The 288,358-nt window shown below is 39.7% G+C and overlaps 1 protein-coding gene across 1 annotated transcript; it reads left to right on the top strand.

Annotated features, from left to right (window-relative positions):
• The first annotated feature begins 128,730 nt into the window (after positions 1–128,730).
• NKD1 (NKD inhibitor of Wnt signaling pathway 1) lies at positions 128,731–241,117 on the top strand. Its single transcript, XM_075715729.1, has 10 exons — positions 128,731–128,755; positions 128,896–128,928; positions 129,152–129,309; positions 202,099–202,156; positions 221,107–221,213; positions 223,827–223,922; positions 232,621–232,768; positions 233,815–233,899; positions 239,665–239,795; positions 240,543–241,117. Exons 1-10 carry the CDS (start codon positions 128,731–128,733, stop codon positions 241,115–241,117), a joined length of 1,416 nt encoding a protein of 471 aa, XP_075571844.1.
• The last annotated feature ends 47,241 nt before the right edge of the window (positions 241,118–288,358 follow it).

Below are 288,358 nucleotides of genomic sequence, written 5' to 3'. Positions count from 1 at the left end.
TGATAGTAAGGAACCAAATGGCAGATTTCAAGATAACAGTCTAATTGTGAACAAGGGGCTTGAATTAACTTAAGTCATTTGGGAGGTCTTTTGATAATTCCATATATTAGCAGGGTCTGGTACATTTTCTGGTTCCCTGCACATTTCAGAATGTATATCTGACTTCGATCATTTTACTATGTTAAGCATAAATCACAGACTAATTTACTATTTGCTTTGAGTGGTTCTTTATATAAATCTTTGACAGTTTTTCAGAATCAGCAATAGAGTTTATTTTCTAAACCTATGTACTGGAAAACAGTACCATTACCAGTTGCAGCAATTGAAGTAGGACCACTAAAAGTGTGGGGCAGAGCCCCCTGATTGACAAGGGATTTAGAGGATTTCAGAATATCAGCTCATTGGCTTAGATTACTAAACCCTTACATCTTTTCTATGCTGGCCATAGCTGTTGTTTTTTATGAGTGTGCATGTATCCAGATGCAATGATTGGAATTATCTTTATAAATAGGGTGTAACAGTCGTTTCTGTTTTATAAGTGACATCTTTGTGGGTGGTGTCCAAAATTTTCTAAGCCATAAATTTCAAAAAAAGCACCACCATATTTCTTTATATGGTTTGTTTTCTTTTTCTTCTTAGCCTAGATTCTAATGTATTTTGATATACAAGAATTTTAGTTAAAGGCTTACATTTTGTTCTTCTAGTTTCTGGCTTAAATGAGTGTACTACATATACATTTGAGGGTGGAATGATGTAAAATAAACTTGTGTAGTGAACCTCTGTTTATACCACAGCAGAACTGAAGTCCTGCATTGTTTTAACGCAATTAGCCAGTTCAAATCTTGTCAAGTACAATTCCATTTAGAGTGCCTTTGCTCTGTGTCATCATTTACTTACAGGTCTTTTCATTAAACAACAAATGAATTGCTCAAACTAAGAAGTAAAAAAAAAAAAAGCCCAACAAAAAACCCCAGACTTTTTTGGTTACCAATATGTTAGCAAAAGGACCTAGTTATTATTATTATTGCATACGTAAATGTTTGCCAAGACAAACTCTGTATTCCAAGCTCATTTGCTTGCTTTGCTTATTATTGTCTTGATCCTTTATAATAATTACTTTTTTTGCAATTGGTAGTTTTGCAATAATTCCCTTTAAGATTTCAGCATAAGGATGGTATAACTACTAAATAAATGTGTCTTCATTAGTGTGACGGTTTATTATTGAATTGGAGTTGGTATGAAATAACGAGCTGCCACACAAAGGTACCAAGCTGGATTCCTAGTTGAGGTGATCATGATACAGGTTTACTTATTCAATCAGGATGCAGTTTTCTTCATTTGGAGCATCAATGAAGAGACATTTCAAAGAAACCGAGAGGACTTAAGTGCTTAAATCCCAGTAAAATTGAGAACCGCCTCAGGCAGTCTTCAACTTCTTTAGATTATATTGAACAACCCAGCCATTATTTTCAGCCGTGAGAGTGAATCCTCACAGCAATGGTAGGCAGGCCACTCCTGCATCCATCTGGCATGGAACAGGTTGAGAGTAGAAAAATGAAGAGTTGCTGAAGCTGCTTAGTTATGGAGAAACTGGTTTTTATTTCTGAAGGTTAATGAAGTGAATATGTTAGGTCCAAGCTTGATGCTGTGTATTTAATGCTGTATTAAATAATCTTTGAATAGTTACATGAGCTTTGGGATCACTTATTATTTCACTTATATAGAAGACATGGAAGAGGGCAATGAGTAGACAAAACGTCTATTTATAAAGGCAATAAGGACCATATTTTCAAAGGTGTTGAGGTATTTAAATTTGTGAATAGAAGACCAGTGAGCAGACCAGGTAGTCAAGATGGTTAGCTACCTAATTCATATGGAATTCTGTTGAAATTAGTGAGTTGGAAAGAGTTTGATGGGGTACTTACAAAAATCTGATGGAAACCTACTCAGAAGCTTAGTATGCTTCGAAAAGTGCTACTGGTGTGGACAACTATCTTACCATCTTCAGTAAGACGTATGTGAAAGCAGTCGCCAAGTATACACTTTGGATCCATAATTTCCTCTTATTAGAAGATATAGTTATTTACAGATTTTATTTTACTTTCAGACTGGCTAGAGATTGTGGAAAAACTAGGAGGAAAAATTCATAATGAACAAAACACTTGCTGAGCCCCCATAAAGAAATGTTTCACTTTCAACATCTCTGACCATGCTAATAATAAGAAGTAACTTTTTTTTTTCAATCAACACTTTAAAAAGTTAATTTACATGCTCCCTTTTCAAAAGTTACTTTTGGGATGACTTTCAACCAAACTACCACAAATTTGAAAATACTTAACTGTCACTGAATAGATCTTTTTCACAACAAGAATATATGATGATAGTAAAAATTCCCCTTTTATTTCCTACTTGCAGGTTTTTCCTGTGTAACTGTAGCTTGTTAAGTAGTTGCATACACGTGTCAATTCATGCATATTGATTAACTTTGCTCTTTGTAAATCATAAAGTCATAGATATTGATGTTTCCTTACTGATTTTCAGTTCTTTAAAACTTTTATTATTGGGATGATTTTTTTCTTAAATGTAAATACTAGATAAAATATTTTAATGTATTTCTGTGTGAGAGAAATGCACCTTTATGACAATGGTTTTTGTTAAGAATCTGAAACCTTCAAATATCCCATCTTTATTTATATATTTATATCTATCTAGTTTTGATATGCTTCTTTCAGTAATATGAGTTTGGTTAGTAGAAAGTTATCAAATACTGTATAAAGAAGGGGATAGGAGAATATAAGTTAAAAAAATTGAACAGCGCTCCGTATTTCTTAATATAGCTTGTTAGAATGTGATATATGAATGGTATTAGCCATGTATCCTTTTAAACTTTTGGTTATTAATAGCTAACCACCGCATAGATCGTTTGGGGCTAGAAAGCTGTACGGAGTGCAGAAATAATTCCTGCATTCAAGATGGATTTTTTGTTTGTTTATTTTTGCAAGAACACTCAAAGAATATGTGTGTTGAAGGTATGCATCTTGAAATTAAACGTTCTGCATCAAAACATTTTTCTGGAAGATAAAACCAATCAGTATTACATAAACTTGTTCATCAGGATCTGTTTTCAGCAAAACCAACTTTTGGCAATCTCCAGCTTTTTTTCTTTCCTGAAGGGGAACCTAAATTAAGCATATTGATACTTTAAACCGAGCTTCTGATTCTTCTCTTTGAAAATCACTGAGGTCTTACAGAGTATTTGAGATCTTATATTTCTGTTATTTTAGCATAGACCAAGTTTATCAATGAGAATGGTTTTGAGACCTGATGTCCAGAAGTAAGAATCAGTGTTTAATTTTGGTATATTCTGTGCTGTTTTATTTAGCTGTAAGGCTGTTTTCCATCGATTAGGCAATATTACAGTCTTTCTTCTGGATACACACAGAGAAAATGCCTGCTTGAATCTTGACTGAACATTACACTTTTTAACAAGATTGTCTCTGGAGTCCCAGAATTGCCTGTAAAAAGCATCTTTCATGGCCAACTGTTAAGCAAAAGCATCTTTGTTTTCTGTAAAAGCACCCCTGAGATCTGAAATATGCTAACAGTAATGGAGGAGCTTTCTTTTTCCTGGTAATAATGCTATCAGCATCTTAATTGCATGAGCTAGGTTTTAAAAAATGTAAATAAATAGCACAAATAATGAATATTTTGAGACTTTGCTAACCAAGATCTATAGCTGAACTTCAGAAGCAGAGAAAATCTTGTAAATGACAGCAGTTAGATGCTTTCCTAATTGGTCATCTTAAAATATGTATACTATCTGAAGTGAATGCTTAATAGGTGGTATGTTTTCACTGGAACTCTCAGGTGCATAGTTCTCAATGTACGGCAAGTCTAATGCTCAGAAAAAAAATTAGTTGTGAACCACAACAAGTTCGTTTGTGTCAGTACTGACTCCTGGTATGGAGCTTTGTCAGACTCACTGTTAGGACCCTGTAATATTTCTTTCTTGACTAAGAATTATTCCTCATTTCCTCTTGCACTCCATATGGCTCTTCATCTCTGTGAAGAGATTTGCTTCAAGTCCTAAATACTTGGGTTTGGGATGCTCTTCAGTTCAGGAATTCATTCTTTGGGGTTTTTTGGGGGTTGTTTTTTGGGTTTGGTTTTTTTTTTTTCCCATATCTGTTTGCCTCCCCACCTTCTTAGTAGTCAACAGACTATAAAGCTGGCCTAAAAGTGAAGAACTGTCCATTCTGAGTCATGAGTGTTCTGGGCCATTCTTGAGTTTATTTCACTACCTCAGACATAGAGTGACATCAGTTGATTACCTGTAGGTTTTATCAATTCAATTAAGAATAACGTTCCTCCGCCCTCCCTCCACTAGTTGTTAAGGGTAATAAATAATCATAAAGTTCTGAAACTTAATGATGGAGGAGGACTGAGTGGCTGAGGTAACTGTAGCTATTAAAGGCCCTTTGGTGGTGAAATATAAAATATTTACTGCTAAAGTGATTTAGTGATGAGCAGCTATTTGGGTTCTCTCCTGTGTTACCTTGTAGCTATTTTCTATCTAGTAGTTCTCTTCCTTACATCTACTGATGCCCCCTCTGTTGGATTTCGGGTTGTTGATTTTAGACTTTCACTTTATCAATTTAGATTCTAACTCTTCTTTCCAAAGTGCTTGATAAACTGGCTTGGCAATTTTAGTTTGTGTACCTTCCTTTTCTATCTTGGAAGTAAATTGAAAATAATCAGTAGAACTAAGTAGAAGCTAGACTTCATGGTAACCTTTGGATTGATAAGGTATTGATGATAATTAGTTTTTGGTCATGGTATTCCTATGGCAGCTCTGGTCTGCAGCTCCATTCCTTTCATTTAGTGTTTGTTGGTTCGGCAGTGGAGCTGTAGCCCTCAAGAAGTTTGGTCCTTGCTGTGGATAAAGATCACTGTGTTGAAATGTTGCAGACTCAGTAGGAGGAACCTGAATCTGGTCATAGGCAAAGCTGTTATAGGTAAATTAGTAATCAGCAGTACAGTGCTTCAGTTACAAATGCTGTCCCTGAACCCTTTTGTTTGTCTGACACTTATTCTTTGAACATTGCTGCACTAATAAATTTTTCTGGCAATATTGCTGCCAACATCTTAGTTGTCACAGAAGGAGCTCCTCTGTTAGTGCCAGCATCTTCTGTAACCCCACTTGTATGCTCCTAATAGCTTTTTTCTTATCCTGAACCTGAAATGGCAGTTGTGGTGTTGGGGTGTCCTTGTACCTATACAACTTATTACCTTGATACTGTTCTTTGGAGGGTAGAAAACAGATCATTTTGACTCCTTTGTCAATGGGTAATTCAGGTGAATAATTAATTCAGAAAATAGTGCACATTTAAAGAAAAGGCTGCATTTGTCCAAGGGCGCTGCGAGAAAATCCAGACCATTCTGCTACGGAGGCAGAGTACTTCTCCAGTCTGCAGTGAGGGAACTGACCATCTTAAGCAAAAGTAGATGAAATCAGTGAGAGAAGACCTGGTGGGGACCTGGCAAAGAATGAATTCCACAGAGGAAGAAAACAAGCAGGCTCCACCTGCACAAGTGTCCTTTTTGCCATGGTATTTTATGGGAACCCATTCAAATAACTTAAATCTCAAGATCCCCTTAGTCTTGCAATCCTTTTACACTACATTCTAGTAACAAGCAGTAAAGTGGTTTTGCTCAATTTTCCTTCCTCCTTGTTATTGTTTCCTGCCTTACTTTGTACGTGAGTGAAACTATTCACAAGGGAATGATATTCACAGTCTTTTCTGAAAGGTATTCACAGAGGAGTGTTTATAAGAATCTTTAGTAGAGTAACAGGTTTTTTGTAATTGAACCAAAATTTTTCAGATTGAAATTCTTGAACATGAAGATTTTTCTGCACAGAAAGAATTTAAAAATAAAACCAGACTTTTTCTTTTACTTACTCTCATACACGTAGACTCTCCCTTTCTTTCTCTGATTACTTTTAGCTATAGTATTTATTAGTGATACAGTGGAGTTCTGTAACGTATTTTGAGTACAAAAGCCTGTGCTCAGCAAATTGCTTCAGCTAATACCATATCCAGTTACCTGAATGTTGGAGGTACATTTTGTTGCATTGCCAAAGCAAGCAACTAATAATACTTCTAAGAACTTTAACTGTAGGATATAAAATGTGTGGTGTGTGTCTGTTCTTGGCAATAACTTTAGAGTGAAAACCAGATATTAAGAAAATAGATATCATTTATTCTATGTATGTGCCTGTTGTTTTTTCACCACAGGTTTGCAGTTCTTTCATTGCAGTAAAATCCTGTTAAGTTCTGTTGCGAAGCAATTAGCCAATGTGTAATCAATCATTCAAAGAGTACCAAAGTATAGTTGAAACTTCTCATAATGTTTTAGATTGTTACATATTGATACTGCATGCTTCAGTGTACAGAACTGTCATGTTTGGAGTAACAACCAAATAAGCCCTACTGCAGAAAATACGTAGTGTAACTGTGTAAGAGTCTGTGTACTGGACGAACTTCATATATAGCACAATACGGCTTGATCTAGCATTTAAAATTAGTGTGTGTACACATGATCAAAAGGGTACCTCTGTGAATAGGGAGGTGTTTCTACTTCAGTCACACCTTTTGGTTGTCCCTGGATTCATCATATAGCTCCTTTGAATTGGCTTACTGGTCTGTAAAATGGCAATGGTAATACATACAACACAGGGATGCATTTATCCCACAGTTGAGGTCTTAGGTTTATGGCAGGTTGAGATTTAAGTGGCAAAGGGAAATGCACTTAGCAAAGAACCTAACTCAATATAAAATGGAGTATCCTCCAGCAGAGGGAAATTGAAATGACTTTGCAGAAACTGTAATTAGACCTTTAGGATTCTAAGGAAAGCTAGTACCAGCGGTTATAATGTACCTACAGAATTACACTGTAATTATAAAACAGCAAAACTTGCCACTTTCTCAGTGCACATGTTTTCAGTTTAAGACACTTACACCACAAGTAATAATAGGACTTTACACCACGTGGGACCCCAGTGTTTGGTTATAACTATAAAGCCTCCCAAAGCTTTCTACCTGAGACTTCTAGATAACGAAGTCTTACACAGTGTTTAAAGACAAGGTGAAGCAACAGGCACTACAATGGAGACAGAGCAGAGCACTGATACTCCCTGGCAATGTCAGGGAGGTTCTGTATTAGGTGCTCCTGACCTCTGCTTGGGAAGACTAAATGATAGCAATGGCATGTGTTAAATGAATCGGAGGCAACACCAGCTGAAAGACAGAGTACTACGAGGATCACATAATGAGTTATTCTCTAATGCTATATGAAAATTCACCAAGAAAAGATCAAAAGCAGTTTTACTGATGGGATTTTTTTTTTTCTTTAAACCAAACCAACACCAAGCAACAGTGGTGCCACACACCAGTGTGCAGAATATAGAGATGGATCATCCAAACATTTTTGCACAGGGTCAGGTCTACCTTTCTGTATGTGATGGCTTTTTACGTACCCAAAGAACAATAGGAGTTCCCATTGAAGTTTAAATTATTCAAAAGGATTGATAATTTTGAAGGAGATGACTAAAAATCTGTGACTGGTTTTTGGGTTTGTTGCTTTTGTGTTTGGATCAATATGAACTTTGTTTGACAGCTTGTAGTACAATCTGTCAGGTACTTATCTTTCTTGCCTGTTTAGGTATGCTTTACATAAAACTAATATATGATATAGATTAGTTTGAGTTTGGTGCCCTTTCTGTCAGGTGGCAGATTATAATTTGCTTTTGTTAGTGGTTCAACAAAAAACTTCTGAGGAGAAATGTTTCTGTCCCTGGGACTTCCCCCTCAACTGATATCACTTTAATAATATATATTACCCCCCTCATTAGCTTTGGCTCAGTGTTATTTTTGAATAGCACAGCTACAGCAACATTGCAACTACAGCATGGAATTAAGACAGATAAGGTAGTGTGCAGTCATGGGTCTACATTTCTTCAGCTGCTTCAGCATTTGTTTCTTGTAGAGTACTTGTTTTTTAACATAAATTAAATAATAATAAGTTGAATTAAAGAACTTGAAAAAGTTCCTGTGGTGGTAAATAAAAACTTCTTGAGTTTAGAGATACCATGAGGTGCTACAGAAACTAATTATACCTTTACCTTCTGTATTTCTTTTAAACCATTCAGGAAGTGAAGTCTAGTCCTCTATTGGTCTTTGATATGTTTAGGTGTTACCAAATAGTGTTGCTAAAATAAAATTATTTCTATTTTCTGTCTTAGATCACAAATACCAAGGTTTTATAGAGTAATTTTTGAGACCAGTTATCCTGAAGATATTTTTGCAATACATTTGGTATGTCTTCTTGAGCCAAACAAATTTGCAAGTGTTAACATTTATCTTTGTAATATAACACACTAACGTAGTGTTTTATCCCCCCAGTGTCTATTTAATTTGTTTAGTGAAATTGTACATAGATTTATGCTGCAGCAAGAGAATATTGTATAGCTTGGCTGTCGTTTGTTATGTTTCCAACAAAAACAAATGATATTCTGTCATTTGAATGAAATGACACAATCTGTAGCCAACTCATATTGTTTATTTGTTCTTTGTAATGTTAGACCTCAATGGATAAGGAATATACAATTTCTGAAAAATTGTATGGTTTAGGATGTAACCTTTTATCCTCTTATTTAAGATACTTCTGTAGCTAGGAAAAACATTCTTGGTTTTCCGGTACTCAAACTTGCATATTAGATATTGCCTTTTTCTATGCATTGCTAAGCTTTCTCCTTTTGTTTCCCCCTCCTTTTCTCCTTTTCTTTTTCTTCTCCTTTTCCTTTTCGCCTCCTTTTCTCCTGAGATGCTGAGCAAATGGTGCCAGCAAAGATGCAGTGCAAAACTATGTTGCATAAACAATAAGTCTAATATGTGCTGATCAAAATCCACCACAGGAAAAGTAAATATGATATATGATAGATGTCATCAGATCCACAGATTTTGGATCTGCTACGTCTGGCAGATTTGTATTGCAGAAGTTTTTTATTTTTCCCTTGATTTTGTGACTATTGAACTAAGCTGCAGGAAAAAAAGGGGGTGTGCCTAATTTGCATACATACAAAGGACCTGGAAAGGTTTTCATTCCCATCTCAGTGTCTGAGATCTTACCAGTTGTATCTGTCAACTCAGTAATGCTATACCATTCTGATTTCACTTGTCGGTCTCTGGCCCAGTTAGAACACTGTGGCCATTCTCTCCTCAGTCACTGATTTAGATGTTACTTGGGATAAACCTCAATCTAAGTCAGCCACTAACTCAACTATGATGAGAGCATCTCCATTAGTTATAAACAGCTAACCAAAGAAGGGTGTCCTGGTTTTGGCCGAAACCAGGACAAAGGGTCAGTCACAGAATTTCTGCTTTATCTTTTCTCAATACTTTACTCGCTTCCCACCATGAAAAGAGCTTCATCTGCCTCCTTTCCCTTATATGTTATTAAATGACTTTGGTAAATCTGTCTTTAAGAACCTTTGTGCCAGAATAAATTTTGTCTTATAAAATCTCTTAGAGATTCCTGTGCTAGTTTTTAAATGGTTCTGGCTTGGTTACAATGTCTCTGAACAAAAGTGTTATACAGTAGAAACACCCAAAAATGATAACTGATGCTGAAGTCTTGAGGGATAAATAAGGCATTGGTATTCCATATTTTACAGCTGGTTTACTATTATTAACAATCCTTGATTTACAATTGGAAAGTCCTGTGAGTTATTACATTAACTAAACACACCAGGGGGATAGTTTGTGCAACTCGCATTCAAATATCCTGTAGGTAAGTTTGTAGTAACAGAGCTATGTCTTTGTGCTAAAGTTGCAGTCAAAACATGCGGTCCCAATGTGAGTAACCATTACAGAAAAAGAAGTAAGGCAAGTTACTTAATTCATCTTTATAGGTGGTACTTTGTAACTGGAAATTGTGTGGCCTAATTGACATGGAAAAATGATTTTATGTGTGGGTGGGATGATATTTTCTTTAATGAGATGATACATGTGTTCTGGTAATTCATAGCTAAATGTGTTCAGATTTCAAAGGCATGTGTAATTTAATTTTGATTCACAATGAATATGTACGGTTCTTTAAAAGGTGAAACTGTTTCTAAGTCACCCAGATCTTGACACAGAAATACAGCCATTTCCAGCCCAGTGCAAAATAACAGAGCTGTTGGTGAACGAATAAAAGAGTGTCATATTTGCCGTCATAACGTCACTTTTGTTATATTGCAATTTGAAATGCTGGAAAGAAAACAGGCAGCATCATGCCCCGTCATCTTTAGTGACCTATAGGCGGCTGCCTTATGTCAGCGCTGCGTGGAGCAAAGTGTGCCTGAACCACTGAGACACGAGACGTTTCTATCTCCACATCCCAGCATTGCACAGCACCACAAGGTGGAGATAAGATGTGGGTTAATTTTCAGGCTGATGGCAAGATCACAGAGTGAAGCATCAGAAATATTTTATACATGTAGTATATGGGATGTCCCACATACCTCATAAAATCATGAAGTGAATTAACTTACATCAGTACAGTATCTTGTGTTTGCACTTTGGATTCCACTATTGGGGCATGTGCAGAATACAAAAAAATCTGATGTGCAATGTTTAATCTTCTTTTACTTGTTATTTAATTTTGCATACAAATGTACAATGCAATACAACAAATATTAAATGTATATACTAAAGCACATGAATTCAAAACCCCATTTATTTCATCAATTGCTTAAGCTCATTTGATCATAAGGGACAGGGAGACCAAACAGCTATAAAAGAGCTCCATTTTCTATCAACTGAACCAAATCCTCCTTTGATCTGTTAATCCCAAGTTTATAAGGTTAGGAGATAAGCAAGCGTAACTAAATTCCTTTTTCTTTTTGTCCACCTAATAGTCTATGAAGCAAAGCAAACATAATAAGCTGCTTTGCTGCTTTTCAGCCTCTTCTTGCTGAATAATTCAAAAAGTGCATTACAGGTTTTATGAGTACAACTGTACACACAAGCAATGTTCCATGATTTTTTGCATGCCTCAAATTTGCATATATTATATTTTTAGTTTGCATTTCTGACACAGAAGTTGACTGCCTACTCGTTCTTGGCTTTTTATTAGGTCTTTGATGCTTGCTGGAGGAGAAGGCCTCTTTTGTCTCTGATAGCCTTAAGGCAGATCTAGGTTAGCAAGAAAGCCAGAGGTTTCAGGCTTGTTAAATGTCACAGTAATGGCTGTCTTTACGCATTGAAATACCAGCCTTCTTCTTTATAGGAAAATGAATCACATTACCACCAAGGGAAGGAAAGCCTTTGTTGGAGGAGACTGCTAGTCTGCTACTTAAGAAGGGGATTTAATTTTCCCCTCCAGGCTTTTTGGCCAGCCCACTACAGTTGCCCTTGTGGAACTCTGATATCATAGCATGCGAAGGGTAGCAAACAAGAAAGAGCAATTAGCCATTAATCATACTCATTTTGCATTGGATGGACAGACCACTTAAAATACTGTATGTATTCAGTACATGAGCAAGAATAGCCTGTGTGGACAAAGCATGAATGTGTAGAATTTTATTCTTGCATTTTGGAGAAGCATTTCTTGTTTAATTCTTATTCAATGTCACTGAGCTGTGTTATGCATACTACTTTTTATTAAACCCTTCTCATAAGTTTTAGTGCATAGAGAATTAAATTAAGGATTTATATTGCCTACAAAGTGCCCATTTTTCATTTCTCATAAAAGTGGGTGGATTACTTTAAATAAAAATGGAAGAACTGCAATATTAATTCTGCAAACAGAAAAACTTGATTGAAATAATTGATTATAATGTTTTATATTTATGTTTTTTATCTGTTTCATAAAATAAAGAATGGTTGATTAAATTACTGTGTTGTTGCGTACATAATTAAATGTTTATCTAGATAGATACATACTTAGAATTTGCATTTAATTACATTAGTATATAGGGAATGAAACTTTTTTTTACTAAATAAAAGTGTGTATATATATTCATTATTCTGTCAAATACTATTTTGGTAGAAAGCAGAACTGAAGGTTTTTTATTCATTAAATAATAGCATTAGCACGTGTGCTGGGGATGTGTTAGAAAAAGTAAGTTTGTCAAGTTTTGCATTCAAGATCAATTTATTAAAAAAAGAAAATACTGTCAGTAGGCTCTGAATTGACCTGATTATTTCTAGTTCCCAGGTCTTGTTAAGTTCCTTGGACTAGTAGGTCTCATACTTCCATTCAAAACTGGTATTTTTATGTTAAATGAGGAAAGTAGGTTAGTTATTCTGCTTTTTCAGTCATATACCTTTGGATGAACTTGACATTGAAGTGGAGTAGTTCCTTTATCTGAAAAGAAAAAGAAATAAAGCATCTGTTATTTAATCTAGCAAAACAGCTTCATTTGAATGCTGACCCAGGTCTTTCGATCCAAACAATATCCTTTGCTTTCTGAGCTGCAGCAACTACCTTTTGCTTTTTGGACTTGATTTATGTCCTTTCCTATGCTTCACCCTGTAGAGCTGAAAGAAATGCTTACAAGAAACAACAAGTGTCGGTGCTTACCTGTCCTACATCCTTATCAATCTGCATGCTTCTGCTTTCCACGAAGTGTCCAGAGCCTCTCTGGTCTTTGGTTGCTGGGAAGAGCGTGGTATCCTCATGTTTGAACTTGTGTCTGGAAAGATGCCCCTGCGTGACTGTTGTCTATGCATTTTCCTGGTGAGGAAAGCAAGACATCACAATATTATTTTCAATTACTAACGACATTGTTCCTTGACCTTTGCTAATCCACATAAGAGGCATGCGGTATCTGTCTTATTATGATAGAACTGGCAGTCATATGGTTAAGATTTTTGAGATTCAGAGAATTAGTTCCTACCTCTCCTACGGTGCTCTTGGGCGATCTTTGGCAAGTCACTTCCATTAATGTACTGGTTCCCTAACTTCAAAAAAAAAGTTTTAATGCCTTCTTAATCTCCATGGAATGAAGTTTTCTGGATATATCATGGAAGAAGTAAATTTAAGGAGAAATTTAAGTGAATTTAAGGGTGCGACCTTGTTTCCCACCTGAAAAGCTTCATACTCTTAAACCATGCTCTCCAAACACAGAGGCTAGAAATTTGGTAGAAAAGAAAGCAGAAATTTGGTCCATCGTAAGATGATTCCAAAACCTAGGATTTTAAGGAAAATTTCTACAGTCATGAAACTCTCAGACACATTTGGCATTATTTTTATTATTTGTGTTCAGATTTCTCGTCCAAGAAGGCAAAATGAGAGGCGAGTTGTCTCCTTTTAATATTTATGTCCTGTGAGCCATTTAAAAGTGAATGCTAGTTCATTTTTATGTCACGTAGTAATTCAACATTATCTCAGCTCTTCTGAATGTACAGAATTCAACATGTGTCTCCTGAGGTTTGGCACAATACTGCATGCATTTTGCATTCACATGTATGGCCATACTTCCTGTGGCAGTGCTGACTGCCAAACTAAATCCAAACTGGAACAGGGTTGAGCATATCCTTGTGACAGGACAGGGACATGACAAATGTCTTCCTTCTCAACTATTTTGCAGTTGTGTGTCTCTGGTTTGTAAGTACCCACGTCTTTTTATAACAAGAGGAACTTGTTCTTGGATGACCCTGCCATTTTAGACATCTTAGTGCTACTGGTAATGCTACTGTTAGAAATAGCAAACCAACAGATTACATACAATGTCAGAAAATGTGGAAATGCCATGTTGGCAGAATTGCCATTCGGTTAAGTAATTCTAGCATACAGTATCTATAGGCATAACCCCTTTTGCAAATATATGGCTAACACAAATGGATTTTTTTTAATAGTTCTTTTCTGTCTTGTAACATTAAAATAAAAATAAGATATTAAAATAAGTTTGTAGATCATCCATATGTGAGTTTTCTGATCCCTGACAATTACAGAATTTAGAGCTTACTTGAGGAATGTTGCTGCTTCAGTGGCACAGGATTTCGGTTAATTGATGTGAATTTGAATGCCTAATTGATCATAATACAATAATCTTATTTTTTGTTAAGGATATTGGGCCTGTATTATGGATTTTTTAAAAAGATGTACAACTTCGATGTGTGTAGCTTTGAATGTTTCCTGATAGAACAGAAACATCTGGCGTCCAGTTCTCTCTTGTGCAATGGCCCATTCTGCATGTGCGGGTATTTTCTTTTTTAGATGGCCTATTTCCAATATACTGGGGAGGGAGGAAATTCTCAAAATGTATATTTAATCAGGATATTTGCCTGCTAAAGTCCTTGTAATACAGTAAATTTTACCTGCCATACTGTGACACACTAACGCTAGTTTTCTTTAAATATTGCATGCTATTATTTAATCTTCTTTCATTTCAAAGTTATGAAACACTATTTATTTTTCTTTAAATTGTTTTTTACTTTGTCTTATTCACCACATAATTATATTTTCCTACCTGTCTGTAACGTTATTCAAAATGAACAAGTATACTTCTCTCTACCTTTGCTTAGCTATTTTTTAAAAACTTTAAAAAAAAATTCTACATGAGGACAGATTACTTGAGTTTCCCTCAATATACTACTGGTGCATATTATAAATAAAGTCAGTAAAGGCTTTAATTATTTTATTCTGCGGAATTTACTAAATATTTCCTACTGTTATTTTGATTAGACCTTAATAAAGTAGTATAAACTATGGTCCATATTATGATGGAAAACATCTTGTAAGTAGTTTCCCAAGAGAAGTGTCTTAGACAAATATCTGTCACTATTTTAATATATAAATTTTAGTTGTATGTAAACCTGGCCAATGTAGGATTGTGCAGGTTCTCTGTAGTTATTTATAGCCCTTTTGCAAAAAAGTTATCCCTCTAAAGGAACACTCCAGCAAATGGAACAGGGGGAAAAGTCAGGGTAGATAGCTTGTTTAAAAACAGTAATAGAAAAGTCATGAGAAGACTATTGTTCTTGTCAACCAGGCGCAGTTGCTAACCCAGTGTTAGAAGCTACACAGATAAAATGTTACTGGAAAAGTATAGCTGGAGCAAAAAACCTCTAAATAAAAACTTTTTTTCCCCAAAGTGATAAGTAACATGAGTTCAAAATGAACAGATTATTTCAAACAGTTAAACTCACAGGTTTGCCCTTATGGGAAGGAAGTTAATTGAAGTTACTTGTTGGTTTTCGTTCAGGGGGTTGGTTTCTTTCTGTGTCCTACTTTTTTAAAAAAAGATAAAGACTTGGTATTGACTTTGAGATAGGAATGCACTAAAAATGGCTTTTTAAGATGGTGCTGAATTGATTGGTTTTGAGTTTTACAGGTGGTTGGTTTGTTTGTTTGTTTGTTTGTTTGTTTTTAAAGTATTGATGAGTGCAAAATGTTGGCCCAGATTTGTAAATAAATTTGAGGAACTCTCCAGCTTACCGAAAACTAATGTGTGAACTCTTTTCATGATTTCCACTTCGTAGCTCCTTATCTGTTACAAAATACTATTTTTGTGTCAGCTTTGGAGAGTGAGATGGGAGGCAGATTATTTGAGGAAATGTTTTCCTATGAATAAAATGCTCAGTACTAAAAGTGATTGCACTTGTGGGGAAAAAAATTATTAGCTAATTAGGAATTATTAGCTGTATTAGCCTCTAATTGTGGAGCTACAAAAGGTGTAATATCAGCTCACAAATACTCAGATGAGTCAGTTCTTTTTAGAACAGTGAGCTAGTTACAGTAAACCTGTGTTTCTTATAATAGTATTCCTGAGATAATGATGGTATCCAGTTTTTTGGATCCAAAAATTTTTTGGTGATCCAAAATCTATTTAAGCCAACAAAGAAATTTCCAGAGGTCTCAAAGTCTCCTGGATCAGGTTGATCGACCATAAAGTACAAGTGAAACAAAGACAAATAATCTGTCCCTGCACAGAATTCGTGGAATTTAAAAAAAAAAAAAAAAAAAAAAAGTAAGCAAATGGAACAACCATCATAGTTGTTCATTCTGAATAATGTTGCAGACAGGTAGAAAAATAAGACTAGGGTAAAAAGAAAATTAAAAATAAGTAGTGTTTGTTTTATTTTCTTTCATTTCAAACTTAGGCAACAGTTATCTGACAGGGAACTGAAATAATAAAACCTAATATTTATGTAAAAGGATATTGTGAAATATTTTTCCATAAGAAAGGAAACTCTTCACTGAATATTAGCTGTTTGTGTGACAGCGTACAACCCTTCCCCTACTACTCTGAAAAATTGCTCACCCATAGCAATTGCATGTAATTGCAGAACATGGGTGCTGAACAGCTGTCACATTATTTAATTTGAATAGGGAAAAAGATAATGCCCAAAATATTTGTTTTTTGAAGTGGAGAATAAAATATGCATAGTTGCTCTGAAATGCTGTAAGATGCATCAAGTTTTGGGCTTGCTACTTTTGACCATGTGCGTTTAATCATGTGTCCCCACATTTTCATATTAAAGAATAAGGAGTGCAGTTTAAAGCAGCATTCATATAGTCCATACTTGTAATATAATAGAAAACAATAGCTGGTTAAAACTAGCTTCAAATCTTGTATGGATCAAAAAAGCAGAAAATCTGATATCTGCAATATGTCCCACGTACAGAGAAACATACATGGCTCTCTAAATATCAGATGACCTATTTTTGGCATGCTTTAGTTCCATAGTTTAGGTAACAGTCTTGGGGTACTATTTTGCAGTTGGATTGTTGTGCTTCAACCTAAGAATGGCAACAAAGCTCTTTAAAAAAGAAAAGGAATTGCAAGTGCTGTGCATAGTGTATATGGCATTTTCATATTTATAGTGTTTTTAACATTAAGGCTAAAATTCATGCCTACGAAAACCGTATTTTGGGCCTTCAACAGAATGAGATTGTTTTTTTCAATGGGCAAAACCCACTTGAATTTTCTCTTCACCTTTCTCAGCTTCTACATAACTTGACTGATTGATAAATGTGCATGGACCTTGACTACAGTGAATCTGCCATCCCCTTATCTTCCTAGAGAGCTCCCAGTCCCTCACTTTTGCATTTATCAGCTTTAGAGCTATATGAGATATGGTGAGTTGTCTTTCTTACAGGGAGTGAAGACACAGTGAGACCTCAGTGCCAAAAGCACACAGGGCACCTGTGACAGAATGGTGAAAGCACTTCCAAAACCTCATGCCTTGCCTACAAGAATATTTCCCCTTCCCTTTGTAAGAGGATTTTCACACTTCCTACGTCAAGTGGTGGGGACCAAGTGGACATTCCAGTGCATTCTCCTACATGGAGTCAACGTCAAGCTCAGCTTTGCCTTGTTCAGAAACTAGAAATGCTCTGCGGCCGTACAGGAGTTTCCTGCAGTGCAGGAACCATTGGGAGTCCAGAGCGTGAGGGCCAACATTGGCTGCTAGCGTTGAGGTAAAGAGGGGAGCAGGAGAGGGTATTCTCGCTCTTCTTGCTGCCAAACTGCTACACGTCAAAGTAAGGGAAGAAATGATCTCTGTGTTAAAAAAAGGCAACCGGAGGAAAATCTTTGATGAAATGAGAGTCAGGACCGTAAAGTATAAATACTCAGCCAAGCCCTTTCAGTGTACTTCCCCTTGCATATGATCTGTTCAGGTATGAGAGAGGTGTGCTGAAAAGAGAGTTGTCCTTCAGCAGAACTGAAAGATGTCTTCCAACAGGAACATAACCCCTTTGTGTGCCTCCCTCCCCCTCTGTCTTCTCTTGCAGTATGCAAATCTTTTTTTTTTTTTTTTTCTCTTTTCTTGCACAGCTTGATATGTGATTGGTTCTCTCTTTCAACACAAATGACTGTAGATGGATTTTTCTATTTATATTCGATATCTATGCCTTAGTTCTCAAACATGGAAAACAATATAGTTCTGCCTGTAGGAGGTTGAATTTGTAAATATATATTAGCTTGAAAATACAATGAGAGATAATAAAATATTCAAAAAGCAGCCTGCTCTTGTGGGATATTATTCTGCACAGCCAGGGAGCAGACTAATGACACTACACAGAAAAAAATAAGATATGCACCATAAAATATGGATTGGAGTAGCAAATGTGGAAACTAAAATTCCAGTCCTGGCAGCCTGTGAAACAAGTGTGTTTTTACAAAGTTTATCGGCTTTAAATAGTGACACTCAAAAGCAGTCATTATTTAATTAGGAGACATGGAATTTTCTATCCCAGGCAGCTAACCACCAGCAACAAGAATTGTGCCCTATTCTAGGTGTGAGTGGTGGTGTACTCCTGAATAAGATTCAGGGCTATTAAGTCCATCTTGGGTGAATTTTGAAGGTGTCTTTTTATTTTTATACTTTTCAGGAAAGTATGCTGTGAAACATACTGTCAAGAGGCTGTGTGTGAGCATGTAGCAAAAAGGTTGTTGTATTTGTCTTAATTTCCATTTCATTTTATACAGTAGAACCTAAGCTGCAATCTTGAAGAGCCTTCAGATAGGAGGAGGTAGGAGAAAAGTGTCAGAAGTGGAGTTAGTTTTGCTGGTGCCCAGCCACGTGCCTGGGACACTGTACTACTCTGTGGTGAACCTGTGTGTTCTCCGCTTTTTCTGTTTGCCAGCTGGCTACTCACCTCTCCGACTGCGACCTTTTGTCTTAGATTCATACAGGACAATTTCCAGTGCATTATAAAGATGGGAAATGTGGTGTGATATTTTAAGTACTTTTTCAGTTTGGATCAAATTCAGCATAGAGCTCCCCCTCCAAAGTCTTCAGCCCAGTTTGCATTTTAACACTACAGGCAATAAGAAGTGGCATTTGCAATAGGATTTTGCAAATGCATGCGTCCTTTAGGCAGTGCCAATAGCACTACTTGTAGTGAAGCTTGCTTGAAATTTCCCATTAGAAGATACTTCTTAACTCTTGCTGACAACTTTCCCAAAATTCAATAGCTTGGTTTGAAAACTTCCCTTCAAGACATCTACTTTTAGCTGACTTTTCCCCCCTTAAATTTCAGCCAGAGTGTGCTATTTTGAGAATAAGGGTAGAGAGGGAGATCTTTGCGCGTAATGAAAAAATCATGATCCTGACATTGAAAAAGTGACTGACTCCAGGATGCTGATCCAGGATACAGAATTTGGTGGGGAGAATAGTGTTGGTGTTCTGTGTCGGTGACGTGCTATTTATTATCGCTGTGGACAGTCACTAAGATCTGGCAAGTGTAGATGCTTTTGTGAAACCTGCTCATTTTGCAAAGCCAGGCAGATGCGTCCATTTAATATTATCCGGGCCTGCACTTCCTTTGTAATTGCAGTTCTGGACTGCGAGGGCCAGGCAGCGCCTGTGTCTGAATGCCTGAACCCAGACAGCAGGAGGAAGGGAGGATATTTTTCTTGTGCTCTAAATAATACAACTGTTAGGCCCAGGCCAGTTAGGGGGAGGAAGCAGCCCGGTGCAGGAGTAATAGACTGGGACGCAGATGGGAGAGTTAGAAAAGGACAGAAAAAATATGTACGTAATTAGAAGCTGTTTGAATTATGGTTGTACACACAAACCTGTGTTTGATAGTCCCCTTTTTAAGAATGCTACACTTTTCAACTTTTTAACGCAAGGCTTTTGAACGCTCTCTTTCTTTAAATATATTTATAAATATGTGTGTGCATGCATGGGTATACACACAAACACACAGAAATATACATAAGCACACAAACATAATTGATTTGATTTAATAAGAGGAAAGGAGCATTGTGTACAGTGTTAGAACTAGGTAATGGGTTTTAATAAACTTTTTTTCTTTTCCTGATAGATTTTTGTAAGTGAGCAGCTGTCGTCTTATAATCATGAAGCATTTCAGTTTAGTTAGTGTATTTTTCAAGGCATATGTAGATTTTGAAACTATGTATTGTTACTTTTAAACAATTTTTAAAATGTTTTATTTGGAGAAAACTTTTTAATTATGAATGATTTTAGTCTCATGTTGTCATAGTCTTCTAGGTCTCACAAAAACATAATATATTTCAAAGCATAAAGCCAAGCATTTTTTTTACAATCCTTTTGAAATTGTTTCTTCTGTTCACATAATGACTTGCCTTCCTCTTCCTTCTTCTGAATACATTTCCTCTGCGCTGCTGTATCAAAGAATTCTTTTTCTTTTTGCTGATAGTTTACATATTTGAAGATATTTAAAGAAGAAGTAAGAACTCTGTACGTATAATTAAAGGCCTATCCACGGACTTCTGCTTTTGAACTTCGGTTCTACTTATGGGTAGATGTAAGCTGTTTCCTCATGCCAAGTAACAATGATAAGATCAAAATGAGATTGGCTTGATTACTAATAGGTACACATGGTTTTAAAATTTGAATTGTCTAGTGCATGGTTTCTGGATAATCTCTGGGAGTTCAGAATATATGTGCTTTCTTTGAACTGTGGTACAAATACAATCCTTTACTTAAGACATTACTGCAAACAGCAGTTAAATCAGATGGTGTTAAATCTTCTAGAGCTGCTCAAAAGTGCTCTGTAGCATCAGGATGGGATTCTTATAAGTGCCAATAGGCATTACATACCTAACTCCCATTGAATGAGTGTCTTTTAAGGTGTCTGATGATGGAATGACCCAAATCATTGGTGACTTTCACAGATCTTGAGTGGAGAATACGTTCATGAACACAAGAACAGTTTACTAAGGGGAGTCGAAATGGAAATGAAACAAATGTTGGCACAGCAATAAAACGTCCCATGAGCTGTGTACCTTAGCTTGATTGTAGTCTGTTTTCAATGACTGGAGCTATGCTCTCTTATATTAACTGAGGATCTGAACCAATCTTTTATTTTTAGTTTATTTTTTTTCAGTGCCACGCTTGCAGTGATGTTCTGTGTAGATTTGGAAAAGATACTGAGAGATATTTGTGGAACACAAACTAGGAAATTATATATAATAACTTAATAACCTTTATTACTTCATTATATTTTTACAGCATAATAATAAAATGGAAGTGATGGTGAATTCTGATAAGCTGTCTTTATAAAATACTGGCAATTGCTCATATCTGTGACATCTAAAAGTATCTGGAAACACCTATATGAAAAGATTTATCTTGCTTGTGAACTGAATACCAATGTCCTCCTGTGGACAAAATGTGCCACTAATATAAGCTGATGTATCCCATTTTACCTCACCTGATGATATGAAGCAGCATGTTATAAAATACCTTTCTGTTGATATTGGGAATCTTCCTGACATCTGCAGAGGTTTAATAATATCTCTTCATCATTTGCTTTCATGTACAGCTATAGAAACTTATTGTCTTCATCTTGTGCTTACAGAAGCAGTTGTGCAAGCTCATTGTATTGGTACTATTGCAAGGAGAAAAATTAGTCGCAATTCTGTTTGCTTAATGCATAAAAAGAAATAGTCCTGTTTGCATAGTATTAGCTATATGGTGCAGGCTAAATGCAGCAAAAATGAGTTCTTGGAATTAAATAAAGTAGCTAGAGTTCCTTGCAATCTCTGTGGCAGGATAGCTTTTTTTTTTTTTTTTTTTTTGAGAAAGAAAGCGTCATTTTTATACATCTATACCATTATTTCAGACCATAACTAACTCCTCTTTTAGCAAACTGAAATCGCATTTAATTCTACTGAAACTATTTCTGCTTTGTTGACAACAACAACAAAACTCAGAGTTTATAACAGCAAATATATTTCTGTATTAAAAACAGATTCCTGTCTTACTGGGGAAAGCTGCTAGTTGTTCCATGAGTAATTTCATAGATATCAAATTGTCACAAAAACCTGCTGCTACTTCTGCAACAATTATGGTAGAAAAAGTAGAGGGGAAAAAATGAGGGTTTCAAAGGAAAGAAATTTCTTGGGAACTGGATCTGCATGTTCAGAGCAGAATGCCTAACAGACTAGCAGAGTTCAGTCTGCAAATATTGATGCAAGAAACGTAAGAATTTAAAGGGAGGAAAAGTGGGTAATTTGGTTTCAGTATGAAAGGTGATGCTTACCTCCTCCACAACTATACAAAAAATAACAAGCTGCCACTGATAAATTGAATTAGCATTTTTTAGAAGGTGGTGGGAAATGCTTCTGGAATTGGTTGACTAATTATATATTAGTTCTGTGAACCACCAGCATAACCGTTTGTAGAACTGAAGATAACATCAATGCTACAGCTACTTTCCTTTTGTGTTTGTACTGGCTTAAGGAACTAATGTTTTTAGGCTTCAAGCAACAGCAAATGTGTGTCACATGAAAGATGGTCAGCTGAGCAAAATTATTCCATGGAGCAATCTGTTTAAGAAAAAAAGAGGATAAACTTGGTAGCTAATGAAAAATAAGCTTCAGTTAGTACAGTGATGCTGTGATGGAGATAATAATACTAACAATTTAGAGATAAATTTCAGCAAGAAAAGCAGGCTCCTGAATTTTATGAAGACCGTCTTGTGCAGTTTTTAACCGAGTAGGCAAGGCTATTTCTATAAAGTATTTGTAGATAGGTATTTATAAAGTATCCTGCATAATATTCAAGGATTAACTGATCTAAATTTTCACTGTTAGCAAATCTGTAAATAAAGATTTTTCTCTGGTTTTAAAAATAGTTCAGATTTATCCAGGTAACTTTGCCAATCTATTGTACAGGTGCCAATACACAGGATTTTGCATTTGTGGGTTGGTGTTTGAGATGCTTCTGTGTTCTTTCTTTCCACTTGTTTCCTAATTTTGGACTCTCAATTTCTTTGCCTTTTGTTCATATACCAACGGTGAGCTATGCTAGAGAGAACTACAGCTTGTATGAAAGAAACAGAACAGTTCGATCACTTTTGGATTGAAAGATGAGAAAAATCTCAGTTCCACAGCATATAAGACTGGCCAAAATGGAAACCCTGCTGGGCAACATATGCATTTTTATGGCTTATTGTTGACCTCCTTTCTTCTATACACAAATGGATAGAAGAAGAAGACAGGATTAAAAGATTAGTTATGTCAGTCCCTTTTGGTTCCACTATTTTACTGCTGTTTTATTAAATCAAGCTACTGACCAAATGTCTAGTTTCCCCTTCCTGTGAAGGGTGTTTCTTCATGCCTACAATTGATTTTCACACTTTAATCAAAGACTATTGAAATCTTTCAATAGAAAACTCAGGTGTGTTTCACAGACTTAAAAAACCATAGAATAAAATAAAAAACCTTTTACATTCTAGTCACGCAACACAGCTAACTTGTTTACTTTAATATACATGTCTTTACATTAGAAAAGCCTTTTTCCCCACTGGGGTTTTGAGAGAATGCTGCCACAAGTGATATCTCCCTTCTTTGCATACCTGCGTGTCACGATTCTAGGAGCTGCTGCCCGTCTGTCGACACTTTGCTGTTATGGCACATTTGGAGATAGAATGGTAGACTCTCCTGACCTGGAAGGGACCCACAAGGATCATTGAGTCCAACTTATAATTAATTAAATATTTAAATAAACCTATCCTGTAGCATGACACAGCAAAGCAAAGCTAATGACAGAACATACAATAATTCAAGTTAAGCAGGAACAGTGTATCGGCTGAGCTTACTCACTCCCCTTCAGTAATGGAAGCACCCAGTGTCATGGCTATTGCAGTACCTTCTGCAAATACATCCTGAAATACGTTTCGCAATGTGTGTAAGAACTCCTTCATTTATAATGGGATGGATAACAATAATCCCTGGAACACAGTGCGTATGTTTTACCATCAGGTTTTAGCCATAGTAACACTGACATAACATAATGTAATGGAAGACCTAAAACATCTCTATGCATGAATGTGTGGGGGTGTTGTGGGTGCAGATGGTACTCAGAAAGCTTACTTTTGAGATTATGAGGTCGCTAAAAATGTGTCCCATTTCAATTTTAATATTTTAGAAGTTTACTAACTCGCATCCTCTATTGTAAGCCTTTGATCTTGTAAGTACTGGCACTGTGCACAGCAGGAGCATTTGATATAGGGTAAGTGCATACGGTGACTGCCACAAAACTCAAGTGAAATTAAACAAGCAGCTGAGGGCTCTGTGTTATGAGAAATCTTGAGCTTCTTGTATACCTCCTTCTCAGTAATATTAGGTAGGAAATGAATATAGAGTGTGAACAGGAAGAGGGCTACTTAATTACGCAAGCTCAGCCTTCAGCTGATAAAGGAGACGCCTGCTTATGTACCTCCGTTTGCAGTGTAGCCACCCCACAGTTCTTTCCTGAATGTTCCAGTGCATTTCTTACCTTATCTGCTTTTCTCATCACCTTTTAACGTAACTGTACATCCCACTGTCTATTCCTGCATGGTATATAAGAGTGATTTCTAGCTAGTAATTTCTGACTGCCTCCCTCCTCCCTTTCTGAACAATTATTTGGCTTTCTTGATTGTACCGCTTACTGTGCCCCGGCATTCACAAAGGCAAAGCAATTAGCTCAAAGACCCAAGCGCATGCTATACACTAGAAAAGCTGCTATTATTTGCAATCACTTCATTTGCTGAAACCAGAAATTCAAATCTCTGCAAAGCTCTACTGCAAATAGTATTCACAGACTTTTATGCTTAGCTTATTCTGTCATTTTAAATAGTATGTCTGCATTCAGTGGACAAACTACCTTTTTGTGAATTCAGCAGCAGTACTTTGTCATTCTAAAGAAAATTACTCAAAGGACTGCAGTATGATAGTCATTTCTCAGCAGTGCTGCTGTATGGGATTGCAGCTTTTCTAATATCTTCCTACCACAGAAGTGTCTGCTTTGCTTTCTCAGTATTTTATCCCTTTGCTTATAGGCATGGTAGGAAATTAGGATATTTTACTTATAGCTAGTGATGATTGTTATATTTGTTCACAAAAGGTGAGGACTGGGAAGTTATTAAACTTATTCTCTTGAGTGAAAGAGATAATCATCACTTCATCATTTTTTCGTGGCTAATACTCTCCATTTGCTTCAATGGTTAAGTTAGTAGTTAAAGGAGGACTGTGTTTTGGGGCTTAAATTAGCATGACCATTAAGGAGATTCAGATCAACGGCTGCTGATATAGATATGATATGTTTAGTACTATTTTATTCTCATGGAAATGAGTTATTTTTCTGTACAGTGCCCACATATAAGATAAACGTAATTCCATACTGACATATGAATAGCTGTTCATTACTATAATGTTCTAAGGAAAAGTACTTTGTCTTTTTGCAGTGGCATATGGCTGGAGGTTTAGGATACAAAACTACAGCTCTTGAATAGCTTGTACTAAATGAGCTTTTTCAGCTATTATTTGCAGTATTGTGAATAATCTTGTAGTATGAATAGAAATACCACTCTGCCATAGTTATCATTAGCTAATGCTTTTCATATATTAACATTTACATAACAAAATTACATCAGCATCTTTGGCTTAGGCACTCCATTAACTAACTTGATTCTAGTTGTCATTCTGTGTTGTTTGGCTTTCATTCAATCCTGTTTACAAAAATGAAGGGTCATCTGAACGCCAATCTGATTTAATGTGTCATATAAATTACCTACTAAAATATCATTACCAGCAATATTTAAATCATGAGTAACCTTGTACATCAAACCCTCCCAATGGGCACAGTGCATTTGACCATGTATTGTTTGAATTTTTAAATTCTCTTCTCAGTGATTTATTTTCTCAAAATTGGTAAATGCCAGCAAAACATGCACAACAAAAAGTAACCCCTCACAACCCTTGCCAATTTACAAATCCTTCTCAAGTTATACAATATCTTTCTATTTTTGCTAAGCTTTGGAGTAAAATGCTTTTATTTTTGCATTTCTTTCATATAAATTTCTTGTAGCTTATTAAATTTTTCAGTTTTAAAGTACTGTATGTTCCTGCTTTTCCTCTTTTGTTTTGTTCACACATTTTTGAACTCTCCAGTGTATCACCTGATGTAAGCAAGTTTTTGTTTTCCTTTGCTTGACATATTTTTTTCTGTTTTAAGGCTTTCTTTTACTCTGGCACAACAAAAAATGAGGAAAAAGTAATACCATTTTGGAAATGAAATCACCATTCACAAGAAAATTAACAGAATAAGTCAAGTTATGGGACCTTACTGAAAACTGAAGAGATCTAGATGCAGATATTGACAAATTTAGGGTCCAGTTAACCAAGGTCATTCAAATAAACCAGGGGGATTACTCCCATGATTAAATCCTTATCAACATGGATGAAGGATCAAAATGAATACGGCATAACTGGACCACAAATTTGTTATGGTTGAAGTATTTTATGGAATGCACCTGCAACTGATGTTAAAATGAAAAATAAATGGCCACAATGACCGCTCTCCTAAAAAAGGAAAGAAAATGGGTTTTTCTGATGCATTGTACAAGTTTAGAGTATGTTTTTGCTTTGGAGTCCTGTAAAAATAGAACAGCATAGAAATAACAAAGCTGCAGCATAGAAATAACAAGGAAGACAAAGTGCCCCCAGACCACATGATTTTATTGGAAAAGGATTTGAAATTATACTAGATAAGTGCGTTTACAAATTGAGGAAGTGATGGCAATTTACTTTTGCTCAGGGGTGATGAAGAAATATCACTGATTTCTCTGCCATCACAAAACTTCTGTCTTGCTAAACTTTTGATGTGACCCATTGCTGTAGTATCTGTTGTTTGGATAATGTATTTCAGATGAATGTTTTGAATTTCTAATGATATTTTGCTTGTGTCAAGCTTTTGCAAATTAAGAGCTTAATTTCTTTTGTGCCAGAAAAAAACCCCAATAAATCTTTATCTAACAATGATTGGCTCAGAGACCACATCCTTCCTTTGTCACGTCAACTATCGGCTAGTCAAAGAATTCTAGTGTTCCAGTGATCCATGACCATGTTTGAGTGGTATTTACACTTTCTAAGATAAAAGTGATTGGGTGAAGGGTCTGAGCAAAGGTTTTATCTCAGTCTAAACAAGTGATCCTCAAATGGTCTGTGTTCTACTTGGAATCTTTGTTGACCAAACTGATAAATATTACACAGATTATCTCAGTGTATTCCATTTAAGCAGAATGTTGTATCAGACACGTGATGAGGTTGAATTTCATCAAGAATTCTTAGAGGCTCATATAGCAGCTTTGCCAGTTTTTTTTTTCTTTTTTTTTCTTTCAACGTAGAAAAGACAAAAAAATAATAATGGTTAGAACTTAATTTCTGAGAGTCTTGTTTATTTGACAAAGGATCAGCACCGTTGAGAGCCTGGGAATTACTCTTCTTTTTTTCTTATGCTGGTGTGATATTTAAGAATGCTGAATGCCTTCACTCTGTACATGCAAGCATTTGTCTAGATGGGGATGTTCCATCAGATTAGTTTGCTTATGTTTTGTCCAGCAGCATGTGATAGAAAGCATATTGATGCTGCTTTGCTAAATTTGCTCAGGTCCTTTTTAGCTAGGGTTTTCAGATAGCACTGCAGTTGTTTAAATGAGTTATGAAATGTTCCAGATAAATGTGCTCTAGCATGGTGTTCTAATCCTCCACTATAGATACTGGAATTTTTATTGCTGTACATTGTGGAATGTCACAGCTACCTGAAGAAAACTATGGTCCAGCTTAACAAAGCCTTATGATTCCCTCTAACATCCCATTAATTCTCTGTTTTGGAGGAGTTGATTAGCATGTGGAATTTGCTGTAGAGCATGAACAAGATGGTGCACTTGCAGCTGGAGTGAAACAGTGGAACTGGTTTAGCTTGGCAGCTTTGTCTGTCTTTGCAGAAATGCATCTACAAATACTGGAAGGGATTGAAGATGGGATTTAGCAGATTTTGTTCCATTTTTTGGAGCATCTGTGGAGCAACATTTTGGGGCTTGGCTCACATGACAAAATGGTAATGCAGAACTGGAGGACCAACAATGGCATCAGAACACCGGATGAAAAAGACTGCTTTTCTACGATTGCTGTTAGGCCCATAGATGCTTTCCCACTACACTAAGAACATTGTTGGGGGAAAAAAAAAAGCTTTTTCACTCTTCAAACATGGTTGATCAAGCTGAAAGATTAGTCATTATCTAGTTCTGAAGGAGCAGAATGCCACATTCTCTAGGAACTCCTGTGTTAGGAATAAGGAAGAAGATTTTGTTCTTCTGCTATTGCACCTTGTCACTCTCATAGTCAACTTACCCTCTTGCTGTTTGAAATCTTTCAATGGATGTTTGGACAAGAGACAAGAGTTGTTTAACTGTACCATAAGTGGTTGCAGAACGAAGGCAGAATGTTTATTTAGAAGACTGAAGGGTACGTGGTAGTGCTTTGTGACAAGTCTGAGTGTTTCTCAACAAATGGAGTTCCTCTTCTTCCAGGATCGTTATGTGCTAAGTGTGATATCTTTCACTTTAAGAGAACATTACATGTGGAAACAGGCATTGCAGGGTGAAAAAAAATAGCTATTCTAACATAATACCTCTAATTACAAAATGCTCAAGATTTCACTCTCACACTGAAATTTAACTCAGGACTTTAAAGACTTAGAGGCACTACAGTAACAACAATTTTACTTAATGTGTACCAATAGAAACTTCAGTTTTCTCTGTTTTTTCTTGCTGTGCTTGTACTGTCCCATTTTTTCTTTTAAAAACTGTTAGAAAAGGTGATCCACAGATATTTTTCATGCATATAAATTTCTGTATTCATTTGTTTTGGTTTGTTCTTCCTCACATACAAACTATACAAACTTGATTCCAATAATACTTTAAAATGAAGCTGTTTGTTAGTCTAGCGAGGAAAGGTGGGCACAGTTTTCTCAGAGCCAGCATGTTATGTTACTTGTTGATTTATAATACTGTGTGGTTTGTAAAAAGACAAAATGATAATTTCATGCAAACAAGACACCAATGCATAACTCTGCCCACTCTAAGGCTGAAGTAGTTTATGCTTTTCTGTCCAGTTCATTTTGTCTTAGTCACAAAATTGTATAAACAGTTCTAGCCTGGGCTATAAACTGTGTAGAGTTTAACTGTTGTGCACGGTAGAGTTTTAAGTTTAAGAGCTTTAAACAGTAAAGCAGATTTCAATTCCTAAGGGTCTTACCATATTTTTAGTTAGGACTAAAATATAACAGTTGCCTGAGGAAGAAGTTTTAGTTAGAAAATATTTGAGGTAGGCAAAAGCCATATGTAAATTTTACTAGAAAATGAGAATTCAGCACCAGTTCTCAGAAAATATGCTAAGCCATAGGAAATCTGTCTAAACAGTGTTACTAGGTGGGCCACTGAAAGTATTTACTAGAGCTGGTGATACCTGCCAGACAGAGTGTATGGGCTGGAAATTCTTCTGGCACACAGTGCAGCAGGGTGAATTTTTGCCACTACTCATCTGGGACTCCAAGAGGAAAGGTGAATTAAAAGAAAAAGAAAGTTCTCTAACCTGTTCTGATGAAGCTACTTGCTAGTGTCTTTTCTGAGGCTGTCAGCTGTATGACTCTGTGATCGATACACCTGTCCACTGAGATGGACAGCTGAAGAGTTCACTTTGTTTTGAATAGGCTGTCAGACAGCTATGAGATACTAATCCTTCCAGTCTTTCAATGGCTGTTGAGACTTCTGCTCTAAACAAACAGCCACCATTGAAGCCTGATGATAATGGAAGGGGGAATCTCTGCATTTACTAGAACTTTGCTGCTTCTAATTAATGTAATCTTTCCCTTGTCTAAACCATACTTGCTTGTGCCAGCAAGAAAGTCTAAAAGAAAATGCTGTCTATTGAGAGCGACATTGCAACTATTCAGATAAAGTCCCTTCCAACCTGGGCTGTTCTATGCTTCAATAAACGGGGGGCAGGTAAACAGCAAGGTGTGTGCATTGATATTGAGAGACAGGGAACTACACTTGCTTGGTGTCCCACAGAAGGATGCCTGTTGCACTGACTAGTGTGCTTATGCTACTGAATCAGAAGGGTGCCATTCAGTTAATCAGATTCCCTGCTTAAGATGCTGCTGCTTCTTTATAGATATAAGGAGGTTCTATACTACATGCAGCCTGATTATATTTTAAATAAGAAGTTCTCAGGTTTTAATTTTTCTGTGACTATTGTGAAGGAAGCATTCTATGATTCTATGATTCTATGATGGACAAAGAATATTTTATAATGGACAAATAACTGCCTGCTTCAGGAAGCAGGGAAAATAGGAGCCAAATGTAAGAATGAGTAACAGCATTTATACACAATCGTGATTCAAAGGATAGAGTCACAGAACAACTTCAAAGATTCCTGCTAGTCGACAGGACATTTGGAACAGACTGAGATGAGAAAAAAGCATTCCCCCTGCATTACAAAACTCTGGCATTCTCTTTCAAACTGCTAATTAGGAAAAATAGGTAGCACCCACAGATGAAAGCACTGTATGCGTCAGTCTTAGAAATAAAGACATGATTATGGAATTCTTGGTAGTAAGCATCTAGATGTTGGTCCCCCATAATCTTGTTTGTGTATCCTAGAAACAGAATTTAGAAGTCTAAAAGACTAACTTCTCTAAATCATAGTGCAAAGTACATTTTTTTGCAGATTTGAATTGCTTTCTGTTTAAAAGATTGATTGCCCCAAGCATTTCTGGGGGTATTTCTACCTTAATACTCACAAATGTAAACTTATTTTACAGTCAAATGATTTGAAATTCACAGTATCATAATATGTTTGATAATTACAAGCATTCTTTGAGGATACCTGTTAAAGTTTACAGACACATCAACTTTTGCTAAATTGAAACAGAGAAAGGCATCTGTTTGGTATGTACAAAGGCTTTCACAGTCCTAAAACAAAGCTTGATCAAAAAAGTGCAGAACAATGATACTTCCTCCCCTCCCCCCCATTAGAGGTCTTGCAGATATGATACAATCCAGACAGGATAACAGTGCTTGGGAAATGCATCTGCTGAGTTATGAATTTGATTCTCGGTGTGTGTTTCTGTCAAATAGTGTTTAATAGTATAGCCTTCAATGTGGATGTTTCTAGCAGCAAGATTGTCTGAACCTTGGCCATCAACACTGAATAGTTCTAGCCCAATGAAGCAAAGCATAGGGTTGGAGCATGGAAAATCCCCAATGATCAAATTGAAGCAGAAAAGTTACAGAGGTTGTTTTTAGAAAAACAGCCTGTTCTCTTAGCAAATGAGATATCTGGTGGAGAAGTAGAAGTGAGATAATATTTCACTTCTCAAGTAGCACTGACAAAATTCTTAAGATTCTCAAGGCTGGCAAGGGATTTGGGGACAATTGCATTAAAGGATATATTGCTTTGTAACTCAGATTTTCTAAGAGTAGTAAAATGAGGGTGTTTCAGAATTTTCTTTGCATAGCCTGAATTAATTCTTTGAAATGTTGCATGACTTCCTCCTCTGAAGCTGCTGTTCTGACTGCAACTATGCAGGGCTCTAGGATAATGTTTATGATAAGACAGCAAGAGATGTGAGAAGACTCTGTCCTAACTCTGAGACTTAGTGTAGTTGTAACACGGAGCCTGTCTCTTCCCAGAAACAGTAAGAAATAAGAGATTTGACCCTTCCTTGCATGTATGGATGGAACATCTGAATTTTGTCATACATATCTGGTCTTGCTGCGGAGATTATATTTGCTTAGTTACCCACTTAAAGGATATCAGAATTTCCCTTCAAAACTGAAGTGCGGTCGATCATCTCAAGCCCATTATTTCACAAAAAAATTGTCTTATATTTTATCCCAATTGAGATTGAATGTTGAACTACATATTAGTCACCTGTATATTTTTTAGTAAAGTGTAGTTGTCAGTTTTCAAATGTATAGGAAATACTCAGGTAAATACATGGAAATGTTTCACACAGAGATTTTTATATTGCTTTATCTAATGGGAAGGTGTCTTTTATTCCATGGGTTAATTATTCTTACATAACATCTTTAGGCACAGGAGTTGTGCCTGCCCAGAGAGGTGGTGGAGTCACCATCCCTGGAATTGTTCAAAAAATGGGTAGATGTGGCACTTCGGGACATGGTTTAGTCTAGTCTACCCTTGATTGGCTTAGAGTAGACTTGGTAGTGTAGGTTAATGGTTGGACTGGATGATCTTAAAGGTCTTTTCCAACCTAAACGAAACGATTCTATAATGATTCTGTGAAGGTGGCTGATGATCCAGGAATAGAGGGTCAAAAGAGTCTCCTGAACCAATAGTTTCCTGAATGTTCATATTTGCAGGGAAATGTAAGAAAGATGTTTAAATTTGAAGTAGTCTCCCCACCTTTCAGACTCCCCTAAACAGTTGTGTGGTATAAAAGCTTGCATCCTTCCCTAAGCTGAAGTTCTTTCCTGTGAATGGGTGTAGACCAAGTCCCTGCCTATGGGGGCAGGTAAGCACCTATGACTTGTCAGCCAGATGCAGAGAGGGCAAAGAGTTTTCTTTCCTTATAGTTAAGCATGACTTTCTTTCCTTTCTTTTCTTCAGTGTGTCTTTCTAGTTTTTTTAGTGGTAACGTGACTGAATTGTGAATGGTTGTGATGTTTGTAAATAAATAGTTGTATTTGCTTCCATTTTAATTTGGCTTGATATAAGTATGATTGCAGACTAAGAGGCATTGTATTCCTGCAAGGGTAGTGATCCTTAAAATTTGGGCACTCTTCTAGTGCCCTGATTTCCAAGATGCTTCTCTGTGACATGTAAAGGATAACTGTCCATACCAGATCTCTGCTGGACTGTTACATTTAGGAAAGAATAACACAGCTACATGTGTGGAAAAAGTGCCTTCTGATGACCTATAATAGCCACAAGAATTTGTTGGCATGTGAAAAGGTAATTAGGAACACCTGGATCCCAAGACTGCAGGAGAGAGTTTGTGGCACAGGAGCTGAGGCCAGAAGCGTAATGTGCTGAAGTTGTGTGTAGGATGACTAGTGACAATGGTGTTAGTTATGCATCTTGGTGGCATATAAAAATATGCCTGTTGCATTGCTTCTTTGTATGGTAGTTGCAGAACAAAGCACTAGATTAAAAGTATGCAGCAAGAGTCATGGCCAGAATTAATTTTGACTTTGATAACTTCTAGTATCTAACTATGTACAGTTCATGAATTCTGTTTGAGCTGTAGTCTTTGCATCTAGCTCCAAACACCAGTTGGATAGTAAGGCTGAGAGTCTGACCTTGTATTTTCATCTTGGACTGAAATATTTAGTGCAGGACTAAGGCCCTTTGGAAAAGCATAAAGGAAAACAAGGCAAAAAGCAAAGCTGCAGTTTACCGAGACCCAGGAGAAGTTTGAGTGTACAATCCAGAGCTGATGGGATCTAATGCAGATGTTACTGTGTGACCAGGTGACAGGAGTGCTCCTAAAGATGTGTGGAGTCAGTCTGAATATATAAGGGCCAGATTAAGCAAGTGAAAAAGGACTGCTTTTCTACTGGCAAAGTGAATGCAGTGTGGGAAGAGATCATGCAACAGAGAAAGCAGGAGGCCACTTTTTTTTCCATATTTAAACTCCATGGGGACTTACACATGAACAGCAATAACTTTGTCAGAAACCTTATCATACAGCTGGTGGATTACTGAACATTTCAATTGCACTGCATTTGGTTGCCTTTTTCAGGACTGCTCTCCGGTCCACTCAGCATATTGTACATCAGTCAGATGCTTTTATTTATATCATAATAATATATAATTATTTATATCAGCAAAAGCTGTTTCTGCATCTGTGTGGCGAGTGAATAGCATAACATGATGTATTCTAAAGTGCTTCCTTGTAATTTAATCACTATGCATGAAATCTCTCTCTTCTTAATAAAAATTGCTATTACAAAGTTTATTGGGCCCATCAAAGCCACCATCCAAAGCAGATTTTTATGGAGATGATGTCTTTTAATTCTCTGCTCAGCAAAGTCTCAGGTGAACTACCAGTATAGGAAACTAGCTGCTTAGAAGATGTTTTGCTCCAGACATTTTGTGTTACAGGCAGATGAATGTAAGACTGCATCAAAGAGCTTCATTTTTTTTCATGGTTCAGTGTTCAGGTGGCATATGAGTGCAACCAAAGCAAATGCTGTCAGCCTTACATTCATCTCAGGAACCTTTCCTCCCTTCCCTTGAGAGAAAGTGAACTAAGAAAAAGGAATCTATAGAGTTGCATCTAAAATTCCCTAATTATATCAAGTGATATTTCTGGGGGGAATTAAAAAGTGTAAGGCTAAAACAAGGCAGATTTTTTGTTGTCTTTATGTTGCTTGTATATGACTGTGCCTGTTTTAAGGCGTCTGCAAGGGAAAAAAGGAAGACCTGGGGAACTACAGGCCAGTCAGTCTCACCTCTGTGCCTGGCAAGATCATGGAGCAGATCCTCCTGGAAACTGTGCTAAGGCACATGGAAAATAAGGAGGTGATTGGTGACAGCCAACATGGCTTCACTAATGGCAAATCATGCCTGACAAATCTGGTGGCCTTCTACGACAGGGTTACAGCGTTGGTGGATAGGGTAAAAGCAATTAATGTCATCAACCTGAACTTGTGCAAAGCGTTTGACACTGTCCCGCACGACATCCTTGTCTCTAAATTGGAGACACATGGATTTGATGGATGCACCGCTTGGTGCATAAGGAATTGGCTGGATGGTCCCACTCAAAGAGTTGTGATGAATGTCTCAATGTCCAAGTGGAGACCAGTGATGAGTGGCATTCCTCGGAGGCTGGTATTGGGACTGATGCTGTTTAACATCTTTGTCAGCAACATGGACAGTGGGATTGAGTGCACCCTCAACAATTTTGCCAACGACACCAAGCTGTGTGGTGTGGTTGACATGCTGGAAGGAAGGGATGCCATCCAGAGGGACCTTGACAGGCTTGAGAGGTGGGCCTGTGCGAACCTCATGAAGTTCAACAAGGCCAAGTGCAAGGTCCTGCCCATGGGTCGGGGCAATCCCAAGCACAAATACAGGATGGACAGAGAATGGACTGAGAGCAGCCCTGAGGAGAAGGCCTTGGGGTGTTGGTTCAACATGACCCAGCAATGTGCACTTGCAGCCCAGAAAGCCAACTGTATCCTGGGCTGCATCAAAAGAAGCGTGACCAGCAGGTCGAGGGAGGTGATTCTCCCCCTCTACTCTGCTCTCGTAAGACCCCCACCTGGAATACTGCCATCAGCTCTGGGGCCCCCAATGTAAGAAGGTCATGGACCTGTTGCAGCAAGTCCAGAGGAGGGCCATGAAGATGATCAGAGGGCTGGAGCACCTCTCCTATGAAGACAGGCTGAGAGAGTTGGGGTTGTTCACCCTGGAGAAGAGAAGGCTCTGGGGATATCTTATAGCAGGCTTCCAGTACCTGAAGGGGGCCTAGAAGGAAGCTGGAGAGGGACTTTTTACAAGGGCATGTAGTGATAGGACAAGGGGTAATGGCTTTAAACTGAAAGAGGGTAGATTTAGATTAGATATAAGGGAGAAATTCTTCACTCTGAGGGTGGTAAGGCACTGGAACAGGTTGCCCAGAGAAGTTGTGGATGCCCCATCCCTGGAAGTGTTCAGGGCTGGCTTTGAGCAACCTGGTCTGGTGGAAGGTGTCCCTGCTTGTGGCAAAGGGGTTGGAACTAGATGATTGTTAAGGTCCCTTCCAACACAAACCATTCTATGATTCTATGAATATAAACACACCATTCTGTAGTGAAGAATTATTCAGTTTTTAAGCTACAATAACAGTTTCAGTGGTCAAGTTTTTCAAAGTTTGAATTACATTATAATACTGAAGATAGAATTATTTATTTTTAAAATTGGGCACATCAATTAGATATGTGCACTGAGATCTCTTGGCAGCTTAAGTTAGGTGGAGACTTAGTTGATTGCTGACCTCATGCCCACTCAACTTTCTGCGCAGACATTGCTATTTCGGATTTTACTGATAAGAAATTGCATGAGCTTAAGTTCATCTAGCACACACTGTAGTAATAAATTAACTTACTAATGTATCTGCATTTGTGAATAGCGAGACAGTTAGCCCCCTCAAAAAACTGCCCAAACCCAGATTTCACACTAGCAAGTATATAATGAGGTTATGACTGCATAGCTGTAGAAAGCACAGAAGCTAATTGGAGAAATTCTGCAGGTGATTGGCATATGAAAGTGGCATATACTTTTGAGATACTTCAGAAGAAGTATAAAGGTGGTGCTCTCCATTAGTTGTTTCTCTTAAATTGTATTTTCCTGGAGATACATCGCTAAATATTCTGCCATATGTTGTTGATCTAAAATTCTTACCAACATTCATGTAAATTTAGAATGCTAATAAGCTATTTTTCCAAAGCGGCCTGCTTAGAGAAAGTTGTGATCCTTATAAGAAGGATGTCTTGCAGCATGATCTCTTACAGCTGCTGTTGCTATGATGTGGTTTTTTTGAGGCAGTACTTCTTGATCTGCCATATAAATTATGATAGCACAAACTGCAATTATGAGCAAACATAGCTGCAAATTTACCTGTTAACATGGTATATAGTTTAATGGAGGTATTAAGTAGGAATTGACCCATCTGTAGAGGACCAGACACCTGGCAGGATTTTCACTGTAAAGACAGTCTAATACGTGGCTGTATCTTTCACTAGAACACAGATTTTGGTCCAGAACACTGTGGAGTACCAGTCTTGTTCCTCCTTGCCTGGCCTTTCCTTGGTTTATCCTGGTTGTGTTCAGGCCATGTGCCTTTATATTCTGGGAAACAATACCTTTAATGTAGCGGAAAGATAGTGAATTAAATGTGGGCATATGAGTATATACTGTACTGCCAACTAGCATGAGGTTATTGAATAGAAGGTAACAAACTGGGGGTTTCTTAAATAGCAACCCTGATGTTAGTTCATTGGGTTTTGCAACTGCATTCACTTACATATTTCCAAACATTTCTGAGACATTAATTATTTATAGACTCATAGAATCATAGAATCATTTAGGTTGGAAAAGACCTTTAAGATCATCCAGTCCAACAATTAAACTAACACTACCAACTCCACCACTAAACCAAGTAAGGGTAGAGTCATAATTTCATGTTTCCTGGCTTGGTGGCTGCATTATTTTTTAATGAAGGTAAAAACTAGGAATCATTAAGATTGGAAAGGATCTCTACGATCATCAGTCCAACCATCAACCCAACACCACCATGCCCACTAAACCAAACCGTGTCCCAAAGTGCCACATCTACCCATTTTTTGAACATTTCCAGGGATAGTGACTCCACCACCTCTCTGGGCAGCCTGTTCCAATGCTTGACTACCCCTTCCATGAAGAAATTTTTCTTAATATCCAATCTAAACCTCCCCTGACGCAGCTTGAGCCTATTTTCTCTTGTCCTATTGCTAACTACTTGGGAGAAGAGACCAAAACCCGCCTCACTACAACCTCCTTTCAGGTAGTTGTAGAGAGCGATAAGGTCTCCCCTCAGCCTCCTCTTCTCTAGAGGCTAAACAACCCCAGTTCCCTCAGCTGCTCCTCATAAGACCTGTGCTCCAGACCCTTCACCAGCTTTGTTGCCCTTCTCTGAACACGCTCCAGCATATTGTACAAGTCTTTCTTGTACTGAGGGTCCAAAACTGGACACAGTATTCCACGTGCAGCCTCACCAGTGCCGAGTACAGGGGGACAATCACCTCCCTGCTCCTGCTGGCCACGCTATTCCTGATACAAGCCAGGATGCTGTTGGCCTTCTTGGCCCCCTGGGCATACTGCTGGCTCATGTTCAGCCAGCTGTCAACCAGCACCCCCAGGTCCTTTTCAGCCAGGCAGCTTTCCAGCCACTCTTCCCCAAGCCTGTAGCATTGCATGGGGTTGTTGTGCCCGAAGTGCAGGACCCGGCACTTGGCCTTGTTGAACCTCATACAGCTGGCCTCGGCCCATTGGTCCAGCCTGTCCAGGTCCCTCTGCAGGGCCATCCTACCCTCGAGGAGATCGACACTCCCACCCAGTTAGGTGTCATCTGCAAACTTACTGAGGGCGCACTCAATCCCCTCATCCAGATTGTTGATAAAGATATTAAACAAGGCTGGCCCCAAAACAGAGCCCTGGGGAACACCGCTTGTGACCGTCCACCAACTGGACTTAACTCCATTCACCACAACTCTCTGGGCTCGGCCACCCAGCCAGTTGTTTACCCAGCAAAGAGTATGCCCGTCCAAGTCATGAGCTGTCGGCTTCCTAAGGAGAATGCTGTGGGAGATGGTGTCAAAGGCTTTGCTGAAGTCCAGGTAGATGATGTCCACAGCCTTTCTTTCATCCACTAGGTGGGTCACCAGGTCATAGAAAGAGATCAGGTTGGTCAAGCAGGACCTGCCTTTCATGAACCCATGCTGGCTGGGCCTGATCCCCTGGCTGACCTGCACATGCCTGTTGAGTATACGCGAGATGAACCACTCCGTAATCTTCCCCAGCACCGAGGTCAGGCTGACAGGCCTGTAGTTCCCCAGATCCTCCTTTCAGCCCTTCTTGTAGATGGGCGTCACATTCGCAACCCTCCAGTCATCTGGGACCTCCCCTGTTCACCAGGACTGCTGATAGATGATGGAAAGTGGCTTGGCAAGCTCCTCCGCCAGCTCCCTCAGTGCTCTCGGGTGGATCTCATCTGGCCCCATAGATTTGTGAGTGTCCAGGTGGCATAGCGGGTCATTAACTGCTTCCTCCTGGATGATGGGGGCTTCATTCTGCTCTCTGTCCCTATCTTCCAGTTCAGGGGGCTGAATACCCTGGGGGTAACTGATCTGGCTATTAAAGACAGAGGCAAAGAAGGCATTAAGTACCTCAGCCTTTTCCTCATCCTTGGTGACAATGTTCCCCCCCCACACACACATCCAACAAAGGATGGAGATTCTCCTTGGCTCTCTTTTTGTTGTTAATATATTTGTAAAAACATTTTTTATTATCTTTTACAACAGTGGCCAGATTGAGTTCTAGTTGGGCTTTTGCCTTTCTAATTTTCTCCCTGCATAACCTAACAAGATCCCTGTACTCTTCTTGAGTTGCCTGCCCCTTCTTCCAAAAGTGGTAAACTCTCATTTTTTTCCCTGAGTCCCAGCAAAAGCTCCCTGTTCAGCCAGGGTGGTCATCTTCCCTGCTGGTTCATCTTATGGCACATGGGGACAGCCCGCTCCTGTGCCTTTAAGACTTCCTTCTTGAAGAAGGCCCAGCCTTCCTGGACCCCTTTGCCCTTCAGGACTGCCTCCCATGGGACTTTCCCAGCCAGTGTCCTGAATAGGCCAAAGTCTGCCCTCTGGAAGTCCATGGTAGCAGTTTTGCTGGCCCTCCTCCTTACATCACCAAGAACTGAAAACTCTATCATATCATGGCTGCTAAGCCCAAGACAGCATCTGACCATGACATCTCCTACCAGTCCTTCTCTGTTTGTAAACAGCAGGTCAAGTGAGGCACCTCCCCTGGTAGGCTCACGCACCAGCTGTGTCAGGAAGCTATCTTCTACACACTCCAGGAACCTCCGAGACTGTTTCCTCTCTGCTGTGTTGTATTTCCAGCAGATGTCCGGCAAGTTGAAGTCCCCACGAGAACAAGGGCTAGCAATTGCGAGACTTCTGCCAGCCACTTATAGAATGCCTCATCTATCTCTTCATATTTAATTTAATTTAATTATTCAATCTAATTTCTGTAAGATAGACAAATATGTTTATTTTAAAGTCGTGGTAAGACAGAGGAGGATGCACAATGGCCATTTAATAAGCCTATGGCAGATCAAGAATAAAAATTAAGAAATAAGAGTATAACTTAGGATTTTTCATTCCTGCTCTAACATTAGGCACCCAGAATATTTTACAATAAAAAAAAGTTTTCTCTAGACTTTGGTGTCTGTTGGGCTACATGGCAGCTAAGGGAGAGTTTTCATCATCAGAATTTTGGTCGTAGGTGTTCATGTTTGTTGTCTGTCCCAAATCAGACACCTGTTGTGGGAGTTCTTTTTTGCTTTTTTTTAAAAAAAAAATCTGGCCTTGTGTCGTTAATCCTACAACCTGTTCTTAATCTAAAATTCTTGAGTAGTTCTGCCTGGAAAGAGATAGTAGAATTGGGTTGATGGTCAGTTTTATTTTACAGTTGGGCAAATACAAACCTCTGCAGCTGAATGGACTTTCTGCTCTGTGATGTTTTCCCAATGAACCTTGAAGAGAAAGTTATAACTGGATGTAACATTCCCTTGGATGTCAAAGGACTAGAAGGCTAAATCACAGCTTAAGGCTCACAAGTCAAAATAATTTTTTTGTGGTAACCACATCTCCATTGTCTTTTAGTTATGATGAAATCAAGACTTTGTGGTGGAAGAGTGGGACATTTTTGTGTAAGGAGAGTAAGTTACTGGTTGAGACCGTTTCCATTTTACAGCATGGCTCACAGCATGTTAATATACCCCTTTAGAATGCTGGTTGCTCAATCAGAAAGGTCCATCAGTCCAAGCCATTCTATATGGGAATTACATTTATAATTTCTTGTATTGTCATTTTTCTTTTTCTTTGGGTGTTTTTGTTTTTTTTTTTTTTTTAAATAATTCTCCCTTACTGTTGTCCTCAAATAAAGAACTAATTTTAAATGAGTTGTTGCCAGCCTAGAGTCTGGCCTTTATCCTCATTCCTTAACATTAGCCTGAAGGTTTAATTCAAGTTGTATTTAGTGGAATATTTTTGTAGTCCTTCATTTACATGTATGCCAACAAGCTTAAATGCACTGCAACCTTGGAAGACTTTCAAAGGAAGTAATAATTCCTCTGAAATAGGTCTTTTGAAAGCTTTATCTTGTTCTTTCTCTTTTGGTTAATCTTGGAGCCCCTTAGCATGTCAAAGCAATTTTTCTAATGTCACATCTTCTAGACATTAGCATGAAAGAGCTTTAAAAGATGATTTGAGAAAGAATAAATGTTGAATGAGCATTTATTATAGAGCCGTTTATGCTACATTTGCATTTTGACTATATTTTTGACGTGAAATGTTTGAAAAGCAGGCTAATTTGAAAGTCAATAGTCTCTAAACAATGTATACTACAAGTCTGTTTACACTGAACTGTTTCCTTTGTGCATTAATTTACAAAAATAAGATTTCATTAGGCTCAAGCTGATTTGTTTATAAGGATGAGATTAAACTAGTCTCATTAGTCTTAACATTGAAATGGTATTCCCTTTAGAAATTTGGTAGTGATCAAATGTTCCTCTTTAAGTTACGTTCAAGAGAATAGGGACAAACTCATCAGTCAATTGATACTCATCTGTTTTTAGTTCTGATTCCTTCCAGTTCAACTATTATGGAAATTAATTATAGAAGAATACCCAGGTCTGGAATGAGAAGAATAATATTTGTTTATTATAGTACTACAAAGAAATTTAAATTTTTTTTTTTTTTTTTTTTTTTTTTTTTAGTTTTCAAAACATGGCAGACTGAAATTGTCTGTGTATATAGTAGCTAACAGACTGAAGCTGTGCATAATTTGAATGATTTTGTTTATCTTTGTACACAGAGACTGGCCAGATAGCAGTTAGTACATTGATAGCGGTAGTTGTATGCTCCCAGGATAACACATCATGTATCATCCATGTGGGTATGTTATCCAAGATATTCTGGAGAAAGTATCTAAAAGAATTTCAGTTTTCAGACATCACAATATTCTATATATGTCATTTTTAAAGTCCATGCAATTGTGGGGTTTCTGGAAACACTACTTTGCAGACAGCTTGCTAATTACCAAAATTTAAAGGAAAGTAGGACAAAAAGAGGATCTTCCTTCCATTTTTACATTTCCAGTGAAATCTCAGCTTTAGTAGAAGGATGAAAACATTAACAAAGAGGAAAAGAATAAGCAAGATTGATATCTGTAATGGTCGAGAAAAAGTTAAAAGGTAAAAACAGGGATGGTGTGAGCACCCAGCAGCCAGTAAAAGAAAGCTAGATGAGCTGTACCTTCAGATGGCGACCCTACACGGTAGGCAGGACTCCTATCATAGCCCCCCTATCTGTGATGTGATGTGATAGGAACTTGGAGAGCTGTTGATCTTTTCACTCCAGAAGAGAAATTCCCTCTTCTCTATAGAGGTCCAGTAGTCATATTAGTTGTCAGAAATACTGCCTTTTAAAAATTATGCATATTCATACATACTAACATTAGTTAATATTATTTTTGAGAATTACTGATTTGGAAGGTTTTGTTTGGTGGTGTTTATTTTCGGGTTTGTTTTTTTTTTAATATAGCAGGTTTTATCATAATGATGGGATTACTATTATTGCCTGGATGACATTTATGTTGTAATTTCTGACATGTTCCTGTCACTGAGTCCGCAGTACAGGAAAGACTCAGAGTCTGTATTGGTGCAATAACAAAAGAAGGTGCAGCATAGAGAAGGGAGGGAGTGAGCATTTAACAATTGCATAAATCCCATAAGGAATAGACTTCGATTTAAGTAATGCAGTAGTGAACCCACTTTTTCCTCATCTTTGCTGTAGATTCAACTGTTGTTGCATCCAGAGAGGAATTGCAATTTCCCCAAGCCTAGAAACCTTAAAATACTGCTAATTACCCATCACTCTGATGTCAAGAAAGCCGTAATCATTCTAAGTATGGCTAATGTGCAATTACACAGAAGCTGCCCTCCTTAAACAACCCTTTTTAAGTTCTCACAACATACAGAGGGCAAATATTGTGGCGCCAAGTTGTAGAGATCAAAGGGACCTGGTAGTAGCAAGGATTCTAAAGTGCCAATAATATCAGAAAAAGGGGAATCCACAAAAATGAGCAACTTCTCCATGGGTGTTCTTGGAAGGTATATTTTTCATTCCTCTTGAGATATCTGGGTTACTTTTTTTAAAAAGCTCTGTTGAAATACATATTCTCAGAGCAGCGACTCACTGAAGAAGATTCAGGATAGAATTAAATAAAATATGGCCTAGTGTAGATATGTGTACATCTTCTGTATAGAAAAGATGTCTGGATTATTTGATTAGGTGTTTATATGTATTTACCTGGAGAGATATACACACACACAAGGGTTTATGTTGTATGTTTAAACAAACATATATAGTTGCCAGCACTATCTGAGTATCTTATAACAATTATTCTAATACTTGAAGTGAGAAACTAATTGAGAGGGGGTGGCAGGGAAGGGTTTAAATCTGAAATATAACAGAACTTAAATGGACGCCCCCCGACTCTTCAGATGGTATTTGCTATAAGGGAGTACATAAAGAACAAGTGAAAGATTTGCACTCTTAACTGTCATTCTCAGACACACACACTTATATACAGGGAAAGAAAAAGAAACTCTTTGTTTGTGAACTTTCTGAATAAGGTAAGAGTGTTCTCATAAAAGTAGGATTTTTAAAAGGGAATTGTTGAAAATGTCCTAAGAATAAAACTTTTGAACACTGTCTCCTTTTTTTCCTTGGTATGAACAAAAGCTCTAAAAGCTCTAGCCTTTAACCTTTTCAGGTCTTTCTATTCATTTTCTGAAGAGATTTACATGAGAGATGTTCTTTTTTGTTTGAGTTGTTTGATATAGGTGTTGTTTGATATAGGTGATGATCATGTAAGTGCAAGGGCCTATCTTTCTCAGGATCTTAGACCTCAGCACCGAGCTAAAAGCTTGCTCTCAGCAGTGGATAGCAGATGAAAATATCTCTGTCCTCCTTCAAATGTTATTTCCCTAGAAGTTTTATCATTTCAGGGCTAATGCTTTACTACTTGGGTGCCTCCAAACCCTAGCCTTCAGATAAAGCTGTAAGAGGTTGTATAGTACCCTGGGCAATCCTAAGAGGACATTACTAGTATGAAGTAGTTACCTGGGGGCTGAACTTCCTCAGTCATGGTATCTGTAGTAGTCTGTGTCCCTTCTCTCTTTCTATATATGCAAGTGGGTTTTGCCCGTGCATTTAGACATGAGAACAGAAACGTTCTTTAAATGGGACACTTCTAGGGAAAGACAAATTCTGAAGTGAACAGTCCTATTGTCTGAGTAAATTCTTGCCCCATGCATGCCTTTTGGAAACTCACTCAATACCAAAGCATAACAATTCAGGAAGCAGAATGCTTGTAGTTGGAATTTAACATAAAGTCCCAATCACTTCCATATATTAGAGATTTTGTGGCTTTTTTGATGTGAATAAATAATAATAGACTAGGCAAATGCTGGACTTCCTGAAGTCAATTTAAAAAAAAAAAAAAATCCCATTCCATTTACTAGGTCTAGGATTTAATTTATTGGCCCTAATGGATTTTTTTTTTCAAATTCCAGCTAAATTAATTTTTCTGCTTGCTGCGTATTTATCTTGCAGCTTGACCATTTCTTTCTTTGTTGTCACTCAAGACTTGCTTTCCAAAATTTATTCCACGTTATATTTCCTCTTCAGCAGGAGGAATTATTGAACAATTAGGAGGAGCAGTTCAACAATTTCACCATGTTACACAGTGTGTTGCATAATGACTACCTTACATTATTCTTTTGTAATGTACTCTCTTGATCTTTTTTTACTTTCTCCCCATTTTTGTTTTCCTCATGTCATCCTGCTTTCCTGATTTTTTTTTTTTTTGATAAGTTCATTCACTTTCTTCAGAAAGATACCTTTCTAGTTAAAACTTCTGCCTAGTTGTGTTTTTGGAAGGTGAGGAAATGCTAAGTATAATGTAGCAAAATCTGACCCGATAACTGTGCTCTTACCTAAAACACATTTAAAAAATCATCGAGGGTTGCTTTGTCCACTTCCCTGAAAATGGAAAAGAAGGAATGAAAAAGAGAGGTGCCCAAGAGACTTTGAACAGATGACTGCCTTTTGAGATACAGGTTAGGAGCTCATGGAAAATGCAGAAGTCAGACTTCAGAATCAGTGAATCCTCTTGAAAGTTAAACAGCTCACTGGTTTCTCAGACTGGTTTCTCATTGCTTCTGGCTTCCTGTAGGAGCCCGGTAACCTTAGAACCAGAGCTAATCTACTTTTGTTGTTCCTGTTTCTATGTTCTTGAACACATTAAGGTATTCAGATGGAGAGCAATGTCTGAGGTTGAGTTGCTGATTGGCAACTGAACAGAATATATAACTTGACCGGGTGTTAATTAATTAAAATGTTCATTCACAATACAGTTTTAGAGTGACATCAAATGGGATGTGCTACACAAAATTATATTCTAGTAATTCTCCCTGCTGACTGCAGTCTTTTACTAACATCTTATCTTTTTTCATGTCTCTGAGTCCTGGTTAGTCAACTGTTACTTTGATACTTTTGCTGGTATAAACAAAACTTTCATGTTGAATGGCAGTTTGTGTGATTCCATGGAGAGAATATATACAATGTTGATGTATATCCAATCCCCATGGCTCCTACATAGTCTCATAAATAGGCATTAAGCCCTATTTATACCTATCCATCCCTGTTCATTGACATGGAATATAAGAATATGCTGGTCCTGCTATTTTTCCATGTTTTAATTACAGTGAACAACTCCAAGTTTCAACACAGTGTGATGTGGTCTGTATGTGAAATAGGGCTCCAGGGATGCTGTTTTATTGACCATGTGACATTGACATTTGGAATGCTGAGGTGGGATACAGATGGGTTTCTGTGGAACAAGGCTGGTTTACCCCAGCTTAGTATCTGGCTGCTGTTTGTCTTTGGGTCCAATTCAGTATTCAGTGATTGAGCAATGGTCCAACTGACTTCAATTAAGAGGTTAGCCCAAGTATGCAGTAATGTAGCAGGTCTTTTTAAGGTGTTAACATCACAAGTTTCATATGCATGTGGAGGTAAAAATTGTTTTCATATAGGACACTGGAACAAACCCATGAATTGTTCCCAGGCTACTCCGGTCAAAGGTCACCCATAGCTCCCTACCACCCAAGATGAGTATTGTCTGGGTCCTGGAGAAGGAGAATTCTGCAAGTACCAATAACTGGGACTTGTCTGTCCAATTAATAATCAGAAAAAAAAGCAAATATAAAGGGGAACTGGTAGTGATCCTACTATTAAAGCATTAAATATTTTGTAGCATAAGAGCACTAAGTCAGACTTCACTAAAGCATTTGAAATTAGGACCTCTTTAAAAAATACAGCAGTTGGAGGGGAAAAAAAAGCTTCAAAGCTGCTTTTTCTCCCCCTTGGAAACCTGCTGGTGTTAGGATAAAATGAATAGAGAAAAGAGAAAGGTTTGCCTTCTAATAAAGCATCTGTTGCCCACTTTGAACATTTCTTACTTCTTTGTGAGTGTGTCTCTTCAGTTATGGCAACTACTGACAATGAAGAACAGAGGTATAGAAAAAGACAATACCTGTTATATAGCCAATATTTCTGATTTCATGTCACTTTGAACAGAATCTTCATTTGACCACATGCTGTGTCCAAAAGGAATTTCTTTGTTGGCTGATCCAAAGATGCCACAAGATGCTCAAAAAAGTAAACTGCAGGAATCTGTTCAATAAGAAAGTTAAAAACGAATCTTACAATTCATTCAGTGCACTGCTATCACTTTTAACTTCAGCCTATTTTGGCATGCTGCATAAAAACTGAATTCAAATGACTTGTGCTTTTTTCCCTTTCTTTTCATGTTGTTAATTCTGGTCATGGACTATAGATCTCCTTCATCTTGGAAATAAAAGGTAATAAAATAAACAACTCCACACAGATTCAAAATGTGAGAAGGAATAAGAAGTGCATATACATCACTGGATTGTTTAGAAACCTGTGGACAGTTATTATTGCCACTGAATTTTAGCTGCTGTAACCAAGCTTTGTGAGGGCTACCCTCCACAAAAGATTTGCAGCCTTTCACAGCAGGAGGTTCTGATTTGGCTGAGGTACTCACCTGAGTGATTCAGCAAAATTTTGGCCAGACCTCAGACACTTTATTTTTCTGTCTTCTGTGACTGCTTACAATTCAGTGCCAATATGGGAGGACATTGTATTCCAAGGGCTACCTTCATCTTTTCCCAGTCAGCTCTTGTCCTGCTTGCAATGGATAAAGACAGCTCATGACTGGCCATTGAAGCATTAAGCAAAGGCAAAGTAATGAAATTTAATCTTAAAGTTTGACCTAATTCAACTGAGTTTAATGAAAAAAAAAAAAGCCACTTTCATTTTAAATGGATATGGGAAAATATGAAGTTTTGAATAGACAAATATTTGGATCTGAATTATTTAGAGTAGATAAGGTTGCAAAGATGACTTCCTTTGCAATCCTTTTTTTCGGTACTCTTGAGCTCTCAAAACTTTCTCCTCAGATTCTTTCCTACTTTAGCCTCAAGTCTATTTTAGAATTTGAAGAAAAGCACTTGTAGATTTTGTTTGTTTGGTTGGTTGGTTGGTTGGGTTTTTTTGTGCTTAAAAATATGTATGCTTTTTCTTGTGAATCAGACTACTCATGAAAGGAAGGAGGGCACCTGTGGGTCTAGACATAACTCAATCAAGAGTTATAAGGCACTCTACTCAACAAGGATGTTTTTAATTACTCAGATTTAGTTAATGACACAGATTTCTTGTATGCCTGAATTGTAAAGATGCTCTGAGATGCCCACATGGTACAATAGTGAGAGTCTTTAGCACATGGATATAATTATTCCAGTTGAATTTTGTTGTGACTACAGTCTAGTACTATTAGCCTCTGGACTATTATACTGGATTTTTAAATATTCAGGCTAGTTTTAGTTTCTCACTTGTAATGTCTTCAACATAAGAAATGTAGCATGCTTTTGGAAGGAGTTAAGGCAGGTTATATAGAAATTACATCTATCAGACACTTTATGGTATTTGTGTGAAGCCTTGTGTTGATAAAGAGAAAATAAGATACGGATGTATCTTGCAAATGTTACAACCAATTGGTGTTACATAGACGGAAACTGAGGCTGATTTCAACAGCAGTGTGGTTCATACCACAATGCAATACAAAAATTGGCACACAAAATCAAACATGCCATCAATCAAATTTAGTGTCAGAGACAGCACAGGATTTTGCAAGAAATAATCTCATGTCATGATCCTACCCTTTGAACTCAACAGGAAAGCTCAGTGATGTTAATGGAGCAGGGCTGAGTCCTTGCAAAATAGCCTGTTCCTACAGAGAAAGGTGTCTCTGTAACCCTTTCTTTAACAGTGGTTGGCTTATTAACACTGATGAGGACTTGGATCCCTTCTAACAATAACTTAACCTACTCAAGTTATAATGATGTTCTTGTAAATATCTAATTCCTTTTTCAATCTCATTCATGTCTCAGACTCAAATTTGTCATTTTGCAGTGAGTTCCATGGGTTTAATAACTGTTTTGTTAAATGTTTCCTTTCATTGGTTTTATATTTATGCTTTTCCTTTTTAATTCACTTTACCTTTGTATGTATATTAAAAGAGAGCAAACAAGAAAATTCAATCTGTTATCCATATCCTTCATTACTGCCAAGTACCTTTTTAGGTCACGTCTCTCATTTCCTCCACAAAATAGGAGGATTTCCCTGAGTCCTAAGTAAGTTTACCTAGGAAAATACTTGTGCCAGCTTGCAAAAATTTAGAAGAGATCAAAAGAATAGCCTGAAAATAGAGTTTCTAGAATATTTTCTGTTAATTCTCTAATATTCTTAAATCCATTCTTTTGCTTCTCACTGAAAAGTTAAAATACTAATTATGGAAGCCCTGGAGTCATGAAGGAGCAATGCATCCACTTCATGTAGGTCTTTGAGAAAAGTCTAGAAGATCCTGGCCCTTTGTGAAAAAATGACATGAGCTTTGGAAACACAGGTTTGTGCATGGCATACAAGATGGGCAAATGAACTCTGCCCTTGTATAAGCTTCTCTGGACCAGTAGTTCCTTAGTCTGGTATGGCAGAAATATTCAGGTTCTGCTGTGAAGCTGACCAGGCTTGCTCTGAGAAGGGGAAGGGTGGCCGGATTTGTGCTGACAGACCATACTACTAACCAGATTTGAGCAAGAGTCCCTTCCTTTCACTGTTGTGTTCCATTTCAAATGAGGGCACAGCAGATACTCCCATTTAATCATTAGCAACTTACCTCTAGGACAGCCACGCTCTGTCTCATTTGAATTCCTTGGTCCACAGCCACTGCCAGCTTTCCCGAGGGGTTTACTCTTTGAATTATGCATTCCTTCTCTCAAGTCATCAATAATGTTACTCAGAGCAGATGTATGTTCTGTAATTGATTAGTTATCTCTTCATGGCAAATAGTAGAGTTTGTGATCGAGTAAGCAGGCTTGTGGATTCTCTTGATCAAAGCATCAGAATCTGATTATGCCTCCTATAAAGAACATCCTTTGAAGTGGATCAGCACTCAGGTAATTCAATTATCTTCTTTCTGGAGAATTAATCTTGAAAGGAGGTCATTTGCTCAGGTACAAAGTAGTGGAAGATACTGTTTCCATTATGACCCATCTGGTGCCTTTATGTAGGCCTCAGAAAAAAAGGAGTATGTGAAGATGATTTACTGTATTGGAGAGGTAAAGATGTGATTTTTTTTTTTTTATTCTGTAGATTAATTAGATATGATAATTTCTCTAAAATATTATATTTATTTGCATCTGACCCTTACTACACTTCTAGAAAAAATGAACAGTTCCCAAATTTAAACTGTAGTAGGACTTTTCAGAATGCTATACAAGATCAAATTTTTAAGTATGTTTGCTTATCAGCCCATTTATTACCTCTTACCTTCCTCATAATTCTGGATGGAAGTCCATTTTTCAAACCAGGCATCACTCTTCTTTTTTTCTCTCCTTTTACATACGGCTGAAAGTTTCAAAGAGATATCCAGTAATCCAGGAATTATTTTTCCACACTTTCCCAGGAGTGTGTCAACATTTCTTATTTCATTATTAAAACAGAACAATGGTTCTTATTAGGTACCAGAAGAACTTTAATACCAGGAAATGAAAAGTACTGCCAAGTACTACTTTAAAGCTGAGAACTCCCAAGAAAAGTAATGGAAAAAAGTGAAAGGCATTTTTAATTCAAGAACTTTTAAAGATTAGAATTATGTTATTAATTTCCTTCTTAAACATGAACTTCTTAATGTCATTTAAACTGTAGATATATGTGAAGTTTGCAGCATGGTTCAGCAATGCAATGGAGAGGTGCTTCAGACAAGGCCTATAGAAGATCCTGTTAGTACTTAAATCTTTCTTCAGTTCTCAGTTAAGGAGATGTGAGATCGAAGTAGTGCATAATTGCTCTGTAGCATGATAGATTTCATCCTAAGAGCATCAGGAAGACTCCAAACAGATGGAAGAGATTTTTCCTTGGATGTGGAGATAGTATAAAAATGTGTAAAACCAAAATAATTAATTTGTTCTTTTTTCTTCTATTCCACAACACCCCTGCTATAATCTTTCCTTTCTTCTTCTCATGGATAGATCAGATACTAGAAGGACTTTTTTTCTCTCTTTAACTTGGGTCTGATGACTGTAGAATCTGACAAACATTGCAGGGTTAAAAGCTAACATGAAGGCTGAATGAGTGAAAAGAAGTCAGATTAAGGAAATGGAAAAGTCAGCCTTTTAAAACAACTGTAAAAGTAACAACCTCTTTTTGTGCATGTGGAATATTTGAATGGAGGGGAAAAAACTAGATAATCCTTTATTTTTTCTTTCTTTCTTTCTTTTTTCTTTCCTTTTCTAGATTTGCTTGGTTGAATTCCATGGCCAGAATGATGCCCCAGTTCCTATCTCCATAACAAACAAAGGGCCACACAACCTGACAGCATCCAGCAGGGAGCTTCCAGTTAGGAGTCTCCACCTCAGTTTTCTTTCCTGTCTTCCTTTAGCCTCCAGGATCATGTCTCCCTAGGGCAGAAGAGGGAAAGATGTGACGGTATCATAACATTTATAAATAAGTTCTTTTACACATTCTTTGTTATCACTGGACATCAGGGAACATATGACAACAATACTTCCTGAAGTGGTGATATACATCATATATCTCTGTAGTTAGCTTGAATTATGTGAGGTTTCACTTTAGATGTCATACCATCTGCTGGTGGATGTTCAGTGGCCCTTGGTAAATCTGTCCATAGTAGAGGACAAGGTGGTCCCCAGATTGTGTTTGTAAGAACTGACAAATCCTGCCAAGTGCATGTTTCTAGCCAGAAGGCAGAATGATAAAAATGGAAACAGCTGAAGGAAAATGAAAAATAGCCAGCTTTGAGAGTTTTAAAGGGAGCAGGCTCCTTAGGACCATGTGGAATTTCTGAAAGAATTCTCTACATGTCTCGCTGTGAAGAAATACCTTTTCTGTGAAAAGGAAGGCAGGCCCACAAAAGTATAGTGAGGATTTCATATCTCTTCTTTCTTCTCTCTTCAGCTGGTGTCACTTGTGTCTCCTCCTTGCTCTTTAGGCTCCTCCATGTTTGCCTACCTGTGGCCCCTTTGAGATACTTTCTGGAATAAGAAATGTTTCTCTGTACAGTTTTGATGGGAACTTTCAAGTGGAGACAAAGGCTTCAGGCTCCTTGCTCTGGCTGGTTTTTTGTACATTAGTTTTGTCTCTTTTGGGTGACCTGTGAGACTAGCCCAAACTAATTAAGACTTCCACAACCTTCCATAATTTCATAATCTTCCATGCACACATATACATGCACTTTTGTGTTAAAAATATTTCTGAAATTGTGAAATCAGGAAATTCATGTGCAAACTTAATTTGATTCTTCTGTACATCCCCTGGCTCTGCTCTATACCCTGTACTACATTTCTGATCTCCTGGGGCCATCTTTCTAAGTATCTCAAAGTATTGTAGGTAAACCACTTTATCTGAATGATGCGAGGACTCATTTTCTTAGTTGAGTATAGTTACAGCACTCTGTTTCCATAGAGTAAGGTTGATTTAGATAAGTTTTCAGGAGAAAAGGAAATAATTCCTTTCTGCTCTCCAGACAATAATCTGCTCTTCTGACTAAGGCATTATCTTGTTTGCTAGCTCCATAGTCTATATTTTAAAACAATAGTCTCTAAGAAATAATTGCTTGTGATTCTGTTTTTGCATGTCCTTTTTTCTTGGCTATAACTATATATGTAACAACAATAATTCAACTGTAATGTTTTGCATGTTATTCCTCTAAAGAAGTGCAATGTCTTTCCTTGTTTTGAATCTTATTGACCAAAGCTGTACTTTGAAACATAAGGAGTCACCTGAAACCAGACTTTCTTCCAGATACAGATAGTCCTAGTGGCCAGAAAGATCCTTTGGCCCAAAAGAATTGTTCATGCATCCTTTAAAAAAGCAAATACAGTTTTAATCCACTTTCCCCTTTCTACTGCAGGGAGTGCTGAAAGCTGTCTTTGCTCATAGCAAAGGAAGTAAATTTTGTGTTTAACTACATTAAAATATGGGAGCAAGCAATTCATGCCATCATTAAAACCCTTGAAATGACTTCTTGGGCTTGAGGCCTGAAGTTACCTTTATTCCCAAGAGTGGGTATAAGTATTTACAGGAAATTTTTTGGTCCTGTTCCATTGTGGTGGTCCCTTTGCTTGCCTGAGCTGTATGTTTCAACTGTGTGAACCTTGGCAAGAGGATCTAATTTAATTTGCCTATGTCTGTCTATTCTGTAAACTGAGTAAGACAAGACAGGGCTGTGTGTTCCAAGATGTCTCTCAAGCACCTGCTGCAATAGGATCGTAGTCTTGGTTAAGTCTCCTAGATGCTAACGTACCATTTTAATAATGAATATAAGATATTAATTAGTAGTCTGCATTTTACCAACACAGTTGAATAGAATGCTCTTCTCTAGGAAGCAGTTAGGTAGTGTGGGAACTGCAGAATGAGACTTCATTTTTTTGGTTGTATGCAGTGCAGGCTATATGCAGGTCAAGCTCTGTTAGGACTGTTAGGCCTGTTGAGTCAATACCTCATTCTGCGTTACAAACATCTCCTATGAAGTAATAACATGTTGCTTTGGCACAGTTGACCTAATTTAATTATGACTTTTCTACTCAGCTGAGTCTCATGATAGTGTTTTTCCCAAAATGCCCATGCTGTGAGACTTCCAGACTTACTGCTAAAGCAAAGGTCCATTAACTTGGTTATTTTATTTTTAAGGTCATGGCTATATGTGATATGAACCCGTGTAAAGTATTTTGAAGGGGAAAACTATAATCAGAATGAAAAAAAAAGAAATTATTTAACTGTTTCTTTGCTTCTACTGCTGCTGAACGAGTAAAGTCCACTTAGTATAATGAAGATGGTAGTTGCTTTACAGTATGTGTGTGACCATGGAGTTATTCCATTGAAAGCCATGGAACACTGACAACATGTAGACATGTGAATGCTGGAGCAGTAGCCAAGCAATGAAGAAGTTAAGTGGATGAGACTGTTGGAATGGAAACAGAAATCATTAAATGAAGGTGTCAGGATTTTGACATGTGACTGTGACTTTAGGCAGCTTTGCAACTAATACTGAAAAGAGGAAAAAAAGAAACATCCTATTAAAAGAAAAAAGTTTTCAAACTTTGCAGACCAAAAATATAAGCCATTCAAACAAATCACTGCAAACATTCCTACAGTTTCTGTATGTTGTACTTTTTGAACAGACGTGGTTTGTAGTGGCTTGTCAATGGATTGGCAGTGGAGCATCTGGACTGACCAACTGGGGATACCTGGAGCCCAGCTGGGGTAATGCTGCTCCCTGCCGTGTCAGCGGGGCTCGAGCCTGTGGGCTCGGGAGCCCTGCCTGATGGGTGAATGAAATGGATGCTTAATTCTCTCCTCTCTCTCTTCATGACGATCTGCATCTTACACAAACTTTGAGTCATTAGTGGACTGCCTGCTGTAGACAGCTCTGGGCTTTACACAATCTGGCAGTCTCTCTGTCACCGGAAAGGAGATCTGAATCAAATCACAGCAGAGAAGAAGAAAAAATTATCTTATGAGAGCTGTCACCTTGCTTTTAAAGATGGCTAGGATTTGAAGGGGAAAAAAGTATTCAGAAAGAATGTATTTATTTCCATAATCTAGCAAACTTTTTCTAGCTTGAAACATTTTATCATTGTACAGGGCGTTTTCTTTTGTCTCCTTGTTCTCTGTGACCTCATACGTGACTTCGCGCACCATGATGTGAGGGACCACAGTAATCTTAATCTGTCTCATCCATGGGAGACAGTAGCCCCTGACTGTGACAACTCCTATGAACAACTTCTGGAATTAAATAATGTTATGTTGATATCAGTGATAAATGTTATAAATATACATCAGTTTCCAGCTAAATATTGAGTCTTGGGTTTTCCAGAATAAATGGAGCTGTGGATCGGATAGGAACAGAGCTGTGGTATGTCTCTGTTCTGTGTTCCATTTCAAAATAATTATAATAAAGAACTCCTAATTATCTTGAACTCAGCACTGCAGCTGGACTACAGTAAAGATTTGAATTATATCTCTACCGTGGTGAAATGTGTTTGGTTCTGCATAAGAAATTTTGCCAATATCATGTCTACACCCGTTCATTGTGAATGTACAAGTCTTCTTGTGATTTTGTTTCATTACAGTGAAATTGCTGTAATTTCTTTTTCCCTTTGTCTCTCTTCATGTGAAGAAAAAAAAGGACAAACAAACCCACCAGGCTCTGTTGCCAGGTTGTACTGCTAGTTGTACTGCTAGAAGCCGCTCTGGCACCAGACAGAGTGAGTACCTAACTCAGTTTCTTGCACTTTTGGCAAATCAGATCAGTATTAGCAGCAGTATATTTTTCTTGATATGAAAACACTTTTAGCAGCTTGGTTAGGACTTTGTCTCTCACAGTGCTGTGTTCACGTCACTGTCAACTGACATCTGAAATAAGTTCATGATCTCTTCTTCTTCTTGTGAATACTCTGTATGTAGTATGTGCTTCAACCTCTACAAACTTCAGTTGCTTTCTAGAATTACAAGCTACAGGACATTTCCAATCCAAAAATGCTTCATTTAAAAACTGTCTACTAATTGATAAAGCATCCCTTGTGTCCTTTTGAAAAAGTCTGTCTCTAAAAGATGGAAGGAAATGAAAATGCCGGTATGACAGCAATTCCACCCAAGCCTATGATTAACGTGCTGGGATGGATTCTCAGCTGTGCTGAGTTTGGCCTTTGTGAAGCTGAGCAGAGCCAGAGAGAGTGGTGGCACTGAGCCACCTTTCCAGTCCTTTGATCCTGGGCCAGCCAGGGGCAGAACTGGCTGTCTGCGTACTTTAAAGCAACCTAAGAGGTGTTTTAAACTGTGCAGTTATAACGATGAGGTAGGGGCTGCTAGCCCAGATTGCTACCCCAGCCCCACTTCAGTGGCATCCTGGGCATTGCTCTCTTCTGCTCCCCAGCCTAGTTTGTGACCCTATCACTTGTCACCAGGAATCCTAACTGCATCTTTACACTTACTGCTTTTAGAAGTAAAAAAGCAGCCAAATTCAGAGACAAAAATATTGCTTGTTACATTTACAAATAGAAGGAAATATCTCTTTCACCAGTACATTAATCTTGTTTTGGAACAAACCCATTTTTAATTATTCATCTTGATTTCAATGTCTATTCATTCTATTAAGTGTTACTCTTAATCTTGAATAAATATTTTATCTTTAAAAATTCTATTTACCATTAAGTGTTTATCATTACAGGTATATGAGGAAATGACATTTGCATTTTTGGAAAGCATTTGCATATTGGAAAAACAGGTTTCCTGGATTAGGTTGAAACACTTACATTTTGGAGTGAAAGTGTTTCACTTGTTTCTTGAATCTATAAAATGTTACTTCCCCACCAGGATTTTATTTTGTGGTAGTTTTGCAGTGATCTTAATTCTGAGAAAATATTCTGTCTTCATTAATCGTGTTCATAGGTTACATACTCGTGAACTGTTTGAGATGAATGTGTTTATGACAAAAATATCCTTTGGACTCCTCTACTGTTGTGATGCAATTTTCTGGATTTGAAATTTTCAAACTATTCCATTAACATTTTCTTTTCAAAGGTAAGAGCTATTTAAAATGGAAGGCTTGCTACTTGCTGCTACCGGAGTGCTCTTTGAACTAGGTTGTCTAGATTTTTCCCTTTGGATGAGACCTTTATAGAAGGAGGGACAGATGATCCTGTGTATCTGCCCAGTGTGTGGTTTCTGAAACATCTGGTGCTGGCTCTGTTGGAGACAGAGGAGTGGGGGGACGGGGAACAGGGAGCAAGCATTCTTCTGGAAAAACTGCTTTTTCTCTTTTCTTTGTTTTAAAGTCTTATTCTGAATGTCTTCAGATTGCTCTAGTTCTGAAATTTCTGGCTTTCTCTCCAGTTGATACTAGTGAGTTGTTCTGTCCTCATAACATGTAAGTGTAAGAATAATACAAAAAATATGAGAGCTCTATGGTATACTGTTCCTGAGGTAATACTGTTCAGTGATCAAGCTAGCAAAGTCTGCAGCTTAGTACAAATCCGTACTTAACTTCCACGTTTGTAACTTATGACTGCACTACCTTGCAGCTTTAATGCTCTGTTATCCTATTTATTTTTTGGAGTTCACGGAAGGAAAAAAAAATTCTCAGCTTTGAGAGTCAAAGAACTAATATGGGTTTTTTTAATATGGGCTTTTTTAATATGGGCATTTGAGTAAAATTTTTATCCTAAATATTTGTTCAGCTCTAATATTTTGCTAATTATTTTCAAGGTTTTTTTGTTTTGTTATTAAAAACTAAGTTCATTTTGTAAAATGCCTGTATGTCACTGGATGCCATCAGAACACCTTAGAAAGGCTGTGTAAAGTGCCTACTCTCTCTGCTGCAAGACCAGTTCCGTTCAGTGCACACTTCATGAAGTGTGAATGCCTGATGCCCGTCTGCTCTGTCCGTGCACGCATGAATGTGCTGCACAATATAGTGCCACCCTTAACAGCGGAGGAAGTACTACTCCACTCCCAGCCCAGGCTGTATTAGATGGCATAATGGCCCAACCTTTCTTTTTCTTGTCTTAAAGCACTAGAAAACAGTGATCATAGTTTAGGTGTTTGAAATCTTTGTATCTTACTTCATCTGGAAAAAAACAATGCATTTCTCTAATCCTTTTTCAATCTCTAGGTCTGAAAGGAAGAAGTTCCATGAAAAATAGGTTAAAAAACCCCACACCTCAAAATATATGAAATGCTGTATGATGGAGAAGTGCTAGGACTTTGTTGCTTTGGACATCAAATTTGGCAGGAACAAAGATGCCTTCAGGAAAACCTTTTCCTGTTCCCATGAAAAACAAGTTATTAACTGCTGAAAAAATGTTTGTGAATTAAATTCTCATTTGTTTCTTCCTAAATGGTCCAGTTTTAGGGGACAGAGTTTTGAAACCAGACTTTGGAGGTTTGGAAAGGAAAGGCAGTACAGCTATAGGGGTGCGTGGATAAAAACAGGAAGCTGACTGGGACAGGGAACTTCATAGAAGACTGAGACCCAGAGACACCATTTTGGAGGGAAGAGATGGAGTTCAAAGGGAGAGCACAGGCTGGGGACAGGCAAGAGAGACTTTTAACTATACCTTAACTCCTCTAACCAATGACACAGAAGCTCTGTGCTAACCAGTCCTGACCCAGCTTTAGCTTGAGCCCTATCCTGTTCTCTCCCTTAGAGAAAATAGCTTTTGTTCACTGTCAACAAAAACTGTCAAGAGCGTGTTCGCAAGGGAGCAGCATACATTGCATGACTGGAAGCCCTTTCATGCCTTTTGTTCTCTATGTTCATCACTGTTTTAGGAATATCTTCTCCTTCGTGACTCTTTACAATTCGTATTGATGGCAGTGGACCAAAATTTTTCCTCTGGGTTTTTTTTTTTGTTTGTTTGTTTGTTTTAATTAGCTTCCAGTGGGAAACCATAAAAGGCCTAATTCTGATATCAGGATTTGAGGATACTTGGTACTTAAAAGAATCAAGACCTTAGAAAGATTGCTTCTCATAGTAGTGGTAAACCTGACCTAGAATATTTCCAAAAGAAAGTCTTTTCTGTGATATCTTAAGCTAACAAGATGTGTTAAACTCATGTGTCACACTTTGAAAGCTTGAGAGTTTAGAAGTGGGAAGCTCTCTAAATTCGCAAGAAAGATGAAAAAGGAAAGAAACAGAAGAACAAGAGGGGAAGGACAATGTAAGGCAGTTTTTCCTAACCCTCTGTGGCTAAGGCAGGCTCAGAAAGTTATAGCCTGTCAGATTGATAGAAACAGTTGGCAGTTATTTCACTCAAGTAAGATTTCAAAAATGGGAAAAATAATGAAGAGCTGTGCGTTAAAGGTTTCTGAAGCTTCCAAGAGCAGCTCTTCTACCGGTTACCTTCCTGTACATGAACCAAAATGGCCTGTAGCCTCTTGGAAGATTTCTCTAACACATCTTTTTAGAAATCTTTAACCCCAAAGTGTAAATCGGTAAGAATCTTTACAATGTAAAATCGATGCATGAATAAGTATCTGTCTACTACTTGGAAATTTTCACGTGTTATAAAAAAGTAATTATTTTATCTTTGAGCAAATTCCAAACCCATGTGAATCTTGGACAGCAGTATGAATGTTGCTTGTGTATGACATCAGGTATCTTGGATGGGTAGTTATTTGTTATTATTATATATGTAATCTTTTGGGTGAGTGCCTTAGAGAGTAGGAACAGTAGGTATACTGCAGTGGGAAATAGCTTTGTGAAGACTGTAGAGAAATACAGACTTTTCAAGTCATTCTTGCTCATGTGCAGCGTGGCACTGCTCTTTCCTGCTCCAGCATGGCACTTCTTGGGCGCAGCAGGCTGGCACACAGCAGTGCAGACCAGGAGAGCAGCAGCAAAGCCATGCTGTTGCGGGGCACATGCTGGTCAGCAGTGTCCTTGCTCGGAGCGTCCTCCCCAGCACAGGAAAATGCTCCTCCCAAAACCAAACACCCCACTGTCTGTCCATTACATGAGTCAATGCATCAGGGCCGCACTGGGATGAGAGGATCAGCCATACAGTATTGTCATCCCTAAGTACTGAAAATTAATGATATTTTAAATAAATAAAATTAGAACGTTATTTTCTGGTTTGTGGGCTTGTAGGGTGTATTTGAGTGACTTTTCTCAGAAACCGCAAAAGCTAGATACTTTCCTTCTTTTGTGATTCTTATGTTATTAACTGGCTCCAGATGTTGTAACTGTAAGAAAATAAGTACTGGGAGAGTTGTAACTATATCGTTCATGTAGCAACATTGGGAAGAGCAATCTGAAGAGGCTGATAATCGTTCTTTCTCCAAGAGGCAACATCGAAGGCAATTAGGTGTAGCTGAGAGAAGTAAAATGTGGCCATTGAGGGTAATGAAAGATAGTTTGGGGTTTCTGTGAGGCCACTAACTACAGAAGGGTATTCAGATTAAACAGGAGTAAAAGGAAAGTAGGTATCTCATTTTTCTGCTTCAACACCACGTACAGAGGTGCTTTGAGGGAGACTTTACAGAATGCATCTTTGAGAAGCCGAAGCTTAGAGTAAAAAAGGAGAAAACTGTCTCTAGAATAATTTGCACATACATAAAATAGATTCAGTCTTTGCATACACTTTATGTGAGATCTGAGGTGTTTTATCAGTACAGAACAGCATGTTGCTGGTCTTGCACTGACGAATGTGGGCTCTACTAATGTGTGTGAATAGACATACTTGCAGCAAAATGTTTAAAGCATGGAGGTTAAAAAAGATGTCGTTAGAGTGATGGATTCTCCAGAAAACATTCCCTTTGAGAAAATGTGTCATAGTATATATTCTCCTCTATAAATTGTACTGGTTTGTGGTTTAGAAAAACTGCAGGGAAATTGGATATTAGAATTGGGTTTGCTTCCTTGACTGTGAGAAATCCCGGCTTAATAGCAAAATTCAAGACAGTATGTGAAAAGTATGAGGAAATCAACATATCGGGTCATGGCAGACACACTGTATTTATGCATTTAATGCTTCCTTTTGGACTATCTTATTAATATGGCTGGGTTTTATCTGATTACCACACCGACGTTCGAGAACATGCACAGAAAACATACATCGAACTCTTCTTTTGTTAAAGCATTTTGAAAAATAGCAGGATATCAATTAATTCCATGCAAGCTGCTCAAGTGAACTGTACTTCAAATGCAAATCCCTCCCGATGCTACGGATGACAGTTGCATTCACTAACATACAGGTGTAAGTGTACGTAAAGAGATTATGATACAAGAAACAACAGAATTGTAGTGAATTAAAGCAGTGTTATCAGATTGGGCTGGGGCTTAGATTTCTTTATTTGTGAGGAGTGCAAATCTATATTAATTTAGAGGCAGTTTAGAAATTGCCCCAAGAAGCCTGGCTCTGATTCCCAAGCGCTGTAATGTTCTTCGCATGCAAAGGGCGCAGAAGGGGCGAGGCGGCACCGCAGGAGCTGCGTGGGAAGCGCTGGGCAAAGCGCTGCGTGGAACAGGCGCAGAAGTACCTGCGCTCTCACCGCCAGCCCCTGCCCTGCCTGCCCCTGCTCGACACACAGGCTGCCAGTTGTGCCGCCCTGTGAATTATGCACTGTTTATGCGCTATGAAAATCAACCTCCAGTTAAGACTGCGCTGACACCACCTAACTCATACTCACAGAATCTGGGGCACATTATACACAGGTCTCTGATATGAAAGGCCAGCCAGGAGCTAGCCATTCTCCCATCAAATCCTTTCAGTCAGTCAATCTCTAATGAGAAACACTAGGGAACATGTTTCCAGCTCTTCTCTGGGCTTGGCCAACTTCTAAACCAAGGCTAATTGTCTACATGTGTGTTGTTCAGGGGAAACTCTCTCAAGAAAACAGTCTATCTGGCTCGGTTTAAAAGCTAGCTCTGATCCTGTAAAGCATGTAACTCTAGTTTAAGCTGGAGGTGAAATTCCATTAGTATTTTAGGTGCATATTCTACTACAATGCAAAAAGAAAAACTAAGCCATTTCATTCAGTCCGAGACCTCACTGGGTTAATGAAATGTTCTTAAAATAAACAGCTCGCTGATGAATTTGCTAGCTGAGTAATCAACTTACTGATATTGTTTTGAGAATATGGCCTGCAAATAAGTGGGCAGAGTCAACAATTAATACTTCTGTAAGTAAAATGATATCTGCCTATTTGTATAATTAAAAAAAAAAAATGCTCTTTTATGCATTTGAAAGGTGTGTTTTGTTAATAGCAATTTTTAAACCTTTCCCACCACTAGAAAAAAGGCTTATCTTTAATATGCATTATGTCACTTTACAAGTCAGTTTTCCTTTAGCAACAAGAAGGAAGTTCTTAAAATTAATACAGGTTCACCTTATTCATCATCATAAATTAAAATCATGACTTGCTCTGCCTACATTAGCATCTGATTGTTAATGTATTTCTAAAGATAAGCTTTAACTTAAAAAAAAATTCTGGGAGCTTTTTGCTTTTGATTAATTATTTTGCATTGTCCAAAGTGAATAAATGTAATAGAAATACATTTAAATACAATTCAAACTGGATGCTAGCGAATCTAGTTTTGTTTGTTTCATAGCTTAAGTAACATATTTTGTGCTTTCTTGTTGCCCATACTTTTCACATGCACTAAGGCTGTTTTTTGCCTACTGGGACTGAAGTTTTGGAGAGGAATAAAACAGTCTTTTCCTTGCTATTTACTTTAAAGAAGAAAGCTACATGGAGGCTCTGATATTTTTGGTTGGCACATGTGGAAGAAACATGTGTAATTGTATGACTGATCCAGCAGATTGTTTAGCTGTATATCGTGGTATGTCATTTAGGGGAACAATCTGAAGTATGAAACAAACTCAAGTATGTGTGAAAGTTCTGTGAAGTAAAAGGAGCTTTATGTGTGAAAATGCCCTACTAACACACCCCATGTGTAATTATGCAGACTATTGCATGCATCTCTATAAGGCTCGCATTTTACATTTAATCTAGTCCAATCTGCTATATCCGTGAGAACATACAGACAAAAAAATATATTAGTCATTTGCCAGATGACTTAAGACGATGAAGTGGCTAATATAGCCCAAGTAGGTGGAACATCACAACTGGGTTGCATAGGGCTGTAGCAATGTGATGTATTGTGTGGCTAGTGGCCTTCAGTTATTCCCACTTTCATTATAAGCTGGAAATTCTTGGGATAAGTTAAATACCCAAAAGGTGTTTGGCATACATACAGCATTTATTTTGTTTTTACTTTTTTAAATCTTTTGAATGTAACTTCATCAAACAGTCCACAAGGTAAAAGTACTTGTTGAAGATGCTGCAAGAATGTGCCTTGTACTTGTGTAACCAGTTCTGTTTGTTTATTTTTTTTCAGACAGTGCATCAGTACTTCAGGCGGCTTCTTCATGCCTCAGAGTACCTCAAACCTCAGTGCACCTTAAAGCACCCTTAAAGCATGGTGACACACGGCATCCTGGGCCACCTGGAAACAGAAGCATTACAAAGCAGCAGCAACCATCTGTTACGCTTCTGACATCAGTGAACAGCAACAAGAAAAGGTAAGAGGAAACTAAACTGTGGGGCAGAGAGCTTAAGAAGCAAGTTCCTGGACTTGTTTCTGTGCTGCATAAATAGAGAAAGTGCAGCAGATGCAATCCATATCTCCTATGATATATTAACATAAATATGAAGGAGGTATTAAATCTATGAAGTAGTGTTGGTAAATTAACTCTTAATGTGTTGCATCACTCAAAGTATTGCATTAACTTCAATGGAGGTTAGATAACTAGGTATTACTGCTGTATAGATCGACATGAAAAAACAATGTCTGCCTTCTGTTGAATGTTACCTTAGCAGCCTTTTTAAGGAGTGATTTGTTTGCTGGTGTCATGTGATGTGAGTTGCTGGTTACATGTAAGTTCTCTGTTGACTTTCTTTTCTCCTGAAACATTCCATAATAGTTCTGTGCAATACTGTGATGTCCATTAACACTAGAACATCTATGATCAACAATACTCGGGAAGACTTACTTTTGTTTTATAAAGGAGGCAACTGAAGCACAGGCCAAATCTTGCCTAAGTCATTTAGTGGCAATACTAGGAAGAGGAATGATGAGTCTTGACTGTGTTTGTTCCAACAAATTGCAAAAGTTGCTACTGTGCATCCCTTTTCCTTATACAACTTGACTGCAACATAGAGGTTGCTATAGAGACTTGCCTAATCTATGGAGATTTGCAAGAACTATTTGAGGCTCCAATTAGTGAGTCAAGGAAGTGAATAAACAATAGCTTCTTACAATGATTGAAGGAGACATAATAGAGCTGAAAACAGTTACTCACATTTTGAGGACAACCTATCTAGCTCTTAATATTATCTAATATAGAAGGGGGCAAAGAAGCAGATCTTCTATGTGTTTATAGAATGTAACATGTAATGGCTTTAAAGTGAAAAAGGGTAGATTTCGATTAGATACAAGGAAGAAATTCTTCACTCTGAGGGTGGTAAGGCACTGGAACAGGTTGCCCAGAGAAGTTGCAGATGCCCCATCCCTGGAAGTGTTCAAGGCCAGGTTGGATGGGGCTTTGAGCAACCTGGTCTGGTGGAAGGTGTTCCTGCTCATGGCCGGGGGGTTGGAACTAGATGATCTTTAAAGTTTCTTCCAACCCAAACCATTCTATGGTTCTATGATAAATTTGCTATTCATGTAAGTCACATGTTATCAATTGGGAAAAAAAAAATCTGGAAAAAAATTACTCTGAACAATTCAACAAACTAATGCTTATTTGCTTAAGCCCTGAGAGCCTGATTCTGCAAAGCCAAGCCCTCTGCAAAGGTACCAAGGGAAGTTGAGTGTGCTCAGCAGCACTTCTCTGGATTGGAATTTAGGCCACCCAATGTCATCTGATACATGACAAGATCCAACAAATTGAAAGGAAAGATCTTAGAGAACTTATGTGGACTGTTAGGGGAAATTCTGTTACAGCTTTTAATCTGATGATATATTCAGTTTGGCTGTTGTTCCATTCTGACTGTATTGTGATGAAATGTTTAAACTAGCATAGCTATTTCACTCCTTGGATAATGTTTTAAAGAATTATTCTGATTTGGCAGAAAAAAAATGGCAAAACAACCAACACTACACATTGTTTCAAGTGTTTGCGTGTTCACATCAGGTGGGTAAAATATTCAGAAAAGTAAATTCTGACTGATATGACTGAACTCACACATATCATACCTGTCCAGCATTGATAGAAATTTTGAAGGTAGGTCTTATCTGAGATACTCAGCATGTCTATGAATGTCTTAATTGTTTGTTCCTTCCATTAGGCCGGTGTGTGGGCCCCAGGGGTGTGAAATAGTTAAGTAATAAATATTTGAGCACTTACATGTTGCTTTAAGAACAAAAAGATGGGACAGTTTCAGTGGAAAGTGTTCCTTTTGGAGGTAAAAGCCTGTTTTTCTGTGGAAGAGGTTTATTTTGAAGAGATAACAGCTTAACTAAACTAAAATTGTCTCCCAAAGGAATGCAGGAAATATTTGCAACTAAGTGTCCATTTCCAAAATGTTGTGAACTCTTCCCTTTAAAAATGATTTCTAAAGTTCAAAGGAAGAAGTCCCCCATTTTTGGGGTGAGTGTATATTGCTGTCATTAGCATTGCTGTTATTGGGGAAGAGTGGGAAGAACCATGAATACAAGTTTGTTTGCATTATTCAATGTAAAGCCATCTGCTTTTTGCTGTAATGTGAGAGACGTACGACTAGAGCAAATAGAGACACCACCATCACTACCCTGACAAAGGTCTGTGATTTCCAAAGGGTATTGATTTCTTTTTAATACTTCAAAGAAACCAACCAACCTTCCCCATCCAACGTCAGGCTCGAGACTTCTGAGCTTTTCTTTTAAGGCCAAATTATGAACTGCTGAAATGTAGGGTTTTATCACAGAAACCCCAGTGCAAGCTGAGCTCTGGCCATAGTAAAATTTAAATTATTTATGCACAGCGCTGTGTTCAAACCATATGCACATTTGTCCTTGTCAGTCAACAAGTGTTCTATTAATCAAACAGGAACCCTGGTGTGTTCATTACAAAAGTAAGAACATTGAATTTGGGATGGTATTTTTAGTGTTTTGGACAGACAGGGATTATTAAGCTGTCACTCCCTCTTTTCTGCCAAGTCCCCTATCTTCCTCCCCTTCTTCTGCAATGCATTGTCATTTTATTATTAAGAGCACACTAATAGTTAAATGACAGGAGCCCTAAACCCCTGACTAGTTCACTGACATGACAGGTTATTTTTTCCCTCTATTCCCTGTCCAAGAACCCCTGCTGATCTTCCCAGCATGCAGTGCTGTGTGACCCTTAACATCTGGCAGTGATTAATTGTCTTAGTGTCATAGCGATCGCCTTCCTCCCTCTGATCCTCACTTACTTTGTTCTCCCTTTTAAAGCCAGTGTGCTGGAACCTTTTCTTCCCACTTTTAAATCTGTCCAGTATCCAGGATACTGTGTGTGTCTACTGCGATACAACTTGAAAGAAACCGAAACAGTCAGTTATCTGGCCCTGAAAGTCTGGTCATGGATTCAGAGGGCTTTCTGTTCACTGAAGGGGTGTGCTTGAAAAACAGCACTAACTAGAATGACACAGATCTTGTTGAACTTGATCCGGATCTCAGGTCCCTTCTAAGCAAACAATGCAATTATGGGAAACACGGTTTTCAGCAGACACATGCGGTATTGTGTAGAAGGCTGTTGGCTCAAACTTACACAACGTTACACAGATTAAGGGCCTGACACCTTCTGACAGCAGTTGCCCCTTTGTGCTCAGCTCGCCCTGCTGTACCACGCTGCTGCAGAGGTCTGAGCCCTGTCTGGGCCTGAGCTCTTCTAGCTCAACTCCCACCGAGTTAGGCAGGGCTCCTCCACGTGTACCGAGCGCTGGCGTATAGGCTTCAGCACCATGATCGCCTGGGGTGAGAGCTAAAACAGGGATGGTGTTTGCAAGCGGATTTTATTGGCTAAGCGATATCCGGGGAGTACTCATACCTGCTTTAGATGCTTGTATAATAAGAATACTGGTGGAAGAGGAGAAGACTGTACCACTAAGATAAATGTCAGATGTCCTCGTTCTGCTCTCAAACCTCAGTAGACTTCCCATGTGATTTTCAAGAAGAATTTTAATCCCTGCCTCAGTTTCTCCTATTGGAAAATAAAGACAGTTAAGTGCTTTGAGGTATGGAAGACTTCATAAGAGTTTTCAGAGACCTTTATTTTTCCTGTATGAATACGAAGTATTGCCGGGCAATTATTTATATCTGCATATTAAAGACCAGCTTCCAGGCATGGGGGGGGCTGTGTAAGAGGGAGGAAGGAGGCCATGTTGTGCAGACGTCTTTTTGGATTGCTTAGATTCAGGATGCCTGTGATCTATTCACAGTTTGGCAACTTGCATGGGTAAATTACCAATTGCTCTAAACTTCCATTTCCTGGCATGCGAACAGAGGATGAGCTAATAGTCGTCTTTGCAAAAAAACCTAACCCTCTTAACATATGAAGATGAAAGGTAGAAATAAACAATTGTTTTAAATCCTGGTTGAATAGCAGAATGCATGCACTGAACTTAAACTAGTGTTACATTTACATTTTAAGGCAAAATACCTGAAAGGCAGTTTCTCCTTCACTTACCTATTGAATGTTGAATTCAGAGTCTCTCTGTCTCCCATGACACACACTCCTCACAAACAGGTTTCTCCAGAGCAGTATTATGTTCTAGCTCTCCATGTATTTCAAATAACTACAAGGCCATTTATTTTCTATTTCAAACCAAAATAGTAAAATGGAGTGCATGGCCTTTTCTAGTTGCTAAGCAACACTTTGTAATGTGCATCCTGCATTTTGCTGTGCCATTTGGCAATTCACACAAGATCTTGTTTGTTCATTTCCAGTCTAGTAACATTGGTTGCTATATTTCAAGTGCCAGTATAGATCAAAGTATTTCCTAGAAGGATAAACATGTTAACTGGCAGAGAGTGAATGATTAACATCAAGCACAAGCCTTTTAGCATAAAGGACTTGGCATGTCATCCATTGGCAAAGCTATTCAAATGAATGCCATCTATACCTAACAGATGTGCCACTAAGGAGTTAGCCGCTTCTTTCCAAAGTACTGCTTGCTGTGCTGGTGTGACTGAAGAAGGATGATAGCCGCTGCTGAGCTTTGTAAGCAACTGAGCCAAATGCTGCTGTCAGCCATGGTAGTGTATCTGGAGATCTCTGCTGACTGTGCTTGAGCCGCTTCAGTTTTGCATCCATATGACTAATGGCAGAATTAGAGTAAACTGCTATTTTCTCTTCCTCTGCTCTTTGTGAACACTTACAAACAAACCAGAGTCTAATGTTTGACTATTTAATATTACTTGTCTCTGATAAACTCTAAGTGTATGCCTAATGAAAGTTGTCTTTAAGGAGGGAACACTCATTCCTCATAACGAGGCGGGACATAGCTGGTTTTTGCTATGCTCTCTGCATTTCCAAGCTTCTGATTAAAAACTGCAGATGATCTGAATCCCTTTGTTAGCATGCAGTTTGGAGGGGAGGGTTGAAAGAGGGTTGTTCAGGCAATGCTTTTAAAAATATGTAGGAAAGACAATTTTTAAAAGCTGCATATAGCCTTTTTTTTTTCCCCCCTTGCGTCTGTTTTGTCATTGCTAGCTACTTGTGCATTTGTGTGGCATCTTTAATTTGCAGCATGTGGCAGATTCTCAGTGATACTGTATGCGCTGGACCAAATGTCAGATACTGACAAACATATTCATTAAAAGTACTACTAAATAAGGCATGTTGTGGTGCAGTGGGAAGTCTGACATGGGTGGCAACAATTTGGACTGCTACAATATTCCAAACCCTATGGAAAAGCTGAGGGGAATTTTTAAAAAACTGTATTGCTGTTGTAGAATGCTGGAGGACAGTTCCAAGAAATTAACATTTCCCATTACAGCCTCTAAAATTAGCAGATTATCTGAGTAATTCTTAGAAAACCTTATTGGCTTAGTCAGTTGTGTGTCATTGTGAATATATTTTATGGAGTTTTTCTGGATGAAAATTTACCTGCCAGCAGTACTGGTGGAATAGTAGGTGCTGGAAGTTATTTGTTAATTGAAGGAGAGAGCACAGTACTTTCTTGTTCATGCAGTCACACTGTTGTCTGAATCTGATAGTATGGCCAAGGTCAGCCAGGGGATAAATCTGTTTATACCATTTTTCTCCTTGATCATATACCCTATCTCAGCCATGGTTGTGAAGAAGCGGATGGAGAGAGGTAAGGCAGATTTGCCTTGTGTGATCAGAGAGCAAAGGCAGGAGGCAGATTCTTTACACTGCCAGAAGTGTGTACAGCTGGGGAGAATCAGCCCTCTCATTTCATGGCAAATAATCAGTTTCATATTTTCTGTGGCAACCATTAATACAGTACAGCCTTAGCTCCAGGCCTATAGGTAAAGCCTTTGCTGTGACCGCTTTCCTGTTTGTCCCCAGAGAGCTGAGGATTCTCCAGCAAGGCCATGGTGAGCAGCGTGATGTTCTGTCCTGTTTGTGATACAGCAGCCAGAGCAGACTCAGGCTCATTATCCTGTGGTTGTATTGGTAGATACTTCTACCTGATCTAGAAATACATTAAAGAAGCCTTTTCTCACACATGCACAGTGGGAATGCACATAAGTCAAAAGCTGGTATTTTAAAATTGACATGTACTATGTCTAAATCATATTCCCTGTTGTTCATTTTGCTTTTTCCTAATATTGGAATCATTATACTGATTTCTACTGAACAGACTAGATCCTTTAGCCGAGCCGTGATGCTGAAGTAGTATGAAATGAGAAGAGCACCTCGATGTTTCTTAAATAAGTTTTAATTTCTAAACTACTTAAATGCTGCTTGGGAGCTCATCAGTTGCTTCTCAGAGTGGAGTATGGTTTTTGTAGAGTACGGCTATAATAATTGCGGTTAAAAATAAAATTAAATGGCATGACAAAAATACTCTTAAAAGATTTAAAGCATTTGTAATGGTGCGAAGAAAACTAATTTGTGTACTCTTGGCCCAGACTTACTCAACTGTCTCACACTGATTATTAATAAATGCCTATAATGTAATGTCAGCTTTTCAGTCCAGCATTTGCTTTTGAGAGTATCTAGCACTCCAGTATAAACACTGCAGAGGTTGAAAAGGACCTGGGATAGGGAGTCATTTGTTATTTTATGCTGCTTTGGGCCTCAAGTTTACATGCTCTGAATGGCCTTTCTGTGTGTACCTCTATCTTTGAGTAACAAATCTAGGCTCGTAAGGTTTGCCACTGTGACCTGCACCTAGACTGTACGCCTAAATCAGCCTTCAGTAGATGACATGATGACCAGATGACATCTTTTTAGTGTCAAAGGATGGTTTCCCATGGCAGATACCCACCAGATACCCACAGCAGCAAGCTGTACATGGGAGCAGCCACAGCGGTGCCTGCACCACTGACGGAAGACATGACTGGAGAGGGTAGCAGTCCTTGCAGAACGGGTCCCCCACTGCGACGTGCGTACACACAGCGCACACGAGCGGCCCCAAGCCAGTCTGCAAACGGAACTGAAACAGCCAGCACTTTCTCTGCGCTACGTGTACGCCCCCGCAAAGGGCTTACAAGAGGCTGCTGCTGCCCCTGATGACACCTGAGCAAAGCAAATCAGGGAGCTTTTCCTACAGAGAGACCAAGGCTAAAAAAACAAAGTTGAAGATGCACGTATCTGCCTTACGCAGGCACTTGGTGAGCACGTTTGCCCCGTTGCCAGAGCGGTGCTGCCTGCTGTGGCTCACGCCATGCCCGTCCTGCCCTGCGTGGGCGTCCCTTTGGCAGCAGGAGGTGGCATGTTTTGGTAGTGTAGGTTAATGGTTGGACTGGATGGTCTTAAAGGTCTTTTCCAACCTAAACGATTCTATGATTCTGTGATTCTATGTTTGGAGCAGCAGCTGCTGTTGTCTGCAGCCATGGGTGTGACTGCAAAGGCGCTTGGGCATAGCTGGTCTTAGAGGGCAGGACTCGGGGTGGCATCAGCTGTAAGGCTGCAGGCAATAATACTAAGCTCTGGTTGTCATTTTAACTGAGTATTATGTAAATCAAATAGAGTAGCTGTTACATTAAAGCGTGAGAACGTAACGCCTTCAGGTAATGCCTGCTGCAGCCAAGGCACTGGATTGTAAAAAAATACGGAATTTGTTATTTCCTTCTTTCTTTCCACGGGAGATGGAAGTAAAGGCTCAGGAAAAAAACCTGATTATTGACTTCCCCAAGGAGACACACTGACAGCTCCCCACACACAGAATTTAACAGGGTCGGGTCAAGCCAGTGTGGCCACAGAGCTGAACAGCTTATCGCACAGATGCTTTCTGAAGGAAAACTAGACCCATTTTTGCTTCCCATGGGAAATAAGTGACTTTTTCAACTGGGCTTGAAATAATGAAGAATTTCTCAGAATGGAAAACTTTAAAAATCTCCTGCCTTCAGAAATCTCCATATGAAGTATCTTGGATATTCAATCAAATACCAATTCTGGTATTTCATAGCAAAATCTCATTTGGAATGAAGCATGTACATTTAAAAATGTTTCATCTTACTGGTTTAGTGTCTATATCAGCTTCGAATGATACTTAAGAAAATCTCACTCCCAAAAATGTAAACACTTTGCTAAGGTTAATCTAGCCATTACGTACTGTTAACTATTGTAATTAATAAAGTTTTTGAGGCATAGCAAAACGATGAAAGTTCTAGATTAGGACTACATCTTAGCGATACTTTCAATTAAATTATTTTAAATTAAAATGCAGGTATAGGTTCGTAAAAAATTTTCAAAAAATGAAAATATCTTCTCACTTTAAAAAAAATCATACTGTTTTCTTATAAAAAGAAATTCCACCATTCTACCAAAATATTCCAGCTATTGTTCAAGTATTGAGAAAACACTTCAGGCACGGACAACTGATGGTGCTGTAAATGCAAGGTGACACGGATATTCTGAACAGTTAGATTAGCAATATTGCTGGGCACACTATGATTACCCTAACTCGTGAGAACTTTCAAGATTTAATATTTTTTCCTGGAGCAAGGATGAAAAGCCAATCTAAATATTATTCAAATGTAAAACATCTTAGAAATTTGGACTGAGACTATTGACACATTCCAGTTTTATTTGAAGACTTTCAATGTTATAAATTCAGTTTAATCTACTTTTTTGAAAATCTGAATGAAAAAGGGAATGTTCTCATTTGAAGTTATGTTCTTTTAATTTCAATACCTCTCTTCCATTTTCCCTCCTTGTTTGAAAAGATTTTTTTTTTTTTTTTTAGCTTTTGAATTTTTAATGAATTGGCATTTGCAGTTGGAAATGCATTGTGAAAATATTCCTGGACATCTCTGTTTAAACTCTATGTGTATTTAAAATATAATTATCAGTAGTTTGGGTGCACTCGGAATTAGATCTCAAACTCATGTAGAAATCAAAATACAGTTTATATAAACACCCTTTCACCTGTCCCTTTTTATAACAGTTTACAAAATGTTCTTTATAAAAGTAACAGACAGCAAAGATAAAATTACAGTGGAGGAAAAATAATTGAGACAAAGAAGGAGATAGTTATCTTTCCTACAGATTTTTACTGCTGGTTGCCTTTTGTTGCCTTGCTATGCTATACGTTTGCATTAATGCCTGAAAAATAGTATATGACCAGGTAATTCACAGATCAGACAGTCACTGACTGAAATAATTATGCTTCTAGGAGGCTTGATGCTTACTGAAGGCTTAAATTAGTCTTACTTTGCTGCATTGCAAATTGTCAGGTAACATCCTAAAGTCAAATTCTGATCTCATTTACCCCAAAATAGAGTATAACTACATTCGCTTCAGAGGAGCTACTCCAGATAGACATTGCTTAATTAAGAACAGAATCTAATCCTTTATCATCTTCATTCGTGTATATCTTGGTATACGCTGACAGGAAAGCAGTCAGTGGGGTGGTAGTTCTGTCCAAGATAACTCTGAGGTAGGTTTGCATTGAACATTTTTAGTCCTTTGCATTTGATAAATCCCTCTCCCACTTAACCAGGTGTGGGGGTTCTCTTGGGTGCCGGCAGCATTGCAGCAGGTCTGCTTCAAGCACAGATTACTTGCAGGAAATACCATTGACTACCACAGGGGTTTCACACCTGGAGCTCTCGGAAGCTGGGCCAAGAAAGCGCCCACAGATTAAATCAACGTTGTGGACTTGACAAATGACCTTATAGTACAGCGTATTGCTTGGCGACTTTTAGATATCTGGGACGTCTTAGATCCCTATGATACACTGCCTAGGAAGCTGTGCTGCTCCAGCGTAGTTGGGTAGTATTTCAGCCTGGACCCAGCACATTAACTTCTGTGGAGACTAGCTTGGTAAGGATATGCAATCTTGGTAGCCTTAGTGAGAAAAGCTGTGATGTGGGCCCCCTTGATATTCTTAGGAATCATAATGATTCATGTACAAACACACAGTTTATGTTCCCTCCATAACCTTACCAGCAAGGGAAGGAAAACTTCTATCCCTTGGCAAGAGTCCCTAGTGTATTCAGAGCTGTTGGCTGCATTTGTGTGTTTATGAATTCTAACAACTCCGTCACGAATGTTGTCACCAGATACCTGGGCTCTAGCCACAATAACTACATTTCCAAATGTTTAAGCATGGTTTAGCTCTTAGGAACGTGCTCTCAACTGTATTATATAGTTACTATAAACAGTACGATACCATGTGATTTTTTTTTTAATTTATTTACTCCCTAACCTTTCTAGTCAAGGATGAAATACGCATGGCATTACTTCCAGACTTCTTGTGTTTTCTGTGTTTCAATGCTATAGAGATGGCTTTCTCTTTTTTTTTCCTAAGACCTTACATCCTGAGATACAGAGCAGAGAGACACAGTAGAGAGACCACCACCACTGGAGTTAGTACAGAAAATGCATCTGGCATTTCGAAAACGTTGTTTGGCCTCCTGGAGAGAACCAGTATAATTTCTCATCTGGAAAGTATTCAGAGGGTATTTGCTGTGAAGGAAAGTTGTAGCTGTGTAATACAATTATGCAGACAAAGTTGCAGAGACACTATCCAAACAAAGTGGGGCTCCGGTATGTGGGGGGAAAAGCAGGATGAGAAAAAATAGTGATTCACCGTTTCGTTGCAAAGAGAACAAAATGTCTCTTCATATTGTTTTGGATCAATAACAATGCCCTAAAAGACAGAACTCTGAGGGAACACTAACCATCTCCACAGAGAAATGAAGAAACTTGCTATATTTTTGTGTACCGTTGGAAGGATCACCAAGTGCCTATCAGTCTGACTGATAGGCCAATGAAAACTCTCCTTTTGATTTCCACAGACGTTGGCTCAACCCGAATCTGCGTAAGGGGTTCTGATAGGGTTGAAGGGATAAACAGTGTCTTCTCCACGCTGAAGGAAAGCAGCAGAGTAGTAAGAGCAGACATCCCAAAGTGGCAAGAGGGGAAAGAACCTGCTTTCTCTAGATCACATGGAAATTTCCAGTACAATGTTGGTAATTAGGATTTTAGGGATGAGACCAATTTTTTGCCTAAGGGATTCTGTTAGAAGCATATATAAATAAACAAAACCAATTTAAATTAAAAAAAAATAGTTTTGAATAAGTACTGTGAAGCAGAAAGGAGCAAAATAGCAGATGTTTAGAGTATTTTATTCCTTGGCTATAACTCTGTTTTGCAAATCTCACTGAGAAATATTTGACCACTCAGATTTTCTTTAAGTATGATGAAAGCTCTGATTATTCACCTTGGAGTAAGAAACAAAATTTCTGTATATCTCTATAGACTTTTGTTACCATAACAGCTCAGCCTCAGCGTGTTTATCTTGGGGAGATAATATGTAGATAGGAAGAGTCACCAAGTGACCAGCCTGAAGTCACACAGGGAACCAACCCATTGCAGAGCAGTTAAGCAGTCTGCCTAGTGACAGGCTGTCCCGGTAGCCACTGGACCTGGAAACTTGCCTGTTCTGCAAGCAGACCTAAGCGCTCTATGCGTGTGTGTGAGTTTTGCCCGCCCACTTTCAGGTAACTTGTCTCTTTTGCATATTGCAGAGTGTTTCTTCATGTTCTATAAGGAATCACTTCTAAATTTGCTAAACTTAGGAAAGGGGCCTCAGTTCCATTTGCATCAGATCAGCTTTTTGGCAGCCATACAGCTTTTGGGAGAAAAATGGGAGGGAAAAAAAAAGGAAGAGCCCATTAGGAACAAGAAGTTGTCAGGCTGTTTAAAGTGCAGGAGTTGTTCAAACAGCAGGTCCTTGTTAGAAGTGTGTAAATTTTGGACGTGTCCCTAGCCTAGTCTATGTGTGGCACAGTAGCATTTCCAGAAATGAGTAGTGGGAGGGGTTTTTATCGTTAAATCACACAACGTAAGACAAAATTTGTTTTTTAAAACCCCAAAGCCTTTGAGTGCATAAAAGGTATTATTTCCATGCGGTTATTTTTGTTACCTTATTATAAGCTTTAAAAAAAAAAACCAGCAGGTTTTTATTCTTCAGTTTTGGAGGAAAAAAAGTTGCTTCCAGGGTGAGATTTGGCATGCCAAGTCTCTGGCCAGAGCAGATTTTTAAAGCTGTATCATAAACCTCTGAAAATAGGAGTTTATAATAGAAATGCAGACATACAGTTAATTATATCGTCATGAATGGCGCCACTATAATTAGCTAACTTCTATATGATGCCAAGTTTTAAAGTATTTTACTTTTATGGCACTGGATGTCAAAAGCTATTTATGTTAGTTTCTTTCATTTTTTCTTTTATTGTCTTACTGACCTGGCTCACCAGGTTAGGAAAATGGCTTGCAGATTTTTCTTCGGCTCTGAAGAACCTTTGCAGCCTCGATGGTTAGCAGATTCCTAGAACCTCAGGTGTCAAAGGAATGGATTCCCTCCAAAGGCAGGCAGGAGGATATCAGCAGATGCAGACTTCTCTGAATAACCTCGGACTTGTGGTTGCCATTGAAGGGCTTATTCTGAGATCACTGACAATCTCAGCTGGACAGGAATCTGCTAATATTTGGGTATTATATATACTTTTAAGGTGACAGTTTTAAAGAAAGATAAAATACAGAGAAGAAAAGGAACATAATCTGGTTTATAAATACAATATTTCCTACAGGTTCAAAACCAGAGAAAGGTGCTAACAACAGAGACAAGGAGATTATAGGATGAGAAAAGCTCCTTCCTTAAGTTTCTGTTTCCAAGAAACTGTAGCCCTTTTGCAGCTCATTGCTTTTTAGGTGCTTTATAGCACACTCAGGGATCACTGTTTTACCCATCACTGAAATCCAGTTTTCTCTGGAGTTGAACACAAAAACCATCACAGGAATGTGAACATGGCTATCATTTAGGTTGCAAAGTGAAGATGAACATGTTGTTCAGTTAAAGAACCAGGACAATCTGTGAATTATTATCATGCTCAAATGTTATTTCAATTGATAATGATAGCTTAACAAACTTAATCATAGAAAACAGTCATTATAATTTGAATGTCCAGGCAAAGTCTGTGCCTGTTTTTAAAAATAAGTCGAATTTTCAGAATTTTTTTCCGAAGTGAACTTAAAATTTTCTTTTATCAAAGAATATCCATATGCATATAGTAGTATCCTTAAGTTACTCATTGCCCTTATTGTTTAACATATGTATATTTATATGTGTATATAAAAATTATTATTCATATGCTTGATATCAGTTTTCTCCATTATAACTGATAAGGATCTGAAGGTGAAACTTCAGTTCAAATACACTGCACCCTGTAGGTTGTTGCTTTTTAGGGATGGTCTAAATTGCGCTGCCCTGGAGAGGTATTTTTCTGTATGGATGATATGTAAAGTGATGTGTTAAGGCAATCCTACTTCTGTTTTTTTTGTATGAGACTATGTGAACTGGAACTGTTCTAGGAGTGTTTGGGCAAGTGGGGTTTAACAGTCTTTACAATCTGATAGTCCTGAATTATTATGTCCACTGAGCTGTTTTCTGCTGATCTGCGTTTCTTCAGATCTGCCATCTAATTCCATCTCTTCCAATAAAACTTCTGATGGTAATTTTAAAAAGTATTTTGTTATGCAGTAATCAACAACAGAGTAGGAATTAACATGGATTGTGCTGTACTTTTTGTGCAATCTCTTCCTTCTCTTGGTCGTGTGCTTGTCACCTTTCCATGATAGCTCTTCTTTTTATGATCATTTTTGGTTATATGCTATTTACTGGCTACAAGGAGTTCCATACATGCTAGTGCCCTGTACAGAGCCGATAATGCAAACTAATGGCATGAGCTCAGTTACCACACATTCCCTTTTTTCATGTTGGCTTACTAAAGGATCCGCAGGTGGATCCTTCCAGCTCCGATGCATATGAGAAACCCGGCTGATTGCAGCAGAACTGCCCAAGTGAGTAAGGAATGAGGGACTGGCCACTGAGTGAATAGTAATTTCTGCTCAGACAGGGCATGTCAAATCAGTGGCCACCAGGCAGTGTGATGGAATTAATGAGGGGAAACAGTAGCCAGCACTGACAAGTTGGGATAAACTCACAGAGTTGCAGTGCCACATCCAATTACTATATTTCATTGTTGTTCCCTGGAGATGGGGACCCTCTGACAACCTCCATGAAAGCTGAAATGGAAATCCTGGGAATAGCAAAAGCAAGTATGAATAAAGCTCATGCTGATCTCCTTTAAAAAAAGACCCTAACACTGAAAAAGCCTCGCCTTTCTTTTCTGTCCCTGACTTTGCTACAAAGTCTGCACTTTGCTGCCTGGCAGGAAGTGTTAAAATAAATTGCTTTCAAATGAAAAGAGAAATACAAGTTAGGAAAACATTATTTGTCTGTGCTTAATTTTGTTGTTCTGTTGGAAGTGACACTTTTACATTTTGACGCACAGCATATTTTGATCTAAACTTCTTGCATAAACCAAATTGGACTATCAAGATTCCTGGGACTGCTTTAAAAAAATAAAACCTAAGGCATCTTTTTCCATTCCAAATAAGGGCATTTACTAGTAAAGGAACCAGAGAATTAGTCCAAAGAGTGCAAAAAACATGTTGATGCCAATGATATTTTACTCCGTAGAGTACTTCACTCAACCATAGATTCCAACACATATGAGCAAAATAACAGCCTGGAGGAATGATTCATGTGGAATTATTTAATTCTGCTCAGCCGAGTGCTACTTTTAGCTGGGAAAAATGTTCTCATAGACTGGTAGGCAACAGAATATCCAGTACAAAGCCAAATGACATCACCGGCTTCTCTGTGTAACAAAAGGCCAATGGCATCCCCCCTTGCTGAGTGAAAATTAGCAGCAGGTCTTTGCACAGTGCACGTACTTTGAGAGGAGGGAATTGTGTCATTGTTATTTGCTATTTCCGCAAGCTGACACTTATCTTGTAAGCACATCAACTGTTTGCTTTCGCTCCACAAGTCATTTCCTATACATTATATCAGTTATTCATGCTGTTCTGCATTGTGTGCAAAAGAGGTTAAATTCCACATGTAGAGAAATCAAAGATGAATGAGAACTATCTAAATAATTGTTTTAGAATGGGAACAACTATTCATTTCTTTAAAAAGTGACTGTGTGGGTAAACTGTTTCAGACTTTTGCTTCTACTACATTTGAAGCCAGACCAGCACATCAAACTCTTCAACTTCTTGAAGTAAATTAGATCAACTCAAATTCTGCCAAATGACTAAATTAGAAAGGTAACTTTTTCTTATTTTTACATCCCAGAAAGCACAGAGTTATCAGGAGAAAAAACAGACTTGACTACAGTTGCAAACAGAGGAAGATATCAGGGTTTTTTCATATATATTTCCATATGTAAAGAAATAAATTTTTTTAATCGTTGCATCTAAGCAGACGTTGCCCACTTTTATTAGCAAATGTTTGTCTGGTGTATTGCTGCTGGGAAATCGTTGTATCCTTGCTAGGGAATTGTATGTGATCCAGTAGGTTTTTTTCCAGCTCTAATATCATTGAAGCTTTGGATTTGGTTCTGTCTTTTTACAGTAATGTTTGCTTACTGTTTGTCTTTATTTAATTAGAACTATACTATCACGCAGTGCTGCACTGTACATCTCAGAATATACCAAATAGAACTGTAACTCCTCAAGCACAAGGGAAAAGTAAGAGGAGAGAAAGAAAGCAGAGCTATAAGAGAATACAATGTTCTTTGGCAAATGTTAATGAATATTTTATTCAGCTTGGTTTGAAACATAGCATTGTAAGATTCTGTTAGAGAGCTAGAATATAGGCTTCTTTCAGTCTCTTGGCTCTATAATAAAATCCTGAAAAATGAATTTCCTTAATCTGTGGTTGAATACAAACTTATCAGTCAAGATTTTCACAGTCTGTAGATTTCTGCAATAGAAAGAGTTCAAATACTCAAGTGATATAGAGTTCACATTTTTTTTTCTTGTTCTCACTGTCTCATTCCTGTGTAACTGTATTAACATCACTGCTCTTCATCTTTTCTTTATTTTTAAATATCCCAGGACAATATTATAAAATCCTCATGGAGAGAAATGTAAAAAGTTATGGCTTCAATTCACCAAACACTTAAGCAAGTGCTTAATTTAAAGCATGTGGATAATCCAAATTTGCTTCAGTCATTGGCTTCTGGACCAGAGCCAACACATTTGGAATGCATCCTGCATATTTATTCTACTATATACATGATTCTATCACATGTGTGCAAAGTTGTTTGTGATTAAATTTGTCAATTACAGTAACTGGATTGAAATTTAACCTGAGAAAAATTTACTGTGAGCGACACTCCTGCAAAAAAGGTAACATCTGAAGACAGAGAAATCTAATTTTTCAAAAAAACCCTAGCATTTGAGGCAAAATGTCTATGTAAATTTTGCTTTTTCCTTTCTTGAAAAGTAGTGAAAAAAACTAAAATTGGTTTGATTTTTAAAAATAAGGAAAAATGATCAGATCTGTTGCCTTTGATATTCTCCAGATATTCCTTCTGATGCTTAAGTGTACGAGAAATATCTGGAGAAACTGCAGCCAGTTTTCTCATCAGATTTCTCAATAACTTTCTGTTTGATTCTCCAAATATTGCCCAGAATAGATTCTGTGGAAAAAACTTCCATTTTAGGAGTTCATCTGAAATATATTTCATCTTTTGAGATTTAATATTGATTGTTTGCAGTATTAAAATAAAGTGCTAATGTTCCAGAGTCTGTCCTTTGCACCTGTCCTCCCTGGTGGATCTTTTCTGAAAAAAAGGAAGGGATGGTCTGATAGCTAAATGCTACCTAGATCATATACGTATATTCAGCCTCTGTGTGTGTGTGTTTAAGTGTATTTGTGTGTGTGTATATATATTTTCATACATATTATATATATATGACAGGGAGAGAGGAAGAGAAGTCTTATTCCATTGGTAACAACTGGCTGGTAGTAAAGAGCAAATAAATGCTCTAAAAAGAAAGAAGTTGATATTTCTAAATGATCTGGCTGGACTCCTACATTACGTACTTTTATTCTTAAAGAAGCTGTAATCTCCATCAGTTGCTGTTCTGCTATGTCATTGTCCGTATACTTTATTATACAGAAAAAATACAAGAATATATTACTCTGTTGCAGAAAAGTTGTGTGGGCCTGACTGATAAAGTCCATCCTTTGCCATCAACAGGAAAGACTGATGTATTTGTATTAGTATTCATCTTACTCATTTCAGAAATGTTGTTGAGGGTGAAGGGCTTCCAGGATGGCTAGAATGACCCTACAAAATGTTTGATGTGCTACACTAGGAAGCAGAAATTTCCTTTCGTTTCCTCGGATGGAAACTTAGACTCTTTGTTCCCTAGTTCTCTGATTTCTGGACTACTCTCTTCAAAAGAAATTTCAGCTTTTTGTGTTATTTTTAAAACAGGAAGAAAGATTTTTTTCTTTGTTTTTAAGTTTATTACTGAAGGCAAAACTTGAAAGAACTTTTTAACATAAGTATAAAAACATGAGCATCTGTTTTCCTATCACTGGTGAATAGTTAAATGTCTCAAGCATGACTTGCTTCCATCCACACCTAAGCTACCAGCATGTGATGTAGCCTTCTGTGGCACTGGGAGAACTGACATTGCTCGGGCACACTAACGAGTGGAAACCTTCCTTGTGGAAACTTCCTCATGGAAATGGTGTACAAAGCTAACTATTTATAAAGCATTTTGAAAGGGGATACTCAGATAAAAATCTTTGGTATTTGTGCAAGGTCACAGATTATTAGTATCTTCTAGTTTACAAGGGCCAGAGCATGAGCACCAAAGAGATTTTTCCTACAGTGCTCTGATCTTACTTTCATTTGCATGGGATCTGGCCCAGATTTGGAAATGAAGCTGAATTTTATGTCCTTTCTATGGTTCCTCTGGGGATTTAATTCCTGAAAGTGAGACCATGAGGCCTACCTGAAGAGGTTTAAAAAAAAAAAAGGTCAATATGCTAAACATTGTTGAAAATAAGGATAGAATGCGTTATCTGTGGCACTACTGGAGGCCACCGGTCTTTCTTGAGACTCCAGTCACTTCCCATCCCTTCACCAAGATCCTAAAAAGACATATTAGTATTCTGGAATGACAGCAAGTGACAAAAATGTCAGACCTGCTCTCAGGACTTTGGCATCTGTTTGGGGTAGATGACATATGTATAAGAGTTTCAAAAGGAACAAATAAATAACAAATGGAAGCATTAGTGTGTTCAGAATTATGCTTCCCTACAGTAATGTCACTATTTGGGATGACTTTAATATGATGTCCTACATTTTGACCAGCATGCTTTCCTCCTCCTGTTCTCCTTCAGAACATCTCTAATGGACATAGTAAAAATTACCCTGAGTTGTTAGTTCTGCTTTCATCTTCAGAACCATCTGGTTTCTTGAATCCATATGTATATTTTTTTTTTTACTCAAGACAGTCAATAGAGAGTATGACATTACTAATGGAAGAATCAAGGCTCCTGACCAACTTACTGCTATTGTTTTTCTTTTTAATTATCCAGCTTTCCTTTTTCTTTTTCTTCTCCATGTGACCATTTGCGCAAAAGTTTTAAGGGCCATAGATGACCTCTTCTTTATTTACCCACTAATCACTGAATAAGAGAGTAAACTCAGATCCCGTTCAGCAAGTCAATATCTGAAATCTCAGCACTAATTACAACTTTTCATTTGATGATTATGAATACTTAACCTTGTCAGCTCAGATTTGAGTACTTCATTTGGAAGTCTGCAAGTCAAGACTCCCATATTTAAGTATTTTAAAGGAGGGACTGCTAGTTTTCACAATGTAGTGACAGATAATCATTACGTATGCATTTCAACTGAACAATAATATCCTCTCTTGCATTTCTGTGCAGCCAGTGTAGAAGTATAGAGTGGAAGGATATAAGACATCAAGTCTTTTGTTAATCCAGGAGTTACCTTTTGTTCTTCTTAGACCCAAAGGTAATGATGACTCCCAATTAGCATGAACCACTGCAATGTTAAATGAATGACTGGAAAATGGAGGGAGGGGGGCAGTGGAACTATCAAGTGGGACACTATAAACTTTAAATGAAGGTTTGGGCTTGTGAAAATTCACCTAACCAAGCACATTTTTTATCTCTCTCTCACATTCCACTTGTGTATTATGGCAACCTTTGTTTCCTTAGGCTAACTTGCTATCTGGAAGTAAACACTGAATTACCACCAATGTAAACTTTATACTCACCCACTTGCAAGCTGCAGTGCTTCTGACATCAAAGGTGCCATAAAGTATACCCACTTGAAAGGATCGTACATGGCTAATTTATTGACATGCATTCCTGATCTAACTGCTGAAGAATGACGATTCACTAAGCATACAGTTTTGTGGGTGACTTTCAAATGGTTTTTGAAATGATTTAAAACATGCCTTTGGCTAAGAAATCACTGGTTGCTCTGAAGTAAACAAGGTGACTATACTGGTGACCAACTATTACTGTGTAACATCAGGGAATTTTCCTTCTAAATTGTGTCAGCAGTGGTGCCAGCAGAGGAACCTACTAAAATCATGCTGACAAACAGGAGAACTTACAGAAACCTGGATGTTGACAGGCTGCAGCTGAATGCGTAGAGAGGATCGGACAGGCAAAGCAGGTGGTTTATGAGAAATGTTTCATTCACAGAAATGTAAGATGCAACCCTTGGTCTTTGAGGAGACATTGTTTTACTAGAGATAAGATACTGAATTTCAAAGAACTGTGTAGTACTTACAAACCAATGGTGAAACAGAAAACTAGTTTGGCTACTCACGCATGCTGAGAACGCCTGACTGTGGTGAGGAATGCATGTTTTATTAGCCTGAGACAGGTACGACTGTGTTAGTTGTGTGACTGTAAAACTTTAATGAATTTTCATGCAAATTGCCTTAAAACACTATCCTTAAAACTTTTAAGAAATTACCTTAATCCATGACTTGAGAGTTATATTTTGTAGGAGAAAATATATTACAGTTTTTTTATAACAGACTTTGAGAAGATATTTCTCCCCTAGCAGTTTCCTTAGGGGCAAGAGTCTAACCATCCAGGCCTAGGCAATAGAAAACAGTATTGCTTGAAGTTACACTAAAATCACTTTATCTACCCACCCATCTGTTCACAGTAGCTACCTGACTCACATGCTTTAATAATTAGGCATTATACCATAACAATGTGATTTCTTTTAGGTAACGTATTTAGAGTTTCATAGGTTAGAACAAGTGCAGTGCTTACTTTTGGAAGCATCAGACCCGTGTGACTGGCTGGCTGACTGCCCCGTTGTATGTCTGTTGCAAGCAGGGGTTTCTGGTTTTCTGTCACTTTTCACAGAGAATCAAAGATGAAGTCTGAGCCAGTCAATACAATTAATGGAAAAGTGCAGACACATTCTATAGGATTAAATAAACTTAGATTAAAGGCATTGTATGCAAAGAAGTACTTTGAATCCAAATATTTTGAATTATTTGTGTACTTACAGAGGTTTTTTTTTTTTTTTAGCTTAACCAAAGTAGCCATATAAAGAATTTATACCTGCTTTTGTGTTTTGAAGGCTATGTATCTCCCAGTGGTAGTTGGTGCCAGCAACTTTCTCCAGGAAAGGAGATGATGAGGGAAAGAGGGGAGATCAAGGAAACACCTGACAAAATTTCATTGGTGAAACGTAGATATGAGGTAGCAGTTTGCCATTGACCTTGCTGACTGACTACATTATTGCATCCTTTCTATTAAAAAATACTATTTACTGGAGAGGAGTTTCCTAGAGTGGTGTCCCAGCCTGCTGGCAGAACCATATTACAGCACAGAAGTAGCAATACCAGAATGTTGTCACAAAATTGCTAAGGATGCTCTGGACCTAGCACCTCAAAACAATTTCAGTGTGTGAATTGCAGGTTTGTCTACAGGGAAATTAGGGAATGGGGGAGGCAACAATTATTCAAAGCTACCCAAGATACTAATTAGAGTAGGGAAAATGCAGTTAGGCTTGGATGATTTTTAAAAATAATTTTCAGGTTAACTGGATTAATTCAGCTATGCAAAAAGGGAAATATTTAAATACACTGGGCCGCAGTCTGTTTTGGCTTACTGGCTTGCTGTAGCTACTCCACTAAAGTCAGCGTAAAGGTTGGGAGTGTCCACATTTTGGAGTTAGATGCTAACAGCTGGCCAGATCTGTGATCTTTTACCTCTTGATCTTTTCTTAATCCTCCAAGCGTACGCTTAGAAGCAACAGCTTTCTATGCCAAAGTGTAACTGCTGATATTTTCCAAGCCTTATTTTCCAGCTCTAATAGTTCTGGTGCAGTTAAGCTATACGTTTGACAACAGATGACTTTATCATCTGGGAAGGAGCATTACATTTGGAATCCAGGGGGAACAAAGTAGAATTCAGTGCTTTCTAAAGGAAAGTTGAGAGTTTGTTGTTTAGGACAAATATAGCAAGTTACTATAAACTAAAAGAGAGACTTTTGTAATGAATTTCTTCAAGAGTCTTGAAGATCATTTGAATCTAATGTTATACTCTAACAAATTTACAAGCAACAATTATGTGGCAATGTCATCTTGTCAGAGATGTGGTCTATACTTGCAAATCTCTTTAATTGTTACGGGTAATTTCTGTTTCCTGGAGCATTTTATTTGTACTGCTTACTTTTTGTGGTCTGTCATCGATTAAACAAATCTTAGGGGATTTTCTGAAAACTTACTAGAGAACAACCTCTCCATGCACCCTTGTTCTGTTTTTCTAAAACTGCACCAAAGTTGGAACTAAAGTATGTGTGTGGGAAGGACATATGGCTAGGTAGAAGACAACATATGTCTTTAGTATGCACTTACCATGCAGTTAGTTTAGACAGCATCTGTTGTTTGTTTAAACAGCTTTTTTTTTTTTTTCTTTTTGTAGGGGGCAGGGTGCAATCTGTTTAAAGGGAACCTGCAAAGAGAGGGAGGGGAAGGGTTTATGTCTGTTTTCTTCTTTTTTTCCCTTATGTTTAAGGAAGAATTGCTTTGGCTTGCCTTTTTTGCCTTAGAAATATCAAGACTTTGAAGCATTATCTTTCATGGTTTTGTTGCAGGCATTTTTGGATCACTGAGGCTCTGTGACTTTTTGTCAGCTTTAAATGGAAGGGGGAATAGGTGTGGATTCCTAACAAAGACCATTTCTCCAAGCTTTCCCAGTGAAATGCATTTATATTTCTGTTACTGTCAGAGCACTCAGCCACCTCATGTGTAGTTAGAACCCTGCAAGGCTGTTTGGTGTCATGCACCTTATTTAACATGTGCATTTGGCATATATTGTGGTGATCTGTTATTGCAGTTCAGGCTGCATGTATTTATTTGGTGGGAGCAGATGTTCCTCCTCTTGCCCCCTGGGAGCCCCTGTTCAGCAGGCAGCTGCTGTACCCAGGCGCTGAAGAAGCAGGAGAGGCACAAGGAGAGAGGTCCATCCTGGCTCCAGGTTTATTCCAAGTGCTGGACTGAGACAGCTGCCCTGAGCTCTCCGGAGCTGCACCCTTCACTGAGTGTGCACCTATCTGAATCCACGAGCCTCAGCCAGCTCGAATTTGCCACTGAGACTTCCCACCCCAAAACCCTGACATACTCAGCAAGCTTTGAGTGGCTCCATGACCTCCCTCCCCTGCATCATGTTTTAATAGTCATGAGCCTGCAACCAAAATCAGCTATTAAAGAAGTTACATAAAACCTCACACGTGGAGTAGGGCAGAACTTGGCAACTGCGGCGGTGTTTTGCTAAGCAAGTACAAATATAGAGGCAGACTCAATTTTGGCAGGAAAGAATTCCCAACTCAGTTAATAGGCCTTTCACATGTGTGATCTCTCAGATGTCTCAAATCAACTGGTTTGCCACTTGTCTTCTAATTTCCAAGCAAAAGCAGAATAGGCAGACCTGGATTTCTATGGTGCTTATTGTTTTAAGAATTCCCATACTAGAAAGAAAAAGAGGAGACAGAAGGAGAGGGGAGCGTCATTTGTCATATAAGCACTGTAATTGCTCAAATGAATGCTTTCAATATTTTAATTTGAATTCTCTTAGGGCCTCTTGGTATTATGAAAAACAATGTGTTCAGTTAGGAACTTCAGTTTTAAGCTGGCCCTCAAATCTCATAGGCTGGATAAAACCCCACAAGTTTGAGTACAACAGACTCCGGGCAGTCTGGCCCACAAGTATGCTTCCAGGTTCCACAGCCTTGAGTGAGAGGAGCACCCAGATCAATTAGCTAAAGGAAGACATATTTTTAAAATGTTTCAGTATTGTCCCCATTCGTTGTTTATCCATTATTATTTTTATGCTAAAGCCTCAGCCAACAAGCAGTGTGAATACATTTCATAATTAAAAATGAGACAATAAATCATGTCTTATTTTTAGTAGGGGAAAGTGCCCTTGATTCTAGTAACTACTAAGGGGAGTAACTTACTCATGGAGGAAGATAGGTTACTGTAGGAAACCGGAAGCAGAAGACATAAACAGTTTAAGCAGAAAGAGACATTTGCTGCTTTTTCCAAACACTTTCTAACAGTTGTGGGAGAACTATCACACAGCTGCATCAAAGATGTCCTTCTCCACAAGTCGCCTTTGCTGCAGAAGTCACGTGAGGGAGCTCTAGGGTGAGTGCAAAATCAGCTGGAAAATGGTACTTGAAGAGTAATCACCAATAGTTCCCTCTCAAAGTGGCTGTTGGGATTCTGCAAGTGTCTATTATGGATCCAGTATGGTTCAATAGTGTTATCAATGAGTATAGATGAAAAAGTAAGTATGTGTTTCGGATATACAGTGGTGAGAGTCTGCAAGGAGGTGGGAAGAGAGTGTTAGAATTCAAAACGAGTTTGCAGGCTGGAAAAATGTCCACATTTTCTTCTCTCAGAGAAAATGTACTTCTAGCAGACTCACACAAAATACTGTGCAAATAACAGATGGGCACAATAAACTAGATAATACTTATTGCAGATGTTTCTGAGGGCTGTAGTAGTTCACAAGCTGAAAGTGAGTCAGGAATAAGTTTATCTTGCATAGGAGTATATTGCATAAGAAATTACTTGTTCTTTCTGCCCTAGTCATCATGCATACATCCTTGGTTGGAGAGTTGTATAGGTGTGAACAAACTGGAAAGAATCCAGAGGAAAGCAAGGAAAATAATCAGCAGTGTTGTGAACATGACTTAGGAGGAATGACTGAAAGAAATAGGGTTCTCTATTTAAAGAAGACTAATAGAAGACGTAGTATGCAAGTGTGCAAAAGCTGTGAAAAGAAGAAAGGAATAATCTATCCTCCACATCTGTGAGGCACAGGAAGGGAAACAATGAGCTTAGCTTGTGTCAAATGACTTCTGGCTTAATGTCTTTTTAAAAAAAGCCTCTCTAATAGTTAAGATTAAAAAAAATGCTAATGCGCAAGGAGGTGCTGAAGCTTCATTTTGGACATCTTTAGATAAACATCTGCCAGAAATAACAAGAGTAATAACAGTTGACCCCTCTCTGGGAGTAACGCTGCACTAAATACCTTTTTGAAGTCCTTTCTGGCCTTATTTACCATGATTCTCTACTTCTGAGTGCTTCAGGCTCAGTACATAGCTTGCTTATTCTTGCTTCTCTTCTTTCTGTGTATCTGTGAAAGGCCAAGGTATCCAGTTTGGGCCCAGGATACCTCTGTTCTCCTATACCAATAGGTACAGTGAATTTGTTCCTTTTAGACCTACTTAATTTGAATTCAGATTTCAGCAACTTTTCTCCCAGTGAAGACATCTAAATTCCACTTTTGGACCCACTCTGCAGTAACTACAGTGCTAAACCTGCCCAAGTACTGATTTACATATTTAGTTACAAGAGTGGGACACCCTTTGAAGATGTGTATGTTTGAACACTGGTTTGGCTGCATTAAAGGAAAAATGATGACATGGAAATATATTAAGCAATGTTAAATAGTTGCTAGAGGTTTGGTTGAAGCACTCTAAGGAAAAAATGCAAAATTTATTTTTGGACAACATTTAACTATTGTATCTGAGTATTCTTCAACTACCGATCCAAATAATATGCCTTATATTTTAAGATTTTTTTGGGCAGAAAAAATACAGAAGTAATTTTAAGTAATTTTATTTAAGTAATTTTATTTATACACACCCCAAACATATTTGTATACACAGGGAGCTCCAATTACAGTGTAATTAGAGTAACATGAGACCCTTAAGATCAGGAGTTCAAATTTATATTTGTAAATATTCTACCAACTTCTAAAACACTTCTTCGGAGATGTTTATTATCTCAATTTTCTGATTGATGGGGTTGTCATACTTTTAAATACCAATCACTCTAGTATTAACAGAGTGAGAGTTTCACCTACATACAAGACCTTTATTACTTGAATGTTTGAATGATGATGACTGTTAAGATAATTGAAGCAAGAAACAAATAAGTGGATGGGAGGAGGAAAAAGGTAAAGAGCCTGCATACATCTTTTCATTGCATCTAGATATAATCTAGATTATTAGTAGCATTTTTACTACACACTGATAGCTGCTCATATAAAAAGCAAAATGAGACCATGAGCAGTATGGCAAACCGTGGTTAAGGTTTGGGAATTTTGGAGATGATGCAAACTTTCAGATTCTTGAAAAAAATCTTCATTTGTTTTATAAAGTGTATGACAACATTGATCCATCCGGTGCTGTCCAAAGAAAATTTTGTTCTATGTCATCAAGTTACTTATTGGCATGCAATACTGGAAGAGATATGCATGTAGCAAAGTCATCTCTTGATTCACGTATTACCAATATGTTATGGCACAGTTTAGTCTTTGGATATTGTCTGTTGTATTCCTTTCAGGAAAAAGTCTTTTGGACTTGTTGTTATTTCTGGAAATAACCCTTTTAGAGAAGCCTGGCAAATACCTATTGATCCAAGACAAATGTGGAAACACGGGGGATTTTTGGCAAAAACAGATTAGAAGTAACATTTCTTAAATGATATGATTTTAAAAATCTCTTCTTACTGTCTTTCCTCAAGTAAGCTACTGTCAGCCTTAGCAGAGATTTCTGTAATGATGTCTACGAGGGAGGATTCTTATTTTCTCTTTTTGTTCTTTTGTTTTTCAGTAGTTGATTCTGGGGAATATTTTATGATTACCTGATTACTGAGAGTGGTTCACCTTTATATCAAATCAACCCTTTAAGATGACTGACTCTGGGATAACAGTTTAGGATTAGGGTTTGGGAACTGAAGGCCTTCAGAGCTGGAAATCCACTGAAGTCTGCTCAACCAGAGAGCTCAACCACTGGCGTGATCTGTTCTGCTCTGCTGGGGGTAAGGGTTGGAGTGAGGCACTGGAGGCCTTCAGAGCTGGATTTCCCATGGAGGCATGTGTAACCTGGAGACCTGGGATGAGGGCTGGTTCAAAAACAGAGCTGTAGCTCAATGCACTTTTGGGCTCAGGGGGACTGGGTCATCAACTTAAAGGAGAAGTTTCCATTTTTAATAAATACCTTATTCCAGTGTATTTTTAAGACATTCTATTTGCAATTACTGTAGAAAGTCAATGTTGTGTTGCTGCTGAGGTGCCTTGTAGCAGAAAATACTTAACGTTGTTCTTTGGTGAATCGTGGGCCACACCTGGTCTAATCCTTGATGACTCTTGTCATTTCAAATGAGCCTCAGTTGATCAAACTTAGTTTTAATAGTAAGCAATGAGTGCAGTAAAGCTTAGAAACCATTTTTGGTTAGTTTGCAGATTTGTTTCTTTTGACTTTAGGTAAAGAAATTTATTTTTGTAAGCTGTTGCAGAAAAGATAAACTGAAATTATTTTTTCTTTGGGAGATAGTAATTCCATCTGCTAATTTATTCTCCAGTGCAGCCATCTTGTCAATTGGTTAACCCTTTCAGTAGGGAAAGAAAGAGGACAAAATAGTCTCTCTTTTGCTCCATGGAGACTTCCTAAAGCTAATATGTTCCCTTAGTTGAAAAGAAAAAGGCAGAAGATGTGTGTTTCGTAACACCAGCGGTATCACATACATGAAGGATGAATTCCTCACACAGCAAAAGAGCTGAAAGAAACATCCCTGGAATAGGTAGATTAGCAGTAGCTCTGTTGATATGACTGAGGTGGGGTGGGAGAGAGATTATTTTACTAACAGCTAGGATTAGATTTGTAGTTTTTAGAAAAGATTAATTTCTTACAATGCCTTCTCCCTGCGGTGGGAGAAATGAAGTCGAATCTGGGCGTGAAAACAGTTGCAATGGCTGCAGAGGCAGAGGGCTCTTTCTGAGACGGGCAGATGTAGGAGGCTGGGCACCAGCCCAGCCCTGGGGAGGTGGGGGGACACCACTTCTATTTCTCCCTCCTCGTATTCAGGTTGCTTGGGATCTCCGAGGAGAGAGAATGGCTTTGCTGCAATGACATCCCAAGAGTGACAGGATGGAACTGAATCTTAAGAGGTGGGTCTTTACTTGCTCTTTGGAGCTGTTTTATTTTTGTGTTGCAAGCACCATGCTCAAAACCTCCAAGGAAGGAGAGGGTTTTTTCTCACCTTTTGGAGACTGTTTTTGCCCTTTCTAGCTATGGACATAGGTCTAGAAATGACTCTGGTAGTCATTGGGTCCATTGTCTGATTAATTTTCATGTTCTGAGCCATAAATATGAAGATAAATAGTTCTCTCTTTATTCTGAGATAGTAGTCATTAACAGTAAATGCTTTTCTAGCAGTGTAACATAAAACTGAATAAATGTTTAGCAAACCATGTTTTAAATACACGGTCAGAGCCATGGCTTCAACAGGAACTGGGGATGCGTTGCTGTAGCATCTATGGTATGGGTTTAGCACCAAGAAATGAGGCTGACAATGTGAAACAGCACAGGCCACAGTTATTGCAACATATAATCTAATGTGAAAATCCAAACAACTGGGACTCACCCAGCACACAGAAAAGTTTAATGGGACTGTAAGGAACAGTGGACTTGAAACAGTGCTGGTTTTGCTGAAATCTGAGTCTATGCTGGGGATGGGGGAGTAGCTGGTATACTATCACGACTAAATTGATGTTTATTGCTTTATGGAATTCTCTGTGATTCCTGCTTCTCCCCATATTTTATTAATCAAAGTGAGGAACTGTGCTGAAAGTCACAGGGTGTTCCTTCTGTACCACTTGCTTGAGTAAAGCAGAGGGATTCACTGTGCCTTCCAAGGGACTGACAGAGTTTCTGTCTCTTCCTTGTTCCCTCCCCTAGCCTCCATTTTATTGTGGGAAAAACATTGCTGGAACACACCTGTGGGTAGATGGACTAGAAAGGGATTTAGTGTTTCAAATGCCTTTGACTCAGAGACGTGAGCACTATCTACTGCTCTTCCTGTCTCTCTGTCTTGTTTAAAAAAATTTCATCCTTCCTTGCAAAGGAGACTTTGATAAGAGGACATTACATCCTCAGCTGAATCTCTTGCCATGAAGGACCACAAAGCAGCTTTCTTCTGTTCATTCTACCTCAAATGGTGGCTTTTAAGAAACTGTTACCTAGCAAGAAATGCTTCTTGAATCAGTCTATTTTTTTCCTCTCTTAAATGCAAATCTCTTACTGTGTTCTTAGCACTTTGCATTTATATGACACTTTTCAGCTGAGCTTTTAAACTGCACTGTGTTATTATTTTGTTGAAATTAAGAAAAGTTTACCTAGGATACGTGTTTTTAATTAGACTAAACAAATAGTAATGAAATCATGGCTCTGATTCTGCAGGCTGTTCCCACTGATTGAACCCAGTGCTCTCATGAATTCTTTGTGAAACAGGGGCCTAACTTCAGATGCCTTTCTTCTGGAAATTAAGGCGCTCAGCTGCACGACATGATTAGTTTTTTAAGCAAATAACTGTTTGGCTATCAATGGAGGGAGCCCAGGAGGAATAACCTGCAGGTGTGGAGGAAAATTTAACTTCCCAACCATGCAGTACTAATTCTTTGTTCTGCTGATGCAGGATTAGAGTTCAATGGGAAAGAAAAAGATCAATGACATTTAAGGCTTTGTCTATACCGGGGTAGGATTTTTATGTTCTCAGCACCCATAACTGGGACCAGATTTTTCAGTACTACTCAACTCCCACTAGATGCTTAAGTATATACTTGACATTAAAACCAGCTCAACACCAAATATAGTGAAGTCCTGAAAATCCATCCACTAATTTTGATATCTAAGTTCTCCTTCTGGAAATATAACTCTGTATTTTTTTCACATTCTTAATATCCCAAAATAGCACATAAAATGGGCAGTGTGGGTGATGCTTCTGCGAACCTAAGCTAGTTGCAATTAACAGTGTCTGTCACTGCGTGGAAATTCCATTAGCAAAAATCCCCAATTAGACCAAACCTAGAGGTAAGCAAACTGTTTAGGAGAGAATTAGAAATTATTCAAACTCTTTCTCAAGACTCTATGGAAACTTAAACCACATAACTCTTTGAAGTTTAGAACATTCTTTTATTAGTAATTAATATTTCTGATTTCTGGGATTTGGATAATCTGAATAGATTATTTTAAATGTGAAGATTTTGTCCCCTAGTTTTTTATTCTAGAAGCAGCAAAGTAACTTGCTAAAGAAAGACTGGGGTTTTTTTTTAACCTTGTCCAGAAATAAAACCCATCTATGACTGTCCTATGAAAGGTCTGTTAAAGTGATGGCATTTGGCAAGTATACATGTGTATAATATTTGAAGGAGATTAATTTAATGGGTCATAACTTGTAAAATGGTCAGCACTCCAAGGTCCCATTAATCTAATTCTTAAATTAAAAAACTAATTATCCAGGCCAGTTTGAACCAGTTGACCATACTACAGTCATATCTGGTCCCCATGTTATTGAACCTCCTTAGATTTCTTCTGGAGCCAAGTCAGTACTGTAGAATTTTGCCCTCCAGCAGCCTCTCTCCAAGTGCTGAAGAGGTGGGACTCCCCCAAACGTGTTGATGATGTGACACCTAGATTTGCTGGTGAGACTGCTTTATTATTGCTTGTTTCACCTGAGTGGGAGAGGTCATAGTACTGTAATTATACAGTTTAGCTTTGCTAATGTAGCTGAGAGCCCATGAAGAATACTTTGCCGTGTTGATAAACAAGTACGATGATCACAAATACTGTGGAAACACAGCCTGGTTGGATGGTGCAACTAGATTGACAGGTTTACACTGCTTATGTGATTCTTTATGTGATGAAGGTCAGTTTATTTTGAGTTTTGTATTCTGCTGAAAAAGTCTGTTAGTTAAGATTCCCTTTTGAGGGGGTTGGAAGTTGTGGGGATTTTTTTGTTTTTTGTTTTGTCTTATTTTGAAGATATAATGAGGACTTTGCACTGGAAGCCTGCAGCAATCCTGTTATGCTGTGATTAATGTCACTGTATAATTCTGACAAGCTGAAGCCCTCCCAGGGTGCTCATTCATCATGAATCTCTCTATAGCTCTTATTTATTTATTGAACAACATGTAAGCACAGTTCCCTTTTTTGTTTAATGTATCAGCATTTCAGTGTATGTGGACTTCAAGGTTTCAGTTTTGCTGATGATAATGAGATCATCCAGACAATTATCGTTTGATTTTTACTTCACTAGTGAGGAAGATTAAAGAAAAGTTAAGGAGCTTTGTCTGTTTCCTGTTACCCATTTATTGAGAGGGAAGAAAAACTAACTGTTTAAAATGTATAAATTATGAGACTTTAGATCACACTCAAACAGTACGTGAGGAGACTGCATACCATTAGTTCACTGGAGTTTTGAATGGGTCAAGCTGGCTTTCTGCTTAACTAAACCATGATTTGGATCCCCACTTAGACAGCATGTAAGGGCCAATGCATATCCTGTCTGTGTGCCATGTATGAATGTTTGTCCAGCTCATACACCATCAGGTTCTTCACGGTGCAAAAATTCATTGCTTGCACAAAAAGGATCTGTACCCAGCATCAGCATTTTCTTAAGGTAGCCAGGTTTCTGCAGGCTCCCTGCACTGCCATCTTTCATTTGGAGAATAAAAATGGATGAGAAATTGAACATGAACTTGTAATAGGATGTCACACAAGGTTCCAAACTCGGGGACATGCAGTGTCATAGGCCAGTCTGAGAACAAGGACACTGGTCACATTCTTTAACACATTGGAAACTGCTCAGATACTGCTGTGATAGGTGATGTATAAGAGTCTGAAGAGAAAGTGATTCTCAATACAGAAGTAACACTACACCTACAAGGGAAAGTACTGGTATGGACACTTTAAGATCAGACAAAAATATCAAGAAGTTGGAGGGAATTCAAGAAAGAGCCACAAACATGATTAAAGAGCACAGAAAGATGATGGCAAGAAAAGATGAAAAGAACTAGACATGCATAGCTGTATGGTGATTAAGAAGGTGCATAAGTGTCTACAGCTAATTGAAGGGTATAAATGTAAAGGAAGGAGCATAACTGTCTGCGGTGTTATGAGGGCTTGTAACTGGGAGTAGTTGGATGAAATTAATCAAACAAAAATTTAGGTTGGGAAATTTCCAAACAGTGGACCATATGTTCCCTTCTGGCGTAAAATCGTGTGAAGGGGAACAAAACACTCTAAAAGCCATGTGGCTTTTGAAGTGCAGCTGTTGTTCCACATTCTCTCCCCTGCTCTGTGAAACTAAGGGCCAGGGCCAGGTTTCTGAAGTGCACATACTATCAACACAAGTGTTAGAAAAACCAGGAAATCACTAGTTAAGCTTATCCACCCCTTGAAGTCCCAGTTACAAGTTGTACCTTTGCCTTTCAGCCTTGCCCATTTTTACTTGCCATATGTCTCCTCCCTCCATCCAAACCTTGACTCCCACTGAGACAGAGTGTTTAAAAATGTATGGTTTTGCTTTGTTGGGAAAAAGTAGATCGAGGCTTTGAAGTATATGATTAATGTGCGGACAGCCTTTCAGTTCAGGTTATGTTCAAGAGTGTGGTATTGAAGGATGGATAAAGAAGGGAGTTGTACAGTGTTTAACAGTGTAACAGTGTTTAATACCAGTCCTGATAAATAAGTTTAGTACCTCCTTCCCCTTCAACAGCTAATGTATGTGGCTGAAGTTACCACATTGTATGGAGGACAGAGTTCTTCATGGCTTCTGGTTAGCAGGTAGGAGTGCTGCACAGAAAGAAATTTATTTTTATAACTTGCTAGGATAAGAACTCAATACATAATTTCTGGATTATTTTGTCTTTGTGTGCAATACAAATATGTGGGTGACCTCCACTGGGTTTTGGGGTTTGGTTTTTGTTTTGCTTTTTTTTTTTTTTTTTGGTGTGGTGTCAATTTATTGCTTTGTTGGGTTTGGTTTTTGGTTGGGTTTTTTTGGGGGGTGGGTGTTTTACAGTTTTAGGAAGATCACAAGTAACTATTTTGGCAAACTTAAGAATAACTCTTGCTTTTTGATGGGATTCTCAACCTTACATAGTCCCTGATGCCCTCCGAGTTGCCCCCCCCCAAATGCTTCCTACCTTCCCCCTGCTCCACACTCCCCACAGCTGCACTCCAGATTGTCCAGTGAAGAATTACTATGTCATGTTTGGGGACTAAATCCAATAATTCATATATTTCAGCAAGACTGAAATTTATTTGTTTAAATGCGTGTCTCAACATTAATTATAGTCATTGCTGATTTATTCTCAATAAATGTCCAAAAGCAGAATAGGTCATATGGTATTTTGATTTTTCTGTTTGCATTTTTCTAAGGGAAACACTTTGTCCAAAACAATTCTCCTATTTCTAGATTTTAGAGAGACATTGGTCATTGGAAAGTAAGTAGGCCAAAGGAATTTGAAGGAGTTTAGAGTATTCAAAGCAAAGTCCTTTAAAAAATAAATGGAATTTACATTTTCCACTAAAACAATTATATTTGAATATATTATAGATGAGACTTGCTGCTGATATAAAGAGGTAATTTTTGCTGGCTTACACTACCCATCAGTTTGGTCTACAGCTGTTCAGGGTAGTCTTCATGTCTTTCTATTACACTGTAAAAGCTATAGACTATCTAAGCGTTATTGGTGATAAATTTTGACAATAGTAATTGCTCTATTTTATAAACATTTAAGAGACCATCAGTAGCTTTGAGTTTACCTTTATCAATATAAATAACAGCATATTAACCAAAACCTAGCAACAAGTCTTTTTTTTTTAATGTTCATTTTAATATTCTCAAACACCAAACAATAAAAGAAATAGACCTGCACCCACACTGAATTAAAATTTCATCAAAAACACAAAGGCAAGAGAATTCTGAATTAACTGAACCTTTGCCTCCTGCTGTGTATCTAGATGTTGCTGGAGTCCCCTAGCCTTGATTAGTGTTGACACCAAAGGCTATATGTTATTGTAGATCAACTCGCACAATTACTGCTGACATCTTTAATCTAGCTTTTTAAGCAGAAAAAGATATAACAGTCTAGTGTTTAGAAGCAGGAGCTAGACAAATTCAGAACTGAAGTAATCTGCCCATTTTTAACAGGAAGAGTAAATTAACCACTGGAACAATTTACCTAGGAACACATTGGTTTCTCCTTCACTTGAAGTCTTTGTATTAAGACTGGGTATCTTTTTAAAAGAGGTGCTGTGATGGTTTTGATGTAGAAATTAATGGTTAAGTTTCTTTTGCCTGTGTTACCCAGGAGACAAAATACAGTGGTCATAATAGCCTATTTTGGTTGTAACATCTAGTGATTCAGTGAGTGAATCATGTATTCAGCAAAATAGCTATAGACAAATAAATACTGAGATATTTGGCTTTCATTTATTTGCTATTTATATGAGATATGCTTATCTTTAAAATTTTCTGTGAAGAAAAGTGGTGTCTAGATTTAAAAAAATATGACTGACAGACTACTTAACAGACATTGCTTCACCTCCTTTATTTCGGTAAATAGAAAGATTTCATGATTATCTTACCATGTGAAGTTTTTTTCAAACAGAAAATGAGCTCACAATTGTAATAATTTCTATTATATTGTCAAGATTTTCTAACTTCTAAAAACTGCCGTAAAATGTGTTCACACACATAGTGAGGTATTTCATTTCCCATTTCATGACAGCTTAACAGAGAGGTTTGATTATGTCCAGACAGAATCTGAAAAGAGCATGTATACTGAGTTTCTTGTTTTGTTTTATTTTATTTTGTTTTTAGTAATAAATACAATGACTTAAGTCAATTTGTTTAACAAAGCAGACTGGGACTTGGTGAATCACCTTAATAGGTTTCAGAGATGACTTTTTAATTCATTGCAGTTCTTAAGCTATTGAAAGCAGAAAATGAGTAAATTATGTCTTTTAAAAATAATAACAACAAACTTATGTCTAATGACTTCATGGAAGGATTTCAAAGTAACATTGCCCCTGGTGGAAAAATGGGAGCTGCCTGCTTTCCAAATGGGCTGCACCTGTGCAGCTCTCATAGAGGTTAAAAACATATCAAAGAGTTTCGTCTGTGCAGGGCCTTCTGGGACATGCTAAATGGATTCAGAAGTTGGAGGAGGATCAGCACTCCTGGCATCATGTGCTGTGTTACTGTTGGTCCTTGTTTCCTGTTAATTGTGATTCTGCCAGAGAAAGACTTTTTTTTCCCTGTCTCATAGTCTCATATAAATAAAAAAAAAAAAGACTCAACCTGCAGGCATGGGATGTGATGCCTTTTCTTGCTGCAGAGATGCAGTCATCTGGTTTTAGTGCTCAACATCTAATAGCTGGCATATGGACAGAGCGCAGCATTCTGTTCGGCTCCCCTGACTTCTCATAATAAGCAACTGAGATCCATTATTTCAGCAGGTGTGCTCATATCTGCAAGCATGGCTGCCTTGCTCTGAGAAACTGAAGATGTGTGGCTGTGGCCTCTCACATAAAAATGTTAATAAAATTATTATTGCACAGAATGGGTAACATTCCCATTCTACAAAATGGCCAGTGTCCTTGGGGAAACACATGGGGTAAGACTCGCTGTTTTGTAGTGCTGTAAAACTAACTGAAGAATGACAAAGTGAATGATAAAACCCAAACTGCTTAAGTACTACACAAGGGTATGCTCTTAAGGACATATTTGTCTTCAGGAACACAGTTGTACGCTGAATGCATGTGGCTTTTTCCTAGGTTTGTACTTCCTATCGTTATCCTATGTTGGATTTCTCTTGAAAAATACATTCAACAAAGGGAAGCTGATGTACAGCTCCCATCATGTTCCACCTCTACCATTAACAGCAAAGTCTGAATAAGATGTGTCAGTAACAAGCTGTTGGAACTAAAAGATGGTGGCAGCAACAGGAGGCTGGTAACAGCCCATAGCATAGCTATTATGAAAGTGCACATATCTTTAAAGACGTATTTAAATTTCAGAGTAGTTCCTTCCACGACAAACAAGAAATTCCGGTAGGACATTTAGCACCATTGCCCTGACCAGCTGCCGTATTTTTAATAAGAAAATCAGAAGAAGTATTTAGCTTTGTACATCTGTTTCCATGTTCCAAAATTATGTATTACATGATATACAGGGAGGCCAAGTTAGTAATGCCTGTAGAAACTTTAAAGTTTGTACTTGTATTTATTTATTTTTAGACAGGCCTACTCTTGTTTTGTTCTTTGCAATTCACTTCATTTCAAGAGGCAGGGCCATTCAGTTGTCTAGTTACAGGAGAATTACAAGTCTGTTTTATGACAATGTTGGCATACAACACTCCTAGCTAGGAGCATGGTCTTGAGATCATTTATTCCCTGGAACATGAGGACTATGTGTGTGAATAAGCCTCTGCAGGATGTGGCTACATTCTTGCAAGCTTAATGAGACTTGGGGGGTTGAAAGAATGGAGAGCTACCACTTAAGCCAAGGATCTCTTTGAATGGAGACATTTTTCTGCAGTGCTTAAATCTGTACTATCTGAATTGCAATGGTAATAATGTGTGGCTCAGAAAGACAAATAGCTAGGTCCCAGTGTAGCTAAGCCTGGAAAGTCCAGCTGAAATCAAGGAATATTAAACATTTCATTCATTACAAATGAATAATCTTGAGCTCAAGGTCAACATTTTCTGTATAAAAATGAATACTGATTAGATGTAGCAACAAGGTAGCAATTCTAACAGCACAGAAATCACAGTTATCATCTTCATTTTTTTCCAAGATTAGTGTCGACACGCTATGGTGTATATTAGAACACAGCCATGACTTCTTCATGCTAGCTCCCAGCCACAGCGCTGAGTGCCTAGAGGCTACTGTGTATGCCTCCCAGCTGCCTGACAGCAGGAGCTCTGAAATCCCAGGCTCCAGGAAAAGCAAGGGGTGATTGTATAAATCATCAGATTTGACTATTACTTTTCCTCTGCCTTCTGAGTTTTTTAACTAGAAAGGAAGTCACCATTGACTAAATATCCCCACCAGGATGCCTCTAGGTGGGGTGATTTCAGCTAGAAAGTTCACCATGGTTGCTGTGTACTCACAGAATTTGTCTCCAGTGCAATGTAGATGTCGCTAACTCTTCTGTCTTAGGAGGCCTTTCACTACTGTAGACACCTTTCCTTGTAGTTTGCCTACTCCTCTTTCACACCTATGTTCTTCTAGCTAATTCTCTTTCCCTCTTTCCTTTTCCTAAAAAGTTTCAGTGTGTGACAGCAGGCGGGGCACTGTTGTAGCTTACAAGGTGGGAGCGTGGAGCCAAATGGAGGGAAAGCTGTTGAGCTTCAAGCTGTGAAAGATATGGTGAAAACTGTGTCTTTATTAGAGGCAGAATATTTTTCATGTGCAAGTGAAGACTATTTATAACTGAGGGATTTTTGTCCCAAATCTACAGAGGAAGAAATGAGAGGTGACCATACCCTTTGTAAGTGGAAAAGAAGTCATAATGCATTCAAATTAATAACTGTATATATCAAGAAAATTTTAAGCATCACTTTAAGTCATGAAACTGGAATTGAAATGGTGAAAGCTGTTTAAGCTTTTGCAGTTTCTTTAGACCTCAGTGGATATATACTATGAGGTCATGCTCAGAAAGTATTTTCCTCTCTTCTATCATCTAATGAACTCTCCTCTCCCATGGACTGTTACCTAGTTACTGAAAGGGAAAAAGAATCAACTGTTTAAAATGTACGAATTATAAGACTCTGTGTTACATCCAGACAATATGTGAGGAGTCTGTGTGCCATTAGGAGTTCTGAATAAGCTAAACTGGCGTGTGCACTTCGTTTGTCACTGAGTCAGCCCCCCACTTAGAGCATGATTCAACAGCCAAGATGCATCTTAGTATGTGTTGGAGGTGTTTGTCCAGTCCACACACAGTGAAATTTATTACAGTGTCAACTTTCTTCTCAAAAAGAATTTGTATAAAGGATTTGTATATAATTTTAGTCTCTTGCTAAGGTCACCATTTAAATCTTTGGAGTGGGGGGAGGTGTTTCCAATTAAAAAGCAAATGCTTGTGCAGGCAGAAATGTGTTTTTCTAAAAAAGCAGTACGCTTCCTAAAAAAGTCAGTCAAATCAAGCAGAAATAAATTAGAATAATCTTTCCTGTTTTGAGTGCAACTCAGATTTTGATGTTTGCCTAGAAACAACTCTAGACAACACCTGGTTTTCATTTGCCAGCACCTGGTCAGCAAGACTTTGAAAGCTGTTTCTACCTCTGCCTCTCTGTCTGTATTGCCCTGAATATATTTCATAGTATTCTGAATACAGGCCTATGTGTTACCCCAACATTGCTTCGTATTAATGCACACAATTGTCATGCTTTAATGTTCTAATACTACATGAAGGTGTATGCTATAATGCCTTTGTGGAACTCACCCTGAAAGGTAAGATGTTCCTTATAGAAGAGATGGAATTTTTAAGTTTCCAGGACAGTATATTTCAAAAGGACTGAACTTGCATGGCTTACAGTTTTCTCCTCCATTGGAGCAGCATCCTGTATGAAGGAGTTTGAGAAGGGGAGTGTAATATATCTTCTGCAAAGGGATTTTTTTCAGTTTCTTAATCCACTGCAGCTCAGACACCCAGTTAACTACCAGCCATTGATCTAATTTGCAACATCAGGCACATTAAAAAATGGCCACCAATGATGGAGCAGAGAAGGTGACTGAGCTAGAAATCCCATTCCTGAACAGCTTACTCCATTTGTTAGACTTACCTTTTTAAATTGAAATATGTTGAAAAGTTTGCCTTCATAAGGCAAGCTGGTACAGTGTAAACACAATCTGCTGAACAAATTCATATTCAGTTATGTTTGTTAGCATTTAGAAAAGGCTGTACAGTAAACCCCTTCATATCTTTCTTTGGCTTTTATCTTCAGTTGTAAGGATGTGAAATTTCAGGCTCCCTCACAAAGCCAGACAAGATAGAGGAGAGACTGTCTTTTGGAGAAATTCAAGAAAAAATAAGAGCTAAAATAGCTATATGAAATGCTATTTTCCTTATTTTAATAGTGTTTCTTAACTAATGTTGTCATACTACAGTCATGTACTACCTAGTTGTACTATTTATTAGCTTGTGAAAAAAATGCGCATTGCAATGCTTCCTCTAGGCATTTATGTGTAAATGAGGTTCATTTCACATTAAGACCTGCCTATTTTTATCTGTTGTTCTTGCCTTTTACAGTAAGCGTGCCACTAGACATGCTGAGATATGTAAAGAATATTTGCACTATATTTGAACTCTGACTTGGGTGTTTAGAGACTAACAAGCTTTGTTCTTCTCACTTCTTACAGAGCTTAAACTACAGTATGTGATGTTTTAAATATGGTCCCTGAGCCAAGTTATTTCCTCCCTAGAACATGCGTTAGGCATCAGCTCTCGCCCGTCATTTGCTGGGATTGATAATGTGCCAAGTCTTGAAGTCTTGACTCAGTTCTTACTCTGACAAGACTCCCATGGAAATCAATGGAAGTTTTGCCTGATTAAATACTTCTGGATTCCTCTCCAAAACACTTGGCTTGTTTATATCAGGCATGTTTGGAAAAATCCAACATTTTAGCCCCTGTAAAGTAGGATTATCAAAATCTTAACTGATGGAGGACATTCTGAAGGCAAAATACCCAGGGGCCTGCTTGCTGGCAGTGCAACACTGCCTGTGTTTGAAAACCAAACCAAAACAAACCCAAAGCCTGGGGAATAATACATCATCTAAAAAACAGTTAAACTTACCTGGCAGTATCCACATATGGACAACATGAGATGACAGTGTCTTCTTCTACTATAAGGTGATCAATCGATGACTTTTGTTATTCAGAGTCATTTTGAAACTAAACCATAGGCTATGAGACATTATATATAAAATTTTTCTCCTGTTTGTGAAAATTAGAAAAACTAACTGTGCAATGGGTTCATACGGAAAAATATACTGTAGTTTAGTAAACATTTCATTGCAATCAGTTTCAATGAATACCACAAGAACACTTCAGGATGAACATAATCACCAGAAATAAACAGAAATTAACTTTAATGATCAGCTTTTAATGCATGAGTATCATCCAACTCTTATTTTATAAACATGCTTAGGTTTTCATGAAACTTGGCATGCTTTATGTCATACAATACATGTTGCTTTGAAAACAGTATGTGCTTTGCATCTGGAAAAAGAAGCCATTTGGGGGGTATACGAAAAAGTAATGTCTATACATTCTCCATCGTTCTGCCAGGGAGTAAATCTAGTTATTTCGAGACACATGCAACTTTCATTTCTTGGTGAAAGCAAAGGAAGTGAAACACAGTTTTCAGACAGCGTAAGAAGTAACATCACATGAACCAAAATTAGATGTAATTTTTTAGTTATTCTACTACATTGATGCCACACTGTGGAGCATGAGAATTCCATCCTGGACACCAGTCCTGGTGGTACGAGTGTCCCAGCCAGGCCCTGCAGTTTCATAGGATGGTGCACATCTTTGTGGTGTCTTCATCTGGAGCCAGAGTACATCCTTGTGAGGTATGTGTACTGGTCCCACTGTCCTGTAGTGTAGACACAGCTTATTTACAATAGCTCTGACTATGCGAACCAAGATCAGGTGGTGATTCTTTCCATTGCCTGGAAAGATGTGTCAAAGGAGTAGGGCCTTGGCTTTTGGAAAGAAAGCATATCATATTTCTCTCCAAAGTCTTTCTCCAGCTGTCCAGGAACTGCACAGTGAGATTGTGGGATTATGTCTACCCTGTGAGATGAAGAGTTGTTAAAGCCTACTGAACCCTATGACTCATGCTTTCTTTCCCAATGACTGTTAGCCCAGCTGCAGTTTTGACTTAGAGAATTCACATATTCAGGAGGAGTTGGCTTGTGTTATGTCTTGGCAGACTATTTTGTAGCATGTATTGTTTGCTTGTGTCTGGTCCATCCAGACTTATGAACAAAAGCTTGGGCCCATGCTAAAATGCCAGGCATGCTTCAGCAACTATAGGCACCGTTTCCTGCTCTGATACCTGCATTTTATTTTCCTTTCTTTTACTATCAAACAAAGCTTATGATCTTAGAACTGATTTACTATTGCTATGTAACCTGCACAGGATGGGAGCTGCTGAGTTCAAGATGCAACAGGACTAGGCAAGAGCCCAACTTGCTGTCTGCAAAACATTGTTCCCCATCCCTACAAGAGCAAGTTGGGAGGAAAACTGCCTCCAGTCACCTCGCAGCTGTGTTTGGAACCAGACTGCACTGCAAGTTTTGAATGTTTCTTGCTTTAGTTCCTGTATGGTCAATTAGCAAGGGGAAGATATATGTCAGAAGGACAGATGCAAGAGTAATGACAACTAAATCTAGGGAGTTATTATCTGGTCAACTGTTCTCCAGACTCTTAACTTTCATGTACAAAGAGACTAGTCCTGAGGTCTCTAAAAACATGAGCATGATTGCACCATGAAATATGAACAAAGCTATGTTCTTTGAAGCAGGGTGAAATATTTTAAAGTTTTAATTCTGAATTTTTTCACCAGTTCATTTGTCTTTCTGCTTTCCTATCTAATACCTCTGGAAATGCCCCTGCTTCCACAGGGCCTATGGATGCTCCTCACAGGTTAGCATCACTCCCTGCTAAACCAGAAAAATTTAAAAAGCTTTATGCTACTTCCATTCTCTGAATCTCTTGGAGTGAGTCTGTTTTATCTTCTCTGCCTTTCAGTTTGTATGCTCTTTTGGCAGGAACTGTTGGCCTGATTCTGATCTTATTTGAAGTGTGTAAATCAGAACAAAGCCCTGTGCCTTTGAGTGAGATATGGGAGCAAACACCCTGGCACACTGTATGGCATTATGTACTGCCAACAGTTCCATTCGGATTTGCAGCAAAAGGGAATTCTTAACTGGTTCATTTTTTACAAAGGGCAGTTTGCTACTACAAAAGGAGTCAGATAGATAGAATGACTCAACACTGAAACAAAAGCGGAGGTAGGGATCACAGTAGTGAGTTTTAAAGGCATTTATTGGAAAGTCTATAGAAGGAGGAGAAAGTGAAAAAGAGGATAAGAGTCAGTTCAGCACAGGCATGAACAGTCAGTATAGACTCATTTTTTCTGGAACATACTAAGCTGGTAAGACACCTGGTATTTTGACTAAAATCCAATGATTATTCTTTCACTGGCTATTATGACTATTATTATGGCTTAAACTCTCAGAAAGGGATGGAGGGATGGTGGCATCAGACTGAATGGAGAGCAGCCATGGTAGTTGAAGTCAGCATAATTAAAAGCATAATTTTTAAAAGAGTGATCTTCTAATTTAAGGTTCAGTTTTCTGGCCAGCAGTGATTTGGGCAGGAATATAGAAGAAAACATATAGCATTTTAAAGTGAGTAGTGGTAACACCACAGTATTTAATTTTTAGTTTTGGACTGACACAGTTATGTTTCTCTTGATAACATCTTTGCAATTTGCCTTTGATCTTAAAAGTGAGCAAGGAGTTGTCTTTTAGGGAAAAAAATATCTCTATTTCCAAATTTCTTTCATTGCATTTTTGCAGTCAATGATTATGTACATGTACAGATTTACCAGCCAATCTATAATATATTACAATAGCCATATTGCTGTAAATCCTGGGTGAACTGGCCTATTTTGGAGTGTCTTCACATGAGAAATTACACCACCAGAAGTCTAGTGGAAAAACTTCACTGGGATAGTTCTGATGGTAAACTTCATTATGCAGAAAAAATTCTCATAGGATGCTAACATTTGCTATCTCAACAGTTTCCCTGCACTGGGAAGTTTGAAAACATCCTCAAGATCCATTGCCATTGAAGTTGAATAAATCAGCTGGCAAAGTTATGCGTCTTAGCCTCACTTGCTTCCAGTACAATATTGCTAAAACTGAGGCAGCTCGCTTTGTCTCACTTCAAGTGAAGGAAGCACTTTTACATAATTTGTTATTCAACTACAGCACTTACCACCACAGAATTTTGTGGAAACAAAATAGATTCAAGAAAGGATTAAACGTATGTCTAATTAAGCCCCACTGCTGGGTTGCAGACTCTAACTCAAGGTGTTCCTGAATTTCCACTTGTTGGAATCAGGAAGGATGATGGAGATAGACCTGTGCATGCCTTGTTCTTCCCTTAACAGCTTGTAGTGCTTAGAAACATGATACTGAATCATTTGCTTGACAAAATATTGCAGATCCTACACTTAAAATATTCATGAGACTCTTCCCGAAGATGTGCAGGGAAAGGTTGAGAAGCAGCGGTCACGGGTTTCACCAAGGGAAATTCTGAACAGGTATAAGGATAAAAAAAATTTACAGGGGTTTGGAGTAGATGACCTCCAGAGTCCCTTCCAATCTAGATTATTAAATAATTCTGTGATTATCAAATTGGAAGGAACTTGGCAGTCTGTCCAAATCACTGCTATTGCAGGAAACATCCCCTTTCTGTCTCCTCAGTCTCTTTCACAAGTTGATCAAATTCTGTCTTCAAAATAGTTGATGGGTCAGTGGAAAAAAAAATATCTAGTGAGCTTTCCAGCTTCAGCTTCTATGCATTGCTCTTTTCCTCTTCTGGGTTAGGTCCAGTCTTTGTAATTTAAATGGCTGTTACATCTCATTGCTTTCCTCTTCACATAGGATGAAGGACCAGTTACCACCAACCTAGAGCTAGTGTCCTTTGACCCACACAGCTGGTGATTCCCTGACTGAGGAGACCTCTCTTCCCTCCAGTAACTTAAGAGTAATAACAGTTTATGATAGCGTGTCAACTGAGAGATTTCTGACTGCATATATTTGCCAAAATTAGACTTCAGTAAGCCTACCAGAAAGAGATTAGGACCTTTTCATTAGTTTCCTTGCTTTGTCTCTTCATAAATATTGTAACTAAATTCCTTTTCCATTCATTATGCCTTCTGTTCCCAGACTACCAAACCGAGGATCCTGTCCTGCCTGCAAATCCCCCGTCACTGCGCTCACTCTTACCTCATTAGACAGCTGGATGAACTCTGCTCTGCTTTGCTGATAGAGAAGCCCTAAGCTACTCAAGGCTCTGCAAAAGTGCAAACATCAAAACATGTGTTTCTCCATGGGGAAAAACACATCAAGAAAACAGTAATTTTTTTCATTCTTAGTCTTAAACCTGCATTATGGTTCGCAGAACCCAAAATGTTATATGAACGACATATATATTTCATGTGTTTTCAGTATTTCCCCATACTTTTCAAGAATAATTTACACTCATTAGTTTCCTTATTGCTTATAAAATCTAGTATTGTTCACCCCTGAAACATTTTACTTTAGAAAATAATTCTCTTAAATTATCATTATTTCAGCATGTGCAATGTAGGTGTATTATAGAGGTGTTCACTTGAAAGCGATATTTAATTTAAATGCAGTCTAAATGTAAGAAATGTTTTTCTTTTACCTGGATCATCAACTTACTGTAATTCACAAACTACAGAAATCTATTCATAGTACTTGAGTTCATAAAGTTTTTATTTTGAAAGTCTTAGATTTTGCGATCTATACTTCAAGTCACAAGAACAATACCATCAGTCTTAACTCTTTACATCTGCCCAATCCTCTTGTTGCTGATTTCTGGTTGATTTAATACTCTTCCAGATGAGCAGTTGATCCCTTTGTCTAGTCTCTCATTTCCCAAGTGAAAAGAAGTGACCCTAATAACATCCACCCTCCCTGCAGCCCAGCCATGACAGAGCTCCCCGCCTGTTGCACGCAGCACTTCTCTCTCACAGCAATTTGCCTTCACAGGAATTTGTTTCATAACCAAGTTTGGCTGCAAGAGAACAGGCTGTGGCTCTCCCCTGTGGTTATGGAGCCACTATTTTTGTTTTGATTTGTTGTTTGGCGGTTTTTTTGTGTCAGTGTTCTACATATTTGGCCTTGTCAACTATGTTTACTCTAGAGTAGGAAAAGAGAAGCTGGTCAGAAAATGACACAGAGTTCAGCAGCTGCTGAACTGCTGCTTATATCATTCTTTAACTGGGTTATCAGTTCACATTCAGAGAGCTGAAACCTCATATTCCTCCATTAGAGGCACAAGGAGAGCTTTTGATTTGAAGTGTGTGTTCTCCATATCTAACTATTTCTTTGTGAAATTCCATCTGGAGATTTCAAGAGGAAGGTTAAATGGGAGACATTTTATAGATGGCTTTAGGCTTTATGCTTGCCCTATTCACTCAGGATGTGATGGGCCTTTCCTGTACCAGTGAAGTTCTGAGCTCTTCCACAGCCCAAGGTGTGAACTCCAGGTTTCACTGTTCTGACCTCATTGTCAGAGTGTACCAGCATTTCTGCCTTCTTTGCCTCTTTGAAGTGTAGAAGCTGGTAACCCAGAGTAGGCTCCCAGAGAGTGGGGGACATCAGAATGAAGAAATACTGCTCTGAAAATATCATCTTGATGTTGTGTCCTGGTGTTAAAATTCGTGTAAGTAGCTGTCAGTGTATGCAGACCAGGAGCTAAAGCTGTTTGTGTGCTGTGTAACATAGCAGGGGTGCCTTTTGATTTACTGAGCTGCTTTGTCTAGATCCATAGCTGCTTCTTTGCATGCTTAGTATTATCTTTACAGTTCTAAGAACAGATACGCTGTTCTGACCCTCAATGGAATCATCAGATAGATCTTCTTAACAGCTATTATACTGATTATTTTTTTAATAGAAAATGCACTCACAATTCTGCATTAACATTGGGACTATTTTCAACATACAAGCACCCTCAAAGAGCCTTCAGAGTGAATAGAGCTATTTTCCCATTCTGTTATCTTTATATCATCAAATATAATCTGGCAATGAGTTTATCTGCTCTGATCATGCTCTCAGCATCAGTTATTATACCCCCATAGTCATGGGCTGTCATTGGCTGGGTAGACTAGAGACCTATTGAGAGTATTAATGCTTTGTGGGTATCAAGCTTTTGCATACTTGCTGGATTGCTTTCAAGCTTGATAAGTGTCCGGCAATGATAACTGGATAATTTGTGGGTTTATGAAAACATCTGTATGGTTAATACTTCAGTTAAGTGTGACTAACTTATTTCCAAGCACCCCTTTAGTGGCCTACTTGAGGAATCAATCCTCTTGTAAACTATAGATCTGTTTCTGTTATGAGAAGCATCTGCTGTCTGATCACGAGCTAATACTTCCCATTTGTTCAATAGCCCTACTTTTATATATGACTCTACTGATAAATACCTGGATTCCAATCAGCATTATTGCTGTGACACTGCTAATATGTTTCATCCCGTGCATGTTATACCTGAACCCAGTATACTATGTTTACCCTTAAGCATTTGAGCCTCTTAACTGGCTTAGGCAACTTTAACAATCTCTTCCACATAACTTCAGCATTTGTTTAGACCTTCCTCCTGAATAAGACTGTAACAGTCAATGGAGATTATCTTACAACACAGTTCTTCAGTACAGGCCACTGTTCCTTACCATTTACCTCTGACAGGCATTCCTTTTCTTTCCATCATGCTCTGTGGCAAGATGAACTCATGCTCCACATTTTGTTAGCTGAGGCCATTCGGAATAATATCTAAGCTTTGTTAGGATTTGTAGATGTTAATGCCTTTGAAGGATGTAGTAAATGTAGGCAAGGCAAGATGGCATTGTGGCAGGAAAATTAATTTTGCATGGATACTGTGAGCTGTGTTAAAAGGGTGTGTCAGGTCCTAATTGTGCTTAGCATGTGTTTTTTTCTCCTGTGATGAAAACAGGACCTACAGAATTGGCTCTCTGAATCGCTGTTGCCATTTCATATGGCTAAAACTTTTGGGAAGGCTTTGAAAATAAGAAGGAAATGGAGGTGACAACTGGAAAGCAGATACTGGGAGGTGTTAGCCCACAGGTCCCTTGATAAAGGCTCTATTTTGTAGCAACTTTTTGATGTCTGAGCTGTGTGAATGCATGTCTCAAAGAGACAAAAGTGTTCAAGTGTCCTAGAAGTGTTTGTTCTAGATCTGGGACTAGCAAATCAGGGCTGCTTCCACTCCACTCTGTTTTGGAAGTTGGAAGCTCAGAACTTAAATCTGGTTTTCCTTCTCCTTTGTGAAAGGAGACCGTACCTTATTTTTGCTGCAGGTCTATCTTTGTTTAGGAATCACATAATAGGATGAGCAAACAGCTTCAAAAGAGATATAATGAAATATTCATTGTTGGCCATTTAGAAAAACTCATGATCATGAAAACTTTAATAAGACTAAAGAGTTCATCATCTAAACTAACACACAATATAAATGTTTGTCACCTTGCCAGCTTCAGTGGACTCTTAACAGCAACAGCTTTAACCAGAGTATTTCAGTCTCTTAAAAGGCCCTGTAGTAACAACTCATACATAGTTCTATTGCCTGCACCTTTATTTCAGTTTGAAATACTGGGATTTCCTTCTGTGATGGAAAAAGCATTAACCATGATTATCTGAAGACGAACTGCATATTGGAGTGGAGCACTTCATTTACCAGATGATTTCACTGTGGCATACTGTTCTGATACAGCATCCCTCTTAGGTAAGTGTTTTAGCACTCTATAGGCTATTCTTGAAAGAACAAATCCATTATTCCAGTCAATGAAGTGGGAACATTTTCAGTTGTGTAAATTCTGGGTGTATTCATGCTTTTCGATGAGCCAATTCTTTCACGTATATTTACCCTAGATGTTAACAGAGGCACAAGGAGTCATCTTTTTTTATCTTACATAGTTTTGTTTGGACATCTTTACCTGGTAATTGCTCTGGTTGGGATAGCATTTGCTGTTAATTTTTCAACCTAGTGATAATTGACAAAGCATTATTACCATTCTTATATGTGAGACTGTTTGTGGTTTAAATCTATAAAGCTATGGCAACAATGCATGGTTTGTCCAGATCATAAATTTTATCTCCTGAAAATTCAAGTAGAAATGCCCTACTGATCTAAAATCTGTTGCCAGGAGGTACAGTACTATGGAACATAAACATTACCTCTACTAAAGCACCACTCTTAGTTCTGTTGCACCCTCCATCACTAGACTCTGGGTTCAATCTGTAAAAACTTTGAATCATGGCTAGGCTAGAAAAGGAGCAATCTTTGCGTGTGCATGTGTGCATTTGTATGCGTATGGAAGGGACGAATGAGCTCTTAAAACTGCCAAATCAGAATTTGCTGATGACTAAAAGGGTTTCTCTTTCTCATCCAACCTGTGCTGAAGTTTTCCCATACCGGTAAACTCAAAAATAAGCTTCCTATACCCTTTGAAGCTCTGTGTATCTATGATCAGCTGGGGATTTGGCCAGTTCTCTCTATGGACAATTGTTTCATGCTACCAAGTTTAATCACTTCACTTCCATTGTTCCCATTTACTCTTTTTTCTACCAACTGAATTGATTGCTTTTGCTAATTGCACAAAAATATCTCAAAATACCTGAGACTTCCTTTTCCCCAAAATACAGATCAGGGTCTGATCTGATTTCTGCTGCATCAGCTCACAGCAATCAGTTGGCATCTTTTTCAGCTCCAGTTGCCTTCCTGTTCAGTGGGCTGCTGAAGGGGAAAGGGAAAGATTCAAGTTCTATGGGCAAATCCACAGCCTCTTAGAATGACTTTTGCTTCTTTTTTCTCCCCTGATCTTGATCTGCAAGTCCAGATGCATCTGAGTGTGTATAAACTGGTTCATTGCCTGTTTATCCTGGAAGACCTTACAAGTACTTGAATATGCCAAAAATGCAAGTTTCCTCAAGTCCTTTCCCGGTTCAAGTGGGTTCTCTTCCTTCTCTCCTGACTTCTACCTCTTAGTCGTGCTGTGGCCAGCTATGCCCTATGCTGGCTGGTTCAAGCGTATCAAGGGCTGGTCCTAGATTGGAATGATTCAGTTTTTTGGAGGCGAAAAAATTTTGTGACATCATTGGTGCTAGATCAGACTAGCCTGACTGCTAGTCCTCCTGCTGACTGCTAGTCCTCCTGTCCTTTCTGATCATCTTGTGAGCCATTCATCTGAGTTTGACATTGCGCTGAAAAAATGCCAGAGCTTGCACTTTGGTTTAGCAGGGATAGCAACTTGAAATTTCAGTGCTTATATTTCAGATCTCATTGGTAACACCACTAATCCCTTTTTGACCTAAGGGGCTCACCAATTTTAGCTTGTTTTTGTTGGGAGGAGAAGTTGACTATGGAGTGAAGTATTTCTCTGGGACAAATCTGTTTAGTTGCAAAGAATATGCACTGGGGCCTGTTTGCCTGAGCACAGCTGTGATTAACAACAGGACTTGGAGATCCAGGCCTTCATCCAGCAAGCCCTCTACTCTAAAACTCTTTTTCTTAACTCTTCTCAGCCCATGTCACCTCTGTTTGCTTTGGATTTCTTTTTGCTGCCTTCATTTTTCTTTCACTGCTTCTTTCACATGCTCAAAGATGCAGCACAAAAATTCAGTACAAACCCTCTGTCATTGCATTTTTTAATTGCACCCCAATTCAATTTCTGTCTGCAAGGATCATCCCATTTCCAAGTTTTTCCAGGGCTTCTTTTCTTTCAGCTGTCACTTAACCAAAGGAAAAGTAATGGAAATGATCTCACATTCAGTAGAATGACTTGTTTGTCTGGTGCCAACCAGGGTATTTTGAAACAAGAATTCTCCATTGATGTTCACTAGAGCAAACAGCTAACAAATGGACTCACATTTTTCTGGGCGTATCCTGGAAGTTCCATTTAGAAATTAACTGTGATTTTGGTCTTATTGTGATGAAACTTATAGATGAATTTACGGAGGTGGAAGTAGAATGAAAGCATCACTTCAGTGGTGCATCACTTTTGTTCATCTACCCGAGGACTTACCTCAGAAATGTACACCTATGAAACTGAGTTGGGAGAGACTTACTCTTCACTGTATGTTTCTGGGCTATCTTCTAGTGTTTGGAGAAGAAGGTGGAGGAGGATGTTCTTAACAGAGGATGTTATGTCAAAGATTATGTCCTACTTTTTTGCATCAGCTGAATTGCAAGTACAAAGTGAGGATGGGCATTGGATTTTCAGCTGTAGTGGATAACCTCTAAAAAGGGGTGGAAAAGAAAGTTCTGTGCCTGTTCAGCCTATAAGTTCTGGTCATCTCTAGCAAACTTACAAACTAGTCAAGATACTTGATGCTTGGTCTGTACTCTACCTGTCTTTATTAATAATTTAAAATAATTTGTGACAGTTTCATCCCAGAGAAAATAGCAGATTACACAGAAATAGTGGCATCAAGAGCACATGGTAGTATATTAAGAGGTATTTTTAAAGGTTCTGCTGTGAAGGAAAGAATCTACAATCAGGAAAGTTTCTATAGCACAATGCAACTCTAATATTTTAGTGGTTATGATCATATTTCATTTGACTTCTCAGTGTGAGCAGTGCTTGTCTTTCCTTCAGTGTAGGGCACTTGTTAATTTCCATGGTCTAGAGCCGGAGCTGGTAGCTATCATGTAACCTCTTTGTGACTGACCAAACATACTCAAATATTAAATTTTTATTTCATCAGTTATAACTGGGTCCATTATAAATGCTCTTCCTGGAGCCAATAGGAAAGCCAGAGCCCTGCTCATGGTGATTAGGAAGTGTTGAGGCTCTTAGTAATTGTTAATTTATAAAAAGAATACTCTAAAAAGGAAAATCTTTAGCGAGCAAAAGACACAGTGAAGGGCTTAACTGTAGACATGATCAGGAAATATATTTTTGCTCCTCAAATAAAATCAATGGAAGCTGAAAAGAGAAAGAATTCTCAGGCAAAAATCCATCTTTTCCAGTTTTGTGCTGACATTATTTTCTAAGTTATTGATCTTTCTATACTATGAACAAAAATTTTCCATGAAAATGTTTGGAGTTTTTACCCAAAAAGGAGGATTTTTTTCATTAAAAATGTTGAATAGCAAATATCAGCCAGCCCTTTCATTTCACATATCTAGCTGTGACCTGGGATGGTTACATGTTCAGAATACATGACGATTCTGATACAACCCTAGAGTTCTCAAGGATGTTAAATTACTCATGAGAAAGGAAAACTAAATCTTTTTTCTCCCAGGTATTTTGTTGCTACTGAAAAATCAAACTGAGAAGCAGCACACACATTACTTGGGAAGGAGGGAATCTTTCAAACAGTTTAGGGTTTTGAATAGGTTCACCATGACATACGAAGGAGGTGCTATCTGAGAAGTGCTATGAGCAAAGGAACAGTTTTTGATGGTCCCGATGATTATTTATTTTTCCCCTGAACTCTTAGTACCATTCATCACTCAGCACTACTTCCCCTGGACTCTTATGTTCTTGGTAAACAAAAAGCCAGTTCTATTTTGGACAGCAGTATGCTTCTAGCAATCATTGTGTACTAAAAAAATGTGTCAAATTGGTTGGAGAAAACCCTTATTTAAATTTAAAATTTGTGGGGCACCTATTAAAAACTCGGTCTGCCCAGTAAGGCCAAGGCAAAAAACTTTAACCAAATGCTGCTTGGGAAGGCCTTTGAATGAGAACATTCAGATACCAAATCATAATGGGGCTCACTGTCTTTCACCTTGTCAGTAAAGTGATTTGAATCTACATGAGTAAATAAAACAACATAGGGCAAATAGGTTCAAGATCACAATCCTGTCATCTAGAATTTGCATGACATCCAAACATCAGAAATGTACCCGTCCCGCGCTCCTCCTGAGAGACAATTCATACTTTATCACTATTTCAGACCTTTGTGAAAGAAACCATAAATACATGCATTTGGGTGACAATCATAAATATGTGAAATGTATCGCATACTTTGAAGTCTGTAGAGTTCAGTCCCTGGGGAAAAAAAAAAAAAAAATCCAACATATAAAGAGTTTATAGAAATGTAGGAGCAAGGGAAGGAATTTGTGCTGAAAGTGAAATCCCCAACTCCGTAAATGTCTGACCATTTAAAACTAGGGGAATCACTGTAAGTGCTTCATACTCCCTAACACATCCATTCTCATATTAGATGATCTCTATGGCCCTTTGTACCCATTGTGGCGAATTGCCAGAAAAAGGCATACTTTAGCTGCTCCTCATTAAGAAAAACATCTGAGGAAGATTTCTGAGAACTAGACTTTCAGCTGTATTTCTTCTACATTTTCATGTTCTTAAAAAAGAATTTTTATTGCCACCAAAGAATCTTCAGCACAAATATCTCCAGGCTTGAAAGCAAGAATGGAAAGCACTGTTTACCAATAATTTGTAAAGTTTTGTGTGAATTTTAGAGCACGTTTTATGTATAGAGAATGTGCACATCTGCCAGCAGAATAAGGGCTCGTGTCTGAACTGCCAACAGCAATAGACTGCGCATGTATCAGGAAGGGTTTGTCAACTGCTCCCTTCTTTTAATTTGCACGGTTAGTGCTGTGAGGTTTATGCAAGGCAGCTCTCAGGGGAGGGGACTGAAAGTTCTTTGAAGTCCTTTGTGGTGGCTGTCTAATCTGGAGAAGAGGATTACTTTCTTTCTGCCAGAAGCACATGACAGTTTGGTAATTAATGAGCATCATAAAGTTCTCTTTTTCTATTAGATACCCATTAGTAAACCTGGGATGGTTGTCATTTTGGACAAAACCATGCATATCCTCATTTTATCCCAACATCAAAGGGGATCTCCTACTGTCTGATGCTGAATGCTCTAATTGTGTTTGCGTTCGGCGGAGTTGGTGCAGAATGCATCTGAAACAAGTCTTGGCATAAACTGTAGGTCCTATGATTGGACACACAGCCTGAGCCTTCCCAGAGCTAACAGCTTAAATGAGTGGTGGGTATCTCTATTATTTTAAACATACTGCTCTCTTCCTCTCCTGTCTGTCTGTTTATGCTATTTGTTTTCCTTTGAGAGTACAGGAATTAACATACTTTCCACATCCATATCATGCTGAAAAAAGGAAAGCACTGTGTTGGGCTATTTCCCTTTCCCCTTTTGATATAGTATTACAAAAAGTCTTTCTTTAGGATTTAAGAGCATTTCAGGTATTAAAACTCTCTTGGGTTGTCTTTTTCACATTATTCTGAAAGTACAGAATGGTTTCCTGCTCTTTATATTTGGCTCTTTTATACTGAAACAGTTGAAAAGTCCTAGTCTGTGGACTTTTTCTTTTTGAGAAAATGTCACCCTTTCTTCCAAAGGTTCCAGTTTCTGAATGCAGTGTAGTTTCTTCAACTGCATTTAATCTCCTTTAGAAATAAGAAGAATGGCTAAGCAGCCTATTTTATATATTCTGAATTTAAGATTTTTTTGAAGGTCAGATGCTCATCCTATACTCAAAAACTATGCCGAATACAGACAGGGAAAGAACTCAAGGATATGCAGGCGCCTTTTCTGTAAGTGAGGTTGGACCAGAAAGCTCCACTGTAATGAAATGTGATGGCTTCACAGGGACTGTACAGTTGTAAAGCCAAAAGAGGAATACACATACTTAAGATTCCTTTTCTTTTCTCTTATATTATTTTATCTTTTTAACAGGATTATGTCTGTATTATTTGCAGTCTGTCTGATGGGGACAGAATTCTTGTTCAGGGTTAGCCTGGATGCTGTACATTGTTAACTCAGTATTAGCAAACAAAGTATTATTAACTTTTGGATCTCACATGGGGAAAAAGTCCTGGTGTTCTAACAAAGGAACTGTAAACATCTTCAGTATAAAAATACATAAAAAAAAAAAAGCCAACTGGCTGTAGCTAGCCAAAATGTTTAGCATAATCAGAGGCACCCTGGAGTATTTCTGAAATGAAAGTGTACCTTCCTCACTCACATCACTGGGAAGATGAACGTAGGTAAATAAAGAGTCAGACGAATCAGAATTAGAAAGTGGTTTTTTCAGGTGACATCTTAACTCATTAAAATATCATAAAATAATAAATATAATAATTATACTTGTTATATCTAGGTCCTGGACTTTCAATCATGATTTTCTGAGTCATCTTTGCCCTTAGGAGATGAAAGGGATGAGTAATACCACTGAAGATACAAACCCACTTATAAATATAATCCCTGTATTCTCTCATGTTTCAAATTGGAACTGGTCAGAAAATTTATTGTGGAACAGCTTTTCATTGCAAAATGGCAATCCATATAAATGTTTCACTTTTGACAATTTTCTATGTATTAAAAATATTGGAGCAGGATATTTGAATAGACTTGAAACAGAAGTTCTTTGTATTTTTGGAACAGAACATTTTGACCTTATGAAGTAGCTTTTTAGCCTGTTGTTTAAAATTAAGATGATAAACTGTGCTTTGCAACAGAAAAAGCCTAAAAATCAGAACGATCAGTTTCAATCCAGAAAGAACATTAAAAAAATATGAAAATTTCAAGGGTTTTTTCCTCTTTAAGAATGATTAAAAAAATATTTGTGGAATTTCCTACAAAGCAGATCTCTGCACAGCTCTGATCCCAGCTACGAGCTTGACAAAGGCTTGGACCATTGTAGCAGTTTTAAACTCTTATATTTGCTTGTAATATTTATTTCAAATGAATGCAGAGATTCACATCTGGATTCTTTTAATTGCTAAAGTGAAAATTAGGATGGCTGGGCTATTTTGTGGTCCTTGCAAAATCAGTCTCTCCTGCCAGTTTGTACACAAAAGACCATTCAATGTTTATTTCTGAGATTGGTACATTACATTTGTAATTGACTCTAGACACAAACTCCAGGCATGTTCCACAATGTAGCTTCTGGCAACCCATATAAATGTGGGAATGGGGCTGGGAAAGCCAAAGCCCACCTGGAGTTGAATCAATCTGGCAAGGGATGTGAAGGGCAACAAGAAGGGCTTCTGCAAGTGTATCAGCAGGGAAAAGGTGGGTCTGCTGCCAAATGGGGCGGTGGGCCTGGTGACAGAGGACACAGAGAAGGCCAAGGTACTCAGTGTCCTCTTTGGCTCGGTCTCTACTAGTAAGACCAACCTTCAGCAATCCCAGGTTCCTGAGTCCAGTGAGAAAGTCTGAAGCAATGAAGACTCACCCTCAGTGGAAGAGTGTCAGGTTAGGTAACATTTAAAGAAACTGGTTGTACACAAATCCATGGGAACTGATGGGGTGCATTCACAAGGGAGCTGGCTGATAACACAGCGAGGCCACTCTCAATTATCTTTGAAAGGTTATAGCTATTGGGGGAGGTTCCTGAGGACTGAAATAAAGCAAATGTCACTCCTGTCTTCAAGGAAGGCAAAAAGGATGATCTGAGAAATTGCAGGCCAGTCAGCTTCACCTTGGTCCCAGGGAAGGTGATGGAGCAAATAATCCTGGAAACCATTTCCAAGCATGCTAAGGACAGAAGGTGACTGGGAGTGGTCAGCATTGATTTATGAAGGGGAGAAATCATCCCTGACAAACCTGGTAGCCTTCTATAATGGAAGGTGGACGTTGCAGTGGATGTTGTTTATCTTGACTTTAGAAAGACTTTTGACACTGTCTGACATAACAGCCATACTGACAAACTGATGAAGCACTGTCTAGATGAGTGGAATCTAGGTGAGTGGGAGGTGAACTGAAAACTGGCTGAACTGCTGGGCTCAGAGTCTTGTGATCGGCAGTATGAAGTCCAGCAGGAGGCCAGTCACCAGTGGTGTACCCAAGGAACCAATACAAGAGCCAAATACTGTTTAACATCTTCATTAATGACCAGGATGAGGCTATGTTATCTTTTAGGTTGTTAATCCTGTTTGACCTGATTTAAGACTGATATATTTAAACTCCTTAACTATTTGGCAGGCTGCCATAATTCTGAGTATACATTTCAATTGTGTGAAAGATTAGCTATTAAAATACGAGGCTTTATAGTAAAGAGAATATAGAATTTATAAACAAAGTTACATTATCCATCTCATTGGTTTGTACTACAGAAAAGAATTTGTGGAGAACCATAGGGTATTCAACAATAATCCAACAGTGGGGAAGAGCTGAAGTATATTCTTTTTCCACAGAGATTTATGCTGATTTGTAGAATTTTAAATCCAGTTTTATTAATGCCTTCCCACTCTCAGTAGGAAATACTCAGAACATATGAGGAAACTGTCTTATAAAACAAGATTTTATTTTAATAATGTGGATATTATTGTACAGCTACTCAGACATAAAGAGAATGAATTGTACCTCGTGGGTCTCTTGAAATCAGTATGGAGTCTCCAGACCAGCTCAGTGGCTTAGTTGAACTTGGTGCAGAAATTTTCTTCCTCTCCTCCATGGGGACAATACTAATTGAACTTCTTCAATTGGTCTCAAATGCTCATGATCCACTTTATTTTTTGTGGTAGGGAGTTTAAGAATTGCTGTACAGGATGCTGGTCTCCAACAATGACCAAAAGCAGATGCCTGGGCAAGAATATAATAATAAGGTTAACATGTCGTGATAGTTGCACTCAGTCATCTCTTGGTCTCTAACAAGCTGTTATTCAGGGAATTCTTGAGTTTCATATGGCTTCTATGTATTTAGAAACTGTCAGTGGATTTCCCTTATGTTGGTTTGCCCAGTCTTTCCTTGAGCCTGTATAAGCTAGGGTACTCCCACTGTTTAGTTGGTTAGGAATATCAGAGGACGTAGCTGTTCTTTCATGCATTTTATCTGCTGGAGGTTGATGGGAATGGCTGGTCTGGTTGCTGGACAGTGCCATTCCTGTCTGCACAAGACAGCTGATTAGAGCAGGCCCTAAGATCAGGCAGTTAGAAAAGCTTTTCTTGATACAGTTGTTTTTATGCTTTGAAACTCTCCACGGTGACATTCTTACTCCTTGCAGAAACAGAAAATACACCTTAAAATGTTCCACAACAGCCACAAGTACACCTATAGGAATTAGCTTAACACATATGTAACTTACACATTGACTGTCTTCTGTATGATGACAAAGGTGTGATCTCTCAGGCTTTATACATGCTTGCTGGAGCCTTGTTCAGCTTAGTAGCAATTTGTTCCCTCTCATGTCCTAGATGTTTTGCAGTGTAGCATGCAGGAGTATTATTTTTGTGTTTAAAAAAAAATCATCTTTCCCTTCAAGACCAGAAGGAAAAGGAACCTTAAGTCTTACACCACGTACAGGGAGTGGAATGCATCTCACCCAATTTTAGCTGCCTACAATATCTTCACTTGATCTAGTCACCCACTCTCCCCTTATAGTCAAGGGAGGGGAATAGCCATTTTGTCTGACCTATTTTAAATGTCTACATTAAGATGAAACAAATCATATCCTAATAGGTACTTTTAGAAGATGATTCTTCTCAGCTTAATGTAGAAGTATAAAATTGCTCACATGAACCACCTATTTCTCTCCATTGACTGTAGAGGGAGATTAATTCTACCTAGTATGTTTTCAGGAATTTGTTTTTATTTTTTAAAAATCTAAATCTGGTTGAATAAATAAGAGACTGGGTTATTGCATGAAGGCAGTATTAGCCTCAGTGATCCAGCCCACAGTCCTATAACCACCTCAAAATACTAAAGGAGTCCCATAGGGAAAGATTCCCGTAAGACATTGCAAGAAACTCCCACAAGTGAGGGCAGTAGGTAATGCCATGAGGAAGCACGAGGTGTGTGGTTAATGTGCCAGAGGTCTTTCACCTGTCTGACCTTCTGCTGACAGAACAGAGACAAAAGGGAAAGCCTGCTATGATGCACCCTGCCTTTGCAGGATGGTGGCAGAAATGCTGCCTTGGTTACATGTGGTCTGGCACTAGTTCAAAACCACCATGGCAAAATTGCTGAATGCCAGGAGAAGAATTGGGGGCTTGTTAGTTTTATGCAAATCCCAGAATTCCTGTAGCTTCTGTCATGTATTTGAAAATATACAATGCAAAAGGACACAGAGTGTGGAGTAGAGCAGCAAAGTGGATCTCCATGGGTTATCTTCACTTCATTCAAACTAGCACAGCCTATCTGAATGCAATAATTATGTCATTAATGCCATAAGAAAATGTTTCGGAGGCCTAGTGAAGAGGCCATGTATACAGCACACAAATTAGATCAATGTGCAGCATTCTGGGTAGATATGAGGTCTTGTAACACTGACCGTTAATGGTAAAAGAAAATCAGAGAAGTATAAATTAAATGTTCAAAGAGTTTACTTGGTCATCTCATATCTGTCCATCTGCCAAGACTTCAGAATTTTCCTTGTAGGGGTGAAGAAGATTTTGGTTTTAAGCTCATTTAAGATAGTGTTTTATCTGTATGAGCCAGTCTTGTTGTTCCATTGGATGCATTTTGTAAGAAAAAACTAAGTGAATGTTGAAAACGGAACTGCTTTACACAGCAAAGTTCAGAGAATACAGGTAAACAACAAGGGCCATTTAGATCAAGCTGTTAATGCTGTGCTGGTTGCACCCATATAATTGCATTACAGTAGGGATTTCTGTTTTCCCTGCAAGGAACTCAGTGCGCACAGGGCTCAGTCTGTGCCTCATCACCTGGAGCGTGTCCATGTGTGGTGCTGGGCAGTGCTAATGGGCACTCCCACGGCGTGCCTCCACCTTCCTAGGTCCATGTCTGAAATGAGTCTATTACTGATTCAACAGCTGTGGTAAGCTGCACAAATGCTGAGCATTGAGCCAGGACCGTGCTTTCTGTGCCCCTTGGATGAAGTTGCAGAGAACCTGTAGTTAACAGCCTGGATCTTTTCTGTTTAAGTCTTGTGTAATTCATCACCAAGATTGTCTGTAGGCTACACGCAGCCAGGGTCTGCTCTGTGCCCGGCGGAGCAGAAACACGCACACTGAAATGGAGAATGGCTGTTGGCTTTGCCATCGTTGCTCACCTCTATCAGTCGCTATATGCCTGCTGCATCACAAGCTTTGTGTGAACACTGTTCCTGAGTGTAAACAGAGTATCTGCGGGGAAAATTAGTAGTAACCAAAGATTCGGTGTGTAAGCAACTTAAAAATAGACCTGGAGGTTTATTTGGCTGTATCTTAATGTTCAGAAGAAGGCATTCTTTTATAGCCAAGTTTATTTATGGTTGGTTTATTATTTATGGTTGGACTGGATGATCTATGGTTGGACTGGATGATCTTAAAGGTCTTTTCAACCTAAAAATTCTATGATTCTATGATTTTAGAATGACAAAATCCTTGTGGCAAGTTACTGGTGCCAGATTTGTACAGTGACATGGTGGCCCAGGTGTATTTTTTAGAGTAAAGTTTTCTTTCCCAGTATGATATGGTTATGAGTGAGTTTGCCAAAACACTTTGGAATAGTTATAATTCACACAGAGCTTAAAAGATAGTTTTACTAACATTTTTTATCCTTTTCAGATATCTGTTAAGTTAAACACTTCTTACACTTAATTATTTGTAAGCACAGCACCAACCCTGCTTACTATAGCAACAAACTTCAACAAACTTCATGCTTATTTTAAAAAAACAAGCAAAACTAACATAGAAGTGCTGTGCTGGACCAACACACATTGAATTCAAGCCTTTCACGTTTCATGAATGTTTTGCAAAGGCTATCGTATTGAAAATCAGGCGCGGGTGTCTGTCAGACTCTGTAGTTTCAAATCTGCTGTTCCAGAGATGAGAGAAGAGAACCTAAATACAAGATATAGGTGCAGATCCTGATTCTTACGTTCTCTTTCCAAAGCTCACAGCTTTGTCAACATGTGACAGTATAACTAAGTGTGTAAGACTTTACCAGTCCATAGCTGTAGGAGGGTGATCAAGCAACTTACTTTCTCCTTCCTCCACTTCTCGCTGTGGGTTGCCACTTCGTCAGAAGTGACTTTACACAAGCAGTGTTCTCTGTCTGTTAGGTTTGACTGGTCTTAGTCTGTTTGCATGCCAGTATCTTTCCAGATCCTTTTCTTAGAAAGAAAAGCAACAAGAAGTTACAAAATGAAAAATGAAAACAAAAATCCAGCTGCTTGTAGTTTAAAAAAACTCCAACAATATTAAGCAAGCAGCAGGAGAGTGGAGGAGCTCACCTGGCGTATCTGACAGTAGCCATTTGCTTTAATGCAAGACACATTTCTTTTGTCCACATGCAATGAGTATCCTCTAGAATGGATATGAAAAGAGATAGGGAACTGTATGATTTAATGGTGACCCTCAGTGCCATGCTTTAAACAGACCTATGTTGTCTATGTTGTCAGTTGTCAGGAGTGGGGCTCTCTTCAGTCATCAAAGCATTTAGCAGAGTTTACAGTCTGCTGTTTACATTACTGGCCAGTACTTTACTCTCCTGAATACAGTTTAACTATTCCACCACCCCTGTGATGAGTATTCTTTTCACTTGGTGGCAGCGGCAGTCCTCATGAGAAAAGCCTTGGAACATTGTTTTTGGACACAAACATACACAAGTTATTAGAACACAAGATCAAAGGAGGTGTCCCACTGTCTTCCTTTCAATGCTCCCATTGTGTTTGTATGCTGAAGCCTGCTAGAGAGTTAGAACCAGAGAAGGGGGGGAAGCGGGGGGAACCTTTGTACAAAGGTACTTGTCACTGAGAGAAGCCCATAAAAGATGATGTGAGAAAAGACACCAGGTGGAGTATAAACCACCCTTATTGTTAAGAAATGCAAATAAAAATCCTCTCCTATATTAAAACTTTCTTACTTGTCATTTCTTAGATGCTAAAGGAAAGGTTCTGATTATTGAAGTCATGGCACTACTTCTTACTTTGCTGCTTCTCTTTTTATGTGTAGCATACTATATACATGATGTTGGCAAAAGTTATTTTTCCTTTTTTTCTGCATATTATTATAGTTGTTAGCAAATTTCAGCTCAGGAAAATATCCACTGGAAAAAACTCACATAAAAATCACACTTTAAAATATCTCAAGAATTGTCTTTTTTATGAAGGACATCCACAGTGTTTTGGATTTGTAAATAAACTGCAAGTTCATTTTATTTGGGATGGGACTGTCTTTTCCTTGGGAAAACTTTGACAGAAAAATTCCTGGTAATTCTGTATGATCTCTGGATTCATTCTGGTGGATCTGCAGTCAGATTCCAAGCAAACGGATTCTAGATCCAACACCCATTAAAATCTACTGAAAGAGACAGTTGCTTCTAAATTGCTGGGAAAGCCCTGGTCCAGCTTCCTTGGCTATAGAGAGATACATGGTAGCAAGAGTCTCTCACTTGTTTTTAGGCATCATTTATTGTTGTTTTCACCTTTTCCAACTTTTCTGATGAGCTGAAGTCTGCATTATTGAGTTGGCTATGCAAAGTCCTTTGAGAGAAAAGATGCAGGACAAAACAGGTGATAACTAGCAGTTCACAACAACAAAGCATTTCTAACAGAGAAGTCTTCCAGCTGCACCAAAATTTGGGCCTTCACTGAAGGCAGTCACTGACACGGACTTTCAGAGTTATAGATGGTGAGAACAAAGATTAACCTGGCATGAGTCTATATCATCAGCATTGTGGATTCTTCCATTTAAAGACTTTCTAGATTCATTTCCCTGAATAGAATGCAAAGAAGATGTGATACTACCTGAAAAGGAGTATTTTAATGGAGGCAGTACAAAGGACACCTAGCTGTCTCCTGGTGGTCATTGTGGGAAGCAGCTCATCTGCTGAATCAGCGCTTGTCACCCTGAACCATCACTCCTTGAACCCAACAGCTATCTCTACATGATGGGTTTTCTCAGCTTTGAAGAGAGGTGAAAGAGAAAATACTTTGATGATGGAAACTATATCCACTGGAATACAGAGACATAGTGTTTTAAGAGTCTGGGACTGTGAAGTTTGCCAGTGTTTTTTCCAGCCCATCATCACAGGCTCTCAGAAGAAGTATAACGATAATCTTGAAGAAGGCCTGGAAAAATTTTTCATGGTACCTGAGCATATGCAATATCTGGCACGCTTACACATAAGGGCAGGTGATGTAGTGAATGTGCTCATTTGTGATAGACATCTTTCTGCTGCACAGACACTGTTTGAACTTGCTGATCAGTCTTTCTTCTCCCCTAGGGTCAGGGCAGTTGCTGACATCCTGAAAAAAAACAAAGAAAACCTGCGAAGCAAGTAGGTTTGGAGTTGAAAGGATGCCACAGTGCAGACTCATGCCAAAGCTTTGAGGCAGTAAGCCAAGGCTGCAAAGTTGCTAAAGCTAGTAGGTGCTGACATGCCAGATTGCAAAAGTGCCTGAGGGAAAAATACTGAAAAAACTGCCAAGACCATAGGTACCAAAGACCCAAAAGGTGAAACAGTGTCTTGTGACAAGCATCCTATTTGTGTGTCTTGGTAACGAGCGATGAAAGCACTCATATGGTCACCAAAACAAAATTTAAATGTTAAAAGGATCAGTCATACCTGCAAGACCAGGATTGTGACCCCAAATGTATCAGCAGGATAGTAATTGAAGCAATTGTTGAAGAGGTATTGTTGCTGTGAGCAATTCTTTGTTGATGGGAGTAAAAGGGATTTGCTTGGAAGTTGGTTGAAATGGAAGTTGAGCGTGGTTTGTACCTCTCTGTGATTTTTGGGAGGGACGGGGTTCAAAATTTTGTATCAACTGGGGCCCAGAAATCTTCAGAGCTTAGCTATATCTCAAATTGTCCCGGACCACCAGAAGCATCTTTAGAGACATGAAATTATATATATTTTTCCTTTCATAACTGAGCAGCCTTTTCTTAAAACACTGCTGTAAAATATAGACAGATTATCTAATGCAGAGGAGGAGCAGCACAATTTGCGTGTTACTGCCTCTGTGTGTACAATTTTTGGAGAATTACACGGGGTTTCCACTTCAGAAAGCACAGTTCAACCCTCACTTCTGCTGGAGGTGGTCTAGCATGACCTGCATGCCACTTCCAGGTGGAAGAGAACAGCACCCACCTGAGACCTTGGGAGGCCAATGCCAGACTTCTTTCATCTTCAGCTGGATGGGAACATGGCAGGAGAGGGGAAGAAAAGGAAGGAGATAAAGCTGAAGAACTGGAACGTGGTATCTTACCACTCACCGCATTACCCAGACAGGAAAATCAGTGTGATTCTTTCATCTGTCATGTGTATTTGCCCTCCTCGCTCTGCTCCTACATGTAGGAAACAGCAGCCTGGTGGAGGGGGTGCATTGCTGCCGTCTCGCCTTGGGCACCAAGCAAGGCCCCACTCCGCGGTGGGTGTCAGTGGTTCTGGCACGTGGCTTGCGTGCTGTGTGGGGCTGGGCATTCTCCCCTGGCCGTATGGACTTTCTGAGTGTGTCAGCGAAGCCTGAATAACAGGGAGGTGAATCTCATCAGCAATTTATGTTTGCCATGGTAGGCTACGTCTGTAGGTCCATGTCTTAACGTGATCTCTGACTAAATTCACCAGTCTAAGGCCAGGTACACCATTAGTGTGTAGTGTACCCTGGCCTCTAAACAACTGGTTTTAGGACACTTGCTTTCATGCAGCCTTATACCATGTTTAGTTATCTTTAGGTACGTGTTGAATCTGAACCTTTTCAATGCTGGTTTACTTTACCATATGCTAGGCTAGCATTTATTTTTGCCCGCGATTCTGTAGCCAATATGCAAATACAGAATCAAACTAGACATGTTGTTTCAGCTGGTATCATTGCACAGAAGTACTCTACTCTTTGTCAGGACATCAGAACAACCTTCAGTGGTGCACACAGGGTACTTCTCAATCTAACTGATGATACAGCTCTTGCTGTTGCAAGTACTGTCATTAATTTTACCATGCTATTGAATATTGAAAATTAATTCCAGGAGTGGTCTTATTCACTTGTTCCTTGGCTACGATATATTTATTCCCTATCATCAACTGGTTTATATTATAACAAGGTTCAAAAGGGTTTTCCATCCTCTGAAAAAGTAGAGTGTAGTCAGCATTAATGAAAGGGCAATGAATAATAATCTACGTCACGGCTTTCAAACTTTAAGAATTCCACTGGGGTCACTGGGTTGAATTAGAGACCCTTTAATCATTAGTACAGTTTTATGAATGGTGTACTTTACTCTGATATTTTACTAGATGTCACTACTTAACACACTTCTGGCTCCATGGAAGGAAAAACAAAAGGCTTTGTGTGCCTCGAAGTCCCTGTAGTTTTGAGGATCATTATAATTCTACTGAGTCAAATCCTGAGGTCCCTGTTTGGTTGTTATACCATGCTAAATCCTCCTGAAATCAACTGGAATTTGTCTGAGCAAAACCACGCTAAGAATCTCAAGATTTGGCCATTTAAGAGTGGCTAAAACTCTCTCTCAGGCAGAGGAAGGAATAGCTGCAGTTGTGATTCCTACTCAATGTAATGTAAGCAGTTCGTATTTGCATTACTCCTGTGCGCAACCACTGCAATCATGAATCCCATTGTATGCAGAGTCAGTTACTGACATTTGGGATTCTTTTATCAGATTTGCTCTTCTGTGAGAACCTTGGTGTCGCAGGGTATGTCGTTGACTGCAGTTAAAAAGGGCTTTCTTTAAACTCTAACAAATGTTGCGTATGTGAAAGCAATACTGCACAACAGTGACTGTGTTACACATGCAAGTCCCTTCGTCTCCCTAACTGTGGCACAAGTGGACCTCTGTAATCTGCTGTGAAAGCGAGGGCTTCTTCCCCCAGTTGCTCATTCAGACCTGCTGAACTCATGACATTTCTAAGGCCTTGTTTTGTTCCCAAGAGCTGAATGATGGGGGCACCACTTCACAAAATAAATGAATAAATCCATACCATTTGGGGGGCACTTCCACTAAGGTGTTCTCTATTTCTTGTAAAGAGTGAAGATAAGCGATATCCCAAATAAAACGTTTGCTGATGACGTTAAAAAAGGGTACTCGAGTATCTGCCAAGCTGAAGAGAAAATAAAATTGGTATTACAATTACAAATTTCTTAATATGCATCAGAGAGTTTTTACAAGTTTTCACAGTCTAGGTGAGGCTCATGCCCCAAGGAGTCTGCTTCATCTAAATCCCTTTCTTCCCCTCTTTCTCCTCCCCAAAACAAGAGGCAATCTTCAAAGGAACAAATGTGTCACTTTAAATACACAACATAAAAAATGGGCCAAATAAATTATTAAAATACATAAAAAAGATTCAGAAAAGATGCATGTTATTAGCTATTTGACAAGCAATTGATGCTGTTGCGATGGCTGCATTTCACAATGCAAGTGTTTTCTTTGCTAGACAGATAAATAGTTGAAATAATGTGAGAAATGACTTTGCAGTCATCCAAAGAACAATTTGGCTTTAAATGGTTCGTTTAACGGCTTTCCACTGGCTGTGCTGCGCAGTCATTTCATACCAGACCTTCACCACATCCATGTGCTTTGGAACTCCTTCTAAAAATGTGCTCCAAGCCTGACCCTCCTCTCCCTGTCCCAGTTCCCTGCAGAAGTGTTACTACCTATGCTTTGAATCTTTGTTTCAGGTGAGCTCCCAAGCCTAACTCCTTCCTCCCTGTACTTGAAACGGACGGATTTGAAACCACAGATGTGTCCTTGAAGTTTTTGGACCAGGCCCATCTGGGTCAATCCCTACATAGTTCGACTAGTAGTTTCTTGAGTAAAATTCTCAGAAGCCTTCTTTTTTCCTTCTTCTGAATGTACTACACACTCTTTTATCTCTCCTAGTTGAACTATGAGGATCTCAAGGGAGATGTGATTTTCATAAACAGAAAAATAATGACCAGCCAGAGGAAGGAAACAATTTTTTAATGAGTGTGAGAATTGTCTTTATGAAACAGCAAGTTTCCTTTTAATTTGTTCTGTATGTAAAAAATCTACCGTTCATAGAGAAGAAGGGCAGATTTCTTCTTAAATCTTATCTACTCAAAAACAACGGTTAAAGAAAGCGGATAGAGACTTTGTCCTCCTGCTGCCAACATTTTGAATCACTGAGAAAGGGTTCCGGCTGTGACCCTGAAAACGGCGTTTTGGCATTTTGTGACTGGAGTGGGATCGCTTGTGCGCGCAGAGATGCTCGTGAAAAGCGGTTCGCAGGACTGAAGTCAACGCAACAGCTGCTTTTCCAGACATGCTGGCTTCCTTCTCAATCAGGATACTGCCGCTAAGTAGGGACACGAGGGGTGCAGCAGGCATGGGGTACCAGGGCTGATGGAAGGCAGTTTGCGAACATCACAAGAGGTGTGCGGGGTGGCCAGTGCCCGGACGCCTGCCGCAGCCCGAAGGGGCGGCCGAGCGGCCGGCAGAGGAGGGCTGGCAGGGAGACCCCGCGGCCCACGGGCACAAGCCGCTTTTCCGCCAGTACAGGGGGCAGCCCCCGCGGGCGCGGAGAGCGGCACCGCGCAGCGCCGGCTGCCCGCGGGGGTCGGCGCAGCCTGCGGAGGGCGGGGCGGCCCCGGAGCCCCCGGCCGGGCCGGGGCGGCCGCCGGCAGCGCGGCTCGAAGCGGGCGGCTCCGCGGGCGCGGCCGCCGCGGGCGGGCAAGGCGGGGGCGGGGGCCGGGGCCGGGGGCAGCGGGGCGCATTCTCTGCCCGGGGCTGCGCGGGGAGCGGAGCGGGCCGGCCCCGCCGCCCGTGCCTGGCTGGAAGTGAAACGCGCCCCGGCTGCTCCTTTTTCGTCTTTCTTTTCTTTCCTTTTTTTTTTTTTTTTTTTTTTTGGAGCCTCCAAAAGGCTCGCTCGCCCCTTTCATCTGCCGCCGCGGCCCAATGGGAAGGCGGAGGCTGCCTGCAAGTGGTCTAATCTCAATGAGGTGTCAATCATGTTCCCCGGTGGGTGAAGTAAGGTCTTTTGTAACCGCCTCTGTCTTTGGGAAAGAGAGGAGAGAGGAGGAAGGCTGGAGCGGAGAGGGGGACGCCGGGCCGTGCTGCAGGAGAGGAGCTGAGATTTGATCTCGCTTGTGCGTTAGCAGGGGGAAGCGGAGCACATGGATTTCTAAACACGCTGGGATTTTATAGATCTACACAAATAACAACAAGCGAACCTGACCCTACTGAAAACAGTCAAATGAATCGTAATTGCAGATCAATGCAGAGAGATGGGGAAACTTCACTCGAAACATGGTTAGTTCCTTTCACTTGCTCCTTCCTTAGCCCCTTCCCCTTATTCGGATTTTACTCGGCTTGTTGCTGTGATTTTATGCTGGTGTCTAATGATCTTCCTTTATTATTTCCCCCACACACTCTCCTCCGGATCTGCCTAGCTGCCGTTTGTAAACCCAGAGAAAGTCCAGAAGGTAGGGGTGGCTCCTACTGCTAGTAACTTTGAACGCCTTCCCCCGGTCCCTGCGGCTGCCCCCGTCCCCCTGCCCTCTCCCCTCAACTTTGCGCCGCGGCTTGCGCCCCGCCGGCCCCGGCCCCGGCCCCGGGGGTGGCCCCGGGGGTGGCCGCGGGGGTGGCCGCGGGGGCCGGGCGGGCTCCGGCGGCGGCTCAGCGGCGGCATTGTCTCTTCTTTTCTAGGTGATAGTTTTGCGGTGAACGCCTCCCTGGCTCGCAAAGGGCTGGAGGACTGGATGGTGAAGCAGAAATACTCCGGGGGCGGCAGCAGCGGAGGCAGCAGCTCGGGACTCCAGCAAGGCTGCCAGCACCGGGCTGTTTGCAGGCTCTCCAGCGCCAGGGTATGTCAGATTCCTCGCTGCCAACCTCCCCCCCCCCCCGCCCCTCCTTTTTGAAATAGGGGAACCCAAAAGCTCGCTCTACATCCCCCTCTCCCTCGCAAGGGCGGGTTGTGCGAAGGAAGGGTTTTCTTTGCCCTAACGCTGCTCCAAGGGGCTGCCCCGTGGGTGGTTTCCTTCAGCCCTTTGATGAAGTTAGGAGCCGCAGAGCAAACTTGGTGCTCGTACAAAAGCCAGAGGAGTAAGGGGACCTGTCCGCCAGCGTCGGGGCAGTACGATTAGAACAAACCCCTTCACAAACAGGAACAAACAGAGAATCTCTGGAAAAAGCCCAGCGCCCTGCCAGTGTGCGCAAGCTTGTGAACCCTGATTGGTGCACAAGTTTGTCTGTGACATTTTGGCAGAGGAATTCAGGAAAGGAGAAGTCCCCGAAGACTGCATTGTTATTTATTTGGTCTTTACTAATAATGCGTGGCTGACTTGCTCCATAAGAGTTACAGCACATGTCACTTGTCCCGGCTGTTACCACACTGGCCACTTTCCACCCTTTCTTTTTCCTCCAGTCCTCCCGTGTAAAGCTGGGCTGGAGGAAATGTTTAAGTTGCCTTTTTTTTTTTCTTTTTTTTTTTTAATGTTGTCTCTTTAAACAAAAAGGCATGATGGGAGGTAAACAAACTTAACAATTGTTAGATATGGTCCTCATAGTGTTTCAGGGTATGATCCAGAGCTTATTGATGTTTACTGAAAGACTCCCATCGCCTTCCGTGAGCTTTGGATCAAGCCCTGAAAGCTTCATCAGTGGAAAAGTAACCCGAGAGATGGGGAGATTGGAATCTGTGCTTCCCAGCAAGGAATGTGGCTCTGAAAGCGCAAGCAGAGCAGGGCCACCAAACCTCCTGCAGGCTCTTTGCTTAGTTAGCCACCAGTTTTATTGTCAGATGCCTGGACTTCTCGTGTCTCAGGAAAAGTTAACTCTCAAGGGGAGAATACTTCATTTTAGGTGGGCTGTTAAAGTGTGTAGAATGGGAAAAGCTAATCGTGACTTGTTTAGATTCCACCAGTGTTGTATTTAGAGGAGGATAAATTGTTTGGAAGTCACTAGAAGTAAGGCAAAGGGGGTAAGATACCGATCTAAGTGTTTGTAATTGATGAGTATAATCAGTTCATGTTCAGCTTGCAGGTATGGTTGGCTGAAGTGACTTTTTATTGTGCTTTACTTAGAGACAATGTGTCCAAAGAAAGAAGTTCCCATTAATAATAGTACATACATGTATGATACAGATGCAAAAAAACCCCATGTGCTTTTAATTATTTTTCATTATCCCCATTTTTGTGAGTCAAGCTTTTAAGATATGTTCTACCTTTCACATAGGTATTTTCTAGGAAAGAAGCTCAACTCACCAAACTAAACATGGGTTTAAAATTCAAGAGTTAAAGGTCACAAACTCTGACGTTAGCGTTGTGAAATGTATTTTCTTCCAGAAAGTTTGCTTTCTGAAAAGAAAAAATAAATCTTTTGTCAAAGATACTTTGCTACCCACAAAACTCTTCAGTTTTCAGTTCCATAGGGTCTGCTCAGCTGCAATGACAGTAGAACAGTATTTCTCTTCTTGCTCAAGGTGTAGTCTTTGTGATAGCTCAGCAATTAGCAAGCCATTAACTAAAAATTAGTCTATAATTTTACTGCTTTATAAAACTGTAAATAGGTTTAAGTACGTTTAAAAGCACTGTTCCCATGAGGCTTTTTACTGTCATCCTGACAAAGCTGTTTCTGAATGTTTGAAAATATTTGCAATTTATTGCCTAATATATTTGGTAGTATCTGTATGCATATATAGCCTGCTAATTGATTTCGTTTAATTGTCATCCTGTCCACAGGCACACTGTGACAGCTACATTAAAGTTCCTTTAAAATACGAACTTTTGGTAATATGGAAGGATGCATTTCTAATCCTACATTGGAACCAGATGTGCCATATGTACAGTCTTTTTGACAAGGATTATGGAGTCGCAGCTATTGACTCCATAACTGAGATTGCATGACTGTTCCTCTTCTGAGATCTCTTTGATCTCTTGTATAATTATACCAAGATACAAAGTGAATTGTAGCCTAACCTCTTGGCTCTTCATTCACCTCAGGATGTAGGAATACTAGTCACTTCAACTAATGGTTAGTCACACGGGATTGTGTGGGACAGTTGTGTATTCCCCAATAATGTAGTACTGTTGCACTTCAATCATCCAAGGGCTTTTCTCCTTATGACTTCAAAATTCCTCCTGAAATGTTCAGTTAGTTTACAAGGCTCTGTGGAATGGTGCAGTTTTATTGTGTCACAGCTGAAACTTTGGCTTCTTATTAAAACATGGGTTTTTTTCCCCTGAAATAGGTCCTAATTGCTGCATTTGTGACTTATGGCAGAAAGAGTTAGATCAAACACTGATGAAAATATCTGCATTTGGAGAAACATCCAGTTGAGTTTAAAAAAAAAAAAATGATCCTAGAAATAACTTTCCTCCTAGGAATCATTAACCAGAGTTTTGTTGATGGTGGGTTCCATTAGTATGTAGGCCCCTATTTGGTGAAATCCAGTGTACTTCCAAAGACCTGTTGATGGGAGAGGGGAGCTCTCAGTTGCTTCCAAGTGTGAAGCATCGAAGATTTGGATCATTTTGGTTAGAACTTGAATGCAGTAGTGAAATTTGACTTCTGTTGCTCTCTGTAAGCCAAAAATTCTGTCTTGGTTGTAGTTGGAAGGCAGTTTTCCTCAAGAACAGAGACACTAAATTGTTTTCCTGAAGTTAGTCATCCAGGGGAGATGACACTGAAGTTCAGGGCAATTCATGTAGCGTTTTACAAGAGGAATGAGTGACTAGTACAGGAAAGCAATAAAATTTCATTTGTGCTCCTCTCTAGAATGCTTGAATTTACAGTAGTTGTGGAGGGGAGGTCTTTACGTCAGTTCACTCAAGGGGTGTTTGACACAAGGAGGGTTTGAGAATACACCACCTTTTCTCTTCCTGGAGTTTTGAGAGCTTCTTGGTTAGAGCAGACTTCCCTCAGCTGACGTGTCATCCATGTTGTGACCCGTCCATCCGTGTCTCCCCTCCTGCAATTCACTGGAAGAACAGTGAATTAGTGTCCAGTTATTGTTAAATGCATTAGTCACCTGAGAAGGATCACATAGTAAACTGTTGGATGAAGGCATGGGCCAGAGGAAGGGGAATGTATCTGCAGTATGCACTTCTGGTGTGTATACAACTTTGTGTTCTGGGCTAAGAGCTCTGATCTCATTAAACCATTGCCACTGGCCCAGCAAGGGCGGCTCTGCTGTAAATGTTTTAATTACTGTGGAGGCTGAGGGCTGGGCTGCAGCCTTCCACATCATGTAGAATTAAAGAAAAAAGGAATTTTGTTGCATCCATGAAGTGTGAGGTCCAGAGCCATCTTCTAGTTTCAAAGCTAATTGAAACCACTGGGGCTGTAAATCTGTTAGAGCAAGTGAATACGCTTCTTTTGCTGCTTCATGAATGAGTTAACTTGTGCCCAGAAAGGTTTTCTGACACTGTGGATTATACCGTATATTTCTTAAGTTTAAAGTTATTCAGTGTGTTTACTTTTACAAACTATTTTTGGAGATCAGCATTGTTTGCAAATATTTATTTATTTATTTATTTATTTATTTATTTAACTGAGAAGTAGTTCTATGCTAGAGGGAGAAAATATTAAATATGACATTTGCTTAGTTCAATTCACTTTTATCTTCAAAGCCATAAGAAATTTTACTAGTTTCTTGCATGTCTTATTGAGAGCTGTGCTTGGGATTGGAAAAAAAAAATCTCATTTTTAATTAAATTTCAAACCAGCTCACAGTGAGCCAAGTTTGTAAATAATCATTTTAGGTAAAATAGAAAAGACTAGCTTACCACTTCTGCTGGGCTCTTTAGTGCTAGTGATCCTCATGTTCAACCCTGATTGCTATCAATTAGAGTTGAGTATCTGGTCTGGGAATAGTATAGTCAGTATGAAATGCTGAGGCACATCACTGCTTCAGAGGTGGGGCTTGTTCTCCATTTGTTCTGTGCCTGTAACTGCCAGTGACATTAATGGGCATTCCTTGCATGGCTGAGAGGAGACTACCCCAGTGTCAACTTCACTGCTCTTCTAGCATGATCTTTCTTAAATTTAAAAAAAAAAAAAAAAAGCCCTTCCCAATCCCCCACTATTAAATAGCATGTGTGTGTGCATATAAAAATACATAGCCTTATGGAAGACACAGCTGGGTAGGTCATTCATCCAAAATGAAAATAATAAACAGAAAAGGGACTTTTTTAGTGGTCTGTATATACTATGGCTTAAAGGCTGTTGAACTGGAAGATTTAATTGTAGCACTACTTTGGGGTCATCTCATGGGCAGAATGACATTTGAAAGACTGCCTTCTTATTGATATGGTGACAAGAGCAATTAAAATTTCCTTGGGTGCTATCTTGTGTGACTGCTTGACGTGATCTTTTAAACTGAAATATTTTCAAGTACATTAATGTCAGTATTGTATAGATAATTATTTGTATTGGCTCTGAGGATTAAAAGAAACAACAGACTCAGCAGTGCTAGATACTGGCATAGCTAAAAAAATATTTTTATATACAAAATATTGTGAATGGCATTTAAAATAAAATTGCCAAACTTTGTACTGAAAGAGAGAGAAGTAGAATCTTATTTAGTGTTGAAATTTGGTGCCAACAAACCAAGATAATTTAATTAGCAGTGCACATAGTATATCTTGACAGCTCTGGTTTGGGAAAATTATAATACGAATATTAACAATCAAAGAGTCTCTGAAAGTATTAGTGCCATGGTGATGAGATTAGTGAATTGGCCAATACTGTAGCAGAAAGCTGGATTCCAAGGGAATTACCCTTGAATGATACCAGTTGGTGCAATTAAAAGCCACAATTCAGTTGCCATATGGAAAGTGTTAGGCATCCTTACATGGTTTCAAAGCTATGTGCCGGAGGTTAAATTGACATATGAAGAAAAGCATAAATTAAATATTTTGTGTTATGAAATTAAAAGTTGACTTTGCTTGAGCCATATGGAGGAGGTGGATGGAAGACAGTCTGTATTTCATCAGGGCTTGTTTTATAGGTGTTTCAGATTTAATGTGGTGCACTTTTAATTTGACATGTTGATTGGAAAGCTGAATGGCCCGTGAAGTTTCTGCAAACAATCTTGTTAAAGTAACTTTTTTTTTGATCTCTAACAACCCTCTTTCTACCACCCCCTCTAAAGTGGAGTTACTTAGGTTGATGTTTGTAAGAAGGAAGTATATTCTGTGTAGTAGCTGGGTGAAGTCCTCATCTAAGTGTTACAAGCTATGATTCTTGGGCTACTGATAGTCCTTCTTGGCTCAGTGAAACTTAATTCTTCTGAATGAGAAAGCCTTGGTTATGGAGTGTTGGTTGATGAGAAGCTCAACAAGACCCAGCAATGTGCACTTGCAGCCCAGAAAGCCAACCGTAACCTGGGCCACATCAAAAGAAGTGTGACCAGCAGGTCAAGGGAGGTGATTCTCCCTCTCTACTCTGCTCTTTTAAGACCCCCACCTGGAGTACTGTGTTCAGCTCTGGGGCCCCCAACGTAAGAAGGACATGGACCTGTTGGAGCGACTCCAGAGGAGGGCCATGAAGATGGTCAGAGGGCTGGAGCACCTCTCCTATGAAGACAGGCTGAGAGAGTTGGGGTTGTTCAGCCCGGAGAAGGCTCTGGGGATATCTTATAGCAGCCTTCCAGTACCTGAAGGGGGCCTAGAAGAAAGCTGGAGAGGGACTTTTTACAAGGGCATGTAGTGATAGGACAAGGGGTAATGGCTTTAAACTGAAAGAGGGTAGATTTAGATGAGATACAAGGGAGAAATTCTTCACTCTGAGGGTGGTAAGGCACTGGAACAGGTTGCCCAGAGAAGTTGTGGATGCCTCATCCCTGGAAATGTTCAAGGCTGGCTTTGAGCAACCTGGTCTGGTGGAAGGTGTCCCTGCTTGTGGCAAGGGGGTTGGAACTAGATGATCGTTAAGGTCCCTTCCAACACAAACCATCCTATAATTCTATGGAGTACATTTTCTTCTGTAAAGCAACAACAGTATGTAACATTCTTTAATGACTTAAATGTAAATAATGTAGTCCAGACTTTACAGTGAAACTTCGGTTATAACAAAAATGGGAAATCTGTAGCACAGTTGTCAACATATGGGAATGTTGTTCACAGCAGCATTCATTAACAGAAGGGTTTTCTGTAGGTTTTGTGAGATCTGTAGTAAGACCCAGGAGAAGCTCGGCAAGTGGCTATTTGTAGGCACCCTTCAGAAGAAGATCTTGACTTTTATGGTTTCTTTTGAATTGGGTTATGAACAGAGGAAAGAGAAGTGTCTTGAGTATTGAAACTTTGTAAGAGTTAGTTTTTCCAAAGTTGGGGAAATAATTGTTCGGTGATGATATTTAAATCAAAATGGAACATTGCTCTCTGTGCTGCAGATGTTGGCCTTTATAGAAATCCTTGTGGATGGATTTTGCTTTGTGAATGTCAGCATCAAAACCTGGTTGGAAAGTAAATGGTAGATGTTGAAATGCACAAAATACTTGAAGTAAGTTTTTGTAACTAAACCACTTACCTAGTTAATATACTAGTTACTTTGAATACTCGTGAGTTTTCAGATGATGTGATATCTATAAATATCTTTTAATGGAAAATGAGGTATAGTTTTAGTTAAAAAAAAAAAAACCCTAATGTGAAAAAATGGTCAAATAGACTTTCTCTGTGAATTTATTTAGTCATATCTGCCAACACTGGCAGCAAAACTAAGCTTGTATTTACTCCTACAGAGTAACTACAGCTATGGGAGACTGAGTTGGACTGTATTCCATTCAAGAATTATTAACCAAGTTCCAAATGCAAAATCTTCATTGTGTCTGATTTCTGAGCCAGCAAAGCGTGTTTGTGTTGGAATATCTCATGACATTTGTCTTGCAGTGGTGGAACGCCAGTGGTGTGAACTGTGGTGAAAGGGCTGTGCTGGCGCAGATACTTTTACTACTGCGTAATCTAAGAGAGAGGGGAAATGACTTGTGTAGGTTCAACTATTGCTGTCCTGGTCTCTCTGTAAGGGGTACAGCCATACAGTGCCTTTGCTTTTTGTAAAGTTCAGGATTTATTGTCATCAGAGCAATATGGCATGTATTTTGTCTTGTAATTTGCAGAATAGAGATGACTCTTCTGAACGTGAGAGACATCCTTTTTTGAGTTGGAAAGTCCTGTATAGCCAGTGTCTTGCAAATGACTGCTGTCATGTAACTGCATGTCCACTGTTTAATAAGGAACAGCCCGTTGGCTTGTCAGGGGAGTTGGCATTCCAGCAGGCTTATATCTGCAAGTGAGTGTTCAGCCAGATTACTTAATACCTCTACATGTGCATCTCGCATGACCTGATATGTGCCCATTGTATGCGAGAAATACTTCTGTTTTAGTCATCCAGAATCTAATTGTTTGAGGAAGGGAACGATGCAGTCTCTTGTTAGGAGGTCCTATAACAGCTGTGCTATTGAGTACCACTGATTTCGTTTGTGTGGTGTGGCCTGTTGTATGTTATAGAGCAATAAATGATCCTATTGTTTCAGTCTATAAAACTTTTGGTGGAGTAAATCCTTTTGCTCCTCAGAAGACTAGATTGTGGCCACAGGATACTGAAATGCCATCAGTGCCTGAGAAGCTCCTCAATGGCCAAGAAGAGCCCTGTAAAAATACACCTAAAAGATCCCATCACGTAACCCCTTGGCAGAGATAACAGAAGACCCTGTGGTTCCCTGGTTCAAACCAAGGTCCCTGCCAAATGTACATGAGAAGGAGTTGTTCCTTAAATCTGAAGCTGTTTTAAATAAAACTTAATACTTGTTCATGAGACTTATCAGGCAAGAAGTTTTTGTGCTTTTTGTCGAAGCTCTGAGTTTGATAATTTTCTCCGATAACCCTTCTCAATCTGAAAATTCAGTGGAACTCTGAAACTCATCGAGCTGACTGTGAAAGGGTGTTTTGCTTACACCTTGAAAAGTACGATCTACCAGTCTTGCTTTTGGTTGTAATGGATTTGGATTTAAATGCAGGCTCAGTAGCACTGCTCCCTCATTTGCAATGAGAATCCCTTGAGAATGTGAGATCCTCCCTTAAAATGTGGGAGGAGATCAGTTATGTTTTGAGCTAAATTTGCAGCAGAGAACTTTTAAAGTGCCTGGAATTTTCAGCCATGTATCTTTGGACTTCAAACTAACAAATGCAGGCAGGGTATGTTGCTTTAGCTCAGAGGTGGATTGGCATGTGGTCAGAACAGTCTATGCGCTGTCCATCGAGAGAAATACTTCGTGTTTTGCGATTAGGGTGGAATTTAATGCATTTGGGGGCATTACTGCGGCAGCTTTAAAGGGATTAAGTATATTGAGGTTCCTATTAAAGTATAACATTGTGATTCAAGATCTGTGAAAGGAAATCATGCATGGGTGTTTGATCTTGGGGTGCAGCCACACATGCTGTGAGGCATAAAATAAGGGGTAGACTCAGTAGGGAAGTGACAGAACAAAGTACTGTCTTGCAGGAGAAATGGGATTTGGGAGCAGCCTGGGATCTTTTGATCCATACTCTGATGCGAATGATAAGTGGTACGGAGGTGACAGATTTGTCTTGGGGGAAGAGAAGAATGGTGAGTAGTGTGTCTCATTGCCCTCGGAGATAGTTTGCCGTCTGGTAGGCAAGGACTAAGCCACTTCTTGTTGTCCCATCTCAAAAATCTTTTATAATTCCAGGGTGGTTAGTTTCAAGAGAGTTAGGTAAAGAAGGTAGTAGCTGTAAAGCTAAGCCTTGTGCGTTAAATGCATATAAAGAACAAATGCCTGTTTTGGGGAGCGGGAATTTTCTCTGAGCATAGAATGCCCCAGTCCTGAGCTCACAGAATAACAAGCAGTCTCTGTATTGCATAAGATGCTGCGGTTAAGCCTGTATCAGTGTTTCTGTAATAAACTACTCTTTTTGAAACAATAAATAATAATTTTGCTTGTGAACTTTCCAAGTCTCTCTCTGTTCACATAGCGTACGTGTGTATAAACTACAGACACTCATTCCCCTATAAAGACAGAACATCATAGTCTAGCAAACAGAGTATCTGTCATTCCAGCTGAGCAAAGGTCTAAGGCAATAACCCAAAATATCCTGGAAGAAATTCTAAAAAGCATTGAAGAAATCAATCGTCTGATCCTAGAGGAAGGTCTTTGATGTAATCCTGGTAAGTTTATACTGGGAGCCTGCCTATTTCTTTATGGTCAGCCCTGGACTTTCTATATGAAAAGTGGATCAAATAATTTCATATGCTTCTGCTTTAAAAAAAGATGGTTGATAGTTTTCTAAAGCATACACACTGTTTAAATGTAGATTGTGGCTTTTAGCCGAAGCCCAGGTGGGGAGGAAAGGCTTTTCAAAACAAGTACTTACAGAAAAATAAATAATACTTTGATATTTTCCCATGGAAAAAGTGTGCCTCATTTAGCCATCCTGAATATTTAATTTTATTTTAAGGATAAACTTCATAGGTTATCTCAGTTAAAGCCATTTTTATTTATGCAAAGCTTATGTGCAAGGTCTTGTTCCTGATGTGGATATGTATGTAAAAGGAGTTTTGCAGAATACCATAAATAAATTACTTTTAAAGGTATATTTTTAACTAACTCAGTGCAGTTAGGCAAGTCTGTTTTTATCATCTTGAAAAATTCTGCAGTGTTTCTCTGTTATGTTTTGATGCGAAAGCCCTGCTGTAATAGAGGGGAAACTTCTCATTGCTTTCAGTGGTTTTGTATTGGGTCTTCTGCCACATCAGTGGAAGACAGGGGAAGGTTCAAGTGGTGAGACTTAGAGTCTTTTTATCTAGCAGCTACATTGCTGGTGGAATGGCAATGTATTTTCCCCTGCAGATGCAGTTTATCTGATCATTTTATGACAGGTTTACGAAAGTTTTTCCCAGTTGTACTGCCACTTAAATTCCCATTTGTAATTAGCAATGTAATTTTGCAGATAGGTTTAAAAAGCATGTTTTGAGAGAGGCTATTCCCACAGCACTGCTTAATACTGATTAAAATACCACATTTTTATTGTATGAAGGTGTTTTTTATCTAATGAGGTTGGTTAAAGTATTACACCACAGTCTCATTCCCTCTCCCCTCCAAGGCTGTTTTTAATTGTTTATTTATGACCAATAGGAAGCAAACAAAATCTTTAACTCTGGACTAATGCACAGCATAAATAAATGAGATCTCTTCCTGCCTAAGCTATTGTACAGGGCTTTTCTTTGAAAGGCAGTCACTCTTGGATTAAAACATGGTGACGTGTGACAGAAAAGGAAGAAAAAAAACCCCCAGCATTTGGAAAAGAAGTATTGTATTCATTGATGCTACATAGACTTCATTCGAATTTGGTCATCAACCTTACCATGGTACTCTTTCCCAGATGTTCTGTTTGATTCTTTTTTTTCTTTTTTTAAATGCAATTTAGGAAAAAAAAAATGAAATAAATTCTTGTGAGAACTGTGTGATGAAAGCAAAAGTAAGGCACACTGAAGTAGCTCTGTGTCCTTGGACATTTGCTGTTATGCAGGAGGGACTAGCTAGACTGGAGCGTGCAGGTGTTGCCCATGCTTAGCCGGTGAACATACATGTGCAGTTTAAACACAGAACAAACCTCTGCTAAAACAATTTACCCTTCATCTGTGGCCACCTCTGATTTTCCCCATTTTGGAAAGACAGAAACTGAAGACACTGCGGTGGGAAGCCCCTTAGATTTGCCAGTAGATGAATAACAGGCAATGGGTAATGTCCTGTGGGAGTAGCAAAAAGACTGTGAGGTCCCTTACAGCTCTACAACAGTAATCTGACCCTCCTCATGTGTGTTTCTGATGGCAACACCAACAGTCCTGGTCTCCTCAAAAAATGAGAATTTCACCACCACTGGGGAAAATAGGAAGGCTTGTCAGATACAAAATAACAGAATGGTTAGACGAGAAAAATGCTAATATCATGCCTTTAGGGGTATGTTTTAAGCAAGGAAAGAGTCCTGGCCTGCTGTACAGTCGGAGTGTCTCCTAATATCAGCAGGAGCCCTATCCAAAGGCAGGGTGAGGCTTCCTCCTTCCATGCTCTCAATAGACACGGAGTCTATTCAAAATCTGTTGTTACTGCCTATCAATTCCAATATCCAGTAGTGTTAGGAATGGATGAGTTCTGCCTTCAGTTAGAAATACGTGCAGAGACTCAGTTCTGAGAGGCTTGCCAGTGTGAGAGACATGCCAGGTCAGGGGTAGGCTTTGGCTTTGAATTGCATTGGCACAGCTTACTGATGCCAGTGGGGTGGGTGCTAATAGCTGATGGCAGAACTGGGTGGAGGGAAGTAACTCGGCTGAAAAAGCAGTCTGCTGATGTTCGGTCTCATCTGTCTGGAAATGGGGGTGTGTGGGGAAGCGTGTGTTACCTGGACTTAGCCATCCACAGCCAAGAATCTTTCTTCTCATGATGATGGTGATGAACGGGGAGTATTTTGTGTCATACCTGGCTGCACGCCAAACTATATTGTAAGTTTTGTACAACGCTGTTCTGCAGTGGCCCTTCCTGCAGGGTGATGCCTTCCTTCTGTATCGGTGCTGCGTTGGGCAGGTAGAGCGCCCTTTCTTCTGTTGACTGAGTTGTGCTTACAACAGGGTTTACCCAAACTTCACATGCCTGTTGGAACCACCTGCCTGTGTTGTACAGAGGGTGAAATCGCGCAGGTTTTGCCACACAGTTTTTTGACTGTATGCTATTGATAGGACAGATTTTGGAGCGAGGGTTCTTTGTGGAATCTAAAGGGTTACGTTGTTGGAGTTGCACAGGCGCCAATCCACTGGCACACCGCAGGTGATCTCGGAGTCAATGTTGTTTAAAGCGCCTGTCCCACGGTTTCACAAATGTGCTCTGACCAGAGGATGTTTTTGTAACTTCAAAGGGCTTCTCAGGCTGGCTCGGTGCCTCCACAATTCCTCGCTGCTCGTGATGTGTTCTAACCATGTGTGATTTTTTTGGTATGTGATGTTTTCTTAAAGCGGCATTGACCTGTGTTCGAGCGAAACTTGCTCTTAAGCTTGTAAACACAAACTTGTCGTGTGGGCAGTTTTCATCTTAACCTGATATGTGTATTTTTTTTAAGAGCAAGAATAGACATCAAAAGGAAGAGTAATTGGGGGGGGGGGGGGGGGGAGGGTAGAAGAAATAGACTTGCAGCAGCCTTTCTAGTTGCACTATCCAGAGGCTTTTCCTTGAGGATCAGGGTGGAGGTCCTTTGCTGGCCATAAGGAGAAGAGCGTATTTCCACCTTGGCAGTGCTAGTGTTACAGTAGGTTACTTTGAAATGTGCCGCTGCACAAGGGGTGTGCAAAGGGGGAAAGCAAGGCAAAAAAGAGTAGAAAGCGGAAAGAACCTAGGACACTTACCAGTGATCGGATTTCCCCCCACCGTTTAGCAGTGTTATATTAAAATAAACTTTTAGGAACATGTTTGTATGTTTTTAAGTATTAAAGGTTTCTTTTTCTTCTGTAGTACTTTGTAGTATAGTTTTCTGAAGGGGATTATTTTCAGGTTAATGCAAAATACACTTTCTGAGAATTAGAAATGACTGAGTCTTTGTAGGCCAAATTCTTTTACTCTTGAAGTCCATTAACTCTGCTGAGAGCAGGATTAGGCCCCGAAACACCTCCTGAGGTGCACTATGCTGCATTAGCTGTGGTTGCGAATCTGGGAAGATGTTGCAAATCTGGGAAGATGTTGCGAATCTGGGAAGATCTCATATTCCATTAAGTTGCATTGGTCGGCACTGGCTTTTGCAATGTTTGCACATTCATTAAGGCTACAAAAGTGAACCTAGTTTGAGGTTTTAAAGTCATCATTTTTAGTTTACTGTTATTATGGAGGCTTTTGAGTATATTAAGAAAGCCAAACCAACAACAAAACAAACCCTTTCTTCTAAGAAAACAATACCTTACAAGCCAGACCATAATACTTTTTTTGCCGAGTGATTGAAAAGGATCATCTGCTGTGGGAATAAAACATCATACTGTGAATGGCATGCCGTGAACAATATATCTCAGCTGTGCAATGAAGTTTTGCTCCTCATGAGTAACGGTACTGCAATGTGGCACTTAATTATTAATCCAGCTTTCAGATGCAGCTTGATCCCAAGGTCCTCACCCAGGCGGGATCCCGGAGAAGTTCGTGATCTCTAGGACCTAAGCCCTAACAGCAAACAACCTGTGCTACCCTGCCATCCCATGGTTATCGACAGGAACCATCCCACCACGTTTATTTTGGCTAGTTTTAAAGCAGGTGGCCAGGATGAATTCCTAGTTTCAAAGTCACAGCTGCTGCTTTGAAATTGTGTAAGAAGGGCTTTGGTTTCTTAACACAAAATAACTGAGCTGCTGTTTGGTATTAGAGCATCATTATTCTGGGAAATGCACTCTTCATTTTAAAAATATCTTCTGTATGGAAGTTGAAAGTTTATACCTCATGATTCTAAGGGCAAAGAGCTGAAAAGGTTCCTTGTTTGACTGATGATTGTAAATACTTAAGAATTCCTCAGTGACTTGAGTGAATGGAATCTGAAGGCAGTATTAAAAATTAATAGCAATATTAGAAACTCAGAGTTACTGCAGGAATCTCTTGTTTGTTGGTATTAAATGATTTTGGGGGGGTGGCTGGGTAACTATAATTTAAGATTTTTCTCTTTTAATGAGATGTTTTTGTGGCAGCCTAAAGATGTTATGTCTTTATCATTAAATCAATTAAAAAGACCAAGTGGACTTTATACCATCACAGTAATGATGCTGTGATTAAGTAGAAGGAAATGTTCCATTACAAATCCCCATTTCCTCTCCTTGTAAAATTTTATTTTAAAATGAGCCTTCTTGGGTGACTTTTTCAGTAGTGTCAGCAACAGTATCAGCAGAATGGTGAATTCATGTCGCTGGAAGTATAAAGAGAATTCATGAAGGCGTTTGTGTTAAGCATAGTTTTCTTTTTTATAAAGAAGGATTCTATTCACAGTGGTTTTTTTCGTATTTTGTATTCCTTGCCACCTTATGATAGTATAATGTTTTTTGCCTACTTTCAAAATTCCATAGATATATATTTATAAAAAATATATGTCATGTAAGCCTTTTTCTAGTGTAAGAGAAAGTACATTTTATGCAAGGTACACAGCATGGGGTTTTCTGGGCCTTCAATCTCATATGATCCTGTCTCACAATAAATATATCAAACAGGAATGAGCAAAATGCAATCCTCTCAGACTGGGTGAAAATACGCTCTAAAGAAAGAAGATGGGGGGGTTGGTTAGAGGAAGGGCTAGACCTTTCTTCTGAAAGGAGGACTGGAAAAAGCAGATAGGCAGAGGATGGAGTGTTTCTTCAGCTTATGTAGACAGGCTTGTTAAAGGACGCAAAGGGCAAAATTAGGGTTCATTTGATACTGGGGAAACAGTCAAAGAAATGAATGTAGGATTAGCATGCATAGGATATAACAAAATTGTTGATTAAGGGGAAGGGGTGATAATGGGCACATCAGAAGTACGGGCAGTACAGATGGGGTATCTGGGCTGTGCCCTGTGCCCTTAATCCTTTTTGCTTCAATCATAAAATAATTTTTGTTTATTTTTATCTTGTGATAGTAATTACTAGTAGCTCTCTTGTCTGTTGGAAGCTGCATGTTCTAGTGCAGCACTTCTTAGATTTATCCATTAACAAGTGGTGCTGGACCAGATTTTATATACAGGTATATATGTCAGAAAGATCCCTACTAAGTTAAAACTCTCAGTGGTTCAGACACAGGCTTACCATGCAATCCTTGCATCTCTGATAACAGGGTGTGCCTTTGCTAGCTGACTAGCGTAGCCCCTTGGGTCTCTACTTAGTGGTTGGGATTTTCATGGGTAGGATGTCAGTCCTGTTGTACTTAAGGAGATAGGGTAATAGGTTAAATACAGCTTTCTTAAGCACTCTGAATCACAAGGTAGGTAGGCTTTGAAGTCAGCTGAGATTAGATGACTGGTCTATGGGTTTGGACCTGAAGTTGGGAGGTGTTCTGTGAGTGGGTGATCAGAGGTTGATAGCCATTGCTGTGGTGCTACCTGGTCTCTGAAACTGAATTTATGGCTTAAGAATAAGATGCAGGAGCTATGTGTCCTAGTCTAGACCCTAGCTTTAGCTGTATATCCTTTCTCAAATTGCTCAAATGTTAATCTTACAGAGACCCAAGATAGCTAAGCACTTTCCACTCATTTAGTCTCATTTGTCTTCCCTTTGAAATTACCAGTTTTATCCACTTTTCCCCACTTCCTCAGGGAAGCGGGGATAGGGTTTATCCTTTTACCTGCCTAGGCTGTTGAGGTAGACAGAAATATTTAAAGTTCATGAAGAACGTCAATGCCAGCTGTACACTTAATTCATTGCTATGGTTTTATGAATAAGCCAGCTATTTATTACCTACTTTCCTGAGCAAAGTAAGAAAACAAGAATGAAAAAGAATGTTTGAATTCCCCTTGGAGTTTATATAATCCCCTTTGCAAAAAAAAACCCAAACCCTCTTACATTGTTTCTTCTTTTGCTCTACAGTAATCTTTCTGAAATCCTTTTGGAAAGGGGCCTTTCTGAACTGTCTAGCTCTCATCACAATCCAGTGGCCCAAGATGCCTAATTCTAAAAGTTTGCGTTAATCAAAGCAGTTTTAACATAGGGAGAAAAAAGACATTTTACTTCCCACTCATCCGAATGAGAGCTTGGACAAGGTTAGAAGATGGTGGAAGGGATGTGTCTTTAATGTGTGAGCTGAATCTCCACTCCTTGTGGAGGCCTGTCCAAGGACACGTGCATTCAAGCGATGTAGACTTCCTGCTTATTGTTCTACCTTGCTTTTGGTAATGCATGTAAATTCAGTGCCAGATTAGTAGGAACATAGGAATAGAGCGTATGGCTAGCGTATGTATAAACCATAATAGGCAAATAATACAGGATGAGGAGAATGCCAAACATTTATCACTGTGACTAGATGAAATGGACTACGCAGACGTAACTAAAGGGCAAAGGAAAACACTTGTTAAAAATTAGACTGAAGATGAGCTCTGATGCACCAGCTAGACTTGAGGTTTTGCAGGGAGATGAGCTTTTTTTCTGGTGTTTGCTTGAATAATGAAATTACCCTCTCTTGAAGGTTATTCTTTGGAGCAGCAGAGTTTGTACATGAGTGAAATGCATGTCAAAATGTTTACAATGAACTGGAGTGGTGAGTCAAAGCAGTAGGCTTTTGTTTGCACTGGCTTTGTAATGGAGAGCCTTATAATGAGGGTGAACTATGCCTCCTATTCTGGTGGTCTTTTGTACTATCTGGAGCACAAAGTGGAGCAGGTTTACAGGTTAATTAACACCTCTTCCCTCCTCCTTGTGGTGCTGGCAGTGATGTATCACCCAAGGTCATGTTTAGAAATGGTGACTGATGGTTAGTGATGGATACTCCCAAGCTTTTTAGTTGTTGTCACTGGATTCTTTGCTGCGAATGTCATTTGTTATTTTAAAACAATGGAGAGCACAGTTAAATGTATGGTGCTGAAGAGGCACTTACTGTCCTGTTAGCCTGGCAACAGTGAGCAAACCCCTGCAGCTGTGTGTTTGCAGCCAGACACATCCCAGCCTGTAGCTTCCCTGCTCCCCCCTCCTTATAAATATGAAGAGAATTCAGAAAAATTCTGCCTGTCTAAAGAGGATTTAATGGCATCTCACAACCCATTATTATGTATTTAAGGATGATTTCTCTTAATATTGAATTGTAAGGACCGTTTCAATCTAGCAGTTCTGTGGTTTTGGAGAGTTTGGTCAGTCTGGCTGGAATCATTGTACTTTAGTCTGTGTGTTAGATATGGGCATTTGTTATTGGGGTTTTTTCCTCTCTCTTTGGAGACTTAAAGTTTTCTTTGCCACCTATTGCCAACAGGTCGCACTTTCTCAGCAGCTGCCCTGTGCTTCTTTCTTTCCCTCCCAGTTCCTCAGGTCTCAACACTACGTGCTAGATACTTCTATTTTAACAGCTATTGCCTTTGCCTTAGCTTGATTTAAATGCTACGTTGTTCAGAAACTAAATCTTGGTGGAGAGACAAAGCCACACAGTGGTGTAACTAGCAGGGTGCACGTTTGGGCGTGGAACGTGAAGAATCCTTTTGCCATCTTGCATTGGGTAGCACACCATGCTATAACATTTGAGGTAAGTATGTACCATACATACTGCCTAACCATACCTTACCCACTGTACAGATTGCTACCAAAAACCGTGTATAGCATATATATATTTTTTTTGAGCTTAAAAAATTTCTCCTCACATCTCCTACTTCCTTATTTGCCTATCTGTGAGTGGAAAGACGGTGAAGCATAGCCCAGCTCAAGAGCAGAATCGTTTTGGGAAGAGGGCAGTGCAGAGGCAGTGCTCGCTGCCGTCCTTGAGGCAGCAGGGAAATTGGAAAGGAAACTGTGATTCAGTGAATCACAGTCATCTCTCAGACAGCTCCAGGGGCAGTGCAGCTCTCAGCTGCTGCCCTGCTCACAGTGGATTATAGGGTCATAATACAGCCCACTATGCCGAAGCAGAAAAGCAGTAAATTCATCCTCAGGAGCTGCTTTATGTTGTCTAGAAATGAAGAATTCCTCTGTAAGAATGTAATGCTTTTCATCCAAATGCCCAATTCCCATGCTTCAGCAGTATATTTATCTTCACCATTTTCATGCTGTGAATAGAGGAAGGCCAAGAAACATGTAAAGGACTTCCTTTACAGCCAATGATATGTGCAGTATAGCATCCTATAAAGTTAACGGGGATTAAGGTGAATGACCATGTGAGCAAGGGAGGCATCCCGTCAGGAAATATGTCTGTTTCTGTGTAACAACTAAAGCAATACTATCTACAGACTTTGAATCAAAAGCTTGGACAGCTAAACAAAGCTAATCCCCAAAGATGTACTATTAAGCTTATTTCCTGTGTATGGAACAAATATTGTAGGAGTTTTGAAAAGCATTTTCCAGCCATTGTTAAGAGAAGAGTTGGGGTGTGAGCCATAAAATTCGGATCTGGGTTCAGACTTTCTCCATATTTGTGGTTTTGGTTTGAGCCTGTCTCTAGTTAGCAGGGATATAAATGTTAAAATTTACCCATGTGGCTTGAAAGCTGTGCTGTGTTAGTAGTGTAAGTCTCGCTTTTTCAGTGCGTCTTTATTTTAGAAAACATTTCTTTCTGCTGGAGTCAGATCCTTTCTTTTACTGGGCAAACTCTGAATATTTTGGCAAATAAGGACAACTTGACTAGGCCTAGTAGAGCTGCAAATGTAAAGTATTAATCGTCTATGAAAAATATCTCAAAGTGAAAACTTGAGTTTGTATGCCCTTACAGAGAAGAAAGTAAATGTCCTATCACGTTATCTTTTTAGGAAAGCTTTTATTTCTTTGTTTCAGCTTTCATAGCTTGGTATATTTAATTGCCCAAGCAATTGAAATTAATTCATAGATGGGAAAAGGTTTCAACTGAATAATGAATATCCTTGGGTTTGGGGGAATTTAAGAAAGATGAACACTAAGAATTAGATCCTGTAGTGAGCTGAACTTGTTTTTTACTTCAAACCTAAATGCAATTGCAAGAACAACTCTCACTTTGGGTAAAAGAGCTGTTTGCTCAGATCTGTTAGGCATAGGGTGGGAGGTTATGGCTTTAAATTTGTCAGAAGACATAATTTATGAATGGCAGTGAGAAATGATTGCCCAAATGTGAACAGAACAAATATGATAGGCACTGAACGTGATTTCTCCTGGGCTGTCACCCATTGTATCTGGAGCCTGGTGTGTGGCACTTAATGTAATTTCAGACTGGCTTCATTTTGAGCAAAGGCTGGTAATATATGAACATGTGTGATGGTCCTGAGATGATGGCAGGCACTGCATGGTGTCTGTTCTCAGAGGGGATTTGAGTGCTGACTTCTGTAGGGCAGTCATAATTGTGTAGCAGAGAGTATTACAGAAATGGGTATACAGGGTTTCTCAAATGCTTGGCACTTTGTCATAAATTTAATCTATTTACATATTTCCTGTACCACTGTACAAACAAACCAGTGGGCAGAGTCCTGAAACCATTTTCTCAGGCAAAGTTCCAGTTGATACCAAAGAGGTCGGGATTGAAAATAATCACTTGTTTAGAAGCATTTGAATGTGACCTTTAGAGAAATCCTCTTTCCTTTTGCTGACTTTTTGAACCCCCCCATTAGGGACATACTGAAAATCAGTAGGAAACTTCAATGAGTTCAGACTACAACCCCAGCTGAGTTGTCACTTGCTGTTCCTTTTGGACCATTGCAGGGGACATAACTTCTTCAAAAACTAGGATAGACCTATGGTATTGTTACTCTTCCCTGTTTCTCATTCCTTGTTGAATTTGCAAGTACTCCTCTGTTAGCCTTATTAGATCTGTGGGTAAATCATGTGTGGTCAAACTATGTTTCAGCATAGATGCTAAGGCCAATCCAAGTCTGGTAGTGTTTTCCATGCATATAGAGATTTTATCGCACAAGCAGTATCCAATATACGGTTCTCTGCCACCATTACAATATCCTTTTGTTCCCAGAGAAACCCCAAAAAAGATATTGGGCAAACTTGAAGAAATTCATAGAAGAGCTAAGGGTGGCTGAACTAAGACAACTGAAAGAGCAAATTATTTGCTGCTTGTGTACATGGGGAAACTGGTAAGAAGAGTTCTTGTTACAGAGTGAAAGAATAAAAGTACTTTTATCAGTAATTTATGTGCTTCCTTATACAGACTTTTATTGAGACACAGAGTGTTTACGCAACAGTTATTCTGGAATACCTGTTGCAATCAGTTTCCATACGTAAACATGCCAGTAAATACTACTGAAGCAATGACTAAAGGAGAATTTAGTCTATATCGTTTGAAGCTTAAAAAAGGTTATTTAGAACTGTGAAGGAGTATGATTAGGAACAGCAATGGGGAAACTTAGGAAAGAGTGGGTGTAAAGACATGGTAATGAAGGTCTTTTTGAATGCGGAATAATTCTTGGAAAATGGCACAGGTTTTATTTTCTCTCAGAATTGTTAAAACTGGCCAGTTTGCATCTCTAACCTTCTCAAGTATGTAATGGAAAAGGGTCTTCAAAGTTAAGTCCATTGAACTCAAACCGTTTCAGTTTCTTCTACTGAAAACATAGAATAATTGTGTGCATCTACATCAGCAAAATTGAGATTTATGGGATTTTTCTCCCTTTCAGTGAATATCTTGTACAAGATACCATTCAGCATAGAAGTGCTGTTACTTTAGGCATGGCTTTAGCAGATCATGCTGACAGTAGTTAGTTGTAACTCAGAGCTCTGTCCTTTATAAAGATTAATGATCCTTGAAATAATAAATATATTGGAAACGCCAAACCTGGAATTCGTTTTCAATTCATAAATAGAATTGTTTGTGTAACAGCAGATATCTTCCCCTGCTATTTCCTATAACAGAGCAGAAGTCAAATACTAGAGCGGTAAGGTTTCAGTATCTCAAAGGTGCAATTGGAGAGAAAAGATCCCTTCACGAGGAATATATGTGTTGGGAAGGGCAGGAAGAGGGTGATGACAAGCCATTTTGCAGTATCACATTTGCTTATGGCTTATGGGAAGTGCTGCAAAGAGCTTGAAGCTTTTAACACATCTGAGCATTGGTGACTTATTCTGGTTGCCATCATTCGGTAGGCAGAAAACAGCAGGCACAGGGGCAAAAAGCTTGCCTTCTGTGGGTGGGCATTGTTTTGGGGGAGAACCAGTAACTTATTTTTGTTACAGTATGGACCTAGCAGTAAATTAATCGTGACATTAAGAGGGAATGTATGTATAGACATTACTTCACAGGGTTGTCATAAATTCTGCTCTTGCCATATTTTAATTTCCAAGGCTTTTGAATCTCAGACAAGGTGCTGTAGATGTAGTTATTAAATTCTGCAGAAATATTTTTATTGGGTAGGACATTGCTTGATGATGTAGCTGTGAAAGCAAAATTCAGAGACTAGCAAAAGGTTCTTTATCCATGCATTTAGGAGGAAAAATATTATTTTGTAACACTTACTTATTATTGAAATACTTGTTTTAAATTTACCTTCTTTTTCCTGAATGTATGTATGTGTGTGTATATATATTGTGTCACAGTCATGACAATGTAGGATTTATTCTGTTTGTTATTGGGTCATCAATAGCATTGTCATCAATAACACACAGGTGGATACACAGCTTTGGAAATAGCAGAGTAATTGTAACTCTTGTGGCTCAGCAGACACTTGTTATTGTAGAATGACCCGAGGGCATACTGCCCTTTTTCAGCTTTTTTGAATAGTCTTGAGAGAAGACACTGGATAGGATATAAAGAAAAAAAAAAACTCTTAAAAGTTTACACAGTGTACTTCTTTCAATGCAAAAGTTAACTTATGTGGGGGCTGAATTAGACTAAATATTGCTGAAAAAACAGTGTCTAGTTCTCTGCTTTTCCAAGATTTTTCCTTCATGCCCACTGAAAGGGGAAGCCATGTTCTCTGCACCTTTCTGTACCAAAACACATGTTGCTAATTATTTGGTTTCTCCTGGGGTTCTTTTGGGTGGTGGTTGCCTTTCCCTTCAAGCATATAGGGACAGCCAAATGTCGGAGGAAGCTTAAAATAGGTTTTCTGCACTGAGGATGTATTGGCAACCAGGCAAAGAATGGAATGGCAAAGTACTGGAAGAGTTAAACCCCACCTCATCCCACCTTATCTGTGCAGCAAATCTGTGCCTTGGCTAGGGTGGAGATATCTTAGGATCAAGTACCTTGAAGGCTGATAGGGGAGTTTGGCTGCAGTTCTGGGGCAGATGGTCTTTGGGTAAGCAAGGCTGTGGACACACCAATAACTGGCTGCTCCATGGAGTTCTGTCTGCATTCCCTTATACCCCATGGTAAATACAAGGTAATTGAAGGCAGCTTATGCATTTATTTACCCCAGTGGAAGTGCTGACACAAGCTATTACCGTGGAATGTCTGCCATGTAGCCATACTCTCAGATGTTCTAATGTTGAGAAACTGGCCCGAAGCAATTTGCTGAGGTTCAGCCAGTAAAATTTCCTAGCTCTTAGTCATTTGCTCCATAAACCATGATAGCAGAGCTGTATCAGATGGCAAAGTCCTACAGCTCCTTGCTTACAGGAACAAAATTTAAGAGTTATGTATCAAGTTCAATTTGATGTAATAATAATTTATATAGTATAAACACACTAGATATATATTCTGTTGCTGGAATCAATCAGGAAAAAGTCATGTATGTAGAATTCTCCTCTTCGTCTTTCTTTTAAAAACACACAGTCGCTCCTGGTTCATATTTAACAGCACTGGTAAATGAAGTTCTTCACCACAAAACAGGTGTAAGCCACTGTCCTGCCCTACCAGCACGCCTCAGTCATGGCTTGGAGAGCCAGAGCTTGGCCTGTCTGGTGAAACTGCCAGTTTGTTGCAGACACCTACTTAACAGAAACTGGAAGTGAAATCACGATTTCATTTAACATTGGCCACCTATTGGATAATAACTTTCAGTCACCATAAGACTGGGCTGGATTTGAAACAGCAGCTTGTTATTGAAAGACTCTGTTTGCCTTTCTGATCTGCTGAGCCAGCTCGTCCTCCAGAAGCATTTGAAAAAAATGTGAGTGGAGGGTAAGAACATGGAATTTCCCTGCCACTTCAAATGTGTTTGCCTGTGTCTCGTTCTTACATGCACTGTTTAAGCCTTCAGGTCACTGTTCAGTCTTTAGTTCTCAGATGCCATTTGGCTTCAATTTCCATCAAAAATTCTTGGAAAGCAGAGATGATTCAGAAGGGGATGAAACCCTTGTCCTACAAGACTCTTCCTGAAGCAGGCAAATGGTTTCCTTTCTTGTAAGGAGCAAGCAAGTGCTCCAAGCCCTCGAGAGCTAGCTTGGTTCCTCGCTCTTGACACACACGAGTCAGGACACTTATAGAATCATAGAATGCTTTGGGTTGGAAAGGACGTTTAGAGGTCATCTAGCTCAACCCCCCTGCAGTGAGCAGGGACAGCTTTAACCAGATCAGGTTGCTCAGAGCCCCATCCAACCTGACCTTCAATGTTTCTAAGGATGGGCCCTCCACTGCCTCTCTGGGCAACCTGTTCCGGTGCTTCACCACCCTCATTGTAAAATATGTCTTCCTTATATCCAGTCTAAATCTATTCTTCTTTAGTTTAAATCCGTTACTCCTTGTCCTGTCACAACAGGCCTTGCTAAAAAGATTGTCCCCATCTTTCCTATAGGCCCCCTTCAAGTACTGAAAGGCTGCAGTAAGGTCTCCCCGCAGCCTTCTCTTCTCCAGGCTGAACAACCCCAACTCCCTCAGCCTGGCCTCGTAGGAGAGGTGCTCCAGACCTTGGATTGTTTTTGATTTTGAACTCTTCTGCCAAGAGTTTTACTTGCACTTATATTAGCAGAAATGTCCCTGATAAAAAGTAGTCATTGTTGAAGTCTCGTGGCTTTGGCTGTGAAGGCTTTTAATTTTTTTGCATGAAGACTGTTGATCCATTTATATTTGTTGTTGTTACATAAAAATGTGAGTGAGGGTTTATCTTTTCCTTTGAGATGTATGGCACTAGCTCTGGAATTGCTTCCAAGTTTACAAAATGAGTCTGTGGTTTAGACCTCTCTGATAAACATTTTTTTTGTTGTTGCAAAGTTGGATCAGATTTTTGTTGTCATAATGGTTGGTGCATTTGGCAGCTTGCATTTTAAATAATTAGGAGATAAAATTGGACTGTGTTTGAAATCCAGTATGTCTGGTATTTTCTTGCTTTACTTAGTGATGTTTTTAATCCCCCTTTTAACTTTGAAGACTAATGTAAGGCAGTTAAGAGCTGAGGGTTGATAATTTTTTTGTCATTTTTGAAACATGGATCCAAAACAGCTGCTTGTGCAATATTTCAGCCTCACCTTCCTAGGACGCTTTGAGATAAATCAGTGTCTTTATCAAAAGAAGTAGGCCTTTTGTGGTGGTAGCATTGGAACATGAAATATTCACTCTAACTTGCAGAGTTGAGACAATTATATTGATGATTCTGATAAACTTAGCTTTGGATTTTGATGCTTTAAAAAAATGCCACTTGCTTAATTTCATTCTGCAGCAGCCAGTAAGGGACTTTACAGCTCAGATGCATTGGAAGTGAGATGTTTTGAAAGCTTGTGGAAACTCTTCAGTGCCCTTCATGGCACGTGAAACAAAGACAGACCTGGGGTTTTGAGGGTTTTTTCTTTTTTTTCTTTTTCTTTTTTTTTTTCTTTTTTTTTTTTTTTTTTCTTTTTTCTTTTCCTCTTTTCCTTCCCCTCTTCTTTTTGCTGGACACAATGGGAATGGTGAAGGAGGAAGCAAAACAGCAGGCTAAACTGGGAAACATTCTTCCCACTTAAGGAATCTTCACGGCATGAAATATATACGTTGGAAATATTCTTTTATATCATTTTCAATCCAGCCACATTGAGGAAAAGGTTCCTCATTTGCAATATTGTTCTGCACCTCTTAGGAGCTATTGGTTCCAGTTCTGGTCTAGAAGTAGATGCTTTTTAACAACCGGAGAAGTAGTTTTCTGTATCATTAGAAGCAAATTCTAAAACAACAGCAACAACAAAAATACAGACTTGGCGTAACTGACCATAATTTGGCAATATACTCTGCATTCAGCAGAGGATTAGCAAGACAAAATTCATGACTGTGGGTCAGGCTGTGTCTTCTATATCCAGGCTTGGGAAAGGAGGTGTGTTTTGGAATTAAGTAGCATAGGCTGCAAGCACCAAAGTCTAACTCATACGAAGATATTTTAAAATTTTTTTTCTGTTTAAATTATTGTCTTGATTTCACTTTGTTAACTTCTTTAGGCTAGAATAAATCATGTGAGGAAGGAGAACTAGAAGTTTGTGGTTCATAGCCAGCTACATAGCTACAAATGCCACTTCCAAGGAAACATTTTTTGTTAACAGTCTACCAAATATGCCACAGAAGGATAGTTAGGGCACCTGCTCTCACTTCACATTCTCATAGGCATCTTCAAACAAAAAGCATAGAAATTCAGGGACTTTGAATTCAGTTTGTTTCCTTTGTTCTGATGGTCCCTCAAGTACCGAATTGAACATGGTAGCATGGAAGAATATAACCTTGCTCTCGTCTGAGCTGAGTCTGTTCTGAGGATGAATTGACTACTCAATCTGCTTTCTTTCAAAGGGTCTAAATTCACTTTACTCTCTTTACAGTTGATTTTCTGTAGGCATTGGGCCTCCCAGTTTTCTCTTCTGGGCAGCTTGTGGGAGGAGATCCAGATGCATAGGCAACTGGCAAAGCGATTTTGTTCTGCTGCTGGTGGCCTTAATTAATTGTGTCTAGATTAATTAGCTGATCCATTTGTGGATACAGTGTTTGGGGAAGAAAGTAACTGGGAGTGTTGTGAGCCAACAGTTAGGGCTGTTGCCCAAATATGAATAAGAAAACATACACTAGCTGATATTCTCAGAGCAAGCGTGCTCCCCCTTCATGCTTACTGTGCATACATGTACGCAATTTTAAACGGTGAAAATAGAAGTTTTTTTTTTTTAAAAAAAAGTGAAGTTTGAGTAGTAGAAGCATATACATAAAATCAAGCTGTTTCCTTGTGGAAGGTGACTTATGGAGAGGAACACCCAAGTTTTAGACTTCCTCCCTTCAAAATTTATGGAAGCCTCAGAAACTTTCCTTTTTTTTTTTTTTTTTTTTTTTTTAAATATGTCAGGATCAGTTTCAGGATTTAACTTTTTTTTTTTTTTTTAAACATGTATAACCCCAGTACATTTCAGAACTTGATTTAATGCAGCTTCCATGTGTCTTGAATACAATAGTAACTTCTGAAACCAATATTTCTTTAGAGAGCAGTAAAGTTGTTTCTTCATGACACCAGTAAGTAGTTTTCTTGCCAAGAAGTATATTGTAAGATTTATTAGACTCTCCATTGCCCTCCCCCAAGTAACCCAGATTTTAGCTTCAAGTAAAGCAAACATGTTCAAAAAGTACTCTTTAACTTCAGGCTAGGTGGATACAAAATAAAATCCTCCAGGGGTACATTACAACTAAAAGATTCACAAGCCCTCCAGGGGGTTTAACTTTTTAAGTAGGCATTTCACAAGTATTTGTTGCGTAAACCATTCTATGCTCCAGGCTGGGGTTCTTGGAGATTTTTTTTTCTTAAATATAAGACATGCAGCAATAAATGTATTTTTGTGAAAAATAATATCTCATCTTTGCTTAGAAGTGATGTTCTGTGCTTTAAAGCATGTGTCTTCTTGGTTTAACATTTAATACCAAATTTCTTGGACTGGCATTTTAGTCCACTCAGTACCTTGCTGCTGTATGGAAATGGGGATCATGTATTCCAATTAACTTACTTCACTTGTTTTTCTAGATCAAGTGATTTTGGTCTACTGCAACTCCATCTTTGGCAGTTGGAAAAACAGGTTTTGGAGACTGCAAAGGCAAATGACAGCCATTTTTATGTTGTCCTTGTGTGACTGAATAGACTAGATGGGCACAAATGCCCTGGAAAACAGCGTATCAAAAAGAGGAGATAGATAGCCTTTCAGTTTTAGGAGATCTGGCCTCATTTTCCATATCTTTCAGAGACTTCTTTGTAAGCTTGGACAAGTCTTGTTTCTATATTTTACATGTTGTTCATCCTTCCCACAAAGTTAATTATCCTTTATTTGTTTCTTTCAATTTTTAACTCCTGGGGCAGAGTCCCTCTATTGCAGTGCTGTTATGTGCAAACCGTTGTCTACAGTTTCATTGGGACCTCCAAGTGCTACTGAAATGCAAATGACAAATAAGAATACGAAGAATGGAAAATAAGTAATGTAAGACAAAAAAGGGTCCTTTTAAGATTGTAACAGGAAGCAATATAAGAAGTTTAATCCAACCCTGAGCCTTCCAGAAGTGAATGAGGAGCTGTAACTCAAAGAGATTTTGGAAGAGAAGCCCTTGAGTATTACAGGCTACCAAGTGACAAGAAAATGTAGGAAAAGGAGTCTTGATTGTCTTTTTAGACAACTTGTTAGTTGAAATGCTGCATTTAAGTAAGAATGATGATCAGTTCTAAGTAGAAAGAGTAATAGAAACCCTTGTAAGAATGGAAATGATGTGTCTGTCAGAACAGTGGTATTCAAATCATCAGACATGAAGGATAAAGACAAAATACCAAAAGCTTCGGAAAAACAGGGAGTACAAATCCCAGCAAATTTCTTTCTTTCCAGATCTGAGTCCCTTACGCAAGAAAGAGGGGAGCCCTGATACCTGTAAGAATACCTTCTTGAAAGAGGGGCTGAGGTCAAAATATTGTGTGCATCAGAGCTGAGAGTCATATAACAGAAAGTCTTAGGTATGTGATTGACAGAGTTCTTGGTGGACAGAGAGAGCCATCTTGTATCCAGAGATATTTTGGGATCTGAAGGTAGAAGGACAACTATTAGACATTACTAAAGTGACATTGTATTTGTCTTGAGACTTTAGTGTTGGAAAGGCACTTGGTAACATCAGCTCTAGAAGTGGTCACTCCGTACACCTCTATTTCCCAGAAGACGCTGGTTGACCCTCTTTTTTGCAGGAGCATCCTTATCTCCCAACAGGAACTCATCAAGCTCTGACATCAAGACAGCTGTAAGTTTGTTTCTACCAACCACTGCTTTCAAAAGTGTAATCCAGGAACAAGCCTTGCTTTAAAGCCTCAATTTGAAGGAGAAAGATGAAGCTCTGCACTATAGTTTAAATACTTCTATCCTGGCTGCATAAACTTCAGTGGTATATTGTCTGACTGCCAAAGGACTGTGCTTATGCTTTGCCTCACACAGAAATTTGAAAACTACTAGTGAGAGAGCAGATTTGCTCAATTATTGATTCATTCCACATGCTGCATGTCATATTTTGCATAAAAGCATGTGGCTGGTGCAATCAAGGGGACATCACTAGTTAATCTAGCTGGCATGGTAACCTGCTGGATTTGTGCACAGCATAAATATGATTGGCTTTAGTGCCTGGAGAAGTATGAAATTGTTCCTGGTATGGGCACGTGCTAGTTGGGGAGGTGGCAGTAAAAGGTTACGATTAATTAGAATATGGGGGGTTTTTGCTTGGTTTTTCTTAAGCAGAAGCATACAACTTGTGATAAATCTCTTTTTTCACATCCCGACTTCTGTAGTCTATTTCACCTTTCCTGCACTGGAAGAGTTAATTGTATTCACAGGCTTATACTCAATTATTTCTCTTTGAGGATGTTTCTCTGTAATTTCTGTAAATGTTTTGGTGTCTACTGCAGATCCTTTTTGAGGTTTTAGTGTCCTGGCTCTGTCATTTCCATTTGCATTCTTGCATTGGGACCTGACAAATTATATCCGTTTCTGTTGTGGTTATAGCTGATGCTGGTTTTCCATTTTATGGGCCATGTAAAGTCCTTGGATGCATATGTGCAGTTCCCATTGACTTCAATCATCTATGTTTTTATTTATAGGTTTTTCTTCCCCCCAGATGCTCATCATTTCAACATGACAGTAGTATCCAAATGTTGCAACCTCCTGGTCTCCTATGGCCTAAGTAAAGTGAAAATGAGCCAAATTCTTTTCACGTTTACACAAGCACAGTGCTTCGCTTTGGGAGTGAATGTGTGAAAAGATTTGTTTCAACATGCCTGAGGCTTTTATGTCTCATCCCTGTTCATAGAACTTGTGCAATTTTTGCAAAGTCTAACTACATTAATGACAAAGCAAATTTGATTATTAGGAAGCAGTGTTGTTAGTCACATAATATGCAGGAATGAGATAGTTGGCAATAATAACTGGTATTGTTTCAACTCTCATTGCAAATTGCTAAACTGAAATGTAAATTACATAAATAAAATTGCTAGAGGGCTTGTGAGGGCATCATTGTTATAGAGCAGTTCATTCATTGCTCACCTGGGATAGAAAGAAATGCTTGAATTTGAGAGGACACGTACTCTATAATTCAAGCTGTCCTGCTTCACAGGTTCACATACAGCATAATACAGCATAGCCAACTGAGGACTGTTCTACTTGTTTAGATACACATTTCTAGTGTCTTAATGATCCTCTAAGAGGTTGTTTTTTTTTTTTTACCAGATGCTTAGACCAGAAATAAAAGCCACTAGTACATTTATTTTGCATTTAACTTGGAGAGTATGTTGTTCATGACATAGCCTACAGAACAAACAGTTCTACAAACAAACTGGAGATTCAGGGCACAAGATCAGATTCTCTCCATCTGTGGGAAATTCATTGGAAACTTAACACGGAAAGAGGAAAAAAAATCTTAGATATCTTTCTGGTGAACTTCTTGGTTTATGTGATTTGTTTTCTGAAACAGAATGAAGCCAGGATATATGTGTAGCCATAGAGGTGCTAGGATGCTGCCCCAGGTTTGGCTTCTGATAGCTCACCAGCTCTTCCGTAGAGTACCCTCTTGGTTGGGACAGTCCTCCTAGAGAGTTGATGGAAAATCTAAACCAACTTTAGATTGCATTATCTCTTCTTTTGGGCTAAAGAAGATTTGGAAGGGAGCCAGAGTGATGAACCTCACGGGTCTTTTTTGATCTCTTCCTGCCGGTGTGATATGAAGCATTTTCTTAGGACTGCAGAGCAGCAGTCAGTCCTGTGGATGCAATTGAAACTCATTTTTGTGTGGCAGATCCAGCTAGGTTCCTTTCTACGTTTACTTACAGGAGAAAGGGGGAAGGTTAACCTCGTTTTGCTGCCCACCTATTGCTTTGAACAGGATGGACTGAAATCTGAATACTGTGCTGTTGAATTCTTGCTGGTTGATTTCTGTGGAGAGCCTGCATGCCTCATTTTAATTTTTCTTCATTTTTTGATTTTTCTTTTCCCTTGATTCTTCCTTTTTCAGTCATTTGAAATAGGGAATGTAACTTGAAACTGGAAGCAAAAAATTTGCTTTGAGAGATCAAGAGTCTTTTAAGCAGCTTACTGGATCAGCAGTTGCAAAGTTATCATGAGGCCTGAACTCTTTCTATAGGTTTAATGGAGGCAGCACAGTGCAGGAGCAAACATCACAACTCTCTGTCCTCAAGGGAAAACTTAGTGCTTTAGACATACAAGCAGAACTAAATACTGTACTTTGATGTACTCCTTATTTTTGTTATTAGTTTCAACCTGTTGGGAGTAAGTTTTTCTGCACTCCTGGTTAAGATTTCCCTTGATGTTTTGTGGATCTCATGTACATTATATAAAACTGGAATGAAGGATACTTCTTTTAGATGGTAACCATCCTAAGAGCTCTAAGCTATGGATTTGTGTCAGTGTGAGTTTTATGCAGTTCTGTGTGTAAAACAGTAGTCATCATGTGACAGGATTATTGGAATGTGTAGTGTTTGATGTTTACCTGGTACTCTTTGCCGCATTTGGTGAAAGCAGAATGGATGTCCAGTGTCCATTTCGCAGGGGCAGGCTGAGCTGTTGCTCCATGTGTTGAATTAGACTCAACGGGTCTCTGATCAGATACAGTACCAGGACTCCAGTTTTCAGATTGTGTGTATGTGGTGGGTAGTTACTACAGCATACTGTACTCTGTTGCTAGTCATTGTATTATCTGGGTGTTGACAGGTGCGATACAGTGAACTTTACTCCTGCAAAAGTGTATTTTTAAAATTCAGGGTACTGAGGTGTATGAGCTATCTCAAGGTAAGAGCACAGCGAAGACAAGGCACTTCAGCTTTACCGGAGGGTTGGCTACACAAGGTCAGCAGCAGCCTATCTAGCTTGCCATGTGTTTAAAAACCTTGGATCCCTATCTAGGAAGTCTCATGTGCATTAGAAAAAAATGAGACAAAGGGTTGGAATAATCCTCTGGGTTGTCAGAGTTATCCCCTGTGGTTACAGACAGCCATGCCATATATGCACATTTATAAACTGACCAAAATCCATTACAATCAAATAAACCCACAATGCTCCAGGGTTCTTGATTGTTTGTTTGGTGGGGGGGCAGGGGAAGAAGAGATTGCCCCGTTTTTCCTGTTGTTCCATTGCCTAACCTTTGGGTAGGAATCTATTTCTAATTTCAGCCTAAATTAGTTATCCTGCAATATAGAAACACACCTTTTTAGCAGCAAAAATAAGGCCTCAGAGAAGCAAAACTAATGGCTGGTTCGTAGAAGCGGCAGGTTTCAACCACTGAAATGCCTTGGCACGACAGATCCAAATCCTGGCAATGTCTGTGTTTGTTGTTCAAAGGTAAATAAATTAAGCACCATGGATTTCACTGGCTGGAAATCTGTCATGGGAGGGTAAAATTTCCTTTTGTTAATCTTCTTTAAGACCATAGGATAGTCTCCTTAATAAATACAAATTGTCCTGATGTCCCTGATTTAAATTTTCTCTTTTCTGTTCTCCACTGTATAATGCACTAAACTGATTTCATCAATTCACTAAATGCTGCGTATCAGATACAGGCATGTTGAAAACTTCCATGATGTAAGACTGGTATGCTGTGGAAATTCAAGTGCAAAATAATAATTTAAAAAAAATCTTTATTTTATGAAATACATGAAATACAATGCTGAAATACATGCATTTGTCTCAACATAACAGAAAAGTATTTTGAACCTTTCCAGGGTTTTTGTGGAAGGGAAAAATTTACAGTAAAAAATCTGTATTTCTTGTGAGGTTCTGCAATACATGCAATACTGCTTCGTATCCTGAAATCTGGACTTAACCAGATTTCCTACTGAAACTAGTAATCTTCCTTAAATAATATCAGTGAAGATAGTGGGACAACCCAAAGCTGGTTTGGAATCCTCCTGTGAATTTTATTTGCCAGGCAATATGATTTGTCAAAATAGAGACACTGCGTGATAAAGCTTAATTTCAAAAAGCATGACATTTCATTCAAAATTGCTGAAACATCTGATTTTTACATATTTGAAATGAATCTTTATTTCTCATGTTTGGGTTTTTTTTTTGGTTTTGTGGTTTGTTTGTTTTTTTTTTTTTTTTTTTTGTTCAGATACTTCATTTATAGCAAGTAAACAAGCAGAGAAGATTGAAACTGAAACAGAACGGTTTGAAAATTATCTGAATAAATCTCTGGATGCTTTGATTGACCCAGGAAGATTTTTAGAAAAAAATGAGTATGTCACTCATGACTTTTTTTTTTTAATCCTTCCTTAAGATATGTAATTTTTCTGAAGCTTTGAAAATTACTGTCCAGCTCTCCAAGGTTTTTGGCTCAACATTACTGTATGAAAGTCCATGTTTAAAGTGTGCTTTGATCTTTTGTTATGTATAGAACTATATGCTATGAACGTTTTATAGTTTGTTTGTTACCCAAAATAATTGGGACCTACAGTAATTGTACATGCAACAGTGCTGTAGTGAAATAATGCTGAACTTCCCATGTGCAACGCAAATGTTGCCTCACATCCAAGGACTCATGTGACAGCTCTTCGAGAAGGTTTAGCTATACTTGGCTTTAAAGGGTGTCTTAGCTAATTAGTGTACTAGAGCTCATGGGCCACGGCTTGTGAGTTCAGAGCTTCTGCTAATTAAGTTTTGAATGTAATTTTAGTTAAACTATTAAAGCTTTGTCCCAGGGCTGTTCTCATTAAGCAGAACTCCAGCTCTCCTGGATTTTCTTTGTTCAGAGCTCTCTTGTAAGTGCATGGAGGCACATCTGGTATTGGCTATGGCATTCACATGGGTCTAAGACTGCTGCAAAAGAAACAATGCAATGAAATTTATCTGGAAAAACAGTGAGATCACAGCATAACATTTCCCTGGAGAAAAGCCGGAACCTTTTTTATGACCTGACTTGGTACTTAGTATGGTACCCTTAACCATCAAACTTCAGGGTGTATGAAATCCCAAAGGATGGAAATGGAAATATTTTTTTGTTTAGTGAAGGCTAGGCTACACCAAGATAATGATTTCATCTCCTGCTCCAGGATTTATTTAGGGGCCTAAGTCCCACTGAGTAACATGTACAAAAAAAGTACAGTAGGTAGTTACTGCAAATGGATATGGGATCACATACTATGAACCACCTGTGACTTGAGTTACATTGAAACCTGGCAAATCTCTGTTATATTTCTGGTGTCATAATATCACTTTGTTTACCAGCTTTGGGCTTTTAATTAAATTTTACAGGATACTTGCCCACAATATGGATTAGGCCCATTATGTTACTTGGGGGGAAAAAGATGATTATTATCAAACACGAGGCTTTAAAATTGGCAGTTCCTCAAATTTATTTTTTCTTAAGACTTAACAGGCATGTCCAAATGAACATGGCAATTTCTTTAGAATAGAAATGAATACACTGTTTTGTTGTATCCGAGATCTGTGTAATAGACTGTGACATCTCCTGCTGTGATACCAGGTGAAAAATGCCTTTCAAAAGGGCCAAAACCCAAGTGTTCCCATTGGCCTATAATGCGTCATTTTCTAGCTGGTGGATGTAGCCCGCTCCTGGCAGCACTGCTCATGCAGAGGGGAGGCTGCAGGTTGCTGAACTTGTGAGTTGGCTGAACTTCCATGCTAGTGTTGCTACATAGCACACAGATACGGAAAGATAAGCAAAAAGATCAAACTAAGATAGAAACTTGGGAGCTGATGTTCTGTATAGGTACACGGAAGTAGTTCATTCTAATTAGCGGCAAATTTTTTCCCTTTGCATCTCTATGCAGAGCCCTATGTAGCAAAAGATACCTGTTGTTACTGTTTGTCTTCGTCTTCAGTTCCTGTGTATTCGAATGCCTTCCCCCTCCCTCCCCGCCCCTTCTGAACTAGTTGTTTCTTTCCTTGGGGTTGTGTAGTATGTCTTCTTCCTGATTTTGTTGGGTTTTTTTTCCCTCTGTACCTGCCTGTCCTGGTTTCGGCTGGGATAGAGTTAATTTTCTTCCTAGTAGCAGGCATAGTGCTGTGTTTTGGATTTAGTAGGAGAAAAATGTTGATAACGCACTGATGGTTTAGTTGTTGCTAAGTAGTGCTTGTGCTAGTCAAGGACTTTTCAGCTTCCCATGCTCTGCCAGGGGCACAAGAAACTGGGAGGGGGCACAGCCAGAATAGTTGATCCAAACTGCCCAAAGGGCTATTCCATACCATATGACGTCATGCTCAGTATAGAAACTGGGGAGGGTTGGCTGGGGAGCAGCGATCGCTGCTCAGGAGCTGTCTGAGTATCGGTCGGTGGGTGGTGAGCAATTGCATTGTGCATCACTTGCTTTGTATATTACTATTAATTATCATTATTATTATCATTATTATTATTATTATTATTATTATTTTATTTTATTTCAATTATTAAACTGTTCTTATCTCAACCCAGGAGTGTTTCTCACTCTTACTCCTCCGATTCTCTCCCCCATCCCATCGGGGTAGGGGGAGTGAGCGAGCGGCTGCGTGGTGCTTAGTTGCTGGCTGGGGCTAAACCACGACACTGCCTTTCCCCAGATCTTTCTTTTTTTCTCTCTACTTCTCATTTTTCCTTTCTGTCATCTTTTCTTTTTGTTTGTGGAGCAAGAAGCTGCTGGAGTGACAGCACAGAGCCTGGCCAGCTATGCTAGGGCTGCAGCTGCTGGTCACTGTGGTGGTTCACCACTTGGAGGGAGCTGGAGGCAGGCTACCAGCTGGGAAGTGGAGAGGGAAGCCAAGAATGCATATTTGGTTTGCCACACACGAACACGTTGCAGCAAACAGTGCCGGCCACCTCTGCATGGAGATCCTACCCTATAGAGATGCTGACAGATCATTACCTTTTCCTGGGTATAGCTTTACTAGGGTGTTTAGCTGTGTTTCTGTGTGTATGATGAGAGTGAGTTTTTTCTCGAGTGTTGAGCTTGGCTCGGAGTTCCTGGATTGGGCCAATCTGAAACTCCAAATGAACTTCAGAAGCTGCTCCCTCAGGAAACCATAGCCATGGTCTTAGTTTATTTAAACAGTAGGAACTCTGAGTACTCAGCTCTCGGAGAACCTTTTGGCCATGTTCAAGGACAGTAATTGCCCTTAACCCTGACTCGTGGACCTGTCCTCTTAACTTCTCTTCCATGTCAGTCCTCCTGGTTCTTCCTGGGGCAAGAACTCAGCCCGAGCACCAGCGTAATTTCAGAGTCCAGCTCTTTCTTCATGTTGTTTCTCTCGCAGCACTTGTCGAGACTGTGGCATGTTTTACTCAAATTCTGGTTTTCTTTTTTACCAAGGAGAAACCACACCATTCCCTCAGCTGGCTTGGCAGACTATCACAGTGAGTTAGCAGTCTGAAGTTCTGTGAGGCTCCTGTTGCTGCTGAAATTTTTAACCCTTTTATTATGTGTCAGGGAAGAGTTGCTGCTTTTGAGACTAGCAAGATAGCTCAACTCTCATCCTGTCAGGCTGATGGGTTATGCTTGTCTTTGCTTCCTCTAAATTGACAGCATTGAGAAACAATTTTGCAGATAAGGTTTACCTGTTTCACCTTGTATTAATTTTTCTTTTCACATACCCCAAGTTAAACATCAAAAAGAAGATAATGGGTTGTTGGTTTAGTTTGTCCTGTAATAAGTCTTTTCTTTACTTACACCTTGGCTATTAATAATATTTGATTCCTTTTTTGGGGGGAGAGCAAGTTTTAACGACCAACAGAACTTCGTGAATATAAGACCAAACACAAGGACAGTGGTTGTCCTCCTACAAAGGAGATCTTTGCATAGCGGATGTATTAGTGTATTGATTAGTTGCCTTGGGATGCGACTATAGCTTTTGGAGGCAATAAACAATTCAGCTCTCATTTCCTGTCAAAGACTAGCAGCATGTGATTGATGGAAAAAGTGAATGCATGAGCAGGTCTATGTTTTCTGTAAAATCCAGTTATTGTATTTTTAACTTATTCTAACTGTTGTTCTTAAGGAGTGCAATGTCCACGTTGAGGCAGAAGCTCACGTTAATTTGGTGGTGAGATTATTACTAATAATACTAATTGTGTCTAAATGGTATTTCGTGTGATAGCCTGAAACTGTGAGTGGTGTGGATGATTAGAATGCTACTGTGTCTGGCAAAGAAAGTATTCTTCGAATGGCTGTAATTGTGGTCAGAATGGGCCAGCATACACTTGTATGCCATCCTGACTTTTCTAAGGTAAACCACCACTTTCCATGGAGAGAGAATGAATTGGAGCTGGGTCTGTTTCTCCAGGCTTTTCATCCTTTTATTCCTTCCTCCTACTGCAGTAACACACTATACATAGCAGTACAGCAGCAGGTCTCTCCATGAGCTCAATTACTCTGAGACTACTCATTCCTGACTATGCTTGGTGCGTAGCTGTTTCTTATAGCAGCCTGGTGTTATTGGCATATAATTGAAAAATGTGCCACAGAAAAGAAAATGCTGTGCTGAAGTTGTCTTGGGAGCCTAGTATTAAGAAGAGAAGTTCTCCTAAAGCCATGGGCTAATACTTTGTTTAGCTATGTTAGGTCTTTGAGCTGATACTTCCCTTTCCTGTCTCTTCCCACTTTTTCTAATTCTTCTGTTTTCCAACTCTGCCTCTAACCTCAGCCTGTCTTGGACATTCCTTTTTCACTTCCTCTTCCATGTCTGCTCTTCTCTGTGTTCATCTATGTCCACATCTCTGCTCTTTGAAAAAACAGCAGAATTTCTTCCATGTCCTAGAGCAAAGTTATACCATAAGAGATTTCTGCTCCAGCACCGCCAAAGCTAGACCTGAATCTGCCTTCTCTCTCTTCCTCATAGGCATAAAATATCCAATATAGAGATGTGGGAAAGAATAAAAGTTTAACTTTTCTTTGAATAATGCTAAAACTGTCTGGCATTGTCTGGCATTGTGTCTGTGTCCATTCAAGAAGGGTGACAAAGCAAGTATTATATGGAACATTTTATCATACTTCTGTAATTATATACAGCCTCAGGGTCATCAGGGATGGAGGGACTTCCACACTATTTTTGGTCTTCTATTGAACCCTTATGTGACTGGGAATAAGTAGGTTCACTTCTCTTGGATCATTTTTTGGCTACTATGTTTACTTATGTCCCTCACCTATTAAGACTGTGTAACGCAGGATATATCTTCCACTTGTATTTAGAGTCTGAATATTTGGATTTTTAGACAGTTCCAAAATGCAACTGGTATTTTCAAAGTTTGCTTAATTGTGTGATCAACTGCATTTCTATGATCATAAATTTCTCTGTTGTCTTAGCCATGAAAGATACTCTTGAATATCTCATATGTTCTGTTCATTTTAGAGGAAATAGGCTCCCTTTTGTATATATCAGTTTTGTTTAATGGAATTAACCGTCCTCCTTACCAGAATTATTTTGATTATTTAATCCCTATGGAATTTGATAGGAAATGTAATCTTGTTCTTGTATGTAGCACTTTAGTTATGATCTTCACAGCTGCAAACTGGGTTTTCCTTATGCCTGTCTTACTTCCCCTGTCTCTGTTAATATGAATTTGGCCAAGTGTGGTTTATAGTTAGATTTCACGCTCGTTACAGTGTGACATGAACTGGTAGCCTGGTGAAATGGGCATTCAGAGGCTTAAGAGGTGGGAAGACTTGCTAGTGTGTTCAAAAAATAAACACTGTGAGGAAGTTTCTTCATTAGATGGAGCTGGGAACTGTAAATCCTGGGAATTTGAGAATTATCTATGTACATATCTGAGCACTTAAAGCTAAACCAGGGAAGGTGTGAGATTTCAGCTTTAAGTCATACCTGTCAAGGGTTAATGGGAGTTGAAGCTGGGCTACTTCCTTTGCAGCAGTATCCTTTTACATACATGCTTTTAAAAACCTGCTAACCAAACACAATCTGGCCTTCACTTAAAAACCCGTTCTCATTTTCCTGAGGTTTAACTAGGGCTGTCTGTCCAAATCTGCTCACATACCATTTGATACCACATGGGAGAATCATAACTACCAGTGGAAAAGGCCACAGATTTATCTTAAGAACAATGTCTACCAAGAGTCCATATCCTACGTGACACCCAAGCTGAGAGCTCAGGATGATACCCACTTGGAGACATTCCTTTGCAACTTTAGTTTCCCTTAAATTTGGTATTTGTATACAAATGTGCCCAACATTTTATAAATACATTAAAAAAAAAAATAAATCCTTTCTTGTGTGTTTTCCAGAATTTGTCTTTATCATATATGTTGTTCTGCTTATTAATTTTTAATGAGGACATCTGATTGCTTGCATGATTGACACAATGAAAGGGAAACTCAAAACAGAAATCACAAAGCACATGCAAGTTGATAAAAAACTTAGATTATAAAATGAATTAAGAATCACATTTTTTATGAATTTCCATTTAGGAAGAAATTTTGCTGAATGGGAGCATAGATTTGTCTGTTGCAGCCTTTTCCTATGACTAAATTTGCTAGAGGCATCTGTTCTCTTTTAAATCGGATCTATGAACGGGCATCATGAGTGTTGAGAAGAACTGTTGGCCAGAAGAAAATTGGGTTGTAAAAGTAAGAGTTCTACAGGCTACCAGAGGTGTGTGAGTTCACCCTCATTTTAAAGTTCAAGGTTTGATAATCCTTTCTCTGTGACAGATATAAATGACTGCTCAACAGTTTGAGTGATGAATGTAAAAATCAGGCTGTCTGCTTGGTTTTAGTTTTTACGGTGTATGGTGAATGGTGGGCTAGCCTCTGAACTCTGTTATCTAACTTAAAGTCCAGGGTGTGCCAGAATGTAGTGCCTGAGTGTACATCTAACCAAATAGGGGCAAGAGTTGCTTTTCCTTTTTTGCTTTAATTAAAGACCTTTTTCTTCCTAAACTAACAATTTTTCAGGCATCTTGTTAGTTCAAAAAAAATCATGACTGTAAACACTGAGAGATAATTTAACCACAGCAGATGCCGCTAACTGTAGTCTGCTTCCCAATGAAGTAATTTACCTTGAAGATGAGAAGTGTAAACCTAACGTTTAAGAGCTGACTTGATTGCTCAGAAATGAGGCTGACCAAAATGAGTTGATGACTTGTACCTTAGGACTAGGCTATTAAACAAAGCCAAACACAATAATCGCAGCAAAAGCTGTCTTGGAGAATCAGACTTCATTGCAAGGGGGATCCTATGAGGTTTTTTTCTTAAGTAAATAAGCATACTGAGTCAAGCAATAATGAAAGTAATGCTGTGATTTGCCTGCAAGACTACCATTAGAGGTCAGGAATGAAAAGAAGTGGAGAAAAACAACAGAGCGCCAAAAAAAAAAGAGTACTGGAGACATGAACATTGTCTATAACAATGAATAATAAAGACAAATGTGCTGCATATGACACAATACAGAAAATTATTCTGGATATCAAGAATTTTGTAAATTATAATTAAACTGGAAAAGTTTCAAATGCTCAACTCAGTAAAGTTGGGGTCAAAACCTGCAGTGCCTAGTCAGATAAATTGCCAGATGCCCATATTTTAGGACTTCCAGCTTCTACAAATAAGAAGTTCATCACTAATTTGGTAATAGTTTTTTTTTTTTTAATCTTATTTAAATAAAATGGGCATAGGAAAACTCCCAGATTTTATACTTTATACTACTCGCATGCAGAATCTGCATTTAATTTATGGTTACCCTTTGTCTGGCTAGCTCCCCTTGTTGCAACTGCTGAGGCACTGTGTGAATACTTTGTACTTCTTGTCATGTCTTGAGCTCAGTTCAACTCTGCTAACTTTAGATGTCTACGAGGTAAATGTTGACATCTGAACCAGTCATGCTGTCTCCTTTCATCAGTGGAAAGAAACAGAAATTTAAGTGAGGTCATTTTTAACACTTGTGACTGTTTCTGGTAAGCCACGTGAGCAGGAATGTCTATTTTGCTGTTGGCGTCCTGCAGAGCAGAATGAGACCTCGTCTCCGGTGGCTCCTCTGGGTGGTACTGTTATATATAGACCATGGGTGAGAATTTTCTTAGAGCATTGAGAACGTTGTTATTTTTGAGTATATAGCAGGAGGTAAGTAAGGTAGGATTAGCTGCTCAGTGTCTAGCTGCTTTGAAATTTTACAGTTAGTTGTGCTATTTTAACCAGAGGAGATGTATCAGGTTTCCATGAATAGACTCATGTCCACTGTGTGTGCTGGAAGTCACTGCTGTGTCCAAAACTGTCACCCTCTCTCAGGGAAAACAAAAAAGCCAACCAGGTTCAGTGGCTGAGAAGGAAGAAACTTAACAGAAGAAACACTGTGATAAAAATCTGGGAGAGGATATGCATATGTATAAAAGGAGAAGAGCAGATGACAGCAAAAGGAGGAGAGCTGCCACCGTCCATCCTTTATTCATTGCTGCTTTAAGGAAGGCCATTAAGCTGGAGAGCAAATTGAAATGTCAGCGACATGCAAGCATTAATCTCGCGTATCTGAAACGGGGTAGCTTTAGGAACCTTTGCTGCGAAGCTTGGCCTCCGTTGCACTTTGTTAAGTGTGGGTTTTTAAGGGGGAGTGTGTTTGTATGTGCATGTGTCAGTGAGAGAGAAAGCAGATGCCCAAGGCCTTATCTTTGCAGAACCAGAACATGACACCCACTATCAAGAGTGGGTGCATCTCCTCTACAGACAGAGGGGTTTTGTCCATTGATCATCTTGTTCTCTGCGTCTTCAGTGTTTGCCTGTGTGTCACAGAACTGGATAAGCACTCACAGTACTTCTCAGCCTTGCGCTAGGACTATGACTTGTCCCGTATCTTTTTGTATCTGCTTTTTACATTGAACAGACTGAGAAAATCCTTGCTTTTTCCCCAGGAGCACAGGTCGAAGTAACAGCTCCATTACGTTAGAGGCGAGATGTGCACCAGCAGGAAGACATACGTGTGTGTGTGTGTGTGTGTGTAACCAACTCAAACAACTTTAAGCTGTACATTTTTTTTCCCCGAACGGTTCAAACTATTGAACGTCTTTTTCACCATAGGTATAACAAGTAATAACCCTGTCACTGTGCTTTGGAAGGATTATTGGTCAATGGTTACAAAGTAGGTGAGGCTATAAGAAGTCCTGCGTTCTTTGATCAGTCCCCTCGAGCTCATTAACTTCTGCATGCCGTGCTTTATCTGTCTTGAAAATACCTTTAAACTTTTTCAATCCCCATTGCATCCTGTACCATCCTATCACCTGCCGTCACTGCTCACTACCACAGCTAGTTGTCATTCTTATTTTACAAGGTTCTGTTAATGTCTGTAAAGCAGTTTGTACTTACTTTCAGTCATGGATTTCAGCATTTTCTTAATATCTTCCCAATAGCATGGTATTTAGGGACAAGATTTTTTTCTGTTGAAAAACCTTTCTCTTAAGAGTAATACCAGTGCTTGAGACTTTCTTGAACAAAAGATGATGTCAGCCTCTCACAGGAAGGAAGGAGCCTTGTCTGTATTTTAGTGGCATAGATAAGGGGAGGTGGGGGGAAATCCTTCCCTGAATACTTGTGCTTGAAGTAGGAGGAGCTCCTATCACTCAGATCTTGAGCTGCTTTATTGTAGCCTGGTCTTCCTCTTTGATGCCTTTTTTTCCTTTAGAGCCCTGTAGTTAATTAACTCACTTGATTAAAAGCAGAATGTCCAAACTCACGGGTCACCACACTTGGGAAGTTTAGATGTCCTGTTTAAAAATAGGCATCAGCACCTGATATGCCTTTTGAAGACAGCAGGAGCCAGTCCTGTATGAGCTGGCTAAATATAGGAGCAGCCCCACCACTCGCCAGCGAGATTAAAAAAGGGAAGAAATTCCATTTGGGCAGGTAGAGTGCAGTAGATCCAGAAGATCTCCCAGCTGTGCTGTCTGGGGGCATGGGCTCTTAGTAAAAGGAGTATTGCTTTGATTTTTATTTTTTCAGTATAGCGGTATAGAGAAACTTGCTCTGTCAGATGTTGTCAAGTTGTGAACAAGAAGGATTTTACATACCTTTTACTCAGTTATTACTTGGACAGATCAGAAATACTTGAAAATTGCTTGCTTTCTTCACAGCTACTTGCAGAGATCAGCGCTGCATGCAACCTTCACTTAGTGAAATAATGAGAAAATTAATTGCACAATGCACCTTGACTCCATGTTTCAGCTGTCCTTCATTTTAGTTTTGTATTTACTACCATTCCACGCAGACCTATTTTTTGTCTTATTTGTATTATTGTAAATTTTTGGCATCAGCTGAAAGGGCTGATGAAGGTGAAGTTAAAGGAGCTTGACTGGTGAATTACTTAAACTGAAGTTTAATTCTTCAATTTTTTTTCTGGTGTTCCTCAGTTTGGGCATATGTTTTAAGTCTGTGAGATTTGGCAGGTTGGAAGGTTTTGGTGTATGTTGACTTCTGTACATAAACACAAGCCACCAACTGTCCAAAAAAGGAGAAGCTAATCTGGTGAAAAGGCTAAGATCTGAAATGAGAAATAGAAACAGTGGGTAAGAGGAGAAAGGGGAGAGACTAACCAAATTAAAGATGGAGGAACACATTCTGAAGGTTGACAACTAGCTTTTGGAGTGCTTTTACTCCACGCACACTAAATAATCCATCCTCCGAAAAAGGCCTGAAAAGTTTCGCTTGCATCAGCCAAGAAGATGCTTTAACTGAAGAGAGGGAAAGTACTATTGTGGAATTTTTGATCTGTATGATCAATATAAACTTCCTTTGCCTGACTGCAAAGTTAACCTAACCTTCCAATTTTAGGCGGAATACTGCTGAGTGTAATGTCCTAATATCTACCTTAGTCTGCAGGCAACACCAGAGCTTCTTGTTGCTGCCACGGTAGTCTTACATTTCACAAGTGTGAGCAGTAAGTGTCCAAGACAGTTTGGAAGAGCATCAAACAGTTTGCTGCTGCTTAGGAGAAATTTGTAAATCCTTCATATGCCACTAAAGGTGTAAAGTAAACTTAGTGCTGACCAGATTTTGACACACAATGCAATACAGTAATCCACTGTCATAATTCAGATTCATCAAAGATCAATCAAATACAGCAAATAAATCCAACACAGGAGGCCCTGAAAAACTGCCAGAGACAGTGCACCTCTGGGAGCCTGGCACCTCCAGCAACTGGGAAAGAGAAGGCTGATAATTTACCATGGTATTATCTCTGTACAGATATAAAAATATGTTGATATAGTGTCATTTGACACTGTCATTGCATTCGGTGTATAGGGAACAGTACGTGGTTATCATGTACTCCTTGTAATTATAAAGCAGGTTCCTTGGGAAAGAGTTATATCTGAAAAGGAACTTTTTAACCTTGATTGGTAGGTTAGTATTTGAAGTACATGGTATGAATAAATCTTTCACCTTTGTATTTGTAGATTATTTCATCTCTTCTCCAAAAATCTGATATTTAGAAACACACGTACTTACTGCACACAGATGTTCTGATCTGGGGACCCTCTTCAGGTAATAATTTGGCCTCTTTGAACATAAGAGCTTTTTTCCCCCACAGACCACTTGAAGCTGAAACAGATGCTTGTCTGACCAAGAGGGCATGCTGATGAACACCAGACTGTCTAAATACTAGCAAAAGAAGGAAAGAACAGTATTATGAAAGGATGGGGCAAAACATACTCTAAAAAACCTTCTATGGCCTCTGTATATGTGGTCAAAATATGCTGAGAATTGCTCAAACACTCATAACACAAAGGTGGCACTCCTCTTGGTGAGCTCTGTCCTATGTTTCCTCCCAGCAGATGTGTGATGCAGGCAGGCAGATCCAGCATTTCAGGTGGGGCTGAGTGCCAGAATTTCTTTGCTTTAATTTCTGAGTTCAGATAATGAGCTTCAGTATCAGCTGCTGATGGAAAGTGTTTACCAATGTCATCTTCTCCCTCCACACTGAAATACTGCTGTTGAAATAATGCCTCTTTAGGAATAAAAAAAAAAAAAAAAAACAACCCCGATATGGAGCTAATTTTGTTTTGTCAATAGTGCTGCTAAAGATGGGTGGTTTCAGCAGTTGCAGGAAAGGCTTTGGATGCAGATGAGTACTGCATACTGTAAATGAATAGAGAAGAGGCTGAAAGAAGTATGTATTCCATGGGGACCTATCAAATAATTCTCGCCCCTTTCTTAAGAAGGAAAACAAAAGCATATTCCCCAGGCTCTGCTGCCATTCTGTCCATTTTCTGTTTGTTCCTTTAGTAAGGAAAAGATAGGGAAGCTCTTTCCAACAACTTGTCTGTATTAGGCAAAAAATAAATGTATTTTTAGTACTTGCGCTGCCCTGTTAGTGGGTTGTCTCTAGAGAGCCTCATGTAGAGCGTAGAGCTGCTCCCCGCCGAGATAATCTGGTGCAGTTAAGGCAGGGTGGTGCTGATTCCTGGGGGAATGCTTTTTGTGTGGGATGACAAGGAGTCGTTTGCACACAGAACAGCCAGGAGCCTGGTCAACACTCACAGGCTCATTGAAGTGGTAGTTCAGTGCTTAGTGCGAGAGGGTTCCAGCTCATTGCCAGGGCATGTAGGCATGGCTGCAATGCAAATAATTATTGTTACCGGCCTGTCCCATTTCAAGAGTAAATAGACATGGAAGCTAAAATGCCATATTAAGTGAAGTCTGAAATAGAGGCAGCAAGGAAGAGCTCTATAGCCAGTACTGCATAGGGGAGCACATAAAGGCTGTCAGTCTCATCTACTTTCAGGGGGTCTTCCTTTGTGCAGTATGTTTATATAGAAGTTAATACTCTCTCTGTAAAAATCTACTTGTGTTTGAACCTTCTGGACTCTTGTTAAAAGTTTTACTCTTGGAAAGCTTGAAGAGAGGAAGACTCCCTTTCTTTTCAGAGTATATGCCAGTAGCATCTTCTGGACACTCAGTTTCCTCATTTTTCCTTTGTAGTTACATCTTTTCCCCTTTTGTGGAAGAAGGTTACATATTTTAAGTGTGTTATGTTAATCTTTTTTTAAGAAAAGAACACACGGTTGGAAGTATGAAAATTTCAGGTTGGCCTGCGTGGTTGCTGTTACTCTCCCAAGATGCTGACAGCATTTCCAATGATGGCTTCATTTTTACACAGGTATTATTTAAAACAACAAAAACCCCCAACCTTTTGAGTTTCTTCAAAACCATATTGTATTTCTGCCTGTATTTCCCTTAAAAGTAGTCACCTAACTCTGAAGTCTCATGACTATGGGGGGCCGGATGGGATCCACCCAAGAGTATTGAGGGAGCTGGCGGAAGAGCTTGCCCAGCCACTCTCCATCATCTATCAGCAGTCCTGGTTAACAGGGGAGGTCCCTGATGACTGGAGGCTTGCCAATGTGACGCCCATCTACAAGAAGGGCCGGAAGGAGGATCCGGGGAGCTACAGGCCTGTCAGCCTGACCTCGGTGCCAGGAAAGATTATGGAGCGGTTCATCTTGAATGCGCTCAACAGGCATGTGCAGGTCAACCGGGGGATCAGGCCCAGCCAGCATGGGTTCATGAAAGGCAGGTCCTCCTTGACCAACCTGATCTCTTTCTATGACCTGGTGACCTGCCTGGTGGATGAAGGAAAGGCTGTGGACATCATCTACCTGGACTTTAGCAAAGCCTCTGACACAGTCTCCCACAGCATTCTCCTTAGGAAGCTGGTGGTTCATGGCTTGGACGGGCGTACTCTTTGCTGGGTAAACAACTGGCTGGGTGGCCGAGCCCAGAGAGTTGTGGTGAATGGAGTTAAGTCCAGTTGGTGGACGGTCACAAGCGGTGTTCCCCAGGGCTCTGTTTTGGGGCCAGTCTTGTTTAATATCTCTATCGGATGAGGGGATTGAGTACCCCCTGAGTAAGTTTGCAGATGACACCAAACTGGGTGGGAGTGTCGATCTCCTCGAGGGTAGGATGGCCCTGCAGAGGGATCTGGACAGGCTGGACCGATGGGCTGAGGCCAACTGTATGAGATTTAACAAGGCCAAGTGCTGGGTCCTGCACTTCGGGCACAACAACCCCATGCAATGCTACAGGCTTGGGGAAGAGTGGCTGGAAAGCTGCCTGGCCAAAAAGGACCTGGGGGTCCTGGTTGACAGCTGGCTGAACATAAGCCAGCAGTGTGCCCAGGTGGCCAAGAAGGCCAACAGCATCCTGGCTTGTGTCAGGAATAGTGTGGCCAGCAGGAGTAGGGAGGTGATTGTCCCCCTGTACTTAGCACTGGTGAGGCCGCACCTGGAATACTGTGTCCAGTTTTGGGACCCTCAGTACAAGAAGGACATTGAGGTGCTGGAGCGTGTTCAGAGAAGGGCAACAAAGCTGGTGAAGGGTCTGGAGCACAGGCCTTATGAGGAGCGGCTGAGGGAACTGGGGTTGTTTAGTCTGGAGAAGAGGAGGCTGAGGGGAGACCTTATCGCTCTCTACAACTACCTGAAAGGAGGTTGTAGTGAGGTGGGTGTTGGTCTCTTCTCCCAAGTAGTTAGCGATAGGATGAGAGGAAATGGGCTCAAGCTGCACCGGGGGAGGTTTAGATTGGATATTAGGAAAAGTATCTTCATGGAAAGAGTAGTCAAGCATTGGAACAGGCTGCCCAGAGAGGTGGTGGAGTCCCCATCCCTGGAAGTGTTCAAAAACCAGGTAGACATGGCACTCTGGGACATGGTTTAGTGGGCATGGTGGTGTTGGGTTGATGGTTGGACTGATGATCTTAGAGGTCCTTTCCAACCTTAATGATTCCTAGTCTTTACTTTCATTATAAATAATCCAGCCACCAAGCCAGGAAACATGAAATTGCTACTCTACCCTTAATTGGTTTAGTGGTGGAGTTGGTAGTGTTAGGTTAATGGTTGGGCTGGATGATCTTAAAGGCTTTTCCAACCTAAACGATTCTATGATTCTATGAAATTGCAGAAAGTAATTTTTTCAAATGACATCTGGTCTTAAGAAGATATTTTCTATTGTCTGTGCTCTTAAAAACAGTATTTCCCTTTCTGAACTCTTGAGCTGCTTTTGTTTCTGCTGAAAAACTTGGCCAAATCAGATTTAAGAGAAAGATTAACAGAAATAGAAGGATAGAAGGTCAAGAGAGAAGGAAAGTATTTAGTGGCATCACTAGTTTTAAGAGCACTGTACAAAGATAACTGTTGTATTGGTCTTTGTGTAGCCTGTGCTCCTGTGTAGTTTCTAAATGTGTGTATCTCATGAGTTTACAGTAAGGAATCTATTAATTACTTTGTTTAAGAGGAGTTGTTCCTGTGGAGCCTTTCCCAACTTTTCTTTGGGTCCCAAAGAAGGTGGATAGAAGCTTTTGGAAATTCACAGCGTTGCCCTATGCTGACTGTGGAACAGATAGGTAAATCCTGATAGACGAAGACAAATTGCATGCACTTGCCTGTCTGTAAGAGACAGTAATGTACTGGAAAAATACTTCTTTGCCAGCACCTTTCCCGCATTGATTCATCTCATTCCAGCAGCTTAATCATGGCCATTTGAATGTGCCATTGCAGATATTAATTCAGTTTGACACATCCATTTTCCATACACTTGGGAAGGAAATCTCTTTCTACTGGTTCCCTACTTTCAGACACAAAGAAAAACAAAAAACAAAGGAACACTGTGATTGGTACCAGCACTAGTTGCTCTATTTGTTTGTAAGTTGTTCTTTTTTTGAAATAAGCTTTAGTGGCAAGAGAGGCCTTTAGACAATCTGGAGGGGATATAAAGAATGTGCTTTGTTTATACTGAGTAAAAATAATTGAGCTTTTCTGTTGCTGCCTGAAAGCCATGTCTCCTGTTTCTGGGACCTGTTTACTGTGTACTGTACAGAGCCTGTAGTCTTTCTGCAGCAGATCGGGACTCCCCTAGCCTTTCTGCTGTTTCCTTTTTTATGGTTGGGCTTTTGAGCAGCACTGGTATGCCCCAAACACCTGCCAGATTTGCATATCATTCTTGCTTGGCTTGAGCATCCACTGCAAAGTTGGCACATGAACTGTGGAGAAGCAGGGCTAGTGTTTTGATTGTACGCCAGAGCCTGATACTGAAATAGGCAGTGGGAAGGAATCCAGTAATTGTTGGCCTCTGATCAATGAAAACTGTCGTTAGGCCAGTAAATCGTCGGTATGTGGGCTTAGTTCTATATATCATCTTTGGGCTGGTGTCACCCTGACTCCAGGACGAGAACATTATCAACATGTCATCAAGTCTGCCGGGAGCTTTTTATTACTTTTTCTCCCTTTGATTTATGGCCCTTCTCAAATTTCACACAGGTCAGGTTCGACAACACACTGGAGGGACATTGAGGGGATTGTTTCTTTGGTACAGAAACAGATTTGCCAGCTCTGTCTAGCAGGGAGCCCCTCTCCCCTGTACCCCCCAAACTGCTGCTGGTCGAGCTCTGGCCTGGCAGAGCCTCCCTCACTCGTTGCTAATTGCTGTGGCAGGCAGCAGAGCCTGCCATTCTCTCTGCTCAGACTGTTCGCTGGCATCGTGGTGAGGCACCACCTGATTAGCTTTGGCCGTGTCCACGCACAAGAGTGGCACAACTTGAGTTTAAATAAACTGCTACTTTAATTTGGATTGAACGGTGAAGACTCTATTGTGGGCATTAAGGATTCTGGCTATGTTTTTTTGTTTGGCTTATTGATTCTGAATCAATTAGGCCAAATAAAAATAAACCGCACGAAATAAATGTCCACACAGCTTTTTGCACTTTAGTTCAGTTTAAAGCTAAGCCTCCAGTTGAAATCCAGCAGAGCTTTCTTTGCAGACAAGCCCAGTCCACCTGTACTGCTGTGGGAGTAATGCCGGAGCAGTCCCTCTGAGCAGAGCAGATGTACCAGCTCAGGCACAACTCTCCACTGTTGCCACTGGAAAATTTAAATCTGTACTGGCTACAGAAGCTGCAGCTTCTGTGGCTTTGCTTATATTTTTCTAAACAGGCAAATGGATGGTCATTGCTATGTGTGGATGTGGGATAACATAATTTCTTCTTTAGGGTAATTTATTGTGAAATAAAGACCTTTCCTGGAGTAGCACCTGCAAGGGGAGATCTATTGCTAAAGCAGTAGCAGAATAATTGTAATTGTGACAAAGACCTACACCTGATTTAGAGGAAATCATTAATGTTCTGTGTAAAATACTGGCCTTCTCTTTGAGCTGGAGACGGGGGAACTAGGTGGGTTTCCTTCAGTAATTTTTTCCTTTATTCCTAACCGTATCCTGTATTTTCAAGGTGAAGTAAGGTTATCTCTCAGTTACTACTCATGAGAACTCATGTTTAAAAGTATATGGTGTATGCAATTAAAGCCTATTGTAGCATAAAGGTTTGAACTCAAGTCCTTTTGCATGCAAGTAACAACTGAAATCTGGGAAAGATCATAGCCAAAAAGAATGCGGCCAGAAAATACGGATGTTGCCTGTTGGATTACAAAAGCAGGACAGCACGTTCAGAGTTAAGGCTGAATGCACAAGTGGCTGCGGTACGCCAGGGGATTATATGCTGCTGCCTTCTACATATGGGCACAGCGAGTCTGGATACGGTTAAGAGTCCAGACCCTGATTTTTCCCACATTTAGCTGAACTTGAAATGTTCTGTTTAAAATAACTCTTTGTGGATTCCTTCCTTGTATGTAAGGTAGGTTTATTTAAAGGCAAAGTTAGATAAAAAGTTGCTGGTTAAGGTGAATGGCTAGATTTTTACAGGCTGAGTGGCTTTTCCGGAGACCTTTTATTCTCATGTGCAAATCCTCATTAAGGGACACTCTGTTTAAATCTGATCATGGCCCCATTTCAGCAAAGCACTTAGCGTGTGCTCAAGTATGTGGGAAGTCAGTGAGATTACTTGGATGCTTAAAGTTAAGCAAGCGCAGTACCAAATTGGGATGTGCATGAGCACAAGATTAGTTGCTACACAAGTACAGATCTTATTACTCAAAGTTAAATATTTTGAATTCTTTTTTAATCTTCTTAATGGGAAAGTGAGTAGGTTGCCTTGAAACTCCTTTCTTGCCAAATTCCATTTCTTAAATCAAAGCTCACATTTGAGTTACATGACCACAAAAAGCATTATAAACTAATAAACCTCTGCATTTGTTTACAGTTGTGTAAACTGAAAAACAGACAAACCAGCTTAAGATTTCTTTGTTCTTATTTTTCCTTTTTCTTTTAGTATTTACTGTCAGGCTTGGGCCTTTGAACTGTGTTCTTTCCTCGGCCGCATTATGCTCTTCCCTAGCTCAAGCAGTTGGGGGGGGCTTGTGACAGCTGCCTGTACTGAACTACACAGCTAGCCTTGTTACCTCTGCACACACAAACTCTCTTCAAAGGAGCCACTGTTTTCTGTCAGTACAGTTTAATATGTCCAGAGTGACGTACCTACCTGACCCAGTCTGTTATCAGAAGGCTTAAATGCAGCCCTGATCATAGAGGGCTGCACGACTGCTTCTAAATGTCACAGTGTGGTGACTTGTTCTGTGTGTAATTAGGAAACTTGTGCTCTCCCCGATTCCCCTCCTACTTCGGTGAGAAGAGCAGAACCCACATTCTAAGTGGAGAGCTAAAGCTCTACGTGCAAGGGCATAGCAAAAAGAAATACAGTGATAATACATTAGGAAGAAAAAGAGCAGAGGTCTCTAAACAAGCTTTTGTGTGTTATCTCCAGCAAGCTTATGAGAGAATTCACAGCATGAATTTGTGTATGTGTGTGATCATTGGTTTGAGCATGCAGGCTTTAAAGTCTGGTACAAATTGTATTTGTTAGTATTGCCTCTTGTCCTCAATTCTATCCAGAAAGCGAGATCTTGAAGCTATGATAGTTTCCTGTTCCATTTATTTATTTATTTTTAAATCTTTTAAGTTTGTTACTCTTAAATGGAAAAGACACCAAAGCAGAGGAGAAGGAGCTCTGCCCATCCAAACAGGCCTATGGAAATATCCCTAGCTTAAAATAAACAGAGCTTTATTGGGCACATTTAGGACTCAGTCAGGATGCAAAGGAGTACCCAACCCATAACAAGCTCAGCAGCTGCAAAGTTTGCTTTGCAGGCATTGTTTAAGCTGTTAACAGGGATTCTGCTGCCACATTACAATTCGTAAATACTGGGTATGCATAGTTATTTGCTATAAAAGCAGAGAAACTTGAAATAAAATGGTCTGTTAATAGTACAGTGTGAGCAAATGGAGAATACCTCAGACTCCAGTGCAAAATCCATATACTGCCAGCATGTGTGAAACACCTCAGTCCATCCTAGGGCAGAGATTACCAGTTTTTGAACTGGTGTGCTAAACCTATCACAGCCAGTGTGTTCTATGATCTAAGCCAGGTTGTGTTCATGTTTCCTGAAGTCAAAGGCTTGTCACATGTTAACAGACACTCCCCTCCTAGGCTTCCTTCCAATATTTGAGTCTACAATATTCATCAATTCAAATGGACCAGAAAGTTGTGTAAAGTTCTGTTCCTGTGTGCTGTGAACCCCTCTGTGCCTCATTTGCAGAGCTTATGAGCCTGCAGCAAGTGGCTTTTTAGGGACACTGTCCTCTAGCTCAAGCTGCAGGGGCTTCTGCTTTGGCCCTGGACACCCTGGAAAAACTGTGCAAATACGGTTTACAATGAACATCTTAACATTGCATTTTTCCATATACTTGGTGTAACTTTCAAGGCCTTTCGCATCATGGTATGTGTTTTCCTAGCCTACCTCTGTGTGCTTTTCCGACTCCTCAGGTTTTTGTTTTATTGGTTTTTAGTGTCCCTGTTACAGATTATTGCCTTTGAGCAATGTCATTAGAGACTGTTACTCCTTTCTGCCTCACACAGCACATCTAAGGGGGGTGTCTATACTATAAACACTGATGTAAGAGCAGCTCATGTAGCAACTTTGAGGATTGCTTTCAAATGGTTGCTCAGGTAGTGCAGACTGCATGGCAGCACAGGGGAGCTTAGTGGTGGGTGAGATGCATACTGCGCTGTCAGCTGGCACACTGCTTCAGCAGGGTGACACTGCAGAAATTTGTTAAGATGGACGGAGAATTAATCTGCCTCTTTTTTCAATAGTATAGAGTTGTAGAAGAGCTTCACTGAAAGACAGCATGCACAGAATTATCTTCTTCATACCCAGTTTTCTTTTGAATTCTTGATTTCCACCCCCCCCCCCCCCCCAAGGCAGCTCTATGTATATGTTAGGTGTTGATACCTAACTTTATTTTACATATGCATGATCCAAGGAAAGTTCATTTACATGTTAAAGAAACTTTTCTCACTGGGGCAGTGTTCTCAGCGTTTTCTGGAGTGGCAGCCAGCAGACCATCTCATTTCTGTCAGGGAAGCAGTAGAATTTGTCCATAATTTCTCAGAAATCCCAGGCTCCACTGGATATCTGTCTCTGCATTGCACCGCATTTTGTCACTCTCCCAGCAATTCATTCTCACTTGGGTAAGGCTGTGGCTCTTGGAGCCATATTGTAAGAAAAACGCAGCCCTGAAAGGGCTGTGAGCTCATGCCTGAATCCTGCAGATGCACGTGTGTATGTGCCGTGGGTGTGCTCATTCACAAGAGAAGCCCCGGCAACTCCAAACCTAGGAATGTCTTTAAGGGTTAGACCCAGGCCATTGAAATTCACAGCAATGGCCATGGCTTTAGTCTTTTCATCAGGTGTTAAATATTTGCGGGCTGTGGCTCTGAATAGATAGGGGATAAAGACATGTGGGCATGTTCTTTCTCTACACCCATCCCATTTTCTTTCCTGCTGTAGCCCTTGCTGCTTTGCCTTGTTTTTGTTTCAGTCTTTCTGATGACTCCCTTTTCACTGCATATTCTAGTATATACCTTAGCCTAGTTTCTATCATCACTTTTAAATCTTGCCTATATTACCATTCAGGTTTCTTGTCCCACTTTGAAGTTTATTTTTAATGAGGGATAATTAACATTAGTATTAGTGTGATATGATATTTCATGTGTTATTCTGTTACAGATACCTTGTATCTTTTTTTCATTGTTTTTAAGCATTCATTTTAGATGCTTGATCCTGCAAACTGTAAAATTTACTTATTTAAAGTAGTTGCATTGGTTTCAAAAGAAGTGTTTGTTTGAGTAAGCTTTAGTGTTTGTGCAAAGGTCGCCATGACTTTAATTTCTTTTATGCATCTGTTTTCCAGTCTTCTTGTGTCGCTAAGCCTTGTCTCTAACTTCTCCCAACCTCAATGTCTTTTGAGGGTTCATGTTTTTTTTTGTTTGGGGTTGGTTTGGTTTTTTTTTTTAATTATATACAAAACTTTCCCTAGATTTCTTACTTCATCTTCTATTGTTGTTGTCACCGTCCTGGTTCTGTGTGAAATTGCTTTGCTCCTTCAAAAGAAGTCTGTTGGTAGTTTCCGGTAATAACTGTAAGGTAATTGTTAAAGCAAATAAAGGCAGATTGACAGCAGTTTGTTTGGGATGAAAGACGATTGTAGTCTAAAGTGAGACCTGCAAGGCATGGTATCTGTGGTTGGCCTATGCTATGCAATGGAGGTAAGGTCTCCTTCAGTTAAAATCAATGGCAAAACTTCTGTTTACTTAAATGGGAGAAGTAGCAAATCCACAATGTGTATTTTGTATAATTAGACACATCAGAGTAGAGTGACTCAGACATGCAGACTTCTGTTTTAACCTTTTGAGGAAGGTATGTATTTTCCAGTGCAGCATGTCGGTGAGTTTGTATGGTAAGATTATTGGTGGCTCAGCTGGGAGAGCGTGGAGGCGAGCAGTGAGGGTCCAAGCTGTGCTCCTTCTTTTCCAAAGTCCCCAAATGTCTTCTTGCTCTGCTCAGTCATTCCTCTTTCTTTCTCTCATAAATTTCTCTTTTATAAGAGGAAGAGAAAGGCAGGCTTTTATCCAAAGCAGGTAAATAGAACAAAGTCTGCAAAACTCTAAGGCTGGTCACACTGAAGAGCACCAACTCTGACAGACAGTTCAGGTATTGTAGTCCTCTGTTTTTTAGGACCTGGAAGTGGAATATATGTAAGAAATGAAGCAATTGGTTAGGCATAAGTGTTGGTGAAAAGCTGTGTTGGAGCTGTGCCTACCTTGCTTGCTTCAGTTACATCTGTCAGCTCCGGAACAATTCTCTGTACTTTGTATAACCCTGTGCCCACAAACCAAATTGCACAATAGAAGACCTGATTCAAATCAATAATGAGATAAGAAATATTTAAGGCAATCTAAGCTTCATCAGTCCATGTGGGGAGAACTGACCAATCTTTGTTCTGCTTTTCCCATAGAACACTGAACGTTAGGCATTTGCAATATTGAATCTTAAGTATTGTGTCCCTCTAAATCAAATCTCTATTTAGTTCAAAATGCCAGTGTATCTTTAATTGGAGAGCAATAACCTTTCAATAACCTTTGTTGGGATTTATGAATTAATTTCTAGCTTAAGGCAATACTTTATTTAGCTATTGTACATGGTTACAGCCCTGGGCTGGGTCCACCGCTAACACTAGTGGCTGGGATAGCTGGAGTAAATCTTAATAGCATCACTAGGAAAGACTGATCAAAGTTTCAGGTCATTTGTAGCCTTGTGCTTCCTTCCTGTGTATGAGGAATTTCTTACTCTCTGCCTTCCTTCTTTTTTGTTTGCAATGTTTTTCTTTGAACATAAAGAGGAACTGTAGCCTCCCAAGAGGTAAAGAAAAAATGAGGAAACTCTTTAGTGACTAGTATGAGCAGACGACTCTTTCAATAATGAGGTTCATTAAATATGGTGCAAATAGTGGTGCAAATGCCTTCGTCAGTCAAGTGGCCCTTTAGAAGACTTTGGAGCCAGGATATTTCCTTTCATCATCGGGGCTTTGTTGAGGTGCACTGTTGATTAGGAACACGAATGTCAGGCTGTCAGTGTGCTGAGTTGGGAAAGCGTGTCTGAACAGACTCCCAGCAGGAAAATCACTGAGCTACACTTAACAGGTGAAATAAGGTGGGAACTGAGAGAGAAAATCACTGTTAATAGAAGGCAGCTGACTGGGGAAGAATAGTGGCAAAAATCCTCATTATTATTATTTGTTTCATGATAGATGTCAACTTTTCTCACTGCATAGTAAGTGTCTTCTGAGGAAAGTCAGCACACAGTAAACTGAAAGTTCACTTTTTGCACCTTCACTGAGACTCCGCACCAGTCACTCTTGCAGACACCTGGGATGCTCTAAGAAAGCCTTTTTGCAAGGTGCTTTTCTCCATTATACATTTAGCAGGTAGAGTGATTGTCCTTGCAGACAGTTAGTGAGTACTATGGATACTGCTGCACTGTCTGGCTGCTCACTAAACTTGCATATGAGGATGAGTCCTGAACAATACAAGGTAGTAGGACTTAAGAGTCTTTTAAGGTCAAGTCTGGCAGTTTAAAAATAAAACCCCTGTTGTATGGCTTTGTGGTTTTCACTGTGTGTCAAAAAAGAATTGACCCACTAGTTGTAATTGTTTCTTAAAAGAAAAAATAGGTGGCACAATTTTTCTAACACAGGGTCATCAAAATGCACACCTCAGTACTGAGTCAAGATGGTGCACCTGGTGTCAGTGCAATTGCTCCTGGAGGTATTACAGTATACTTAAAGATTGTAAGGCTTATCTACCCATGGCTGGCAGGGCAGAGACTCCCAGTCTAATAATCACCCGTGCTGTCACATTCACAGGTTACTATGTCATTTGGAAGTGTTGGCTTATGCCTACAAGCATTAGAACCAGAATTTGTCCTTGCAGTTGAGTTAGAAATACGAGCTATTGCAGACCAGACCACGGTCAAGTGTTGCTTATACTAAGATCCTTTTACGAAATCTTTAATACAGATGTCCTAATCTCTGCTTGCTGCTTCTTTGGCTGTGTTGGCCCCTATGTGCACTTCTGGCCTTGTCATTTATTAGATTTCTAAATAACAAAACCTCAAGTGCAGACAGCAATTTGAACCATTAGGCCATGTGTATGGCAAGATAATGGCTGTGGTGCATGTGAAGTGGAGGTAACTCCGTAGTCTTTGTAAGATACCCAGAATAAGATGGCTGAAAAATCCTTCTTGTTAAATCACCCTCTACCACCTGTGACAAGCATGGCAGCTGAGGTGCTTTGCAATGGCTTCCTGCATCTTCCCACTGCGTGTTCCTGATTCCACTGAGCCAGGCAGAAGCACACGTGGGCAGTGTAAAAGGCCTGGCTACTCCCGTGCTCGCTGTGACAGGTATGGTGCGCTGTGACGTGATGTGACCATGGTACTGACAGTTGTGGCAGTACCGGTAGGGTGGGCTGCTCCAAAGGATTAGGGTGTATACAGCACCTTGGTTTTGGAGCAACTTAATGGTCTTGGCTTTGTGCATGTTTAATGGAACAGCTTCTTCAAATGGCTCCTAGCCCTTATTTTAGTGATTTTTAAATAAAAGCTTTCCTTTTAGGAAAGGATGTTACTGGTTCTTTTGAATGCACCTATTTGCAGAAATGGTTTTCATTCTCATCTGCTTCCCCCTGCCCTTTTTTGTTGTGTGGTTTGTTTCTTTGAGGTTTTTTTGTTTGTTTGTGCCGAGACCTTTTTTTTCCTTCACAATTTGATTGATCCTCCTTCTTTCAATTCTGCATTGGCTGGCTGCATATGGAACCCCGCTTGGCTTTAGCTGAGACAAAATCGACTGCACACAATTTCCTTCTGACAGCTTGTACAAGAGCAAACATTTCCGAAGAGCTGAAAGTCTAGAAATTCAATCAGCGGAAAACCTACTGTGTGGAACAGCTTTGCTAGTGCTACAGCTCCCTGCTGGGTAGAAAAGCAATCCAGTTACAATAAATCCTTAAGAGTGGAGTCATTTGGGTAAAAGGAAAAACAAAAGCTGGTTTATACAAACTGATTGAAGTCAGACGTTTTGACTTCCCATTGAAAAAGGAGTCAAGGCCCAGGCTTGCTTGGTAGTTTAAAGGGGAGACTGGTTCCTTTCATCTTTCTCGAGGGCAGGGTTCTTAATATTTTGCTTGTGGAAGGAATATAAAGAGTTTTCAACTTAAGTTAAAATACCTACTTTGATACCGATATTGATGCTACAGCTGACTATAAAACGAGTTGCTCCTGAATGCTCCGGCAAGAGGTGAAGGCACAATTCTGTTTCCAGCCACTCTGATTTTGTTCCACTACAGTTACAGAAATGTGAAACTAGGGTAAAACTGGGATCAAAATCAAGGCTTGCATGCCAGGACAGCTTGGGCAACAGTTTGTGCTATGTTGCTGATGTGTCATGAGCTTATGAAGCTGTTGATGCAATCTGGGCTGCCCGACAGACTCTTCTGACCGAAGTTAAGAGTTGTGCCTAGCAAGAGAGGAGACATCTGTTCAGTTTGTATTAATTTTCTTTCATTCTTTAAATACAAGCAATTAAAAATTAGCAGCATTAATAAACATTTGACATTAAAATAACAATGTTAACTGAAATGCCAGTATGACTGTGGTGAAATATTTCTCCTGGTTTATATTTAAAAATTTAAATGAAGGTACCTTGGGGTAATAAAGTCTCCTTGTCTTTTTCCTTTATTTTAATAAGTATTTGCACCACTCCTCTTTGTGTGCCTTTCACACTGGAGCATATTAAATGTACCAACAGGCCTGAATCGAAAAATTAAGGCAACAATCTTCATAACGTGAAGTGAGCAAAGTAAACTGACTGGAAATGCTGAGGTTTCCTTCCTCCTTTAATGCCTTTCAGGTGGTTGCATAAGACCAGGTAAAACTTTCCTGGCAAACGTGAATTTTAAGATGCGGCCATCCCTTTAATAGCTACATGGGGTCAGTCAAGCCTGCTGCTCTGCATATAATCTGCATTTGGCTGTCATCTCTCCTCCCTCCCCTCCCAAACGTGTCTGGTCCTCATGGAAAATATTAAAGATTGTATAAACATTGTAAGGGATTTCCACTGGCCTTTCTGTTTAAATAAGATGTTATAAATCATAGTAAATGAGTACAAAACCTTGCCACAAAGACGGAGTTAAGTTGGCTTAAAAACAAAAGTATGGCAGGATGGTAACCTGATAAGACTTAAAACTCCAGGTTGTGTCACTTGCTAGTCAAACAATCACATGAGGAAGACTTTGTGGACCTGTGATGAAACTGAAGTACCCTAAGTTTCTCTTCCAGCTTTCTTCCACCCTCTGCGGAAGCAAAAGTGGCTGTTGATCCCAGATAATGCCACTTTTGTCAAAGTGTTTCGTGCTAGTCGTGCAGTTGTGTTTTCTATGCCACCTGTTTAAAGGGGGGCTGTGCCCTTCCAAGGGAAGCACACCGAAGACTTGCTAGCCCTAGTGATGTGCTCACAACGTGGAAATGGTGCTCTTACAGCTTTCGACAACATCCAATATCCTTGGTTTAGTTGGCTTCTCACAGTGCTGGTTTTGGCCTCTCCTGTTTGGGTGAAGTGTGGCGCCAAGGCCAGCTTTTGTCAGATACATGCACTGTGTCTGAAATCATACATAACATCGTGCCTGGAGATGGATACCTGGTATTTGGGGTTCATCTGTGCACTTGTGAAACCTGGACCGAAAGATCCAGTTTGGTTGCCCGAGACCCGTGCACTCATCTTTCTCTGGGCTTGGTCACTGCAAGAAGCAAACAAGAGAGCTGCTCCAGATAGCAGTGCTTGGTGGGGTCTTCTATACTGCAAGCATCCACAGGTGGCAAGAAATAAATCCCCGCATACCTTTTGGAGTGCATCCTCCTGGGCCAGAGGAGGGTTTGTGGGTCTTCATAGCACTGGGAGGCACAGGCAGTGGTCTCTGCTAGAGTATACTGCAGAAGAGTAATAGATAACAGTGATATTTGTTAATGGAAATAGTGGAACAAGGGAAAAAAGGCATTGAAAGAGGTCCCATAATGCTTCAGAAACCCAGGCATGGCTTTGTCATTGTAAGATCAGTTCCTTTGTTTCAGGCCAAGAAACTGCATATATATTCTGTGAGACTGGATTATGTTTTTCTGTTAGTGTTTCTTGAGAGGAAACTTAATGTTTGGCAAAATTAATCTTTTTTTTCTTCAAGTTTCTGTTCTCCTTGCAGTGTAACAAGCAAGCATATACACTCTGACACACACAATCAGAAAACCAAACATTTTCCCTGAAATGGTGAAAACCAGCCATAAAAGCCCTTCCAAGGTCTTTGGATGTCTCTGGGCGTCATTCTGCCCAGTTCAGGTGACAAAACCGTTACAATGGCCCCATGTTCAGAGTTTTGCATGTCTAGAATGTCAGAGTTGCATCAAAACGAGGATCTGCTCCATCACGGCAGACTGAAGTAATTTTTTTTTCCCCTCTCCTATCTGTAGCACAGTTCCTGTGTGTCTCAGCGGAAGTCCTGTTTGAGGAAGATACACACATCTGAAAGATTTCTGTCTAAACCTTTACTGTTCAGGGGTATACAGCTGAAAATACATTGATGGTATCTTTGACAGTTTTAAAAAAAACCCAACAGTTTGGGAAAAATTTAAAGCATTTTAATTGCTTTTAATTTGTCTGCTTGAGATTGGAAAGGAATTATGAGTTTCTGAGAGCAATCAACACTGCTGGGCCCCTACTGCTGAGACCATTTGAAGGAGATACACTTGAAAGGTTTTGTGCTCTGGCTGGTCTATGGGTTGGGTTTTTTCTTTGACAAATTCCAGCAAAAGTAACTTAACCTATTGAATGTAAATTTTCAATGTATCGAAACAGCTGAGGGAGTCCAGCAAGGTTACTAAAAAGCTGGATGTATCAGTTCCTCTGTATTTAATATTTTGAGTACAGAAAGCAGAAACATGGTATAAAGTCAAGAGTATTGCTACAGGTGCAGATTGCTAAGTCTTTATTCAGGGAAAGCATCACCAGCTTTAGCAGGAACCTCAGATTGTAGTCCTATTACTTTTTTAAATGTAAAGCCTCAGTCGTGGTGCTGCTGCTGTTGTGCTTCATCTTACACTGGGGAAACTTCAGCTCTTGCTGCCAATAGCCCCTTTAAGTAATAGTTACTAAGTTTTTTTTGTTTGTTTTTCTTCTTCTAATTATCATTTGCTATCTTTTCATCCTAAAGGACAAATTATTTTGCTGTCATAAAATAGTCCCAATAGGGCTCAGCTGAAACTAAAACCAGGCCATTGCCTTTATTTTATATCGTGTATTTCAGGATTCTTTTCTTTCCCTCACTCCGTTCTGATATATGTGAGACAGAAGGAGCATGTAATTAGCCCACACTGGAATATGCTATTTGACAGTTGTAAAAAAACATTGGCAAAACACACAGTGTAGTCCGAAGGTGGTTCCTGGCCCAAGTGCTGCATCCTGGTCGCTCAGAACCCGCCGTTTGACAGAGACGGGAGGGCTGCCGCCGTGCAGCCACCGCAGGGGCATGGCACACGTCGTTCCGGTAGGGCTTCACAGCCTTTCCGCACACTGAACAGTCCTAGATTTCCGCACACTGAATAGTCCTAGAATCATAGCACCATGCTCTAACCAACTGAGCTAACCAGGCTCATTAGTCCTCAGTCTGGATGTGTCGGGGTGTTTTGAGGAAACTCAGAACCCAGATCTTACAGGTGCGCTATTTGGAGAGTTTGGTAAGCTTTTGAATTTATGGAATAGAATTTTAAATCTGATTCCATGCTTTTAGCAATAAGGACTCACTAACATTTTCTACTTTGGTCTTGTCCCCTGTCTCTTCTCCTGACTTTTTCCATCTTGGCCCCGTTCTGCTCCTGTGGAAATCTCCAAGTCCACAGAATAGATTTGAGTTACCTGAGCAGCTCCTGCTGTCTGCTATCCTGCTGAAGTTTCTTGCCACCCTGAAATGTGGTGGATGTCCTCAGTAAGATGGTATTTTACTTAAAGCCACAAGGCTTGAGGACGCTTTCCTTGGTATTCCCTAGAGGAAATGATCCATCCCCAAACAGTGAGGCAGGAGAGATATAATAAGGAACCATTTCACAAGGAGCCATATTTTATCCTGAACAAATCTGATTGATAGAAGATTTTAGTTCTGGTTTTCCTAAGCTGTTTATCACTGTGTTTGAGGGATAATTATTCTGGAAAGAAGGTGTGCATGGGAGTAGCAGCAGCTTAAGTGAGGAGGCTATTGAGCTGCTACAAGGAAAATTTTTATGCAGATGAAAGTGGATGCAAAGTGTGGTGCTTGGAAATGAGCAGCAGTGAAAAACTAATAATTCTGCATATTGTGCTACAGTACTATGGTTTGTATTTGAACCATTCTGAAAAAGAGACCATGCATTGTTGCTGCTGCAGAAGTAGGGCTGACTCCCCGCCCTTCCATCTAAACCCCTGAAAAAAAATCAAGCAGAACACACCTGTTTGTCTAAACCCCTTAAAACTTTTCACATTTTAATTGTTAGGTGAGAGATGCCTACGTTTGTGTAGTGGGATAGATTCCCCCTGCCCCCCACCCCCAGTCTTTCTCATTGTTCCTTGTTTTGTGCAAATCTGCAGCTCACTGGTAGGAACTTTATACAGACTTTTCTACACTAACTGCAGTGGTGGATTTTTAGGAGTTTGTGTATGAGGGAGAGAAGGAATTTAACATGGTTGCTACATTTTCGTTTGTTTTGATTTGATATCCATCCCAATGGAGGGCAGAGCACCACCGAGAGAGGTGCTGCCAGGTGTGGCTTCCTACTGCTTTCTAATTCTGTGATCACAGAATACCCGATTCTGCAGTCCTTGCACAGACAAGTCTCCCACTGATTTCAATGGGAAATTTGCCTGCATCAGGGATAAAAGAGCGGGCCCCAAGTTGTGTACAATGATGCAATCTGATCCTCCTGCTGTGGAAATTGATGTAATCACATTCTCGCCCTCCCCCCTTTTCTCAACCCTTCTCCCTACCAACCCCTGGTGACTCCTGGGGGGCTTCTCACCAAACGGAAAGGAGGATGCAGCTGTGTGCTGAAGCAGCAGGGGAGGGGAGGAGACCTGCTAGCAAAATTTATGAAGGGTTGCATCCTAGATGTAACCCTAGAAAACTGCTAAGAACACGGACCTGCTTGCCCTGAAAAATGCAGTCACCTGTGTTTGCTCAATGAGCAAATGGTTCTTCTCTATAATTGTGACATTCGTGACATGTCCTCCTGCATACGCTGTAAGGCTGAATTCAAGTGCTTTGTGAACTGAGCAACCTCATCGCTGCCTGCAGTCATTCCATGCAGAGGGACAGGGTTAGCTTTTTTTAGGGCGCTCCGTATTGTTATTGTTGACAGTTTCTGCTTTTCAGTGGTGCTTTTGTGCCCTGGCACAGCGCAGGTTGCTTGGGAATATCGAACCTCGAGAATGCTGCGCTTTGTTGTTGGGCGAGCCCGGCGACCTCTCTGATGCTTCCCTCCGCTTTGCCATTTATATGGCGTTTGGTTTTATTTTTTTCCTTTGGGAATTCTAGGCTCAGCTGAATTTGTTCTGTGTTTTGCGGAAGAAAGAGCTTGTTAAAGAATTCCCTGGTGACTTTGAAGTGAACTATTTATTTTCTCTCCAGGGTTATTCAGTGTAGGCATTTGCCCCCTCTCCTCTGTTTTTTCACCCCAGTGTTTCCTGAGCTACAAGCATTCTTGGAATATATTAGTTGTAATGAGTTATGTGGGCATCAAAAGTTTTCTTTGAAACTATATGGCATCAACATCTGTTAGCTCTTAGAGAACAGAGGCGCAGACAAAGGGGCTGGTGGGGGGAGGGAGGAAAAAGATATTAAATTCTGGAGTATGAAGTCTCCGTCTCAAAGACTCAGGGGGAGGGGAAGGGGAAATCTGCTGAACTCCAGGGCTTTGATGTGGTCCTCTGGCCCTGTGATTCCTTTTATGGGAATGTGCGTGGCAGCCGGTCCCGCACGCCCGCCCTGCCCGCCCGCCCAAGCGCTCCCTGCCAGCAGCCTGCCCAGCCTGCAGCACAAATCCTGCCGCAGCCCTTGTCGCTACAGTGACATTTGCAAGGAAAATGCCGTGCGCTCAATTTTCAGCTCTTGAGATGGGGAATCAAAATGCCTAATAATAGAGGTAACTCTTAAGTTTAAAAAAAAAAAAAAAAAAAGTTTAGAAGTGAACTTTTTATTTGCTTGTAATGCTCCTGACCCTGTGGGTCAACATGCAACTGTTCATCTAAATCAGGTTTTTTAAATGGTGTCTGTCTGCGGTTTTTTATTGCCTGTAATTAAAAAACATGTGTCTGTTTCTATGTACACAGCATCAGTCAGCATTCAGGCATGAGCACCGATGCTGTACTACTTACAGGAATGTGTGGGGACAGGTTCTGCTTTTTCTTTTATCTTTTTCCGCAGAACCTCACAGTGTTTGTCCTACGTGCCAGGGAGCAGTGGAGAAGAGTAAAAAAAAAACCTCTATGTCTGTCTTTTCCTCTTGTTGGCTCTGGTTTTAGCCATAATGCTGGTGGCATTGTGCTTCACTGTGACTTCCTGGCCCATTAAAACCCTGACCAGTTATAAAATGATTAGTTGACATACCTGGGCTTTAGGGACAAAGAGGTGGTTTAAAAAGGAATGTGAGCCATCTGTTTTGCCAGCACCTCCTGTTGACAGATTTATGGATCAACATTAGCATATGTGTCCAGGGTCACACACCTGTGCTTCCTAACAAGGTAATATTATTTAGCAGAGTATGTTTTCATCCTGAGGATTCAGAGCTCTTTGCAAAGGTGGGCATCAAGAATTCCGCTTTACAGTTGAAAAATGAAGGCACAGAGAGATTTAAGTGACTTACCCTACACCACACAGTGAGTCTGTGGTGGAGCAGTTATTGAATCCAGGTTTCCTCCAGCTGCATAAATATACGTCACCCATTAGCAGGAAAAGACTTAGAGCTATAAACATAATAGAGGAGCATTGATTATCATTCTAGGGGAGCTTTAAGCCCTTGTGCTGTATGAAAACCTGAGCCATGTAAGAAGACACAGGCTACTATCACAAGAAAGGTTCAGATTGCAGTATGTTAAAGCTGTAATGATCAGTGAAGTTGGTGGAAAGAGTACCCTTGATTTCAGTGATCACATCTTAAATGAGCAAGTTATTCTGTAGTCAAGCTCTGTAGCCGTTTTCTGCATGCTTGTTTCCCAGCATATGCCTGGGTAAAATCACCTCAGTGCACTTAAGTCTATTTGTTAAAGAGCTTCTTGGTAACCAAATCTATCATGAAAGAAAGTTGAACAAAAAATCAGATTTATTACATAGCTACGCCCATCTGTCTGCTGTGGTGAAGAAGCCCAAAATAAGCAATTTGGAGGAGTTAGTGAGCTTCTGCAGGCTGGAAGGTAGATGAAGATTGGTCCTCTTTCATTCATGTCCTTAGACTTGTTCATCAGTATAATCTATGTTGAAGATAAGATCTTGGGGGACATGGCACAATTGATTTTGCGATCAGCAAAGAGATTAGAGGATAGCTAGAAGAACAAAGGTAAATAGCTGAATCTGTAGACTGAGTTCATTTATCCTTCTGAAGTAGCTTCAAAGTGAATTTAAATACAGCAAAAAGCAGTCATTTCTTGTTTCAGTCCTATTTAATCTCAAAGACTGATGGTCTTTTTTAGTTGGAGATGGCTGGACCCTTCAGTTGGAAAGTAACTGCTGAATCAGTATGTCTAATTCATACAGTTGCTTTCAATTATATCATCTCTTATCTGGCAGAAGTCCTCGAAAAACTGTGTCTCTCCCTATCACCTTCAAAAGTAGAAGCCATAATAGTTCCAAATGGAAGATGTCACTTTGCAACACCTAGCAAGAGTTTCTGAAGATCCATGAAATCCAGGGTGAAAACAGCATAGAAACAGTAATGTTCTGTCTTGAAACTGGAATGATCTCAATAAAACTGTCCCCTAAATGGATCTTCTGACTACCTACAGGTCTTAATATACATTGGATAATTTTATCTGTCAACGCTTTTGGCTAGCTACAAGTAATATTAAGCAAGTCCATAGTATTTAAAGCTATTATTGCTGCATTGGTGTGGGGTTTTTTTTTCCCCCCCTTCTATAGATTATTTTTTTTAATTTTAAATACAGAATTTAAATAGATATATATTTACGAGCATGCTTACCTTCCACAGCACACAGGAATCTTATGATTCAAGTTAAATGAGCAGGTTGGTAGCTTTTGTTGAATGCATGTTGCAGTGACTGAACACTAAAAGAGGATGCTCATTTACCCACTGCAGCAGAGATGAAAAAGCTACCTGCAAAGCGTGTGTTTCAGTATTGCCACTACCCGATTTTCACAGGCTGGAGAAAAGAAATGTGTCAGAAGAATGAAGAAAGGATTTGTGTTTTATCCTGTTGGAAAGCCTGGTCCAGGTGTTGGATTGGGACAAAAGAGATTCAGCTGCATGTTGTAAGCAAGCTGGAGCAAAAAGTACCATGTTTCCTTTTTTACTTATTCAGATGTCCATCATGAAGGCTTTTGTGTAAGTGTCCATCTGCTGTGCACTTTCACTTCCTCAACAGCCTCATGTTCATGTTCCTATGGATGGGATATCCTCAAAAGCGTGTCATACAACTGCTCCTTATGCCCATTGGAGGGTCTGTAGCAGGGATGAAAAGATACTGGGGATATTTTTTGCCTCATCAGCCTCTAATAGTCCACGATCCTTTGACTGGAGATTAAGGGTTTTTTGGGTTTTTTGGGGTTTTTTTGTTATCCTGTCTTTATCTTCACAGTATTTTACCAGCAGCTGGAATTGCTCTACAGTCACCTTCTGTGAGATGAGACTGCAGGGGCTCCAGTTCTGTCAAAGTGGTGGATATAGATGCAGTGATTTCAAACACTATTACCATATTATCATGGCTGAGATTTACTGCTCCTAGAGTAGAGGCGGCCAAACTGAATGTGCTAAGGTACCAAAGGAGGAATTTCAGTATCTGTTGTGCTACACCCATTGTGTTCTGCTATCTCTGTTAAGAAGACCGTAACTTTGGACATAGAGGCCATCGTAGCAGATAAAGGCAGTAAAATCCTAAACCACAGCAGCTAAACCCATCCAAGATCATCTATCAGAGATCTTGGAGGAGAAATCTGTTTTCTTAACAACTCTACCTGCTGTGATTATATTACGAAGAAATTTTATCTGAGAGATGCTTCCATGCATGGTGTAGGAAGAAAAATCCATCTGTAATGGGTCACAGAGCACCAGGTTCTTATTTCAGAGAAAGAAAACACTACAGAAGTTGAGCTTTCTGCTTCTGCTTAACAAACTGCATTATTGCAGTTGCAATGTATATTTTAATGTTGGTCTAAAAGTTAAAGTCACCTTGACTTCCTCTCCAAGTATGAGCTGCTTTACACATTTGTTACAAAAAGTTGAATCCTGGTGAGTTATCATTATTATTAAATTATCTGGAATGGCAAACTCAAAAAGAAGAAGTAAAACCTCATGGTTGCAGAAGGAAAGGTAAAATATGCTGTAGGAGAAACAATATTAGGCTTAAACCAAGGCATGAATGTGCATTGCTCTATAGTGTTTTTCTATACGGTGTATGCTTTAATTCTTAATCGTATTTGCCTTGTTTCAATTTTCATTATAGTGAGGCTTGGAGTATATACTTTATCTGTGTAAGGCCCTAGGTATATAGATTACTTACGAAGAGTAAAGTGGGTGTAGCACAACAGATACTGAAATTCCTCCTTTGGTACCTTAGCACAGAGTTCACACTAATATACCAGCTCAAACACTATGATGGTGAAGCGCACAAATGCATTCAGTTTGGCTGCCTCTACTCTAGGAGCAGTAAATCTGTGTCCTAAATAGGACACTGTAATACAGAAGCGTATGGTTTATTTGAAAAGGCTTATGAGGGGGATCTTCAGGTGTTTTTGAAGGAGAATATGAATATGAAAGCTTCACTTCCAAATGCGGGGTGAGCCAAATGCATGCCCAAAACGCTTTTGTATCTTTTGCCTGTAAGTAGTGATCACACAAAATTGTGTGCACAAATGTCCACTTTTATGTATATTCAACTGCATGGGTTTGTATGCATGGAAGCTGCTAACCCAGCAAAATGTCATCTCCAAGTATGTCTGAATACAAGCAGTTTAAATTTTTATTTATTTGTTTATTTTATTTTTGAGTTTTAAGGCTGGCTGTAAAGCTGTATTTCTAAAGAATGGTGATCACCTCAGATAACTGAGTATCTACTTTCACCTGCATTATCCTAAAATAAATGATACTGGTTTTTGAGGTGTGAATAGGTTTCCTAGTAGTGAAGACTAGGCTTGAGTTGATCATAGTTGCGCATGGCTATGTTTCTAGTCCATGGGAAATTTCAGATACCCGAAGGGGAACTATGTTCCTCCCATCAACTGTTTTTCGAAAAAGTCTTTTTTGCCTTTCTCTTCAAGTCTGGACAAGATTAAAAATAAAGTAAAGCAATGATAATGACTGCTTTGGGGTTTGGATGGGTTTCCTGAAGTATCTTCAAGAGACTAGGTTTTAAAAATCTACTAAGGACTCGCTATACGAAAATCAGACTTATTTTGGAAACTTGTTTCCTGCAAGTGAGACTGAAGCATTCAGAACAGCCACTCAGCAGTTGACAGAGCCCTCAGTTGTTCAGGTGAAAGGCCAAAGGGCATCTTTATTCTCTTGAACCTCTGTTTCTTGGGATTGTTTTTTGTCTGCATCAAGAATGGAAGTTTGTGCATAGGTGACACAGCATTCTTGTTGGCAGCTATTTTAAAACCCTTATAAAATCTACCCCACAAGATGTTAGAGTTACCACATATCTTGTCCCTTGCAGTCCTGTTATGAAACACGTTTCTTCAACTTTGCTCTTTCCAAAAGTACTGGAACTTTATTGCATCAATATGAGAATAAAGAGAGAAAAAAATACATGTTTCAGTCAGATGGTTAAAAATAGAGAGGAAAGTTTTCTTGGTTGACAATTTGTCATTTTGCATGTCTTTTACTGGGGGAAAGTGGTGGGTACGATACCTTGATAAGAACTTCACTAAAACAGGAAATGTGTGCATATTTTCTGCCAAACGTGGAAAATCGAGTATCTTAAGGCTAAATCAAAGGATTTTAATGAGATGTTTGAAGGAGGAGAGGTAAAACAACTTGTTTCTACTTGAGAAGAGCAACACCTTTTAGAAAAATGTTAATTAACACAATATTGACTGTGATGTAATACGGGGAGTAGGGGGGTCCAAACTTTAAAAATGTGCTTGTTATCATGATAACCTACCTAAATCAAAGGTTATCCTTTGATATATCTAATACATCTATGGATGTAGCTGTCTCTACTTACACCAAACGCAAAACTGTATTTAATGCTGTGTTAGTCCAAATGGGGGTTGCTAAAATACATGCTCTGTTTGCATTCTGTAGCTTTGGCTCGTAGGTGTTGGCCACTGGGTGTCGTAGTGAGTGGCATGAAAAGGCAGAGCGAGGACAGGTAGAAGGAGTCATACTGATGACCAAGATTAAAGGAATCCGTGAGCATAGGGGCTAGGAGGAAGGGCTAGGAGATGTGAAGACAAATAAAACTGCGTAGAGCCTGGAAGGTGAAGACAAGGAGCTTAACCTCAATGTAGAAGCAGGAAGGGAGCCAGCAAAGGCATCGGAGGAATAAAGTGATGTAGGCAGAATGATGGGTGAGGATTTGGATGGCAGCATTTTCAGATAGCTGATGAAAAGGAAGTCAATAGCTGGAAGCCCCAGAGTGAGTGGCTGGCCTTTAAGCTCCAGAGACTTGTATAAGTAGGAAAACTGCACAGGGTGCTTAGGGCTGAGGTTGGGGTTAGAAAAATAAAATTGTCAGCGAGTTAGAATTTATCAAAGTCTGATTGCACAGCAAAGGTAGGAAGCGAGTGACGATTGCCTGACTTGTAACCAGCTGAATAGAAGCCCTGGGGTGTGGGAGCTTTTAAAGATTGCTTTTCTTCCTCGTGTATGTATATACTCAGCAGCATTTCTGAGGGAGTTGCACTAATTAACTCTTCCTTCCACCCCCCACCCTCTTAAATCTGAGCCGAGTACAGCAGCATCTATCAGAATGGGATATGTGGGACACAAGGTCCTTTCTACCCAGGCTAGGCAGCCAGCTGTTCAGAGTTTCGAAGCAGATATTTGAGCCTAAATCTTAGTCATTCTGTGCGATTTGTGTTGGTAGCTAACGGAGGCCAACTTATTTATCTGGGAAACTCCTGGTGAGGTAGAGACACTTACTCTAGATGGGTTCCTGTTTAGCAACCTATAGAAATGGCATGCTGGTATAATCCTACTACGTAAATGTTCTTTTCTTTATTCTTTCAAGTGCTCACTGACCTCATTTATATAGTATTTCACAGGGTACATCTGGTTTTGGTTGTTTCATGACTCAGTGTTCCAGTTTGAAAATGCAGTGTTGTGATTTAAAACATGGTGTCAGGACAGTGATGTACAACTACCTATGACCTAAATGTTGTTGCTTTTGCTCTCTCAGGCACTGCTCCTGCCCCGGGCCGGGCTCCTGCAGCTGCATGAGGAGGCCCACCCTGCAGAGCTTGGCCAAACGCAGAGCTGCTGCTGGTCTTTTCATCCCCTTGAGCCTGTGTTTCCTTTGTGCTCGAACACACTTCTCCCCAGTGTCAAATATTCCTACCTGGCTATAGTGTTTGCTCTCCACTAGAGTTTCTTGAGCTGCAAGTTATGTTTTACACATTTACCCTTTTCTTTCACTCTAGTCCATTTTCTGAATTTGGGTCGCTAGGGGTAGATGCACTATTTTACTCACGCTAGGGCAATTTGTGCAGGTTACTGGGAGAATACTCCGTTATGCAGTATGAGCTGTGGTCAGAATTGTTTTCCCTGATGCTTGCTCAGCTTTTTTACTTTTCTGTTGAGTGTGAGTTTACATACAGTGTAGTGTCCAGAATCGTTTTCTCAAGCAGGTGCGTTTTGGTATTTATCCAGGTTGTGACATCTGTCTCAGTGGTGCTAAAAATATTCAGGTTACTCTCTTGCAGATTTTTTTGACAGAATAGGTAACGATAATAAGATGAATGATATGGGTTTTGGGGTTTTTTTTTCCCCCTTCAATTTTTTCCTGTAAAATCTTAGAGTTGCCCACACCTTTCTCACATACACATCTGTCTATCTAAAGATAATACATGTCATAATCTTACACATACAGAGGAACACGTTTGGATGGGAGCTGAGGAATTCTGCTTAAGTGTGTCACTAAAATGCTCAGATGATGCTCTCATCAGTTTCAGGATGGATTGTCAATTTATGTGCTATTTAACAGCTATATTATGCTTCAACGTCATAAACCCCACTTTTCTAGAATTTGGTAATTTATAATAATTTGGTTTAAGGCAGAAAGACTTAGTGGAAATCTGCTTTAACTGAGTTACTACTTAAATAACTAGGAGCTAGAGAAGGAGTGAAACTAGAGTAGAATATAAAACATATTTACTTAAGACCCATGTAATGATTAAAAGTGGGAAAATAAGGAACCTAGCTTAATGAATATTAATGCTTCACTCTGCTGTTTTACACTTCTGTCTTCCACTCTTTTCTATTGAGTTACTTGATGGGGCATTTTACAACAACAAATGTATGCTCGTTTTAAAGTGACTTCTTTTGAAAAATCATAAAAATTAATGACTTGTGGGTTTTGTAGAGGATGATATTAATGATATCATTTTAACAGGCAATATTTGATACCCAGATGCACTGCTTGCTTTGCTAAAATTTTAAGAGATGAAGGCTACCAGCTAGATAGTATTCTCCTCGGAGGTGCATCACAAGTAAGATCATACCTGCTCATTGCATATTTGGTGATCAGGTTAACATGAAATACTTTCTTTTCCAAGAGAGCAGGAGGGAGCAGGAATTCTGAGTTTAGCAAAAAAAAAAAACCAAACCCCAAACAAAAGAGTTATTAAATATTTAGCATTGTGGGAGAGAGCAGAGGTGCCGTACATGCCTATGTAGTCACTTCTATGTATCTCATTATCTACGAGAGCAGTCAGAGGTGCGCTCTCAGAGCTTCATGGAAAATGATGACATGGGAGAACTTGATCAAACAAAAGTATACTAACTTTTACAAGGCCCTGGAAAGGCCATCTTCTTGCAGAACTATGATAAGTTATGCCAACATTTAATGGCTTCTTTTTGTTCACTGTCCATTTCTTTCATAATTTTTAAGGTAATGATTGATATTAATCAGCACATGCTCAAAAAAAGAGACCTTTTTTACTGGAACAAAAACTCAGGGAAACAAAATAGTTTTTGCGATTTGCTTCCTGGAAAGCTAAATCCAGAATGATAGGTTTTATAGCAACATTGTGCCGTGCAGAATCCTAGCATTCTGGGCCAGGTTGCCAGCATTTCTCAGAGCCATTTGGCCCATGAATTCTAACTTTATTTCTGGGTATCTGCTCGTGAACAGAACAATATTTTCAGGGTCTCTGGGCTAGCTGTCCAGTAGTGTTTGTGAAATCTAATTTTTAAAATACTGTTGCAGAAATTGATACTGAAGAATTCCTAAGATATGCTTTTGTGGCTTAGTTACTTTCTGATAACTAATCTCGAAGAATAACATTTGGGCATGTGGAAGGCAGAAAAGAACCTCTGACAGCTTTTTCAAGAAAAAGATAAACTGCCTTTATCAGGATAAAATTGCTTAACAATAAAGCTAATGAATACAACCAGACATTAATTTTCACAGGTTATTCCCTTATTCTTATCTTGTGCAAAAAGCTCCATACTGTCAACTTCCAGTTCACAGGCTGATGCTGAGAATGCTGGCTCTGTGTTCCTGGTATGTTTTTGCAGGTGAAGTTAAAATGGCCATGAGTACAGCACACCAGCTTTTTAGAACCATATCCTTCTTTATCACCATGACTGCTTATCAGTGGCAGAGAGTGTTTGTGGAGAATCTAGGGAGCCAGACTATAATGTAAGGTCAGTGACGTTAGAGCCTTCGGAATGAATGGGAGAAAGCAAAACATGAGGATAGCTGTCGTTGCTTATGGTTTAGCTGGGGTGAGGGGATGGAGCTGGAAGGGGCTGCACATAAGAGAGTAAGGATGCTCTTCAGGGTCTTTGTAAGGGGGATTAGCTCCAAATCCCACTGATGCCCTTCATTACTACTTCAGCACCATTAGAAAAATGTTTTTTGGGTCTGAGATAAGATCATCTGCATATCTATGGCATCTGCTTCTGTATTGCTCTAGACATCCTGGGGCTGACAAAATTTCATTAATTTTGGGACTGAAGGATCAGGCAGCTCTTCAGTCTGCTATCTGCTTTTCTTGGGTGACCTCTGGTATATGAAAGTTTTCTGTTTGTTGGTGGAACCAAGTGATAACATTCCTCTGTGGGTAGTGAAGGGCTTATTTCTCCTTTATCGTTTCCATTTGGAATTTTTTTATCTTGCTTGATTGACAGAACATTGAAATGCTAAATATTAATCTACTTTGTAAAAGGATTTGAATATGAACACTTCTTTATTCTTTCCCCTGTACAATCTTTCCATCTCCATTAAATTTTTGTCCTAAAGTATGTCCAGGGCATTGTAAAATAGCACCAAATGCATTGACTATAAAGTGATTGACTTCTTTCCTCGAAAACAACTTCTGTGCTTTTGTTAGTGTTTTAAATTAAGCCTGGCAATAATAAATACATATTCTTAACACCTCAACACTTTGTATATAGTATATTTGTCATTGTTTTGTTTTGTTTTTTTTTTTAACAGGATTTATCTGGGGAAGGCTACAGAGACACTATTGGTGATGAACACTTTCATCTAGAAGGTATTTAAAGAACAAAATTGCTTGGTTAATATTAAAGGATATTGGAGGAAGTCAAGTCAGTGTGAGAATGCATATATGAGAGTGCAGTTCTTGATATACTGATGTGCTGCTTACCTGGCAAAACTGTTAAGATGGGAGTAGGGTATTATTTCTGTATCTCCTACCACTGTCGTCCTAGTATCGAAAAAAGTCACCCAGTTGTGTCATAGGGACCAAGTGTTTTAATTCAAGGTCTCACAGCTTTTTTCCAGGTATTTCTCTTGGCATCGGTAGCAGTAGTGAATGTCACTGTCCCCAGCAAGGGTGGTAAATGTGATCACTGAAAATGTTAGCGTTGGGTTTTGTGATACACTGCACATCCTTCTGTGTTACACAAACCAGACTTAGAAACTCCTGCATTAATTTCTAATAAAGACCAGAGACTTACTCAATACATTTCTCTTGAATATGAATGGAATCATTATTGCCTCAGATAACTACTTCTTTCCCAGGCTCATCTCATCTTTTCCTCTGTGATCAGGCCTCTAATTGCAGTGGAGATGGAATCATTGTGGTAGGAAGGGCCTTTGGGGACCTTGAGTATGGACGCTGTATTTCGCATGCTAGAGAACACATCTGAGGTGCCTTGAACTTCAGTTGGGCAAGTGGGGGTTGAGGAACAGAAGAGATTAATTTGAGGATGTTGTTGCTCATTCTTTTAAAAAACCCAAGGAAATGAGACTTCAGAAACTTTCTGGGAAACTCTCTAGTATAACAAGTGGTTGCATGGGCTGTGTGCTAGATTTATATTATAGGCGAGTGGAAACAATATGCCCAACTTATTTAGAGCAATGAACCATGTCAAGCTTAACTTGGAAATTTCTGTCCTTTTATAATCCAGGCATTTGTTTCTGGTGGTAGAGACTTCTCTCTAAACAGAACTTGAAAGATTCTCTATGTTAAGAATGTCCGTCTTCCAGTTGCTTACCTGTGAAATGTGTTAATATCCTGTGTTTCTTGGATCCCATGTTTCTATCATGCCTGTAGTTTACAAAGAATGTTCCCTCATATGTGCCTGTAACAATTTCAGCTGGTGCTTGTAGGAGACTGTTAAACACAAAAGCAAGATATACTTGCCGTGATGGCGTCAGTGTTTATAAAAGTGTTTCAGTATTTAACTTCACAACAGTTTTCCTTTCTGCTCATAGTAGGACATAACTCTAATAAAGGGTGGCTTTTTAATTTTCAGAATTATAGGAGAATCTACTTAACATAGGATATTAAATGTCAGCGAGGTGAATAATTTCATTTTTCTGTGTCTCATTCTACCTTTCCTTGCCTCCAATTATTTCTTACTTTGTTGTGTAGAATTGTCTTGCATAGCAAACATAATATCCAATATATAATATTTCTAAACTAGTCAGCAGCAGGATTGCTTTTATTAGAGTGTAAAACCTTTTAGGCTACTGTAAGTTCAGTCTTTCAGCAGTTTTACATTATTACTTCTGATGCGTCTCATTTCTGATGAAGTAGCTGAGTAGTGAAGACAAGGTTTAGATACCAGCAGGTGGTCCTTTTTTGTGTGCTGCCACTGGGGAAGAGGTTCTTTTTTGTTCTGTGGCATCTTTCCAGCTGGGAGGCAGGTAACTGTTCCCACCCAGTGCTCAGGCAAACGCGTGCAAATTGCCAAAGCTTGGTCATCATCCCTTTGGCTCTCAGATCTCCAGGCTATGCTTTCCATACTGGGGACGGTGTTAGCCACTTCCCTCTTGAATGGGGTGTTGAAAATCTTCTTGTAATTAACAGATGATACTAGAAGCATTGTGTTAAAGTGGGATGCTTTCACCCTTTTTGTATAACTTTGTACTTTTTACTGGCATAATATTTTTGGATGATTGTGATAGGGCTAGCATAAAATTGTGATATTAGCATAAAGTGAAGATGAAACATGATTTGTGTCCTTTGTTAGGGCACAGCTTGAATTCTGTGTGGCTTAGGTACAAGGTGACCACTGTCAGCTCTTTTCTGCATAGAAATGTTTTGTGTGAAAAATTAATATTCTGGAAAGTATATTAATCTTTCACTGTAAAATAGTTGTTCTGCCTTTATTTTGCTACCTCACAATCTTTACATATGTAGTGGTGTAACACACATATGTTGCATGATTATACATTTGTGTGTCATAAGATAATATCAACATCACTGATAACTAGTTTCAGAGACAGGAAGCTGCAGCACACTGAAACATGGTGGGTTGGGCTAAGCTCGCAAAGGACGTGAATGGCAAAACAAAGAGTTGAACCCAGCTCTACCAAGTACCAGGCAAGTGTCTAATCAATGAACTATATTCTGTCTTCATAAATACACGGTAGGGATGGAAAAAAATAAAAAAGAAACATTTCTCAGATTTGCAAAAAAGGCGCCACTGTTCTTTTCGGTTAGGGGAAAGTTACAGCCTTCATATTCAGGGACTTCACTGGAGAATAAATCTGAGTTCTTTAGAAGACTCTCGCTGAAAAGACAAAGTGGCAATAAGAGAAATAATTGAATTCCTTATTTTGTTTTACATAGCCAAGTTCATTACCTTTTTTTCCTTCCCTCTCATATTTTCCCCCCTCTTAGCCGTCTGAGCAGTACAGATAAAAAGAACTCTCTTTGCCGGATTTAACTTCTGTGTTGTTATGTAAAGCTTGATCAAATCCTTTCGTCTTAACAGACTTAACTGGCCAACAGCAAAAGGCTCGGGATTCTGGGATTAAGATTGTTTTTGGTAAGAGGACTGGTGCATTAGTGCTTTCTTTTGAACTGTAGAAAGAACAAAGTAAACATCAAAAGCATTAAGCCATGAGAGCGGATTGTTGACTCAATGTTGCTGCATGACAAGAGGTTAGAACTCAATAGTGGCGACTCTGTTTACTGAGTGCTGTGCAGAAAGAAACAGTTTGACCAGTATTGTCTATTATATTCACCACCTGCCTTTGATTTTGCTGCTGGGCAAGTCACTAAATTGAAATTTGGGGATTTTTTCTTACGTGGTCAGTGATTTCCTTAGATAAGAGACACCAATGGAAACCTCAGTCTCTTCTTATATTACCCTTACTCTGTTTCCATTCTTCCTCTTTCATTAATAACTCAACAATTGGGCATGCTGGATATAGATTTTGTAGTGGATTCATTTGCAACTTTCATTCCAAGTTTAGCAGTGCTTTCCCACTGCATTTCAGAGACTTCCACTTGCCAAACTTAAGAGTACTTGTGCAGTCTGCTGTGGGCGTGTACAGACTTCTCGTGCTTGAACTTTCTTGTCCAGCAGTTTCTACAGAGGAAGCATGTGCTTTATCACTCTTCATGTCTAGGATAAAAGAGCTTGCATTTTCTCTTCCTTGTCCTTAGACTAGTAGGTCACCAGAACAGAATGACTGCAAGTGGCTCTGGAAGAAGTCACAAACACTAGCACAGACATTGGGAGTTATTTTTCATTTCATTTCAGTGGGGAAGCTAAAATGGCAGGCAAGAATTGAATGTAGCATCAAACAGCAAGTCACTCTTCCATCATGGAGACATGCAGGTGGCTCAGAAAGGTATCTGCTATTAGTGTGTTCAGTAATGATATCCAAGTTGTCTCTCTGCTCTTCAAGGTGTAAGTAAGCTTTTTAATGACTCATTCAAGAGACTTGCTCTTGTTTTCTAGAACTTTTTTCACCTCCTTTCCCTGGACCCTTTGGGAAATTTTCACATCTAAAGCCTGCAGACCAGGAGAGCTTTCTTATCTTGACCACTCCATGTCTTTATGAAGTGAACTGGGGTTCCTCCATCTTACCACTTGAACATTTAGAAGCTTTTCACAGCAGCCTGTTTTCTCCCTGGTTGTGACATCTGAACCAGAAACAGGAGAATCTCCTTCTGACACAGACTCATTGTAGAAAAGAGGCAATTTCGTACTCGTCTCAATACAAGCTTTTTAGAGCCCAGTAGGATATAGCTATCAGTCTACTTCAGCTCCCTTTTGGAGTTCAAGGTGAAGTCCTTAAGCTCAGAAGACACCTAACCTATCACTCCAACTAGTTATGTGATAATGTGATTTCTCATGTCACTGTTCTCCTGAAAAGTATGTCTCAAGTGTTTCTACTAACCAGAAACGTTGCATCTCTGTGGGATCAATCTAGTTCTGTACCTGTCAGAGGAGCTGCCTCTTATGCTGATAGCAATCTGTTCCATTTCACTTGTCAGCCAAGGGTGATGTCTTGATTATTATTCTCTCAGCAGAAGACTGGAGAAGATCCAAGCCTTCCTGGTGCCTTATCTGAACATGATATCCAAAGTCCTGCTGAAAGTAGCGACAGAGCTTGACCTGAATCAACAAACCCATTTTTTGGTATGTTTCCCAAACCAGATGTATCCAAATCCCTAGATGTAAGATGTTCCCTCATCTGGTACCAGAAAGGACAAAATTATTCAGGTCATCTTCTTGCCCATAAATATTAGAGAGCCCTCCAGCAGAATTCAAAGCACATGTTGCTGAAAAAAAAAGAAATCTATCATATCTGTAAAAGAGCTACTTGTAGCTCTTTTCGCTCATTTACAACACATTACAGATTTTCTAAACCTTCAAGTAAGGCATGCTATATTCAGCAAAGCAGAAAAATAATTCATTATATTCTTAATATTACTGTGTGTTTTTCAAGATGTTATTAGTATGTCCAGTTGGTCCTTCGCCTCTTCTTCCTCCATCCAGCATCCAGGGAATCTGTGGTCAGGTGGGAGCTGAGGCGTGGTTAATCGAGTTCCACCACAAAGAGCTCTCTTGGTATTTTTGGCTTTAATAAGAACTGATAAGCAAACAAGGAACCAATAGTAAAGAATGAACTAGTGGTTTAAGGGGGCTGATCTTATGTCCAATGCTGCCAACCATCCCAGACCCCGATACAGCTGCACGTGCTTCCCCCCACCATACGCATCCCAGACAGCCCAGTGAAGAGAGCACGCTGGCTTCCACGCGAGTGCTGCTGAGGTGCCCGCGCTTCCCCCTTGCTGGGGCTGCAGCTGCAGGAGAGGGAATGGGGTGGAGCATGCCTCCCCCACAGCACCCTGCAGCAAGGCTGCTCTTGTGCATTGCAAGGTAATTCCCTCTCTCTGTCTCTCTGTTCAGGAAAAAAACTTTGAAGACTAGTTCCTGGAGTTGTTTCTAAAATTAGTAATTGGAAGAATATCTGCTGGGTGTTCAACTCAGACAAAAGGTGGCAAGGTATGGTACTGGGGACCAAATTGTTTATCAACTTGTCAGCAAAGGAAAACTTGAACAAGCATTTTAACTAGTTTTAGCTAACCTTCTATTTGCCTGTGAGACACTTTTTACCATACTTTGATAATCTCTTAGCTGAATAAATTCACATATTGTGCTACGCTGAGCTATGAATGGGTAATGAAAGGCAGTTATTTCAAACTGCATGGTCTTTCCAGTTAATGCCTTCAGTTATGATGGTTATTTCATTTATTTTCTAAGGCTTAAATAATTTTCTATGTATTAGGTACATGAAATTCCAGTGTATTTGTAGAAAAGACATAGAACTCATCTTGCATACAGGCAAAGTTGCTTTATCTCAGCACCGTTGTTATTGCCTACCTAGTACTATGGATGCAGGCTTGGTGCTTTGCAGAAGGTCCTTTCTCTGTCATGTTCTTAAACCAAATACGTATTCATCACTGACACTGCAAACAGAGTGCTTAATAATTCTACCTTAAAAGTGCTCCTGTGGTCAGCCTTCTGGGATGTTATATGGGAACTCTGCTTTTTAATGACTTGTTGCTAATCCTATGCACTTACCATAGATTTGCTATGCGTGAGTATATGCTATGTGATCACCTCAGACTGGTGATCACGTGCTCACTGGCTGTGGTTTTTTTGGCTGTCAAGAGGTTTCTGCTGTACCTTTTCCTACTACTCAATATGACATGAAACAACTCTGAAAAATATCGTCAGCTTCAGGGTGACCCGCCGGCACCAGCCACCATTATCTGTCAAACAGTTAGTCCATGCCGAGGCTAGACGCTGATAAGCTGGTTACTGTGAATTGGAAGGAGTACCGAAGAACATGGGGGGGGGTGGGGGTGGGGGGAAGGAACAGTGGCGAGTGCCAAGAGAAAACTGCTTAGTTTGGCAGTTAGAATAAAAGTCACCAAAGAACATGAGACTGGTAGGATTAGCAGAAGTTTTCCTGTGGTCATACACAGATCCAGGAAATTATACGAAGCAGGTAGGCTGTTTGCCATGAGTGGGAGGAAAATCTTATGGCATAAGGCAATTTTTAAAAAAAAAAAAAAAAAAAGATGTACAAGTGTTTCTTAACATTAGCTGTTCCAGTTGAGGGGGGTTGGTATTTGGATCAGAAGCTTTTACTTCTAGAGCGGCTGTTTCAAGTGCAGCCAGGTCAGTAGTGATGAAAGACTGTTGCCATCCAATGGTTGTCCATGGCCTGTGTGTAATGAGTTAGTGGTCTCCGGGTGTTGCCAAATGGACCTTTACAGTGCCTAACGGCTCCCACCCATGTTGGCAAGCGGAGCACAGAAAGGCAGTGAAAAGTGGGCTGTTATGTTACCTCGGAGGGTGAGCTTTCCTCCTCACACTGAGCCGCTGCTGTACGGAGGGTATGTGCTCTGCTGCCTGTGCCGTGCTTGTTCCCTGCATGTAGGGTATCGCTCTCTTTAGCTGACAACCCACCAGCTCCTACTGGTGCTGCCTGAGTTTTTGATAGATGATGTGTTTAGTTTATGGTTTGAGAGCTTTTGTTCTGGGTTATTAATCCTCTGCATTAGACTGGGAAGATCATACCTGCTGTAAGTTAATAGTTTCACATTGATCTCTGTATTCAGATCATTCTACATTGCTGGAAAGCTGTTACTGCCGAACACAAGCGAGTTGCATGTTTGGTTCAGGGACACAATAGCAAAGCTGAGAATGGAGCCGGGGATTTCCTGTATCCACGCCTGTCCCTTACAGTATGACAGAGGGAGGGTTTTAAAGTATAGTACGCAAGAAAACTTTCCAAACTTACAAGTGGTCTCCCTTCTTTATGGAGGCTGAAGAAAGCCAAATGTTAATTTGTGTGTAACGCATAAAAATATTTCAGTAGAAAACCGCGGTAATGAAAAGGGCAGTGACCAAGCACCTCAGAAAAGCAAAGAGTTGATTCTTATGAACACCTTAAACATGGAAAGCTCTAATATTATATGCATGCTTGGTATTTATAACAACATCGGTTTTCTTTACTCTTTCCTTCTACCTAAGACTGGCAACTTTTCCTTCTTTCACAGAGAAGCTAATGCCCTTTCTGAGTGGTCATTAAAAGAAGAATCAATTAACAATAAGAATATTCATTTACTCTCAGTTCTGGGGTAGTTGTGAACTAGTTTGCTAGGAGGCAAAAAGACACCTGTGGATATAGCTATTGAAAACCTACGTCTACAAATCTCTCAAGCTGCTTCTCTTGTAGCATGTAAGAGGCAGACGATCGGGGTCCATGCAGGAAGCAGGGCAATCAAAGGGCAAAAGTACATAGCTTAGGGACATCTCATCAAAGGGAGGAGGGCTCTTGCATTTGCCTTCCACATCCTGAAGGTCAGCGAAGCATCACGGTGGCATTTAGGCAGCAGGCTGTGGCATCCAACTCGTTGCTCACACCAGTGAGTGAAGCCCGAGTGAAGCAACCGTGTAGCAGGACTGAGATAGGGCTGACAAATGGGTGCCAGTGACATGAGGCTCATGCTCTGTGCATGAGGTTTGAAAGGGTAGGGCCTCTAGTAATCAGGGCTCACTGAATCAGTCTTGGTCATTGGTGTTTCCCTTGGGCTGTCAACGTGATTCAGAGGAGGAAGAACTAGCGTGCGCAGGCCTGCCTGGGTGAGCTGTTCCTCTGGCTTAGGCTGGGTAACAATCACACTGAGCCCACAGGAATGCGGGCTGGTGTGCAGCTCTGCACTAGCTGCCCACCGTGTGGGTACACCTGTCAAACCCTTAACACCGCCCGGGGATGGCTGCGTTACAGCTAGCCACATCCAACTGCATGTCCTGCTCTCCCGCCTCTGCAGTGGTGGCTAACCTGGGAGGCAGGGTCTGCCGTGAGATATACCTGGGCAAACTGAGGGACTCAGGCGTATCTGTGAGAGACAGCTGATCTAGTGTGTATGATACAGAGATAATGCTGCATTACTGTATGTGTGCAGCAGTATAAAAATGTAGTTGAACTTTGCCCCAGGACATCCACCACCAAGAACAAAGAATGAAATATGGGAACAAGTCAGGAGTTTGAAAACAATCTCTCTGGAAACATGATGAATACCAGTGGTTTCATTTATTCTACTTGAAGAACAAAGGTCCTTTTCTACTTTTAATTTCCCAGGAACGATTATTACCAGTTATTTTTCTTGTAGCTTTGACCACAGTTCATGGAGGTTTTATTAAACAGGTTTTTGAAAAGTGAGTCAAAATGCCATTCTTCTCTGACTCTCTTGTGACTCTCTTTTTTCTTTTTTTTTTTTTTTTTTTTTTAACCCATGTGAAACTAGAGCATATTTCCAGGCAAAGATTTGAGGCCAGATAATACTCTCATGCTGGTGTTCATGGAATTATTCCAGTTTTGTGCTCTTGTAATTGAAAGACGTTGTGGCCCTTGCTATTTCAGAAGACAATACATTTGTTTCAATCCCTTGCCTTTACATGAAATATCACTTCAATTTTTAGAAACCTTGAATACTCCTGCTGCAACTCCTGAATATTCCTAAAGTTGCCAGTTCTCTTGTGTTTAACTTGACCTTGACACAGCCAGACAACCAAGTTTGAGTGCTCCCTTTGCTGGGCTGTTGGTAGCTTTCTGTGATAGGCTTTTGTTTAGATCCCATGTGCATTCTCCTGTAAGGCCCTTCTCTCCTGCCCGTAGGGATTTCATATCCCAGAGTGTCTCATGTGAGGATACAGTTTATGACAGGATTAAATAGTTCTTGCGTTTCTGGGTTTGAATTTAGGAGCCATCATTTTATATAGATGGCTACATAGATACAAAGCTAGATAGATGCCTGAACCTTCGGGCTGGATAGTTTAGACACAACAACCTGTCATCCTGCTGAACCTTACAAATACACAAGCATGTACATGCAGACTGATAGAGGCAATTTCAGTGAAAAGCATATTGCTTTTGCCAGTTGCTGTTCCAAATTCAAAGTGTGTATCAGTCAGGGTGCTTTTGTGTGCTTCAACTCCACTTCTGCTGCAGGAGCTACAGAAACCCAAAGTTTTACCTCACCAGGCAGAACAAGTGCCCTTTGTTACCTAGACAGATTACAGCTTTTTCTAAAGTCTGCTCTTCATAAAAGCCCAGCTTGAACAGTGGAAATTCTGACTTGCCTCAGATACTGAGGAGACTTTTATAGTTTCAAGTAGCTCCAGGGTTATATTTTAAAAGTTGAATTTCATCACATGTTTCAAGTTTGGTGGAAAAAAAAAAAAAAAAAGCATGATATTTTTAGCAGAAAAAAGTCCCCCCCACCACCTTTTTTCTTAACAGATGTTTCATCTCAATCATATCCAAACCTCAAAGCACAAGTAGCAGTCAACCTTATTCTCCTGTGGAGAAAAAGATAAAGTGTCATTTGTTTGGAAGAAGGGGTTTTTTTTGTAACCACAACTAGTTTGTAAGTAAAAGCAAATAATAAATGCAGCACTACGGGGTTGTGGAAATGAACCTGAAGCAACATTTCTGCTCTTGAAAGAGCTTGGAGTCCAGCTGCTCTTGTTAGATGGAAAGTCTCAACCCCCAGCCTAACAAAAAAATAAAAATACCAGTAATCAGGTTTTTCTTGCTTTATGAATCTGATCCAGCAATCCAGGTCCTTCCACCAGTAAAATATGTCATACAAAGTGCCCAACTTTGCACCGAAAAGGATTTAAAACTGTACAGGTAACAAAAAGAGAGGGAAGGAATAGTCGTTGTAAAACAAAATATCCAGAAGTAAAAGAACTGCTACTCGAGGAATTTTCACAGGGCTCTGGAGGAGCGGAGAGCTTTGCTGTGCCTTGCAGCCGGCGCTGCGTGCAGGGCTCAGCGCCGGCGGGGGAGCGGCCAAGGGGAGCCAAGGCAGCCCTGAGCTCTGTGCGCAAAAGATTTATTTAGGAGGGAGTTACAGTCCCTCTTAAGGATTTGGAGGCACGAAGCTGAAGTGTGGTGCTGCAGACCTGTTTTTTTTGTTTTGTTATTTTAATGAGCCTTTTCAGAGACTGGAGCCATCCAGGTGTGGAAGGATATTCTTGGCAAATCGGTGTTCAGACAAGACCGCTCTCTGTGTCTGCTGCAGGACCCTCTGGGAGCTGCCCTGAGCACCCACCTGCCTGTCCTGTCCCAGGCTGCCCGTGCCCCACTAGCAAGCAGTGATTGCCACACAGATTTTGAGACGCTACGTTTGAATGAAAATTCACAATGATGCTGTCTAGGAGGATATTGCAGGGTTTTCCACCAAAGTGGTAGCTCCAAGTGGGAAGCTGACTCTTGGGTTGCAAAACACATGGGCGCTCTAGAGCAATAGGAAGGGCTGGCTTCTCCTGTAAGACTGCCCCAAGCCTGCCCCAAACCATCTTCCCTTCCACATTTTGAGCGGTATATAGCACAGCAGGCTTCCATCTCTGATTGTCATCTTTAGGCTGTCCTAGAATTATTAATAATGGTGAGCAGTTACCTGCATTTGCTCTGTGGGAATCATTTCTTGTGATGAGATCCTGTGTGCTCTCTAGACTTTAAATAAGGTGGTTGGGGTCAAGCCTCAATGAATTTTATTTCTCTGCATTTTTTGCAGTATGTGATGGATCACCTTAGTACCATTCCTCACCCATGTATAAATACGCAAAGGGAAAGAGATGTATGCTTGTGCGTTCACACGTACATGCTGGACTGTTAATCACTATATTACTTTTCAGGTGTGTTGTGGATCAATTTCCATTCTCCCCCCGCTCTCAGATTTAAGATGAGGATGGGAACACTGAACCTGCCGCTGTATATTAACTATGAGAGAGTTGTCAGATACGAAACTGATTCATCACAGCCAAAATAATGTTACAGTATAGGTCCACAACATTGCTCTCTATAAAAGGCTAGATTTGTGAGGGTCAGAGAGACGTTCTTCCTCAGGGGAAGCAATTCTGATGAATCTTACAGTTCAGATACCTTTAGAGGCCCTGTTATCACAGCAAAGGTGGTGGAAACACGGTTTTCCCATTGAACATCTAAGTTAGATGGGGGCGAGTTGATATCAAAGCCTACGTTATTAATAACATTACCTACTCAGCCTTGATTTGAATAAAGAGTTATGTAGTGGCTGGGGTTTTTTTTCTTCTTTTTCTTCCCTTGTGAATCTCAGGGGGAAAAAAATCCAAAGAGACAAAGAAAATTTAAGACAGAAAATCCTATGTGAACACGCATATCTGCAACTTACACTGAGAAGGGATTTTTTTTAAAAAGCAAAGTTGTTACCAGTTACTAACCAAAATCAGTGTATGGCCATCTTTAGAGAAGCGAGGTCTTTCTTCTTTTGCTTTAAGTTACAAAAGATCAGTTGGTGTCCCCATCTGTCACTGTTCAGCAACAGAATTCAACACTCTGCAGGCCCATTCAGAGCTCCAGGGACACATAATGCTGTTAGAAAGTGGTAAGTGGTCCATATGACAGTGACAGTTTTCACTTAAGAAGTACTTACCCATGTTAAATGATACAGATAGTTATAGCAGATTGTATTCTGTTAATGTGGCTTTTGATATGCCCACTGATCAAACACAAATCTTGCGGCTACAGGTATCATCCTGAACTATTCTGACCAAAGCTTATGGAGATTCTCCCCCCTGTCCCCCTAGCCTCCTTTTTTTTTTTTTTTTTTTTTAAAGATGGGGGAGGGGAGGAAGAAATTATCTTCTTTGATCTATGATGAGGAACAGAAAAAAAGACTGTTCTGTTCAGGCTTTTGGCTAATACAACAAACAGTGTTTAAATTTTAACTTTGCTTAATTAATTAGTAATTCTGTTTAGTGCTGTCTGATCTTCATCCAAAAGGTATTTTGAAGCTTGAGAACTGAACATCAAAGTGTATTGGGTGAAGATGGTCAAGTAAGGCATTTAATCTGGCAGTTGCTGTTGATGAAATACAGCCAGTTGGGGAACTAATTGGAAAAGGGAATCATAATCTGGCAAAATTCAACAAACTCCCTCCCTTCAGCAAACTCACTCCAGAGAGAGTGTGAGAAATCTAGGTTTAGTGTTTAAGCATGTATGAGTTACGCCCTAGCTAGCAGAGAGATACTGTATTGTCCTTTGTATTTGCATCTTTAGTACAAATCTGTTTTTTGCTAAGGAGATAGTAAAAAAATTTTCCCCCACAACACAACAGCCAAAAAAAAGATGCCAGACCTAGACAGAAACATGTGATTCTGTATCAAGGCTTGGAAATGCTTCTACTTATATGTGTCAAATTATTGGGGTTGGCGAAAGGAATTGAAGCTTTAAGGGAGGTGGTGTTGCACAGACCTGTGAGTGTGACTACTTTTTATTCAGGAGAGAAAATGTTGTCTGAACATTTGAGTGAATTTCAGTTTAGCAATTCCCAAACGTCCTAGTGGTGACTTGTCAGTTAGAATCATTATCTGATGCCTGAATGTTTAAAAAGTATTTTGGATGTCTGTTTTTGTTGGGGTTTTTTTGCAAGCCATCACATGGTCTGAGTCACTACCCCTCTGTTCTGTGCCTAACTGTCTCCCCCTGGTCCGGTGCTGGCAGTAGGTCTTGTGACATCTTGAATCTTTTTTTTTTTTTCCAGTCTGTGGTGTGCAATTGAACCTCTAATTTGTGTTGTGACCGTCAACAGGAAACAGTGAAATAGAAGAAAATGACTTCTCTCCATGTTTTCAGGTTGAAATACCCGTCCCAGACTAGTACAAAGTACTACTAGTACAGCTCTTGCTAAATTGGTTTTGACTTGTCCCGCTGGACTTAAAATGGACAATTAATTTCCCTACAGTAAGTTTCAGAGAAGGCAGCTTGATCTTTGTTGTTTTGAAGGGTGTGTCTAATTCATCAGCTTCAGCCTTCAGCCAGAGCAAGTTGAATACATGCTTTTGGCACTGACCCAGGATGAGCCTGTTTTTCTATGTGCTTATTCTGGTGGCTGTGGAACAGGAATGTTACTCCCTTCCTGGTCCTATTCTGCCTATTTTCATTTGCTGCTGGAGAAGAGGACCTTTGCTCGAGCAAAGTTATTGTATTGTTATATATATTGTTACATGTATTTCAATCAACTCTGTGGAATAAAATCAGAATGTGTGCTTAATGGGTGTGATATTTCTTAATCCATGGCCTCCAGGAGAATTTAAAAGTGAAATCTGAATGTGAATGTAATCGTTAATTAAAGGACTTGTTCTCAATTTGGACTTTCAAACATACTTGTTATTGCTCTGGTTGTTGTCATGCAGTCAGTGAAGAATGTCAGTGATGTTTGTCAAACCTGATTTGCAATGAAAAGAATATTGGCAGAACCAGATAACTTAGACATCAGAGACTTCAGGAAAAACAATGAAATGAATTCTCTTTCTAGCCCTTTGGTCCTCATAGTTGCTGACTTTAAGTTCTGCTGCGCCCGCTAGATCTGTAAATTGGAAGTGAAACCCTTACCCTGTTGACGTCGATAGGAATTTCACTACTGAGCTTGGTTGGACCAGCTCTTTGACGCTCAATTCCACCAGTCCGATACTGCTACTGAAGTTCAGTTTGAGCTGTTACAGAAGTTCTTATGACTTCATCTCCTTGTCTTGATATGTCTATGCACTTTTTAATTTTCCTTTTATCCTACTCCCCCACAGGTCTCAGGTTCTAGTGTGTGGTTTGTTGTTTTTCCCCACGTACAAATAATTCTGTCCCTTTGTTTCTGATAGTAGTTTTAAAGAATTGCAGTGGAATCCAGTCTATCCAACTTGAGGGAAAGGCTAATAATACTTCACTTCAAAGGGTTTGGTTTCATGTATGCCAGATGCTAACTTTCATAGGTGGCATTTTTGTCAATTCTCCAATTTTACCTTTACTCTGCTTTCTCTCAAAAACTACACAGTAAGGACCCTGACATTAAGATAATAGTCACTGGTAATGTCCAGTCATAATTTATCACTGTGGAATTGCATAGCTTCTCCCATAGTTCTGCTTTCTGAGTTAAGGCCCTGTGATCCATCACATACCTTTTGGAATGGCTGTCATCCCAAAGAGGCTCTGAAGTAGTTCATCTTTAGCCTGAGTTCTCCTAACTGCTGTGCAAATTTGGACTTGGTAGCTGTAACTGAGACCCGAACATTCATCAGAGTTGCATCCTTTTTTGTTTCTGGCCACAAGATCCTCTTAATCCATCTGATTAAAATGCTCAGTACAATTGAAAAACAGAGTGAAGCTGTCCTTACTTTGAGAATGAAGATCATTTGTTAAAGAGCACGGTGCTTTGCTTGAATGAATCTGAAATGACAAGCCACCTGAGGGAGGGTGAAAGTTTAAAGGAAGTTCTCAACCTGACTGCAGCTGTATTTTGGCTCTCTGTTCCTCCCCCCCACCCCCTTATTCTCAGATGCAGGGTGGAGGTGAGTGAAGAATGGTTTGGCCGTCTGAAGCTTAGTATTCTATGCTCATTCAATACATGCAGCACAGCAATCAGTTTTACCTCATTTCTGGGATTTTTTTGGTGATTCCTAAGGAGCAGTTGGAATTATTACCCCCTTCTTTCCTTAGGAATGAATAAACCCCGGAAAAAAAGACATAATTATTCACGGATGAGTCTTAATACCTTTAAACTGGTGTTCATTCTCTCCTTCTCTTCCTCCCCCACCTCATTTATGAGCAATTGGGTGGTAGTAATTAACAATCTTAGAGAGAAACATCTGCTAGTACACTTAAGCCAGTCAGTTTGTTTTTCATGAAAGAATGGTATTTCACAATTTTTCCAAGTTAATATTTTTCCTTTATTGTCTTTCCAATTTCAAATATTGTCCAGACGCATTTTTATAGTGTCTTAAGGTTATAGAAGTGAATACAAGACCATTAATAATGAACAAGAAAAGAGAACATCGTAAAGAAAACATATGCAGTATTTCAATTCATGAAACATTCTGTTAGGGAACATTGTTTTTGAGAGCATATGGTTATTCCCATGAGAAGCAATAAATATATTTTTTTTTACTTTTTTTTTTTCCCCCCCTCCAGTTGTGGATTCCCACAACAAGGGTAGGTTTCTCTGTATATTCATATATAGAGAACATTTTCTTTGTCAGGACTTGTTATCTGAGTTGGGAGGTAAGTAAGTATTTTTGCACAGATGATATATTGTACGTGGACCTATTTCTGATGGCCTAGACTTTGGAAACACAAGTCTATTAATTCTCCACACTTCTTTGAGATAGCAATCTTGTCTGGTCTAGTTTAGTATCATTGGCAGAGCTGAAAGGAAGTTCACATTGTGAATATATCTGAACCTTGGCATGTGGCTCACTGGTAGATCTCTGTTTACAGGCTGCCAGTTTTAACTGTCCCAAGCAGACATGCTCATTTTATTTATAAGTAGGTTCAGCATGTATTTGTATCCTTCATGAAATTGAGCGCATATCAATAGTCAAAACTAAGTATAGAAACAAGATACCAAACACTTACCCTTCTCTTCTCAGACAAAACAGTCGTACTCCAGTATGTATTTTTAAATGTTCATTGGGTTTGGATAAGGCGCACAAGGATATATGCACAGACACATTATTTGATCACTCGCAAATATTATTTTAATACCTCCATATTCCCCTTTAAAGTTTCCTCGTTTAGATTTCATTTTGCTTTGCTGAATGAAACTTGACATCAGGATGAGATCACCAGATTTCCCCATTTCATCTGAGCTCCAAAATGAGTAACTGATTTCAAAGGATAATTCCCTGGAGCAGCAAAGCCAATGAGTTCTTCAGATCAAAGGTCAGCGAAGCTTAAAGAGGATAATTTCTGGCATACAGTATTTAAACTCTCTCAAGGAGTGTACTGCAAGATGTATCCCCTCCTTCTCCAATAGATGAACCCTTGTTTTTTGAGAAGACTAATTTGTCAGAGCACATTTTTTCCTCTGTTACATAAATTATACATTAAAGTGAAAACTTCCTATCTGAACACAGACACTGTGCATCCAGAAAGGTTACTAAACATGCCAGTGGAAGTGCTGTTCCTGAAACCAGAAGGTAACTCTGTGCTGTTCCTCTCTGAAGCACACTGTGGACTGGGGAACTCTGGTGCTCTTTGCACACGCCAGCAGCTTTCAGCACAGTGCAAAAGCGTGGTGGTGGAAGGGAGAGAATGCTCTGTAAGACACCTCATTTTGACGGAAAAACCCAACAAAGAGTATTGGGGCAGGGAATAGTCACTGTGTGCTGGATCTGCTCCTCAGTGCTCTCAGCCTAATGTTTTTTGCCATGCCGATGTCATTTGGGATGCTATCCCTTAACAGACAAAAGACCACTGTAGAAGGCTTTCGGCCATTATGTACCTTTATACATTTAAAAGTATGTGTGATAACAGGGGTGGATTTTTTTTTTCAGTTGGTTGTCCACTGTTCCAATGAAGCTAGGGGTCATACCAGCCCAGCTTTCATTTATTTCACATTCCCTAGAGTGAGATTGTGAGGGATTGCAAAAGCCCCTCATGCAAATGATTCTACCAAGCTTAGAACCATTCGAACCATTCGAACCATTCGTGTGAGAAACAATCACTGGTACACAGGAGCCACTGAAAATCAAGGGGCATATTTGATAGTTATGAAGAACCACTGTCAATATAACTGTCCTTGTTACGAAGGCCCATGTTACCTTTTCATTTCATGTTGGTTTTAGAAGGAAACAACAAGGCTGGTCTAAGGTAGGCAACCAAATGTTGTCTTTTGTTTTATGGGGGTCTTTTTGTGGCCTTAGTTTTGAACTTTCAGGAACATGGAGTTGTATTTATGGACAAAGTGAGTATAAAGCAAATGACCCTTTTTCAGATATACCTCAGAGTTCTGTATAAGTAATATTTATCTTAATATGTGCCTTCATTATGATAGACACTATACAAAAACCTAAGAAACAGTCCCTGTTCATCTGATAACACCAGGTTAAAAGGACAAGGGAAGAAACTGCTGTGAAGTGAGCTTTCTCTTCTTCCAGCTGACCTTCCTGCTTAGCTTATGTTTGGTGTAGGGAATCCTAACATGGCTTGGAGTAGAAATCAAAGTGTATCAGTGTATGAGTATATGTATAATAAACTCCATTCCTACTTGCATTTGTACAATGCAAATTACATGTGCGTGTTGGGAAGCTGATGTTAGTATAACATCAAAACTGCAAATAACTATCAAAGTCAGGAAATCCAAAGGTTTGGGTTTCTGCCTCACTCCCCCTTTCTTTCCTGCACATCCAGACTCTTTTATAGTATACCACAGTTTTGAAAACAAAAAAAAAAAGAAGTAATACAATAGTGTTAAATCTAAGCAAATAAATAAGACTAGAAAATGTGATATATATTGCAGTGTGTCAATGTGAATGTTGTGGCAGAAATCTTAGCTTTTGGAATTACTGGGAGTATAAAGCTATGGTAAGGGTAGATTTTTTTTTTTAAGCTAATTGTTCTATTTAAATGAGAAAGAAAATGCTGAAAAATGACTAATATAACATCTTCATTTCTAGCATGTTAGAGTTTTCCTGGGAGAATGTTTGGGAGGCACCTCAGTAGTGCCGAACACCCGGAGAGCCACAGAGTAGACCCAGTTTGAAATGGGTTATCCTGAACTGGAGGGGATCATGTCTCCTTTTTTGTAAGGAATCTGACTTTGCTGAACTGGCACTTACATGAGATCTTACTTACAGAGGCATCCCCAAGAAATGGTTCCTACACCGCATTAGGATAAAGGCTTTGGGTAAATGCAAATGCTGCAGTGCAAGAGAAAAAATGCTAACTTTAAGACCCACATTCTCGCAATATCTTCTATTTTTGGGGGAGTAGGCAGGATTACTGCTATGCCTAATGAAGTGTGGGCATAACATTGGCAGAGGTATGTGGATGTATGAAAAAAATAATTTCTAAAAAGTTTGAGGGTAGGGTTAAAAAACCTGTTTATGTATGTTTTCATAACTCTAATGAATATAGAATTAATTTTCTTCGGACATAGAGTTTCATCATGTGCAAGGCTGAGTGCCTCTGCAGGAGCCAAAGGCACAGCTGCTAAGTTCCTGGGCATTTGTCTTTTAATCTACATGAGAAGTATACATATCTTTCTGTTATATATTTGATATATGTTATGATATGTTGTGATATATGTCTGACAGATGCTAATATTGATGCTTTTCATAAGTCCTGTTGAATTATGCAAGTGCATAATGTTTTAAATTGAAACTTAGGTGAAATATATTTTTTCATATATCCTTGAAAAAATGCAGCTTAACCTTTTTGGCAAGTAGAATTACCTTTCTGGAGGGTAGTAAGGTTTTTGTGTATTTGAAGAGGGAAATTGGAACAGGATGAGGACTTCATTTCAGCTTCATTACTTCATACACTGCTGATGAATGCAATGTGTTTTTGCAATATGTCACAAACTTTCAATATTTTGCAAATTATTCAACTTATTTACAGTAACAGTTCTGCTGATTTATATTCTCATAATACTGTGTTTGAACTTCCTGTGACTCTAGTGATGTTTGTAGGAGCGGCTGTGTACCAAAAGCTCTTGGTAGATTGTCTGCTGAAATTATCCCAGACGTGTAGTGAACACAAAAGGAAATCAAGTATAATGATCCTCTCATACAAGTTTGCTGAAATCAATTTCACCCTAAATATAAAGACAGATTTGCAAATATAAGACTACTTTGACATTTCCTTATAAGCATTTTTTCTTAAATACATTTTTTGCAGTGGCTTTGCCTCCAGAGAAGACAGATGGAGTTTGCAGTGGAGATGAAAAGAAGGCAGAAAAAGAAGGTGACACACGCACAGGTTCCAAGAAGCAACTGAAATTTGAAGTAAGTCCTCTGTATTTTAAAGTTTCACTGTGCTGACATAATTATGGTAGAAAAATAACCTGTGGACCAAACGGTGTCCTCTGATGCATGTATATAGCTCCCTATGATTGTAGTGGGTACAGGAGGAAGCAGAATTGGCACAAGTCAGTGTCTTGCTATTGGTGCTTCTGATGAGGTGATCAGTGAGATTTGTTTCCAGGTTTGGAGAGGATCACATGATGATCATGCCTCTGTAGGATCTGAAATGTATAGTAAGAAGAGGCATTCCATTTAACCCTTTATCTATGATGCTTTCATTAGTAATTTATTATGCCAGCTACCATGTTCTCAAATCTTTAGACTGACTTTCATGGACTATTGGACTTGATTAAATCTGCCTAGTGTAAAAGATGTTTGTGAAAGCTTCCTTAACCATCAGTCTTCTGTGCCTGGGCTTCCGAAGTGAAATAACCCTGACCTGCTACCTGGGAAATCCATCTGATCACATGGCAGGAGGAAAAGGATCCTGGAGGGCAATGAGTCTGATGGTCTATTTCCTTGTAGACTTACAAACATCATAAAACTGCCAGATACTGTGTGTAGTTGGCAGGTTTTGTTTATATAGGGAGTGATTTAATAAATAGGAGTATTGAAACATGCTGTCATCTGGCTAGAGGGTTGTCTGTCTTGGTGAGGAGGAAGATACTCTGGTACCGGCAAGAAACAGCACGAATTTTCATCTCTCTGCACTCCAGCAGACATGGCAAACTTCTACCTTTCAGTGCTGTCAGCCTGTCACAGTAATGAGCTTTTCGTTCTTCAATTGTTATTTAAAAGAGCATGCAGCCACCTTGCAGCATGGCTTGAGTGTTCGTTTCCTTCTCTAGAGCAGGTTTAGTAGTCTGGTACGATTTTATTTTTTACTGTTTTAAGGCTGATTAAAAGGAGGTAGCTTTCCCATAGGCAGTTCAGGTGTTGCTAGGTGCTTGTGTGCCTTCTGGGGGGAGGTGACTTTTCCTGCCGTTTTTTTTTTTTTTTTTGCACAGCAATAACTCTTTTTCTAGGCACATTTTGTATTCTACCTTGAGCAGCAGACGTTTGCAGACAGGAAAGGCATGATAAGTTGCAATTAACAGTGCCTTGATATTTGAACGTTGGAGGACACCTGTCAACATGGTTGGTGCCAGAGTAGCTGGAACTCCACCGTACCGGCAAAGTCTGTGTTTGTTCCCAAGTAGTTCTTGGCATGCCATAAAGGTTAGCACTTGGTACTAGGCTCCATGACTAATGCAGGGAAGGTTGCCATGGCTCTTAACTAAGCAGAGCACATCCTCACATAAAGATGTTATGTTAGGCAATGTGGGACAGGGAAGTATTAATACGTGGCAAGAAACCAAGTATTGATATTTTTTTTCCCTTGTTCTACAAATGAAGGTTTTCCAGCTATGTACGCTAGGAGCTAAGAGATTGGTAAATGTTTCAAAGGTATAAAAGAATCAGAAACGCAAGTGTTGAGACAAGAGGTCTAAATCTGAGGTGGATGTGATTTGGCTTTTAAAGGTGCCGGGAATGTTTATGTAATATGAAACTGTGTTTCCACAGTAGAGTGTGGGGCACTTGGCAGCTTTCAGCCAGGCTTGTTACGACTGAGAGAGACTGCCTTTGAACTCGGCAGGGGACAGGGGGTACCGGTAACTGCTGTAGGGAATTGGTTTCAAGTCAGAAGATCAACCAGGTATTTTGAGCTCTATCATGCTGAAGCTATTTGGAGCTGTTTATTTTACTTGCATACAGTGGCTTTCATTTTAATTGCACTGTAACTTTTCTGTTTTGCCTTGTTGTGGCTCTGGATAATTCTGATTGCACAGGTCTTGAGAGAAAACAAACGATTTGCACCCAGGTGACTGGAGTCAGTCAAAGTGCATCCTTTGTTCTTGACTGAAGTCTTGGTTTTGGCTTGAGGATTTTTTTTTCCTTTAACAAATTGATTCTTTCAGGCTTTCCACAGATCACACTCTCAGTAACAAGCACAGTTAAAATAAGGACCAGGCGCTATTCCCAGGTCGCTCTTACCTGCCAGTTCCTAGGCAGGCTCCGTTGCAGGAGCTTCGGTGGCATGATGCTGTGCTGCACTAACTCTGACAACCTTTGGGTATCAAATATCTGTACCAAGGACAGGTCTCACTGGTGGGGATTTGTGCCATATATCTACTTTGTATTAATGACTTCTCCTGGCACTGTGGTGTACTGCCTCATTCTGCGAGTCTGTTTCTGTTATCTTTCTCTTCCGGAGTTAAGCAGAGTTTTCTTTCTCACTTTTTAGTGGGAAACCTTACTATATTTCAAGAGCTTCAGGGAGTAGTTTTCTTGTACCTTTTTGTGTTTTCTACAATAAAGTAGAAAGCATCTTGCAGATTCCCCGAAGTCTAACCCAAGGGAGTTAGGATTATCATGTGATTGTGATGCGACTCCTTCATTGTGGTGGACAGAGGCCTCCCTGGGACATACCCTGAAAGCTTCCTCCCGCAAGGGAGGGAGGAAGAAAGCAAGGAAGCAGCCTCCTTCTACAGAGAGTCTCCTCTGCAAACAGGCCTTTTGCTTCAGGTAATCAGCTGCTCTTTGCATGTTTCTTAGGAATTGCAATGTGATGTGTCTGTAGAGGAAGATAACAGGCAAGAATGGACCTTCACACTGTATGACTTTGATAACAACGGAAGAGTCACACGCGAGGTAAGCAAAGTACAGCTGCCCCTTTGTGTGCAGCGTTTGCTAACAAGAGAAGTGTTTTATAACAGGAACATTTTTTTCTTCTATGAAATAGAGGTGTCCTGCCAATTTAAACAGCAGTTTCCATGGACCCTTCCCGCCTAGAAACAATCCCACCAGTAGTTTACTGTTTTCAGATGTACTGTACCACTTCCTAAGCTGGTTGTTGTTTAATATCTGGGATTAGCCTTTAAAAAATAGTACTGGCATTTGAGGAGGAAAAATATCTGAAACAACTGAACAACTAAACACATTGTCAAAATAAACCCCTGCAAATGTATATTGTTCTGGCTTCTATCCTGCTTTTCAGAGTTAAGCTAACCAAATAGCAAGGTTGCTTTCTGACATTCTTTCCAGTAGGACTAACTATACTGTTCTGTTGTTTTCATGAATATTAGGCTGATCTCTGCCTTCTCCCTCCAAGTGTAAATAACATTGATGATACTTGCTGGAGGACCATAGTGAGTGGCTGTCAAAGCCTACCCATGTGTATTTTTTATTATCAGGATGTCTTTAAGTTGTATTTCCTGTGCAAATAAGAAGCCAAAGAAGTGGATGTATAGATTAGAATACAGTCCTTTTTCAGAATGATTTCTATCCAAATTGAATGATACTTCTTCTAGAAGAATGTCTTTTACTGAGATTTACTGCAATGGGCTGTCATTGATTTCTTTTGTGAGGTGTGTTTACTGACTCCTGAGCCTTCGGATAATCAGCTGAAAATTGACAGTTTTTGTTTCTCTTGGCTCTTACGCTGGTGTCTGTGAAAATTGCTGAGAACTGATTGAAATGAATAGGACAAATACGGAAAGCATAGTGGCCTTAGACACCAAATGAGGGCAGAAATTTTTCCTAGAAGACTGAAGCATCTCTTTTGACATTTGTGAACAAATTGCCAAATGTGGTGGTTGTTCAGGGTTTTTAACATGTATATGAACATCATTGCTAGGCTTTTTTTATTGTCTCTACTCTGATAGTGCTTTGAATAGTCAAATGAAATCTGTGCCCCTCATGCAAGAGAGTAAGTAGATGAAACGTTACAGGCCAAGTCCAGAGTTTCAAATGGGAAGACAAGATATATAGAGGGGTCAAGAAGAAGGGGGGGGGGGAAGTAGTATTGTATTTGTTTGCGTATGGGGAACAGAGACCAGAAAAATGAAATAATTTGCCCAAGGTCTCACAAGAACCTCGTGGCAGATTGAACCCAGATCTTTCAAGACCCAAGGCTAAGTCTTCATTACAAGATTATCGTGACTCTCAAAGAATAGGGGAAAAACACACAAAACCCAAACCCACACACATGGGTGTCCTTTACATTCAGGCATGGAATTCCCATTAATGTCAGTGGGAGTTCCATGTGCTGAATGTAACGAGAATATGCTTTTAAGTATGTATACAATAATTATTTGTGATTATGTGGTACACCAAAGAGCTTAATTTGACTGTACTTAGAGAATATGTTACAGCCAAATGCTAGCTCTCCCTGCTACAAGAGCAGACTGCAGCTTAACTGAAACCAAATCTGTGCAGGGATTGAAAATTATACTACTCTGAGGTCTGGGGGTTGCTATATTCAGGCTTGAACCTGTGCCAAAAAAAATTCTTTGAACCAAGGGACCAAATAGGTTGATAATTTTCAGCTCTTTACATGTGACCAAAGATAGAAACAAATAGGATGCACCATTGCAGAGTTTCCCGGTTATGTTACACACTTCTTTTGCAAGCTGTTCCAGTGCCATTTGTATAACCCATCTTGTTGGTTGTCTTCTGTTGAATCCAGATGCAATTTAAGAGTTGTTTGTGCAAGAATGACTAACGATAGCAGCTCATAGATAATCTTGGCCACAAAAGAGGAATTTCAGTCTCTTCGTATGACATGGAATTCCTTGTTCTATTAGCCCCTGAGACACTGGCAGTCAACACAGTGAGTGGGCGTGATACTATCGTTTGTTAAGCACCTCTGCTCCTGATCCGGCAAAGGACTTAACGATGGAGAACCTTAAACGTGTGAATAGTTTCAATTAAAATGAATGGAACACGTGCTTTGAGTTAAAAGTATGTGAAGCACATTGCTGGATCAGGGACAGAATAGACAGTCTGAGGAAGAGGGCTGATCTGTGCCAGTGCCATTTAGTGAGCTGATGAAAATGCTTTCAGAACCGGTCAGCTTTTCTAAACAAAAGTCCAGTGTTCTGGTGAGAAGAGCTTAGTGTGGACCTTTTCTCCTTCTTTGAAAATTTCACTTTAATGTCTCCTGGATTTATAGCCAGAAGTAACAGAGAGATGAAATTTCTTAAGTCACATTTCTATCTGTAGACCTTGAGGTGCTTTACAAAAAGGAGTCAGCCTTATCATTCTTGTTTTTCGTGTTGGAAAAGTGAGACACTGGAGGAGGAAGTGACTTGCCCACCCACATCCATTTTATTTGATTCAAAGTCATTGTGTTTAGAACATTGGACTTCATGTCCAGAGAGTTTCCAAAGGAATACACAGTGTTAAATTAAGTTTGTAAGAGACATGTAGGTGGGGTGCAATTTTACAAGTGGACTAAATGGTTTTTTCATTAAAATGTTTGAAAATTGTAAATAAGATTTAGTTACTGGATAAAAATTTCCCTTGGGTTTTACACAATGACAGATCACTGCAAGAGCATTCAAATTCCATCTTAGTGAAACTTCTTCTGGATCTTAACAACATCTTCAGAACTTAATACCGCTTTGATTTCCTCCTAGAGTCTATGTGACTTATTCTGTAGTCCTTATAATTAGAAATTCAGATCTAGTCGTGCTTCTTGAAGAGATACACACATTATGAAAGCATAATTATTGGGATGGCAAATTATAAAATTAGCATTACTGTATGTTATTAAACTACTGCTTTTTCTTCCATAGAAGGCGACCATTATTCTGTCCTTTTGGTGTAGTGAGAGATAACTTTTCCTACTCTAATATGTATATTACAAAACTTGCCTAATAATGTTTCTCTTCATTGCATAAGCCATAAGAGGACAATTCATTATGTACTGCAGGCCTTTTTAGAACTGACAGCTGCACTGTAATTATCTTCACACTGATATTTGTAATCGGACTTGAAACTTGGTAATTGAACTAATGTGTTTTGATCCATGAGGTTTTATATTGAGCGCTCTGAATGTAATTATACTTCATAAACACTAGCCTCCCCTCCCTTTCCCCCCCGCACCCTCCCACCCCAGTTAGTTCTTTCTTGGAAAATTGAGTTTCTTTGGTGAGTGACTTCACAGGAATAAGCACACAAGAAAGTTTCTTGTCAGGAGTAAAAAAATGGAATTTCTTCTAGACTAGTTGTTGAGTAGATAGCGAGTGACGCTCCTTTCAGGTTCCAAATAAGAATGATTCAAAAACATGTGTGATCAAACAAAGCTGATGTTGCAATAAAAACATCCTGCTGTATGTAAAAATCAGGCTACAAACAAAGTACAAATGAGACATTTGTACTTTTCTTTTTCTGAAGGAAAGGTAATGAACAGATACTGATGTTTCTCTTTATGCATTTTTAATGCTAAAAATGTTCTTTGTATCTTACATTAAATACCCAATTTTTCCTCTTCTGTTTATTTCTTTTCCTTTTCAGTTATTTTTGCTCATATCCTCTGTAATGAGTGAAAAGGTTTGAGGTTATTTCTGCATTCAGAACTCAGCACCAAGTCTTTGGCTTGGCGAAGGATACTGGCTTTTCTAGGGCTACCAATTATCAGCCTGACCCTTATCTTGAAATCTGCTGGTTTTCACTCTGTTTGTCAACATTGTATTAACTCATGATATAGAAGCAGCAATGGAACCAACAGATAGAGGAGTAGCACCTGTCTGTATCAGAGGGGCCATCATTTCAGCCATTAGATTTGGTGGATTTGTGCCAGAGAGAAATAGTAAGAGAAAATACGTCTTTCTCTTTTGGTTTTGTTGGGAGCCAAAGACATCTCTCCCAGACAAGTTGCAAAGAATCAAAGGGAATGTTTTCTTTCAGTGTTATTAAACTCAGTGGGGTTTTTTTGGTTTTTTTTTGTTTTTTTTTTTTAATTCTTGGTCTTTTTTGTTTGTTTTGTTTGTTTGTTAGTTTGTGTTGGTTTTTTGGTTTTGGTTTTTTTTTTTTTTGGTGCAAATGACTCATTCTGTTAAATTAATTCTGCTGGAAAAGCCTCTTAGTTTCCTTTACAGAATCTCTAGTTTGCTAACTAGTGCTATGATGATAAGCTACACTAATACTGGAAAAATAGGGATGTCCCTGTACCACTAATGTTCCTCAGAAGTAAAAAATTAAAACCTGGAATAGTGACTTTCTCAGTCACATGAGTTTGGTAAAGAGTGAAGAATACTTCAGTGTCATTTGTTCTTGTTTTTGCAGACCTGTTAGTTTCTCTGAAAGTTCTAAATTCCTGGTAATCTCCTACTGGAGATCTGTAAAGTATTCTGCAGATACATGTGTGAGTGCAGCATACATGTGTGGCCTTAACTGTTTGCTTTTTAGTATTTCTAATGCAGGTATTTCTGGCAATCTATTAAAGTTGCTCTTTTGTTGTATTAACTGCTTGATAAAAAAAAGGATGTGAAAAACATACAGATTAACGCTGTTAAATCCTTCAGCTCTGGAAAAACCAACTGTAGTGTTCAGTAGGCAAGACACAAATAAATCTGGGTATGGCGTGTGCTGGCTGTTTGGATACTACCCAGCAAGCATTTGCTTTCCTCTTTGAGGAAAATCATCATGGTTTCAGTTTTCTTACTTGATTAAACTGCTACCCCAGCAGAAATTCTGCACACTAGAAGCCCTTCAAAAGTTAGTAAGATTCATGCAGCCTACTTCCCCTCTAAATATAATACGTTTGCTATAAAGGAGAATTTTTTTTTTTTAATTATTTCTCTTTACCCATTTAATATACTAATTTAAAAATCCACAATGATTTTTAACTAGAAATGATTTAAAACTACATTTCAGTAAAAAAAACAAGCAAATGATATTTTTGGAAAAATGGGAAACACTGAAAAATCTGTTCCTGTTTATTTTTCATGTTAAAAGGGAAGAAGTTTGAGAAATGTGGGGTGAAACTTTGTGTGCGGGAAGTGCCAAGCAGCCTTAACCAAAGCAGTTCCACAATCATGTGACTAGTAAAAATCATAATCCATTGTGCAGAAAAGTTAGATTCTTTGGTAGGTGGTCTCTGAGACATACTGGTTGGTGTACCAGAAAAGAGGAAAATTTAACTAGCTTTTATTCTTGATTTTTGATGCTAAATTTCTTGAGGACACTGAAATGCACAAGTTGATGTGTAGAAGGTAAGGCTGTCTCAGTGGTTTTAGGCAGTTCTTTAAGGAATTTAAATGCATATAATATTTGGTGGGACAGCTTTCAAGGGGAACATAAATTCCCTCAGTCTCCTGGCAGGCTACTGGAAGATGAAAATTCTTTTGGGGGTAAATATAGACATAACTATAAAATACAAATTTTGTAACGTATATTTTAATGGTCTAGTGCTACTAATTTGACAAGAAGCCATTACCATATTAGCTTCCAAAAAAGGGCTGTGAGAAGGTAGTTTTAGTCACTGTTCCAAACTCGTTGACGAAGACCATTCCTACCAGATCAGTGCCTCAGGAATTTGTGTGTTATAATTGTGAAGCAATAACTGGAAAGCAACAGGAGGTTCAGGCTGCCTTGTAGCTGGTACCTACTCATGCAGGACCTTGGTAGGTAGCAAATGAGCCTAGCAGACTTGTTTGACCAAGTCAGAACTGTCAGTTTGCTAGAATTTCCAACCCCAAATTAGGATGACAAGTAAATGAGTCCTATAATAAAAATGTTGTTGTCGGTATTTAAAACATCAGCATAAGCATTAAGTGGTTACTTATGCATATCCCTGACCTCGATCTTGGTATATATCCAGTTTGACGACCACGTTCGTTCAGTGCCAGAATGCAGAGCAGTTCAGATTGTTGTGGAGGAAGCTGGGTATTAAACATGTAATGAAATGCACAGGCAGCAGAGCGTAAGGCCACAAGGTGTCCTGATACCTCTGTGCAGCCTCCTAAAACTGCTTGGAGCCTGGACATTAATTTGGGTTAATTCGGGCCTGTTTGGCTGAGAGATGTAAATTGCCCTGATGTGATATGTGCGTGTACATATTTCTGACTTGCCAAGTATGTGTCACACAAATGCTGCATCTGGCCTTCTTTGACAGTGTTTGGGAGTACTTTTTAAACTGCTGAGTCAAGTGGCTTGTTGAGAAAGACCCTCACAGAACACAAAGGGCAGATTGTATGCCAGTTAGCAAGTTAGACCTCATCACTGGAAAAAAATAATGTAAAAGGACAGTGGGAGTAAAGACTTTGCCTATTGAAGTTAAAATAGACTACATGGTCAGCTTGTAACAAACATCTGGTGTAGCTGAAAAAAGGAAGGAGGATGGATTATTGTGAATGAAAAGTTGATAATAACCTCTTGATAGTAGCCTTGTGTGGAAAGATGCCATGTTGGCTAACCAACACTTGTTAAGGAATGTATGGGAAGGGCTCCATTCACCAAAGTGCTGAGCGTATGAAGCCCTGTTCAGAATAAATACGGTGTTAAAGTATTCTGCTGAAGGGGGAAGGTTTGGCTTGTCGAGGTGTAGGATTATAGCACAAGGCTCCTAGAACATAATTTATGGAGGGTGTATAAAACAACACATATGTTTTGGTTTTCTGTCTATGTTCTTGCTTGGTTGGGTTTTTCTCATAGATGAAATAAAATTCCAGCCCTTCAAGCTGGCTGTCAGATACGGCTGTGTCTATTTAGCGGTCTGGCTAGGTTTCAAATTAGGGTGGAAGTGTGAGAAGGGAGATGTATTAAAGAGCTGTGAGGTGTCCACCAGATTGTCGCTGAGAAATCTTTCCCTCATTCAACCTTTAGGCGGTGGCTCTTGTCAAGAGGATGGAAAGCAGCTACTTGACATGGTAGTAACCGCCCATATATAGAGACTTGCAGCAATGGTAGAAAAAATATGTCAGTGGGGAAATAAAAGAGAGACTGCAAATTCTGCTCTCTTTTATGAATATGTTGTCTTGAACTCACAAGTCTGGAGAAATTCCACTGAGTGCAGAAAAGTTAGAGAGGGTACATGTTAAGACAAAGTCTGGACCCTTTAGGATTTAGTTATTCATTCTGCCTATTGAGCTGGAAAATCACCTACTGTAAAATCATTTGTCCTGGCCATAAGGTCAGTATTTCCCTAAATTCTGTGTGAGTAGAAATTAGTATTTCTGTGTCACCTTTAAAGCTGGTTAGGTAATGAGGACTGTGTGGTATATTGAGTACTAAAGTGCTAGGAACCATTAGGACATACTAAATTTCGAGCTGCTGTTGTTACAGGTGTGACCCCTGGGCAAAGGAAAAAATTGTAGAGGTTTTGAATTTTTATAGACCTGACTCTTAATCCTCAAAACCAGTTATACTTAGCAAAGGATGATTTAGGTACTTCCTTTGTGCTTGCAGGCATCTGGAAAGAGCTTAGGTACTAGGATAGATCAAGGAATAGGAAGACCAGCATGGATACATTCTCAGATGTACATTGAATGGGATCTTCATAGCCTGCAATGATCAGTATGCTTTGGCCTTAGGTTGTTGCCCAAGACCATTTTTGATGAAATCCCTTTGGGGAAAAGCAGTGGGCCGAGAGATCTCCTTTTCATCCTGGCAATTTAAGGTAGTACCCTATTTGAGCCTGGCTGGATTAGATCAACCTGAGAGACCTTAGAGCACCACCAGCAACTAAACAGTGTTTTTCCTGTCTGAAACAATTGGCTTATTAAAACTGGCTGGTGTTCTTTCTGATATAGCCAGACATGTAAGCATTTGTTCACATCCCATTGCCTTCAAAGAGATGCATGAAGAATGCTCTGTAATTAATGAGCATTAATGTAATTAATAAATCTCTGTAATAAAGAATGCTCTGTAATCCTGGCTGGATAATCTCTGCTGTTCAAAAATATAAGTTTAGAACTGGCTTGAATTTTTCAAAATAAGCTAGATCCCAATATGCATATGGTAGTGTGACATTCAAGCATCATTTATTTCCAGACCTGGGGTTTACAGTTCTGTCACTTCTCTTACTGGTTTCCCTCTATATAATCAACCATTTAACTAACCCAAGAAGTAGTAAGACTGTAACGTCCAAGATTTTCTTCAATTGCTGTATTTGTTTTGGTCATGTGAACTCAATTTTTAGTGCAGTATGAATGGTTTTTCCTGGGTTCTGTTGAAACTAAAGAAAAGAAAAGGCAGAACACAATTTTGCTGAATCACAGTTTGGGAAACCTGAATGCCTTGTGCTTTTATTATTGTTTTGATCTGGTTTGCCCCATTTCATAAATCTTACACCATTTGGTGAAGAATATGGATCTACTTGAATCATTCTCTTCTGTGTCTGTGATCTATATTACTGTCTATATTAGAAAAAATGGGGGTTAATGGAAGAGAGCAACGGATCTTGTAAGGTTCTGTGCAAGTTCAGCTCTTTTAAATTCAGTGACTTCTGAGGATATTTCAGCATCTAATAGTCCCAAGTCCGAAACAGTTATAAGTATCAAAGCTATAGGTTTCATACCATTTTCACAATAGTATGTCTTTTTGTGTTTCAACCCAACTATAGGATATTACCAGCTTGCTTCATACCATCTATGAGGTAGTTGATGCATCAGTAAACCATTCTCCTAGTTCCAGCAAAACTCTGCGAGTGAAACTTACTGTGGCACCAGATGGCAGCCAGAAGAAAAAGAGTATCTTGTTAAATCATACTGGTAAGGATGTGCAGTCCGCTGTTGGAAAAAATATGAAAAACTTCAAGAATCCCCTAAAAATCCGTCTTCATATTTTGTTACTACAAATAAATGTATGCTTAAAGGCAAATAATTCTGTGGGTATTTTAGACCCCCTGAACCTGTTTTAAGATCTCAGGTGCAAAATTGTCTCTTCTCCTTTCAGTGTCTGTTCAGCAAATTAGGGTTCCCTCTCCTGACTGCTTGTTTTCTCTTGGCAGCAGCAATAACCTGTATGTTGTGTAATTGTCTTTGTGTACTGCAAGGCAGGTTTAAGACCTTTTCAACTTGTACCACCTTAACTCTGCTGATATTACAGTGCTCAGTTTGTGTGGAAACACGTGTAGTGGTATAAAACGTTTTTTGCAAGTGCACAGCTGTCACTGCTGCTGGATAAGAATAAACAATTAAGCATAAGTAACCTTTATGAATCTATGCATAAAAATAGCACATTTTTCAGTACTGGCAGAGTCCGCCATTACAAAATAGCTTATACTCTGATGGCCTGTTCACCTTATATTCACTCTAATAATAGTTGTATCAGCATAATTACTTCAGTAGATAAAGTAGTACTAAATTAAAATACTTAAAAGGATTTAAAGTAATACTTCAGTAGAAGATGTGGGCACCTTATCCAAAAGGAGGCCCTCGTTACCTCAGTTTTAATATATACATCCACTCAGTCAAGTGCAGTCATAAGCAAATCTGCACTGCTGGGGAGCTATGCGATGCATTAGTACAGCATCAAGCTCCACACTACCAAGCTCTCCTAAGGGACAGGTATATTAGTGTGAATGTGGCTCCATTTAACCTGCCGCATGGCTTGCAGCCTAACCCTGACTAACGTCCTACAGTCAAGGTTATGTCTGCCTAAAATCTGTCGTGTGGACAAAAGCACTTTTGAGAAGGTTACATGAAATGATACATTACATCTTGATCTACTGACAAGAAAAAATGTATTTGCGTGTTAGTTATGCTGATCAGCGAGGACGGTAATGTGAGAATAATGTACTTTCTCTTGTTGGCAGATTTGCAGAGTGCCAGGCATAGAGCTGAAAGCAAAGCTAATGAAGAAGTAAGAAGCTCTGAGAAGAAACAGCGGGCTTCTCTCAGGTAAGGGGAAAGAACCCTGTCTTCTGACAGGCACTGGGTACCTCTGAGGAAACATCAACCACTGATTTCTTGCTTGCTTGCTTTATTTTTAAAAATTATGTTAAAATAGAGGAACTACAGGATTTTTCACTGTGGAACCTCAGCAGATTCCGTGGGTGGATACTTCGTATATTAAAACGAAAAAGCAAATCTGTAGCACCCATTACTCAAATTTTCTTCTTCTGTTGGTTCTTTGGAGGACATGCAGTGTCTTTTTTGATGCCATCTGCCAATATTGTGCCTACTAGTGGAGTTTATTGCACAGCCTTTTGGCTAAAAGTGTCTTAAAACCTTTTCATCTGTTTCATCAGCATCATCAAACTGCCTGGCCGAAAAGGACCTGGGGGTGCTGGTTGACAGCCAGCTGAACATGAGCCAGCAGTGTGCCCAGGGGGCCACGAAGGCCAACAGCAATCTGGCCTGTGTCAGGAATAGTGTGGCCAGCAGGAGCAGGGAGGTGATTGTCCCCCTGTACTTGGCGCTGGTGAGGCTGCACCTGGAATACTGTGTCCAGTTTTGGGCCCCTCAGTACAAGAAAGACATTGAGGTGCTGGAGCGTGTCCAGACAAGGGCAACGAAGCTGGTGAAGGGTCTGGAGCACAGGCCTGATGAGGAGCGGCTGAGGGAACTGGGGTTGTTTAGTCTGGAGAAGAGGAGGCTGAGGGGAGACCTTATCGCTCTCTACAACTACCTGAAAGGAGGTTGTAGTGAGGTGGATGTTGGGCTCTTCTCCCAAGTAATTAGCAATAGGACAAGAGGAAATGGGCTTAAGCTGCGCCAGGGGAGGTTTAGGTTGGATATTGTGAAAAATTTCTTCACGGAAAGAGTAGTCAGGCATTGGAACAGGCTGCCCAGAGAGGTGGTGGAGTCACCATCCCTGGAAGTGTTCAAAAAACGGGTAGACGTGGCACACTGGGACATGGTTTAGTATACTCTACCCTTAATTGGTTTAATTGGTTTAGTGTGGACTTGGTAATGTTAGGTTAATGGTTGGACTGGATGATCTTAAAGGTCTTTTCCAACCTAAACAATTCTATGATTCTGTGATTCTATCTTCCTAGAGGTCAGACCCCCTTCCTTTCTCTGTCCTCCTTCCAGCCCATCTTTTTCACTGGTCAACTCAGTTAGCTCCAAGCTTTATTAAGTCAATCTTGTTTACCAGGTCATAACCAGACCTGATTCTCCTTACCACCTTTCCTCCTAAAGGAAGCAGCTTTGGGCTGGCACTGGATACAGTACCTAGCAGAAGGAGGAAAGAAGGGAGCTCGCAGCAGAGCAGCAGACAATCAGCTTTCAGCAAGTGGTCTACACAGGCTATGTTCCGCAGAGTAAGCGACAAGCAAGAGCTTCCAGCACGCTGCCCACTCCATGCTCCATTCTGCTGGGGTGGTTCTGGCTTACAGCAACTGTGGGGTGGCTCAAATCCACTTACAAAGTGTGTTTGTACATTTGGTAGGAGAAGTAAATTCATCTCTTTCTTACCTCACAGGGACTTATCAGAGTGGCCATCTCTGCTGACTCCCACCTGCCAGAAACCATGCTTCCCTGCTCCCACATCAGCTTTAGGTCAACTTCTCCCTTACAGAATTAGTTATTAGGTAGTATCCATGTAGGAATTAGCCTGCTTGCTTAGAACCAATCCATTTAATGTAATCTTGCAGGGAAATTGGGAGAATTTAATTTATCTTTTCTTTTTTTCCATAAGTTTCAGAATACATTTCACCACTTGAAAGAATACCTGTCTGTTGTCTTTCAGTGGAATCCAGCCTGTGTGACTCAGAGTGCATCCATTTCCCATAAAGCATAAGCACAGTGGTTTCTTTTATGAAGAGTTGCAGGTACACTTGCAGCCATCTACAGATTAGATAAAAAATGGTTTTTCATTCTTCCCTAACAGAATGTACAATTTTATTTTGGATGCCAGTCTGGAACAGGCCTTTTTCCTCTGAGAATGTGTAATCATGTGTATCTACCCTGTTATCATGACTTCTGCCTACCTGATAGATATTACCTGCACTGAACTCCAGAGTATGTGATAATAATTTGCAATGTATTTTTCAAGTATTAAAATTTTTTACAGCTAAAAAAAGATGTTAATCTCTCAGTCACATGTAGGTGTGCTATTCCTTTTCTGAATTTGGTATTTTAATGGATAGAAAACCAAATCAAAAGCAGATAATTTTGATGCATTTTAATTTAGATCAGTTGCTCCAAACAGGTCATCTTGGTGTGTAGGTTTGATCTGTTTTAGGATTTTATATTTCACACTAAGGCAGAGGGAAGCGTTTGCTGAAATGCTACAGTAATGACATTGAAGCATTAGTTGCATTTGTTTCTTCAGCTGCAAATTAAAAAAAAAAAATAAAAATCCACTTCTGGCTTTCATTGGATTTAGGGTTATTTGTCCAAGTACATAATAAATTTATCAGGAGAAGGAGCATTCAGTCTTATTAAAAATGACAACAAAACAGTGCCTCCCTTTTTTGGATAGAATAAAAATGCTAGTGAGTTGTCCCAGTGAGCAAATCCCAGTACAATCAGATTTCAGATTAAAAGACTAAAATGACTTCTAATCTTCTGTTAGCAACTCTCTACAAAATCTTCTGTGAATTAAAGAATACTCTGTGGTTTTGCTTGCTGGCCTAGAGGTGGTGTTCAGATTCCCTCTGCCCATTAGCAAAGGTTTGCCCTGTGTGAATTTAATGGACTATTTTTGTTTGATAATCTGCTGCAAAAAATCCCCTTTAGTTTAAAGTCCCCCTTCCATCCACCTTAAAGACCTGGTTTTGCAAATGTAGTGGTTTTACGAACAGCAGCCATTTCCACTTAAATCCACAGTCACAGGCATCAAATGTTGGGGCAGAATCCTGGCTCTGCTGCATTTGTCTTTCGCATCCCTTTGGTTAGAGGCTTCCTAGACAGAACAAATCTATATCTTGAGCTGAGCAGATCAGCATCAGACAACTGTCAGCATCTGACAGTTTTTTGCATTTCATTAAACGTGGACAGGACAAAGAATGTCCTGTCCACGCTGTGTATGTTGCAGGGATGTTTGTGCACTCTGGCCAAATTGCTAATCTTCAGGAAAGCTCCCTGAGGCTCATATTGGAATCTCACGATATTAATGCAGAGCCTTCCCCTTTGAAAGCAGCAATGAGGACTTGAGAAGTGCACACATTTCGCAAATTCAATCACTTAGGAGTTCTAGGCAAGATGTGATTAATATTCAAGATAAAATGGATAGAAATGTTTCTATCCTGAAGGTGGGAGATAGATGGGTTAGATTTTTCATCTGCTGGAAGCTACAGGCAGGAATTTTCACCTGTAGGGCTAGTACAAGTATCCAGATCAAGTAGCTAGACTCAGAGACAGCTTGCCTGGCAAGAGTAGTACAAATGGATGGTGGAAGAGCACTGGCAGGCAACTTTGTGGATTGGGTATCTTCATGCCATTCTAGTTTATATTTCATTTAGTGCAACAGGGAAAATAGGATGCACATCAGCCTCTAAAACATCTTCCTTTTACCCACAGATACACATTCTCACTCTCTTTTTTTTCTGCTTAAGTGATTTCTCCCTGACTGCTTTAAACTCTATGTTATCAGTGAGCATAGCTTTCAGGAAATGTCCTTGCATTTTTCTACCCTGTGCTCTGTCACTGCCCTAGTCCCCTTACCTACTATATTGCTGTGTGCTTATTGCTGTCAGGATGATACTCCAGTGTGGGAGGCTTAGAAAGGGCTTTCATACACTCTACAAACACTTAAGCAGATGCCTTTTTTTATTAAAAAACAAACCAAAAACCAGTAACAATACTGTATATTTTTACACACTGTGCTTGATGCATGGCTGATGCATGCCTGTGTCTTCCCATGTGTACGCAGGAGAGCATTGTGGGGCTGGATGCCGGACGTTTCAGTTCTCAGAAGTACTTAAGTTCTCTTTGACAGTGGAGCACATCTCTCATCAGCATATAATTGCTTCACTGAGTATATTTGCATGAATATTGCTGAACGTCATCTTGCATGTAAGAAAGCTATTAGAATGCAGGGCTGTGGCAGTACTGGTGTAGTTTTTCTTCACTGTCTTGATGAGAGATGGAATTTATTACAGTAACAAAAAAACATGTTCCCTGTTCACTTAGTTTTCAACAGACAGTGCTGTATACAGTGTTGCTTAATTGTGTTGGATCACACCCAATGGTGTTTTCTCTGGGTTAACTGTGCACTGTCTTCAGCACATATGTGCAACTCCCAATGGCTTCTGTAGGCAGTTCATGCTTGGCAACTTCAGTTAACCAGGTTCTAGCCCCAGAGATCTTTTATGTTGACCTGCTGAAGTGTAACAACCTGTAAAGGTGTGTCTGAGGCAGGAAAGGTACCGAGTTGGCTATGTATCCAAAAAAAAAAAAAAAAAAAAAAGAATATCTGGACATTCCCTCTTTTTTGACAGTACCCCATGTCTCTTCTGGAGTTCAAAGCTGACTCAGAGTCTTTAAAGCTTACCTGCTTTCCAGGCAGACTCTCCTCCATTCAGGAGACTCTACCTCTATCAAAGTAGAGCAAAAACGATCTTCCAGGTAGGTCAAGTCTTGTGACTTTTATCAAAGAAACTGTAGACCTGTGTCTGACAGAGACACAGGGGACTCAGTTCTGTAATGTCCCTGAACAATACTACCCTAAGACCAGGAAAGCAGTTTGTGCCAAAGCTCAGTGGGATCAGCAGCCTCTGGAAACCTGGAAATGTGTTAATAGACTAAAAGTGGAGTACTGGGCACCGTACAGTACAGAGCCCATATTTAGCAACTGGTGTAGGATACAAGGTCAAATTCTGGTCTTAGGTTGACATCAGTGCAATCACACAGAGAAAGAGCAAAGCCTATCTTGTGGTCTTGGAGACTGAGCTATCTGAATGACAGGCAGTGACTTAAGAGTTTTCTGCTTATCCTGTTTGTTATATTGAAAATGTTGTTCATATCTGCAGACATCCATTTCAATTGCTGAACTAAATTGTTCGGTATTATGGGCTACAATACTGTAAACCTCTGCCTGATTTTTTTTCTGCCTTATAAATGAGTGGTATTTCAGATATTCATTCTCAGGAAATAGTTCTGCTATAAATAAAATTGCAAAGCTGAGCTGAGCAGGAAAAGGAGTCAAGATTCTGAAGCCAGCGGCTGGTCTGACCTTGTTAATTGTATTTTGGAAAGCAGCAGTTATCTCTGGGTATCCTACTAGTGCCTTCTCTTCTTGGGCTCTCTCTAGCTACTACACCTGTGTTGTTGCCTGTGTTTCTGAAGCAGATACACATGAATGTTTATCTGACACAAGGCTTACCCCAGCGCTTCCTGATAGCGGTGGGAACAGTCATGAATCAAACAGCAGGCTTTCTTTGGCATGTCCAAATTAGAGAATCAGTTGAATGGTTTGGCCCTAAGAAAGAATGTAATAAATCCTAGGAGCATTTTATTTGTTTTTGCATGTGTGATGCAATTTGAAAGCCTCCTTTTCTCTGCAACATCAGGGTCAATTTATATGATGAGGGGAAAGAACAGTCAGTTCAGGCCTATCGACTTAGCAAATCTGGTCATCCAGAATTTCAAGCGTTTGTTGTTTCTTTGTGAGCAACTCCTGTCACTTCAAAGGGGCCATTAGTTGTTGGTTTGCAGATGGTAATAACAACTTTAAAGAAGTTCTGCTGAATTGTAATTTTGCTTCCTGCTGACAGATATCACCAGAGTGAGAACAATCCAGAGCAAAGTGGGTGCTATCGTCATTGTGTTGATGAGAACATTGAAAGGAGAAACCACTATTTGGATCTTGCAGGAATAGAAAACTACACATCAAAGTTTGGGCCAGGTAATTTGGTAATTTATGTTGCAACCTTTTCGTCTTTTCTTTCTTCAGTTGTATGTTCCATATCAGGGGCAGTGAATTGTGAACCTTTTGTGATTTGTGGAAGGAATAGGACTGTGTGAATACTGCAAGATAATTACTGGTGAATGTGGTATCACAATGGAGTGGCTAATGTGCTGCAAGCCTGCTTTGAAGCACTTGTTTGTGTAGCTAGACTTGGAGGTGAGCCTAGGAGAACAATCTTTACATCAAAATTATTAAGTTTAGTCTATGGGTGAGGCGAGGACTGATTTTTGGATGTTGGAGCTTGTTCCCAAGATGATAGCAGCACATGTTTTCTACTCACTACTGACCCAAAAATCAGAGAATGTGGGTTCATACCTCGAATTTTGGCTTCTGTCTCAAATTAAAGGGATTTGGATTTCCTCCCTTTCCCTGTCCTCTGCCAAGGTTTTACTATTCCACTCGCAGTTATTTTGGTGAATTTCAGATAGATGATGACCAAGACAAGGTAATGTAAAGACTTTTATATGCGTGCGCTCGCACATGCTCTTTTATATAGGTATGTATATTTGTGTGTGTATTATTTACTAGTCAGAATTATTAAACGTAATTAAACTAGACAGCTATAATTGTATTCACTTCCTTAGGAAAAATTCACTGTGCCAATAATGCTATCCCTGCCAACTGCATGCTACTAATTAAAAACTTTGAAATACTAGATGAGTAACTCAGCTTGTTATTTCCTAGGATCTCCTCCAGCAGCTCAAAAACATGACCCACCAAGCAGAGTTGTGAATCAGACTAGATCCCGTTCTCATGAACCTGAAACCTTCCATGCTCACCATAGGAAATCCCAGGTGGTGGATCCAAGCCACATCAATCTAGCTGAGAATTCGTATGCCAAGATTGCAGAAATCCAACAGAGGCTCCGGAACCAGGACTCAAACAAGCACTTTGTGAGGTCTCCCAAGGCCCAGGGCAAAAATGTTGCCCCTGTGCATCCTGGAAGGGCAGTAAGAAATAAACCTTTTCAAGGGGTGCCCATACCAGTGGCTTCCCCAAGTGCACGGGTGGGCCAGAATCTTCCTTACCTCCCCTTGCAATCTCAACAGGTTCACAAGAAGCATAAGCAGAGGGCAAAGGAGAATCACCAAATGTGCAAAACCTTCCAGTCTCCAGGGACAGTTGTAGAAAAGGAACATGTGAGAGACCTGCCCACAGTCATTTTATATGAAGGCCAAGTTGGACAAATGATACAAAGACATGAACACCACCACCACCACGAGCACCACCACCACTACCATCACTTCTACCAGACATAGAAGAGATCCCACCAACATCCTCCAAGAATCATCCCATATGAAGGAAATGTGTTCTTGTGATACCAGAACTAAGGCATTACTATGATTAATGTTGTTACTCCATTAATATTCAGCTAGCATATATTTTAGAGGTTATATGGAACTCTTGAAACTTACCCTATTTATATGTTGTGGAACTGCATAGCTTACTTAAACACCTTGTGGATTTTGTTTTTAAAGTGGCTTGTAAACCAGCAAACAGCCATAGCTTTTTGAGCTGTGATTTAATACAGGTCGTCAACGCACTTCTTTACAAGTACTACTTCATTGTAGTAGGAAAGATACTTCAGACACTATTGCAGACATCTAGCTTACCACTCTGCTGTATGTCGGCTGATCGCACACAAGCCTTTTATCAGGGGAGCAATGTTCGAAGGGTTGGACTCCAGAGATACTCAGAATAACAGAAAATACAAACAGCTGCTACCTCTAGTATTATTCAGATTTTATTTTCTTTTTATTGATTGTAATGTGCTACAGGGGAGATTTTAATATACTGCATTCATGTAGCCTGTTTGTGTTCACATCCTTTCAAATTATCTTAATAATTACAAGGAAATACTAGCTATACTTGTCAACAGAGCTACATTTGTACAATGATTTTCTTGGAGATTCTTCACTGACACAAGTACAGTCTGTTATATACTGGGTAATATTTAAATATACTACTTTTATTTTTGGTTTTTCTCTTGCTTACTCTCCATTCTGTTTGGGGTAACCATTTGAAAAGAGGAGGATGTGAAATGGGGTTTTCAAAAGTATCACTAGACTTTAGTGCTTGGGCCATAAGTATCATTCATGGGGGTTTGAGGAGAAGAGGGGTTGTTTGGGAGTATTGTTTTGTTTAAATCCACAGTTCTTTGTTTTGAGAAAGAATTGAGGAAAATATACTTTCTCACTTTAAATGTTGGCAAATATATATAAAATATAAAATATAAATATATATATATAAATATGCACACTCTCAGGTACATTTTGTTGTGTTTTAGAAATCTGTGGTTTGAATATTAACATTATAATTTCTTTTCCCACAACAGAGACTTTTTAGAAACATGCCATGGCATTTTCTTAGGTGCCTCCAATTTAAATTCCCCCAGCACCTACCAATATGTGCTTCTCCCGTTCTAGAGACAATTCAACATCTAAAAAAAAAAAATCATTCACAATCATTCTGGCCTCTTCTACTTTTTCTGTATCAAAGGGCTTCCATTCCATGAAGGAGAATGAGACCATACTCACAAGACCTTACTGGCTGCTGAGAAATTTGAAGGTCAAAAGCAAATTGGAAAAGTGAAAAAAAGGGTCGGTACATTCAAGTTTTATTTTCTGTGGGGCAGATTTATAATACATTCAGTTGGGTTTTGTACAGATCACCATTTTGCACGTAGGAAGTGACTGAAAAACACCTACATTGCTTTTGGAACATTAGAGAACTTGTCACATAAAAACGTAATTGTTCTATAAAGATATTTGCTTTTGGTTTCAATTATTTTAAATGTTGTGGTATTTTGTCTATAGTATATATTGTAAAATGTAACTATCCCACATTGTTATAAGCCCTTTATGATTAGGGTATTTTTTTTCTGACTAGAGTTTTGATCAGTCCAAAACGGGGTATTACCTTATTGCTGACCAGTTTTAGAGGGATGTTGTCCTTTCTAAGAACATGGAGACATCAACTTTTAAAGAAAAGTGGAATGCCTTGCCTTCTTGTGGAATTGGAATGGAATCACTGCTTCGTGGTAATTAGGTCCATTTCTTGTCTCCCTGGATCAGCAGTTGTTTAGACTTACTGTCCTCTTTAAAAAAATCTGGTTTATTTGATTTTATTTTTTTTTAGCTGTCAACAGCAAGTTCTGTTAAATCTAACAAAATGTTTTTAAAATGTGTTTGATCTGTGTGACAACTATACTGTTCTGTTTATTTTTAAAATTCCTAAAGTCCAAAAATATTTATATGCAGAATTTCCTGTATTGAAAATATGAAAAGGCCACAAATTTGGTTAGTTACCACTGAGTTGTTCTAGTCTAAGCCTTTTTTGCTGCTTGTGTATCATTCTTTTTCAATGTATATATAATTATGGACTGCAAAAAAACACAAAAGGCATTTATATGTCTAGTAGAAGGAATAAGCTTATTTATATTATAGTGTTAACAAAGTCTGATGTATTCAAGTGACGTACGTTATACCGCATGCAAACACACAAGTGTACATTCCATCTAAGAAGGGATGCCATGCTATTTGTTTTGAAGATGTAAAGCTGTTCTCTTTTCAGCAGAGCATGTGCCAGAAAGGCTGGGAGATGGGAATTGTTTCTTAGTCAATTTTTTTTAATGCAGATTGTTGCTGAAAACCAGAAAACATTCTGGAAAACTAGAGTGTTTTCAGAACTGTGGGCTTCTCTAAGAAAGGGCAGCAAAGGGGCATAAATGCTCTTCCACCCAAAGATATTTTGCTGGAAAAGATAACAGCACCAATAACAAAATCCCATCTGACTGAAAAGTGTGCAGTACTAGCTGTGCCAAGTGAACTCTGAAATGTAACAAATGACCATTGGTTACAACCTTGCATTGATTTGTTTTGGTTTATTATATTTGGAGATTCAAATGACAAATTCTACCTTGCTCAGATTCTGTGAACTACAAATACATTTTAATAACGTGGCATCCCCATACTAAAACTTTACACCAGCCATGTATGAACATACAGTACCTAAATTCTGTGTGGCAGTTGTGTTACGTGTATTGTGTGAATAACATGTAGCACAGTTTCTTTTCACAGAACCTTAAATTTCCATATCTTTTAAAAATGTTTGCTTTTCAGTATTTTGTATAGTAAATATAGATGGTTTTGACTAAATGCTTTATTTATTTAACAGCAAAAACTGTGCCAAGAGAACCCCCTGTTAATTAAAGTTTTACTAGTTCAGAAAGTATATTTCCTTCTTGTTGTGGATTTCAGGGGCTTATTGCAATTGCTGTCAGTGCTTGCAGATCCCACTGATGAAAGAGTTTGCATTAACATTTTTGGGAACAGGATCAGGCCATAAGGTATGGACTGGGTATGCTTTGGTTTTATGTTTAAACTATCAAGTTTCAAAGTTAAATGTCTTGTCCCCTGCTATTAGACCTGTGTTAACTGATTTTTCAGCTTGTTATTAATTCTGAAAACCTTCTTTTAAAAAAAAATTAAGTTGCTCAAAACTGTGTCTGAATCAAAATTTAAAATAGATTAGTTTCTGGTTAAAACATTTCCTGTCCAAGAAAAAAAAAAATTGAGAGTTGAGTATATTATTACTATTTAAAAGTAAAATGGAGTGGCATGAAGTAACTTCAAATGAAAACTCCAGCCTTTTCACTTACTTTTTCTGGTTTTACACAAAGCAATTCAGCAAAACTAAGCCAATCCCAAAATTTGCACTATTTGTTGAAAAAATTTCAACTGAAAAATTTTGCTGAGCTCTACCAGCTGCAATTTTTGGGAAGCCAGGTTTTTGAAAAGGATTGCTAAGCTCTTCTCACAACCTCATGGCCACCTAATACAAAGTAAACTAAGCTAAGGATAGTGAAGTGAAATCTGTCTCCCAGTGAAATCTCTGGCAAGACTGCCAGATTCCTGCTGGCTTCAGGGTGCCTATAATTCCATTCCAGGAATGTGGGTTTGAAGTCTACATAAAGTGCAGAGAATGATTTCAGTATTTATTTTTTTATGCATCTTACTGCTGAGGGTTTTGTAGTAGCTAATACTAAATGGAAGATTTACTGTAAGAGATCAAGCTGGTAAGTTAATTAAGATTATTAGCAAATACTGTGCTTTATACTCGTGTCATTGGAGGACCTCAAGGCACTTCCAAATGTCTTTGAAACATCCACATGTCATTTAGTCAGTGTTAGAAATTAAGACCCAGTTCTGCCCTTGGATGATGAAGTACAGGTTCTCCTGGCATATTGGCAGACCAGCCCCTTAAGGCCATACCAAATTAAAAAGCCACATATGTGACCTCTATAACTGCCTTCCTACTCTAGTTATCATGAGCACGGAACAGCAAAGTATAGCTGGAGAAGTACCTTAAAGGTGTGTGTGTGTGTGTGTATATATGTGTGTGTGTGTGTGTCCTCTGACAGAAGTTAGTAAACGGCACAAGATGGATTCTGACAGAGGTGATCTTTTATAAAGAGATAAGTACTGTGTATGCTCAACAGTCTACATACAAGTTGCCACATAAATATACAGATATGATGGATGCTTACTGTTCTCCACATGTCATTGTGTACCTCAATTATTGAATGACAGATTTCATTTGTATTCCAATTAACAGGAAAGCTAGACCCCTTGGGGCCTAGATTATACTTGAGAAAAATTCATCATGCTAGGAAATTTGTAAAAACAGTCAACATAATTTTTGCCTGGAGTATAGGCAAGAATGTTCATGTTTGGAAACATCAGCTAATCAAGTCTCACCTTTAATTACCTTGATGCAATTCATCAAGATCTGAAAATGTTTTCAAACATGACTTATTCACGGTTTTGCTGGGAACCAAGTCATTATCAGCATCCTGGTAGTTGTCAGACTTCTTTTTTTAAAATGTACCAAGCAGAAACATGTTTGAAAATCCATGAAATAAAAATTGAACTTAATGTGTTCTCTCAATAGCTTCTGGAAGATGATTTCTTTTCTTTTCTAATGCACTTAGCAGCAAAATCCTCAATTTATCACATAATGATTTATTTTCTTTGCATATTTGACAGATGTTCAGTTGATTTGACTTGGAAGGGGCCGTTTTGGGATTTTTTTGGCTTGTGTACATTTAAGATGTGCTTAAAATGGGCTAAAAGGAACAGATGTAGAAAATCAAATAACTTTATATTGAAATTATTCAGTAGACATTGAACTGCATCTTATTTGAAGTTTGGATTATAGTTATTAAATAATGAGGTTTTCAATGATGCTTTCATTTACTTTTATATTTCTATATAATTCTGGATAATTCGATCCTACTGAGCTAAAATGATAGAAATCATATGGATGAGGTGTTCTAATTTCTTTGTTTTAAAATAGCTGTGAGGGATTACTGGGAGGGTTAGAGCTGTGAAGAAAGACTGGCAAGGGAAGGATGGAAAGATTTGAGAAGTGTAGGGATAGCACAGAACAGAGGGGTGGGGGGAGACAGACAAGAGGCAGGAAAATACTGCATGGAGAAGCTATATTCGTATTACTTTTTTGAATCTCTTATGGTACCTTTATTGCTCACAAAACAGCAACAGTCGTTCATAGAATGCTTTTCACTGGGAAAGCCTGAAAGACTTTCTAGAAGAGGTCAGTCTCCAGTGCACAGCGGGAGGCGCAAGGATGGAAAGATGTAGATAATCACCACTAGGGCTGTGGCAGAATAAGAAATGATGCCCTGGTTACCCAAGTCCCCGTCCAAGCTGAGGGGAATTTTTTCAGAAGCGGAGGTGTTTCTACAGGTGTTTTCAATAGTCTTTAGAACATGTTTTGAACAGCAACATCAGTTCTTTTTCTGTTTGATTACAAACACTCATAAGTTGGTCAAATGTTGCCCAAAGCTTCAATATCTGTCCTGATTTTTCTAAACGCTAAGCACTAACTATGCCTGTGAAATCTACTGACACAAAGTATAATCTTTATATCACCAGAAATGGCAGACTGGACCTATCGTCAGCCTAGTATTTTGGGGTCTGAGAGTAAGAAGTTCCAGAAGTTTTATAAGAATTTTTAAGACATAATGTTAAGGGGCTTCATAAATTTGGCAATGGGCAAACATTAACAATATCAGGCATACTGGTAATTGTGTGCACTGTGCTTTCTGGTTTTTACGACCTGCTTATGAAGTGGGGGTTGTGTCTTCCTTTGAGTGCCTAGTCCATATAGACAAAGCAGCCTGTAATTGCTACCAGATAAAGAGATGTACTGTTTTGGTGGGCCTGTACTTTGTGGATGAAGATATGGAGTTCAGATCCTTCTGGTGCTGAGTGCTTATTCTTGCACTTAATCCTTCCCATTCTGTTCTATTCACAAAGTATAGCACGTTGAGGCTTTGTGAATTTTCTAATAAAACACCTAACAAACTGGGCCAAATTTGTCTTCAGCTTCGCAAATGGAAGCCAGAAGAGCCCCATGCATGTCTTGGAATGTGGACCTTCAAATGCAGTTTGCTATATGAGTCGTCATTTTTTTCTTGTACTAATTTCAGATATTTGATAAGCTCTTTTATGGTTTACAAGTTTCAAAAGACAAATAAAACTTTGTAGATTAAAACGCTGGTTTGGAAGTTGTATTTTGTCTGTTCTCACTGGAGTTCTGTGAATGGTCTTTTTCTGTGGGCTTTAGCTTAAAGCTACAAAGTGACTTTGGAGTGGGTGTTTATGGTTCTTCGCTTGCTTGTTCACAGGATAAGACTGTTGATAGATGAATAAAGTGCCACTTGAGGTTGTTAACAACCAGGACTGGTAACTCTAGTTCAACTAAGATAAACAGTGCAACGCTGTGGCAATTAGCATTAAGGTCTCACTTGGCCAGTGCTGATTTTTGAAGTCGTAGATATGGTGCTTTATAGATACCCATGGCCATGGGGTCTGGAGCTATTTTTTCCATCCTTGCTCCGAGTGCTGTATGGACTCCTGTGTGGTGTGTGCCCAGGGCATCCTTGCATACTCAACGTGCCTTTAGGAAGCGGGACTATGAAAATTGTAATGTTTCAGTGCGAAGCAATTAACCCTCTCGCCCTGCAAGGAGTGGAGGGGAGGAAAAGCTCAATTAAAGAGACTCAGAGTTTCCAGTAAGTGCAAAAGTATGAAGGGAAGCAAAAAGCAGCACTGTGGGCCTCACATTCCTCCTGTCTCTTTACAGCCTTCTCGGGGAATATTTTTTACTTTTGATGTCTGTAATCACAACTTCTTGTCGTTTGAGTATGCCATCTGTTAAGGCCATAGCCCTCAATGGCTCTGCACATGTGACTTCCATGGGTTTCAATGGAAACTTTGTGCAGGTTTACTGGATTGGCAGATGTAAACAGAGGTACTTCAATTTACACTCACTTGGAATCGGGGCCCTGGGGCACTCAGGGCTCGCACTGATCAGTGACAGGTTTTTATAAGAATTTTCCTGGTCTAATAAATGGATGCTAAAATAATTTAATTTAAAGATTACAATCTCAACAGCTTGGGAGTTTGAAATAGGGAGTCATTTTAGCTAGTGACTATGAATTAAAGTAAGTTGCAGTATTTTCAGGAGCGGGGCAAGACTTTCATACCTTACTCTGCTAAAAAAATCATCACTGCAACCCCTTTCCTTACAACTGAATCATAAATTCAGCATTCACAGGGTACTATGTGTCTACTGATGTTTCTAACAATAGTTAATGAAGTTTATTTTACTTGGAGCCTTTGTTCATATAGATGCTGCTTTTATTGCCCACAAATGTAAAGGAAATCCTCTGAACAGCAGACCTCTCCATGAGCGTCCTGCATGCCCTGTTACCCACCTCCCCAAGGATGTGCAGGATGGAATCACTCCAAAGAAATGGTCAGAAATTCCTGCTTCCAGGCGCACAAGAGGTACGTTCACTATGTGTGTAACCCCAACAGAGAAAACTGAGGAGCCAAAGTAATTCTGAGGCAAGTAACTGTATCTGTCCCTTTTCCTCAAGAAGGGCAGCAACATCTCGTACTGCCTAATCACTCTCCTCAACGCCAGTATGCTGGGTTTCTGCAGATGCTCTGGGACATGGGGCAAGTGGATGGTCATACTCAGTAAAGCCTTAGATTCCAAAATGCTCTTCTATCCCTTTAGTCAGTGATAGGAAACGTTTGGAAAGCTGTCACCGTGAAAAGAACTTGAACAAGGCAATTTTTTGCTGTTGACTCTCTGCTGTGCCCTTTCATGGGTTTAAAATCCACTTATCTGAAAGTGTGCAGTTACATTTTGTCCTTTTTCATCATTTAAATGCATCTTCTTGATCTGAAGAAATAAAAGCAATTTAAAAAATTAGAGATTTTGTTTTCATATGTGCTGCCGAGTCTGATACTGCAAAGTAACTGCTGAATTGGCACAAGCAGTTTGAGAGAGCCAGCAGATTTAGGAAGGGAGAAGATAAACCTTCTTTGCCAAAGGAGAAAAGAAACGATATTGACTTAAATGTGGGAAATTTAAAAGGGGCCATATGTTCTCACTTTGTGCTTTGTTTCTAATAGATAGACAGAAATCTTTGAAGTGTGGATTGGCACAGTAGGGTGCATGCTTCTGTAGAGAAAAGATGCTAAATGGGGAGGATGTGAGGGGGCACATGAAACTCTATTAGCCATGCAACAGCAAAGAGAGAAAGGCAAATCCAATGATAATGTACATCTGTTTCAGGGAATTTATAAGCTTTGAACATTTTTTATGTGCAGATAAGTGGATCCTTTTCTTACCATAACTTAGAACTTCAAAGCAGATTGTGTGGATAATGCAAATTGCTGAAATATGAGATTTTCCTACAAAGAGGTTTCCAAAAGAGAAAAAAAAAAAAGAATTAAGGCTAATTGATGCCACAGTCTTTTATGTACAGTGTAAAAACTCTGCAAAAATTGATTTTTATGAACTAAGAAATTGATGAAAAAAATATTGAAGTCTGCTGTTTGCATTCAGGGACTGTAGTTTGAAACTGAGGTTCTGTGAATTAAACATTTGTCTCCGATACCACTCCAGCAATATTGTAACATAAATTAAGATATGTAGCCAAGCTGTAATTGTATCAAAGTCTGCCATGTCGTAGGAATGTAAAACTCATGAGTGTGGCATGATATGCAGCACCTGATGTTAACATCGCTGTCAAGGTAGTGAAGCAGGAATTTCTAGGATACGAGAAAAAATTATTTTACAAGAGACAAAAACTAATGAGGGAGAGGCAGGGACTGGAGGATACTGATATGGTAAATCCTGGGAGCTGATGAATGTGTAACTTCGTAACTGCTCAGAAAAATTAGTTGCTCTCTGAACTGGGGGGTTATGGCTGGGCTTGGGGTGCTGGCTGCGTTCCAGCTGGGAGATATGAATGTCCCAGCTGAAAGTGCAAGGCTATGATTATCATATGCAAGAAATGACGTAAGTGAAGGGATTTTGATGACTCTCATTTATTGTGTGTACTGCAGAGGTGTGTTCCCTTCTTCTCTCGGCAGCCTCGACTATAAAGCTGGCTTTGTATTTCTCCCTGCATTGTAGCTGCACGACATAGGGGTGCTAAGGCTCATCTTGATGCTAAACACATAGGCAACCAGAAGTGGGAGCTCACGTCTCATTGCTGACTCTTTGCTCAAGACTGGCTTCAACTGCCAGCTTGGCATCTTCAGTAGATGTTTCTTTCCTGCACTTCAGTTTGAACAGACCATCACCACCTCAGTCCTGGATTTTTTTTTTACTCCTAAATCCTTGCATAATCTTGGTCACCGTCTGCCATGGCAGAAGATCTTCTGGGCAAAGTGCCAGACCCTGATACCCTGAAATAAGCTATATCCTTTCATATTTTGTGATGTGTTTTCATGTCCAGGGCTCGTTCCTCTGCCCCAAACCCACCTCAGCTGAGGCGGGAAGCAGCAGTTGCTGCCACCACAGCCCCTGGGCAGCACCAGCTCTGTCCCCTCATCTCATGCTGGTGGTGACTCAAAATGCCTCTCCCTCCCCCTGACAGGTATGATTGCCATCAAAAGGGCAGATTTTTTTCATCATTTTGGCTTTGGAAGGCAGCCCTGTGATGGCATGAGCGCTGTGAGGCTGTAGGATTCATCCCCATGCAGCAGTGTTTCCTTAACCACAATTAAACAAAACTTCTGTGAGGTAATGAAACAATTTACCTCATAATTTGGGCCAAAACTTACTAGTTTAGGCAATCAGCAAGGGCCATGCCTTTAGACCGCTTTACCAGGTGCTGTTCCGGTTAATTAATCAGGCAAGAGGCTGGCCTCCAGCAGCAGTGGCACCCGCGGCCAGCCTCCCTGGGCTGATGGAGGCCCTCTCCCAGCACTGCTCCATCTCCCGGAGCTTGCAGTTCATCGGTAAGCCAAGGCTGCATCGGCAGAGGGTTAAACTTGAGGCAGTCTCGCCTTGTCTGTTTACAATCGTACCCCAACAGCAGGGAAAGGGCAGTAGGCAGTGATGTTGAAAAGAACAGCTGTATGCCATCAGACTAAAGATAGAAACATGAAGCATGCGGACTAATTAAGTTCCCAAGTGGCAGTGTACAAAGTGTACAGACCAAACAGAACAGTGCCTTCTGCTTGTTTTGATCAACTCTGTTTCTATCACTTTGATGAAAATAACTGCTTGATTTGTTGCTCACTGTGGCTGCCAGGGGATCCCTCACACCCCGCACTCTCAGATGGTCTCGCTCTGTCGATGCCGCCCTCATGGCGAGCGGCGCAGCCTGGACACGGAGCCATTTCATAACCAGGGAATGACTGCGGCTTCTGTTGGCTGCAAGTGGGGCCAGTCAGCAGCACCGAGTGTCAACAAAAAAAACCATGAAAAATGTTCAGAACTTTTGAATTTACTTTCCTGCATTTTTTTTTCCAGCCAGCTATAACATTAGACACTTTCACCCTAATTAGGGTGAGGTGGGCATGCTCTGACCAGCTCAGCACAACAGTATGGACTTTAGTTTTTTATTTTTCCTTCTCTGAGGTCTTCCAGACATTTCTTTTTTCCTTCAGAGGGTCCCAGCTGACTCTTGGTTAAGTCAGTCAGCTTGCTTCCTAACTGTTTTGTAGCTCTGGTAACTTTTGATGCAGACTGCATATGAGCCAGAACCCCCTTTTTTTTTCCAGAGTTCTGAGTAGAAAATTACCTTAAGGATAAACATGAAGAAAAAAATTAATCTGAAAATCATCTTCTATGTGGAAAATGAATTTGTGATGTTTCAAAGTCTCTTATGCCCCAATAGGATGCAGAAGGGACACTTCGGGGCAGTAATCCCATGAACCGCTCTAGCAAGTTCAAGTGAGAAAGGCTTGGCTCAACTGTTCTGCAGTTCTGCAGCAGGTTATAAGTTGTAAAGCTGAAGGGCTGTGACAGGGTTGAATTCTTTGCCTGTAATGATGCTCAGATAGAGACTGAAAGATGAAAATGCTCAGTGCGAAGAGATGCTCTCTCTTTCTTCTAAGTGTAATAGCTCTAAGTTTGCATTGCTAAGCTGCTTCAATTAGAAGCATAGGGCTGACTTCAAATTTTCTTTTATTCCAGTACCGCTTCCAGTGAACTCTGGAATTTAAATTGAACTCTATTTTAATTCCAGGCTTAATCTCTCAGCTGAAACCTTGAGTTTTCAGAAGGTAGTATCATTGATGGCTATTTCATTCCTGATCACCAGTAATTAAGTTATGGTGAGATATACACACACATACACACTTTCTTTTTATTGTGACCTTTCTTTCTAAGGTGTTCCTGGTTTATTCTTTTAACAGTCCCATTTTTCATTTTTTGAGATCTAAGTGCTCAGCCCGCACTTGTTTAACACTGCAGTCCACAATAATGGACTCCTTGAGGGAATTATGAATCAACAAAGTTACATCTTCATGCATAGGAGACTTGACATCCTGTAAGCTGTCAGGCCTCACTGTAACATACAGAACATATTGTCAAGGCTGCTGTGCTGTTGATGAATCAAATAAAATGACTGCTATTCTTTGCAGTAAGAGCCTAAATTGCTCATGTATTTCATCATGATTGAATTTCATATCTCTACTGATAGAGGGTTAGACCCAGTTAAGTCCTTAAGAATTTTGTTTAATATAGTAGTACTTCAATTAGCAATAAGAGTATCAGCTCTAATTTGCTGTATTGTCCACTTGCAGTACATAGATTCTGCACCCCCCACCCCCCCCCTTCCTTTTTCGCTTACTGCTGAAGGAGTTTACACATCTAGTTCCTACTTCTGAGCTCCTCAGGTAAAGAGACTAGTGTCCAGACAATATTTTTAGATGAGGGGTGTAATAGTTCAAGGTGTGATAGCACTTCTTAGGTCTTTAAAAAGACATGAATTGGTGTTCTCTCTTAACTGCAACAATCAGTGCCATTGGGGAAAGATAAATGAGAGTCTGACATTACAGTGGTACTATGTACTACAGCTGTAGTGGCAAGCAAAAATACAACATACCCCTTCTTTTCCAGAAGGTTTCAGAGATCTTGGAAAGATTTGACAGAAGTGTTCAGGTCACTGCTGTGTAATGCTTGTTATCTGACACTGTGGAGGAAATGGATCAGTTTCCTTAACCAGGGTTTCCAGCTACATGAGATCAGTTAATCAGGCTAGGGATGAACTGGTTTATTTATGAAATTTCCAGAGACCACGATGCCTCACAAAGGCCCCAAATCTGCACTAAATAAATATTACCAAAATAGGCAATGCTAGAAGGGACTTTAGCTTAGCATTTCAGTTTTGACAGCAGCCAGTGCTGCATGTGTTTTAAGGGATGGGATAAAAAACGGAGCATTGAGAAGTTACTTCCCAAGCCTTCTCAGCAGTCAGAGCTTGTCTTGAGGCCTGCAGCAACAGGTTATCCTCTTCTGTCCCAAACTCCCAGTCCCTTGTGCTGGGTGATGGTCTGATGATGGCTCTCACTATTATAATTCTGATGATTCTTTTTGCCCTTATTGACTGCACTGTATTTAGTCTTCTACTTCTGTTCATGGTTGTATTTTAGTCTTCTAGAACAAGGTGAGATTCCGGGGTGGGTGGGGGTGGGAGTGAGGGGAATTGTTCTTTCTCTTGGGAAGCCACCGAGTATGCTCAAGCAAGATGTTGGGGTGTCAGAGGGTCTTGGCAGGGCTGCAAGGAGGCTGCGAGGATTGCAGGAGCAGCAGAAGCTGCAACCTAGCCTCAGGGGGCTGGAGACCCTGTTGGCTGCAGATCAAAAGTCCTGGGGCTGGCTGAAACCATGCCTGGAAATAAGGCCCATTCAGACTGGGAAAGTTCCCTAGCCTGAATGCATTGATACTGGTAAAGAAGTATACTGCTGCAGCTGCAGACAAAGGCGTAGTTTGTGTCAGGATGTAGGCATCTTAAACTGGCATAACTGCTGCTTGAGAATTTAATCAGCTTCTTTTGCCTTTCCAACTCTAGTCTGCTGCTACACAGCTTTTACAAAACTAAAAAAGGTTTCTTGCAGCTGCGTTGGTACTGACAACTATTTCTTTAAGAATAGGCTAATGCTTAATGAGAATATTTATGGTGATTTGTGACTTGACCAGGCCTTATTTCAGGCTCAAGAAAAAAGGAGAATAAATACGGCTTATAGATGGTGTGCTTTTCAGTGTTTGGCGGGGAACAAAGGGAGCACGCAGGATTTCACCTGGCTAATCCTTATGCCTCCAAACAATCCTTTTCAACAACATCTGATAGGTAGCCTGACAAAGGTGCTGTAGTAGGATACTTGGGCGCTAGCAGCAAGGAGGGTGAAAGGAAGTGAATGTGTTGCTGCTAAACAATTCTCAATAATGTACAACCTTCAAGCACAGCAGAGCACTAAATTGTTGTGATAATTCTGTTACTACAAGTGATACAAATAACATTGTGAACATTTTTTTCTGTTAAACATTTTAATCCTGGCACTCTTAGCCAGCTAATAACAATAGTGAAACCAGAAAGATTCACATGTGTCTTAGAGATCAACAGACAGTCCTCTAAGGTAGACTGAATCAGTGCTTTGACAAGGAGGGAATCTCGCTGGAATAATGTTGAAAGCAGAGAGCAGAATAACAATGAGTGTCAGGAGCACTGAGTCTACAGAGGAGTTGAATGCACAGGGCAACAGTGACAGAGACTGAACTCCAAAAGGCAGAAATAAAAAGGCTAAGTCACACACACAACTTCATACAGTCAGAAGGTGCTGCAGAAATCTGCCAAATCTGTCAAACCCCCCCTGTACTAACAATGATATTTTTAGGCAATATCATTCCCCTAAAAATACGCATTAATTCACAATTTTTTTTTTCCTGATGCTCAAAGTATCTGCTGGAAAACCTCTCCATTCTTCAGCAAGTGCCTGTCAACCAAGGGGAAAGGACTGATGCTCTGAGGCTTCCATTTTCAAACCTGGCATTTTTCAAGAGCCACCTCTGAAAACTCAGTGCTTTTTGATCAGAGGAATCCATTTTATCTGGTTGGCTCTAGCACCCCGGATACCTGTCCAGATAATTTTTTCCTATTTGGTTGTTATAAGGTCTAGACTACACTACAAAAAGAAGCATTTTAAAGCACATTGTGCGTGTGTCTTCTTTTTTTAAAAACTAATGGATATTTTGTTTGTATAAGCAGAAAGAATACAATATAGCCACATGCTGAACCATCTTTTAGCCTTGGTACCTACAAACTTGCTTGTTCTGCTGCTCAGTAGTGGTAGCAAAGACAGAAACTGTAGCATAAAACGGGCTCAGGTGTTTGTTTTGTTTTAACCACTTGAGAGAGATAAACTACCTTTCAGATTTCTTCAGTGTTATAAGGTCCATTGACAGTCTACAGGTTTGGATTTTTGCAGGAAACTGGAAGGGGTTATTTGGATTGACCTGTGTGAGTAATTTGCTCTTTAATCTTGGTCCATTTTTAGCTTGGTTTCTGCATCTTTCAAAGCAAGCTGCCAACCATATCCATTAGTGGAGAAGGGCTTTCTCAAAAGCTAGGCTTAATAAAAGGTTTGTTTGGTGAGAGCTTAACAAAAGGTTTGTTTGGTGCAAGCTTAACGGGATAATGGTTGTTTGCTGTTTAATGAAGATAGGCTAACAAGAATTTTCTCTTGGCTCCCTGCAAACTTTGAGGCAGATGAGATGGTACGTTGTGAGCTAAGCTACTTGGGTTTCATCCACATGCAATCACATCTGTGAGTTTTTGCAGAGACATCTTCAAAACCCCACTCATTCACTTCTTTCAGAGACAGGCATCAACATGGTTTATGCCAGACTTAATTTTCTAGGTCAGTCAAACTTCACAGGTTTGAATAAAATAAAAGCAAGGTAGACAAGATTTAGCTATTAAACCTCTGTATCAATGCTCAGTTGTCTGACAGAATTAGGATCATGTGGGCTCTACTAGGTAATAAGAGCAGGCCAACAGCCATATAGGTGCCACCGGGGCAGCAGAGTAATAGAAGGCCACGGGGAAGCTTCTATGGTAGTAGAGGGCAGTTACAGGATTGGACACACAAAACCCATCCAAACTCCCAGTAAAATCAAATGGTATCTTTCCTTCGACTCTGACAGAAGCTGGATCAGGCCTCCCATGAATTGTAATGAATAGTTATATTAATCCACTGCTATGTAGCTGTGAAAATCCTGCATCCCCTTCACTTGGATGATGGTGCAAGCCTAAATAACCATGGATATTTGATTGCATTCTGGCTCATGTAGCAGTAAGAGCATTACCAGGCAGCGTTTTATCTAAGGCGAGTGCTCTCTACAGTACTCACAACAAATCTCAACTTATTGAAACTCCAGTGATTAAATGTTTTACAGACCCCTGCAACATCAGAAGACTCTGTGAAATAGGCATGGCTGCTTTCAATATGATCTCATAGGGATCTGATTACCATTTTGGCTCTCTTCTCACAGTCATTCAAGTGGACCTTCAACAAAGTGTAACTCTTTCACTTTCAGACTTTCTTAGTATGCAAAACACTTGCTCAAGGGTAAAAGCCTTGAGTACAAAACCTATAACACTGGAGCCAAATAGTCAAACTGATCATATCTGTGCTGGTCTTTAAGTACAGTACAGCAAGAAATGAGGTAAAGTAGCTATACATGTTGTTTTGGAAAATTTCAGGCCATAAACTGAGAATAAAAGGTCTCTCTACAGCAGAAAGTCTGGGCTAAACACATTCCTGCTGAACCAATTGTGGTAAATGTTTGACATATGTTCTTATGTTGGCACCAATTATTGACAAAATTCTGTTTGAAAGGAGTAGCCAACACTACAGTATATGCAGAGTCTACTTGCATCCAGTTGCTTAAAATGTAGTTCCTGCAGATTAACAGTGTGACCAAAGTTTTCATTCCCCTCCTTTTGGAGCAGGCACATTAAAAATGCACATCAAAGAAAATGAGCTCTATTCTGACTTACAGTCTAGGCATGTTCCTGACAAACCACATCTGATGAAGAGTCTTAAAGAAATAGCACAAGCAACACTGCCGGCAGCAAAACAACAAAAGGGCTGGCCCCTTCCACCAATGAAGGGAGGCTGGTTAATCAAAGGATTTTATATCAGGGAGAGGAACTGTGCGCTTTACATTGAAGCAATGCAGTCGAATAATACATATGCAATGACCTAGCTAGGCAGCATTCTGACAAATTGCATTTAATTACATATCTTTTCCTCTCATGATATTCTTCTCAGTTCCACTGCAGTCTGGGAAATCAATAACAAATGTTCATTTTGAATGTCTCCCTTCTCTAGCCTTGGACTAATTATGCACATTCCTACTGTCCTTACAAGGACAGGGTAGCTCTTCACTTCAAACAATGGAAGAAAACATGCACGGAAAGCCTCCCTTGATAGTATTCAAAACAGTAGGAACATAAATTATGAACCAAATCAAGAGTTTCCTATTGTGGTGTGCAGCACCTTCTGATAAGGTACGACTGGCCTCCTCCCAGGGTTATTATCACTTTTTGTGTCTCTTATGGTGCTGAGCACCATCACCTTTGATTTCATGATCAGAGTGAGCTGCCGAGTCAAGCATCCACATAGGAATCGGGACTGCTCTGTTTTGTTGCTGGCTATTTGCTATCATGGCCAAACCAAATAACATCTCTTATTGCACAATTTCTTCATCTACAGCAGAGCAATGACCATGCTTTTCTAAATCCCTCTCAGTGACCCGCGAATGAAAAACACAGCACATGCACTATTATTATCAGTATTAGTGAGGTGATGCTGGGGGTCATGACACCTGGAGCATGTAAAAGTCACAGGTGTGAAACAAATAAGCTCTTTAAATAGAGTGTGTGTGTTCCTTCAAGCCACTGTAGTTTGGGCACTGGGGCCCATATTTAACAGACTGCAATGAGATGTGGCTTGTTTTTTTTACCGGGAACAAAATGTTTATACAAGTTTGGTGAAAATAGCAAAGATTTTCACATATTCATGGGGAAAGCAGCAGTATTTCTTTAAGGGAAAAAAGAGCAAACTACAAGTTCCCCTGGTCTTGGCAAATCATGAGGCGTTTTTCATTTTGTAACATCAAAGTCGGCTCCTCTTCTTTGATGTCTTCGCATGCTGTTTAAGGTAAAGCATGAATGAAGAAATGTCAATCTGCAAGGTGTCCATGTAGTTTATGCTGAACACTGAAGAGGACTTGTAGATAAAAGGCAAAGACAAGGTTTGATAATGAATGTCCAACAAGGAGGTGTGCATATCTAAAAGGAAACACTCAGCTGGAGAACAGCTCTGCAAACCTTAAAACTCTGCTTAGCCCAAGTTTAAGAGATTAAGAAAAAGTGGATTTTTTTTTTTTTAAAGTGTAGAACCAAGACAGGAGTTCTTTAAAAGTCCTTGTTGTTTTATAAGAAATGAGCATTCTTTCAATGGTTTTACTTAACAATCATAAATGCGCCACCCACTGTGCTTAATTTGACAATGTGCAATTTTGAGAAGATACAGAGTTAATATTGGGAAAAGCATCAGAGAGGAAAGTATAAACCAGCACAGTATCTTCTGGAAATTTATAGCAGTTGCTTTGTGGTGTCTAGTGTCTCAACACTGGCAAAGTTGTATGCTGAATTAAATGAAGGAAAGCGTCAATTATTTAACTCAGTTCATACCTATGATCTACAGACTGTAATGGAGTGATAGTCACGTGGGAAGGCTAAGCAGTTTTGAGATGAAGGGAGAAGTACTTTCTGGACCCAAACCCCACATTTTTCAGTCACAGAACATCTAGTGATGTCACTAGAAGCTTTGCTGTAGAAAAGGGTGTTGCTGCTGTATCATCCTGCTGCATGCACTGAATTTACGTTTCCTATTCATTATTCCTGAAGCTGGTGAAAAGGTTGGTTTGATGAATTGTGTGTACTTTGCTTGATTTACTTGCAGAACAAGTGCACCGGGCATGCTGCCCTGGAAAAGGGAGCACCCATGGGGGCTGTGATGGGAGCTCGGGCTCTGCGCCAGTCAGTCTTTTTCTTTGCTGAGACAGCTCTGCAGGGTTCAAGTCTGAAATGTATCAATGTCTTAATATTACCATCTGTCTGCTAGAACCTGGACTGAGGCTGCAAAATAGTTTTGATTAATTAACAGGGCATTAAAAACCCTGCAATGGGTGCCTGTTGTGGTACGGTGTATCTGAATAAGTAAGCCATAAATGTGAGTTTCCAGCCATGGCCAGGCTCCCGTTGTGTGTATTAACCTGTATGACACTAAAATGAGCCTTGCCCATTAGGATCAGAAATATTTTTCAGAATATAGAGATGAGTGGATGTTTGATGTGTGATAGTTGAAGAATGGATATCTACAGAAATCCAGGGAAACAGGAGATAAAGCTCCATAGCTTTGGTCAAGGCACTTAAATTCTTATCAGCCTTTTCTTCTGTTAGTTGGGAATAATGATAAGAAAACAATATTTATTAGCACTTTGATGATGGGGAAGAGACAAGCATAAACATGGAGGGACTTTTTTTGTTGAAGAAAACATATCATTCACAGCTGCCCAAAACTCCTTGGAAACTTTGCAGCCTTGGGATGCTAACTGATAAAAGAAGAATGTGGGTTATAAAGCATGGGAATATTGGTACCTTACATGTAGGATATCTTGTGAGAAGATAACAACATTAGTAGGGAGGATGCCTATATTTTCTCTGGAAAGCTATCTATGACTCCTAAGAATCATCTCTTGTATTTCTTGATTTTTTTTCTCCCTCTCTATTCTACTTTAACAAAATATGTGCAGAGACAAAAATTAAAATCTGCACAAAAGAGGACCTTTTCTTTCATCCAGATCTCCCTGCCAGATTCAGACTTTTTTGGCTGAAAAGGATTAGGTGTGGGGAAGAGGCTCAGGGAAAGTCCAAAGTCAACAGACAGAAATATTTTTTCCCACTTAAGGTGGGAAAAAAGTGAACAGAGATTATCTGATTGTGAGTAGTGTGAGCTGGCTATAATACATGCTAATTTACAGATTCACAGATATATGAAAGTGAGAGCTGGCATAATTTTAAGACTCAGCTGTTAAATAATCTCTCTACACTTGGATTTTTTTGAGTTTTATCATCAACCTGTGGATTTCATGTCCATTAAAGAAATGCCTTGGAAAGTTCAAGAATGGGGAAGCTTCCCTGGGGATGGTGTGCAACTGCACTACCCTTTGGAAAGCTCTTGGAAAAATTCACACTGAATGCCATTGTGCACAGGTAGAGCTTCATTGAGCTCTCCCCTTCCAAAGCTCCGGGGCCATGTTTGGGGATTGGAACAGATCATGGGAGCAAGAAAGAAGATCATGTGCAACAGTGGGTACAGGAGCAGAATGAAAACTGACTGTTGCATAGGAACAACAAGATAGAGGATGGCTTCTTTATTCTTGCATCAAGCTCTCCCAAAGTTCAGTAATCAAATCTCGTGCTTTCAGATTGACTTGCAGCTGCACAGTGGAAGAAATGCTTTTGTAATAATCTGCCTCATTAGGCCAAACAGGCTACCCATGGCCAAACACGTTACCCAAAGCAATAGGAGCAGCTGCAATAACGTGTCTTGAGCTAAGCTGGTGCGCAAAATCTGAGATCTTTCTCCTTAAGATTGAAAAGAAATGGCTGAGATCTCTCGTTGCCCTCCAAACTTTAGGCTTAATTTGAAGTGCGATTGGATTGGACAGTTCTAAAAAAGAATAACAATGTGTTAGAAAAGAGATAACAAAAATATTCCCAAGACATTTTCAAGGACTTCAGACATATTTCTAGTGCAGTGAGGGTATCCCACGTACCCTCAAGTTCACTTTAGCTACCTCTGGTGCAGGTGGCAGGGAAGCTGTCACAGAGTGGAATTTAGCCCAGCCTGTAAAACCCATCTGTGCTGCTGAGCATACTCAAGTCTATGCTGTCATAAAAGCACTCGGCTGTAGCCAGGCTGGGTTAAGGACAATTTGGTAGTCTGAATGCATCTATCACACCTCTCATGGCATAGCAGATATTTTCTTCACTGTGAGCCACGCTAAACTGCTGATGGATTTGATCCACTATTCATAGAAAGTCCAGTTCCAGCAGACAACAGCACCAACTTTAAATATTGCAGTTACAGAAGTGAACTTTTAATTCAGATTTTTTTGTTTAAAGATTTGCAGTTACATATAACTCTGGGCTGAAACGAACACTATTTTGTCTCAAGTATCTTTTTAGTCAAATTAAGTCCCAATCACAGTCTTTACCTTTGTGGTCGAACGGTTACAAAGAGACATCCACATTTGCTTTATTTGTCTGGTAGATGTCCAAATATTTGCTGGGAAACACAACTTTTGAGAAGAGAGGTTAGCTTTCAAGCTCTGAGTCTTTTAAATGTCATCTCTGTGAAAACTACTGACAGTCAGTAGGTGGAGAGTTAGTATTGTCTGACAAGGATATTTGTGGGAGCAACTTCAAAATGCAACACAGAAGAAAAAAATGTCAGGATTCTCAAAAGACTTTGGAAGCAAGAAAGTTTCACCCCTCAGCACTTGTGCAGAAGGAACTGTATTTGTTCTAGGAGGCTTAATCACCTTATTCTGTTATGATCCTCTCTCAGTTCAATTTCTCCAGACACAGTGAACTGAAATAGGACTGGCAGGTAAAGGATGATCTTGGTGTTTGAATCTTGAAAAGGTAGAAGAACCAGTGGATTAATTTATTCAAAGTATATTCTCTCTTTCAGGCTGTTGGACTGCAGTATTCTTCAATGGGGTGCCACACTGCTTCAGCCTACAGCAGTGATGATGATGATTTTTTTTGTATCGTGTGTACTGTAGTTGGGCCTAAAAGCTCTATTCAGCTTCACTTGTATGAGGCACTTCATACAAATCTCATGCAAAGGTGACCCCTGCTTAGTAGAACACATCTGTTACAGAATCACTTTTCTGTTGTACTCTAGCTCTGAAATTCAGAGCTGTTGTCACAGGAAGGCAGATGTCTCTGTGGAATAGAGAGAAAGGTGGGATCTTTCTTACATTTTCTGACATATAGGAGATGCTGAACACTAGAAGGTATGTGACAACCAAAGCCTCCCCCCCATTTTGAAACATTCCGTCCATTTAATCCCTTTTACATAGATCCCTTTGATCTCTTCTGTCCCTCCCTAGAGAACAGCTATAGGTTGTGTCCCTCCTCTTGTTCCTTTTGTCTGCTTCACACCCTTCTGTCTTTACCTCTCCTTCCTTGTTCAGCAGTGTCATGTGTTGTGCTTCCGGAACCTGCAACTTCCCTCCGTGCTCAAAAGCATGCCTGTTAACTGAGCGTACAAACACTGTCCCCTTTGCCCATTCCCTGAAAACCTGCTGCAACTGCAATGCAGTCAGCTCCTGGGGAACACTTTGAACAGGAACCAGCTCCTAGCTCATCTGCTGCACATTGTCTCCAAATGGTTTGCTGCTCTGCTCGAACTGTAAGGCTCCTTGGATCTACCTCTCTCTCACATGGTGCAGAAAACTCTGACAGCACTTAACAAGCAATGACTGGTAACAATAAGAAGAGTCTTCAAAGAGTTATATTTACATGTAAAAAGACACAGGGACATTTATGTATACCAGATGGCCCAAAGCAGGTCGATATTATAAAGTAGCTATGGCTTATTGCAATGCCAAAAGAAGAGAGTGCACATTGTTACTGAAGGACCTCACGGTCCTAACCTGGGCTGTGCTATGATTCCTGTTTTACTGGCACTGTACAAATGTATCGTGTCAATCACTGACATGTAGACGTCACAATCTAAACAGACAAGATAATTACAGAGTGCAGTGGATATAGAAAGACTTTCAAGGGCCCTGCAGCCTGTCAGAGGCAGAGCTGGGACTCCAGCTCAAGGCATCTTAGTACAAACTGAATCTCTTAGTCATTAGTCCTTGCTGCTGTTGACTAAATTGGCTGTTTTGTTTATTTGCCCTGGATCCCCTAAGCCTGCAAGACCCAGCCCCTTCTGTAAGCAAAGGGACCATTAGGAGCCAAGCACCTTAATCTTTTAAAGGCTCTGTGTGTTAGTTCTGAAGATCTTTGTCATGGGAATAAAAAAAAGAAAAAGGGTCTTCAAAAGGGACTGATTTGGGGCAGCACTGAAGGTACAAGACTTCGGTTTTATATCGCACAGCCAGGTGGAGCTGCAAGCTTTTTGACACCCTTTGCTAATGGTGTCAAACCCACTAAATGGACTAGGCCCATTGGATGCTGCAGATTGTACTAATGCTCAGACACCATTCAAACCCTAGCTGCAGCATTCAGTGAGTATACTAGGTCTGAACCACATGAGAAATTTCAGACTCCATCTGAATGCCTCTGTCTGAGCTTACTCATTTGGTGTGTAAGTGAAATACAAAATGAGCTCTAGAGATCCTGGGAAAAACAAGACAGTGAGTGCAGAGTCTGTCATATAGAAAATGTTCACTGAGTCCATAGAAAACTGTGGTGCATTGGGCAAGAACTTCTGGAAAGGAAAATCATAGAATCATAGAATAGTTTAGGTTGGAAAAGACCTTTAAGATCATCCAGTCCAACCATTAACCTAACATTACCAAGTCCACACTAAACCAATCAAGGGTAGACTAGACTAAACCATGTCCCAAAGTGCCACGTCTACCCATTTTTTGAACACTTCCAGGGATGGTGACTCCACCACCTCTCTGGGCAGCCTGTTCCAATGCTTGAGCACTCTTTCCGTGAAGAAATTTTTCCTAATATCCAATCTAAACCTCCCCTAGCGCAGCTTGAGCCTATTTCCTCTCGTCCTATCGCTAACTACATGGGAGAAGAGACCAACACCCACCTCACTACAACCTCCTTTCAGGTAGTTGTAGAGAGCGATAAGGTCTCCCCTCAGCCTCCTCTTCTCCAGACTAAACAACCCCAGTTCCCTCAGCTGCTCCTCATAAGGCCTGTGCTCCAGACCCTTCACCAGCTTCATTGCCCTTCTCTGAACACACTCCAGCACCTCAATGTCTTTCTTGTATTGAGGGGCCCAAAACTGGACACAGTATTCCAGGTGTGGCCTCACCAGTGCTAAGTACAGGGGGACAATCACCTCCCTACTCCTGCTGGCCACACTATTCCTGACACAAGCCAGGATGCTGTTGGCCTTCTTGGCCCCCTGGGCACACTGCTGGCTCATGTTCAGCCAGCTGTCAACCAACACCCCCAGGTCCTTTTCAGCCAGGCAGCTTTCCAGCCTCTCTACCCCAAGCCTGTAGCGTTGCATGGGGTTGTTGTGCCCGAAGTGCAGGACCCGGCACTTGGCCTTGTTGAATCTCATACAGTTGGCCTCAGCCCATTGGTCCAGCCTGTCCAGGTCCCTCTGCAGGGCCATCCTACCCTCGAGCAGATCGACACTCCCACCCAGTTTGGTGTCATCTGCAAAATTACAGAGGGTGCACTCAATCCTCTCATGCAGATTGTTGATAAAGATATTAAACAAGACTGGCCCCAGAACAGAGCCCTGGGGAACACCACTTGTGACCATCCACCAACTGGATTTATCTCCATTCACCACAACTCTCTGGGCTCGGCCACCCAACCAGTTTTTTACCCAGCGACAAGTACGCCTGTCCAAGCCATGAACCACCAGCTTCCCAAGGAGAATGCTGTGGGAGACTGTGTCAAAGGCTTTGCTAAAGTCCAGGTAGATGATGTCCACAGCCTTTCCTTCATCCACCAGGCAGGTCACCAGGTCATAGAAGGAGATCAGGTTGGTCAAGGAGGACCTGCCTTTCATGAACCCATGCTGGCTGGGCCTGATCCCCCAGCTGATCTGCACTTGCCTGTTGAGCGCACACAATATGAACTGCTCCATAATCTTTCCCGGCACCAAGGTCAGGCTGACAGGCCTGTAGTTCCCCAGATCCTCCTTTTGGCCCTTCTTGTAGATGGGCATCACATTCGCAAGCCTCCAGTCATCTGGGACCTCCCCTGTTAACCAGGACTGCTGATAGATGATGGAGAGTGGCTTGGTAAGCTCCTCCACTGGCTCCTTCAATACTCTTGGGTGGATCTCATCTGGCCCCATAGACTTGTGAGTGTCCAGGTGGTGTAGCAGGTCGTTAACTGCTTCCTCCTGGACTATGAGGGCTCCATTCTGCTCCCCGTCCCTGTCTTGCAGCTCAGGGGGCTGAGTACCCTGGGGATGACTGGTCTGGCTGTTAAACACAGAGGCAAAGAATGCATTAAGTACCTCAGCCTTTTCCTTGTCCTCAGTGACAATGTTCCCCCCCACATCCAGCAAAGGATGGAGATTCTCCTTGGCTCTCCTTTTATTGTTGAGGTACTTATAAAAACATTTTTATGATCTTTTACAACAATGGCCAGATTGAGTTCTAGCTGGGCTTCTGCTTTTCTAATTTCTTCCCTGCATGACCTAACAAGATCCCTGTACTCTTCCTGAGTTGTCCTCCCCTTCTTCCAATGGCAGTAGACTCTCCTTTTTTCCCTCAATCCCAGCAAAAGCTCCCTGTTCAGCCAGGCTGGTCATCTTCCCTGCCGGTTGGTCTCACGGCACATGGGGACAGCCCGCTCCTGCACCCTTAAGACTTCCTTCTTGAAGAAGGCCCAGCCTTCTTGGACCCCTTTGCCTTTCAGGACTGCCTCCCAAGGGACTTTCCCAACCAGCATCCTGAACAGGCCAAAGTCTGCCCTCCAGAAGTCCATGGTAACAGTTTTGCTGCCCCTCCTCTTTACATTGCCAAGAATCGAGAACTCTGTCATATCATGGTCGCTAAGCCCAAGATGGCCTCTGACCATGACATCTCCCACAAGCCCTTCTCTGTTTGTAAACAGCAGGTCAAGTGAGGCACCTCCCCTGGTAGGCTCACTTACCAGCTGTGTCAGGAAGTTATCCTCCACACACTCTAGGAACCTCCTAGACTGTTGCCTCTCTGCTGTGTTGTATTTCCAGCAGATGTCCAGCAAGTTGAAGTCCCCCATGAGAACAAGAGCTAGCAATTGTGAGACTTCTGCCAGCCGCTTATAGAATGCTTCATCTATCTCTACATCCTGGCTGGGTGGTCTATAATAGACTCCCAACAGGACGTCTGCTTTGTTGGCCTTCCCCCTCATCCTTACCCATAAGCACTCAACCTTATCATCACAATTGTTGAGTTCTGTACAGTCAAAACACTCCCTAACATACAGAGCCACCCCACCACCTCTCATTCCCTGCCTATCCCTTCTGAAGAGCTTATAGCCATCCAGTGCAGCACTCCAGTCATGAGAGTCATCCCACCATGTTTCTGTGATGGTGACTATGTCATAGCTATCGTGCTGCACAAGGGCTTCCAGCTCCTCCTGTTTGTTGCCCATGCTGCATGCATTGGTGTAGATGCACTTGAGATGGGCTATTGATTTCACCCCCAATGTTGCTGTGCCATCCCTGGGCTCCTCACTAGCGAGCCCGTTTATATCCCCTTCCCCCTTCAAACCTAGTTTAAAGCCCTCTTAATGAGTCCCGCCAACTCATAGGTGAGAATCCTTTTCCCCTTTGGAGACAGCTGATCTCCATCAGCCGCCAGCAGGCCCGGTGCTGTGTAAACCTCCCCATGATCAAAAACCCCCAAATTCCACCAATGGCACCAGCCTCTGAGCCACCTGTTAATCAGGTGAGTTTTCCCATTCCTTTCAGCATTCTTTGCTGCCACTGATGGAATTGAGGAAAACACTACCTGCCCTCCCGATCCTGCAACCAATCGCCCCAGTGCCCTGAAGTCTCTCTTGATTGCTTTAGGACTTCTTTCTGTAATCTCATCACTGCCAACCTGTACAACCAGCAACGCGTAATAATCGGAGGGCCTTACGAGATCAGGGAGTTTCATAGTAACGTCCCTAACCCGGGCCCCAGGGAGGCAGCAGACTTCCCCTGCCCCTATCCTGTTGCAGTTCAATAAGGTGTTGATAAGCATGTGCACATCAATAGTTTGATTTTAAAAAAACCTTTTTCAAGGTTCCACACAAAAGGTTACTGAAGAAACTACATTGCCAAGAGGTTGGTGGACAGGTTATTTTATTGAAAACTGGTTAAAAGACAGGAAATAAAGGGTTGGGCATAAGGGTTACTTCTCCATTGCTGGAGACAGAATGCTAGTCTAGATGCACCACCATCCTAATCCAGTATTTCTTATGTTCTGGAATCAGCCGCAATCTCTCTTGCAGGATAAGTTTGTAACATGGCCATATGAATGTCTTCTGGGTTACCTAGAAGCAACTGGGAGTATTCTGCTCTCTGTGTTTAGTCAGGAATGATTTTAAAGGAGAGGTATGTACGTTATGCAGAACTAGAAAGAATCAACTTTGGGCCATCCTTGTCAGCCTAACATAGAAACTTCTGAAGTAAACCATAAGTTCAAGCCCTGTTGGATCTGGATGTTGCTGTCTTGATCTTGGAGCACCTGGCAGCTAATTTACTTGTGGAGAGACAGTTCATTTTCACTGTTTCTGAATTTTGGTTTAAAACTGCATTAGACTGTGTAGCTTTTTACCACTGTATTCATTGTATACCTTACTGACAAAATAATGGGCAAATGAACTGCCAAAGACCCAAAAGGGATGATTGTACTTTTCAGTTTATTATGAGGAGAAAATACATCTGGAGTGTTCAAAGGTAAAAGCTTTGCCCTCCAGAGCAAAAGCAGCCCCTATGATGAGCAGGCATACTGTGGCACACCTGGAGGTGAGCCATGGGTCGGATGCCAGAGTCTTATTTTTGAAAATTTCCATTTAGAGGAGGGGAGTAAAAATGAGAGAGAAGCCAAAGGAGGGGCAGGAGCTGAAAGGAAATGGAGTAGTGATTAAAATAGACCAAAGGATTCCACCCCCAACCAGCACAGCTTTGCTGATGGATCTCACATGCTGCCACAAGTTTTCAAAACCAACAACAACCTTGTCTCACTACAGAAGGAATAAAACAAACTCTAGCTCCTGCTCAGTCTCTCTCTTGGAACAAGAATTTTCAGTGTCAGTCAAGCTGGGTTTTTGACAGAAGCAAGATTTTTCCAACATGTGATGGAAGAGAGGGAGGGTAATGTAGGATCAGCTTCCCTGTAATCTGAGGCACTGGAAACTGTATTTTTAAGTATGTTAGCATCCCAAAATGGGAGCCTGGGTGACAAGCAGAAGACAGGGGTTTTTTGTGAGAATTAGAGGTTGTTGTGGTCTTGATGTATTTAACAGTTCTTAGGTAAATTCAAGCAGAGGAAGCATTCTGTGAGACCTTAGTACAAAACCAGGATAGTACTACATTCCTTGTAAAAGATGCATGCGAATGTCATTTAAGCTCCTCCAGGTCCAGCAGACAAAAAGCTGCAATAGTGGAGAGGTTTGATGGAATTTGAAGATACCTGCTCAGGATGATGAACCTTCAAGAGAATTGTCTTTTCCAATGGCTTCATTCCTTAAGGCGTATACAAACCAGGCACCTGAGGTGTGTTCTGGGCTGTGATGGGGTAAGAGTCCAGAAGGTGGACGGCTTTCAATGGGCCTCAGCTCTAACCAAAAAGGTGCTGCCAAGGCAGTTTGGGTTAGCAGGATGGACTGCAATGCTGCCTAGACTCTGTGTTGTATTGGAGCCTGAGTAACTCCAATTTACCATGCTCTGTTGTTCTGTGGAGGGTCAATGGCTCTGGATGGAGAGAGCCCGAGGCAATCTGGGCTTAAGCGCTTAAGTACATCTTGACTGGGGTGAAAACTGTGGCCTGTTTTCAGCTGACCACCCACTCCAGGTATTTCTGCAAGAAGGAGGAGTGCTGAGAACTAAATATCTGACAATGATAATAACTGGGTTATTGCATACTGGACATACCACACCCCACAAAGCTGATACTTGTGTCTCATCATTGCTAACAACAGTTCAGCAGGCAGCTAAACACCATACAGCCATTTATTTGCTCACTCTCCCCCTCTCCAGTGGGATGGGGGAGAGAATCAGAAAAAAAAAGTAAAATTCATGGGTTGAGGCAAAGACAGTTTAATAGGACAGAAAAGGAAGGGATAATAAGAATAATAGTAATAATAATATACAAAATAAGTGACGCACAATGCAGTTGCTCACCACCTGCTGACTGATACCCAGACAGTTCCCAAGCCGCGATCGCTGCCCCCCGGCCAACTCCCCCCAGTTTCTATACTGAGCATGACGTCATATGGTATGGAATAGCCCTTTGGCCAGTTTGGATCAACTATTCTGGCTGTGCCCCCTCCCAGCTTCTTGTGCACCTGGCAGAGCATGGGAAGCTGAAAAGTCCTGGACTAGTGTAAGCAGTACTTAGCAACAAGTGAAACATCAGTGTGTTATCAATGTTATTCTCAAACTAAATCCAAAACACAGCACTATGGCAGCTACTAGGAAGAAAATCAACTCTATCCCAGCTGAAACCAGGACAGGGAGGCATTCAATGAAGGTGTCATAATTTAAGTTCCAGTTTAAGTCACAGACTAAGCCTAAAATGAGGCCAGAGTGTTCAGAAAAAGCTTTGGAGATGTTTTTTCTTTAGATGTGTTGTAACTTGATATTAAAGATGCTCCTCATTCTTCAAGTACAGTGGATGCAGACTTCCAAATCATTTGGCCCTATTCATGCTGAATTACTGCCACATGGAGTGGAAGCTGGTGAATAACTCTCTTCCCTTACTCTCCTTTTGTCAAGCCCCTCTCACCCCCCACGTTGGTGTAAGGAATACAGAACTAAAGTTTCATCAGGTCTAATGAAGTCTTGCCCTTTACAGGTCCAAGTTCACCTCTTTTTTTCCCCTTCTCTCTGAAGCACTTCTTGGTAAAACAACTAAGCTGAATTAGGTTATATTTTAAAATGGTCTGCCGCTGACAGCTTCAGTTCTACAAGCAGTTGAAAATGGCTGGCAAACTTTTACACAAACAGCATGCAAAACATCACACAAAGCCTAGGGAAGAAATGGCTTTAGATGTAGGGATTATAAAAGAGTGAATACAATTTTAAGATAAAATACAAGTGATTAAGTTAATGATGGATAATTTCACCAGTTTGAAAACTATAATTAATAGGAATTAATTGTATATTTAGAAGTTTAGCATAGCTCCACTAAAAACGCTACATCAAACATAATGATATTGGAAGCCTATATAATGAAGAAATGATCCAGATGTTCATAAAAGCTTATAAAGCTTTAGAAAAAAAGAGGCTGCATGAAGAAGCTCTAATGATAAAAAGATGCCACTTGCTGTTCTGCTCTTCTTTTAAATACATCCTTTCTGAAATAATGATTATCATTTGCACTTTCATCTCAAGTTAAATAGCATATGGCTTTGGCTGATTAAAGCCCCCTCCTGGTATTAATCAGCATCTTAGTATCATGTTTCTAATGGAGGCAGCAGTTGCCCTGCTGATATTGTAAGCTTTTTAACAACATCTAAGTCTGTGGATCACTGCTGCTGGCAAGAAATAGCTTTGAGCCTCCTATGTACAAGAGTATTGCAAAGATGTCACTTACAGGTGCAGTTTATATGAGCTCCTACAACATATTGTATTTTAAACGTTTGCTGAAACTTAAAGTTCAATAATAACCTTTAATAAGTAGTTACCTGTTTTAAAAAGAAAATCAGAGAACTTTTCAGCATGATAACATTTGATACGTAGGGGCATCATGGAACCAGGGATTACATGCTGCAGGGAGGTGTTTGTGTGCTTTTGAATGTCTATGAATCATGAAGTCTGCCTGCGTGGCCACCATTCTAGCCCGAGCCCAGGCCAGCAGCGATGCTCACAAGCTGACCCAACAGCTGTGGCACAGCTGCGTGCAGAATGGCTTTCTACAATGGGTGAGCTCAGTTTAGGAGTGTTGTACATTTGTCACATCATCACTAGAATGCAAAGGGAGAGCTGCAGGCAGTGCTGTGGTGGCAGTGTAGCTGCTCACATGAACGCCTAGGGTGTGGTTGCTTGTTGTTGGAAGCACCCTGCTCCTACAATGCCAGGCTGGACAGAGTGCAGGGAGACTCGACTGTGATTTAATGGAGATCATACTGTTCTCCGCCACAGAAATGTATAGAGGTGTGAGATGGTGGGTGCTGCTCGAGTTTGGCATTTCCCACAGGGACTCTGCCCATCCCAGCTCTGCTGTAAGGCAGAAGTGGAGCCCTGGGGCAAACCACTTGAGTGCAGAATGCTGTACCACGCTTCCTTCGTCTGGGGTTGGTTTTTTGTTTGTTTGTTTCTCTTGAGACTTGCTCTCCTTTACCATTGAGATTTAACAATGGCCACCAAGTTAGTTGCCAAACTTGTTTTGTTTGTGTTGAATGGTAAAACAAACAAACAAACAAACAAACACAAAACAGCAAGAAAACTGATGTTAACAGACAAATTTAATAAATCTTATTATTTCAGAGATTTTTGAAGGGAGGAATATCCCGGTAAGGCTGATAGGCCAGGCAGATCTTCAGCACCTCCTTTTCTATGCATGAAGCAGTTCTGAAGACTTGTTATCTTGTGTGTTGTAGTGATAATAAAGTTTACATATATGGATACTTTCACAGATCTGGTATTTCTGCCTTAGCACCTAGGAATCCTGTTGGATGCTGCTTCCATTTGCTGTTTAATGTAGCTACACTAAGGCATTGTGGATGCACAAAATCCTACAACCCTCCACTCCTGTCTGGATTGCAGTATTAAAAAAAGTGTAGCATGCAATGCTTAATTCTGTCTTACAAATAAATTTTAGCAAAGCAATACTATCATAACTTTATTGTTGCCACCTTCTCCTTCATTAGCTCCCATCTTTCTTTGCTCACTTGTTGTAATAATGTGTTCATCTAACAACTTCCTATATGCCCACTGGACAATTAGTCTCTGCCCTTTTGTAAATGGCTGTTATTAACCTAATGTTTTGTCCTTGTCGTTTGGAGCTTCTGGGCTCACTGGATATCACCATCCACCACATTACTGCTGTTTATCTAGCATGGCTTACAAGAGACTTTGACACGTTAGCTGTTTTGTTTCATTTATCTTGCACATTATTCCTGTGACATATCCCAATGGCCATGCTTCTCTTCTGCTTCTGTCTCACAGGTTAATTTAAATTTCAATCTTTGGCAGGTATGTTTGAACTTGAATTTTTTCAGTTCTAAAAAATGTATAGTTGTTTTGCTTACTTGCATTCTTGATTTTTAAAGTAATTGAAGACTGTGATTTTTAATCTACCATTTTCCCACTCTGTTTTGCTTTAGAATCAGCTTCTATTAAGAAGCTTATCTCTAGGATCTATTTCTTTTTCTGTCTCCCTGACTATGTTTTCTTGAATGAAAATATCTTTACATCTTTATATATTTGCTTTATTGACAACCATTGGCCATCTAAATACTTCATTTCTCTTTTGAATGCTAGGGCATATGAATCATACTCATGCACTGAATACATAGCGTAAATTATGCAAACAATTTCATTTCTTTTTGTTAGTCAGAATTGCTGGTATTAAGGCCAATTTACTCCCCAGAAGAGCTCCTCTTGGCAGCTTAATGTCTTTTTATTTAGTTATTTGCCATCTGTAACTTGTTTCTGTTCTATTTCTTTATTGGCTATTGATGAGGTCAAGATGGTGATTTGGCAGTTGCTGCCGACCACCTGTTTTTCAGCTCATCAGCCCACATGGTTGCTACAACGTCACATCGACAGTACAGAACCTGCCTCTGTCCAGGGGTTTACTTGTAATCAGTTTCCTTACAAGCCACAAGGAAGTCCCTTCTGCCACTGCTCCGTCTCACTGCCAGCAGTGTGCCTGAGATCCCTCAAAGAGGATGTTCCAAAACAACCATTCTCAAAGGCCGTGCAAATTCCCGTCAGCCTTTCCGTAAGTAACAGGAGAATCTGCTTCCTGTTTAAAAAGAACCACTGACATTGTGTTTCAGTTAGCAACCAACCACACATGTCTTTTTGCAAAAATTCCTCTTTGATCATTACAGTGCCTTCATTTTTCTTCCCCACTAATTTGCCATTACTCAGTTAAAAGAGGAGAACATGGAGTTACCACTGGCCGCGCACCTCAGGAAGTGAGCGGCAGCTATTGCACCATGGAGTGGGATCTGCATTTGAGAAATGGAAAACGGGGGCCACATTTCTCCTAGCTTTCTAGAAGAGAACTTTAGCAGCAGTGTCACCACTGGGTTTCTAGCAGCTATGTGCATTTTCTAGCAGTGAGAATTACAGTTTGGGGACAGAAAACATAATTGTCTTGTCATTTCTTTTCCCTCCCCTCTCTTAATGAGAAAGTACTATTCTTAATCATTTTATAGTGACATCTACAAACTTACTCATGAAGCATTACCACACTCTGCTAAAAGTGCTGTAAAATGAGCAAGGTGTGTTTCTTTCAGTGTCATATATTTGCTTGCAAGTCTGCTATTCAGCTGCTGAATTCCACATAGAGCTGCTTCTACAGAGGAAGCAGAGCTGAAACTCCAGCAGCACGCAAGTTGTTGTCCAGGTACTTAGCAGCTCCTTTCTTTCTGAATACTTCACAGTCCAGTCCTTATATTTTTGTCTGATATCAGGAATAAATGTGAGGAAGTAAATGTGCCTAATAGTAGAAGAATATGTGCTTGCAGTGTTTCATCTTTCACCAGTCTTTATTCACTCTGGGGCTGCTTACCACCCAAACCTCTAAACGTGTCAGCTGAAGCTTTTCTCTAGGAACTCAAATGGCAGAAAGATTTCACATTTTCAGTAGTGCAATGGAGTGGGTTTACTTTAAACTGCATTGTGCGCATGGCAGTAAGAATCTGTTCCTCAGATTTCTTTTGGATTCCTCGCAATTTCTTCAGATTCGCAAATGTTTCACTAATAATATACACAATGGTCTTGTCAGTCTTAATGCAGAGTCTGCATAGCCATAAAGTGTATGACATGACAATTATTATGCAATTTGGGGGTTGTGGGAGCTGTAAACATTATAATAATCTGATTTAAATACTCAGTGCTCCAACAAATTAGGCATGATTACAGTGAGTTGAGTTCTGCCTTGAATGCAAATGCAGTTTCATCCAACTGCAATAGCAATTCCATAAAAGTACACAGAGAGAGCATGTGGTTCATAAAGTATTTTTAAAAAGGAAAATGTTGTATATATTAATGAACACAAAATAAAACCTAGGGGGACATATAAATATACTTTGTGATGCTTATCTCAGGGATAATTGTTTAGATTTTTACATCTGGAACAGCTAGCGTTTCAAAAGCTAACAATTTGATTCATACAGTTTATTTTATTTATATTAGACATTCTCCACATGTCTTAAATTTACCCCTTTGCTCTGAACCTGCATCACTTGCACCCTTATCTCATACGATGAAGCTGCAGTGCTACACAGGTCTTGCACGGGCCCTCTGCTCAACGGCAGATGCCATGGGCTAGTAATAGGCAGGCGTTCAGTGTGTGTACCTGTCCGTGCTTCACTGGGCTGCTGCTTGTCACCTGGAGTACTGTAGTGTGTAGGAGCTCTAATTGTGGGCTGGTAACCCCAGGCGTAGTTCAAAGAAAGAACAGGAAGTCAGTCCATTTGCCAAAAGCTGCCATTTCTAAGACAAGAAAAAGCAGACGGATGTGGACAGGCAGGGAATGAAGAGAAGCAAAGACAGTATTGATCTGTACGACTGTGCACTCTGCTGCATGTTGTGTTTAGCTGTCTCCTTCACAGTGAGTGAGGGCTATGGAGAGGGTATCTTTATGCAGACTGGCTTAGTTTTGCACTGGGATAACAGGCTCAAAGCCGAGGGCATATGAAAGATAAAATTCCCACTTGGGTTAAGAGATAAAAGTGCCTGTGGGTGTGCACTACCTGTCTAGAGATGAGGGAGAAGCACAGATGAAGTGTTTTTAACATCCAGATTCTACCTACTCAGCTTTCTTAATTGTTGTGTGTCGGAATCCTACAGATAAATAGAGAGCCCGTCCTGAAGCAGAGTGATGCACCGCAGGTTGTTTGCGAAACGCCAGGAAGAGCTCTGTTCTGTGGCTGACAGTTGAACCCCTGGAGCATAAGACACAGTGCACCTTGCTGTCCTGATAGAGAAGGGACATCACAGAGAATGCTATAAAGGTAAAACTGAAACAGGGGAACACCCAGGGTACTACCATAGCCAGAACAGAGCTGTCAATAGAAATCAGAGTAGTCCCCAAGATACCCATTTCCTTCCCACACTGAGTGCTTACACACACTTGCGACTTTACGTCCCTTTCCCCTTCTCCTTTAAAATATGCTCGCTATGATGGACAAGCCTAGAAGTGCAGCTATATATTTCCCCTTGCCATCTGCAGCTGAAACAGCTGGATGAGTGGATCACCGTGCACTTTGGAGATGGTACAATGGCATGTGCTAGACGGTCCAGTGGGGCATATTTCAGAACAGCACAGGCACCACTTCACTTCTGAGACATGGTGCATCACTTGCGCTGTGGCCTCAGCTGGGGCATTGTACACCATTTTAGCTGTCATGCTAAAAGACTGGCAGCAACAGAAGCTAAAATGAATTAAGTATCAGCCCATTGCGTATCTGCTATAAGCAGAAACATTTGCAGTGATCAGTCAGCAGTTTATTGGCTAAGATCAACAACTGAGATAACTACAAATAAGTGGCTTTGCAGCCTTTTCTTCTAGCATGTCTTTTGCAATCAGTATGAATTATTACAGTGGGTTTCAAGAGGTACAAAGAAAGTTCAGCTAACAAGCAAATAGATATAAAAGAAAAGGATAAAGGGAAAGCCAATGTTAATGGCTTTTCCTTACCAAAGACAGCTGGAGTTCATAACTGTATCACTATTAGTCTGCACAGTGTCATTGTCAGTCTGAAGACAAAAAAATCAATGTGCTGTTTTCTTTTTTCTTTGAGAACAGAAGAATGCAAGAACTAGATTAGGACAGATTAGTTCAAATATCTGGTCTGATGGCAAATAACATTGGGATCAGAGAAATGAAAATGCTGTATGAACTCTGGCCAGAAATTCCACATTTACTAGAAATCCAGTAGTGCTGCTGTTCTCTACTGGGACGCTGTGATCCTCAGTGCTGTCCTGATGTTCACTTCTCTTAGGACATGGAAGAAGTTTCAAAAGTGAAATCTTCTGCAGAGATGGCCCTCATTTTAGCCAGAATATTTTGTGCCATGACTGCAGCCGCTTTCATTATTTAGAATAATATTATTCAGTGCTCAAATAGTCTTTAAGAAAGAACCTAGTTTTAAGTTAGTGCTTGCTCACAGCCAAGATCCCAAGGAGGAACTCAGCTGGTGATGGTGCAGTGTGCTTTTGAATATGATGAAATTCCCAATGACTTCTCATTAAAAATCTCAGTATTTTTCTAAAAGTAGGGACTTCTTGATTAGATTTCAACATGGATAATGTCATTGTTAAATCCCCTTTGCTGACCTAGCCATTACTTGCTTCTTTTGCTGCCCAAAAGGGTTATAGAGGATTGCTGTGTCTCACTGAACAGCTGATGTATATGGTCTCAGAAAGCACCATTCCAGCAGTTCCTGGAATCCAGCATTGCCAACTCTCGCAAGTTAAATGCAAAGCTCACAACATTTTTTTAAAGCTTCAGTTCCTTGACTCAATGATTAGGTGAAAATCTTAGTTTTCATAAAAAAGTAAGCACCTCATTTTATGAAGATGGATATAGAGAAAAACTTGATTATATATACTTTTATAGGATCAGGAAATGCCAGGCTCAGAAAAAACTAAAATGCATTACATTTTCAGAACACTCCTGAGTTTTTACACCTGACTTGCTGTCGTGGTTTAGCCCCAGCCAGCAACTAAGCACCATGCAGCCGCTCGCTCACTCCCCCTGCCCCAGTGGGATGGGGGAGAGAATCGGAGGAGTAAGAGTGAGAAACACTCCTGGGTTGAGATAAGAACAGTTTAATAATTGAAATAAAGTAAAATAGTAATGATAATAGTAAAATAATAATAATAATAATAATAATAATAATAATAATAATAATAATAATAATATACAAGGCAAGTGATGCACAATGCAATTGCTCACCACCTGCCGACTGATACCCAGACAGTTCCCAAGCAGCGATCGCTGCCCCACAGCCAACCCCCCTCCCCAGTTTCTATACTGAGCATGACGTCATATGGTATGGAATAGCCCTTTGGCCAATTTGGATCAGCTGTCCTGGCTGTGTCCCCTCCCAGCTTCTTGTGCACCTGGCAGAGCATGGGAAGCTGAAAAGTCCTTGACTAGCATAAGCAGTACTTAGCAACAACTAAAACATCAGTGTGTTATCAACATTCTTCTCATTCTAAATCCAAAACACAGCACTATGGCAGCTACTAGGAAGAAAATTAACTCTATCCCAGCCAAAACCAGGACACCTGAGTGTTTTTAATTCTTGGTTTTGCATACTGGAAGTGTAGAAATTTAAAATTCTTTCTTTGTACACTATTTCATGAGATAGTGCTGTTTGAATCCACTTTGTTTAATATTGAAAGAATTTGCTGGGCTGAAATTCCAAAAAGATAGATTTTTGGTTTATTACTTGTTAGATAAATGGTGTGATGGGAATACGTCTTATTCCTTTTTTGATAGTTAATTAAGAAATATCTGATTGCATGCAATGTAGAAAGTGGACCTTTCAATTCACTATTAATGCACATACTTCTTGTCCTAAGATAACTTGTCTCCAAAGAATACCTCCAGGAAAGAAAAAAAAGATGAACTTTCAGTATTTTTCCCACATGTGAGGAAAGAGCCCATAATCTGTTGATAATGTAGTAACTGGCCCTAGAAGGGAAAGAGATGGCATGTCTAGTTCTGGGAATGCCTTAGAAGAAACCTTCCCATGACAGGCTGTATGACTCTATAGCAGGTTTCTCTTGCCCTTCCCAGAGGTTTCTCAACAAGATCTTGGGACTGGCCATCACTTTTTTTGGATGCATATTGGTCTTGGTTATCAAGCTATGCATTGCTGTCTGGTATTAAGTCTCTGTAAATTTCCCCACCTTGTCAACTGGCAGTGGAATCAGCACTGATTTTACTATGTGTGCTTTCTCACTTCTATTTATGGATCAAAATTTAAAAAGCAATCAAGCAAGAAAGCTTCTAAAACAACTACTGCCACCTAGTGTCATACCAGACTCAGAAAATCCCACACAGGCAGCTCAAGCTCTTCCCACTGGAAAAATCCTCGGCAGTAAATCCAATTTCCATTGACTTCAGTTGGCATCGACTTCCTCAGATATTAATGCTAGAGCTTGTATAGCAAAACCTATATATTTTCCATCAGTATATCCAGGGAAATAGTTTTACACAGGATACCTGAGAATCTGTGTGTGTGCATTGACGTGATGACAGAGAATTTAATTCGATTCTGCAGCTTTACACTAATGCAGAGTTGGGCTTTACTTGGAAGCTTGTGGTAGGCTGGCAGCATATGACAGTGGTGTTGCAGGTGAAGAAATGTGTCTATCTGCTCATTTACCAGTTTCAGACAGCTGGCTCTTAGCAACATAAAACATTTTTAAAGGTATTTGCCATACTGAGATAAATAGCACCATTCATTTTAGCGTATTTTAAAGCACTGTAATAAGTATTTTATACCTGATTTTCTTATGGTGGAAAATCCTTAAACTAGAGCTTAGCACAAGGAATTTGTGATGCAGCATTCTCTTCAGAATGATACAGCTCCTAATGATCCTTTGTGTTGAATAAAAACTATTATGAGACAAGGCGCACCAGAAGATATTAATTACACTTCCTGGTGCTTGTGGCAATACTTCTGATTGAAATGAATCCCATCATTTATTAATGCGAGGCTTGATACACTGTGTGCTGTTAAATATCCTTTCTACAAGACAAAAGCTCAGTCAGAACAGTGTTATCACCACTCACCTCTAATGGCTGGATGCTGAAAGCCAAGTAAGATTATCTCTGTCTGGTCTGAGGTTTTACCAGCAATGGAATCCACTAAGATTCCTGCAAATAGTTTGGGCTCAACTAGTGTCTGTTCTCTGAGGTTCTCAGTGGTCTTAGAAATTAAATAATCCTCCAAATAGTTCTGTATTAACTTGGTGCATATTATTGAATACATTTTGTAGACTGTTAAAGCAAGGTGGAAAAACTGACGCTGACAGCACTTACATGTATGTTCATGGGAACAGTACTTTGAAGTATGTACTATGTTTCAGTGTTAGCTGTAGAGCTCGGCTCAGAGTCCAAAAGTTTTGTCTGTGTTTCCTGTTCTTGGATCAGCACACTTCTCAAATTACTGTAGCAGGAATGAGAAAATGAAAGGAAATGGGGCAATAATAGTCAAGACTGTGAAGAGAGTGGGAATTGTCAAGGACCCTGAGTGAATGCTGCATCTGCTCCTCAGAGGACTGCGAAGTAATAGCCAACATGACACAGACACATTCTAGAGCAGCTTATGACCTTTTCATTTATGAAAAGCTAAAGTAACTGAAGTAACTGAAGTTACCAAGGAATGTTTGAGTGTCATCTTCTTGCAGATCATCAGCAGATGTGGGAAAGTTTAGAACTGCAACCTGAGAATAGTCTATGAACTGCAAAGGGCACAAAAACTGGCAGAGCTCCTGATGCAGGAAAATGCTATGCAGCTGCTTAATTTTCAGCACATAAATATTCCCTGAAGTTTAGCGTGTGCTCAGTCTTTGCTGGATTGGCACATTAGCACTGAGAAGTTAAAGGACTATTTTCCAGAAACCCTTCATTCCCAGTGCTTTGAAAAAGTGAGATACATTTTGTCTTACACAGCACCTTAGTCCATGCTTCGCATAATGCCCTGTTATTTCGGTGGTATTGCTCACAAGAATGTCATAATCTGACTCTATGTATTAGTCTTATACACACTAATACAGACAAAGCTTTTGCGGTTTGAAGAGACAGGTGCAGTTGAGGTAATGCTGAATTTATTGTCTCATCATCTTTCCAAGCCTACCAGTAAAGAAAGAGCAGCGAAGACATATCTACTCTGTTTTTAACTAAAAAGAACTCAGTTTTTAACTTTTCTTTCATCCTGAGCGTAGCGTTTGCGACAGTCTTGAAACATTTCAGAACTTACTGAACAAATATCTCCTTACTCTGCCATGCAAAACATACACAAACATTTTAACCCCCTAGTGTCTTATCTTGAACATATCTTGGTCTAGTCACATACATAAACAGGAGGCTTAACAAATGATCCCCATGTTTTTGGTGAAATATGTTATAAATAATGTAATTACAATGTTGGTCATTCAGATCATCCTGATCTATGGATACACCCCAGCACCATATTAGACTCGAAAAGAGAATGCCTCTGAGCATTTTGGACAAATGTCTGCAAATCTGTATGGAGAGTTTAAAGTCTTTCAGCTACAGGTGTTACTAAGTTTAAAAAAAAAAAAAAAAATCTGTGTACACAAGTAGAATCATAATATCTGCAAAGTATTTCCTGGCAGCCTGCCAAACAAAAATACAATTACAGCACAAGTGTTCTCTGCTCAGATACAAACTTACAACCAGCCTGAAAACTTGGTTATGGCATTGTTTGAATGTCTGTCTTGCCTGCTGTATGAAATAAAGTACATGAATATAACTTTTATTTTGCATCACTGTTAGTGTACTACACATGATGCTTGAACAGCTGTCATATAGTCAGTCATAACACCTAATTACATATTGTATGTATTACTAAAAGTCTCTGAGTGAATTTAAAGTTTCAGTAAGCCTGAGCAATCAAAAATGGGTAGGCCATAAAAATCATGAGGTTTTGAATCAGGAGATCTAGAAGAGTCACACTGGGCTCCCCATTATTTTCTTCTGGAGTTTATATTCTGCCTTGCAAGCAGGAAGGATATAAATGAAGCTTCTTCCTTTTCTTTTTTTTCATTGAAAGCTGAGACAGATAAGCAAGGAACTGAAGCTTTAGATAATGAAACTATTACAGGAGAAGTAATGAACTATCTGGATATGGCAACACTAAGTCAAAGAAACTTGCTATTGTTCTGTACAGACATCTCTTCCTTTTTTGGAATTTCTTTAAAAATCAGGTCCAGATTGTGTTTTGCACATCCAAACCAGTATTGAATAGTGGGGGAAAATCGATCAAATCCTTTCCATTCTTTTCTACGGTCAGTGATACAAAGGGAGACCAAATGATACTATACGAGTGTCAAGTTTTCACTTGTTCTGCAGTGTTGTGGTGATTGACAGTCCACTGTTGAAGAGTGGCACAGTGGAGCTCTTAAGGTACCTGTTGTGTTTCAGTCTCTTTCCCTGCTTTCAGAATGCATTTTTATTTCAAAATGAGAAGAATTTAAAAGCCCCTCAGATGAGAGATTTTTTGAGAGCAGTCCTAAGTGCCTAACCTCTAGCTGGGACAGTATTATGTTCAGTGCAGGCTGTGCCCTGGTGAACATGTGCTTTGGAAGGAAGAAGGAATCATGCAAGCACTTGGGAGAGCCCTACTTTGACAACGTTCAGGGGTAGTGATTTCCCACTATGATTTATTTACAGTACTGAGTTTTGAATGAAGTCATTGCATCAGCATTAGTGATGGTCTGGACAATTCAGCTCTACACAGGAGCATTCTTCAAAAAATGTCTTCTTTTCAGTGTGTATGCCCTCGTATTTTGACCTGGCAAAAAGAAAAGGCAAAATAAGCCATGTTTCTACTTTTTTTAGCAAGTATCCTCAGATTTTTGGCTCAAATCATACTTGCAACATTCAGCTGCAGTACACCTGTTTGGTTAGTAGGAGCAGAAGCCTTGAAGTTCTTAGAGCTATGGTATTACAGGCTCTGGACAGACTGTTAAAAATAAACAGTGCCTCCTTGAAAGAACTTTTAATCTGTATAGACTAACACAGAGCAGAGGAAGAATGTCTTACAAATAACTGTTTTAACCTTTACTTTGTGATTTTAAACATGAGCTTTATGATAACTACAGAGAGGTGAGAGCAGAAGTCGTAAATGGTGATATCTCACTCTTCCATGTCACGTGGCAGTGGAGAGAACTAATGCTTCCTGGCTGGGTGGTTCAAATGAGATGCCTCAGAAATGCATTTCTTAAAAGGCCTGTGAAAGAAATGTGGATCTCCATAGCCATGAATTTCTGTATACAAAGGAACTGGGCCCTTCACAGTCCATGAACACCATTTGTAATCTTGAGTTGGACATGTACACGATTATTGAAACTTGGCAGGGGGTCTTCCGATACGGTCCCTCTCTGAGTGGTTTCCTGTGTTTATTCTGCCTCCCTGTCCCTTGTGTCTGCCTTCATGCTGGTTTATTTTTCAAATGCCTGTTCAGGCCTATTCAGGTCTTTTGTTTTTTTGACTTCTTGTAGCAATTGAATGATAAATTATCACACAAAGTTTGCTTCTCATTATTTTTATTGATTTCTATTAATTTATAGTAGAAGTTATTCATGGCAACAGTATTCTAGACTGATTCAGCAGAAAGCTTTCAAATACACTCCAGTGAAAAAGCTGTATGGAAAGTACGAACCTGACATTTCATCACTTAAACTTACATTTAACTTTTAAGCATGAGTAGTCCCAATGGCTATCGACTGGAAGTGCTTGTGTTACCTGCGCTGAAAGTACTGGAGGTTAAAATACTGTACAATTTAACCAACATACGAAGGACAGAATTAGGGAAAGAAGGCTACAGGAGCCTTGTTCCGGAGACATTCACAATTGTCATACTTTTGTTAATTAGCAGAGAACTATTGCGTTACAAGCATTTTTTCAGCCTGGAATGAAATGAAGAGACTTGATTCAAACATTCATAGGGAGAAATCTAGGCCCTGCTGAAGTCAATGGGAATTTTGCCATTGATTAAGACGGCCAGGATTTCACACATAATCTAAATACAGATGCCTGGAAGAAGATGGGAAGCAGACATAAATTCAGCAATGACACTGAGGCCAGACACAATGATCCGCATAATGTCGCCTTCCAGTGAGATGCCTACCAGTAGAGAAACCTTAATGAAAAACATCTTTCAGAAAGTGCTTTCTGCAACATTTTTTCTGTACTAGTGCATAAGTCAATATGCTGGTAAGAAAGGAACGTTATAGAAATGTACCTTGGTCTTGCTATTGCAGTAATATTGATTCATGACAATGTAGTAGAGTTTAAAACTGAAATACTTGAGCTTAGCTGGAGAATAATGGGCTCTGTGGAGGCTCTTGTGCATTTCATAATCGGTGCTGACAAACTATGGAAAAAAGACATTTTGGCTAAATCATCATTCATACTAAAACTGTACACTATGATTAGTTACTTCTGCCTTTCTAAATTAGATTAAGTAAGGATAGGGGGACTAATGTAATTAGGAAAGGGGAGGAAAAATGGGTTTGTATAATCTTGGAAATCTTCTCCAAGTCACATAGACACTTGGGTGAAAATTGCTACTTCTGAAGGCAGATTTTTCAGAGCTCAAAAGCTGACATCACATTTCTGATCATAGATAAACTGTGTGAAACAGAAAGATCAGAAATATATTTGCTATGATTTTGATATGCACAAATATCTTCTAATATCTCATAATTGTTCTCAAGATTTTAGAAAGGGACAAATAATATTGGTTAAAGTAGATGTCTGATTCTAAAGGATTAACAAAAAAATCTGTTCTTGAAGGTTTTAGATTTTATAGGCTTGTATTGATCTTTCCTCCTCTCAGTTAAAAAAAAAACCAAACCCACAACTGCTTTTTAAAATTAAACTATTAATTGATGGTTTTGGGCTAGTGACTGCTGTTCTAGTGGCTCACCTGAATCTGATCAAATGTTTCTTTTATTCAATGAGAGAAGAGCTGCAAACAATGTAATCAGTGGCTCTGTCAATTTGCAGGAGCTGAGGATCTGGCCTGAAAACAGGTCAACGTCCTTCTCTTCCCATTTGCTATATTTATCCTTGGGATGGTCTGCTCTTTGGGAGGTTTTTGCTCTAAAGAGGCTTTGTCAGCAAGGGAAACCGGTGAGTGCTCTTTCTAATATAAGATTTTTTGGGGGTTTATGGCACAAAGCATCTTACCTTGTTGCACTACCTATGTATGTATTAATTTGGGACCTGGGTAAAGAATGGGTCAATGAAGAAATGTAAGTGCATTTCAGATCTTCTCTCTCTCTGCTTTTCAAAGACAAGGCTCTTGTACAAGTTTTCAGTATCAGCCTTACTCTTCTTCCTTCCCTTTTCAATACCTTACTAGCATATTTTGTTCCTGAACTGATTTTCCACCCTACCATGAGGTACCAAGTGATGCTAGCTTTGGGAATTGCTGTGTATACCTTCTGGTATGCAGCTATGACAATAAATAGGTTTACCAGGTCAGGTCCAAACTCTAATGCTGCTGGAAATGTGAGAGTCCTGCTTCTCTGTGGAATGCAGAAGGCTCATTTACAAGAGCACATTTTTAAGCCCACAAGTCTGAGTGGGTTTGAAATGTGTGCAGCTGAGCTCTCTTGGTCCTAATGAAAACATGCATCTGGCAGCGCTGAAATTCCTGCTTTAAAATAATCCCACTCTTTAGGGGTTGTTGACTTAATAACACTGTGGACCCTTTTTCTCTCTCCTAGAATGCCTGTTTTTTTTCTTTTTTGTCACCACAACAACTAGTGACAGATATTGTATTGCACCTCTGGTTTATTTCTTGCTTCCTTTTTAGACCATTTGGAATGCTTAAGTTTAAGGCATTTCATAGAGCTCAGCAATCAACCTAATCTTAATGAATCATTTTAGTTCTAGCACCCTCCTCCTTACTAACAGACAGTCCCATCATTCAGCATTGCCTATATTATAAACTTTGTGTCTTCTACAGCCATTTATTTAGTGCAAAGTAAATGCAAATTATTTTTACAAAATTTTATATCAGTGAAGATGTCCTTCTACCACCTAGAAAAATATTCAGCTTCACCTGTAACTTATTAACTTTCTCACTTAGCTTCTGGTGTGTTAATTTTTCATGGTTCAAAAGACCTGTAGTTCTGCCTGCAAACTTGAAGCATTATCCCATTATCACTAGGGATCAATATGTAATTTTACCTCCAAAAACAGTTTTCAAAGGTCTGTTTTTCCCATGGCTACTCCTGTGTATGCTCTTAATTATAGTCATGATTAATTTTAACAAGTTGGACAATATTAATTCCATATTGCTATGAAATATCTTTCCCAGCTGATTTAGAAAATTGGGGCATTTTAACTATAGCTGTTTAGGCAAATTGTTTAAAGAGCTGGTGCACAGTCGCAGTTGTATGAAATTACACAGTCTCAAGTTTAAACTGTTAGTACACATTTCTGGGGACAGCTTGGAATAGCCATGTAAAAAACCTGCAGGGTCTCTAATTTATCTTTAAAATGTCAAGTTTGTATGAACTGATTCCTCTAGTTCTTGGCAATTTGTTCTTTACTTAAATTTCTAGCAAAAGTAAAAAAGTTCTCTTTTGAATCTGCCTGCTGTTTGGCATGCCTGAAGCTGGAGCTCTGGACTGGGCCAGAAATTTGGATTTTAAAGCTGTAACTGTTGAGGCTGGATCTATGTTTTAAATATATCAAAATCTATGCATTGTTACATTTGAAAACCTGGTTTACCTTCAGCTTCTCCTTGGAGTCATGCTTTTAGATATAAATCATCCTGTATATAATCATATTTCTGGTGATTTTCAGAAGGGAGGCTAACAGTACCTTTTTCTACTCAGCAGGTTGAAGTAAAAACAATCCTTAGTGCTTTTTCAGTTAGGAAGAGGTAACTGTGACCGAGACACATGAAACTTCCATTTCATTACCCTTCTTGACGAGCATTTCCTTGTAATAGAGTGGCATGCCTTTTGGTTTCCTCTTCTGAGGACCTCCTCCCCTCCATAGGCATAAGTCAAGGGGTATCTTCTCGCTCATTTTTTCCATCACTGTAAAACGTAACTATCTCAACCATACCATTAGTCTGGGTTGTTAACCTAAGGGTACTGCAGCCACAGATCCCACACCAGCACTTGCTTTCCCAAGAGCTGGTGAGAGACTGCTTCATCTCCTGAAAATATGCTTTGACTGAATTTACAGGCACCTTACAAGTCATAGCTCTGAGCATCCCAACTAGCAGGAGCAGGCAAACGTTTCACAATTCTGCAGACTGAATTAACTTTAAAAAAAGTGGTTACTCAGCCTTTTATCTCTGTGTGCATTTTTTTATTACTTGATTTACTCTGTTCATCTTCTGCTTATATTGTATAGTGGCACAACAAAGCCAGCTTTTTCTATCTTTAAAACCTTTAGGAAGGTAGCATGAAGATATGATTGCTGCGATAGATGTTTCGGGTTTATTTTTTATGTGTGTGTGAGGAGAATTCTTTTTGATGGCAGGTCTAGCGAAGTGGAAAGAGGCAGGAAAAGGGATAAGTGTTGAAGAGATTGATACCTAGTTACTGAAAAATAAAAAACTGAGCTTGGGAATGCATGAGGGAAGCCATGTTCTGGCCAAACCTCTAATGCTGCTCTGTAAAGCAGAAACCCTAAATTAATCCCGTGTTTGGTTTTAGATTTGTGGCTTATAAAGACTAAATGCACTATTTTATGTTTTCTCCTTTCCACATACGACAAACTGAAGCTAAAGTATTCCCTATTGTACCTTTAAATAATTCAGGCTTGCCTCTGAGGGGAGTATAGTAGATGTGCAAATGGCCCCTCTGCTTGCCATAAAAATGTTCTCTAGAGCATTGCGAGATGACATGACTGCGGCGCACAGGACTCTGCCAACCTGCCAAAAGCACCAGCTGTTTATCCGTAGCCCATGAGAATTTAACGTAGGGTCTGCTGTGGCTCAAGCTCTGCTCCTGTACTGAGAGCATGGGAGACGCCTGCCTTCCCTGGGCTGACCACAAAGTAGCACACCCAGGCAGCTAGTTCGTGTGTACCTGCGATGTGTATAGGCACATCAAGGCCTCTGTATGTTCAGTGGAATACTTCTTCACCATGTGGCATTTAATCTTTCATCAGTTACATCCATTGCACTCCGAGATATTTATGACATTTTCATGTCTGCCTTCTCTTCCGTCCTCTCTGCTCCATGCCCCATTTTTCAGGAGAGCAAAGTTCTCCCCTCCCTCTCCTGATCCTTTTTTCCATTTCATTTTTATATAATTTGCTTCTTATATTTTCTTTGCAGTACCTGCAGCAGCTGCTTTGCAGGTCCCCTGCTGTGCAAATCGCACTTTACAGAGGAAGATCTTCCTGTCAGTGACTGACAAGAGGTGCCAGGAGCAGGCTAGGAGACTTTTAAAACCCATGAGTTGGCAAATCAGCAGGTACCTGTGTGCAGTTCTGGATATGCCCCTAGCATTAGTTCCTATCTTGTATCAAAGAGTTTTTGGGAAGATATGGCCCACAGGCAGAGTTTCTGGTTAAAAGGAACACACTCATGGTGTTTGGCTGCATCTATTATCTCGATTTTTTTTGTTTGTTTGTTTTAAATATAATGACACCAGCAATTTGTTATTGGGGAGGTTTTTAGTTTTAGTTTTGTTGTTTTTTTTTTGTTTGTGGGTTTTTTTGTTGTTGTGTGGGTGTTTGGTTTTTGGGTTTGGGTTTTGTTTTGTTTTGTTTTGTTTTCCCCAGGGACTGTGTTTACAACAGCCTAAACAAGGAGAAAATATTCTTAGTAACCGCTCCTGGTTTTCTTCTCCAAAGAAATAAAGATGCCTTTCATATTTTCCAAGGCTGACAATGTTGAAGAGGGTAACATACATCAAAAACTGAAGGGAAAGAGGAAGGGACCTGCTGTAACTACCAGTTTCTTCAGGGAAAGATGTGGAATTTAGGTTAGACTAGGAATGCCCTGGACAGTCCTCTCTCCTTGATGTACAGGAGAAGGCAAAGGGTCTGGAGGAGTTTGGAAACTTGGTTTAGTTCCTGAACCATCTTAAAGAGGTTTTAAAATCAGCCCTAAGTGGAAGCACTTTGCACAAGAAGGTGTAGCTTTCAGGCAAAACAACACTTGAATCAAATGCAGAATAAATAGCCTGAATAAAGGGCACAGAATTTGGTCCACTATGATCATT

Source organism: Pelecanus crispus, chromosome 8 (genome assembly GCF_030463565.1).
Source record: "Pelecanus crispus isolate bPelCri1 chromosome 8, bPelCri1.pri, whole genome shotgun sequence".
NCBI lineage: Eukaryota > Metazoa > Chordata > Aves > Pelecaniformes > Pelecanidae > Pelecanus > Pelecanus crispus.
Note: the sequence above shows the minus strand (reverse complement) of the source record. Positions and strands in the feature narration are given on the sequence as shown.

Bases quoted from the DNA above. Each gene is read 5' to 3' on its own strand.
- NKD1 (XM_075715729.1), top strand. From the start codon at position 128,731: ATGGGGAAACTTCACTCGAAACATG. The intron at 221,214-223,826 runs GTAAGTCCTCTG...CATGTTTCTTAG, and splicing joins AGAAGCAACTGAAATTTGAA to GAATTGCAATGTGATGTGTC. The intron at 233,900-239,664 runs GTAAGGGGAAAG...TCCTGCTGACAG, and splicing joins AAACAGCGGGCTTCTCTCAG to ATATCACCAGAGTGAGAACA.